This window comes from Protomyctophum parallelum, assembly GCF_964188405.1.
Source record: "Protomyctophum parallelum genome assembly, chromosome: 10".
In the NCBI taxonomy this organism is placed as follows: domain Eukaryota; kingdom Metazoa; phylum Chordata; class Actinopteri; order Myctophiformes; family Myctophidae; genus Protomyctophum; species Protomyctophum parallelum.
In genome coordinates, this window is record NC_139704.1 from 37,351,727 (window position 1) to 37,640,084 (window position 288,358).

The 288,358-nt window shown below is 44.0% G+C and overlaps 12 protein-coding genes across 18 annotated transcripts in view; 4 read left to right on the forward strand and 8 right to left on the reverse strand.

Moving 5' to 3' along the window:
- The window catches only part of antxr1d (ANTXR cell adhesion molecule 1d), a 50,361-nt gene extending 37,596 nt beyond the window's left edge, over positions 1–12,765 (forward strand). Inside the window, exons 16-18 of the mRNA XM_083775563.1 lie at positions 1,117–1,281; positions 1,491–1,571; positions 10,810–12,765. Coding sequence (XP_083631689.1) covers positions 1,117–1,281; positions 1,491–1,571; positions 10,810–11,115 — 552 coding nt within the window. The 3' untranslated portion in view covers positions 11,116–12,765. The remainder of the gene's footprint in view (positions 1–1,116; positions 1,282–1,490; positions 1,572–10,809) is intronic.
- Positions 12,766–15,020: 2,255 nt separating this feature from the next.
- On the reverse strand, positions 15,021–39,153 carry rrp12 (ribosomal RNA processing 12 homolog). The gene is made up of 34 exons (XM_083774793.1): positions 38,953–39,153; positions 36,982–37,211; positions 36,201–36,284; positions 36,012–36,094; positions 35,565–35,670; positions 35,121–35,237; positions 34,281–34,419; positions 34,052–34,179; positions 33,747–33,845; positions 33,512–33,603; positions 33,306–33,417; positions 32,545–32,645; positions 32,327–32,441; positions 31,272–31,414; positions 31,049–31,170; positions 30,003–30,067; positions 29,482–29,644; positions 29,098–29,255; positions 26,926–26,993; positions 26,611–26,704; positions 24,873–25,031; positions 23,747–23,827; positions 23,061–23,166; positions 22,459–22,566; positions 21,626–21,783; positions 21,168–21,259; positions 20,446–20,607; positions 19,411–19,583; positions 18,609–18,716; positions 16,914–16,963; positions 16,712–16,790; positions 16,557–16,621; positions 16,090–16,172; positions 15,021–15,682 (listed from the first exon to the last, which is right to left on the reverse strand). The coding sequence occupies exons 1-34, from the start codon at positions 39,092–39,094 to the stop codon at positions 15,574–15,576; spliced, it is 3,894 nt and encodes a 1,297-aa protein (XP_083630919.1). The 5' UTR covers positions 39,095–39,153; the 3' UTR covers positions 15,021–15,573.
- A 1,407-nt stretch (positions 39,154–40,560) lies between these two features.
- Positions 40,561–54,907, reverse strand: ubtd1a (ubiquitin domain containing 1a). 2 transcript variants are annotated; one of them, XM_083774530.1, is made up of 5 exons: positions 54,520–54,907; positions 53,317–53,403; positions 44,229–44,456; positions 42,980–43,165; positions 40,561–42,123 (listed from the first exon to the last, which is right to left on the reverse strand). In XM_083774530.1, the coding sequence occupies exons 1-5, from the start codon at positions 54,569–54,571 to the stop codon at positions 41,900–41,902; spliced, it is 777 nt and encodes a 258-aa protein (XP_083630656.1). In that variant the 5' UTR covers positions 54,572–54,907; the 3' UTR covers positions 40,561–41,899. The 2 variants fall into 2 exon arrangements, with proteins under 2 accessions (XP_083630656.1, XP_083630657.1); XM_083774531.1 differs by lacking the exons at positions 53,317–53,403; positions 54,520–54,907 and adding an exon at positions 49,639–49,881.
- Positions 54,908–80,190: 25,283 nt separating this feature from the next.
- On the reverse strand, positions 80,191–85,388 carry LOC310866227 (tubulin alpha chain-like). Of its 2 annotated transcripts, none has more exons than XM_083775718.1 (4): positions 85,053–85,388; positions 82,993–83,215; positions 82,117–82,265; positions 80,191–82,029 (listed from the first exon to the last, which is right to left on the reverse strand). In XM_083775718.1, exons 1-4 carry the CDS (start codon positions 85,155–85,157, stop codon positions 81,052–81,054), a joined length of 1,455 nt encoding a protein of 484 aa, XP_083631844.1. In that variant the 5' UTR covers positions 85,158–85,388; the 3' UTR covers positions 80,191–81,051. The 2 variants fall into 2 exon arrangements, with proteins under 2 accessions (XP_083631844.1, XP_083631845.1); XM_083775719.1 differs by having other exon boundaries at positions 82,993–83,209; positions 85,049–85,178.
- A 2,384-nt stretch (positions 85,389–87,772) lies between these two features.
- On the reverse strand, positions 87,773–101,198 carry LOC310865401 (uncharacterized protein). The gene is made up of 10 exons (XM_083774500.1): positions 100,917–101,198; positions 98,671–98,806; positions 97,931–98,041; positions 96,245–96,377; positions 94,834–95,012; positions 94,202–94,281; positions 93,659–93,821; positions 92,579–92,662; positions 91,803–91,992; positions 87,773–89,194 (listed from the first exon to the last, which is right to left on the reverse strand). Exons 1-10 carry the CDS (start codon positions 101,035–101,037, stop codon positions 88,712–88,714), a joined length of 1,680 nt encoding a protein of 559 aa, XP_083630626.1. The 5' UTR covers positions 101,038–101,198; the 3' UTR covers positions 87,773–88,711.
- Positions 101,199–103,240: 2,042 nt separating this feature from the next.
- On the forward strand, positions 103,241–214,627 carry wdfy4 (WDFY family member 4). 5 transcript variants are annotated; one of them, XM_083775713.1, is made up of 65 exons: positions 103,241–103,505; positions 105,791–106,108; positions 114,989–115,100; positions 117,239–117,366; positions 118,011–118,142; positions 118,884–119,073; positions 119,609–119,798; positions 120,502–120,662; positions 127,345–127,580; positions 128,721–128,860; positions 129,675–129,805; positions 131,348–131,449; positions 133,562–133,752; positions 137,589–138,160; positions 138,256–138,384; positions 138,765–138,855; positions 139,051–139,280; positions 139,594–139,676; positions 139,985–140,225; positions 141,302–141,378; positions 141,725–141,943; positions 142,349–142,530; positions 143,695–143,929; positions 144,118–144,275; positions 144,656–144,767; positions 145,507–145,697; positions 146,682–146,834; positions 147,462–147,535; positions 149,108–149,272; positions 149,763–149,854; positions 150,338–150,434; positions 151,693–151,895; positions 152,398–152,558; positions 153,237–153,356; positions 153,857–154,048; positions 156,364–156,546; positions 158,244–158,370; positions 158,781–158,917; positions 160,895–161,133; positions 161,599–161,723; positions 163,585–163,776; positions 164,614–164,723; positions 170,464–170,541; positions 172,514–172,711; positions 173,157–173,235; positions 173,848–174,065; positions 180,404–180,552; positions 181,462–181,576; positions 181,883–181,968; positions 183,367–183,429; positions 190,242–190,284; positions 190,848–190,967; positions 192,229–192,355; positions 192,765–192,877; positions 194,558–194,708; positions 200,244–200,335; positions 203,137–203,355; positions 203,664–203,784; positions 205,814–205,971; positions 206,639–206,797; positions 207,915–208,094; positions 209,292–209,474; positions 211,197–211,293; positions 213,397–213,514; positions 214,097–214,627. In XM_083775713.1, exons 2-65 carry the CDS (start codon positions 105,812–105,814, stop codon positions 214,158–214,160), a joined length of 9,831 nt encoding a protein of 3,276 aa, XP_083631839.1. In that variant the 5' UTR covers positions 103,241–103,505; positions 105,791–105,811; the 3' UTR covers positions 214,161–214,627. The 5 variants fall into 5 exon arrangements, with proteins under 5 accessions (XP_083631839.1, XP_083631840.1, XP_083631841.1 ...); XM_083775714.1 differs by having other exon boundaries at positions 192,768–192,877; XM_083775715.1 differs by having other exon boundaries at positions 192,229–192,346.
- Positions 183,508–186,754, reverse strand: lrrc18a (leucine rich repeat containing 18a). Its single transcript, XM_083775720.1, has 2 exons — positions 186,639–186,754; positions 183,508–184,388 (listed from the first exon to the last, which is right to left on the reverse strand). The coding sequence occupies exon 2, from the start codon at positions 184,382–184,384 to the stop codon at positions 183,587–183,589; it is 798 nt and encodes a 265-aa protein (XP_083631846.1). The 5' UTR covers positions 184,385–184,388; positions 186,639–186,754; the 3' UTR covers positions 183,508–183,586.
- A 6,594-nt stretch (positions 214,628–221,221) lies between the features above and the next one.
- vstm4a (V-set and transmembrane domain containing 4a) lies at positions 221,222–240,975 on the reverse strand. Its single transcript, XM_083775634.1, has 8 exons — positions 240,725–240,975; positions 238,437–238,928; positions 229,059–229,112; positions 228,348–228,455; positions 227,271–227,304; positions 226,355–226,500; positions 224,557–224,624; positions 221,222–222,755 (listed from the first exon to the last, which is right to left on the reverse strand). The coding sequence occupies exons 1-8, from the start codon at positions 240,771–240,773 to the stop codon at positions 222,570–222,572; spliced, it is 1,137 nt and encodes a 378-aa protein (XP_083631760.1). The 5' UTR covers positions 240,774–240,975; the 3' UTR covers positions 221,222–222,569.
- A 7,232-nt stretch (positions 240,976–248,207) lies between these two features.
- Positions 248,208–265,108, reverse strand: cUnh10orf71 (chromosome Un C10orf71 homolog). The gene is given in 3 exon segments (XM_083775656.1): positions 248,208–260,119; positions 260,122–260,793; positions 264,623–265,108. Coding segments are annotated over 2 exon segments (11,076 nt in total). The 5' UTR covers positions 260,608–260,793; positions 264,623–265,108; the 3' UTR covers positions 248,208–249,529.
- Positions 265,109–272,172: 7,064 nt separating this feature from the next.
- Positions 272,173–277,895, forward strand: LOC310865490 (tRNA-dihydrouridine(16/17) synthase [NAD(P)(+)]-like). Its single transcript, XM_083774635.1, has 2 exons — positions 272,173–273,660; positions 277,773–277,895. The coding sequence occupies exon 1, from the start codon at positions 272,349–272,351 to the stop codon at positions 273,426–273,428; it is 1,080 nt and encodes a 359-aa protein (XP_083630761.1). The 5' UTR covers positions 272,173–272,348; the 3' UTR covers positions 273,429–273,660; positions 277,773–277,895.
- Positions 277,777–288,358, reverse strand: part of drgx (dorsal root ganglia homeobox) — a gene marked incomplete at both ends in the record, with an annotated part of 12,004 nt that continues 1,422 nt past the window's right edge. Inside the window, 4 exons of the mRNA XM_083774636.1 lie at positions 277,777–278,195; positions 278,878–278,990; positions 285,642–285,820; positions 288,030–288,131. Coding sequence (XP_083630762.1) covers positions 277,777–278,195; positions 278,878–278,990; positions 285,642–285,820; positions 288,030–288,131 — 813 coding nt within the window. The remainder of the gene's footprint in view (positions 278,196–278,877; positions 278,991–285,641; positions 285,821–288,029; positions 288,132–288,358) is intronic.
- LOC310865473 (pre-mRNA-splicing factor ATP-dependent RNA helicase PRP16-like) lies at positions 279,662–285,087 on the forward strand. Its single transcript, XM_083774606.1, has 3 exons — positions 279,662–279,789; positions 280,627–282,697; positions 283,050–285,087. The coding sequence occupies exons 2-3, from the start codon at positions 280,708–280,710 to the stop codon at positions 284,909–284,911; spliced, it is 3,852 nt and encodes a 1,283-aa protein (XP_083630732.1). The 5' UTR covers positions 279,662–279,789; positions 280,627–280,707; the 3' UTR covers positions 284,912–285,087.

A 288,358-nucleotide genomic window follows, 5' to 3' on the forward strand; every position in this document is an offset into this window, starting at 1 on the left:
TTGACAGTAGCAGCACTGCTGTAGCCTACCTGTTAATGTTTGTTTGGGCAGCTGTTGTTGATGATGGTTTTACCAGCATAAGCCAGCATTAGCCCTCCAAGCAGAACCCAAATGCTACTGAAGTTTCTGACATTTGTTCGACCCAGTGCATTGGGTCCTGTTCCACGTCGTCCATGCCACCTGATTAAAACATTTACTGGCTCATGTTTACATGTTTACCGCCTCCCCGCGCTCTTTGACGATATTCTTCAGTATGAGGCTTTCTGAATATGTAAAGTTAAGTACCCATACATGCCGCTGCGAATATCTCCTGTGGCGCGGAAGCCGTTAAGTATTTTTAATATATGTTTGCCCGATTTGGAAGCTTGGATTCTTCTTTTCCTTCCTTGTTTATTGACACCTCATTGTACCGCCTATCTGGCTAGCTAGTGGCGCTATAGCTATGACACAGCAGATCAGAGGCAGGGACGTAGCCTCACAAGCCAACCGCACACCGGGAGGCGGTACAATAAACGGTAAACAAACAAGAAGAAATAAAGCGACCAAATCGGTCAAACAAAGATTAAAAATACTTAACGGCTTCCGCGCCACAGGAGATATTCGCAGCTGGATGTATAGCTACTTAAAGTTACCGAATTCAGAATAACTCAAGGAAAATAATGGCGTCACATGCCGCGGGTCCTATTTTAGAGAGAATCTCCACATCCGCATATAGGAATTTCCATACAAAAATACAGTAGTGAGCAGGGACCCAACGTAAAGCTCAACAAAATATCAGAAAAGTTTTACGTAGGGTCCCGAAAGGGGCTAAGCCAGCATGAGACTGAGAGACTTATACAATGAACTACTCATCTAATGCCGTGGAGGTTCCATGTTTAACGTACTTGTTTTTTATATCGTAAATTTGGGCTAAAAGCTTGTGTTTAATCCATGTGGATTCTTGTTGGTTGGACTTGCTGGCATCATAACAAGTTGTCATGGCAGCTTGGCTGCAACCAAAACTGACTTCCTCTTTCTCTTCAAAATAAGAGCCACTTGTAATGATTAGTCAACACTAAGAACTCATGGAATGTTGCTGTACATATAGAATATATTTCATACTTTGTTGTTGTTTAGGTGCGGTGGGGTGAGAAGGGCTCCACTGAAGAGGGTGCTAAGCTGGACAAGCCCAAAAATGCCATCGTCAAGATGCCAGAGCAGGAATTTGAGCCGTACGAACCCAAACCTCGGAAACGCCCCCGCCGTGTGCCACAGCAGAGGAAGTGGTACACTCCTATCCAGGTAAGGGAAAAGGAAAGGGAGGAAGGGACATTTATTTTACAAGCTCACAAGCAGCACACCACGACACCATGTAGATCGGCCATGTTTTGGGCAAATGACACCGTGATTATGAAATGAAATGATGGCATCTTTATGTTTATATTTTGCTTCTCAAAGATGTTTGAGGCCTGCCGGTGAGTTTTTCTTTCTCTCCGTCCTGTCTCTCCCAGGGGAAGCTGGACGCACTGTTGGCTCTGTTCCAGAGAGGATATGACCAGGTGTCGCTGATGAGACCTCAGCCTGGAGACCAGGTGAGACCGCAGCCGCACGGACTCTCTGTTTATTATTCTAACGCACTGGTTCCCAAACACTGGGTCGGGACCAAGGTTGGGTCGCGGACCAATTTTTATGGGTCCCTTTTTTTTTACATTTTGTTTTTCATTTCAAAACATTTTCAAAAAACATTCCTAAAAAAGCAAAACATTTCATGAATTAAAAACAACCAGTAATTCATGAAGAAATCAATGCAAAATATAATAAATTCCATAAATAAGAAAAGAAAAAGAAAAAAAAGAAAAAGTAGCCCATCTACAGGCTCACAATGCGGCGGGAAGCGACGCTTTGTGAGCTTGTAGATCTGCTATTTTCACTAGTTTGGGTCCCAGGGAGACAATTTCTCTTTTGGACCACAGGCTAAAGAGTTTGGGAACCACTGTTCTAACTTCTAACGCATTCCTGCTTCATCACACAGCGTCATGAAGAACAACAACAACCATTTTACTCACTGTGCTACAATCTGAGAACCCATCGTCAAAAAATAAAGAAAAACAGCGTCGACATTTCCTTCGAATGTCAACAGTCTGTCTCGAGAGACTATACTGTTTCTAAGATACGACAGACGTGTGCCTTATAGCCATAGGCTCTGCTGTCCCCCCCCACACACACCCTCCCTCTATTCAAACCACAACAAACAAGCATGGAGTCATGTAACCGATACTTTACTGGCTTAGAACAGAAGTTCAATGTCTAAAGGAAAAACAAAAGAGACAGAAGAACATAATAGAACTGAGTGGAGGGGGAAACAAGGGTGGCTAGAATGTGTGACAGTCGATTATGGGCACAGACTGCCGCCAAACTTTTTCAGTTAGCTATGGTAGAATTTGAACATGGAGGGCAGTATTTTGCGTGTCTTAAGTACCAGGTCTTATTACTTAACTTAAGACCTGGCGGCGTGGTCAATGCTGTTTGGCCACTCAGAATAGCCAAATGGCATTGACCACGCCTCCAGGTCTTAAGTTAAGTAATAAGACCTAATAATTAGACCACTGACTTTTTTTGCTTTTGTTGTATGTTGGCCTTCAGTTGGTAAATCTTAAAAGCAATGGTCCATAGAAGGACTGGGATTTGAACATAGAACCTGTGTGCTGAGAGTCTGTTTATCAGACCACTACACCATCACTCAGTCTTAGCAGTACTCTTGAAGTGTCTGAGACTCAACAGCTGGGTTCGAGAGAGACGGCAGTTAGTTGACTTGACTGACATTATTCCCCTTTGAGGCTGTTTCTCTGTATCTCTGCAAGGCTTCACTATACCAATACCAAACCCAAAAGATAACAGACTTCTGACATTTGATTAAAATCATCAATGTAAAAGCTTCTTTAAAGGGATAGTTCAGAATTTTTGAACTTAAGTTGTATGAAATACTTGCCATTAATATAGTGGTTGCAACTGTATTAATTGATTGCCCGAGTCCCGTGGTGGGAGTTCTCCTCTGGTTTTGGTGAAATATTAAGTAGTTCCGGTCATTTTGTGGGGGTCACTGGGGGTCATGCATTAAGTAAATTAACTCACAAAACTAATGTCATATTGTTGACCTATTTCTAAAATCGTAGCACAACTTTCGTTCGTCCCTCTATTGTGTCCATATCACTACGCCCAAAATAGTTCCATGTGATAGAGGGGTCAAAGTTGAACGAAAGTTGCTCTAATATTTTAGAAATAGGTCAGCAATACAAATGACGTTAGTTTTGTGAATTATTTTACTTTTAATGCGTGACCCCAGTGACCCAATCAATTAATACAGTTGCAACCACTATATTAATGGCAAGTAAATGGTAAATGGTGCATTTATATAGTGCCTTTATCCAAGGCGCTTTGCATAGATTGTGCATTACATTCACCCATTCACACACACATTCATACACCGATTGCGGCGGAAGCCATGCAAGGTACCAACCAGCACATCGGGAGCAATTTGGGGTTCAGTGTCTTGCCCAAGGACACTTCGACATGTAGACAGGAGGCGCCGGGATTCGAACCGCCGACCCATGGATCATTGGACGACCTGCTCTATACCTCCTGAGTATTTCATATAATTTAAGTTCAAAAATTGTGAACTATCCCTTTAAGTGCAAATCAGTTTACCAAAGCGCTGGACTGTCCCCGCATGAATAAAGACGCATTTTGTTCTTTCTCTCTTTATCTCACATAAAAGCAGCAGGTGTCAGTGAATAACATTGACAGCTCTCAGCAGCGCAGATCAGACACACACACACACACACACACACACACACTGAGTCAATGAGTCAATGAGCCACTGATACTAGTCCTTCTGACAAAGCAGTCATTGTTACAACACAAGGACTACTGTACCCTTCCCTGAGCATGGGACCGTCCAGAATATTGGCCAGAGGGGGTTTTCCGGTTCTCTGTTGAACACATAGTTCGCTACTCACTCACGTCTGTGATTGATGTAACATGAACAAAGTATTACCAATGCTGACATCAGCGTTTTCACAATCAAGCAGCTGTGTGTGTGTGTGTGTGTGTGTGTGTGTGTGTGTGTGTGTGTGTGTGAGAGAGAGAGATGGGAGAGAGAAGCTGGCACCATTATCTAACCTTGACCTCGTGCGCGGCATCTCATAAAAACATAACGCATGTTTACATCATCACATTGGTCGCCATGGCGACACATCTGCTCGGACATAAATGGGTTCATTCTGTCTTTTCTTGGCCGAGACATTATGTCAGATTCATTACGTTACGACATATGACTGTATTATAGTTAATGTGGGTTTGTTCATGGACGTGCACGTATGTTTCCGCTACTGTGTCTGGAGTCCGTTATTCAAAGGATTTTATATAATTGCTGTCAGGCAGAAACCTCTTATCTCCATAATTGAATTTAATTAATCAATGCCCTACCTAGGGCCTACTAGATCATACTACAGCGTCACCCAAAAGTAGGAGATCTGCAAGCTGAAAACGTGGGGTGAATCGACACGCTTTGAGCTTGTTGATCTGCTACTTTTGCTATTTTTGAATTTTAATCCTGAAAAGTAACTGTTTTGCACATATGAGGTTTCCAAGTGACGATATCAATGTCTCATTTGATCTCCCGTTCCATCTTTAGCCGGATTAGTAGTGATCTAGTGTCGAGCATCTAAAAAAATCTACAAGCTGTGCCGAGCATCAAAAATAACACTTCTGCAAGCTTGTATAGATCTGCTATTTTCAGTGCGCGGCACTGGAGCGCAGCCAAGTATAACTCAGGCTTGTCGTTGCTCGGAGCAGGTGGATTTATCTCCGTCAAGGAGGGGACAGAACTTTCTTCCCCCGGTAGTCTTTGTCTGACAGTGTCTCTGGGGGCCGCGTTCACGGAGCCACGCAACAATGACCCAACAACCTCCTTCACGCGCCATTAACTGAGGAAAATAAAACTGCCCTTCTCATGAAGGAAATGAAGGGAACGCAAATCGACTTTTGTCTCGGTGGGGGGGGGGGGGGTGGCTTGCACGGCATCGGTAATGGCCATATCAGACATGAAAAGACCACAATGATTTCTCATTGTGCAACTGATCTGCACAGAGGTAACAATGCCAGGCTGCCGGATTCAGATATTCTAATGAGGACTTCCTCACAATAGCCATGTCAAAAAAGCGAGGAATGCTAAAAAGACATAATAAATTTGGCGCTGATCAGTCCAGCGGTTTGAGAGATTAGCTCCGGACAGACAGACAGACAGACAGACAGACACGCAGAGGCAGGCAGGCAAGCAGGCAGGCAGGCAGGCAGACAGACAGGAAGACACACAGAGACAGGCAGGCAGGCAGGCAGGCAGACAGACAGGAAGACAAGCAGACAGGAAATCACAACACATGTTGCGAGATCTGCTATTTTTTATGAATTAAGTCTAACTTATTAGACTGCGTGTTTTTCGGTTACACCAATTGCCATTTTTGCCATCATTCAGAGAGACACACAAATCTTCCATAGGCCAGTCTCCTACACAGACCTAGCACGCCGTAAAGGACACAGCCAGAGAGCAATAAAATATTATAGCCGGATGAAGAATTGCAACTAGATCACAGAAAGTATCATCAATTTTTATTTTATGCTCTGAATTATGTAATACAGATGACTCCCGCTCAGGGACAGCCGATGTAAACTAGCTTATATACTGTAGTTATACTGGTGCAATATATTTAGTGTGCCTTGTCCCTGTCTCATAAACAGACAAATGCATAAAATGCAAGAAGAAATTAATAACATGAATCAGATCTCTTAGTCTGGATTGTTAACGACTTAAGGCAAAATAGATGTGAAAATAGATGATCTACAAGCATCGTGACACATTGTGAGCTTGTAGATCTGCTAATTTTGCTATCAAAATTAATACAATTATTCAAAGATAATTGTGATTATCTCAAATAATTACTATTGGGTGATTATGTAATAATTGTGACAGGCCTATACCTGGCACTGTGACAATATTTGAAAATCTGAAATAGCGTGCCAGGGTTAACCACTTCATATGGAGTCCCTCAGGGCTCTATACTAGTGTGTTTTCTGTTACTGTGGGGAAAGCTTTTTCGGAAAATAGCCGATCGACAAGCAATTTTCAGAGAAACCGTTCCCCACAATAATGTAGTTTAGTCAGGTATTAAAGTGTGCATATCATATTTTATCTTGGCGTTCGGCTCTGCTAAATCTCCCTCCCTGCTCGGCACAATTAGACAGCCATCATTAAACATTAAGAGCAGGGAGATAGATATATACAATAACAACCCCCCCATGGGGAACAGAAATAGCAGAGCCCACCGGTGGTGCTGGGGTGGCGGTGAGAGCAAACTTAGGAACGCAGGAAGAATGCAGTCTTAAGTGAGCTTAAATACCCCGGCCAATTGGTCAGCTGGACTGCCACATCAGCGTATGACATGTGGGCCTTGCATGACACTGAATACATACACCCACATAGTAATGCAGTAGTTCTGACTGAACTAACTCTGCAAGCTCTCGTATCATCTATAATGTAGTCAAGGAGCAGTTCAGGAACGTTCAGGAACATACCCCTATCTGTCCTCGGCCTGCATTGTCACAATGCCAAAATACTTAGCATTCATTTAACTATGGACGTAATGAACTTTGAATTTGTTGCTTTACAACCCGAATCTGCAAATGGCCGTCAGCAGGAGAGCTGCCACTTTCTGCCACACTCAAAGTGTGTGCGTTTAATGCGTGCGTGCGTGCGCGAGCGTGTGTGTGTGTGTGTGTGTGTGTGTGTGTGGCTGTAGTGCGTGTGTCAGCCCTCCAGAGCGAGCATCACATAAACAGATGGGGAGTTGAAAGGCCACGAGCCGCGTTGTGACAGAAGACATTCCCTCCTATTGTCCCCAGAGCTGATGCCCCCCCCCCCTGTCTGTCACACAGCACTAAACCATCACCATTCTCCTTAGCTGTCTCCCTCTCTCTCTCTGTCTGTCTCTCTCTCTCAAGACTGAAAAATGCTCATTTATCCTGATAGTTAAGTAGCTAATTCTGCTGCAATGTGTCAGAGTGGGTACATGTACACTAAGCCTTCATTATGCCTCGTTAACACTTTACAGTAGTTGCATGTTGGTGTGTGCGTCCAACAACTTTAGTGTGTATTGCTGTGCTTGCCCTGTAAACGCGCAAAGCAGGAACATGCGGCTTAATGGTAATACTATAGACCTATATGATCCCACAGGGGAATTTCAGTTTTCAGCTCCGCCTGGCTCAAGTGGTCAGACGTGAGCGTATACAGTACGTACAGAGGGGAGCTGTTAGGGGCTGCAGGATGTGTCCTGCTCAGGGACACCTCCTCACAAAGGCCTGGGGATTTAAACCTGGGACCCTTTTGTTTCCCAGGCAGCCTCTCTAACCATTCAGCTAGCTATGCATTGGTTTGTATTGATGCATGGCATGTGCATGTAATGGCTCATTTTTGACAACCAGCAATGTCCGTGTACACCTACAGTATGTGTTCACCTATGTATGTGTTCACCTATGTATGTGTTCACCTATGTATGAGCACCAGTATGAGTACCAGTAGGGGCGCTGTTGTGCCATGCAAAACAGAGAGAGAGAGAGACAGTGCTGACAGACTGTTGCCTGCTAATGAGAGAGAGAGAGAGGAGGGGGGGGGGGGGGGAGAGAGAGAGAGAGGGGAGTTGCACCACTCGGTTCACACAGGTGTGATTTTTCTGTTGAGGACGACAAACGCCTCCGTACGTCTCATCGTCTCTCCCTTCCGTATAGTTCTCCCCCGTTTGTGTTGACTGCTGTGGTGAGCCATGCCTGCGTGTGTCTTCTCGTCAAAGAACATAAAGAGAAGCGGTGCAGAGGGAGCGCCCCGAATTATATTATATATAGGGGGGTTAATAATAAACAAAGTGCCAGGAGGGTGAGAGATGCATAGAGCTGCAGCGGCACATTGTGTAGAGAGAGAGAAACTCTGACCATGACAAGTGGCTGCTGACCTGCATCACATCATGACGTCACATCAGCGCTACAACGTGGCTTCAGTACTCGTGTGCAGACAGGCGGATAAAGCTTTAAGGCCTATTCATAGTCTGGATTTTCGGTGGTAAGGTGACCACCGCTCCGGTGGTGCGCTGACCACCGGAGCTGAAATAACGTTGAGCGGTGGTGAGTAAAAACAGAGAGAAGGGCTGGAGCGGTGGCGGTGGTTTGCTCTTCACCGCGGCTCGTGACGTCATGTTGTAGTTCGGTGGTCACCCCACCACCGTAAAACCAGACTATGTATGAGCCTTTACTCTGAGACCTCCACCTATACTGGTACGTCTGGTGACGTGTAGCCTCGGAAACCCAGACGTTTTTATTTCCAGGGAGGAACAAATAAGTCTAGGTCCGAGTCCACTTCAATTCGGCATAGAGTAGCGCAAACGTCGATCACTCTCTGCTGATTTCTGATCGTCTGCACCTTTGTTAAATTGAAGCACACATGTACACACACACACTCCTCTCTCTCTCTCTCTGTCGCTCTAATTAATCAGTATCATGTCGCGCAGCTGCCTATGCCATAGAAAGCATAGGTGGACCCCAGGCTAGGTGACGTAACAATGTGGTGGCCAGAACAGAGGAGAAAACCTTTTGCTAACAAACGTTATTGGCCTGCAACAAATCATATCACCGTCCCACAATACGTTGGTTCTGCACTGCAGTTACTTTTTTTTTAATCTTTTTTTTTTTTTTTTATGGTTTGCAGTTTTAGCCTCTACGTTAAATGTATAGAGGAATGTAGATATCACCAGACACATTGGTATTTGTGGAGGCGTGAAGTATTCACTACTCAGATGGTCTGGCTGTGTGAGACTCATTTAGCTGCAGATGTTGTTGTATCATGTTTATCTCTCCCCTGCTTGTCTGTTGCTGCTCTCTTCCAGCATGTGATTGAATTCAAATGAGCTTTATCGGCGCATGAGTATAAAGTCAAAGTATGTACATTTGGAGAAATACAGCATTTGCAAAGAAAACTAAACAAAAAACGAAGAAAAAAAACCTGGTGAAAGTATGTACATTTGGAGGGATGCAGCATTGTGTAAAGTAAACAGCGCGCTCTCTCTCTCTCTCTGTTATTCATGGGCTTGTTGTGTCTTCATTCAGGCCATATGTGTGATGGTGGAGGCCTGCTTGCAGTCGGCCTCGTATTCATGAGGCTGTGCTGTCATTGTGTCCATATGTTCCCTCCGGTGTTCACTGCCGTGGCTCTGCTGCTCACAAACTGGGCCTTTTCACTGCGGCCCACTGACACAGCTGGAGCGACCCCCACCTCCAGCCAAGCAATCAATTACACACACACACACACACACACACACACACACACTACACAGGATGAATGGGCCCTCCTCAGTCACAAAACCCTAGCGCTGCCTGGCCCCTCTTATTATTATGGCCCCTGTGTGACTTTAGGGCCTCTGGGTTTAATAAGGTGTTAAATCAGACCACCAAGGGTCTAACCCTCCATTCTACACACTGACTGAGCGCAGCTACCACTTTTGTGTACGTTTTGAATGTGTGTGTGTGTGACTGTGTGTGTGTGTGTGGGGGGGGGGTCTAGAGGGAACAGAGAGGGTGCAGAGAGAAGAACACTATCAATGAGGACAATAAGAGAAGAGAACCATTTTCCCCTGACTTGTAAATTATGTTAAAAGCTGCGAGGCCCCCTGTTAACCATTGTGTGTGTGTGTGTGTGTGTGTGTGTGAGTGTGTGTGTGTGTGTGTGTGTGTGTGTGTGTGTGTGCATGTGCGTGACGAGCACACACACACACACACACGCAGTGTGTGTGTGTGTGTGTGTGTGTGTGTGCTCTAAAACCAGCCTTTACATTCCAGCCACAATAAGACACATAAACCACTTTGTGTTGTGCATCAAGAGAGGGACAGAATGGATGAGGCTCCTATAGGAGAATGCTAACATCGTCGCAGTCGGAGAGCACAAACCTCCTACCTCCATTATATTCTAACGTATTGTGTGTTTCTTGGTACATCAACGCGCTGCTAGATCACACCACAGCGACAGACAAAAGTCTCGCCTGAAAAAGTAGATCTGCTGCTTTTGCCGTTTTTGAACTTGAATCCTGAAAAGTACGTTTTGAGGTTGGACAGAGACCATACTGTAAGTGATTGTGTATGCGTGTGTGCACGACGTGTGAGTGTGTGTGTGTGTGTGTGTGTGTGTGTGTGCGTGAGATAACATTGTCCCAGTTGGTCTTTGCTATAGCAGCATGATGACCATTGTGGTGCAGGTGTGGACCTTAACACAGAAACGGCTCTGTGTGACTTGTTGGTACACACAGGCCTCTGTCATCAGAGCTGGGCACGTTGTCACACCATCCACTTTGGCTGGTGCTTCTAAAGAAGCTCTCTCTCGCATGAGCACGCGCACACGTGCGCACACGCACACGCACACGCACACACACACACACACACACACACACACACACACACACACACACACACACACACACACACACACACACACGCACACGCACGCACGCACACACAGATACATAACGTTAGCATAGTCCTGCGTTCTGAAGCCTGATTATGGCTTGCAGGAGGGTTTGGTGCCGATAGCGTGTTGGTGTCGCGTTGCTTCTTACACTCAATTTAGCCGATCTACACATGAACAAAGCGGTGCGTTGTGAGGTGTTGCGAGCTTGTAGATCTGCTATTAATGGCCTATGGCCTCGTAACTCTGTGTGTGTGTGTGTGTGTTTGTTTCAGGGTCGCTGCATACAGTTCCAGCGGGTGAAAGCGGAGGGGTCCACGGCGGCCCGGCCCCCTCCCCCTCCCCTCCATCCCTCCCCTCCTCCTCCTCCTCCTCCAGAACATCAACCACTGGTGCAGACCCCCTCCTCCTCCTCCTCGGTCCCCCGGTCCAAACCCCCTTCCAGAGGCCCCCGGACCACGCCGCCCCCTCGAGCCCCCCCGCCCGTGGCCCGCCCCCTTCCCCCTGGTCCGCCCCCGACCCGCACACCCCCGGGGGGACCCCCGGGACCCCCTCCGTCTCGACCCCCACCCAGACTCTGATGAGAGAGAAGAGAATAAGAGAAGGAAGAGAGAGGGCGTCTGAAAGGGGCCAAAATGTCAATTCTTCACAACTGTCCCCCCACCCCACCCCCCAACGTCACGACTCCCCTTCTTTCCCAAAAAAAATAATGAATCTCCTGAAACAAGCCAGGAGCAGTTATTATGACTTGTTGAAGCTCTGTGCTTTGTTGCTGGACAGCAAAAAAAATGAAAAAGAGAAAAAAATGAAAAAAGAAATATATATTTAAATGTAATATCTAAATCAGCTACTGAGTTTTATCCGGAAAAAGAACATTTGAGTTTTTTGGCACATGTCATTGCCAGAGCTTGTTTTTGGTTCACACGATAACCTCTTCCATCCACCGCACTTTCATTGCACGAGGCTCACATGGGACTGTGATTTTTAAAAGTCATGGATTTGGTTGTAAAACCTTCCACATGCAGTGGTGATGAGTGAACCGAAATGAGCGCTCCCCCATTCCCCAACACGTTCAGCATGGCAATGGCACCGACATAGGCTACATTCCGCTGTTTTACAAAACGTTATGACAGAGCCAAGCATGTACAGCATGCTATAATAGTGTTGTTGGTGAATTCTTCCCGCAAGAAAATGTCAGTGTAAATGTGTGAGGAAAAAGTCACGTGTCAGCGCCGGTGTGTTGTAGATGAAAGTTGCAGCTGTGGTGTGTCGTGTCTGAGTAATGCTGAGTCATGCTTGCCATGTTTTTATTTTAGATTTTCAAGTGCTTGACAATGGTAAATGAGAATGTGATGATTAAGACGGGGGAGGTTTTGGGAGATTGAATGGTCATTTCAATGTTTCGAGGGTACTGCAATGTGAGTTAGTATGTTTAAGAGGCTGTGCTGGATGCAACAGTAGAGATCAAACTAAGGGACATGGACCAAAGCAGCCGCTTCCCTCAAATGCTATCTGGGAACCCCTCAGCCAAAAAAGGGGGAAAAAACAGTGCCCTCTGCTATTTGTTTCCTCCAAATCGGTGCTTGAGAGATTAACACAAATGTAACCAGTCCATTAGGGCTACAGTTGTGTACTCTCTCTCAGTTTAACACGGAGAATTTTACTGTGTATGAAATAGGAAGGAACAGACACAAATCATGCTCAACTGTAGTGTTAAAAATACAGTGTCACAACTGCGGGGCAGTTTTTCATATTTAATTTATTTAATACCGGCCCAATTTGCTTCCAATTTCTGTTCGGTCAAATGCCTTTAATTGACTTCTATTCATAATATTTTGGTAGCTCAGTGATTAGAGAGGGACATACGGTACCTGTATAATGGGTGGAGGCAAGTTAACCACATAAACCCTATTCAGGGGCAAAAATAGTCAAACCTCCAAATCTATGTGCTCAACATTGTCGCTATTGTAAAGGGAAATACTAGCAAACTAGTATAGAGCCCTGGGGGACCCCAGATAGCTAACGTACAAAAGGTTTAAGTGGTTGCTTGCTACTTATTTGTGGGTTTCTTTTTTTGTTTTTACTTTTAAAAGTATGATATTTTAAGGGTTGTATTGTTGGGGGTTCTCCCGTACAGGCCATTTACTGACTGAAATGATCATTTGCATTATTTCTATATTAAGTCTATTGCGTCTCTGTTTTCATTAAAAAAAAAGATTTTATACTGTAAACTGTGAGGATTAATCTATAGAATCTAAGAATGCAGACGTGTTGAAAATAGTTATTTGGTGGTTCTTCGCAGTGGTATAGCAATGGTTCTCAAACCTCCCAAATAAAGGCCTATGCATTTGGACACGGACCCCCATCTGTTTGTGCCAGGGACCCCCACAAGATTTGTGTTGCTAAAATCTTTCTAAAATCTTATATATTGTTTTGATAAAACATTTCTATACTTTTTATCCCTTTTGGTGTTAGCATTATGTTATGCTTTAGCTATTGAATAATCGAAGAACCACTGACATAGAAACATAGAAAACTGTCACGATGTCCAAAATGGGTTAAAAGACACACAATCCCAGGGGGGCACTAGTGTGGTTGCAACTTCTCCAGGTTGCTTCATACCAGGGGTTGTGTTGCTCGTCTACTCCCAACACATACATTCTTCCGCTTGGTGTGGGCACCTCTAATGGTTGTAAATAGGATAATTTGACGGGTGCTACGTATATTTAAATACATGCTATATGGCACCAAGAGGTTCCCCCAAAGAACCACTTGGTGCTTTCTAGCACCTTGGTTCAGGGTCTATATATATTATAATAAGGGAAAATTAGTGAAATGTGTGGAAAATCTGGGCAAAAAATGCTTACCACTAGCTTTCTTCACAGATGAGTATCATGTGTTCATAAAGGTGTCTACTATAACATATAGATTTGTTCCAACCCAACTCCCTTGGGAAACTTTGTGACAGCTGCTGAAAGATGGGGTACCATTATCAACCAATATAAGGCAACAATTTCCAAATTTCATTATACTTTAAGTAGCATGTGCAATGCCCATAGCCGTCATCACAAATGTGATGAGCTCAGCACATTTGGACACATTTGGGACGAATTTTGTATTTCCATGCAAAATTAATGCTTGGAATGGATTCAGCATCATGAAAACCCCAGTTTGACATGGCTACTTAAAGCATAATGACATTTAGGGAATTTTGCCTTGTTAATGGTACCCCAACTTTCAGCAGCCGTCACAAAGTTTCCCAAGGGAGTTGGGTTGGAACAAATTTATATATAGTATAAGTTATAGTAGACACCTTTATGAACAAATGTGTGAAGAAAGTTTTGCTAATTTTCTCTAACTAATAGCATCTTTAAATTACAGAACACAAGCGGTTGTATGATTCATGTATCTATAAATTGAATAGTTTCCCCCATACAATGTCATCTGCGAAGAACTCAATTTACAAAGTCATAGTACTGCAGTTCTGCTGCCAAGCACAGTGTCAATGCAACAGAGAAACCAAATGACACGTTTATTGGCTGTTGTATAATATTATGGGATGCAACATTGGTGATGGAATGTTTTTTTTCTTCACTTTAATAGATCTTCTTTAATCAGACTAATTACTCTTTTCAGCTGCTGTCCGGATGTGAATAATCTAGCCATGACTTTTAAGAGATTGCCTGCATTATAAATCCTGAGTTGCAAAACTTAATTGGCGCATTGAGCTGGTGTTAAAAGTTGTATGCAGCTATAGCAGCACATCATTCATAACGCAACGTTCTACAGTGCAATGGGCGGCAGGCCTGGGAATGTTCCACGACAGGCCAGGAGCACATCTGCTCTCCTCTTCAGAACAACCGTCTCTGACAGAGAACTTAGTCACACAGGACGTCCGGTAAGGTGGTCATGTGCGCATGTGTAGCAACCCATAACGGGACATTTCGATCTGGTGGATCTGCCATTCTTTGATGGCCTACTTTCGTGAGACGCTGTAGTAGCATGATCAAGTAGGCCATTCGTTAAAATATTGAGATAGAAGGTTCTGCCCAACAGCAAGGGCATACAAACAGAAATAGAAAGTGAACATATCCGATCTACAAGCTCACAACTCGCGTTAAAGGTTGTTGTGCTGTGAGCTTGTATTTTCACTATGCATTGTACAATAAAGTATACAGGGCATACAAGGGAATGGAACCTAGGCTGATTTTTGTTGTTTTTTCTGTTTGAATTAAAAGTTAGTAAGCAGTGCAGCTAATCAAAATAAATATATATACGAGTATGTTAGATTTAGATGTGCCACTATTCATTTGATTAATAGTGGCATTCCTTACATTACAGTGTAATATATAAGATCAGTCTTATGTAGCGGTTTATTTTTTGTGTAGTTTTTAAGCTGAACCAGGAAACAAACTACAAAATTAAACAAAGGTTTTCATCATCCCCATTCGTATTACACTTTCAGAAGATCACGTCGAGACAAGAACACCTGAACTATTGTTTATTGCCTGTATTTCCATAACAAATACTGCACCATCATGCAGGAAAATTGTCTTGAATCCACTCAAGAGACCTATGAAGCAGTCTATAGTGTCATCTAGTGGTCAAACAGAGCAATAACATGAGCGCACACGGTATCATAATAGTCTATACACTTTGACCAAGATACATAAATACATATGGACGTTAAACAGACGGTTAAGTACCATCCACAGAGTGTATACATTGACCGACACTGATTCGACAAGCGTGTTCAATTTACGGTCGCGCGGTCATCTGTCAATATCTTTGATTTTGTTTTGGTGACATTCAACAGGGTCACTGGCAAATATTTGCTAACTTCATTCCACGCAGTCAAGATGTTACTTTGTCCATTTTCACCTGTAGACAAGACACGTAATGTCTCTCTCACACACTCACTCTCTCACACACACCCCAGGGCGTACTTGTATGTTTACATTTCAGAATGTTCATGAGCAGTTTGATCACGCCATCACACACAATGAATCCAGAGACATCCACGAGACATCTTGTGCTCCTCAGGATCTCCTCTTGTTCCTCTGCACTTTCTTCCCGGAGCCGGAGCGCGCCCCCTTCTGGGCGCCCCTCACCATGCCCTTGAACTGCCCCTGCAGCTTGGCTCGTTTCCTACACACGCGCACACAGGAAAGAATGAGCTCTCTATAGCAGTGGTTCTCAAACCTTTTCATGTCGAGGACTCCCAAATGGACACTTATATGCCAGGGACCCCCCATAAGAGAAGTTTGTACGGCTCTTGCACAGTCATTCTCAACCATTTTAATTTCAAGGACCCCGAGTTTGACATGCATTAGGTTACGGGCCTGTTTGGTTCCATTTGTACAGTTACAGATCCCCAATTGGAACCATCTCAAGGAAAGGACCCCTGGGGGTGTCCCCGGAAACCACTTTGAGAACCAATGCTCTATAGCCGATCTACAAGCAACACTTGTGCGACACTCTTTATATGAGTATTGCATACATTTTTGAAAAGCCATACAAAGTTGAAATGATGGAGGACAGCAACGTGACCATACCTGCGGTTGAGCGTCTCCTTCTTCAGAGGGATGTATGCGTACGGGTCGACCCGGCCGCTCTTCTTTACATCTCCCTTCCCCTTCTGAAAGACACCCAGGGAAAGAACACACTTAAAACTGCAACGTGTCATTTATCCCATTCTGTTATAATTTAGCTATTTTTGAAAAATCGTGAAAATATTTATTTCAGAAAACTGGAGGATTTAGAAGATTTTATTTTTAGGTCAGACCTAAATGGGTTAATACAACATAACTACACTGCTGTGTCAACTTGCCAAAAGAACAATAGAGCAAATAGACAATCTACAAGCTCAAGTGAGCTTCTAGATCTGCCATTTGAGCTATTTTTGAAATGTTTGAAAGAAATAATGGGTTTATCACCACAGTACCATATTCTGGTCTATAAGAAGTATGATATTTGATTTTGTCCATATTGCCCAGCCCTTTTGTGTGTGTGTGTGTGTCACCTTAGACTTGTAATCTGCTCCAGAGTCTCGGCCTCCCAGGGGTCTGTGGATGCCCGAGCCTCCCGCTGAGTAAAGACAGGACACCATGAGGACAACTAACACACCATCACTTTGCAGAGTAACATTTTGTAGGTTTCTTTAAGTATTCATCATACCCGAATATTTAGGCCGAGGTTCAACATCCATGTCGTCATCAAAGTCGCCATCTTTGTACTTCCTCTTCTGGATTTTTTTCTGAGAGGATTAAAAAAAAGAAAAGGTGTGAATAAAGGCGGAGTAATATTTATATTATATTATTTATAAGCACCATTAAAAAGTCTAATATGAGCTGCAAGTCAATACGATCAAAGTACTCACACTCTTGATCCCAGCCTCGCCCAGGATGTCATTCAATTCTTCTTTGTCATCTGTGGAGGGTACAGTCAATGTCACACAGCTGCACTACATTAAGACTACGTTCACTCATTCATTTGTCACGTCGTGGCGCGCTATGAGCTTGTAGGTCTGATTATTTTTTTTTATCGTGAAAATGCTGCACAAATTCTTTCAGAAGACTTTTTTTTCTTTTTCGATGTCAGGTCTAAATGGGTTAACAGTTTGACTGTTTTACACGCGTAACCCGCATTTTAATCAACCCCCCTTCACTGCAGAGATTGTTGTATTACCTTTAGAGCATACGCTGAATTATTTGGGCTTTTAATCCGTAAAAATCGAGCGAAAAAAGCTTCCTCTGTTTGTTATGAACGACCGCACCACCCGCCATCTTGGTACACCCGGAAGACGCAGCACAGGAGCCTCCTCCATGAGGCGTTGAACCCCATTCGTTTGCATTGGCCTCAATTTCCCAGAAGCCCTAGCAGCCCACAGCATGTGACGATTTCCGGTTTCGTCATCAAAACGAATGCATCTAGTCTCTATCTCTGCGACGAAGACGGAGTTTCTTTTTATTTATTACATTACGGCGGATTAAACACATAAAACAAAAGGCGGGTCTGTCGTGTATGGCAGCGACAATAACCTGGAGTAATCCATTCCCGGCACGGAAACCGTTTTAAAATCAGCCTCCTAAATGGGTTAAAGCAAAAACACAACGACTGAAATATTTGTTAGGCCAAGTCCCGATCTGTGATTTGTGTAATTAAAACGATTGCCTAAATTGATGTGTATAAAATTGGTTGTCCCGATCCGATCACGTGATCGGAAATCGGGGCCGATCACGTCATTTTAAAATGATCAGAATAAAAAAAAAACATGATCGGGACATCCCTAATTATAATTACTAGAATGGTGCCCGGCTATAGAGCTCAGAGTCGGTAACGAAGTTGGAGATCCATGCCCCACCCGGCTATACAATACCCGTTGTACGTGTGTCAGAGTACCCGTTCAAGCCATCTGTCTGTGTCCCTTTTATGCCCATATATGGATCTGTCTCTCTGTGTCCCTTTATTCCTATATATGGAGTTCTGTGTCAGGCACGCCCAAATTTGGATTGTTGTGCCAGCTCCAGAGCCCGGGCAGAGGCCTTTTGTGGCGGTTCTGGACAACCGTGGGTCTGACCGCCTCGACACCGGGCTCTGCACTCCCTGCGGGGGTGTGGAACGCGTGTGTCGAATTTGAAGTCGGTGGGGCGAACGGTTCTTGAGTTACGTGGATTACAGCCATACATACACGCATACCTACAGAGAGACGTGGGGCATTTATAGATTTAAACTGGGCTTTTATGAAATATCCCAGATTCTCAGTAGAAGATACTTCTGAACATGCATTCCAATGCTGGTTTGACAGACTCAAAACATTCTTTAATCTTAAAAAAACGTATGTTGTGAGCTTGTAGACTGGCTATTTTGGGTGTGCGACATCCGGATGCTTTGCATCCCTGGGGCATTTTGTGAACAGCCATGATTCTAGGTCAGGATTCAGGAATCAAGACTGTTTTCTTTACTTTCTTCGTTATTGGCTTTTCTACTTATGGTCCCCAAAACTGTTTCACAGACAGAGCAGAGATGTACGAGACAGACGGCTGCAGCCTACCGTCATCCTCAGATTCCTCACCTTTATTCTTGTCATCGTCGTCGTCTTCTGTGATGATCAGCTTTCCATCTGACGACATCTTGAAGCCATGCTGGACTTTGGCAATCTTCTTCCCTACTGGGTTGGTGGCTGAGAACACCATAATCACGTTAACAATCACATGACCTCTGTTCATTGTAGTGCAATGCTCAACCTCGGCATATCAAACAACACTCAAACAACACTAAAAACCTCAGTGTTCATTTAGAGTCCAGATAAAACATCGTCTAACTTCAGCATCATGACACATCTCAGAGCGAAACGGGCTAGAGAGGCGGGGCATAATGTTGAGCGGAATTTGTTGAAAAGTTGTCGTAATTACTATTAACTCCTTTAGCGCTACCTAGTGTTAGCATGCTCACACTGCCGATATGCCGCCCGTCTGCTCCCACTCTACGGAGCATCTACGTTTATAAACGTACATGGCACAAAAATAATTAAAAGTTGAACATTGATTGATGGCTCATGGGTGGATGTCCTTATTGGTTGAAATTGGATGGCTCAAGCACATGCCATATTTTATTTGACCACAACAACACATACATTTGATTTTGGACTTTGTTTGAATACAAAGAAGTCGCCTTTTTTCTTTCTATCTTCCATATAATGTATGACTGGCATTTGAACTATGATTTGAACCATGTAGAGAGAAGGCAAAACATGACCTATAAATGTACCCACGAGGATTCATTTTTACACTCTCCTGGGTGTATAGGTAGTGAAAGGGAAAATAAAGTACGTTTGAGTTGAAATTACGTCAATAAACCTTGAGAGATGTCCTTACCCAGAACTCTGTGGGACGACTTGGGGTCCAGGAAGTTGAGTGGTTCGTCGGCCTCTCCTTCTTTCAGCCAGGCCTGGCCCTTGGGCTGCTTGGTTACTTTTTTCTTGCCCTTTTTCACCTTCCCTTCATCGTCCGACATGTCACTGTCCGAGTCCGCCAGAATGTCCTCGATGCTGACCATGAGGGGGACAAAGGGAATTGACCATATGCACGACACGTGGCAAACTGATTTGCATTGATGTGCATTTGACTGCCCCCATCAGAAAATATATTGTGCCAGGGACAACTATATGAGAAAATTTGTTAACATTTGCCATCATTTAAAGTGCAAATAATATGCATTTTAAAACTGCTTTTAATATTTAATATCATATTGTCTATGTCCCTCAAACTTATTTCTAATGGTTTGAGCCTCAATCACCACTGATAACCAGTCCTTGTCATTTCTTTCTGGACTTTGAAAGCAGTTTTAGCTGCAGTACCACAATGTCCTGAGGTGGTGTGGGTGCTGATATGCAGATTATTTAATATTTGAGTCATTATAATATTGATGCTAGATAAAACCAGGCTTATTTCCAATCCATGTCAGCTTGGAAAATCAACAATGGTGGACATTGTAAACAATATGGAAATGCAAATTTGGAACTGAAGACTGAAGAGGAGGAGGAATTATACAAACTACAAAGTAGGGTGACATTGATGACATCACGATGAGGACAAAATCAGTTGAGCTGTTCCTGCGAGCAATTTCCATTAAAGCACGTGATATGATATGAAAGCCTGATTGTTCAAAATTGGTTATTTGTGGGGATAGAAAACACTTATGGGAGCCCCAAAAACACAAAAGAAATTGAATAAGTAGAATTAGAAGAGTTATAGGTCCTTTAAATACATAACCAATTTACAAGCATCTACAACGCTTCCCATAGCAAAGCATTGTAACCTTATAGATCGGTAACTATTCCTCATTTAGCTGGGGACCCCCCGGAACCCCCTCAAGGACCACGGCTTCAGGCCAAGGCACAGTGTCCTAACCTCTGGGTCTTGGCGTTAGGCATGTCGTTGTCCTGGTCGCTGTCCTCGTCGTCCTGCTGCTCGTCCACCTGCCTGCGTCTCTTGGTGCGAGCCTCGTCCTTCCGGATGTTCACCAGCACCTTGTGGTGCTCTGCAGGCAGCATGCTCTTCACCAGCTCAAATCTGCATCACACACACACACACACACACACACACAGTGTAAAGGCTCATACATACTCCAGTTTTTGGTGATAGCTTATCACCGCAGTGTAGTTTTTAAAGGGTTGGAAAACTACACCATTACGTCAGTCGCGGTGATGAACAGCTATCACCGCGGACACAGACCCATCTCTCTGTTTTTACTATCAGACAAGTCTTTTCACTCTGGAGCTATCACCCCGTTCACTGATTGGTCTAGAAGTAGGGTAAACCACAGGGAGGCGGGGTCAATCCTTAAGGACATCACCGCGAGTGTATGATGACCTCAACTCTTATCACCGTTTTAGGTGATAAGCTATCACCTAAAACTGTGATAACCTATCACCAAAAACTGGAGTATGTATGAGCCTTAACACGCATTCACACAGGGCTGTCACCAATCACGAAATTATACTCGACTAATTGTCATGAATAATAAACGTTCAGTTCTCTCAACCTCACCAACTCGAAAAGGCTGCTCTCTACATGACTATATGCAGCGAACACACAAAGAAATGTGTTTAGTCGAGGACAGCTCCACTCACCCAAACTTTCTGATCAACTTGGTGAAGACGGTCTTAAGTTTGACCCTGAAGTGTCTCCTGATGTCCTCCTTGATGTTTCCAATGCCCTCCATCTGAGAGAGAGAGAGAGAGAGAGAGAGACCAACAATTAGCCACTGGGAACAGTCACTGACAGCCACAGGAAAATAACCGGCTAAAATAGCCGATCTACAAGCTCACAGCTTTGAGAGCTTGTAGATCGGCCATTTACGCCGAAGAGATTTGGCGTAGATAGACAAAAATAATTGCACCTGTGCGAACTTAGCGGTGCAACTATACTTAAATTCAATTAATGCACAGTTGTTGACTTAAGCACGAGGGTTGTAAACTTGTAATGACCCCTCCTTCCTGGCCTATGTGTGTGTGTGACCCCAATTAGCTGACTGCTCAGTGTGCAACTGTAGGGGTCAATAGGTCGAGCTACAGACAGACGTACGTACCAGGACAGTGACGTGCGAGGCCAGGGTCTTGGTGTCCATGATGAAGAGGATGACCTTGAGGAAGCCCAGGGCGGCCTTGACCACCTCCCTGGTGCGAGAGGTCATCAGCAGACACACGTTCTGCAGCAGCTGTTCCATGGAGCTCGCCTCAATGGTGTCTGGGTGGAACACACACACACACACACACACACACACACACACACACACACAGGACTGACTCCTACTGGACACATGCAACCACCGCAACCGTGTTCACACGGGCAGATAGAAAGCTACAAAGATTCACAGCATTCACACATTCATTTGTCGCTTTGTATCTGAAGTTGAAGCCACTTTCTATCTTTTTGTAGCAGCTACAAACGACGGATTTTATTTGTAGCTTCACGTCGCTGGGCTTCCATTGAAAATGAATGGTAGACTATCTTTGTATCTGCCCGTGTGAACGCAGCATGAGACTACACACCCCTTCATTGATGGACTGAAGCGCCCCACCGATAATACTCCTTTATTGCCCACCGTGGACTACCTCTACTTTTTAACCACTTAAGCCCCATTTGATTTTATCTCATTCATTTTATCCAATTCATTTTTACTTCCTCGTAAGATGATGTGAAGCGGCAAAAACACACATTATTTTGTAACTTTTAGGTCTGCTATTTTTGAGACAATTGACAAAATGTTTGCCTACAATGACATGCCATCAACCAAATTAGCAAATGGTTAATCATCTTATTCTGCTGTAATTAAAATCCCCACCCTTGGGGAAATAATCAAGTGCAATCAATCAAACAGTCCATCCATCCATGGTAAAATGGAAACAGCAGTGGTCTTACCTTTATACTCGTACACCAGTCGGGTCAATGCTAGGATGGTGCAGGAGATCATGGTGACAGAGCCTGTCAGCCCTGCATACAGCAACACCAGATACTGATCTACAGCATCTGAGAACAAGACCCACATGTTAGCATTCTTTTATAAATTATACCCTTATGCACTAACAACTAAAACATGATGCTGAAATGAATAATCGCCTCTGTGACCTTACTCTTTCACCACTTCCCGTTTTTAAACATGATGTACAATTTACAATTTAGGTATTTAGCAGACGCTCTTAATCCAGAGCGACTTACATTAAGCAAGAACAAAAAAGCATGGGAATACATCACATAAAAAGCATTTATCATGAAACATGCGTAAGCTAAGAAAGTAACAGTGGAATATCTATATAATTAAACTATACATATAAACTATACTATACTATGCTATACATATGTACTATGACGTGCTATGACTACATACAATGCAATTATAGTGCTGTCTATATAACATGCTATAAGTCTGTATCAAATGTGTGATGTGATGTGAGACTAGATATCAGACAGCAGCATCAAGTTTCACTCGCATAACATAGATGATGGAACATTGGAATCGTTACCTTTGGTATTGCCACAGATGCGGACAAATGCTTTTCCTATTTCCACCAGCAAGGAGTAGGCGTTCTTACGAGCTCCAACCGACACCTCCTTGGTACAGATAATCACCTGGAGGAGAAAATCAGTTAACCACTCGGGAGACTTCAAGACACGTGTCAGTTAACCAGTCAGAAGACTTCAAGACACGCGTCAGTTAACCAGTCAAAGAAGACATGCGTCAGTTACTATAACCACACAAGCCCTATTGTATACTTGGTTGTAACCATATCGCATGAAAACGGACAATCTACAAGCTAACACCAGGTTAAAAGTGGCCAGTGGTGGAAAAAGTACTCAAATGTTTTATTTAAGTAAAAGTATCAATACTGCAATGTAGAAATACTCTGTTAAAAGTAAAGATTGTGAGCCTGTAGATTGGCCAAAATGTATATACCGTAGGGCTGAAGAGGTTAATGCATGTGTTGAAATAATAATCAAAATCTACAAAGTAACTAGTAACGAAACATTTTCAAATAATTGTAGTGGATTAAAGATTTTGATACGAGGTGTAGTGGAGTACAATCGGAAACTACAAAATAAATACCTCAAAATTGTACTGAAGTACAGTATTTAAGTAAATGTACTTGGCTACTTACTACATGAACACGACTAGCATGTGTGTGTCTGTAAGGATGTGTACAGTTCGTACCTCTGGCAGCAGCTGCGTGATGAAATCCTTGTGTTGTTCATTGAGATGTTTCACTATGTGGATCAGACACTTCAGTCTGGGCTGAAGTCAGAAGACAGCAATAGAAAGACAACAATTATAAAACATTATCTGCATTACTGCCAAAATGAATCAGATTATCTTGCTACAACGATCATGTGCTCGCGAGCGAGCACACTAGAACCAGCTAAACTCGACTTGTCTTTTCAGGTTTTAGGCCTGGTCATTTTGGGGCGATACCAAAGGGTTGAAAACTGCAGATTTACACCATGGTCACGACGGACCACTGCATGGAAGCTCCAGACCAGAATACTTTCCAACTGTTAAATGAGTCACTGTAAAAGTTAAATAAATCAATATTGAGCAACTGTGGCCCATTTCTTGACTAAAACGTTAGCAGTCTCTTACGCAGGGGGAGTAGACGTCACTATGACAACTAGCTACAATAACAGGGTCCTAAACTGAAGCTTCTGGAGTCGAGTTAGGCCAAACTATGGAATGGAAAAGCATCATAATGTTTAGAGCAGTGCTTCCCAAACCTTTTAACCCATGACCCAAAAGAGAAATTATGCATTCCTCCAGAACCCAACATAGTGAAAATAGCAGATCTACAGGGTCAGAAGGCGTCATTGTGAGCTTGTAGATCGGCAATTTTCACGACATCTTAACCCATTTTGGGCAGGAACACCTTAAACATTATGTTATAATTTTGCTATTTTTGAAAATTCGTGAAAATAAAAGTATTTAGAAGATTTTTTTTAATTTCGAGGTCAGGCCTAAATGGGTTAAACATTTGTTTTCTAATTTATGGAATTGCATAGATTTTTATTTAATTTCTTCATGAAATTACTGGGAAAGAAATGTGTCCTCGACCCACAAATGGGTGCCGACCCAGTGTTTGGGAACCACTGCTGAAGTGTAGGGTGCAGTACGTAGCTCAGACTAGTCATTGGTTCCGACAAACGACAACCAACCTCAAACCCTAACCTAACCATAGCACGGGAGCAGCGCATGTTCGACATGCGGACGCATGTCGGACTAATGCTCCAACTAACATTCCAACTAATGCTCCGTCGGAATGTGTATGCACGGTGGTCGGTGGTCTTACCCTCTTTGCTGGCGACGAGGCGCTCTTCAGGTTAGCCATGAGGATCTGTTTGAGTGACTCCAGGTTGGTGACGACAAACGAGCGGCACTCCTCCCTCTCCCCTCCACACATCTCCTCCAGCACGCGGTACGCCTTCTTCTGCATGCGCGGATCCTTCGTCTGGATGCGATTTAAATGCAAAAGGTCAAGGTTAGCAATGGAATTTGGGGGTTTTGCGGTCCATGAGCTATATGCACAGTTTGCACACAGAATAACTCTTCCTCACTTCCGGGCAAGGAAGCTTAGAGAAGGAAAGGAAATGGTCACATGACTGGGCTGCGCCATGACACTTTCATGGGAGCCAAACTCACACCGGAAGTTCAATGAATACATGGCAGTGAATGCAGCCGGCTGGACCAGCTCATAACAAACATTATTTTGAGATGAGATGAGATGAGATATACTTTATTAATCCCTGAGGGGAAATTTAAGTGTTACAACAGCATAAAGTGCATAGAAACTACTGGACAGACAGAAAAACACAGAACAGACACAAATGACATAATCACACAAGACCAGGACCATATGCCATTTGGGGGGGGGGGGGGGCAGTTCTTATGCCTTTGCATTGAAAAGTCTGATGGCAGTTGGCATAAAAGAGAGTCTGTAACGTTCCGTGCGCATCGGGGGGAGTGTGAGCCTATGGCTGAAATTTTGGAACAATTGAGATCTTTGTCATATAATCGGTTCAGGAATATAAACGAAGACATATCACAGGTTGTTTTCTAATCACTTGCTTTTCGATGTGCACAGAGTGCACAGTATATCATTTTATCGGAGGATCTAAACAGCAGCAGGTATCGTTTCTGGCTCGGAGGTATCGCGAGATTTGGCTGCCAGACAGGAAACGGTGGGAAGTCTTGCGATACTTGGTACGTTCAGAAAGGTACTTTGTGCTCTTTAGATACCATACCTCTATAAAAATTACCCAGTGTACTCATCGAAAAGCAACACAGCAGACAATAATGTGTTGTCTTCTGTTGTTTTCCAGAAGCGATTACTTTACAAAAGGTCTCAGTCATTCAGAAATAGTGTTTGTTCATGAGCTGGTCACTGAGCTCTCATCGACTCCAGTGCATTCCGGGTGTTTTGGGCTTCTTGTTTCGTGTATGTATAGTTTTATTAGCAGTATAACAATTTGCAATTTATGTTTTACAACAAAACTCTTAGGCTTAACCACAGACCACATCCTGCATAAATCTAAAACCCTATAGTAAAAACACATGTCTAATGATGGCGTGGCATTTCTGAGGATCTCTGATCTCATGTTATTGTTGATGATATTATGATTGACTGGAGTCTGCAGTTTCTGGTGTCATGCAAGCCCTCTGTATTGGTTTTCCTGTGCTTTGTATTATTCATTGTATAGCAAGACATTGGCGCATGCACTCAAAATAGCAGATCTACAAGCTCATAGCGCGCCACCGAGTGGCGCACTACGAGCTTGTAGGTCTGCTATTTTTTAAATCGAAGAACGACCGACATAGAAACATAGCTTTTTCAGAAAACTGTCAGGATGTAGAAGACATTTTTAGAATCTGATCTCAGGTCAGAATGGGTTAATTTGACAGGGGAAGCCACTGCAGACCCGTTTCCTGGTTTTAGGACACAGTGTAGAGCCCCGATGCCTGCGTAACTAAACATGTTGGGGAACTGTAGCTTGGAATCCATGGTTACAGATATTTGTGCTGGTTCTTACCTCCAGATAGGGCTTCACCAGCTCATAGGTAGTAGACATGCTGGCCTCGTCTACACAGGGAGCCATGGCGATGATCAGGTCCATGACTGACAGGCTGAGAGGAGAAGCCACGCAGGGAAATGAGAATGCAGATTAAAAAATAAAAATAAAAGAGCATGACCAAACCATTGATAAATATACTGGGGGTCGTACGGTGGGGGTGTCAGAAAACAGCAGATCTACACGACCACTATGTGGCACGTTGCGGTGTGTCGTGAGCTTGCAAATCTGCTATGTTCATAAATAAGAAATAAGGCATTTGGGCTGTTGTCCTACCGTGTGAACTCGGTGGTTCCTGCAGAGACCAGTCTCTCTGTAGCTTTCTGCAGGAAGGTACAGGTCATCTGAGGGGGAAAAGGAATCATGTATTAATGTGAGCACTGTTCACAGCCCTATTAAAAGATAGTGTAGTGCAGGGGTCGGCAACCGGCTCTAGAGCCGCTTGCGGCTCTAGAGCACTCCCCTAGTGGCTCCCTGTAGCATTACAAAGAAATCTATGAAAATGTATAATGTTTATTTTTTCACATTTTTATTTTTCATTTATGGTTTCTGTAGGAGGCCAAACGTGACAGAAACATTCTTAAGTTTCCCAATTTTGTAAAAATGTGTAGAATAAATATTAAGTTTCAATAATGTCAACTAAAATTCGCGTCATAGCATGCGACACACTCGCATGCTGCGCGCCAGACACTATTATAAACAAACCGGTGGGTGTGTGAGGCTGGTGCCTGCTACGCTATGGCTTCTACAGGGAGAAAAAGAAAGATAGCCGACGAAAACAGAGGATTTAACAATTCGTGGACAGACGCTTATGCCTTCACAGCCAATGCAGATGAATTGCCTGTATGCTTAATCTGCAGTAGCCCATGACGCAACAGCAGCCTGTTTTACGCAATCGCAGTCCAAATCCAAACGTGTATATAAACATTCCGATTTCAAATATAAGGTCCTCGCCACATGTGCCACGGGGGTTAGAAATTTGCTGGTACAGTGATTAGCATTGCTGCATCCCGCGTTGTTTAATAAAAAGCATCTTTTCTCAAACGGGGTTGGGAAATCCACAGTTGCACACCGGTTGGGGGCGCGTAGTTGAAAGCCAATGGCAAAATAACAGCTCGGATAAAAATGCTTTTTATTAAACAACGCGGGATGCAGCAATGCTAATCGCTGTACCAGCAACATTCTAACACCAGTGGCACACGTGGTGAGTACTTTATATTTGGAATCTGAATGTTTATGTACACGTTTACAATTAAATGTAGCGATTGCGTAAAACAGGCTGCAGTTGCCATGACGCACCATGGCTAAATCTGCAGTGACAAACTTATCAAACAATAAATAAAACGTGGCAAGCCGTTCACAGACGGTGACTACAGTATATGAAGGAGTCATATAGACGTTGAAGGAGTCATATAGACGTATTATCTCCCGTGTTGCAACGAAACTATAGCAGCAGCCAGCAGTGGTGGAGTTTAAAGCTGCGATCCACTTCTTAAAAGTTAGTTTGCTGACTTTGCTCCCTTCTGCTTTCTTCAGCAGTTCTGCGACTGAAACAGCCCTCTTTCTCTCATTCATGCAAACTTAGCATGCTTTCCCTGGAAATGTCTTTCAACGTTACTTTTTTATTGTTTGATAGCTTGTCACTGCAGATTAAGCATACAGGCAAATACCGATATTGTAAACCTCCCAAAACACGACACACTTGTGTGGAAAACATGGAATGCTCTTCCAGACAATTATGTGAACATGAAGAAACTCGCATTTGGAGTATTATCCATCTTTGGATCAACGTTGTGAGCAGATATTCTCAAACATGAACTACATTAAATCCAAATACCGCACACGCCTCACCGATGAGAGCCTGCAGTTGTGTGTGAAGATTAAAGTGACATTTTACGTGCCCAATGTTGAGAAGCTCTCCAGCGATGTCCACACACAGAAATCACATTAAACGGGTAAGAACACAATGCAAAAAACATGGCATAATAATGGAGGGTGCGTTGACTGCGTTCGGAAAATGCGCACCGGGAGCGCACTCACCTATATTAGTTTGCATTGCACAGTGCGCTCAGTGCGCTATTTCCGAACGGGCCCGTAATGAAAGTTAAACCATAGCGCACTTTTTATTTTGATAGATAGGCTAATATCCACTTGCAGCCCTTTTGTCTTCATTATATAAGCATTTTAAGGCTTACATTTTTTTGCGGCTCCAGATAGATTTTGAATTTTTTTTTTGGTTGAAAATGGCTCATTCAACATCTTGGGTTGCCGACCCCTGGTGTAGTGTGTGAGTGTATGTATTCTTGTATTAGAGAAATAGACATTGTGAGGACAATTTTCCACAAGTATAGTAATACAAATGTGTGTGTGTGTGCGTGTGTGTGTGTGTGTGTGTGTGTGTGTGTGTGTGTGTGTGTGTGTGTGTGCGCGTGTGTGTCCATAGCTGACCTGTGTGTCGGTGATGGTCAGGTAGACTCTAACAGTGTCTAGGACAGCCATCCTACAGGGGTCAGCGTTTTCTCCTTCGGCAGGCGGCTGGCTGTACACGTTGAACAGGATGGGCAGGAAGTTCTTGGAGAAGCGCGCCACCTCAGCCTTCTCTTCCTCTACAGACAGGAAGCACATGGTGATGACAATAGAGACATATAAAGGTAGACGCCTCCTTCGGCTCTGGGGCGTATGTGCAAAAGTGAACATGTCATGTGAACAATAGCACCTGAGCAAAGTGAGTTTTTTTGTATGTTCCACACACTGGTAACAAAGTGTTTGTGAGTTGTGAATGAATGTGAATGCATACAGTAGGTGTGTATATGTATGTACATGCATGCCTACGTGTGTTGCAGCTCTTGTTGATGATGGTGCGTAGGGCCTGGCAGATGGTGAGCCTCAGGTCGGGCCGTTCGTTGATGGTCACGCCCAGGGTCCGGGCCACGCCTTTGTAGGACTCCAGCACGTCCACCGCCCCGTTGCAGAACCCAGGCAGCATGGTCCAGAACTGACAGAGGGACAGACGGAGAGCCATGACACCTCCAACCACGTGATATAGCTGCTTAACCCATTCTGACCTGAGATCAGATTCTAAAAATGTCTTCTACATCCTGACAGTTTTCTGAAAAAGCTATGTTTCTGTGTCAGTCGTTCTTCGATTTTTCAAAAATAGCAGACCTACAAGCTCGTAGCGCGCCACTCGGTGGCGCGCTATGAGCTTGTAGATCTGCTATTTTTAAATAGCTAAAGCATAACGTAATGCTAACACCAAAAGAGGTTCCTGCCCAAAATGGGTTAAGACCCGAGGACCTGGTTCTACAAATGTCTTCTAAAATCAGAACAGTTTTCTGAAGACCTGAGCTCACCTGCAGCTGTAAGGTGTGGTAGACTTTGGCCTCCAGCTTCTGCCCCGCTTGTTCCAATGCTTCAGCTACAGCACAGATCAAAAGAAAGAAAACTAGAATCTGACCGATGTCACAGTTTTAGGTGAGTATATTAAACTTCAATTCATGAAGAGGACATTTAAATTAAACTGCAATGAACATGCAAAAATGCACATAATTATGAACTTTTAAACTGCAATTTCTAGCATACTGGCAGCACAGGCATCAAAAAATAAAAGCTTTTTTGTTCATTATACTAAAGGTTCATTCAGACAGGGAGCGGATGACGCAGATGTTGTCGTCTGCATCAAAGACGCGTTATTATGTATCCCACCGCAGTTCTAGGAAAGCCCTGCTGTGATTGGCCAGTAGTCGTTGTGATTGACAGTTCTCGTTTTTGCGACCAGTCATTAGTCCTACAACTACAACCTATATCAAACCTTCACCCTAAACCTAACCTCCCACAGGGCAGTACACCTAAACCTAACCTTAACCCATGTCTAACCAATGACTAGTCTAAACTAAGTATGCACCCCCCTAAACCTAACCCGAACGGCCTAAACTCAGTAAAACTATGCCTTCCCGGGAGCCAATCAGACACACGGTGAGGCGTGTCTACCCTAGAACGTTGGTGGGATTCATAATCACGCATCAAAGACGGGTCTGCTCATGAGCCGCACGGAACGCGTAGCATAAAAAAAGCTCACTAGTCTAGCTAGTCACCCGCGGGAGTGTGCACGAAACAAGCATGTGCGACAATTTAACGGGACCGCGGCCATGAAAATACACTCGCGTAATCGCCCCTCAACTTCTCCACGCGTCCAAAATAAACGCATGCCTCTCATTGAAAATGAATTACTAGGCGTGTCAGTTGCTGCCCGTCTGAATTCGAAAAATCAGGACACGTCGGCTGAATCAATTAAGCCAAAATAAGGGCCCATATCGTACAAACCAATTCGACAAGTCAGGCTCACGTATTATATACAAGAGAACCCGCCCTGGTCAGCGGATAAGACCTGCGCATTTACCTTTCTGCTTCAGTGCGGCGGCCAGAGGGAGGAAATAGGAGATGAAGAAGGCCAGGTGGGTCTTCTTCACATGGTCTCGTAGGACCGGGACCAGCCAGCTGCGTGGAAACTCCAGATCATCCCTGAAGAACAAGGGCACAAAAGTCAGAACACTCATTGATAACATAACTCCAAAACAAATCCTACACAAACTGTGTGCGTGTGTGTGTAGTTCTTTACTTACTCGCATCCGGTGATGTTGAGGGGTACGGCTGCCAGAAGTATTTCAGGCCCCATGGCCTCCACCGCACCTCCTACGGCTAAATCGAGCTCACCGCTGAAGGGGAAGTGAGGAGTGGCCCGCAGGTCTGCCAGGGACTGTAAAGACTGAAAGGAACACAATGACATCAATAGTCTACTCTATAACAGTGACTGTCAACCTTATCTCTGAGGCCCCACACAAACCCCATGTTTTGAGTATCACCGGTCTATATCCTCAACTCACTATTCTGTTAGCCTCGGTCCCAGGCTTACTTATCTGCGGGGAAAAAAGCCAGGTCACAACCTAAGGCAGAGAAGCTATCGGCGGACATATCCTCCGGAATATCCGTCAGATGTATTTCCCCCGGATACGATATTTTCCCGACCAATCACAACACTTGTTTCATTCGAATGTAAACTGATTTGCAAAGCATCAACGTCATGTCCTTGGGCAATACTTCCGCTAAAATAGAACTTCCGCTGATAGTCTTTTCAGCGTAGGTCTTGCCCAGGGTGCTATTCTGCCCATTGCTTGTCTTTGGTGCTATCAGAACCCGGTGCTGTATAAATGTCTGTGTGTTACCTTGGTCATGACAGGGTGCTGTATAAATGTCTGTGTGTTACCTTGGTCATGACAGGGTGCTGTATAAATGTCTGTGTGTTACCTTGGTCATGACAGGGTGCTGTATAAATGTCTGTGTGTTACCTTGGTCATGACAGGGTGCTGTATAAATGTCTGTGTGTTACCTTGGTCATGACAGGGTGCTGTATAAATGTCTGTGTGTTACCTTGGTCATGACAGGGTGCTGTATAAATGTCTGTGTGTTGCCTTGGTCATGACAGGGTGCTGTATAAATGTCTCTGTGTGTTACCTTGGTCATGACAGGGTGCTGTATAAATGTCTCTGTGTGTTACCTTGGTCATGACAGGGTGCTGTATAAATGTCTGTGTGTTACCTTGGTCATGACAGGGTGCTGTATAAATGTCTGTGTGTTACCTTGGTCATGACAGGGTGCTGTATAAATGTCTGTGTGTTACCTTGGTCATGACAGGGTGCGCTTGCTTTCCTGCAGCTCGATAGAAGCAACCCAGCACCTGCAGCACGACGGGCCAGGAAGCATGGAAACGATAAGACAGACCCTCCTCCACGATACTGGAACACACACACACACACACACACACACATGCACCATTACAACAACAGTCATCCATGTGTAACTTATGAAATTATGAATAATATCAGCTCTGGAGCTCACCGGAACATCTTGCAGACGTATGCTGGGTTTCCGGTGGAGGCCGTGGCACTGACGGGGCCTATCTCTGCCATTCGAGGAGCCACGCACTCATTCAACAGAGCCTGAACACAAAACATACATGGATGAATGATAATAATAACGATTGACTGGATTTATATTGTGTTTTTTTTTCTTTCGTAAATTAGTGATACTACTGTATGCAGATATACTGTATGTTCGTTTACTAGATACTACCATTTACTACTATGGTAGTCGGCTCAGGTTGTTCTGTAATAAACTAGCCTGGGAAGCATTCCTTTTCTGGTTTATGATCCGGTCTGGAGCGGATGGTAACTTACATCATGTTGTAGTCACTGATTTGTAGTCATCAGGCAGGAAACTACAAATCGGAATCAGAAGTACCTCAAATTCCCTGCGATCAATGGCATCGTCATTTTAGGGCCTACCCAAGAAAAGCGTTGGTGGTGTATTAATCTGATATGTTTCTTCGAGTACGTCTTAAAACGATTAGTTTGTTTGGTATATCCATATTTTATTCTAACTCGTAGCGACTGGTGAGACAAAAAGCAAAGCGATGCTGAAAAAGCCGTAAACCACAAATGGGAATAAGAGTGTTTTGTTTGTATTTTTACCATCCGGTCTAGACCGAATCACATGGCGACTTAGAAACATAGACCAGGCTTTCCTCCGGAGGTGGGAAAGAACGACACGTGACACGAGGTTTAGTAACAGTAACAGACATCTGAGGACCGTTCCTTTACCTTGAGTGTGTTGGCAGCTGCAGAAGCCACCTGTGTGTGAGTGGACAGGAAGCAGTTCGTGGCAGCGGAGAACAAACGAGGGAGGTGACCCAAACTTAGAGAACTCTGAAGACTGCAGGGAGAGACGGGAAACGGTGATCAACAAAATTGCCAGAGGGAAAAATGCTACTGTTATTTGGTGACATTTGCTGTGTGGAAGTGATTACCTCGCCAAGTGGACATGGGCTTTCTCCATGACAGCCAGCCAGGCCAGTATGGGCTGCAGGTCGTTCTCACTGGGCAGGTAGTCGTACAGGGCCTGTGGACATTCCCATGACATGTACATTTTCATACGATTCATACAAGACAGGTCGGTTTTGTGCCTTCACCTGCTTTGCTTCAGTGTTTTATTTTCTGTACGTTTGTACAAATCAATAAACTGATCATGGTGCATTCTCTCACCGTGATGATCTGTGCGTTGAGTTCAGGTGACAGAGAAATGGCACCTGGTTTCCCACTGAAGAGTCGGTGGAAAGCCTGCATGGCGCTAGCCGTCACCAGCTGCAACCAACACAGGGAGAGTATGAGAGGATTATATCTACATGTCCTGTGTACAAATGAACACAAACAATTCACGCAAGGGGTAGAGAAATAATTTGATGCGCGTCCGGAGGTCCGAAAATATATTTCTTCACGTAAAACACGACAGGTGTCGGTAACCGATGGCAAAACGTTCAGCATTTCTTTGCCCTACTCTGTGTACTCACCACATGGCTGAGTGTCATCACTCGGAGCAGAGTCTCGCAGCAGGACTTGACCGCCCCCAGAGGAAAGGAAACCATGAGCTCCTTCAGAAGGCCCAGCACGTGTAGTATGGTGGTGTCCTCTTTACTGCCTGAACACAAACACACCACACAAATGATCAAACACCTCCAAAAAGGGGGGCAAGGCCAGTTGTAAAAACAAAATGCCTCTAGAGAGCACACGTCCTCTCACCCCCGGCCTGCTCCATTTCTTTGATGCAGAACTTGGCGGTGGCCATAGCAGCTGGGTGATGGGAGGGGGCGTTCTCTCTGAACAGGAAGTCACTACCCCTGAGGACTGCACACACACCCACATGGGCGGATTTACGCACCTACACAGGATGAAATGAAACACACAATAAAAAAGGATGCACCACTGTTTCACCATCGCATTTTGTTATGATCTTGAAAAGACACAGTTACACCGTCTTGCGTATCGGAGATACACTCAAATATCACTGCATTGTACAACCAATGCAAAGACTTCAAGGTGGTCCGTCATAATAGGAATGTCATATGATCTGTTCCAGTCTATACATTGAATTTAGATGTCCTCAGATTTAACGGCAGGCGGCGATCTCTGATCTTCTGGCTGTGCGAGACTACAGACGCAAGGAACAGATTTGAGCGGGCAGTGGATAGAAGCAAAATTCCAATGCCCAAAAATCTCGGCCACTCACTCACACTCGCGCTCTCCAGCATGGCAATGTTACGGCGAAATTGTTGACCTGACGAAATATGTGACCATCTTGTGGACTTCACATAACTTACATGGAGGTCTTTAAATACATGGCCTAAATACCGCTAGGTTAGACTCTGCTAATAAACGAACCGCAGTGATTATTATATTATATGATGTCTAGCTATCATATAATGATAATGCTGAAATAGATTGTCACCTATTTCAGCAGGTCACCAATTTCACGGTAACACCGCCATGCTGGAGTGAGCAAGTGGCCGTGATTTTTGTTATTGGAATTCCGCTTTAGATAGGCACTAGAGTAGACTTTGGAAAGAGAAACAGGAGACGGACCTTGGGCTTGCTGTGCACTGCGAAACTGAGCAGACCATGGAAAGCCTGCAGAGTGGAGGGGTACGTCCACACCGATGCATCCTGCTTCCTCAGCAGAGTGGCCAGGCAGGCCAGAATCTGGATAAGACACATACGTTAATAAAACACACGTTTTGTGTTGCACAGAACATAAACACCTAAACCCTACATGTTTCATTGGCCGGCGTCCCGTAGGGGTCTATATTGTTCCCTTCGTTTTTTTTTTCTTTTTACCTGTATACCAAATCTTTGATATACAATTCAACTTTGCCACATTTTATTGCCCATTTGGCAATATTGGCTATTTTCTCCAAATGTTCATCTATCACGCATATGAAAATGGCATGCACAGAATAGAGTCTTCACCAGATAATAATAATAATATACATATTTGGCTTTGAGGCAACAGAGAGAACATCCACTCACCCATCGGAGGGCAGGAGCAGAGTCAGAACTGGCCTGCTTCGACATGACGTCCATCAGAGCTTTAGCCGTGTCTGAGAACTTAGAGATGAGAACTGGAGTTGGGACCCTGGGAGACATAATTCATACACAAGCAACAATAAATATACAGTGTATATATCGTCTCTGTCAGGTGGAAACCTCTTATATCCAATATCGATTCAAATTCGAAAGTTGCAAAGCAAGTAGTAGAAGATCGACAAGCTCAAAACGCATTGCTTCGCGCCACGAGTCTTTGAGTGGGTCCCCAGCTAAGTAACAGATACTTTAGGAAATAAACGGAATGAACCGTTCTGCAACTCTGAGACTGTAGAAATGGAATATAATGGTCTTCAAATCAAATGAGGGTGTGTGGGTTAACAGGTTCTTGGAATGTTAAAATGTAAAAACCACGAGATACACCACACTAACCGTTTCATGGCGAGGTTAAGCAGGTACGCCACAGCAGCCTGCGACTCCCCGGAGTCTCCATCTACAGCCTCGAGGGTGGTCATCTGGAAACGAGCACCAACACAACGCACAGAATTGGTTTGAACTGGACACGTCACATTTGACAATGTCGAACTGAACACAACAATATAACGTCAGTAAAGTACCCACCAGAGCAGCAAAGTACTCGGTCTCTGTCTCTTTCCCTCCCTGAGCACGGATCACTTCAGTAACGGCTGCCAACACCGCACAGATCTGTGGAACACATCAAGGAGCAGCGCTAAGATCTGAGGCTGATTATACACACATGCCTTCTAAATCAGTACTTCTCACACTTTCAAGACTTTTCAAAAATGTAAAAAAAAAAGAAAATAGCAGATGTACAAGCTTGCAGCTGAGATTGTACATCTGCTATTTTTGAATACCCAACATTAAAATTCTAAAATGACGCAGATGCTTTCCCGGTTTCAAATTCAATGTGTTAATATTCTATCAGATGTGTCTACTGTCTTTGCCAACTCGTGTATTTCAGACTCAATGGCGGTGGCGTGAATTCAGTCTTGGACCAATACCCAATGTACACAAGTAGGGTCATACGTCAATAACATCATAGATGTCATTCATGTCACATCATGAAGATCTACATGTAAGCCATGCTGTTATCAGACCCTGTCATGTGAACTCATCATTCTGCAAAAACGTAAATGAATGCCCTATACTTGATAACACTACAGCGTCACACACAAACATAATTAGCAGATCCACAAGCTTGTTCACACAACAGAATTTCCAAAACGGTTCCAGAATATTTAACCCGATTTCCAGACATAACAATTATCCTAACAAGACCTAACAAAAAACGACTTCTGTTACAGACACAATTAACACAGTATACAAAGTTTAAGAGGTTAATTGAACTCAGCTGGCTCCATAATGAAGATGACGAACCCACCTCTTTGTGAGCGGCCGAGTTGGACTCCCAGTAGCGCTGCACCTTTCTGAAGGTGACGTTGGTACAGTCTGACAGACCACTGAGGAAAGTGCCAGAGGTCCTCTGCGAGAGTGGCTGCTCCTCTGGGTCCTCGTCCATACAGGCTTCTCCGCGGCCACGCCGCTCCAGGGGTCCTGGTGTCTGCAGATCATTGTGTAGTTTAATAGCGTCCACTGTCAGGTCACTCTTTCCTATGGACAGAGACAGAAGATAGGCTAGTGAGAACTGGGAACTAGGCACCCGAAATATACAGCTCCTTATCAAACACTTCGTGCAAACATACATTTTCTTCCGTAATATAAATCAAAAAGTGATTTATTCTCGATTCATTGTGCATAAAGTTTAATATTTAATACCTTTTGCTTTAACTCAAAACGCATGATGGCATACAGCTCATGAAAAAACAAATTAAAAAAAACAATCCCAGAAATGTCGAGCATCTGAAAAGTATATTAATGTACAGTATGCAGTCAATACTTGGTCTGGGCTACTTTTGAACACATTACATAGCCTAGTTAAATGGGAATGTCAGGTTGAAGGAATACACAAAATGCAGTGATGCTATATGAATGATGTCCCTGATGTAATGGATAGTCATTGTCTTGCAAGCAATTATACCAGTTGCAACTGATCCCTAATCCTATTTAGGAATGAACTGTCTGTCCAGAGCTGTGTTGCTGTACAGTAGGTGTCCAGACAATTAGACAGGCTGTAAGGACTGTGCGTACCCAGCTGTCAGAGGGAACTTCTTATGCAACACCTTTGCATAAGAAGCAACGGTGTGCAGCCATCTCTGCAATAATTATATTCACATCTCAAATGATCTATTCTTCCATTCCTATCATAAAGTGTTGACAAATTATTTCCATGTCTAATGTAGGTCCCCAGGTGAAATTCCCCAATTAGACAGTTGGAGTGGCTGGATCATAGGGTGCTTCCCGTTTTACTGAACATAGCTTTACTGAAGTTAAGTTTAGGAATAAGGTTAGGTTTAACCGTTTAAGCATAATTTACTTTTTAGGTTAGGTTCTGCAGAACTTCCGTCGGCTGTATGCCAAGTTGATAAATGGGCGACTTGTTTGGTATTCGTTATGGAAGTCCAGGTTTGCTTTGATGCTATCAAGGAAGTCAATACAAATGAGCCGTAAGCTCATTTGTATTGTTGAGTCTTACAACCTCAAGGTCTCACACCTTCCGCTTGACAATTCAACCTAGATTCTCTGTGGGGTTCAGGTCAGGCCAGTTGGCTGCTGGTCAGTTAAAACCATGGTCAGTACACCAATTACTAGTAGTTTTGACTCTGTGGGCAGATCCAGCTGGAAAGGAAAATCAGCATCTCCGTCATGTCAACACACTGAAGCACAAAGTGCACCTGATAGATGGCTGTGTTGACTCTGGACTTCATACAACACCAGCAGATGACATGGAACCCCAAATCATCACTGACAGACAGTGACAGTGAAATCCTCACACACTGGAGTCAATGATAAATGTCAACTAGCTCTGGTCCATAGCCCTAATGCCATTGCTGCCGTTGCATTAAGGCATTAGGGCTATGGACCAGAGCAAAATGTCAACATTAATCAAATTGTCTGCTGAGGCAGACAATGTGAATGTCTATGACGAATGAATGATGCCAATATTCATGTACCTTTAGTTTACAGTCAGCTAAGATAAAACTAGATGACAACTATAAATACTCACTTATATACTCACTCTGACACACAGAAACATCAGCTCATACATAACGTTATACAGGTCAACTCGTGCGTTAAGTGCAACTTCAAAACCATACACAACCTCACAACTTCATATGAATTTAAACCTTTGAAACTTTGAGCATTTAAAGATACCATAATGGCTAAGCTAAGTGCTAATGGTAGCAGAGAGACCCACGTGTGATCAGGGAGGAGGAAGGCTGAAGGCTCTTACCAGAAATCGGTCGGCTGAAATAGCGACTTTTTGCGGCCTCTCGGAAGTGACTGGTCTTCGGGTTGGAGTCGCTGCTGTGACCTTTCCTCCATCGTTTCAGTTTGGACGACGTCCCGGATTTTAATTTCCCCGATTTGACCATTTTGTTGAAATTGATAATAATAATCCCCGTTCTCTCAAATCTCTGCACTGCTGACTCTGTCGCTCATCGGATGACGTCACTGTCAGACTCGCGTCTCCGCGTGTCTGGTCTTTGCTTGTTATTTACTAACCAGTAGAGGCCGCTGTCTACCCAAAGGATAGAAATGCCTTTCTCATCTATCCCTGTCTTGAATGTCTGATGTGATGATGACCATTGGAATATAGTGTGTGAGAACTGTCGGAATAGAAGAAAAAACATCAAAAACTAACTGATTATACTATCGGATAATATTAATATGAATGAAATAATAAATAAATAAATACAATTATATACATTCCATAATATTATATTTTATTTTTATCTAAGAGTCCCACTCCCTCACGCCTGTCAAAGTCTCAAAGCAATGTTCCACCCTATGTTTCCACCTCAACTGTTCAACCAGATGGCAGGTATTTATTCAACCCATTGAGATGAATATTTTTCAGCGTGGTAATAATTGCCATATTTCACTGTATAGGGCTCCTAAAGCTGAGAGTTAGTGCATGACGTGCCGTCTATATGTTATTTCAATTGTGCACAGTACATTTCTTAGTGTCAATTGCAGTGATGGAAAGTACAGTACATTTACTCAAGTAATTTGTACTTTACTTGAGTATTTCCAATTTCCAATACTTTTACTTCTACTCCACTACATCTCAGAGCCAAATTTGTATAGACTACTTTCACTCCACTACAATTATTTGAAAACTTTAGTTACGTAGTTACTTTAGAGATTTTTAAAATAGCTCAAAGCTCTATTACTTAGGTTAGAACATGCCGCAGTGGTGTCCGGTTAGAACTTAAACCAGGATGCTTCGACTTCTGCTTTCAGCACCCTTGTTATATATTCTCCGACCAGGCTTGTCACGATGACTGCAGTTAGATCTATCCATATATAGTTCTAACTTCTACCACATCTATCTGATATCAGCACTAGGTCGGCTCAGGCCCAAATATAGGGATTGTCATACTGGACATATAAATATCATATATCATATAACCCAGCGTCCTAGTCGAATATCCCCATATATGGAGACAGTATATCCAACGAACACTCTCCCAGATCGGCTAATATGAATGGAAGTGAGTCTTCGTTACAGCCATTTCAAAATAGCAGATCTACAAGATCACAATGCGTCGCATCGGCTAGGTCTATTTTCAAAAGATTTTGTACAAATTTTGAACTTGTGAAATGGGACATTCTGAAATATGAGTACTTTTACTTTTAGTACTTTAAGTACATTTTGATGCCGATACTTTGGTACTTTTACTTGAGTACATTCTTAATAGGCCTATGGGACTTCTACTTGTAACGGAGTACATCTACATTTCAGTATTTATACAATACTTTTAATTATTGCTCTACCAGAAAACAGATGTAGAGAATGTTTATTTAATTTACAACTTATTTATTGATAATTCAGTCAAGCATCATATTGCTAAAACATTTAATAAAATCTACATTGGGTTGATAAGATACATCAGAACCATATCTGCTCCTTTGGACCCTTTTAAAAAGGTATGCCTTCAGCGATACACTTCACACTGAAAATATGAACTTTAAAACTGTGTTTTTAAAATACACCACGTGTGTCTATTATATAGATCAATGTACATATTTACATGTTCGGCATGCCACGGAAATTAATATCTATGATAAAAAATTACCCTCCTATACCTGGAAATTAGGTGATTGAAGTCATATCGCCTCTGTCGGGTGGAAACCTCATATTATGTCCAAAACTGTTACTTTTCAGGATTCAAATTTAAAAGTAGCAGATCTACAAGCTCAAACGCTACATTTGATTATTTTGTGTGACGCTGTGGTATGATCAAGTAGGGCGTTCAATTACCAAAAAAGTTAGAATATAGGTTTCTGGCCGACAGCGACGACAATATAAAGGATCAGGATTCACACAAACCCTGAGTTGACACTTACAGCTGTGTAACTCTGATGATGTGCAAAATGGAACCGAATGGATGCTTACGGCTCCAATTTAGTTCCATATGTATACTGTGTACACTCTCAGAGTCACATGGACACTTGGGACTTTCCTGTGCATCTTGCCACTGAACGATAGTGCAAAGTCAAACACAACAAGGGAAAAAAGGGCACGTAAACATAAAAGCGTAGGAGCTTTATGTGTTTTTCATTGGTCCATTCACTCCATTGGCCAACTTGGAGAGCTACAGGGTTCTATTGGGGAAAACGATGAGGCCATTTTGAGGACGGGAAAGGACAGAACGGGACCGGAGGGTGGGACATACAAAAGGTGAAATAGAAAAGTAAACAAACGTTTTAATAAAAACCAAAGTACACTAAATGTACAATACTGTAATTGCAGTATACAAGCCTAGCATGGCCAGACAATATCACTGCATGCTTGCCGAGGGCACTTTTTTTTTGCACTGGCAGATTCGTCTGGTTCCCAGGCTACATTCCCCCATGGGTATAGCCCAGCGGTTCCCCAAAATCTTTAGCTCGAGACCCAAAAGAGAAATACAATGCCTCCCTGCCGCCGGGACCCTAACTATAGTGAAAATATCCGATCTACAATTTCACAACATGTAGATCTGCTATTTTCACTACTTCTTAGAAGTTCAATTTCTTCGATTTATCTTTTTTGGAAAATGTATGAAATTCTCTTGAAATGTATTTTTTATACAGATTTATTTTTTACTTTCTGAAAATCGCGATCCAGATCGACCCACTATTTGGGAACGCCTATTGCCTATAGCTTTGTGTCCCTCTTTGTTTGGTTGATCTCAACTGGCTATGGCTGGAAGAGGCGGAGGCTGCTGGTTGACGATGACCTGGATGACGAATTCCTTCTGCATCTTGGTGTCCTGGAGGCGGGTCTTATCGGGGAGGAACTTCCCAGAGAAGAACCACCTCTGGTGGGCTATGTCGATGTCCTCCTGGGCCTGTAGCCGCCTCTTCAGCTCGGCGATGGAGTCTGCCATGGTGGCCGTCAGACACAAGTCCTTGCCTGTCAACGACGCAAATGACCTTAGTTTAGAGTAGATTCACTAGAGCACTGGTTCCCAAACTTTTCAGGTCGAGACAAAATGTTTGCCTCCCAGGACCCAAACTAGTGAAAATAGCAGATCTACAAGCATTGCCACATTGTCGCGTTGCTAGCTTGTAGATCGCCTATTTTCACTACTTCTTAACTTCTTAAAATTAGTTTAAATTTCTCAGATTTTTTCCCTTGATTCATGAACATGTTTGCTTTTTGAAATGAATAACAAAATGTAGGAAACCAAAAATAAACGGACCTACAAATATCGGTACGTGACACAATTGGGTCCCAAACCGGTGTTTGGGAAACAGTGATTAGAGCACTGGTTCTCAAACCTTTTCATGCCAAGGACCCCCATAATTGATATATATTTGACCGCGAACGTTGATCTGCAAATGCTTTGTGCCAGGGACCCCAGAACAGAAGATTAGTATCATTAAGAATCCAATGAAAACATTTTCAAATACTCTCAAGATTTTTGTAAAATGTTCAAAAATAGCAGATGTACAAACATGGATATGATTGTGATGCTGTATCAACAAACTCAACTCAAAGTCAATGGTCATGGTCACCAATCCGGTCAAAATTACATTATTATATCCATATCTCATAAATGGAGGGACAGGAGATGTTGGCTCTGTACCTCCAGCGTTTGTGACTGATTTATATAACAGTGAACATGAGTTATGAACAATATTATTGTAAATCGACAGATGACAAGCAATATTACAGGAATATGCTATAATTGTAAAATGGGAATACTGGGCAGAAAAGGGAATTTGTTCTGATGTCCGGGGGATAGAAAATAAGGGTTTTTCCTTACCTGTTGACATGCGGACACGCAGTTTAAAGTCCTGTTTGGGTGGAGACGGTGGTGCCTGCTTCTCTACGTGCACAGCGATCTGACCTCCATTGATGGTGTCTCTGATCAGGTTGACAGGCTTGGCTAGAGCGTAGACTGGGAGCTGATAGCGGTTGCCTAGCTCATCATAACTCTCCGTCAGAGAGCCTGTGGAGTGGGATGAGAACCATTAAATCAGCTTGTCTGTCAAACACTGATCTCAGCAATCCAAGACAATCGGTGACCTCCGCCTATGGTCAGACAACTAATTCCACAATCTTCAAATGTTACGGAGAGTCTGTAACTATGACTGCCGACAGCCACAAATGGTTTGCGGAAATATACTTTTGAATTGCCATTTCTGCTAAACAGAAAACAGTAAGTTATATTTTATGCTTTGTATGCTTTGACTAATTTGAGTTACAATGGGACACTTTTACAGATCTGCAAATGCTGAAACGAAGTGGGGAGGAGGAGGACGACGTCCGCTTTACAAAAGTGTGTGAGCCAACAGTCTGCCTCGAGAGAGAGACTAGTCAGATGCTGACTACGGTAATTAAATAACAGAAGGGTCAATGCCCAGTCCCATCAGGACACTGTGGTGTTTTGGTCTACTAAGCCAAAGATCCAAGGAGATACGTTTGTCCTTGAAACAAGGAAAAAGCTTCGTAATGAAATCCCCCTCCACCCGCACGTACGCACACACGCACGCACGCACGCACGTGCGCGCAGCAGACACCACAGGTGGGATCAATCTCTGCCATGGTATCTGACTACTAGCAATCCATCTGCTCTCGTCACACTCTCTGTTCTAGTCACCCTGGTAACAATTATGTAACGCCGGTCATAGTGTGGTAATCTCTAAGCGACTGGATACACGGGACTCAAACCACAGAACACTGCTGATATTTTGAGAATTACATTGAGTTACGTAGCAAAACTGGCAATGGAAGTTTACAGCTTTGATTTCTGCCTTTATTGATAGGACACAGTGAAGAGAGACAGGAAATAGGGAGAGAGAGACTGTGAATTACACGCAGCAATTTAGCAAAGGTTGTCGGGACCAGGACTCGAACCTGCGCCATGCTGTCAGGCATGCGTCTATATGTGGTATGCATGCACCTGGACCGCTTGGCCAGCGGGCGCCCTCCAGATCTGCTATTTTCAAAACATTTTGAGCGCTTTTACTTTTGGTACTTTAAGTATATTTTGATGCTAAATGGGTTCTCACCATGGGGAAGAGTGATGCAGGCTCCATCGACTATGGCCTGTGCTAGTTCCAGGTCGTTGCACTCTGCAGCCAGGCCAGCAGCCCGCAGGGCGTCCCAAATCTCCTTCCGGCCGTCAAAGGCCGGGGCCGTGTCCCAGAATTCATCCCTCTTACTCCTCACCTGGCCCTCTGTCATGGGGTACTCGCTCTTCCATTTCAGACGCTCCTTCTTCAGAGGCTCATTCCGTCCTGTGGTGAAGAAATTATATAGGAATGATTCACCTCTACTCTCACGTAATGTATCACCGACATATTATGAGATGGCAACTGCCTCATACATTATTATTACCAAGAAAACAATGGTTTAATAATATTTGTCGGGCGTTTATACAAACACAATTGGCCCGTGTTCAGAGGAGGGAAGCCGGGCGGGGAGGGTCATATTTGTATTCCTGCTGGCTGGGAGCGGGACCTGTCAGCAGGAAGTGTTAGGTGGGAGGAGTAGGATGAAAGCTCTACCGTACGTCCTGCCGGTGGGGTTCCGCTCTGGTAGGTGATTCAGTATAGATACGACAGAAATGTGTGTGGGGAGGAATTAATTGTAATGAAAGGGCAAACAATAATAATAATAACAACTAGAAATGCACTCTATCGAGGTGCCAACTTTTGCCTTGCACACAAGTAGGCCATTTATTGACGACGTAACCTTAGTTACGTCATCAAGAATGGTGGTCCCCTATTGGCCGACGGACCACACCGGACATACGCAGCCGATTACAGCACTTGCACTCTCTGCTTGCACAAGTAATAATAATAATTTAATAACTATAAAAGAATAAATAAATAAATAAATATGGAATTAGAATCAAGTCGCCTTAAGAATAGTTACAGATACAGTGGCACAGGGTTAAACACATGCTGCCCACCACCACCACAGACGAGGGGTTTGAATCCAGAACGCGGCTGCGCTGCTTTCTGCGAAACGTTTTGAGAATGATCAGTAGGCTGTCCTGAAGAGACGCACCACTTTCAACCTGCCGTCACTATTATATATCGGGATGTCACCATGGGGAAAAGTGTAAAAAGAAAAAAAAAATGTTAGTAGTTAGAGTAGTGAAAACGGCCGACGTACAAAACTGGGATTTTTTTTTTACTGTATATACTGTAGCAACATATATTGTACGTTTTTCAGAAAACTTCTTAGGATTGATATCAGTGTTTTAGAACAGAAATAGCAAATATACAAGCTCACAGCGACACAACAGATCTGCTATTTTAGATTTTATTTACACAAATCTTCTCTTCTGGGGGTCCCTAGCACAAAACATTTTCAGATGGGTGGTCCGCGGCCAAATATATATAATTTAGGGGTCCTTACTAGTTTAGAATTTGTAGAATCGGACTCGGGTCTTAATGGGTTAACTAAAATTACATAATTTTGTCACACCTCAGGAACAAAATGAACAGATGGTACTGGTTTTGACTTGTGATGTAATAGTTTATGTACACTGAGCTAGGGCTCATCTTACTGTACGTCTGTGAGCGTAAACAAACCCTACAATGACACGTGCACGCCGATTTCCAAAGAGCAGCACTAACGATACTGTATCTATGATATGATCTCACACATCTAATCTTAGGCTAACTAAACTCACTGCGGAGACTTCAAACAGAGAAATTCTACGTGCAGGTCTACTCTGGCAGACCTGGCAGCGTGCAAAGCCATTCCTACGCAGGAGGAAGGTCACTTTGATACAGAGAGGCAGGGAAATCAAAGTGATTATTTATAGTGTTGTGGATTACTGCGGTATAGACACACACACACACACACACACACACACACACACACACACACACACACACACACAGAGAGAGAGAGAGACGATCCAACAGTGGATTACAGTCGGTAATCAGGATCTACACAACAGGATTTATCTTCCACTGTTCCACATTGCGAGGAGAGACAAGCTCTCTGTAGGCAGTGAGAGGCAAAAGAAAACAACAACAACAACACAGGGACTCATGCAGCGTTAGATGTCTTAATCAACCTCACTTGTTTCACTTGCGGGAAAATAACAGGCTGAATAATATACTTTCTGTGAAAGTGAAATTGTCTTCATAATGTACACTACGACCTTTTTTATTTATTATTTTTGACCAGTTAACCAGTAGGCCTACCACTAAACCCTATATAAAGTATACTTTGTTGACTGGGGTCCCCTAGGGGTTTATACCAGGTCTCCTCCTTTGTCCCGTCCCCTCTATACCAGATCTCTTCGCCTACATTACAACATGAACAGAATGTGGTTAAAAACATGGACATGTTGTATAACCATGGACTTCCTCCAAGCTTCAGCTCAACCACATGCTGTGTGCTTTATCATGTGTGTGTGCGCCCAGGCAGATACAGTACAGTATGTGCCTGGGTACAAACAGTATCTTAGTTGTATGATTAATATTTTATTACAATTTACAATTTAGGCATTTAGCAGAAGCTCTTAAAAACATGGTAATACATCAAATACATAAAAATAGTCATCAAGAATCATAAGCTAAGAAACAGTGGAATATCTATATAATGAAACAATGTGTATACAATACACTAGTATAGAGTACTATGTCTACATAAAATGCTACATAAGTTTAGCCTTTGCATACGCCTGTAAGATCTTCAAGGCTAGGGCAAGTGCTACGGCAAGTGCTACAGTATGATGGAGTCTGAAGAGGTGGGTTTTCAGACTACGGCGGACGATTGCGAGTGAGTCTGCAGTTCTGATTGCAATGGGAAGTGCATTCCATAGTTTTGGAGCCAGAAAGGAGAAGAGTTTGGAACGTGTGGAGCGTTGTCCCAGTGTTTTTAGTGAATGTACTTCCAGCATGCGTTCCAGCATGATCTGAGCGCGCAGGAGGGTTTGTAGGGTCTGATCAGACATATTAAGATATGGGGGTGCCATACCTTTGGTTGCTTTGAAGGCCAGCATCAGAGTTTTGTACTCTGTGCGGGCAGCGACCCGGAGCCAATGCGAGAGTGGAGAAGGGGCAAGACATGTGAGAACTTTGGCTGGTTGAAGACCAAGCGTGCTGCGGCATTCTGGATCAATTGGAGAGGCTTAAGTGTGCATGCCAGTAGGCCAGTAAGAAGAGAGTTACAATAGTCAAGTCAAGTAATACAAAGCAAGGCTTTACATTTTCTGAAATCTGTGCTCCTTTCCTTAACACTAAATATTTGTGCATTCAATTTGCATTAAGCGTTGTATACTCATTATACTTTTCCATTCGGTTAGCATTAATAGGCTAAACTTGTGTGCAGAAGTGTCAAAAGACTCAAATGGAACCATGGAACTTATAGACCGAAACGGGTCTCATGGTCGCAGGCAGCATATTTCCTGTAGGCGGAGATGACATATCTGCGGTTTCCCCGCACCTCCTTCTACTACAGTGAATGGAAAAGTGACTGATGTTAGTCTGCCTCAAACGTTACTCTTTTACCTGCTTTTTACTAACACTAACATTACAAAGATGCCCAGAACATCTGGATGAACCTGTGTAGTTTATGGCTGCTCCAACAGTAGTGGCAACATTAAAAAAAACGGAATGTCAAAATATCTACCACGGTGGCTGAGACCAGAGCCATATTATACTAATGGTTGAGACAAAGCAGTGAAAGGGTCCTGAAAGATACATAACGTCAGTCTTACCCAATACCCAATCTTTCTGTTTTAGGAACACAAGGCTGCTGTATTTCATACCTCATACTAAGCATTAAAGTAGACTAATTAAGGCAGACTAACATCCGTCACTTTTCCATTCACTGTAGTAGAAGGAGGTGCGAGGAAACCGCAGATATGTCGTCTCCGACTACAGGAAATACGTTGCCTGCGACCAAGAGACCACCCAACTAAAGACTGAACAATGAAAATCTACCTTTTGTTTTAGTGCCCCAACCACTTGGAATGACATACAGCACAGCTTAAATTAAAGACCTACCGACAAATGTGTGTTTTTAACTTGTACTGTATCACACGTAAGTGGGAAGTTTTATCTAGTTTTATTATTCATGTGAATATTGTTTTTGGACTGTGATATCTCGACAACACTGCAAACGAGGGCAACCTTATTTAGAGAATAAATAAAGGTTTGAATGAATGAATAATTAGATTATTCCCTCTCTTTCTTCAAACCCTGTGTTAATTCAAAGGCCCTGTTGCTAGCCTCTGGCAAATGAGAGCTGCATGCATTTTATTGTGTTAGCCAACATAGTATTACATTACTACATTGTTAGTATTGTATCAACATATTGTTAGACAAACTCTGCCCAGACAGAGTCGAGCAGCTACATTCTGATAAATACAGGTAGCATAGAACAATGTAATGATGATACATTAGTTCTTATACAATTAGCTACATTAAGTATCTGGAAAAATGTCTGAGAAAAAACATAATGAGGTCAACTGTCATTGAAGGGACAGTTGAATGTCTTTGACGCTAGGGGCTCCATTTTGTCACCGCTAAACCCCTTATCCCTAAACTTCTTTGCCTTTTTTTTTACTATTTTGAAAAAAAAAATTGAATAGCTCAGCTAGCCTCTACATTGACACGTTGTGAGCTTGTAGACCGGTCATTTTAACTATTCAAAAATGTTTTACAAAATAGTAAAAAAAAGGCAAAGAAGTTTAGGGATAAGGGGTTTAGCGGTGACGAAAATGGAGCCCTAGGTACCATGCATACAATTCCTTCACAGTTCCACTTTCACTCAAGAATCGACCCAAAATGACTATTAAGATAACTACTAATAAAGTAGCCTAGTTAATAACACATCTTGTTTGTAGACAGCTAAAAGTCTACATGGCCCTGATCAAAATGTCATTGTGTAATTCAGTCTCACAATAAATAGTGATACAGTCAGCAGAGGGGAGGGGATTACCCAACACATCGCTTTCATATGGTTATTATAAGTCTTCTTTTCTTTTTTTTTCTCCTTCCATTTGTTTAAGCCATGGTGTTAAGAAGATACATTTGAACTAAATAACTCAATGCTGAATATGAATGATTTAACTTGTGTTCCATATGCAGGAAAAATATAATACCATAGCTAATACCATAAAATATTTTTTTGTGACAAGAAAACACTACTCATTTTGAGTCAACATACTGTGTAGCCTATACCTATACAATGAGTTTAGGAGACAATATTTTAGAAGTAAGAATGCCTATTCTATAGTGTAATCTGTAATGTCTCTGTCGGGTGGAAATCTCCAAATCTCATATCTGTGACTTTTCAGGATTCAAATTAAAAAGTATCAAAAGATCTACAAGCTCAAATCGAGCTTGTGGATGTGCTACTTTTGTGTGACACTAGTATGATCAAGTAGGGCATTCATTTATGGAGATAAGAGGCTTCTGCCCGACAGCAACGATAAGCAGTACTTACTTTTCGGCCCCACTTTGATAGAAAAGTCCCTGGCATGATAGCTGCGGCCCCTGGAGTTAGTTACTCCCATGCTGACAATTCTCTTTCCGCTTGGTTGATGCAAGTTGAACTAAAGCAGTTCTAAAACCAGCATTTGAGAGAAAGAAGGATCCATAAAGTATAATCCGAACAATGCCGCAGCTGCAAACTGCCACAGTCCTTCCTGTATGCAGTCGCTGCAACTGTCACAACTGCAACAAGCTTGACCTGTTTCCTTAAAAATGAACCATACTCACACACACACACACACACACAAACCCACAACAAACACCAAAAAATACAGTACCACAGGATCAATTTGTGTAGAGCAGCAGTGCAACGCTTATAGGTGAGGCAAACCTGTCCCTTGTGTTACGAAGCTACGAAGAGACAGCTTCATTACACAAGAGGTGTAATCCTATCAGCCCTATTTAAAAGCATGAGTTAGGAACACCAAGGGCAAGATGGCGAACCCATGAATAGACTGTAAAGCCTTAGCTTGCCAATTACATTTTATCAGCGGTGGTCTGGTGGACCCTATTTCGAGGTATACTGTCTCTCATGGCCTATTGTTGTGTTTCTCTGTTCTTTGGCATATTGATTGCAAAGGTTCAGTTCAAGGCAGAATGGTAATAATTAATATTCTTTCAGATGCAAAGCAGTTGTAGTAGAGGGCTCAAGGTGTGTGTGTGTGTGTGTGTGTGTGTGTGTGTGTGTGTGTGTGTGTGTGTGTGTGTGTGTGTGTGTGTGTGTGTGTGCTAGTACATGAGCAGGCATGAGTGCGTGTTAATTTAAAGGAGGTGTAAGTGAGTATAAAAAGGTTTGATCAGTTCTCTTTGTTCATAGAGTTTACAGAGATGTTTTCACAGCTGACAACAGAATGAGTAATTCCAACTATCCATGCAAACCCAGACAGAAAGGAAATATATATTATGCCAATATATGGCGAGTATATGCAGAATATATGCTGCATACTTCATATATGTGGATTTATAGAAAGTATGTCTCGTATATAGCTTATATATTTCCACATATAGGCCACAGTCAGTTTATTAACCAGCTAACTCCCAAATATTAGTATTTCAAGAAATGAAAAAACAAAATATAACACAGCAATACTGCCATCAAAGTTAGTATTGTGACTTTATATATTGTCAGATAATTGCATTAGGGATGGGAGATGAAATCTCTGGCCGATATCGGTATCCGATATAAGTCATTGCTGTTATGGCCAATAACGGATATGAACCGATAAATATATAAATCGATAATCTCATGCTGTATTAAAAAATCACACCCGTGTGAAGTGAGTGGTGCAACTCTGTGTGGGGATCCCCGGGGGTGGGGGGGGGTCCCCGGAAGTTCCAGACCCACAGGAACGCACCCAGGGTGCCGGCCCGGTTCTGGCGAGCCGCCTCGCATCCGAAACGGTAGAGAAATGACAGAGTTATCATGTGGGGGTCCCCGGAACATCCTGACCCCCAAGAGGCCCGGGGGGCCGGGCCGGTTCCGGCGTGCAGCCCTGCATCCGAAACGGTTGAGAAATGACAGAGTTACCGTGTGGGGGTCCCTCTACTGTACTGTACTGTCACTGTACTTGTACTGGCACACCCGAAATCATCATATGGTTAATATGTGCTGTATATATACTGTATATGTGTGTTTGTGTGCATTAGGTTGCGCACAGGTGGTGAAAAACAACCATGCTGTTTTCGTGCTCAGACCCACCCAGCCACCCACACACATAGGTAAGGGAATGGTTGCACCACTCAAAAATCACACCTGTGTGAAATGAGGGGCTCTCTTGTCATCGACATCGTACATCACTTTGTTATTTATAGAAGACTATTTTTGTCCATGCCAAACCCCTTATCCGTAAACTTGTCATCGTACTCTTCCTCGTTTACATATGACGTAAGTTTTCTCTTCAATGTCAATGGCGGATAATGTTTTGATGTTTAATTTACGTCATATTTAACGGAATTATCAGCTCTTATCATTATACACCATCATGCATCATCTCATACTGGCCATTGGCCAATCAGAATGCCTGTTATTGGTTAGCTGATTTGCTCGTTTACATATGACGTACATTTTCCCTTCAATGTTTTGATGTTTAATTTACGTCATATTTAGCTGAATTCTGACGTTATTTCTCCGTTCATCGTCAATGGCAAAACCCGAGACGGGCGGGGACAAAATGTAGCGGACATTTGACCATAATTCTCTTACCGTGGTCAATGGCAAATCTTGAGACGTGTGGGGACAAAAGCTGTTTATAGAAGGGGCTAGTTATGTTGAAGTTCCCAACATAAACTTTTGAATGCGTCCCCAGAAAACAGTGATAGAATCAGCAGCCTTCATCATCACAAAATGCTTTTTCAGGCTTATTTTCTTACATTTTCAAAATAATTATTATAAAATATCGACAAAGCCTAAAACCGATATTATTTTTTACATTGGTTTGATATTGCCCATCACTACATTATATTATCACCACGTCAGCTCACAATGCATCACAATGTGTGATTTAATGACACACCTTTAAAGGACAACTTTAGTTTTTTTCAACCAAGGTTCATGTTTTAGGTTGTTATTAGAGAAACTAAAAGGTGAGTGTTAATTTTCTTTCATTTGCTGCTTTCTTTTGTTTTAGGGATTTTAGCTCTTTTTGACAGGGGGTGGGGGCATTCGAGCATGGGGCTAAATATGTATTTTTTTTTTACCAAATTTGATGGTGATTTATTTATTTATTATTTACTATAGTCCTAATAAACCCCAGGAGATTACATCTGGCCACAGAAGATCCCATGATCTACTGAATGTGAAGGTAGCCTACTGGGGGAAGGCTTATACTGTGTGTATAGGCTCAATATGTCAGTTTGTCACATTCAATATATCCTGTGATCTTTTGTGGCCAGATTTCTTGGGGATTATTATGACTATAGTAAATAATTTAAAAAAAAATCGCCATCATATTTTGTAAATAAATACATATTTAGCCCCATGCTCGAATGCCCCCACCCCCCTGTCAAAAACTGCTAAAATCCCCAAAACGAAAGAAAGCAGCAAATGAAAGAAAATTAACACTCACCTTTTAGTTTCTCCTAAAACATGAACCTTGGTTGAAAAAAACTAAAGTTGTCCTTTAAGTCTACAATAATAAGCAGGACTTTAAATTTAATTAAATAACTTCTGCAAAGAAGTTCAAGGTTCATGGAATTTGATTGTCATTCCATACAAGTACAGAACGAAATTTGGTCCAGGTCATGTCAAAATAAATAATTTATTTCCCTGCGAGGAGCCTCAAAGAGTAAGAAGCTGACAATCTTCTTACTCTTTGAGCAAGAATAGTCTCCTACAAAGAGTCTCCTACTGACTCTCCTTAGAGAGTCATCAACTTATTGGCACAGCAATGTGACAAAAACAAAGAAATCTCCATGAGTTTCAAGGCTTCGTGGGGTGTGTGATTAATAGTAAATAATAATAATATTTTTTGTGAACTACCGTACTCCTTTAATAGCTGATTTACATGCTCAGTAAGCCAAATAATAAAATATATATTGATTCGGGGGTCTTTGACATGAAAAGGTTTGAGAGCCGCGACTGTTGTGTAAGGAATATATAAATAGATCCAGGCATGGTTCCAGCTTGTCTTACCTCCACGTTTTTTGCTTCTTGAAATGTCTCTGGTTGTCCCCTGTCCTTCTACACGATTCCTGCCCACACAGCCACCCACCACGGATCCTGACAAAAACAAAGTTCTATCATATCATCATGTCAACCATATAACATCACCCATTTTACACCGGTCTCTGGATTTATCCTCTTAGCAGATTTTGTATTGACCTGTACTTTCGTTGAACTGTAACCCACATTACACAGTTTTTCAATCAATCAATCAATTAATCAATCAATCAACCAATCAGGTATGGTCATTTCAAACACGATTTCAACCTTTTAGTTTTTGTTATATTAATGCAAGAGCATAGAAACAGAGGACATTGCTCTTGCATGAAACAAAAATCACACTCGTGTGAAGTGAGGGGCGCCTGGTAATGTTTGTGTAAAGTGCTTTAAACAAACAGCCAAATATGGAATTTAATGTTTGTTTAGGGTCAAATTATGATGTAATTTGTGCCAGCCAAGTCTATGGACTTTAAAGTTTGTTTAGGGTAGTTATGAATTAGATGCCAGGCAAATCTATGATTTTAATGTTTGTTTAGGTCAGTAAATGACAACGTAAGACGTCATCTTGTTGATATAAATACATCTTGTATGTATTTAAATCCTATTTAATTTTTTCACGGACATGAAAACATCAACATGCCCCCAGGTGTGCCCCTCATTTCATACGACTCGAGTGTGATTTTTTACTTATTACAGTAGTAGGTTAGTTAAATTAAAGATACTTTACTTATAGTAGCCTACTGTCCACCACTGCTCAATGGCAAGATGAGAATGAACGTTATCATCAGCAATAGGCGAAATGTTGCAAAAGTGTCCCTGATCATGATGACATCAAATATGACTATTAAAAAACAAAGGCATGATCTCTGACTCTGAAGTTGTAGTGACACTGTCACATCATCAGGTCAGGCAATGTGCAATGTTTAGGCTACTGTCACGTGTAGAGCCAGCTGACAGTAGGGCCAGCTGACAGTGACAGACCTGCATGCAGTGGTCCTATGTCATTTAATATTATACTGCATGCTATTGTGTCTTCATTAGTCTAAAACTACATTAAATCAATCGCAAATCCGTTTTGTTCGGTTACGAGACGTACATGCTACTATTTTTGTTGGATAAACGCAAGTGTTACAAATCAAGACAATTAGTGATAAAGTCTATATTTTTGCCTACCAGAAATCCAGTCAGCGAAATTATGCATTCGTCTGCAGTTTGCTCTCCACATCCGAACTTGTTACAAACTTTCCAGTGGATCCTCTGATGATGCGATCGACGATCAAGAAAAATATCTATGGTCAGCAGTTTGACACGGGTTCTGATTCTAAATCAGACAAGACCCAACAACACCCCCCGCCGTGCAGCGAGAGCTATTAGTTACTGCTGCAAGTAAATATATACCACGGTTGCTCGCGCATGCACAAAAATACCAAGTTTCTGCAGAAAAAACAAAAATTAACAAAAGAAAATGTATGCTCCCAGTGTAATAATAGTGTAAATAGTGGGAGGGGACCACCATCATCCATACATACACATCCCGTTGTACACTAACGCTATGCTCAAATTAAATCCCCTTGCGTCTGGCACGCATGCGCAACCTGGAGTCCTGAACCACAGGATATATCTGTCTGAGAGTGGAGCCTGCCTGGCAAATGACATGGGGGGTCCTTTTTGTGGGCTTGGCCGAAAGTGGGCGTTACCAAAAGGTGGGCGTGGCCATGGCCGCCAGAAGTCTGTCAGATTTTGACAGCTTCAAATTAGTGTTAAACATAATATAACCCAATTGACTCCAGTCCTCTCTGTTTAATATATCTATAATGAAACTATATAAACTATGCATATACCATGAAGTGCTATGACTACTAGCTCTGGTCCATAGCTCTAATGCGTTTCATTTAGAGCTATGTTACTCTAAACTTCCCCGCTCGCATGAATGCAGACCAGCCTCTACTCTTTGGCGTAAATAAAAATAACGTTTTTGCTACACATAAAAACAAAGGCGAGTTGTGTCATTAGAAAGCCTACTTTGGTAATTGGTTCTAGTTCTAGTGAACAGAAATAATAAATAAATAGACTTGGTAACCTAACTGTAGGGAGTGCAAACACATTAAAGAACCTGGGGGTTATCATCTATGAAAAGGCAACACAATGAGCAGAAAATAAAAATGAACCATGTAAATACAACAAATTGAGCAGAGCACTGCAGGGAGTTGAACCCCATTCCGGTAAACCAGAAGTACCACAACCAGTGCCTTGGTTTTTGTTTTGTTTTACGAGGTCCATTCGTTGAAATGTAAATTTTGCATTGCAACGGTAAAGTAATTTAATTCACAATTGACATTGTAGGCAATAATTAATAACGGTATGGCACCAGGCCAAAGCCATGGGGATAGAGTATGTTTTGCACTATGAGTGAGTGTGTGTGTGTGTGTGTGTGTGTCCGTCAGTTTGTTAACAGCTAATCTCCAGCACCATTAACCCGGTCGATGCCAAATTTTGCACACACACTCCCTGGATGCCAACGATGAAGCTCTGTCCCAAATTTTCCAGAACGGCCTGTATAGCACCACACATTTTTGTATGCCCTCCGAGACTATGGACTATAGCCTTTCGCTTTTCCGCGATTTAACCTTTTTTCAAATCGTGAACAATGATGAAGAATCGCGCACTATAGCATGCCACTTAATGACCTTGGGGTCATCAAGGTCATTGATATTGATCAATAACCTTGAGCAGTATAAATGACCTTCAATAAGACTAGTAAATGACCTTGACCAGTATAAATGACCTTGACAAGTACAAATGACCTTGACCAGTATAAATGACCGTGACCAGTATATGACTGACCAGTATAAATTACCTTCATGAGACTAGTAAATGACCTTGACCAGTATAAATGACCTTCATAAGACTAGTAAATGATCTTCACCAGTATGAATTACCTTGACCAGTATGCGGTCCGTGACCATGGACTATAGCCTTTCGCTTTTCCTTGATTTTCACCTTTTTTTTAAATCCTCAACAATGATGAAGAATCGCACACAATAGCGCGCCGCTCAATGACCTGAGACCATGGACCAATGAACCATGTAAATATAACACATTGAGCAGGGCACTGCAGGGAGTTGAACCCCGTTCCGGTAAACCAGAAGTCCGACACCAGTGCCTTAGTTTTTGTGTTGTTGTTCATTTACAGGTCCAGGTGTGCATACGCATGTGCGCCTGTGCGTGTGTAGGTGCATTTGTGCATGTGTGTGCACGCTTCAATGACCACTGTTGGACCCCATGGGGATCAAGGACCTCAGGGAGCCACCCATAATTCACAACGGTCACAGCGAACTCTGTTGCATCACAACTGGTGGCCAACAGTCGTAACCAACACCGCCACCGACCCACAGGAGAATACCATCGCACAGTGGTATCAGACCAACCACAATCAGCCAGCCCTCAAACCAAACCCTTCGACCTAGAAGAACTCGAAACTGCAATGGGAAAGTTGAAACCCGGAAAAGCAGCAGGGATTGATGACATACTGGCAGAAATTATACAGCACCTGGAACCTAACGCAAAGACCTGGCTCGTAGGGATGCTGAATACATGCATGGCACAGAAAACCATCCCTTCTGTCTGGAGAACGGCCAAAGTGGTTGCAATCCCTAAACCTGGCAAAGACCCATCATCCCCAAAGAGCTACCGACCCATTTCCCTCCTCTGCATCACCTACAAGAGAGGCTGCTACTCCAACGCCTCATGCCACTCATAGACACCAAGCTGACTAAAGACCAAGCTGGTTTCCGTCCCGGCCGCTCCTGTGCTGGACAGAGCTCAACCTCACCCAACACATTGAGGATGGGTTTGAGGGAAAACAAATAACTGGAGCAGCAACTGGAGGGCGAAGCAAGCACGCAGGCAGCTTGTGCCTGCCTGCGTGCGTGCCTGCCTGCCTGCCTGCCTGCCTCATGTGGAAGCTGCGTAGTTGAGTTTGGGTGTGTCTTTCTTTTTCTGTCTTTCTTTCTTAGGACGAAGATCAAGGTAGACGCCGTTGGAAGGCTCAACACAAGCCGATGCTCCTAGAGATCCATCCCAAAGCTTCCCTCAGGGAGCCCAGCAAGCCAGCTAGCCAGCAAGCCCGCCCAGTCAGCCAACGCAGCCAGCCAGCTCCGCCAGTCAGCCAGTGTAGAAAGTCAGGCTGCCAAGCCAGCGCACATCAGCCCTTGCAGTCAACCATTGTAGCCATACCAGCCTTGCTCAGTCAGCTCAGCCAGGCCTCTCTCGAGGCCTGGCTCTCTGTCTGCCTGGCCCGGTCTGCCCCGCCCTGCCTTGCAGCAACAGAACCAGCCTTGCTGGCAAGCCAGCCAGCTCAGAATACGAGCTCAGCAAGCCAGCGCAGCTGGCAAGCACGCAGTTAGTCTAAACCAGTTTCAGACCGGCAGGCCAGGGATTCTATGTGAGTCGGTGGCGGTGTTGGTTACAACTGTTGGCCACCAGTTGTGACCAAGACCGCCACCGACCCACAGGAGAATACCATCGCACAGTGGTATCAGACCAACCACAATCAGCCAGCCCTCAAACCAAACCCTTCGACCTAGAAGAACTTGAAACTGCAATTTGAAAGTTGAAACCCGGAAAAGCAGCAGGGATTGATGACCTACTGGCAGAAATGTTACAGCACCTGGGACCCAACGCAAAGACCTGGCTTGTGGGGATGCTGAACACATGCATAGCACAGAAAACCATCCCTTCTGTCTGGGAAAAGGCCAATGTGGTTGCAATCCTTAAACCAGGCAAAGACCCATTATCCACAAAGAGCTACCGACCCATTTCCCTCTGCATCACCTACAAGGCTATATGAGAAGCTGCTACTCCAACGCCTTGTTGCCACTCATAGATACCAAGCTGACTAAAGACCAAGCTGGTTTCCGTCCCAGCCGCTCCTGTGCTGGACAGAGCTCAACCTCACCCAACACATTGAGGATGGGTTTGAGGGAAAACAAATAACTGGAGCAACAGATCTCTCTGCTGCCTACGACACTGTCCAACACCGCACAATGGTCAGGAAAAGCCTCCTCAACAACAGGCGCTTCTATGTCCAGTTAAATGACCAGAGGAGTAAATGGAAAGCCCAAAAGAACGGCCTACCACAAGGTAGCCTGCTCGCCCCCTCCTTTTCAATATCTACACAAACGTCCAGCCACTACCCAAAGTAGTAGTACTGGAATGAAATGATAGAGAACACCTCACACACACATAGTTTCCTTTCGTGGCTGTTTACATTCGAGGGTCGCCGGTCCTCTCGAACGGAACAGTTTAACGTCATGCCCAGGACGAAAAGATATAGAGAACACCAACATGACAAATAACAGCAGGAAGGCATTATAAATTACCTTCATGAGACTAGTAAATGACCTTGACCAGTATAAATGACCTTCATAAGACTAGTAAATGATCTTCACCAGTATGCGGTCCGTGACCATGGACTATAGCCTTTTGCTTTTCCTTGATTTTCACCTTTTTTTTAAATCCTCAACAATGATGAAGAATCGCGCACTATAGCGCGCCGCTCAATGACCTCTGAGACCATGGACCAATGAATGAAATACAACACATTGAGCAGGGCACTGCAGGGAGTTGAACCCCGTTCCGGTAAACCAGAAGTCCGACACCAGTGCCTTAGTTTTTGTGTTGTTGTTCATTTAAAGGTCCAGGTGTGCATACGCATGTGCGCCTGTGCGTGTGTAGGTGCATGTGTGCGCACGCTTCAATGACCACTGTTGGACCCAATGGCGATCAAGGACCTCAGGGAGCCACCCATAATTCACAACGGTCACAGCGAACGCTGTTGCATCACAACTGGTGGCCAACAGTCGTAACCAACACCGCCGCCGACCCACAGGAGAATACCATCGCACAGTGGTATCAGACCAACCACAATCAGCCAGCCCTCAAACCAAACCCTTCGACCTAGAAGAACTCGAAACTGCAATGGGAAAGTTGAAACCCGGAAAAGCAGCAGGGATTGATGACATACTGGCAGAAATTATACAGCACCTGGAACCTAACGCAAAGACCTGGCTCGTGGGGATGCTGAATACATGCATGGCACAGAAAACCATCCCTTCTGTCTGGAGAAAGGCCAAAGTGGTTGCAATCCCCAAACCTGGCAAAGACCCATCATCCTCAAATAGCTACCGACCCATTTCCCTCCTCTGCATCACCTACAAGAGAGGCTGCTACTCCTGTTTACATTCGAGGGTCGCTGGTACTCTCGAACGGAACAGTTTAACGTCATGCCCAGGACGAAAAGATATAGAGAACACCAACATGACAAATAACAGCAGGAAGGCATGAGCCACAATCCACCGTCTTGGCAAAGACCACACCACCCATAATTCACAACGGTCACAGCAAACTCTGTTGCATCACAACTGGTGTAGGTATTGGATGGAGCCCGCACATCACAGGTATAAAAAAAACGTTCTATATTGAAATACTGACAACGTTTCGATCTATTTGATCTTCATCAGGTCATGTGTACACAAAACATACACTTTTATACTAAGGGAGTGCCCCCATCAACCAATCAAAACACCACATTTTGGTGCCCCTCCCATCACTGCAGGTGTGACACGTCAACCCTGAGTGAGTAGGTGGGGACCCAGACATATTGATGTAAATATAGTCTGTTCAGAAATGTTAGTGCCTCTCATAGAGCTTGTAGGTGATGCAGGAGGGAAATGGGTCGGTAGCTCTTCGGGGATAATGGGTCTTTGCCAGGTTTAGGGATTGCAACCACTTCGGCCTTTTTCCAAACAGAAGGGATGGTTTTCTGTGCTATGCATGTGTTCAGCATCCCCACAAGCCAGGTCCTTGCGTTAGGTCCCAGGTGCTGTATCATTTCTGCCAGTATGCCATCAATCCCTGCTGCTTTTCCGGGTTTCAACTTTCCCATTGCAGTTTCACGTTCTTCTAAGTCGAAGGGTTTGGTTTGAGGGCTGGCTGATTGTGGTTGGTCTGATACCACTGTGCGATGGTATTCTATGTGAGTCGGTGGCGGTGTTGGTTACAACTGTTGGCCACCAGTTGTGACCAAGACCGCCACCGACCCACAGGAGAATACCATCGCACAGTGGTATCAGACCAACCACAATCAGCCAGCCCTCAAACCAAACCCTTCGACCTAGAAGAACTTGAAACTGCAATGGGAAAGTTGAAACCCGGAAAAGCAGCAGGGATTGATGACCTACTGGCAGAAATGTTACAGCACCTGGGACCCAACGCAAAGACCTGGCTTGTGGGGATGCTGAACACATGCATAGCACAGAAAACCATCCCTTCTGTCTGGGAAAAGGCCAAAGTGGTTGCAATCCTTAAACCTGGCAAAGACCCATTATCCACAAAGAGCTACAGACCCATTTCCCTCTGCATCACCTACAAGGCTATATGAGAAGCTGCTACTCCAACGCCTCGTTGCCACTCATAGATACCAAGCTGACTAAAGACCAAGCTGGTTTCCGTCCCAGCCGCTCCTGTGCTGGACAGAGCTCAACCTCACCCAACACATTGAGGATGGGTTTGAGGGGAAACAAATAACTGGAGCAGCATTCAGAGATCTCTCTGCTGACTACGACACTGTCCAACACCGCACAATGGTCAGGAAAAGCCTCCTCAACAACAGGCGCTTCTATGTCCAGTTAAATGATGGAAAGCCCAAAATAACGGCCTCCCACAAGGTAGCGTGCTTGCCCCCCTCCTTTTCAATATCTACACAAACGACCAGCCACTACCCAATGCCTAATGCCAGCATTTCATCTACGCTGACAACCTCTGCATTACGACCCAACAAGCAGACTTCCAGAAGATTGAGTCTGTCCTTGAAAGTGCCCTCCAAGAAATGTCAAGCTACTACAATACAACCACCTGAAACCCAACCCATAGAGAACACCTCACACACACATAATTTCCTTTCGTGGCTGTTTACATTCGAGGGTCGCTGGTACTCTCGAACGGAACAGTTTAACGTCATGCCCAGGACGAAAAGATATAGAGAACACCAACATGACAAATAACAGCAGGAAGGCATGAGCCACAATCCACCGTCTTGGCAAAGACCACACCACCCATAATTCACAACAGTCACAGCAAACTCTGTTGCATCACAACTGGTGTAGGTATTGGATGGAGCCCGCACATCACAGGTATAAAAAAAAACGTTCTATATTGAAATACTGACAACGTTTCGATCTATTTGATCTTCATCAGGTCATGTGTACACAAAACATACACTTTTATACTAAGGGAGTGCCCCCATCAACCAATCAAAACACCACATTTTGGTGCCCCTCCCATCACTGCAGGTGTGACACGTCAACCCTGAGTGAGTAGGTGGGGACCCAGACATATTGATGTAAATATAGTCTGTTCAGAAATTGTAGTGCCTCTCATAGAGCTTGTAGGTGATGCAGAGGAGGGAAATGGGTCGGTAGCTCTTCGGGGATAATGGGTCTTTGCCAGGTTTAGGGATTGCAACTACTCCAGCCTTTTTCCAAACAGAAGGGATGGTTTTCTGTGCTATGCATGTGTTCAGCATCCCCACAAGCCAGGTCCTTGCGATAGGTCCCAGGTGCTGTATCATTTCTGCCAGTATGCCATCAATCCCTGCTGCTTTTCCGGGTTTCAACTTTCCCATTGCAGTTTCACGTTCTTCTAAGTCGAAGGGTTTGGTTTGAGGGCTGGCTGATTGTGGTTGGTCTGATACCACTGTGCGATGGTATTCTATGTGGGTCGGTGGCGGTGTTGGTTACAACTGTTGGCCACCAGTTGTGACCAAGACCGCCACCAACCCACAGGAGAATACCATCGCACAGTGGTATCAGACCAACCACAATCAGCCAGCCTTCAAACCAAACCCTTCGACCTAGAAGAACGTGAAACTGCAATGGGAAAGTTGAAACCCGGAAAAGCAGCAGGGATTGATGACCTACTAGCAGAAATGATACAGCACCTGGGACCTAACGGAAAGACCTGGCTTGTGGGGATGCTGAACACATGCATAGCACAGAAAACCATCCCTTCTGTCTGGAAAAAGGCCAAAGTGGTTGCAATCCCTAAACCTGGCAAAGACCCATTATCCCCAAAGAGCTACCGACCCATTTCCCTCCTCTGCATCACCTACAAGCCTATCCCGTCACACCAAATTGGTCGACACAGCCCTAAATGACACCTGTGGCATCATCATAGGATGCATCAAGACAACACCTGACCCTGTCCCAACACCTGTTTACATTCGAGGGTCGCCGGTCCTCTCGAACGGAACAGTTTAACGTCATGCCCAGGACGAAAAGATATAGAGAACACCAACATGACAAATAACAGCAGGAAGGCATGGGCCACAATCCACCGTCTTGGCAAAGACCACACCACCCATAATTCACAACGGTCACAGCAAACTCTATTGCATCACAACTGGTGTAGTTATTGGATGGAGCCTGCACACCACCAAAAAAAAGAAAAACAACATACTATAGTATGCCCTCCGTGACCATGGACTTTAGCCTTTCGCTTTTCTGCAATTTAACCTTTTTTCAAATCCTCAACAATGATGAAGAATCGCGCACTATAGCGTGCCACTTAATGACCTTGACCAATATCAATGACCTTGAGCAGTATAAATTACCTTCAATAAGACTAGTAAATGACCTTGACCAGTATAAATGACCTTGACAAGTACAAATGACCTTGACCAGTATAAATGACCTTCACCAGTAGAAATGACCGTGACCAGTATATGACTGTGACCAGTATAAATTACCTTCATGAGACTAGTAATTGACCTTGACCAGTATAAATGACCTTTAGAAGACTAGTAAATGATCTTCACCAGTATAAATGACCTTTAGAAGACTAGTAAATGATCAATCATTTAAAGGTCCAGGTGTGCATACGCATGTGCCCCTGTGTGTGTAGGTGCATGTGTGCATGTGTGTGCACGCTTCAATGACCACTGTTGGACCCAATGGCGATCAAGGACCTCAGGGAGCCACCCATAATTCACAACGGTCACAGCGAACTCTGTTGCATCACAACTGGTGGCCAACAGTCGTAACCAACACCGCCACGACCCACAGGAGAATACCATCGCACAGTGGTATCAGACCAACCACAATCAGCCAGCCCTCAAACCAAACCCTTCGACCTAGAAGAACTCAAAACTGCAATGGGAAAGTTGAAACCCGGAAAAGCAGCAGGGATTGATGACATACTGGCAGAAATTATACAGCACCTGGAACCTAACGAAAGACCTGGCTCGTGGGGATGCTGAACACATGCATGGCACAGAAAACCATCCCTTCTGTCTGGAGAAAAGCCAAAGTGGTTGCAATCCCCAAACCTGGCAAAGACCCATCATCCTCAAAGAGCTACCGACCCATTTCCCTCCTCTGCATCACCTACAAGAGAGGCTGCTACTCCCAACGCCTCATACCACTCATAGACACCAAGCTGACTAAAGACCAAGCTGGTTTCCGTCCCGTCCTGTGCTGGACAGAGCTCAACCTCACCCAACACATTGAGGATGGGTTTGAGGGAAAACAAATAACTGGAGCAGCAACTGGAGGGCGAAGCAAGCACGCAGGCAGCTTGTGCCTGCCTGCGTGCCTGCCTGCCTTCCTCATGTGGAAGCTGCATAGTTGAGTTTGTGTGTGTTTCTTTTTCTGTCTTTCTTTCTTAGGACGAAGATCAAGGTAGACGCCGTTGGAAGGCTCAACACAAGCCGATGCCCCTAGAGATCCATCCCAAAGCTTCCCTCAGGGAGTCCAGCAAGCCAGCTAGCCAGCAAGCCCGCCCAGTCAGCCAACGCAGCCAGCCAGCTCCGCCAGTCAGCCAGTATAGAAAGTCAGGCTGCCAAGCCAGCGCACATCAGCCCTTGCAGTCAACCATTGTAGCCATACCAGCCTTGCTCAGTCAGCTCAGCCAGGCCTCTCTCGAGGCCTGGCTCTCTGTCTGCCTGGCCCGGTCTGCCCCGCCCTGCCTTGCAGCAACAGAACCAGCCTTGCTGGCAAGCCAGCCAGCTCAGAATACGAGCTCAGCAAGCCAGCGCAGCTGGCAAGCACGCAGTTAGTCTAAACCAGTTTCAGACTGGCAGGCCAAGGCAGACAGACAGGAAGACCGAGGCGCCTAGGCAGGCAGACAGGCCAGGAAGGCAACAAAGTGCAGGCAGGGGGACTGTCCGGCCTAAGGCTGCGCTGCAAGGGTTGGAGCCTGGCCAGCTCCTGCTGGTCTAGACTGAGTGGCTGTGGCTGCACAGTAAGGCTGCGGTAACCTAGTCTGGGCTTGCTGCTGCACTGGCTTGCTCAGCTCGCATTCTGAGCTGGCTGGCTTTCCAGAAAGGCTGGTTCTGTTGCTGCAAGGCAGGGCAGGGCAGACCGGGCCAGGCAGACAGAGAGCCAGGCCTCAAGAGAGGCCTGGCTGAGCTGACTGAGCAAGGCTGGTATGGCTGCAATGGCTGACTGCAAGGGCTGATATGCTCTGGCTTGGCAGCCTGACTTTCTACACTGGCTGACTGGCGGAGCTGACTGGCTGCGTTGGCTGACTGGGCAGGCTTGCTGGCTAGCTGGCTTGCTGTGCTCCCTGAGGGAAGCTTTGGGATGGATCTCTAGGGGCATCGGCTAGTGTTGAGCCTTCCTATGGCGTCTACCTTGATCTCCGTCCTAAGAAAGAAAGACAGAAAAAGAAAGACACACAAACCCAACTATGCAGCTTCCACCTGAGGAACCGAGACGCGAGAAAAGAACTGAGCGTCACTTGGGATGGTCACAAACTCTCCAACCATACCCACCCCATGTATCTTGGAGTTACACTGGACAGGACACTCTTCTTCAAAAAAACACCTGGAGAACACAAAAGCCACGGTCAACACCCACAATAACATCCTGTGAAAACTAGTGAACTCCCAAGTGGGGCGCAGACCCACAAACAATCCGTGCAACTGCCATGGCCCTGTCTTTCTCTACAGCAGAGTATGCCTGCTCAAGCTGGAGCCGATCACGTCACACCAAATTGGTCGACACAGCCCTAAATGACACCTGTCGCATCATCACGGGATGGGTCAAGACAACACCTGTCCCGTCCGTGCCTTTATGCGCTAGCCGGCACCTCCCCCCGCACATCAGACGACTGTGTAACGCTCAAGATGAATGGAAAACACAGGAGATAGACAGTGAAGTCTGGAATGAAATGATAGAGAACACCTCACACACACAGTTTCCTTTCGTGGCCGTTTACATTCGAGGGTCGCCGGTCCTCTCGAACGGAACAGTTTAACGTCATGCCCAGGACGAAAAGATATAGAGAACACCATAATGACAAATAACAGCAGGAAGGCATGGGCCACAATCCACCGTCTTGGCAAAGACCACACCACCCATAATTCACAACGGTCACAGCAAACTCTGTTGCATCACAACTGGTGTAGGTATTGGATGGAGCCCGCACACCACAGGTATAAGAAAGACGTGATGCAGAGGAGGGAAATGGGTCGGTAGCTCTTCGGGGATAATGGGTCTTTGCCAGGTTTAGGGATTGCAACTACTCCAGCCTTTTTCCAAACAGAAGGGATGGTTTTCTGTGCTATGCATGTGTTCAGCATCCCCACAAGCCAGGTCCTTGCGATAGGTCCCAGGTGCTGTATCATTTCTGCCAGTATGCCATCAATCCCTGCTGCTTTTCCGGGTTTCAACTTTCCCATTGCAGTTTCACGTTCTTCTAAGTCGAAGGGTTTGGTTTGAGGGCTGGCTGATTGTGGTTGGTCTGATACCACTGTGCGATGGTATTATATGTGGGTCGGTGGCGGTGTTGGTTACAACTGTTGGCCACCAGTTGTGACCAAGACCGCCACCGACCCACAGGAGAATACCATCGCACAGTGGTATCAGACCAACCACAATCAGCCAGCCCTCAAACCAAACCCTTCGACCTAGAAGAACTTGAAACTGCAATGGGAAAGTTGAAACCCGGAAAAGCAGCAGGGATTGATGACCTACTGGCAGAAATGTTACAGCACCTGGGACCCAACGCAAAGACCTGGCTTGTGGGGATGCTGAACACATGCATAGCACAGAAAACCATCCCTTCTGTCTGGGAAAAGGCCAAAGTGGTTGCAATCCCTAAACCTGGCAAAGACCCATTATCCACAAAGAGCTACCGACCCATTTCCCTCTGCATCACCTACAAGGCTATATGAGAAGCTGCTACTCCAACGCCTTGTTGCCACTCATAGATACCAAGCTGACTAAAGACCAAGCTGGTTTCCGTCCCAGCCGCTCCTGTGCTGGACAGAGCTCAACCTCACCCAACACATTGAGGATGGGTTTGAGGGGAAACAAATAACTGGAGCAGCATTCAGAGATCTCTCTGCTGCCTACGACACTGTCCAACACCGCACAATGGTCAGGAAAAGCCTCCTCAACAACAGGCGCTTCTATGTCCAGTTAAATGACCAGAGGAGTAAATAGAAAGCCCAAAAGAACGGCCTCCAACAAGGTAGCGTGCTCGCCCCCCTCCTTTTCAATATCTACACAAACGACCAGCCACTACCCAATGCCTAATGCCAGCGTTTCATCTACGCCGACAACCTCTGCATTACGACCCAACAAGCAGACTTCCAGAAGATTGAGTCTGTCCTTGAAAGTGCCCTCCAAGAAATGTCAAGCTACTACAATACAACCACCTGAAACCCAACCTATAGAGAACACCTCACACACACATAATTTCCTTTCGTGGCCGTTTACATTCGAGGGTCGCTGGTCCTCTCGAACGGAACAGTTTAACGTCATGCCCAGGACGAAAAGATATAGAGAACACCAACATGTCAAATAACAGCAGGAAGGCATGGGCCACAATCCACCGTCTTGGCAAAAACCACACCACCCATAATTCACAACGGTCACAGCAAACTCTGTTGCATCACAACTGGTGTAGGTATTGGATGGAGCCCGCACACCACAGGTATAAGAAAGACGTTCTTTGTTGAAATACTGACAGCGTTTCGATCCATTTGATCTTCATCAGGTCATGTGTACACAAAACATACACTTTTATACTAAGGGAGTGCCCCCATTAAACAATCAAAATACCACATTTTGGTGCCCCTCCCATCACTGCAGGTGTGACACGTCAACCCTGAGTGAGTAGGTGGGGACCCAGACATATTGATGTAAATATAGTCTGTTCAGAAATTGTAGTGCCTCTCATAGAGCTTGTAGGTGATGCAGAGGAGGGAAATGGGTCGGTAGCTCTTCGGGGATAATGGGTCTTTGCCAGGTTTAGGGATTGCAACTACTCCAGCCTTTTTCCAAACAGAAGGGATGGTTTTCTGTGCTATGCATGTGTTCAGCATCCCCACAAGCCAGGTCCTTGCGATAGGTCCCAGGTGCTGTATCATTTCTGCCAGTATGCCATCAATCCCTGCTGCTTTTCCGGGTTTCAACTTTCCCATTGCAGTTTCACGTTCTTCTAAGTCGAAGGGTTTGGTTTGAGGGCTGGCTGATTGTGGTTGGTCTGATACCACTGTGCGATGGTATTCTATGTGGGTCGGTGGCGGTGTTGGTTACAACTGTTGGCCACCAGTTGTGACCAAGACCGCCACCAACCCACAGGAGAATACCATCGCACAGTGGTATCAGACCAACCACAATCAGCCAGCCTTCAAACCAAACCCTTCGACCTAGAAGAACGTGAAACTGCAATGGGAAAGTTGAAACCCGGAAAAGCAGCAGGGATTGATGACCTACTAGCAGAAATGATACAGCACCTGGGACCTAACGGAAAGACCTGGCTTGTGGGGATGCTGAACACATGCATAGCACAGAAAACCATCCCTTCTGTCTGGAAAAAGGCCAAAGTGGTTGCAATCCCTAAACCTGGCAAAGACCCATTATCCCCAAAGAGCTACCGACCCATTTCCCTCCTCTGCATCACCTACAAGCCTATCCCGTCACACCAAATTGGTCGACACAGCCCTAAATGACACCTGTGGCATCATCATAGGATGCATCAAGACAACACCTGACCCTGTCCCAACACCTGTTTACATTCGAGGGTCGCCGGTCCTCTCGAACGGAACAGTTTAACGTCATGCCCAGGACGAAAAGATATAGAGAACACCAACATGACAAATAACAGCAGGAAGGCATGGGCCACAATCCACCGTCTTGGCAAAGACCACACCACCCATAATTCACAACGGTCACAGCAAACTCTATTGCATCACAACTGGTGTAGTTATTGGATGGAGCCTGCACACCACCAAAAAAAAGAAAAACAACATACTATAGTATGCCCTCCGTGACCATGGACTTTAGCCTTTCGCTTTTCTGCAATTTAACCTTTTTTCAAATCCTCAACAATGATGAAGAATCGCGCACTATAGCGTGCCACTTAATGACCTTGACCAATATCAATGACCTTGAGCAGTATAAATTACCTTCAATAAGACTAGTAAATGACCTTGACCAGTATAAATGACCTTGACAAGTACAAATGACCTTGACCAGTATAAATGACCTTCACCAGTAGAAATGACCGTGACCAGTATATGACTGACCAGTATAAATTACCTTCATGAGACTAGTAATTGACCTTGACCAGTATAAATGACCTTTAGAAGACTAGTAAATGATCTTCACCAGTATAAATGACCTTTAGAAGACTAGTAAATGATCTTCACCAGTATAAATGACCTTGACCAGTATGCGGTCCGTGACCATGGACTATAGCCTTTTGCTTTTCCTTGATTTTCACCTTTAAAAAATCCTCAACAATGATGAAGAATCGCACACTATAGCGCGCCGCTCAATGACCTGAGACCATGGACCAATGAATGAAATACAACACATTGAGCAGGGCACTGCAGGGAGTTGAACCCCGTTCCGGTAAACCAGAAGTCCGACACCAGTGCCTTAGTTTTTGTGTTGTTGTTCATTTAAAGGTCCAGGTGTGCATACGCATGTGCCCCTGTGTGTGTAGGTGCATGTGTGCATGTGTGTGCACGCTTCAATGACCACTGTTGGACCCAATGGCGATCAAGGACCTCAGGGAGCCACCCATAATTCACAACGGTCACAGCGAACTCTGTTGCATCACAACTGGTGGCCAACAGTCGTAACCAACACCGCCACGACCCACAGGAGAATACCATCGCACAGTGGTATCAGACCAACCACAATCAGCCAGCCCTCAAACCAAACCCTTCGACCTAGAAGAACTCAAAACTGCAATGGGAAAGTTGAAACCCGGAAAAGCAGCAGGGATTGATGACATACTGGCAGAAATTATACAGCACCTGGAACCTAACGCAAAGACCTGGCTCGTGGGGATGCTGAACACATGCATGGCACAGAAAACCATCCCTTCTGTCTGGAGAAAAGCCAAAGTGGTTGCAATCCCCAAACCTGGCAAAGACCCATCATCCTCAAAGAGCTACCGACCCATTTCCCTCCTCCGCATCACCTACAAGAGAGGCTGCTACTCCCAACGCCTCATACCACTCATAGACACCAAGCTGACTAAAGACCAAGCTGGTTTCCGTCCCGTCCTGTGCTGGACAGAGCTCAACCTCACCCAACACATTGAGGATGGGTTTGAGGGAAAACAAATAACTGGAGCAGCAACTGGATGGCGAAGCAAGCACGCAGGCAGCTTGTGCCTGCCTGCGTGCCTGCCTGCCTTCCTCATGTGGAAGCTGCATAGTTGAGTTTGTGTGTGTGTTTCTTTTTCTGTCTTTCTTTCTTAGGACGAAGATCAAGGTAGACGCCGTTGGAAGGCTCAACACAAGCCGATGCCCCTAGAGATCCATCCCAAAGCTTCCCTCAGGGAGTCCAGCAAGCCAGCTAGCCAGCAAGCCCGCCCAGTCAGCCAACGCAGCCAGCCAGCTCCGCCAGTCAGCCAGTGTAGAAAGTCAGGCTGCCAAGCCAGCGCACATCAGCCCTTGCAGTCAACCATTGTAGCCATACCAGCCTTGCTCAGTCAGCTCAGCCAGGCCTCTCTCGAGGCCTGGCTCTCTGTCTGCCTGGCCCGGTCTGCCCCGCCCTGCCTTGCAGCAACAGAACCAGCCTTGCTGGCAAGCCAGCCAGCTCAGAATACGAGCTCAGCAAGCCAGCGCAGCTGGCAAGCACGCAGTTAGTCTAAACCAGTTTCAGACTGGCAGGCCAAGGCAGACAGACAGGAAGACCGAGGCGCCTAGGCAGGCAGACAGGCCAGGAAGGCAACAAAGTGCAGGCAGGGGGACTGTCCGGCCTAAGGCTGCGCTGCAAGGGTTGGAGCCTGGCCAGCTCCTGCTGGTCTAGACTGAGTGGCTGTGGCTGCACAGTAAGGCTGCGGTAACCTAGTCTGGGCTTGCTGCTGCACTGGCTTGCTCAGCTCGCATTCTGAGCTGGCTGGCTTTCCAGAAAGGCTGGTTCTGTTGCTGCAAGGCAGGGCAGGGCAGACCGGGCCAGGCAGACAGAGAGCCAGGCCTCAAGAGAGGCCTGGCTGAGCTGACTGAGCAAGGCTGGTATGGCTGCAATGGCTGACTGCAAGGGCTGATATGCTCTGGCTTGGCAGCCTGACTTTCTACACTGGCTGACTGGCGGAGCTGACTGGCTGCGTTGGCTGACTGGGCAGGCTTGCTGGCTAGCTGGCTTGCTGTGCTCCCTGAGGGAAGCTTTGGGATGGATCTCTAGGGGCATCGGCTAGTGTTGAGCCTTCCTATGGCGTCTACCTTGATCTCCGTCCTAAGAAAGAAAGACAGAAAAAGAAAGACACACAAACCCAACTATGCAGCTTCCACCTGAGGAACCGAGACGCGAGAAAAGAACTGAGCGTCACTTGGGATGGTCACAAACTCTCCAACCATACCCACCCCATGTATCTTGGAGTTACACTGGACAGGACACTCTTCTTCAAAAAAACACCTGGAGAACACAAAAGCCACGGTCAACACCCACAATAACATCCTGTGAAAACTAGTGAACTCCCAAGTGGGGCGCAGACCCACAAACAATCCGTGCAACTGCCATGGCCCTGTCTTTCTCTACAGCAGAGTATGCCTGCTCAAGCTGGAGCCGATCACGTCACACCAAATTGGTCGACACAGCCCTAAATGACACCTGTCGCATCATCACGGGATGGGTCAAGACAACACCTGTCCCGTCCGTGCCTTTATGCGCTAGCCGGCACCTCCCCCCGCACATCAGACGACTGTGTAACGCTCAAGATGAATGGAAAACACAGGAGATAGACAGTGAAGTCTGGAATGAAATGATAGAGAACACCTCACACACACAGTTTCCTTTCGTGGCTGTTTACATTCGAGGGTCGCCGGTCCTCTCGAACGGAACAGTTTAACGTCATGCCCAGGACGAAAAGATATAGAGAACACCATAATGACAAATAACAGCAGGAAGGCATGGGCCACAATCCACCGTCTTGGCAAAGACCACACCACCCATAATTCACAACGGTCACAGCAAACTCTGTTGCATCACAACTGGTGTAGGTATTGGATGGAGCCCGCACACCACAGGTATAAGAAAGACGTGATGCAGAGGAGGGAAATGGGTCGGTAGCTCTTCGGGGATAATGGGTCTTTGCCAGGTTTAGGGATTGCAACTACTCCAGCCTTTTTCCAAACAGAAGGGATGGTTTTCTGTGCTATGCATGTGTTCAGCATCCCCACAAGCCAGGTCCTTGCGATAGGTCCCAGGTGCTGTATCATTTCTGCCAGTATGCCATCAATCCCTGCTGCTTTTCCGGGTTTCAACTTTCCCATTGCAGTTTCACGTTCTTCTAAGTCGAAGGGTTTGGTTTGAGGGCTGGCTGATTGTGGTTGGTCTGATACCACTGTGCGATGGTATTCTATGTGGGTCGGTGGCGGTGTTGGTTACAACTGTTGGCCACCAGTTGTGACCAAGACCGCCACCGACCCACAGGAGAATACCATCGCACAGTGGTATCAGACCAACCACAATCAGCCAGCCCTCAAACCAAACCCTTCGACCTAGAAGAACTTGAAACTGCAATGGGAAAGTTGAAACCCGGAAAAGCAGCAGGGATTGATGACCTACTGGCAGAAATGTTACAGCACCTGGGACCCAACGCAAAGACCTGGCTTGTGGGGATGCTGAACACATGCATAGCACAGAAAACCATCCCTTCTGTCTGGGAAAAGGCCAAAGTGGTTGCAATCCCTAAACCTGGCAAAGACCCATTATCCACAAAGAGCTACCGACCCATTTCCCTCTGCATCACCTACAAGGCTATATGAGAAGCTGCTACTCCAACGCCTTGTTGCCACTCATAGATACCAAGCTGACTAAAGACCAAGCTGGTTTCCGTCCCAGCCGCTCCTGTGCTGGACAGAGCTCAACCTCACCCAACACATTGAGGATGGGTTTGAGGGGAAACAAATAACTGGAGCAGCATTCAGAGATCTCTCTGCTGCCTACGACACTGTCCAACACCGCACAATGGTCAGGAAAAGCCTCCTCAACAACAGGCGCTTCTATGTCCAGTTAAATGACCAGAGGAGTAAATGGAAAGCCCAAAAGAACGGCCTCCAACAAGGTAGCGTGCTCGCCCCCCTCCTTTTCAATATCTACACAAACGACCAGCCACTACCCAATGCCTAATGCCAGCGTTTCATCTACGCCGACAACCTCTGCATTACGACCCAACAAGCAGACTTCCAGAAGATTGAGTCTGTCCTTGAAAGTGCCCTCCAAGAAATGTCAAGCTACTACAATACAACCACCTGAAACCCAACCTATAGAGAACACCTCACACACACATAATTTCCTTTCGTGGCCGTTTACATTCGAGGGTCGCTGGTCCTCTCGAACGGAACAGTTTAACGTCATGCCCAGGACGAAAAGATATAGAGAACACCAACATGTCAAATAACAGCAGGAAGGCATGGGCCACAATCCACCGTCTTGGCAAAAACCACACCACCCATAATTCACAACGGTCACAGCAAACTCTGTTGCATCACAACTGGTGTAGGTATTGGATGGAGCCCGCACACCACAGGTATAAGAAAGACGTTCTTTGTTGAAATACTGACAGCGTTTCGATCCATTTGATCTTCATCAGGTCATGTGTACACAAAACATACACTTTTATACTAAGGGAGTGCCCCCATTAAACAATCAAAATACCACATTTTGGTGCCCCTCCCATCACTGCAGGTGTGACACGTCAACCCTGAGTGAGTAGGTGGGGACCCAGACATATTGATGTAAATATAGTCTGTTCAGAAATTGTAGTGCCTCTCATAGAGCTTGTAGGTGATGCAGAGGAGGGAAATGGGTCGGTAGCTCTTCGGGGATAATGGGTCTTTGCCAGGTTTAGGGATTGCAACTACTCCAGCCTTTTTCCAAACAGAAGGGATGGTTTTCTGTGCTATGCATGTGTTCAGCATCCCCACAAGCCAGGTCCTTGCGATAGGTCCCAGGTGCTGTATCATTTCTGCCAGTATGCCATCAATCCCTGCTGCTTTTCCGGGTTTCAACTTTCCCATTGCAGTTTCACGTTCTTCTAAGTCGAAGGGTTTGGTTTGAGGGCTGGCTGATTGTGGTTGGTCTGATACCACTGTGCGATGGTATTCTATGTGGGTCGGTGGCGGTGTTGGTTACAACTGTTGGCCACCAGTTGTGACCAAGACCGCCACCGACCCACAGGAGAATACCATCGCACAGTGATATCAGACCAACCACAATCAGCCAGCCCTCAAACCAAACCCTTCGACCTAGAAGAACTTGAAACTGCAATGGGAAAGTTGAAACCCGGAAAAGCAGCAGGGATTGATGACCTACTGGCAGAAATGTTACAGCACCTGGGACCCAACGCAAAGACCTGGCTTGTGGGGATGCTGAACACATGCATAGCACAGAAAACCATCCCTTCTGTCTGGGAAAAGGCCAACGTGGTTGCAATCCCTAAACCTGGCATAGACCCATTATCCACAAAGAGCTACCGACCCATTTCCCTCTGCATCACCTACAAGGCTATATGAGAAGCTGCTACTCCAACGCCTTGTTGCCACTCATAGATACCAAGCTGACTGAAGACCAAGCTGGTTTCCGTCCCAGCCGCTCCTGTGCTGGACAGAGCTCAACCTCACCCAACACATTGAGGATGGGTTTGAGGGGAAACAAATAACTGGAGCAGCATTCAGAGATCTCTCTGCTGCCTACGACACTGTCCAACACCGCACAATGGTCAGGAAAAGCCTCCTCAACAACAGGCGCTTCTATGTTCAGTTAAATGACCAGAGGAGTAAATGGAAAGCCGAAAAGAACGGCCTCCCACAAGGTAGCGCGCTCGCCCCCCTCCTTTTCAATATCTAAACAAACGACCAGCCACTTGAAACCCAACCCATCAAAAACCCAAATATGCAGCTTCCACCTGAGGAACCGAGACGCAAAAAAAGAACTGAGCATCACAAACTCTCAAACCATACCCACCCCATGTAACTTGGAGTTACACTGGACAGTTTAACGTCATGCCCAGGACGAAAAGTTATAGAGAACACCAACATGACAAACCCTACACTTAAACCCTCTATATTTAATAAAAAACAATTCTGGACAGGAATCCTGTATTGCAGGGGTGCCCAAAAGGTACATCGTGATCTACCAGTAATCACAAAGGCTGTGCAGGTAGACCATATGGCATGCCCCTGTATATAATCTATCACTTGAATTAAGGTGACTTGACACCAGCTCAAATGTTGCACACAAACATCAGTAGCAAAAGTACAAAGTTATTGTGACAGTAATAATTGCTATAGTGTGTGTTCAGTAACAGGAATATTCCTGTCTCTCCAGCTCTTTAATAAATAGAAAAGGGTTTAATCAGGAGTTGTAGTAGCCACAGGATAATCAAAGCGGTGGATATTGCTCTTGTCTTCATGTCTTTATGTATGTAAATTGTCTTGTTGTTTGTGTTATGTCAAATGCGTGTATACGTGTTCTGCATATACTTGGCTGCTGTGTTGCAAGATAATGGGAGTTACTGATACTATGGGACTGAATGGGAGTGAAAGGGAGGTACTGTTACTATGAGACTGATACTATGGGAGTGCATGGGAGTGAATGGGAGGTATTGTTACTATGGGACTGATACTATGGGAGTGAATGGGACTGAATGGGATGTACTGTTACTATGTGACTGAATGGGAGTGAATAAAAGTGAATGGGAGTGAATGGGACTGAGTGGGAGTGAATGGGAGGTACTGTGACTATGGGACTGTGTTTAACAAAAAACTGGAGAGACCGGGAGACCTCTGTTACTGAACAAACACTATAGCAATGATTTTGTCACAATATAGAGCTATTTAACACTGTTACTGAACACACTATAGCAATGATTACTGTCACACTATAGAGCTATTTAACACTGTTACTGAACACACACTATAGCAATGATTACTGTCACACTATAGAGCTATTTAACACTGTTACTGAACACACACTATAGCAATGATTACTGTCACACTATAGAGCTATTTAACACTGTTACTGAACACACACTATAGCAATGATTACTGTCACACTATAGAGCTATTTAACACTGTTACTGAACACACACTATAGCAATGATTACTGTCACACTATAGAGCTATTTAACACTGTTACTGAACACACACTCTATAGCAATGATTACTGTCACAATACAGAGCAATTTAATTTAGGTAACCAAATTGACCCCAATAGTAGATCTTTACACTCAATAGTTCAATTGTTGTTAAGCATCTGCTTAATTTCCAAAAAACTACACAATTAGAGAATGTAGAAGATTGCTACTTTTGATCCTTGGATTATATAATGCTGATTGTAGCATAGCGATAGTGGTTAGTGACTGAGCTTTGTTAACATGAGTGCCCGGGATCGTTTCCCACCAATTTCAAAGAATGTTTGTTGCTTCGTGCCAATTTTCACAGAATGTTTGTCCTTTTACCTACCAGACAATACTCTTCTCACCTCTAGTCGATTATTTATTCAGCGTTTGAGCCACGGACCAACATTTGAGGCCATCTAGTCTCTCAGACCCATTTGAGCCACTGACCACCATTGTGAGAGTCTATTAATGTGAAATGGTGGTCCGTGGCTCAAACATGTTATCACTTTTGAAGTTACTTGTTGTGTTTAGATATGTAAATACTACTCTTTAAAGCCGTGTTTCGGTAGTCGAGTGGGTACTGTCGACGGTTAGTAAACATTGAGGCCGGGCATAGTTGTTTATAAACCTTCGACACTAACCATTCGGCTACTGAAACACTGTTTTACAGTTTCGTACAAACATCATTTATAAACATCATAACAAGTAACTTCAAGTGATAGACGTTTGAACACACAAACAACAACAGCGTTAAGTATTAAATAACATTTAATCACTTACTTGCTCCGAAGACGGACCCGCGATGGTGACGTGGCACGTTCCAAACAAACACTGACCAAACCTACCTCCACGCGTCTCTTCCGTATTTGAGGGCGGCGGCACTTCCTTCCGGTGTGAGGCCACGCCCGCGAGATTTAACCGCGAATCTATTGTAGTCCTCTTACGTTACATCCGGGTCCCTTGGTCCCATCCGCTTCTAATGCAAAATAGCTACATATGAACGCGTGTACAATAACGTTATTTGTCAGAAAGGAAGCCATTGAGGGTTAAAATGGGTCTTAATGCTTCCAACTCATATAACTGTCACCAACAACACTTTTAATGATATTACATGAAGCAGACAGCCCTGTGATGAAACCTTTAGCATTACACTGTGGTTAATACGTTTTTATTCACAATGGAATGTTATTGTACTCTTAATATATCATGGTGTAGCACAGCACAGCACAGTAGATTCATATTTCAATCGATCTGGGATGTTAGAATTGTGCAAAACTCTGTTCAATGAATGGCCTCTTCTGCTTCATTAAACATTATTAGGCAGATGGCTTCTTGGTTAGAGTGGGTGACAATATTATCACACGAAAAGATCAAATTACCTACCTAGGTTCCATCCTGGAGGCTAATCTTTCCGGTGATAAAATGGCCACCAACGTAATCAAAAAAGTCAATCAAAGAACAAGATTCCTTTACAGGATCTCCTCACTGGTCAGCAAAAACACCTTGAAGACCTTAACAGGAGCCCTCGTACAAGGTTTCTTTGACTATGCATCCACCTCTTGGTACCACAGCACCTCAAAGGCCCTTAAAACAAGGCTCCAGACCTCCCAAAACAAACTGGTCAGGCTCCTACTTGGCCTCACCCCCCGAACCCACCTCACCCCTGCCCACTTTGACAGGCTGGGATGGCTTAGGGTCGTCGACAGAGTACAGCATCTTGCAATGGGTCTGGTCCACAAGATTCGATACACCACCAAGATACCCATGTACCTGTCTAAATACTTCCTTAATGTAAACGAAGTCCACACCCACAACACCAGAGGGAGTGCAACAAACCATGTACAACCCAGATTCGGCACAAACAAGGGACTAAATTCTTTTCGCTCCTATGCCACCAAAATGTGGAACGCCCTACCAACAGTCATTAAGACATGTGAATCCCTTGACTCCTTCAAAACCGCTCTCAAAGGGCACCTACGGATGGCTGCAATTCGAAACTGGCCTCTGTAAAATCTGAATCCCCCCCACCCCATTTCCCTCACTGTATATTGTATATTGTATATTTTCCCAGTGCTTGTATATTTTCCCTTTTTTGCTTCCCATATGATGAATTCCTGTTCTGTTCTTTAGCTACATAGAAATGTCTATTTGTATGTCTCTAAATGGTTGTATGTCTTTAAATGTTTTGATGAATTGAACAATGTGGACCCTGTTGTAAACAAGTGTAATGCTTAATTGGGTCGTCCACTCACAGTTGACAGTCTTTGTATTGAGTTTGTGCTTAAAATGTACTGTAAATTCTACAAACTGTTAATAAATATTTCAATCAATCAATCAAAAATTACTAAACATTAAACGTTACTTATACCTGTTATTGAGACTCCTATAGAGCATGTTGACATGGATAGCTTGGTAGTAGTATCTCTGTTAGTTAATGCAGTTTGATTGATTAAATTAATAGCCTATTTTATTAGACAAAAATGTAGAACAGTAGTGTCATAGAGTGGAAAATGCCATTTGGTTTAATGTCACAGAATGCAGTGCCACGTAGAGCAGCATGATAAATGGTTAACTTTATAGTGTGTTCAAAAATGGCAGATCTGCAAGTTCAGTGTCTTGAATGAGATGTGCTGTGAGTTTGCATATCTGCTATTGTCCAGCATAGGACCGTTGCACAGTGAAGTATAAACAAGGCTTTAGGATTTATAAGTCGTTTTTAGAATATAATAGAATATTCACTCCAGTGAATAGCATTTATCCATTTAGATAACTTTTTGATGTTATTTAATTACTTATTTTTACACAGAAACATAATGTGTGTCTTTACAATAACTGTAATGTAATAATAATACTAATAATGTAATGTAATAATTATTAATTAAATAACCTTATTTTATTCTGAAGGCAACCGGATGTCTTAAATTAGCTAGCTCTCAGACAGGAAGTTCTAAATTAGCTCAAAAGACGGAGCCCTCTCATCTTCTGTATCATGATCACACTCACCCTCCAGTCTGCAATCTGTCAGTCTGAGCGATGCCTCCAGTGGCGGGACAGTATAACCCAGACCACTACATCAGTATTCAGTACATCACCTGGTAAAGTGATTTTCAAAATAGTATAGTCTAATTATTACTATAGTGGTTCCCCTTTCCCTTCCCAAATTGTGGTGCGTGCACCCCTTAATTGTGGTGCGCGAGCGCCTTCTAGGGGGTGCACGACATGAAAAGTCTAATGGTTTTATTTTAAATATATTAACATATGCCAATATTATGGCAAGTAATGCATGCCATATTCAGGTTCATATATGTGGATAAAATATGTCTATATAGCTTATGCAATTTATATTTCCATGTGAGGGGTGCATCCGCTAGGTCTGGAGGTAACAGGGGGTGCATGGCCAAAAAGGTTTGGGAACCGCCGTAATGTCTGTCTATGATGTTTCACACATTTCAAAATCAAATGGTAAAATATGATGATTGTGGGTTAAAAATTTGGGAAAATGTTTGTTCTGAAATAAACCTCAGAAAACACTTGTCCACTCAATTCCTATTGTCTGTCAGATTATACTAGAATCCCGGCAAGGTGTCGATACAATCAGAAATTGGAGCATTGTCCTGATCTTTTCGAAACAAACATCAGAAAACAGGGAAAATGTGTTTTTAAAGTCAGTTCCGACTGTGAGATTATGCCAAATACCAAGGACGCTGTCCTAAAACTGGAGCGTGGTCCCGATTTCTTTTGTGGGCTAGAAGATTAGAGATTTAGTCAGAAACAAAAACGTGTTTCTGTAAAGTCAATTCAGATTATACTAAGATCTCCTGACCCAAAATAGTGGAACAACAAAAGGGTTTTTACTTGAGTCATGACAAATAGAATTGGTCCGTGACCCACCGTTTGGGAACCAGTGCCATGTACAGTACTTTGGGTGATTAAAGGCACAAGAGTATCTGACAAAGGGCTTGCCTGCATCAGCAAACCTTCCCCGGATGAATACAATTGAAAACAGGATAAAGAATGTGGACATTTCAGTTGCTGAGGCATCAGTCATCACACAGCCCACACCCCACAGGTCAACTAAAAATCAAGTATTTTAGTGCCAGTCTATAAAACCACTTTTTCTATTAGTCATACACCATTTGGGTACTGTAAACAAAACAAAAATGCAACTGTTGGAATAAAGTTTGAGCTTTTTAATTCAGAGGCAAGGTAAAGGGACATTTCTAAAGTGTGTACATTAATATGTTAGTTTCATGTAAAACTGTTGCTCCTACCACTTGAAAAATGACAGCTTCAAATCTATACAAATGGTCATGTCACAATTATATTTACTCATCATTGACTGCACAGGAAGCCAAACAGTTTCATTGAAAGTTCAAACTTGAAGCAACTAGTTAATTTCTGATGAGATCACTTGTGTAAGTCACTTAACCCATTCTGGACGGGAACCCGTTTGTGTTTTAACTAAGCATTATTTAGCTATTGAAAAATAGCAGATCTACAAGCTCATAGCACGACACCGAGTGGCATGCTACGAGCTTGCAAGTCTGCTATTTTTTTTAAATCGTGAAAATGTCACAGAAATCTTTGAATATATATTCTTTCAGAAGACCATTTATTTCGACGTCAGGCCTAAATGGTTACTTTGACCAGTGTCCCTGGATCTACTCCACATGCCTCTACACCAAATATTTCCCCCAAAATAGCTGCTCTACAAGCTCACATGGGACACGCCATGAGCTTGTAGATCTGCTATTTTTGATGAAAGTTTGCCCCAGACAATAGTGACGGTGGTAGTAGTAGGGGTGTAAATTATACATTTTAACCCATGGCCTGAAAAAACGTTCGCTCTGAAAGTATATATATATATTAAAAGAATTGTGCCGCATTTTCACGAAATAGATTTTCTAAAATAGCAGACCTACAAGCTCGTAGCTATGAGCTTGTAGATCTGCTATTTTTCAATAGCTAAAGTATAACACAATGCTTAAAACACCAAAAGGGGTTCCCGTCTAGAATGGGTTAATTAGAAAGGTTTGGTTGCCAAAGAGTGGTCTTCTAGTACTCTTCTCCTTCTTCATCCTCTTCTCCGACACTGTCGGCTCCCACCTCTTCGTAATCCTTCTCCAGGGCGGCCATGTCCTCTCTGGCCTCAGAGAACTCGCCCTCCTCCATGCCCTCACCAACGTACCAGTGGACGAAGGCCCTCTTGGCATACATCAGGTCAAACTTGTGGTCAAGACGAGCCCAGGCCTCAGCTATGGCTGTGGTGTTGCTCAGCATGCATACAGCCCTCTGGACCTTGGCCAGGTCTCCACCAGGAACCACTGTGGGAGGCTGGTAGTTTATGCCCACCTTGAAGCCTGTAGGGCACCAGTCCACAAACTGGATGCTGCGCCTGGTCTTGATTGTTGCGATGGCAGAGTTGACGTCTTTGGGCACCACATCGCCACGGTACAGCAGACAGCATGCCATGTATTTACCATGACGAGGATCACACTTCACCAACTGACTGGCCGGCTCAAAACAGGCGTTGGTGATGTCTGCAACAGACAGCTGCTCGTGATAGGCCTTCTCAGCAGAGATTACTGGTGCGTAAGTGGCCAGGGGGAAGTGGATACGTGGGTATGGCACCAAGTTGGTCTGGAACTCTGTCAGGTCAACATTCAGGGCTCCATCAAAGCGAAGCGAGGCAGTGATTGAGGACAAAACCTGGGCAATTAGCCTGTTGAGGTTGATGTAACTTGGCCTCTCAATGTCCAGGTTCTTACGGCAGATGTCATAGATGGCCTCATTGTCCACCATGAAGGCACAGTCGGAGTGCTCCAGAGTGGTGTGGGTGGTGAGGATAGAGTTGTAGGGCTCCACTACCGCAGTGGAGATCTGGGGAGCTGGGTAGATTGCAAACTCGAGTTTAGATTTCTTCCCATAATCAACAGAGAGCCGCTCCATCAACAGGGACGTGAAGCCAGAGCCAGTGCCACCACCAAAGCTGTGAAAAATAAGAAATCCCTGGAGGCCAGAGCACTGGTCAGCCTGAAAGAGAAGAAAAATAAGTTGGTCAAAAACGGAAGCTACAAGCTAAGCAGTTTTAGCCAACAACAACAAAGTCAGAGCCCTCACCAGCTTGCGAGTTCTGTCCAGGACCAGGTCAATGATCTCCTTGCCAATGGTGTAGTGCCCACGGGCGTAGTTGTTGGCAGCATCCTCCTTTCCTGTGATCATCTGCTCAGGGTGAAACAGCTGCCGGTATGTTCCATGACGCACCTCATCTGTCAATAGAAGGTTTTCAGTAGACTTTTATTATTACTTTTTTTTTTAAAGTAGAAAATCATTGCATCAAACGAAATCTATAACAAATTATACAATTTTACATTGTCATTTTGGAGTCAAGTAGATAATCTTCCATCAACTTGAGGCAGGCAACGGAAACAGTGCTGAACGAGACGACCTCAATCTTGAGTAAATTCAAATCGTTCAGCAATTTACTGAATGATGCGATGTAGTTTTGGTCAATACTGTCCTGGTTCAGTGTGAGGGAATGAACTGTCACTTAATGTGACAAAAGAACAGATCTACAAGCTTACAATGCATCCTCCTGAAGCACATTGTGAGCTTCCATGTCTGTTCTTTGTTACATGTGCAGCATTCATTAAGCTGCAATCACACAGTACCTTTGGCACAAAACTACTTTCATATGTTACACATTTCATGTAATGTTAGATATGTTTTTTATTAACCCAGTCTGGGTGAGAACCCCTTGGTGTTTTAAGCATCAAGTTATATTTTAGCTATTGAACAAATAGCAGATCTACAAGCTCATAGCACAGCACGAGTGCTGCAAAATCAAATATATATTCTTTGCTTCTGGGGGGTCCCTGGAACAACATATTTTCAGATGGGGGTCGGCTTTTCCAGGGCTAGAAAACAGTTTTCCATTTCAAAATATTTTCAGGAATTTCATCTGAACCAGTCATCTTCATTGGGGCTAGTACTGACCAATGACAGTGGGTTCCAGGTCGACAAAGATGGCCCTGGGGACGTGCTTTCCTCCACCAGTTTCACTGAAGAAGGTGTTGAAGGCGTCGTCTGAAACGCCAACATTCTTGTCACTGGGCATCCGTCCGTCAGGCTGTATGCCATGCTCCAGACAGTAAAGCTCCCAACAAGCATTGCCCATCTGGACTCCGGCTTGGCCCACATGCATAGAGATGCACTCACGCTGCAAAAGAAGAAGTGAAAAGCAGCAGCAAAAACAAATGAGAACTCTGAATTGATTGCTATAGACAGTAGTAAAATGTAGTGAATAATCGGCCGCAGAAAGTATTCGGCAGAAAATGGCTAAAAATGCATTTTCGGCCTATTCGGTTTCGCCCCCGATAGGCAGAAATTGTATCACTGAATAGTGCATGCAATTAATGCATTGAAAAGAGCTGAATAAAAGCTTTATGGACCCATAATCATGATTAGGGATGTGCCGATGAGACATTTTGGCCGATATAATTAATTGCCGTTAACCAATATTACCGATGTCAATATGATCTCATTCTGTATTGAAAAATAATAATTGTCCATTCTGAATGGAAATACATGTAACAGGGTATCTGCACTGCAGGCTTAGGCAAGTCAGATTTAACTTTAATACGTTTTATATTTAATATTGTGAGCTTGTAGATCTGTTCAAAGCTGTTACCTTGGGCTTGTTTATCTGTAAACACAGACCATTAATCGAACCGATGCCGATTAATCTAAAAACAACTCAAAATCTGCCGATACCGATGCGTTTGGCGATTAATCTACCATCACTAATAGTGATTATTATTCAAGTAAAGTTTTGCCATAACCATTTATTTTGCCATAAATCAGGTAGCTTTATGCCATGACAGCAATGGTAGGAAAAAAGATCATATTCGGATATTCTGTATTTGGCCAACCGTTTCCTATATTCGGTATTGGCCAAGAATTTCCCTTTTTGTGCATCCCTAGTAAAATGGCTACCCAATACTGTAAATAATGGCCATTATAGAAGACAAATAAGTCACATGTCCTCACATCCTCCATGTCAAGACTGCAAACACCTCACATCCTGAACCAGTCTGTACCCCAGTTATCATTTCATTATAGTAGCAGATGAAGTGCCGGTAGCCATAAAGCTACATATAGCATTATGGTGGAGATAGTGTAATCTGGAATCATTAGTCTCAAAACAAAACCTCTTGCATTGTCAAGCGTTTCTGGTTCAAAACTACAGGAGGGTAAAAACATGGCAAATACATAAGGCCTGCCAGTACTCCTTGATGTAAGCAAAGCTGTAGCTATACATCATGAGTGTGTCACTGTCACGGTGTGCAAATGACATGATGCAGGCAACCATATTGACATAAATAGGGCATCTCTTCCTTTATGCAACAGCCTACACATACCAGTAGCCTTTACAGTCAGCCTAATTAGCAATTGGTAACACCTGGGAGTGGGACAGGAATGCAACATAGCTCTGGTCCATAGCATAATTTAGCATTAGGCAGGGCTACACATTACCCTACATTGAAGTTATCAATATGGCTACTGTGGAAAAAGTTTACCATCTAAATTATGCTGCTTGCACATTGGCACACCTAAACCGAACACCCACTAGTCATGATGTTTTTATCCTTGTGTGTGTTGCTGATTCGCTGAATATGCCACAGGATAAACATATTAAGCTATGCCATTTGTTTACAGTTTTCCAGTTCACATTAAACACTGCAGAAGGGTAGAAACATGGCAGGGCAGGCGAGTACAAACTACAAAGACAACACACCGTACGGCGTACGTGATGCAGAGGCTGTAACATGACAAAATATGAACCCTGCAGGGCCATCACTTACTCAGCAACATGGGAGGGGTGAATTGGAAAACGCAAAATCATCCTAGGGCTAGGCTGACCGGCGATAAACAAAACTTTATGTCAGCCGCAGTCAATTTGCGACCAAAATAGTTTTGGTTTAAAATAATGAATCCCAAAAAGACACTTGTTTTTCAGAAATAAATAGTTTGATTTATATCGGTAGGCTACTCACCATTTTGATTTTTTTTTGTCCGCTCGACGCTGAAACCCACGGCACCTCGTGCTGTTCACTCACTATACCGACCGGCGAATGAATTCCTCTAGAGTCTAGAAGCATCTAGACGTGATTTATACTTGGTTGTGTCGGTGTCGCGCACCGAAAAGAGCCGATCTACATAATGACAACGCGTCATATCCGTGAAGCGTTGTGAGCTTGTAGATCGGGGGTATATTATCCTGCGTTCGAGTTTGATTACAAACGGCTCTGATTTAGATTGTCTCCGAGGCTGCAGCAGTTAAGTGCCCCGGGCGAGGCTTCCCTCCCCATCAGCTCCCATTGAAATATAATATTTCTCAGACTCCGAGTCAGATATTGTTGCCGTCTGTCTGTGTGAGCCAGCCGATACGGAAACTGTGCGTGTGTGTGTGTGTGTGTGTGTGTGTGTGTGTGTGTGTGTGTGCGTGTGTGCATGTGTGTGTGTGTGTGTGTGTGTGCGTGTGCGCGTGTACTACAGTAAGTGGTATAATGTATGTTTAGTAGCCTAGTAACTAGTAACCTAACCAGTGAATAAGTCTTCCCTCAGAGATGAAAAAAAGTATTGAATAGGCTACTCAAGTACTTAAAGGGGAATTCCACTCATTTTCCAACATTTTACTATGTCATTAATATACCTTAGAGCTGTTGTGTGGAAATAATTAAAAAAAAAAAAACATTCTGTGTTTCGTAGAATTGTAGGTCTGAAAAAAATCATTAACATTGTGAAGTACATATTGATGACATCATCAAGATGTCGTTCACAATGTTAATGATTGATGATGATGGGGGAATGTTTTATTATGTCCACACAACAGCTCTAACGTATATTAATGACATAGTAAAACTTTGAATCTCCCTCTGAAAATGAGTGGAAATTGTGGAATTCCCCTTTAATCTGTACTTTACTTGAGTATTTGTATTTGTGGAGGATACTGGTTATTATGACTCTTATCTCTACATTAATACCGTAGGCCTACTCACAAACTCCACTTGAGCTGTATTTGGGTAAAGTGATGATAATATAATGAGTCTTGACACATTCAAGTATCTGACAATGTATAAAGTCACCATACCAACTTTGGTGAGGCAGTATTGTGTTGTTCTAAAAATCTTTATTAAACAAAATATTGGTAGCAGAGTGGAGGAAGTGAAAAGACTGCAGCAACTGAAACAACAAGACAAGTGAGTACTATAAAATGTAACAAGAACCAATAAAAACATTACAAGGTAAAACATTATTTTTCAATGTTGACCTGCCCAAAATCTGGATGCCAGTGTAGGTATTTGCATGACTTGAAACTGGATTATCCTCAAACTTTTATTTGAAATGGCAACAACACAAGTTGAAAAGGTTACGGATAAGAAATATAAAAACAGATGTGAGATGCGACATTGAAGTCATCCAAAGCCTTTCCTGCTAAAACACAGTTCAGTACTATAACATGAAACTCCATCATGTCAATGTCAACCACATTTTTGAATGGCTTTAAATTAGCAGCCTCAGTGAGAACTAAAAACTATTATTCCTAGTTGGTGGCCTGTTGGCCATTTGTTTTTCTGCATTAATAAGTCACCTCCACATATTAAAATAAAATATTTTACATTCAAGTACATGAACAATGGATGTTATCAGTGGCGTGTCCAGACTTCTTTGACTGGGGTGGTCCTATTTGGGCATGCACACACTGACACACATACACTATTGGAATAGCATTATACAAAAAATGTTGTCCACTACTACCAATAATATCTACTTTTATAACTACCTGTTTTTGTTATATCTGAAGATTGTCAAACAAATCATTCTAATTTAAAAGAGGAATACACCTACTAGCTGCAACACAAGTGTGTGGTACCGACCATACAAATGATTTGTATGGTGCCACGTGCCACTGGTATGTAGGTGTATCCATCATTTAAATAACATACGTAATTTTGGGGGGCATTTGTAAATATGCAAGAACTTTTCATATGCATTGAAATTAACGTTAATTTCTGGTTCCTTTGGATCACCTATGTGTTTGTTTGAGACCAACAATACTGTAATCTGACTAAGGAAGGACAATTAATTCTTCAAGACAGCTGCACACCAGAGAAATGGACAGTCTAATACCAAATTGTAATCTTTTACTTTTTAATGCAATAAACAATGGCTTCTATTTCAGCATGCTAACTTTACAGAAAGAGAAAGGCTGTAGTTCCAATTAGCTTGGAATCCCCATTAAACGTGCCATTGGTAGGCAGGTTTATGAACTGCCCAAAGCCCACGAATGAGACCCTGTGTGAGTAGAAATGGTGCCATCTTATAATGAGCATTACTGAGGACCAATTATACGAAGATAATATTAAAAAAGTGATCCTTTAAGCTCTATTTCATACTTTCATAACTAAAATAAAATTATTAAACGCATAGCCTGTTTTGTTTGTACGATAATGAATGGTCAACTAAGATTTCATGATGGTGACAGAGACTTCATGTGAATACAGACAGAAAATCGCTCCACGAGTAGGCTAGATGCCATCATGCCAGGCGATCTGCGACTGGTACCCATGGAAATATTTGGTGCACAAGATCATACATGGCTTGTTTAGAGTTAGAGGCTGACGTGCATCCGTGCAACTGTTGAATTTACATTGTAACTCTAGTCTAGACTAAAACTGCCACCCCCCCAGAAATGCCACGCTAAAAACACCACTGTTGTTGGTACATCCTTATTCTTTATTAACTAAAGCAACATAAAACATATCTGATATAACTTAAATTAGTTCAGTTAGTAAGCTAGCAGAGTTGATTAGCCGCGCTGTTTTAGCCATGGACCGATGTCGAGTGTCACTTCAGCTGTGTCAAATCATTGCCGTCCTGTGCGTCACATAGAAAAAACGACCACAATTCAGCTCTTGTCACGGGCGGGCTTGTGATGAGTAAGAATGTGCCATGCAATTTCACAGGATCAAGCCCGGGTGTCACTCCCATGCCTATACTTACCTACCTTCTCACTCACCTTGCATTAAAATGTTTTACTACAGTAGATGCCACAGTAGCTTCCCTGTGTGAAATGCCCTTTAGGCTTGGGGTCTTCAACGTTATTCAGCCCAAGGACCCCTTAGCCGAGAGAGAAGAAGCATGCAGGGACCCCCCCCCCCCCCCCGACTACATATTGTATAAAATTGTGTTGCATATTAAACTTTTTCATAGACAGCACTATCATCAGTGTATGTTGGATTCATGTCAATGTTTCAGACATTTAACCCATTAAGGACGGGAACCGGGAACCCATTTTGGGTTCCCTAAGAAAACTTAGGTCAGGATTTAGAAGGCGTTTTCAGAATCGGCCTCAGGTCTAAATCGGTTAACCAGTAAACTTGACCTTTCACTCTGTGCTTGGTCTGCCCTTTCCCCCCCTTAGCCTCTTTGTCGCAAAAATAGCAGATCTACAGTAGCTACGAGCTTGTTTGTAGATCTGCTACTTTTGGCTAAAGTTCTCCTCTGAATAGTGATGCTAGGGCTCAAGTGGTTAAAAAAAACAAAAACAAAAAACAGATCCTATCACACAATTAAGATTTTGCTCGCCCCCCAGTAGTAACACTGAGGACCCCCTAGGGGACCCCCCTGTTGAAGACCACCTGCTTCAGGCTTAAATGTCGATGGCGGTCCTGTCCAGCCTGATTTGCCTCCGTCCCTCCAGCAAAAAGGTCAACACCGTCACCCAGCGCTGTCGCATGGACCTCTGTCGGACTATCTCGGTGCTGTCGCAGTGTCTGAAGTACGTGGTTGTGCCCTGGGCGATGCCGTCGAACTGTTCGCTCAGCAGCCACGTCTCCCAGAGGAGCGTCAGCCCGTTCATCACCGCCAGCGCCACCACCCACGACTCGGCGCCCAGCAGAGAGAGCCACGAGGTGGCGCCGCGGCCCCCCAACTCGGTGACCACGTACAGCAGGTAGTCGGCGGATGTGGCGATGAAGAGGAGGTGGGCGCCGGCCATGGCGAGGATGAAGACCACGAAGAGGCGGTGGTTTTGGCGGCCGATGCACAGGTTGAGGAAGAGGCAGTGGTGGTCGTAGTCCTGCACGCACGCGTCACACAGCTTACAGTGCTTGACATGGTCCGGCTGGAACAGCTGCGGGGAAAGACCATTAGCACACGGTGCGCTCTTATTAATTCAATTCAAAGCAGCTTTAATGGCATGAGAAAACATACGTTTACAGATTCAGGTTATTAATATTCTTTTCAGATTTTAAGTGATAGCTCCTTGCGATGCAGCATCTCATTTTCAAGGGGACACATGAAACATGAACAAGATACATAAAAACATACAGTACACAGATACAGATACATACATATGTGCACCCACCCCACCAACCACCACATTACATTGCCAAAGCAGGTGTCAAAATATAAGAAAAACTGTTGAAAATGGGTAAAGTATATACACAGGTATAGCATTGTGTAAGCAGAGCGATGTCACACTGTGTTGTTATATGTTGTACAAGGTATATAAAGCTTTTTGAAACAAACAGCAGCAATATTTTGCAGTCACTTTGTGATACTTTATTTTTTTTCTCAAGCCTCAGATTTAAAATGTTTTTGAAGGTACCAGCTCTGTTTATAATGTGGAGTAGGTCTAGAGGTCTACTCTGTACAGTTAGTGTTGCCATGTCTGCTTATTATACTATTGGGCTTGTTTTTCTGTAAATTACTTGTAAATATTGTTAGTGCAGAGCTTGTTTTTCTGTAAATTACTTGTAGTTAGTGCAGGGACATGCCAAAGGTCGCTATCGTGCATAAATTGTGTTCATACTGTAAGCTGTCCAGCCAGCTCCATTATTTCACCAAACCTCCGATGTGTGTGCCCAGCCCAGTGCGACGGAACTGATGTCTGTAATTGCATTATAGTGAAAATGACATTGGTTGCCATTAATACCTTATTTTTAATAATATACCTTGGGTTTCCAATACTGAACACTTCATTCAGCTCATGACTGTCACTGCATCAATCTTAAACCCTTTCCTGTATCACGATCTTCACAATGTTACAATTTGCCTTTCAAAAGTGCAGGCAATACTCAGTGGTCTATGAGCTAATATCGCCATCTACTGGACTTCAGTGTTTCACAATTTCTCAAACAGGGTAGCACTAGCACCCTATCCTTTCCTACAATCATTTATTCATTGTCTCCACCAGGCCGAAGGCATGAAGAGAGTATTCTTCCTCTCTGTCGAGTGGAAACCTCATCAAAAATATCAAAAGTAGAATATTTGCAAGCTCTGATTTGCTAATTTTGATATTTTTGCAATGATGCAAATTATAGCCTGTATCTTGCATCCTTAGACGCACTAAATTGAGAAATTATGCAATCATATCACCCTCCGGGGGTCCTGGGACGCAATACTGTACTGTACTGTAACAGAATCCACATTAAAAACAAAATCACAGTAAAACATTTAAATTATTATTACAAATTTTGCATGGCCACATCAGACGTTAAATAAACAATACATTTATGTAGAAATCGTCGATCGAAAAGATAACAAACAAGCGCCTCCATTTTGTGCAAACTCAAACCAAATTGGTTGAAATGGGAGTTAAACGCTGCAATTTGTAAAAATGACAAATATGACATAAAATGTCCCTGGGACCCATCTAAAAGTCCCGGAACCCATTACACTGAAAACCTATTTACATCACTGCTTTTGTGTGGCGCTGTAGTATGATCAAGTAGGGCGTTATTTACGGAAAAAACACAAAAAAGTAAAAAAGATATGGAGATAAGAGGTTTCTACCCTGACAGCAACAATTTGTAAGTTGGGGCCCCGGGGAGACCCACATCTTGGGGTCTCGAGCTGAAAAAAGGTTTGAGAAACCCTGTTGTAATTAGTCCATAGTCTCGTGGCCAGACTGGTGCCTCCCACAATTTACTGATTGGTAAATTTGGCGAACTGTAGCTTTCTCTGGACGAAGACCTTCTTAGCTGGTGGTGGTTTCATTGTGAATGAAAACAAGTAAGCAGAGCAGAGCACAGTACTGTAGGCATATATTATACCTACCTGGCTAGGTGAAAACAAAAGAAACCCGATTAGCATTTGAGTACTTGGGTGGGGCCAAGAGGTGTTAAAATGTTAGGAATTCCCAGAAAATCCTCATGGGGGCCCTGGCCCCCACAGACTCTACGTCACTGGTGCATGGAAGCTCTGATCGTGATTTGATTGATAGATTTAATAGTTTATTAGACGGAATGTATAAACAGCAACAGAGTACAGTCAAACACTCAGTCCAAAAAGGAGGATAGCACCAAAAAAAGTCCTTGCGGTCTTGTTTCCATTTAGGCCCTATGCAATCAATTCATAGACACGCGATAAAGAGGACGTGAAGGCTTCTTCTGTTTCGTCCTTACAGTCGCGCAAATTTGTATTGTAATTGTCATATAAATAAAATATAATCTAAGCATATATAGCTTGCTGCTTAGCAGAAATGGATTTAAAACATTATATGTAACCATTTTAAAATATATTTTAAAATATGTTTTTGCGAACGGAAATGACGAACATAATGCCAACTTCCATGTTCGGATTTCTGGAGGTGTAGATCCAGACTCTGTATATAGTATCCGGAGATTGTGGAATATTTGTCTGGCTACGCGAGACAGCCGAGACTAGTTAGTCCATACATAAACCATAAATCCCCTCCACTGTAGTTCCACCCGTAATATGACATTGTCGGTTCCTACCTCACAGTATGGACAGAACCTGTGTGGGCTCTGGTTGTTCTCCACCAGGTCAGCGACGCAGGTGTAGCGGGGGTCGGAGTCCTGCGTGGCCACATTCCCCGGGTCCTGGGTCAGAATCTTACAGAACAAGCCCATGACCAGGGAGAAGTGCACCATGGACACCTGGACCAGAGTGCCGGTCGGCCACGCGCTTGAACACACGCGGTTAAGGGCCAAAAGCTGACTGTCACTTTCACATATACAAGAGGAGATAACTACAGTCTCGGAAACAGTACTCAAATGTATTACTTGAGGTAAAAGGTGTCAGTCAATTTCTGTAATGTAAAATACTCAAACGTATTGGCATCAAAATGTACTTTAACCCATTTTGACCAAAAAATGTCTTCTAAATCCCGACATTTTTAGATTTTTCAAAAATAGCAGACCTACGAGCTCGTAGCGCGCCACTCGGTGGCGCACTATGAGCTTGTAGATCTGCTATTTTTCAATAGCTAAAGCATAACATAATGCTAACACCAAAAGGGGTTCCCGCCCAAAATGGGTTAAGTACCAAAAGTAGAAAGTACTCATTATGCAAGTGTAGACAAATCTTTTGAAAATAGCAGATCTACAAGCTCACAATGTGTCACGAATGCGACACACTGTATTTTGAATCTTTTACTATTTTGAAAAATATTAAAAAATAGTTCAAATATAGCCAAACGACAAGCTCACGACGTCGACTAAAATATAGACATAGGTCAAAAAAGGTCCTTAAAAATAGTTTTTTAAGGATATTGGGCATTATTCTTGCATAGAAGCAGAGGAGAGAGTGGAACAGTCCAGCTATGAGCGTTCCCAGGTAGATGGGGTTGGGTAACCTGGAACAAACACAAAGAAAACAGAGATCACTCAATGAAAACAACAGATGAGCACGTAGCATTGGTTCTGAAGGTGGGGTCTATAACTCTACATAAATATCTTTTAAAGCGAACTTGCTAATTTGTTTTTCAACTCAAATCTTTGCTTCGGGGGTCCCTGGAACAAAATAATGTTCAGATGGTGGTCTGCTGCCAAATACATATCAATGTCTATGCGTGTGCAAATAAAAGAGATTAAAAAATCCATTCATTAGAAAATCGACCAGAAGAGTAAGAGGGGAAATAACTGTGTGAAAGGCAGCGGCAAACGGAAGGCTCTTTAAAATAGCTACAAGCTACAAGCTTGTAGATGGGCTATTTTCTACACAGTGTAAACTCAGGCATTCACAACGCCTGCCGAAATACATTTTAGTCTACTAAAAAACTGTAGATTTAGTCGACTAAAATCTTATGCTATTTAGACGACCAAGACTAATGCCTAATGCTAAATCAAAATGTGCTGTCAGAGTATGAACAGTGAACAAGGGCTATACCTGTGGTTAAAGGAGAATTCCATACTAGAAACCTTTCTTACCTGTATTTGTAGTTGTTACGTCCCCACCAAAGAGGTCCAGGTGTTATTTTGTGCAAAAGTGCATTATTGGCTATTTCCGCTACCAATGGGGGTTGGGTTTTTGTGCTAATTCACTTATTTCCATCGAAATAAGTAGTAAAGTGTGCCGCTTGGGATACTATACATTATGAAGAGAGGATATATACCAATTTGTTTTATTCTTGAGCGATGGAAATAAGCGAATTAGCACAACACCCCATAGCCCCATTCAATTCAATGCAATTCATTGAGGGCTTATGGTAGGGGAAATAGCCAATAATGTGCTTTTGCACAAAATAACACATGGACCTCTTTGGTGGGGACGTAACAACTACAAATAAAGAAAGGTAAGAAAGCCTTCTAGCATGGAATTCTCCTTTAAGTGGTCATACGGTGGTACATACCTGTGGTATGTGGTCATGCGGTGGTACTGGGTGAAGATGCTTCTGGCCAACCAGGGGAACAGCAGGCTGCATGTCAGCCCACCGTAGCCGCCCATCACCGACGCTATCAGCAGGATGGCAGCTCCACCCACGGATGGAAACAGCAGCGTCCAGTAATAGAGGGCTAATCAGAGGATAAAATAATAATGATGAACCTATCGTTGCTGTGCTGTCAGGACAGAAACCTCTCGTCTCCACGTTTTTACTTTTTGCGTTTTTCCGTAAATTAAGACCCATTAAGACCTGAGAACAGATTCTACTAAATGTCTTCCAAATCATGACAGTTTTCTGAAAAGCCTATGTTTCTATGTTAGTGGTGCTCAGACTTCTTTATGTCAGGGACCCCCCCCAAATATTTTTGCTATTTTTTGTTATTTGAATCCTGAAAAGTAGCGGTTTGCTCGGTTTGATCAGCACAATCAATATCATTTTTTTTTTATTGCATGCCAGCATCTCATTTTCGAGGGTGTCCCATAAAACAAAAAACATTATGTTTTTTTTTACCATTGCCATGATCCTCTTTGGGTCTGTGGTGAATTGGCTCGTTGATGTAGCGACTCAGGAGTTTGGTCAGCTGCTGATGTCTGGAAGAACAAGCATATTGTTGCTGTCAGGCAGGAAACACTTATCTCCCTCCATATTCTAACCTTTTGCTTTCCGAAAATTAATGCCCAACTTGACACAAAGGCATCGATAGTAGCAGATCCACAAGCTCAAAACGTGGCACGAAGCGACGTGTTTTGAGCTTGTAGATCTACTTGACTTCAAATCAAAGAAATAAGTTGGTGTTCAATAAGTTCAATTAGTAGGTGTTCAAGACCTGAGGCCGATTCTACAGATTACTGAAAAATGTATGTTGCAACATATATCAGTGGTTCTCAGAATATGTTGTTTCAGGGACCCCCAGAAGCAAAGATTTTAGTTAAAAATGTAAAAAATATATATTCAAAGACTTTTGACGATTTTTCATACTATGAGCTTGCATATCTGCTATTTTTGAATTGCCAACCAATGTGCTATAGCTAAAATCTAAAACGACACAGATACTTTCCCGGTTTTAACAGATGAGAACAAAACAATTAAACCAAAAATAAGGGGATAACAGTGCTCTAGCCTCTAGTAGGGTATGTACTGACCGGAAGGTCTTGCCCTGCCTGCTGAGGTCCAGAGGGGTCAGTCCACTGTGGTTCCTCTCATGCAGCAGTCTGTAGCCGGCCTTCTGCAGCAGCGTCCAGCACACCTCCACACAGCCCCGCTCCGCTGCCACATGCAGCGCTGTCGCACCCTGCTGGTCAACCGCATCCACTGCACACCTCTGGCAAACAGGAGGCCGAGTACAAGGTTGTTATAGTTAACGAAAACTAATGAAATAACAAAGAAATCACACCCGTGTGAACTGAGTGGTGCAAGTCGACAAGCTCGGATTTGTGACTATTGATGCTTTTGTGACGCTGCAGTAAGATCAAGATCACACCCATGTGAAGTGAGGGACACTCACAAAACGTTAGAATATTATATGAGATAACAGATGAGAGGATTTTGCCCGACAGAGACGTTATGCTTTAGGCCACGGAATCACATTTTATCCCATGTTTTCTCCGTGTTTATTTAACTCTGAATGGAGGCAATTTCCATTTGTCCTCCATGGGTCAATTTGTACACTCTAAGGGGCCGTTCACACTGTCTCCTCGGTGTCTCCTGTGTCTTCTGTGTGTCGCAAGCTCGCAATTCATTTTCAATGGGAGAGTCACATTTGACGAGAGTTCCATGGGGGGGAGGAGGGCAGAAGACAGCCAGGGAGCATGCTTGTCTCGTCAAACCATGCGACTCCCACTGAAAATACAGGTACGTTTGGACCCTGCCCTGGTGATCCCCGGACCCGACATGGAGAAAGAGTGATGAAGAGGGTCACAGCTAAATGACTGTAGGAACCAAATGGTCTTCTTATTATGGGACATGTATATAAGGCACCAAATGTGGTCCTATGTGTACATCAATCTCACGGTTAAATTAACACTGAGGATTGTACAATGTAGATTGGGGTCCAAGAGATAAAAATGGTACTGAGGACCCGTTAGCCGAGTGGTTAGGGCGCGTACCACATAGGCTCTAATGCCGTACGACAAGTCCTCGGCCGCACCATTTGCATGATGTATGAAACAGGAGTCCCGTGGCATAATGCATGTTGGTTAAATGCTATACTAGATCTTCAGGCCTTCTAGTTTAAAGTGGTCTCTGTGATTGTGACGTCTAGAAGGCAATTTTTGCAATGGATAATATAAAAAGGGTGAGAATCACTGATCTACTGTAAATGTTTCAGACATCATGAATGCATGCTTTCAACACAGGTGTGGTGCATAGTGGGTGTTTGAATGACTTGTGAAAACAAGCTACAGTATATATTCAACTGCCAATAACGTATTCATTGATTATTCTATAACTTCTATCTTTTACAATAGCTCGATTACCTGTTGCATCCCCACTTGGCATGCTTAGTGTGTGTGTGTGTGTGACTGTGTGCGTGTGTGTGCATGTACGGTGTTTCACCTGGACTCGGAGCAGATAGCGGACCACCTCGGTGTTGCCAGTGGACGCAGCCAGGTGGAGAGGTGTGACTCGGTACAGGTCTGTGTCAGAGAACCGGAACATGCCCGTCTCCCACAGGTAGTGCATGGCGACGCTGAGGAGGACAACCAGCCCAGGCATTACATCGTTGTTGTCGGGAAGAAGCCTCTTATCTCTAGGGTTGTACAGGTCCGATCAGAAATCGAGGCCGATCACGTCATTTTCAAATGATCGGAATCGGATCGGGTGAAAAATAAACGTGATCGGGATATCCCTAGTATCAATATTATATTGTGATATTGGACTGGATACTGTATGTGATTTTGGATATTGTACTACAGTTATATGGCAAGTGTTCCAAAAATATATAAATATCAGATCGGGAAACATCGGTATCAGCAGACACTCAAAATAAAAATCGGATCGGGAGCAAAAAACGCAAATTTTTACTTTTTGTGTTCGATCATAGTACAGCGTCACACAAAAGCGTCACAGTTGTCAGATCCACAAGCTCAAAACTAGATATGCTACTCTTGATGCCTTTGTGCTGTTTTAGAATTTGAATTGTTGGAAAGACATCTTGTGATTCCTGGAACAGTTTTGGACATGTTAGGTTTCCACCCGACAGAGACGACATAGTGTTTGTTAGGCCCATAGACTGTCTAAGGTTGCCTGATGCTTTGTTGTGTCAGTGTGCCAGCGTTGCTTGTGAAAAATAGCCTTGTGTACAAACTCGCATCACAAGTTGGGATATTGGATCCATTAATGCAACATTAATCCAATAATTTAATGCTATTGATATCCAAATTGTTTTTAGCGTGACAGCTAAGATATCGCCTCAAGCTATATACATTTACAGTAGTTGATGCCTCATCCAAACAAAATGTCACAAGGTGCTGTACAATAAATAAAATGAAATAAAACAAGAGCAACACATAGATCAACAATAAAACGGCAACACAATGACAGAGTAGTGATAAAATATATAAACATGCAGTACAGACAGTATTACAAACAAAAGTGCTTACGAAACAAATGGGTTTTTAGCAGCTTTTTGAATGTGTCTGCCCAGATTCTGGGGTAATTCATTCCATAGTGTAGGGCAGGGGTGCCCAAAATATATGATATGAGACCTTCTAAAAGTGTTTGTCTGGCAGCTGCATTCTGCACCAACTGGAGGCGGTGTATTGAAGAGCGACTGAGGGTAGTGAATAATGAATTACAATAGTCCAGCCGGGAAGAAATAAAAGCATGAATGAGTTGTTCCAGATACATACAGGATGATGCCTTTATTCACTGTGGAAAAGATTCCTTGTTTCGTAAATAAATTATTACGTTGCATTATCGGTGCATAATATTCACGTTGTGTTGACATACAAACAACACTTTGTATGTCTAAAATTGTTACTTTTCAGGAATTCAATTTCAAATTGAATTTCAAAGTAGCTGATCTACAAGTTCAAAATGCATCGCGCCACATTTCGAGCTTGCAGTTCTGTTACTTTTGATGCTTTCGTGTGACACTGTAGTGTATGATCAATTAGGGTGTCAGTGGCGATGTATCTGCAGTCAAATTGATCGAAGAAACGCACCTGTGGAATAAAGAGATACAGTGCATAGAGAGAGACGATATGTGGCAGTGGTGTGTGCGGTTTATATTTGACTCACATGTTGCCTCCGGTCACTGCGTGATGCAGTGAGGTCTTCCCCTGAAGATCGATGATGCGCAGGTCAGCGCCATGCTGCATCATCTGGTGCATGACATAGATGTTCCCATGCCTGGGGAGGACAACCAGTTGTTGTTATTATGACCACACAGGTCTCACTGTCTCTCTCTCTCTACCAGCGACTAACTAACGTTTCAGGCAAAAGCCTTCCTTGGCGTAAATATCACACCGAGGTATAGGCTTTGTCTCGGAACGTTCCCGACACGAAACGTCACGATTTCCGTATTTTAACTGGTCGACAGGCACATGGTAGTGGTATACACATCTATCAAGTTAAACATCACTGTCCCTCAAAATAAAAGGAGACCTGGCTAATAAGCCTCATATGCCTTTAATACACCTTTGAGGAAAACATGAATAAAATCCCTGGCTTATTAGCCAGGGATCCTCTGGAGGGTGGAAACCTTATGTGCAAAACTGTTACTTTTCAGGATTCAAATTCTAAAGCAGCAAAAGTAGCAGATCGTCAAGCTCCAAACGCGTTGCTTCGTGCCGCGATTCAAGCTTGCGGATCTGCTACTTTTGAAGCTTTTGTGTGACCCGTTAATTTACGAAAATACACAAAAAGCTTAAAATATGGAGGTTTCTGCCCGACAGTGACGATGCACACGTCATGTCGACCAAGTCAAACGCCACTGTCGTGGGGGGGGGGGGGGGGGGGGGCTCATCATGTTCACTGACCTGCAGGCGAAGTGGAAGGCGGTCTGTCCCGCGTCACACGTCAGGTTGGGGTCAGCTCCGTTACTCAGGAAGAGGTCAACCAGCACACGGTTACCATGGAGGGCTGCGTAGTGGAGCGGGGTGAAACCACCCCAACCTGGAGCGCGCAAGCACGCGCACACACACACACACACACACACACACACACACACACACACACACACACACACACGGAACCAAATGGAACCAAATGGACCTGTCAGAGTTACAAATGGCTAAATTAACCCTACATATTTTTACTGTCTAGTGTCTACTACTGTCTTGTTTTGGGGAAATGCTTCCTTTAGCATTGTACACTTCGGCACGTGGTGGGCCGAGAGGTGAACCGGTGACCTTCCTTCCTACGATCGGCGTCAACCACCCCAAATTACTATAGCAGTGGTTCTCAACCTGTGGACCGGGGCCTACCAGTCAGGATACTTTGGACCACCAAATAATTGAGAAAACACTAATATTTTAATGATAATCTACTAAATCTAACATTATTTTAACATAATTTAAAAAAAGTCTTGAAAGAAAATAAAAATTGTGATATCAATAAAAAGGAACTTAAAATATGTTTCTAATGAACTAATATGAAGGCCTGTCCACACCAATGCAACTACTGGCAACTGCCTGCCCAATGGCAGTTGCAAGGAGTTGCATTGGTGTGGACTGGCCTTAAAACTGTTTCGTAGCAAGGAGTTGTGACTAGTTGCATTAGTGCGGTCTGGCCTTTAGCCGGAAAACAATCGACTGATTGATGAATGCACATGGCCCACCCATCTGACCAATTTACATGGCAACCTATCGGCTAAGATTTTCAAGTGGGCCCTGGTCCAGTGGTCCAATGGTACTAATAGTACCATTGATGTGGGAAAACGGTTTGAGTGACTCCCTTCAGTGGTGGGGAAAGTACTAAGTAGAAAATAGAAATTCCTGGATTCAAAATGATAGTAATACATCAGTTAATGTATGTTTTGTTTTTGTATTAGTAATCTATACAATGTAACTAAATAGTAACTAAAGCTGTCAAAATATGTAGTCGTGGATTAAAAAGTAAACATATCCTTCTGAAATATAGTGTAGGCCTGCTGGAAGTATACTATGTAGCATGGATATACTCTTGTAAAGTAACTTCTACAGTAAAACTGTACTCAATGTACTCAAGTAAATTATTTTCCAGCCTGACTCTACCTCAAGTAAAGTAAAAGTACCTCAAAACTGCACAGTAACTGAATACATGTAGGATAATCCATATTTTATACCGTGGCTATTCAGAAATAGCAAATCTACCAGCTCACAGTGCATCACTTTGTGCTGTGCTATGAGCTTAAAGATCTGCTATTTTTGGGGGGGGAAATCTTGAAAATTAGTGCAAATCTTTGATGTGATATTTTTTTTTTTTTTTTTTATATATATATTTTTTGTATGACTTTTTGCCTTTATTTAATAGGGTACAGCACAGTAATGTGACAGGAAAGGGGAGAGAGATTTGGGGAAGATATAGGGCAAAGGCTGACGGGCTCAGGACTCGAACCCGCGGCACGCCGTCAGGCTGGATTACCGGCCTAGGTGTGCATTTTTAACACTAAATCTTTACTTCTGGGGTTCCCTGGCACAACATATTTATTTGAGATGGGGGTCAGGTCCGTATAGCCAACACTTTGAGGGTCATACAGTAAGCACTGTTAGTGGTAGGGTAGCGTACAGTAGGCTAGATATCTAATGCAGGGGATCTTCAACAGGGGGTCCGGGACGCAGGGGTGGGGTCCTTAGAGTTACTACAGGGGGGCACGGCATCTTGTGATATGAACTTTTTCTTTACATTAACCACTTGAACCCCAATATTCCTATTCTATGGGGAACATTAGCAGATCTACTAGCAAATCTACAAGCTGTAGATCTGCTATTTTCGGCAAGGACGTTTTTTGTTGGGGGGATGGGAAAGAGCAGAAGTTAATTAAGTATTGAGGTTTTAAGTGGTTAACTGAAAATTCACATTAAAATGAATCCAACACACACTGATGAGTGCTGTCAAACAAGTATATGAAGATAAGTTTAATAGGCTATGCAACACATATTGTATATACAATTATGTAAAGGCGGTGGGGTCCCTCCCTGCATCATCTCTCTCTCAGCGAAGGGGTCCTTGGACTGAAAAACGTTGAAGACCCCTCACCCCTGCTGCTCCAATGCATTATTATGCTAAATCGTATGATCTTTACCTTTATGCTTGAGGATGGAGCGGTCGCACTGGATCAAGTCGACGCACTGCTCGGTGTTTCCTCTCTGGATACAGTCAAATATGTCTGCAGCACCGCCACCATCATCAGAGCTAGGATGCATGCTGACAGAGAGATAGATAGATGTTATTAATCTAAACAACACACAGCGGGCCCCGGGCCCCTCTATCAGTAGCACGGACCGCTAAAGATGCCTATGCGGTATACTATTATAAACATCGTAATAATGTAAAGCGATACACGGTCGCTACAAAGTAACGGGATCTTTCATTGTTGCTGCAAGCAAAAGAAAAGATTGAAGGAGGAGGCACTGAGGCAGAGAGCAGATCACGCCCTGCGCACCTGATTGGCCGACGGGCCGACACGTGACACATAGGCCCAGGGCTGCGTCAACGGACCACGTGGTCCCTGTTTATTTATAAAATCGTCGTACCACGGTGCTGCTGCATGACTGCTGGCGGCAGTCAATTTAATGTGAGTTCTGAATATATGAGATACATATACGGACCAGTACAGTGATATTACGAGTGTTATTTATTCACCACTACATTTTGTGGAAGAACTATCTAACCAGAGGTCCGTAACACCATGTTGACCACCAGAGCTATGATGAATGTAGGCCTAGTTGAACCTAGCTCTGGTCAATGGACCATTATGAGCGTAGGGAGAGGTTACATATGGGGCTAATGGACCATAAGCCTTAAAGAAAGAGGTCCTTAAATTGTTGAACCTGGAAAATAAAAAAACACTTGTGTTACTTATAAAACACTATTTTCATTTGTCAGTCAGAACAGCTTGAAAACAGACGCCAAACGTGATCAAGCACAGCAAAGGTTAGTGGACTTGTCACTTGACTAATTAAAGTAGGCTACATACCGTCCCGTAACTCAATCCCAAACCGCACCAAGGAACTCCTTGCAACATTTCAAACTTACTTGAACAGTGGTTGAAACTGTTTTGTTGCAAGGACTCGTGCGCTTTGGGTTACACGCTCTGGTCCATAGCCTCCTGCACTTTACTGCCGTTGCATAGGTTACACCTAGCCCTCCAAGCAGAACCCAATGGTACTGAAGTTTCTGACTTTTTGACGACACAGACCATGGGGTCCTGTTCCAGCAGTACCATGCCACCTGGTACGCGGACATACATAAAACATAAACAACGTGTTTACTTTTTTTTTCGTGTGAGGGCTTCTGAATCTGTGAAGTATAAGTACCTATACATGCCGCTGCTAATATCTCCTGTGGCGCGGAAGCCGTTAAGTATTTTTAATCTTTGTTTGACCGATTTGGTCGCTTTGATTCTTCTCTTCCTTCCTTGTTTATTGACACCTCATTGTACCGCCTATCTGGCTAGCTAGTGGCGCTATAGCTATGACAGAGCAGATCAGAGGCAGGGACGTAGCCGCACAAGCCAACCGCACACCGGGAGGCGGTACAATAAACGGTAAACAAACAAGAAGAATCAAAGCGACCAAATCGGTCAAACATAGATTAAAAATACTTAACGGCTTCCGCGCCACAGGAGATATTCGCAGCGGGATGTATAGGTACTTATAGTTCACGAATTCAGAATAACTCAAACAAAAAAAGGCCGACAAACGCCACAGATACGATCTTAGCGAGCATATTTATGTCCGCGTTCCAAAATTCCCATACGAAAATATAGTTATGAACAGGGACCCTACATAAAACTCATCAAAATTTCAGAAAAGCTTTATGGAGGGTTCCGAGAGGGGCTAGGTTACACCTTGAGCTGAAGTAGATTTTAGACATTCATTTGGAATGATTTATTTTGTCTTATAATTTCCCACAGAGGCGTCTGCTTTTGTAATGCACCAGGAGGTGGCGGTGTTTACCCGTACGTCAGTTGTCTGGGGACAGCACAGGTATGTGTCAAACATCTCAGCCTCTCAGACAAATGAAGGTCTTTACAGCCTTTTACAGTACACATACAGTGATTAAGTCACCCAACTTGAAAAATAAGTACACTTGGCACTTTTTAGCTGTGTCAACTCGTGGTCTGAGAATTCCTTAATTGGCAACAACCAACAAGCATGCAGTGGAGTCGTTGTCACATGCAGTGGTGTCGTTGTCATTCATTGATTCATTGATGATTCAACAGGATAATTTCTATAAAAAGCCTTGATGTTCATAGGGCTGTAATGGGACTGGCTCACATAACCAGCAGAACAACAGTAGCAGCTGCTTTTGCTTCTGCTTTCTGCACAGCAGAGTGAGAGGCACATGACCTAGGACAGCTCAGCTGATGTAAGTTATGCCCCTTGTGCAAGGTTCAGTCTTATACAGATTACTTTAGTGAGTGAAGAAGGCGGTTTAGGCAGTGGAGAGAGAACACACGTTCTAGCTACTACAGTGAGTTCTTCTTGCTACAGTCCCAGCCTGCCTATGTCTTCCTGACATGGGAAGAGAGACAGTGGAGGAGAGAGAGCGAGACCAGACCACTTGTGTTTGGACACAAACAACCGTGGCACCTAACTGTTTGAGTTGCTAGGAAAGCCCCCCCACCACCACCACCACTCCCACTCTGAGATGTCTGCCTCTGCAACAGGTAAGCCTATAGTGTTTCTCAACGTCGGTTCCCCATGGACGAATAGGGGTCCAAATGGACCTTTTTTGTGTCTGTAACACTGAGAGTGGCACAAATGGAACCAAATGGTTCCATTTTGTACCACACTCAGAGTTAAAAGTGACATTTGTACAATTTCTTATCCCAGGGATAAGAACTCATATCAAACTATGGCCACCTTGAAATTGAAAAGTTCACTGTCTGAGTGCTGTGGGAACTAAATGCCCCAAGAAGTGTTGAAAGTGTTGTTGTGCTGAGCAAGAGAATTGGCATTCCACACATACAGTACACAGGGATGTGTTGTAATTATGTGTATGCCCTAGTGTGCACATGTGGACTGGCTGAATGGGCCATTGTGAAAACTTGCAGTAACGTGGTGTTTAACATGTTGTATTCCATGCCCTTAGGGTGGCATAGATGATAGATACACTTTTTGTTACCACCGACTGTGTCACACTGATGAAGGCCGGATAGCTGGAACGTTTGTTCTTGCTTGTAAAGACATGTCAGGAAATAAAAGAAACAAACTCACTTATTCAAATAGCCTAAAACACAGATACTGTACAGTGTACACACAGAAGTGAAGGTTCAATTCCTAACACCATGAAAGAGAAACTATTGATAAGAGAACGTGGGTGTGACCCACTTCCCAGCTCATTTGTAATGTCATTTGTTCTTTATCTTCACTTTAGGGCTGGCAGTCTGTTCTGTCACCCATTAATTCTTTTTGTGTGTTGTTGACAGAGACTATACAATGCTACAAGAGGGTCTGTGTGATTGTGTCAAAAGCAAAACATTCCTCAAGTAATAACGCTCGTGAGCCATGTGGTAATGCACTGACATGACAAATAGAGTGGGATAGATAGATAGATAGATAGATAGATAGATAGATAGATAGATATACAGACAGGAAAGTCGAGTAGGTACTGAAAGCAGTGCTTATTGAAATAAAATAAATTAGAATTCAGATTCAAATCAAAACACAAATGTACTTGGGCTGGTTGCCTGGCAGGAGGCAGAGTTACTGACGTCCTCGTGGGAACTCGGAGTGTGTGTCTAGTTCTGTCTACGTCAGGTCTGTTTGTCACCTGATTCTGACTTAAGGACACAGTGTGTAACACTAAAATAGCAGAGCTGCATGAACGTGTCACTTAATTTGCTCTGAACAAAATAACTATGTTGAACAAACAAAACAAAAATATAAATTATACAGTATTTTTGTCGGGCAGAAACCATATTCGCCATATTCTCTATATAACTTTTTGTGTTTTGTTTTGTAAATTTAACAGTGATCGGAGAGACTGTGTGTCACATTCAAATTGATAGCTTTATATTGATCCCCCATCTGTTGGGAAATCCAGGTATCTCACTTTGCGACAGCATTAAGCTGCTGTCATTTGAGGAAGTGAGAAACGCAGCAGTGATATGATCTAGTGAACAATTTCTTTAAATTGTTTTAAATTTGGTTTATTTCTGTATTGTTTTTTTAATGTTCTTCCTTAGCAACATGCTGTTGGGATCCACAACGGACCTATAAATATCTGTCATCGGTCGGACTCTAATGATGTGTAGCCTGCGAACTAGTTCAGTTTATACTCTCGTATGCAGCTCTGTGTGAGAGATGTACTATATGTGATGTGTCAAGCCGCTGGTCAATTGGCGGTTTATTTAAGATCACCTGATTCATTGTACTTCCTGTTGTATTGTCACTGTGGCCAATGGCCACTGATGTTGTACTCTATGTGCTGTGCTTTGTTTGCTCCAACCTCCACCCCAGGCACCACCAGTAGGGTCTGCTTTCCCTCAGGGACCCCCCCATGAGAGAGAACATTTCTTTTATATTTTTCAAAGATGAGCAGATGTGTGAGCTTATAGATCTGGTATTTGTGAATAGCCAACGTGTAAAATATGGATAAAGTGATAACAATTATATTGTGACGCTATATTAACACATTTGGCTGGGGATCCCCTGGAACCTTCCTAAGGACCCCTGTGGGTCTGTGCTGTACATACAGGTACATACTGTGCTGTACATAATTTATGAACGCCTGATGTAAAGCACCTTGAACTGTCTGCCTTTGTATATGAAATGTGCTACATATACAGTAAATAGCACATAAACCTGTCTTGCCTCACCATAAAACACATTGTTAAATATCTCTCTCTGTCACTCTCTCCCTCTCTCACTCACACACACACACACACACACACACACACACACACACACACACACACACACACACACACGCACACGCACACGCACACAGCCATGTACAGTCTCTCGCTCTATGAGACAGGGGTGGGTTGGTGACGTCATGGAGAGGATCAACAAGGAGACGGGTGAGCTGAGCGCTTCAGGAGAGTTGGCCTCGGTCTCTGAGGACCTGAAGGGGGACAGGGTGGAAGGGAAGGAGGGGGTCCAGTGGGGGTCCGAGCTCCTCCAGGCCCTCCGAGAACAGCTCCAGGACCTGGGGAGGGGACACGCCACTACGTGTCCCACCTCCGACGGCTGCATACACGATGAGAAAGATCCTGCGACGCACAGAGAGGAGTACCTCCTTAAAGTCCTGCCTCTCTACATACAGGTACATACATACGGTACATAATACTGTACTGCTTTGGTTCTCAAACGGTTTCATGTCAAGGACCGCTAAATTGATGTGTATTTGGCCGCGGACCTCATCTGAAGGGACCTCCTAGAAGAGAAGCGAATATTTATGTTTATTTGTATATATTTATGTAAATCTCCAAACATTTTCTATATTTTTCAAACATGATAGATAGATAGCACAAACATCGAACACGAACATCTGGCATGGTTGAAAAGAAATGAGCAGTGAGTCTACTGCGGAAGATTGTTTCCACTGGTAAGCCGTATAGCTTGGCTCGCCAGTTAAAAATGACTTCTGAACATGGTTACAACACCAGAGGAGCAGCTTCTGGCAACATAAGAATAAAAACGACACCAAAATCAAACTGTCCTAAACACACTGGTATATATAGGTCAATAACTCATCGGCTATTTTCACTGAATATTTTGTGCCTATTACGACATGCCCCAAATGGGAACCGGTTCAGTTCTTTTTGGTTCTTAGTCCATGAGCCAGAGCTCCAAAATTGGTGGGAAAAACTAGACCTATATTAAATTGTTTATAGGATCAATACAAGTAAATTAATACATGATAACCCGTCCCTTCCACAGTAGTAGCTTTTTCATATATTCGATTATTTTGCATTATCTTCCTACATAATGCCACATTTGCATATTTAAAAATGTAAAGTTTGTAATACAATAAATCATTGTCTTCATGTAAGTACTCAATTGATGAAGTTTCATGGTGATAACAATCTAATATACGGTAGGTATGGTTTTGCCCACTCAATTCATAATTAACGTTCCAATGTTGGAGCGCTGGCTCATGGACTAAGAACCAAAAAGAACTGAACCGGTTCCCATTGGGAACCAACCGATGGAAAAGGGGCCTGTGGTTTAGTACATTCAATTTGGAAAACGAATAAAATCCAATTCTAAAAAGGATTCCTAGATCAACTTAATGTACTTAGGAAGGACATTGCAATGATCAGATTAGATTCTAAAAAGGATTCCTAGATAAACTTAATGTACTTAGGAAGGACATTGCAATGATCAGATTAGTAGTTTCTAAGATGTTTTCATTTCCGCTGTGTGACTCCATCGTACAACCGAGTATAAATTGAGCACTAGGCTTCTTCACTCGAACAACTGGATGAAGCTGATTTTGTAATTCAAATGGCTGAATTATGTCACAGTCCCCCACCGGTCCACCACACACACACACCTATACATACCTTGAATTCCATCAGCGATTTATAGTAGGCTACTGTGTGAGTGTATGTATTTGTATGTACAATGCCCATTGATCAGGATTACACCTGCTTGGGTCAAATGTCATTTTCCTGGGTCCTCACAACTTGAGACATGATAGTTTAAATACGTACAGTATAGCGTTAGGGTTATAGGATTAGCCTACAATTAGGAAATGACTCGGGTTGTGGTTAGGATTTTGTATTTAGGAGTTATACGTTACACAACAAGTTACACATTGTCCTAAAAATGTGTTGATGTCCTCGGAAGTAAAGTAATAATAATATACTTCTTGTACATATCTTACTCTTACCGTGGATTCACTGACTCCTCACACTCGCCTCCTCCCCCGGTTATGAGTAGGCGCCAGTGAATCCACGGTATGAGTCTGGCCAAGCCAGGCTAGGTCCCTGGCACAAGCAAAATCAGATGGGGGTCCGCGGCCAAAGTCCTATTAGTTTGGGGGTCCGTGGCATGATGTGCCGGCACACACACACACATACATACATACATACATACATACATACAGAGAAACCTCATGACCTGCTTACGGAGATTTGACTTGAACACAGTGTAGGTCAGGGCCTCACTGTGGAACAGCAGGGTCAGGGAAATGTGATCTCCTTTTATGGAAGTGAAAGGACTCGCTAGTGCGGCTGCTTAGCTCCTGAATACACAAGAATTGTTCAGTTTGTGATAAAAGCATGACATTTGGTACACTTATAGCCAAAGGCAGTACCAAAAGATTTGGATGTGGAGGCATCTTGAATTTTCATCACGGCGCCCATGGCAGCCATTTTTCAAAATGGCCACCAGCAACAACTGTTTTTTAATGAGTGATGGATATAAAATGATATTGCTGACACAATTTGTTGAATTTATTTGCCATACGTACTTGGTAATGTGTTTTTGGGATAATTGAACATTCTCATTGAAAATTCAAAATGGCCGCCATCTTTTCTAGCTGGTTAGTTATGGATGATCTCTGTGTCGAATTATACATTTTTGTTGATTCTATCTCATAAGACTCATTAAAGATAGAGTGCTGTGATCCCCCCTATAAAACATATTCAGGTACTATATGATTAGGAGGAAGATTTATTTCAATTTTATTTATTTCAATTTTAGAGTTCAAAAACTCCATCTTTAAGTGAAGCCAAACCTAGGGTGTTGCACAGGGAAGACTATTCACACTCACCTTCACAGAAATGGAGGGCTATCAGTGTGCACTGTAACTGAGCTTTTTTGCACTTGCACTGCCCAACACAAACCTTACTGTACATTTTCAAGAGATGTTCATACCTGGTCTGACCTGCATATAATAGAATAGTCCCCACTTCTTTGGGATGTTTGTTGTCACATATGTAATATGTATAGGCCTATTATACCCTATTATAGTATGCACATAGGTGAGATTCGTCCTCTACATAACAACTAGGAGCAGTGAACAGCCATTACCTTATGTGGTATGTCATTTGAGCCTGACGACAGTTTCAACAGGACATGTATAATCTCAGGAAACAGTCTTTTTCCCATGGCCATCAAAGCTTGATACAGTGTGACAACCCATATATCAGCCCCATAGGGGCAGCAGTGGCTCAGATTGATTGATTGATTGAAATCTTTATTAACAGTTTGTAGAATTTACAGTACATTTTAAGCACAAACTCAATACAAAGACTGTCAACTGTGAGTGGACGACCCAATTAAGCATTACACTTGTTTACAACAGGGTCCACATTGTTCAATTCATCAAAACATTTAAAGACATACAAACATTTAGAGACATACAAATAGACATTTCTCTGTAGGTAAAGAACAGAACAGGAATTCATCATATGGGAAGCAAAAAAGGGAAAAGATACTATATACAGTGAGGGAAAATGGGGTGGGGGGGTGGGGGGGATTCAGATTTTACAGAGGCCAGTTTCGAATTGCAGCCATCCGTAGGTGCCCTTTGAGAGCGGTTTTGAAGGAGTCAAGGGATTCACATGTCTTAATGACTGTTGGTAGGGCGTTCCACATTTTGGTGGCATAGGAGCGAAAAGAATTTAGTCCCTTGTTTGTGCCGAATCTGGGTTGTACATGGTTTGTTGCACTCCCTCTGGTGTTGTGGGTGTGGACTTCGTTTACATTAAGGAAGTATTTAGACAGGTACATGGGTATCTTGGTGGTGTATCGAATCTTGTGGACCAGACCCATTGCAAGATGCTGTACTCTGTCGTCGACCCTAAGCCATCCCAGCCTGTCAAAGTGGGCAGGGGTGAGGTGGGTTCGGGGGGTGAGGCCAAGTAGGAGCCTGACCAGTTTGTTTTGAGAGGTCTGGAGCCTTGTTTTAAGGGCCTTTGAGGTGCTGTGGTACCAAGAGGTGGATGCATAGTCAAAGAAACCTTGTACGAGGGCTCCTGTTAAGGTCTTCAAGGTGTTTTTGCTGACCAGTGAGGAGATCCTGTAAAGGAATCTTGTTCTTTGATTGACTTTTTTGATTACGTTGGTGGCCATTTTATCACCGGAAAGATTGGCCTCCAGGATGGAACCTAGGTAGGTAATTTCATCTTTTCGTGTGATAATATTGTCACCCACTCTAACCAAGAAGCCATCTGCCTTGCTGAGTTTACTATTTGATCCGAAGAGGATGGATTCAGTTTTTCCCAGGTGTAAGGATAGTTTGTTATCAGCGAGCCAGGTGCAGATTCTACCGAGTTCAGAGCTGAGGGTCTTTTCAACCTGCAGTTTGTTCCTGTCCGAGACCAGCAGTGCTGAGTCATCTGCGAACAGGAACAAGTTGCAGTCACAAGCTGAAGTCATGTCGTTAACATAAATTAGGAACAGTAAAGGCCCTAGTATGCTTCCTTGTGGGACGCCACAGCTCACTGGGAGGGGAGGGGACAGTGTTCCGTTCACCTCCACCATCTGTTCTCTCCCCTCCAGGTAGGATTGCATCCAGCTCACTGACGTGCTATCAAAACCAATAGCTTTAAGCTTGTTAACCAGTATGGAGTGGTTCACGGTGTCAAAAGCCTTTTGGAGGTCCAGCATGACCATGCCGCAGTATTTTCCAGCATCCACCTCGTGTTTGATGTGGTCGCTCAAATAGAGGAGGCATGTGTCAGTGGAGTGGGATGTTCTGAAACCAGATTGGAACTCGTACAGCAATTTATTAGTGGCAAGATACTTTTCAACCTGTTCATAGACTATTTTTTCCATCACTTTCGAGATGGAGCTTAGAATAGAAATAGGGCGGTAGTTGCCGGGTTCTAATTTACTCCCTTTTTTGTACAAGGGGGTTACTTTGGCCAGTTTAAAATCTTGGGGGACCTGTCCCTGTTTGATGGAGAGGTTAACTATATGGGTGATGACTGGAGCTATGGAAAAGGCTGAGTCTCTGAGAAATTTGGAGGGAATATTGTCATGGCCAGTGGCCTTGTGGGGTTGGAGGGCACTCAGTTTTTTAAGTACCTCCTCGGTTGTTACCATTGCCATTTTAAAATCATCTTTACAAACACCAAGGTTTTTGTAGAAGGCTGTGATGTGCTCTACACCAAAACGCCCAGAGTGGGAGGGCAGTTTGCTAACCAGCTTTGTTGCAATGTTTGTAAAGAAGATGTTCAAGTGGTTGGCTACATCGAGTTTGTCAGTGATGAGGGTGTTATTCGATTTGATGTTTATGTTAGTAAACCTGGTTTTTAGTTTCCGACCACAGCCTAGTTGGTTGTTTAGTAACTTCCATAGCTCCCGAGGATTGTTTTTGATTTCCTCGGCTTTATCATTGATAAAGTTACATTTGGCTGATTTGGTCATGGCAATTACACCGTTTCTTAGCTTGTTACACTGGGCTTTTAGGTTGCACAGTTTGGTTTGGAGATCACTGTCGAAGCGCTTGCACTTGGCTAGTTTGGACTTGCATTTAAGAAGTTCAGAGCATTTGTTGTCTCTGGCTTTCATTGCAGTCAGTATGTCCGAATTCATCCATGGCTCAGAGCGGGTTTGGACCCTGACGGTTCTCAAAGGAGCCATGATGTTTAGTACTGATGTAAATTTGGTTTTAAAGCCAAGCCATGCTTCTTCGACTAGTGAGCTCCTGAGCACATCGGACCAATCCAGACTCTCCAGTTCAAGGTTAAAGGCCTCACTAGAGTAGGTTTTGAGGTCCCTAGATATGACTGTTTTGTGACAGTCAAACTTTAGTTTTTGTATTTTGCGGGTACAGAAAATCATAAAATGATCACTGAGCCCACATACAATAACCCCTTTCTTTGAGATTCTGGATTTGTCCGAGGTCAGAATGAGATCAATGACAGTTTGAGAAGAATCACACACTCTTGTGGGTTGGGTAATTAGCTGACTGATACTATGCAGATCACAAAACCGACTAAATGACTTGAACACAGGAGCTTCCTTATGACGCATATCCGTATTGTAGTCGCCAATCAGGATCTTCTCTACACATTCCTCCCCAGCTAAGCACCCCTCAAGTATATCATAGAACTCATTCTGATCAGGGGGTCTATAGACGGTGCCCACTAATACCGATTTAGCATTTTTGAAAATTAATTCAACCCACACAGTTTCAATTTCATCATGCTGCAAGTCAGGAGGTAGAGCGTCCGTTTCGAAAGTGGAAGGTCCGGAGTTCGATCCCCGGCTCCCCCAAAAGTAAATGTTGAAGTGTCCTTGAGCAAGACAATGAACCCCAAATTGCTCTCGATGAGCAGGTTCTTGCATGGATTCCTCCGGCATTGGTGTATGAATGTGTGTGTGAATAGGTGAATGTAGCACAATCTCTGTAAAACGTCTTGGATAAAGGTGCAATATACATGCACCACTTATACCATAGAGTCAGAACCATAGTCAGTATACCATAGAGTCAGCACCAGATTCAGGACCATAGAAGTCAGTATACCAGAGTCAGGACCATAGTCAGTATACCACAGAGTCAGGACCATAGTCAGTATACCATAGAGTCAGCAGAGTCAGCACCATAGACAGTATACCATAGTCATTACCGTAGAGTCGGCACACAGCACCATAGTCATTACCGTAGACATAGCACCATAGTCATTGCCATAGATAGAGTCAGCACCATAAGCAATTGCCGATACTTAGCAGCCCATTAAATTGCAGCAGGGCTATGGCAGGAGAAAGCATGCAAACTACCAGTGTTCCATGCATTGACGGGTTGTGACACTGTGTCAAGCATGTTGGCCACGGGAAAAAGACTGCGTGGGCTGTATGGGCTCCTGAGCTTATACCACGGGGGCAGTCAGACAGATATTTTGTGAAGCCATAAGGAAATCGGGATTTCCTGAAAGTTCATATAATGGCCTGTTGTGGCGCTGTCATTGGAGTCCATAGAAGTCCATGTATTAGGGCCCAACTTCACCTAGACTGTATTACCTTAATAAACATGGTCATGAATACTTTCTGCTTCCAGTCACTAGTTTAAAGTCTCATTTCTAATGTCATAATATTCTTTTTGGAAAATTATGGTCCCATTTATAAAAGAAATTACCATAAAGTTGCGCATGTTCTGAGGGGGGTGGCTACCGTTACCGTCTATGATCGGGATTCCCCACCCACTCGAGTCAAAATAAAAACCAACTAAGAAGAAGGGGGGAAGTCCCGCCTCGTTGTCTGGGCCAGCCAATGGGCCAGCTGGGCCCAAACGGATCTAGAAAGATGGCGATTCACAATTCAAGGACTGACAGGCTTCATTTTACGTTCATGTTAGACCCAGTGAACGCTTTGTCCATATTTTTTACGGTCTATGGCTTATACACATGCCCTGTTGATATTCAGTTGTAAGGAAGCTTCTGGCCAATTTCAAAGTTCAGAAATTGAATTCTGGATCATAAAAAAATGACTGATTTGACACCGAGATCACCCATATCAGACAATCATACAAGTGACGGCTGCCATCTTGAAAAATGGCAGCCATCTTGAATATTCAATGACAATTTTCAATTATGCAAAAGATACTTACCAAGTACTATATATGGTAAATGAGTCTAAAATATCATATATCCATCATTCATAAGAAAACAGTTGTTGCTGGTGGCCATCTTGAAAAATGGCGGCCATCTTGAATATGCAATGACAATTTTCAATTATGCAAGACACTTTGGCCATTTTGAAAAATGGCTGCCATGGGTGCCATGTTGAAAATTCAGGATGCCTCCACATCCAATTATGTTTGGGATGCCTTTGGCTATATGTGTACCAAATGTCATGCTTTTATCACAAACTGAACGATTCGATTGTTATGGCTATATGCTGCACTACGCTGTGTGTGCATTGCCTGTATATTATTTATGCTGTTGTAGTGCAGTTCAGTGTGTGCATTGCCAGTATATTATTTATGCTGTTGTAGTGCAGTTCAGTGTGTGCAACTGTGCATTGCCTGTATATTATTTATGCTGTTGTAGTGCAGTTCAGTGTGTGCATTGGCCGTCATTAGACCGACAACGTACCTCAAACGCTAACCTAAGCATAACCGCAAGCACGGGAGCAGCACGTGTTCGACCGCGTGTCCGACCGTTGTTTCTGCATGTCGGACCTTTGGTGTGTCGGATCTGCGTGTGCGTCCCATTATTTTGTTGCTGTCGGGCAGAGACCTCTTATCTCCTTATTCTAACCTTTTTGTGTTTTCTTTCCTGTAAATCAACGTCGTACTTGATCATACTACAGCGTCACACAAAAGCATCAAAAGTAGCAGATCCACAATGCACTGTGTTTTGAGGTTCTGGATCTGCTACTTTTGGTGCTCTTGAATTTGAATCCTGAAAAGTAACAGTTTTCTTTTTTTTTAAGATATTTGTTTTTGGAAAAGTAACAGTTTTGGACATATGATGTTTCCATCATACAGAGACGATGCTGTAGTAGTAGCCTACATTAGCCACAGCAGTGCAGTTGTTATGGGATTCTAATCATGCAACAAATCTTCACGTTGAGCAGATTGGTACAGATTGAACACATTTTCATTTTCATCACTCAAAAAGGTTATATATATATAGTGCCGCTTTAACTTCAGCAAACAACTGAATAAATATATACTGTACACAAATGACATTTTGACAGTTTTCTTTTAATTGATCATGATGCATTGAGATTTGAGAGCTTAAGCTAAATTATGCGATTTATTTTGCTTTCGCCTATAATGACAGCTAAACAGTAAACGTCGACCCAGATGTTATTGTTAATATATATCGACCACTCGACCAGACTCAGCTCAGTGGCCTTGTGGTTAGAGTGTCCCCCCTCGAGACTGGGAGGTTGGGGTTCAATCCCCGGCCGGGTCATACCAAAGACTGTAAAAATGGGACCCAATGCCTCCCTGCTTGACACTCAGCATCAAGGGTTGGATTGGGGGTAAGTCCCTGCGACATACTAGCATCATGTCCAGGGGGTGTACTTGTACATCAAGCTGCCTCACGCTACAGAAACAGGAGATGGGCTCCTGCCCTATGGGCCTCATGGCTCGGCAAGGCTGCACTCGACCAGACTGATATATAGGCCTATACATGATTTGGGCTCTAGTCTACTCTGTATGTGAGATTAATTATTGTCCTTTCTGAACTGAACTATTTCCCTGTCTACCTGCCTCTCTGTGACCCATGCTCAGGTGTGTGAGAGTGACCTCAGGGCTGAAGGTCTGGAGATGAAGGGTCTGGCTGCTCTCACTGCAGACATGGTGATCTTCAACGTCCACAGCAGAATGGCAGCTAGACCTGCAGGTAGAATTAGACATTTCACTTGATACTGAACCGTCAAATAATGGCCATTTCATTGTGTTTTTTTGGCAGTGGACATTTGGAACATGCTGTATAATGAAAAAAAAAATACATTCCTGTTTGGCTTTTAGGCGTTGTAAACAATTATGACAGATTAAGTATGCATAGATATGACTGACCACTACCAATAATCAAAGCAAATGATGCACTATGGTCAAAGTATATGTGATAATTTTATAATTTCAAACGTCAAAATAGCCGGTTAACAAGCTCATAGATCAAATCAGCGTGAGGCCCGTCTTCAAGCGTCATCAGGCTGTGCGACAGCAGGTTCTCATGAGGGGAAACAACGTACAACAATAGATATAGAGAGTTTAGACACTGCTATTGACGCGATTCTACTCAGTTCTACACTCTGCTTTGAAGGCCTTCATTCAAAAGAGAGATGTTTTTTTGCTTTCTCCCCACTGGATTTTATTTGGGAAGAGGTCTCATCTACCAACTGCTGATCTCTAGTGATTGGTTGAGGGGAAATCCAATCCCCTCCCCCCGTAAATCACTCAGACAGGAGCATAGAGTATAAAGAAGGATAGAGCGCGAAGCTCCGCCCCCTCCGCTATTCATGTCAGTGGAAGTTGCTCAGTGGCGTTTTCAAGCACCTGGAAGGACCGTCTCAAAACGTCTACTTCCGCATTGGACCACCAAATTTTGGTGGTCCAATGCGGAAGTGCAACCGAGCACTCAATGGTAAAGCCCAGCTGCACGGGGTTTCCTCGTCATGAATCCACGGGTCCGCCTGCAGTCCTTCCTCTTACCACTAGGGCCCAGTGCTTCAACGTTGGAGCGCCTCACTGGCCCCTTGGACAGGAGCCAATTTCAGACTCAAGCTTCAGGAAGCTTCAGTCTGATAATCAGGCTAAGTCGTGACAGCACTGGAGAGGAAGTTCTGCCTCACTCTTATCTGGTTCTGCTTTCGTTGGGTTTAGTTCCTGCCTTTACTCTCAAAACATGTCCTTCAGAATGGCTGGTATTCCTGTTCACGCACCAAAGTTTGTAACCGACAAAACTTACGTATACATTACGTCATGTATGTCTAATGTTTAGAACCACTCTACGATGCTCTTTATCCATTGTGGACAACATTGGCATCTGAAGAGAAATGCATTGCGTAATGAAGGTTATCACTGACATTTTGTCAACTACACTTTATTAACTTCTTTCACAACAGCAGAGAAATGCTGTTGTGAAATACGTTTACAGTTACATGCTGTAACAAGTCCCGACTACCACAGCCTTCCATTGTAAAACGCAGGCTGCCACGATTAATAATGACATTTTACCATTTAGTTTTTTTTTTGCAGATGCTTAATCTAGCGACTTACAGTAAGCAAGAACAACACATGGTAATACATCAAATACATAAAAAATAGTTATCAATAAGCTAAGAACCTAACATCCAAACTCACAAAACCTAGCAAGTGGCGGTGTGCGGGTGTCCCTCCTTTCTACATTGTATGCCTCATCATCATCGCACCTGCTCCAAATTACCTACCAGGTGTGCGGAAGTCATCTCTCTATAAATTCTTCTTCTTTCTAAAATTCTTTCATTAATTAAACTATGATTATTCATTGTGATCATATTCATAAGCTTCCATATCACACACAATTTGCATTCCTGCAATTTCCACCTGCAAAGAAAATAATGTATAAATTAAAATAAAGAAATTGCTAATTTGTATTTATTTTATAATTGGTTAAATCCATTAGTTTGATGAACTGTTGCAGCCAATGTTGTCCTCTCGTTTTTCAATATCTCTCTCACTGCGTATCTCTCTTGATCCAGAAGGTTGCCATAGCTTTATTCTTCTATAAAGCACTCATGCTGTAGTAGACTACAGTATGTGACATTGCATGTTAAATTCTTATTTGATAATTTCTCACACCAAGACACAATGTAGATGAAATACTGTAGACCAGGGGTCTTGAACGTTTTTCAGGCAAAGGACCTATACCTAATACAGGATCAGTATTTTGGGACAGTTAATGTAAAAAAAAGAATGTTCACAAAGATTCCTTGACTTGAAAAGGTTTGGATGGAAGGATGTGATGTAACCTTGTGTTTTTGTCCTGTGTGTTATCAGAGGAGGCTCGCTATAAGGTGGTGGAGTTCTTCCAGAGCTTGGATGGACAGAGTGACAGCGAGGGGACTGAGAAGAACCCAGGATGGCTCTTATTGAAGGCCCTGTCTCTCCTGACAGCTGACAACACAGTGAGACATGTTTAACAAATGTTGATGCACTGAGAAAACTGTTGCGCCTTTCTTCGTCCTTTTTTTCCAAACTTGACTACGGTAGCGGTGGTCTCAAAAACATAAGGGAAACTTTGACAGAAAAAGACTCTCTCACCGTATAGAAACTAGAAGTAAAACTCCTTAGACTGAGATTTAAGAAAATATTTTTAATTTTATTTGATCATGCTCAAAAAGTGCTCTGTGCTCAAGGTGCAATTAGAAAGCAAACATTTCGGTCCTAGACCTTCGTCAGTGCCACATATAGCACTGACGAAGGTCTTAGGACCGAATTAACAAATGTTGATTTTAGAATGTTTAATATTTCTATTATTTTTCCCGAAGAAACCACCTAACTCCATTTTTGAGGTTTTTTATTTTTTATTTTGCATAAATCGATATTGAACCCTTTACATGTGTAGGTTAAAGAAAATATTTAACCAATGAAAAGTGGTAAATTGTGTTTTGACAAAAACCTCCTAACTCCACTTGAGCTGGATGTTTTTTCTATTTATTTTCTCCTGGAAAAATGAACATTTTGTAGTTCGGTGGTTTCTTGCAGACAGCAGAGATGTTCTATAAATGTGAGGATGTTTGAACATTTGGTTGGTTGTGTGAATGCGTAGAAGGATGTGGTGTCCTGGATGCAGCCGGGTCTCCCTGCCGCTCTGGTGAAGTGTCTGTACTTGCTGGTGTGCCTCCCAGCCCAGCAGGACTCTGCAGCCAGGGAGGACAGCTTTCAACAACTACTCACACAGGTAATAAACACTAAACCCAGCTCTCTCTGTCAAACACCATGCGCCGCTACATGGAAAAGCGTTGATGTTTAAACCATTGAGACCTATGAGACCAGATTCTACAAGGTCTTCTAAATCATGACGGTTTTCCGAAGAAAATGTATTAATGAAACTATATTTCAATCGGTGGTTCTCAAACTATTTCATGTCAAGGATCCCAAAAATGATATATATTTGGCCGCCATCTAAAAATATGTTGTTCCAGGGACCCCCCAGAAGCAAAGATATGACTTAAAAACTTTTGCTGTGAATGAATATATACAAAGATTTGCACACGTTTTCACGATTTTTCAAAAATAGCAGATCTACAAGCTCGTAGTGTGGCACTCGGTGCCGCGCTATGAGCTTGTAGATCTGCTATTTTTCAATAGCTAAAAGCTAAAATAATGGTTTGAAGTGGTTAAAAGCTAAAGGGACACAGATGCGTTCAGGTCTTAATGTCTCCTGGTCAGATATGGATATACAGTATATGGAGCGAAACGGTTTCATCTCAGTTACTTGGGAATGCCATTGCTGATGGGAGATTCCATTCAGAGGAAACACTGCACTGTGGGTAGCTAGCTTGTAAGCAGAGTGTACCATTTATTTCCCACCCTCAAACTAGAGCCCAATGTCTGTCCTTTCCCTGCTGTATAGCGCTTGTTTTTCCTCCCCGCAACCATCATATTTACTCTGGGTTCGGTGTGACTCTCCACTTGGCAGGTCCTGCTACAGCTCTGCACGCAGAGGGTGAGCGTAGAGCAGATGGTGGAGACTCAGGAGCTACAGTGTCTGATCATCTCCCTCACGACGCTGTGGGACCAGACCAGCGCCTCCTGGAGGCACCAGGCCACGCGTGTCCTCGGAGCCATCTCTGCTGCGCAGACACGCAACACCGTTCCCAACCTATTGGGTAATGTAGCTTAGAGGCATTTGGAAGGTTGAGCCCTTCAATTAGGTTGGGCAACAGAGAAGAGGTGTTGTTTTCAAGACATCTTGTTTGGGACCAAAGTTTTGGAGGGACAGATAGACATCCTCCTAAATAACAGAAGGGATGGAGTAATTGAATGAATACATTTTAATAACAATTATAATAATAATGTAATTTATATAGCCGTTTTCTATACCCAACGTCACTTTACAAAATAAAACAAACAAAAACTACTTAATTAAGAAGTCACTAGAAAGGCTAAAAAACGAAGAAAACGAAAACATTAAAATGAAAACGGGGCGATTAGAATTAATAGATGAGGAATACAAGTCTGGAGAGGTGAGTTTTGAGGGTGGTTTTAAACATGGCAAGCTTTGATGTGAGCTAGCGTTCGAAAGAGTTCTGCAACTGAGAAAGTGAATAACGCTTCTAGAAAACGTGAGGCAATGAATTGTACTGCTTTTACACTTCATTTGTATGAAGTGCACTTCATCCATTCAGCCGCCTCTCTTCTCAGATAAGAACTGCGTGCGCATCTGCATTCAGAACCTGTTGCGGGTCGGCGCTGACGTGCCGGGCCCCGTGCTAGCGGAGGTGGCTCTGGCTGTGTTTGGTTTCATCCGGGACACCTATCCCATCAACCCGGCCCTCTTCGCTGCCTTTGACACCACCGATGGCTACGCCGCTCTGGAGGGCGTCCTGAAACGGTGAGATTTTTTAATGGGAAAAGGGTTTCAGTGTTCGGGGGTGTAGAAGCATAATGCATATCACTGTTGTTGGGAAGAAACCTTTATCTCCTCTTGATGCCTCAATGGAATAGGAGTAGGGAGACCACCTCCAACAACTGCATACATCCATCCATCCATCTTCAACTGCTTATCCGTAGTCGGGTCGCGGGGGCAACCACTCCACCAGAGTGCTCCAGACTTCCCTCTCAAAAGCAACATTAGTGACTTCCTCCTGGGGGATTCCGAGACGTTCCAAGGCCAGTGAGTCGATGTATTTCCTCCAACTGCGCCTTGGTCTGCCCCGGGGTCTCCTCCCAGTGGGACTGGATAGTGGATACAGTACATCGTTATATTGAATGAACATACTTTACCACACAGGTTAGAAGGGTTAGGGTCTGAATTAAGAGAGATTGTGTTGGACATGTGCAGAGGAGGGATACATTGGGAGAAGGATGCTGAAGATGGTTGAGCTGCCAGGCAAGTGGAGAAGCAGAGGAAGGCCAAGGTTTATGCCTATGGATGATGCGGTGAGAGGTTGACTGAGGAAGATGCAGAAAACGGATGGAAACACTTGTTTTGCTGTGGTCACTTGTCATGACGGGACTGACCTGAAAACAGAAGAAGATGGGATGGGATGTCAAATTAAGCGCGTTTTGCTTTACAATCTTCCTTCTCCCTATAGCTGTGAAGCAGGCGTTCCCGCAGAGCAGTTCCAGCCCGTGGAGGATCTGCTGCAGTTCATAGCGTCCCTCACACTGTTGGGGAAGGGCGAGTTGAAGGTGGCCCTGTGCGTCAGCAACCCCCAGCCTCCGGGCTTCAAGTTCGACCCCCCGCTCATCAAAGGTGAGACAAAATAAGTCATATTCTTTTTTCTTTTCAACCACTTAAGCTCTGTAATATTATTGTCTCTGTCGGGTGGACACAAACTGTTACTTTTCAGGTTTCAAATTCCGAATTGGCAAAAGTATCAGATCAATGAGCTCGATTTTTGCTGATTTATTTTGTGACGATATGTAGTATGATGAAGTAGTAGGGCGTTAAATTACAAAAAAAGAAAAAAAAGTTAGAACTGGCTATGGAGATGAGAGGTTTCTGCCCGACACAATGATTACTTCATCATACAACTCATAGCATAAAATAGCTGGTCTACAAGCTCACATTGTGCCGGATCGCAGTGCTTTGTGAACTTGCAAATCGGCTACTTTTGAAAATGTCTACAGAATGCCAGAATGAAAGTGGTTTTGAACATATACAGTACATTACATAATGCCAGTAAGACGCCCTGAGGGCGAGAAACGATCTCGCCCTAAAGGGTGAGGTTGCATGCATGCATCCGCCTGGGTGACAGCAGACTACTGGGCGAGCGCTGGCGCTTTGGCATGGGGGGTCAGAGAAACATATCGAATGAATTCTGTACTGGCCATATATGGAGCGTGTATTGAGTGTACAGGGTTTGATGAGGTCAGATCAACATATGGGTTGTCAGAACAGGTCAATTCCATATATGGAGATCTAAGGGTGGCAGCGGGGGCAGTGTCTTGAGTGTACAGGATTTGATGAGGTCTGGCAATATATAATAATAACTAGAACTGCACTCTGTCGAGTGCATACTTGCTTGTTGCACACTAGTAGGCCATAAATGGCCAACTAGTGCGCAAGCAGAGCGCGCAAGTACTTTCGACCGCTGTAAACTGTCAAATCTCAGTATATCTGTGAAGGAACGTTTGAAATGTATAATTATTAGGTGTAACTATTTGCTACCTACCTACTTTATGCGTATAAACACCTAGTATTATTAAGTATGGTTCAAGTTTCTATCTATATAAGAAATACAGTTTTATCGATGTAGATATATTCTAGATCCCTTTTTAGTTTTTCAAAGAAAAATAAATCATTGATATGTGATGAAAAAAAAGGTATATAAACTGATTTAAAATATATTATACAGTATAATTATTTTATTATTTATTGTAAATTGTCAATTGTTTTAAATGTATTTAATCTTGGATTATAGTGATATTAATACTAAATCAATCAGAGTAATATGTGACATATTTCTTACATATTTCTTACATCATCATTGAGAGCTAGTCATACATATACACACCACGTGCTCTGGTCCCAGCAAACCAGGCACAATTTGCTATTTTATTTTACTGATTATGTATATAGTATACGTATGACTAGCTCTAAATGATGACGTAAGACATACGTATACATATACTATATAGAGTATGTAGTTGTAAGTTGATTAGCGGTATACTGTGGTTACTTTGCGGCAAAAACCGTGACAGCCACCCGCCATTTTATGCGTATGCCAATAAAACAGCAAATCTGTGCCTGGTTTGCTGGGACCAGATCACATAAATGACCATATGTCTTACGTCATCATTTAGAGCTAGTCATACATATACACACCACGTACTCTGGTCCCAGCAGATCAGGCACAATTTGCTAGTTTATTTGACTGATTATGTATATAGTATACGTATGACTAGCTCTAAATGATGACGTAAGACATATGGTCATTTATGTGATCTGGTCCCAGCAAACCAGGCACAGATTTGCTGTTTTATTGACATACGCATAAAATGGCGGGTGGCTGTCGCAATGAACGAAGACCGGGCGAAATTATTACTTGCGCGCTCTGCTTGCGCAAGTAATAATAGCTTGAATTTCTACAGTATAGTGCCTTTCATGAACCCAAGGACGCTTTACAAAATGAACAATCAAACAAACCGAAATCAACAAACAACTATATGCCATAAGCCCAAGAGAATATGGTCATATTCACACCAGAATGCTTTACTGCGATTAAAACGAATCCTGCTGCACATTGTCGGAATGTGTGCTTCGTTTGGCAGGTGTGAAGCCTCATTTGAATCCTAATGCACATCAAAGAACCGCATTCTACCAAAAACGGGGTTTCGCTTCCAATCGCACTTGATTTCGATTCAGTGCAGGTGTGAATGCAATCCACAGCAAATAAAGGAAATTAAGCAAATTATGTGGCAGATGAATGATGAGGAAACACAGTTGGAGACGGAGAAGGTATATTTTACGCAGCGCAAAGATGTCCCGTTACCGTGGATAGACGTGGTCGAATGAGGAGACTGAAGCCCCTCATCGAAATATGAGGACGAGTCACGAGTATACATTAATCAATTGCTTATAAGGAAACGCATAAAAACACTGCATATTCTGTCTGTGCGTAAACATGGAGTGCTGTCACTGTGTGGGGAGTACGGACTTTCTTCATCTCGATAAACTTGTAAACGTTGGAGGTCGGATTCATTTTGCGCTGCTGTCTGCGCTCAGCGCTGGGTTTTCATGCCCGAAAGAACAGTGTGTGCATAGAGAGAGAGAGAGAGGTCCAGTACCCGACGTCCCGACGACACACTGCAAGCACCTTACCCTCATTTTACGTGCTAACTATTACTCAGAGTAATAATACATAGGTACATTTTCGGCCTGAACTCTACTAATAACTTTGGGGTGTCAGGTATCAGTCAAAAGGGACACATCGAAGAGGAAGGATCAACATATGCAATGTCAGAACAGGCCTGCTCCTTATGCTTTGCTTTTATTTTATTCTCCATTGTTCTGTAAAGCACTTTGAGCTGCATTTGATGTCATGAAAGGTGCTATACAAATAAAGTTTTATTATTATTATTATTATTATATGGAGATCTAAGGGTTTGAGGTCAGATGTAGAGTTGCGGTCATATATGGAGGCGTGACATGTCACGACTCACGAGGCATAACCATATATGGAGGCGTGACACTGACGGGAGATTCAGGTTTTCATAGTAAACAATAATGTGTACCTGTACCCCCTGTAAGTACCTCTGCATACCCCCATTTGAGAAGCACTTTTGTATGACATACACACAGTAACATTTATTTAACGCCAGAGAGTCTATAAAGGTAACCAAATGGACCCGTAGGAGTCCATCCATTTGATTCTATTATACACTCTTGGGCATTAGACTGACACTGGATATTACTGTGAAAGGTAATATAATAAAAGATATCATCAAAAGAACAACTTACAAGTAATATAGGGGTAAGGCGATATTTATCATATGTTTCGCTCTGGCAAGGTCAGACGGGCAATTTCATAACTGAACACAAAACCATTAAATCACAAGCAGCCTTTATCATAACACACACTGGATTCCAAAAGTCAATTGAGTTACGTGGGCGTAAGATAGATTGAAAACAAACAACCCAAGACGAGAGGGTGAAGCAGAATCAGTTACGCTGATAGAGTTTGGGTCGCTGCGTTGTCATAACATGCACAGACGCTCCTGGATTTGGAGAGCCGGTGTGTGCTGGTGTTTGTTTTAAATACATATCGTCTCTGTCGGGTGTAAACCTCATATGTCCAAACGGTTACATTTCTAGATAAAAATCACAAAAAGTAGCAGATCTGCGAGCTCGAAACGCGTCGTGAAGACAGTTTCTACATCTACTACTTTTTATACTTTTGTGTGATGCTGTAGTATCAAGAACAGATGCGCCATTTGTGAACTTCACATGTCCTGCCATTGGCAATTCAGTAGATTGTTAGTGCATTTGCCAAGGTCTTAATTCTATTCAGATTCCCTGAATAGAGTTCCTCTGCTGGACACTTCTTTTCAGTAGCAAAGCGGCAGAATTAGCGAGGCTAATCATCAGTGTGGGAAAACATGCATTTTCAGAAAACCTTCAGGAAAGGATCAGCAAAGTGTGGAGAGTTTGAATGGCACATCTGTAGGGTGATAATTTACCAAAAACAAACAAACAAGAACACAAAGATTAGAATAAGGAGATAAGAGGTTTCTGCCCCGACAACAACGATATACAAGCGGCAGGTATAACGGGATTCATTTTCACACTTAATCAAAAATCACATCAGAAACCAAATAAGATCAACCCCCCCCTCCCCACCAAAACAGACCCTTGTCCCAGCATCCTGGCAAGATGGCTACTCTTCTATGATAGATGGATTGTGTGTGTGTGTGTGTGTGTGTGTGTGTGTGTGTGTGTGTGTGTGTGTGTGTGTGTGTGTGTGTGTGTGTGTGTGTGTGTGTGTGTGTGTGTGTGTGTGTGTGTGTGTGTGTGTGTGTGTGTGTGTGTGTGTGTGTGTGTGTGTGTGTGTGTGATGGAGGTGTGTGTGTTTTGGATGGAGGTGTGTGTGTGGGATGGGGTTGTGTGTTGTTGTGCGTGTGCCTCCATGATAGATGGGTGGTTGTTGGAGGCCAGTGGTGAATGGATGCGGGGCGTCCTAACACGGTTAAGAGCTGCGCCACCACTTCATCATTCCAGACGTAATCACCTCAGCTCCCTGTTAACGTAACGGGCATGTGTGTGTGCTGTGGTGGGGGGGGGGGGGGGGGTGGAGTTTAGGAGATTGTACTGTAGGTGCTGATAGCAGGAGGCGATGGAGTTTGCAGTGGGCAGGGGTCTGGTTATAACGTCTCTGTCGGGCGGAAACCTCATATGTCCAAAACTGTTAACTTTTCAGGATTCTACTTCAAAAGCAACAGATCGACAAGCGTGTGGGTCTGCTAACCTTTGATGCTTTTGTGTGATGCTGTTTGCAGAGCTTTAATTTATGAAAAAAGGGGAAGAAAAGTTAGAATCTGGAGATAAGAGGTTTCTGCCCAACACCAACAGTTGTAGTGAAGAGGTTACAGTAGGAGGGGGTAGAGGGCATGAGTACACAGGTGGAATGAACCATGGTGGGGCTGTTCACAGGGGGAGGAAATCCCGGAAATCTTCGCTAATAACCGCAAGAGATAATAGGTTTGGTATGTAGAAGCATGCAAGCAATGGCTCAGAGGGTGACCTCTTGCTGTGAGGGAATGATAACACATAGTGTCTGATCTGTTAAGTGTTAAACCCAATTTAATCACGGGTTGTCTGGCACATCTCCATATATAATTTTGTGTTGTAGTGCAAGGGATCCCATACTTTTCAGGCCCCTCCACACAAAATAATCATATTTGAACTAGGTGGGGACCCCCCCCCCCCCCCCCCCACACCCTGGCAAGCTCTTGGAATTGTATGCCATTACATTTTGACTCGGTTCCTGCAGATAAGAATTGTTAAAATAACCGAACTACAAGCTCACAACGCTGTGAGCTTGTAGATCCCTAAATTATCACTTTAGAAATGTGCAGATACCCCGCATACACTTATACTGTCCCCAGTTTGGGAAGCACTGTTGTAGGTGCTGCCACACTATCAAAAGAGCCGCGCCGCGTTTTCGGCTGCGCACAGCTTCAAAACCGGGTTTTTAGACAGCTGGTGAATGGAAAAGAAGCTCAGCTTCCGCGGACGACTTGCGCGACGGCCAGATTCCCGGAAGCACTCTCCTCCGTGTCAATCGTCCGCGGAGGTGGAGCTTAATTCCCATCCACCAGCTGTCTAAAAACCAGCTGCGCACACGCCACACAGCTTCTTCTGTCCGCGGCGCAAAACCGTTTTGCGCTTGGAAAGAGCTTGTAGAGAGCTGGAGACGAGAAAGCCTCATGGCAGCTCTCACTTCTTCCACATCCGATTGGCCCGTAGTTTGAGGCCAGCCAGTAACCACCCAGCTCGTTGTTTTCCCAGAGTTCCATGCAGGGAGTAACAAAATGACAGCTGGAATGTATATTGAGGGCCTAAACCCACCGCTGTGGATGTGGTGTTCCTGGTTAAGTGTGTGGGTGTCAGAAATATTATAATATAAATTATGATGACAGCTACAGTACATCCAACTGGAAAACAAACATTACCTCTTCCTCTTTTATTCGAAGAACAATGTTTAACCCATGACAACCGGGAAAGCATGGCTTGTGTTATTTTAGATTTTTGCGTTGGCTTTTCAAAAGTAGCCGTGCTGCCGAAAGCTTGTAGATCTGCTATTTTTGAACATGTTTGAAAACTACTGATTTAGAAGGCATTTGTAGAATCGGCCTCAGGTCTTAATTTAACTTTTTTTTTAAACGTTTCGTCTACTCAGGCTTTTGTGAACACCCCAAACAGCTTTTCAGTTGCCCGATTCAGTAATTAATATACATTGTAGCCGCCTCGCTCCCTTCCTATACAAACCTTTTTTCATTTGTTTTAAAATTTTTGATGGGAAAGTTTAAAGAATAAGGATCCATAAGGTTTATTTTATTTTATATAGCCTATATTAATAAAAAGCAAGGCTTTTGCACACCTACAGGTGCGTAGGAGAGGGTACGGTGCCCACCAATGAAAAAGGAACAAACACCCGCACACTGTCTTCAAATGCAGTGACCATAAAGACCATAAAGGTTATCTTTATAAGATAGCCTGATGAAGGCCGCATAGGCCGAAACGTTGCTGTTTCCCTATTAAAAGTTGGTCACTGCATTTGAAGACAGTGTGCGGGTGTTTGTTCCTTTTATATATATTACAAATAAATGATAACCGTATTAGAAAAAAAGTTTAAATATGGAGATACAGAACAAGGTTTCTGCCCCAGACAGACGGTGACTCTATGGGACGTTGTGTGTGTCTTTCCATCCAGGTGGCAAGGTGGTGAAGAACCTGCCGGCCTTCCTGCTCCTGCACCACTCCCTGATGCGCTCGCCGGACCCCCTGCTGTGCGCTGGGATCCTGCGAGCTGTGCAGAGCGTGTGGGAGTGGAACCAGGCCAACTTCTTCCTGCTGGAGTGGAGCACCCAGGCCCTGGCTCAGCTGGCCAGCTGCGTGTGGAAGAAGGCCCCGTCCATTCACAAGCTCTTCTTCTCGCTGTTGGAGACGGTACGAGTCAATATCCAACTAATGCATTCAATTGATTATTTAAAAAAATCTATAATTTAATCCAAAAAATTGTCATCAATCTCTGTTTTGGGCATGTCATCATAGGTGAAACGTTTCGGAAAACGTCAAATAAAATTCTGACTTCTTGTCAGAAATAGTGAAAATGGCCGATATACAAGCTCACAACAGCACAAGTAGCTGCCTATTTTCAGTATTTTTGATTAAGTATAAAATGCGGTTTAGTGGCTAATCAATTCTTTGATATATTTATTTTTTATTTTGAATATAAAAAAACACTTCTTGTTTATCTTCCATCTATAAATGCGCCAAGTCTCTGTGTGTGTGTGTGTATGTGTGTACGTCTGAAATCCATGTAACTCGAGAACCGTTCGCCCCACCGACTTCAAATTCGACACGCATTCCACAGCCCCGCAGGGAGTGCAGTGCCCGGTGCCCGGTGCAGTGCCGAGTCGGTCGGACCCACGGTTGACCAGAACTGCCACAAAAGGCCTCTGCCCGGGCCAGACTATATTTGGGCATTAACTTCATAAAAGGGTACACAGCTGACATCACTGCATAGACTCCATATTTGGGCATCCCTGACAAAGAACTCTGTATACGGGTTTGTCCCACCGACTTCTGACATCATTCTGACATCTGCATAGACTGGGCAAGGAACTCCATACCTGAAGCTGGCCTGTTCTGACATCACATTGATGTTCTGACATCTGCATAAACTCCATATTTGGGCATGCCTGACAAAGAACTCCATATATGGGCATAAAAGGGACACAGACACAATAACTGGGTGAGGCATGCATTTCCAACTTGCATCTGCCCAACAGCACCGCTCTAGTTCAATGAATTAGAAATGTAATCAATGGAAGAAGAATCACTAATAAAGTAAATAGTCAATAGTATGGCTTCTCATACCATATCTCACTTTGTTTTCCAGGGAAGTGCATGTAATTATTATACATTTCAACTGCAATCACAAGTATATACGTGTAAAAGAGCTAGAAAAAGGTATTAAATGACAAAACAATATCAAATATATATATATTTGTTTAAAGAAATAGACTTGACTTAGCAGCACATATCAAATGTGTATTACGTTTGGGACTTTGGGTTTACCCACAGGTGGTGTTCCAGCTGAACTACATCCCCCACGAGACCTTGCGTGCGGTGCAGAGTGTGCTGAAGCAAGGATTGGCTGGGACGCTAGCTGGAGGTGGGTCGGGGGCGGAGTTTGGAGTGACGGCTCTCAGCTGTTACCACAGGTGAGCAGATGGCTGCCATTTTATTGTGTGGCTTTTAGGCCTTGCACAATGGCAGATATGACAAAAACTTCAATACACAAAGAAATGACTGTCAATAACGAAGCCAATTATCAAAATATATAATGTATCATGGCCAAGATACGCCAATAAACGCCACATTTCATATTTTATACTCAAAATATCGTACAAAATTGTGGAAATAGCTCTCAGCGCTTCACAATGTGTGAGATTGTGGACCGGCTAGTTCCTCCGTTTTTGAAAATTGTTAAAAAAGGTATGAACCTTTCTCAACATGAAAACGATTATGGCCCAGGCCGTAGCGTAACGGTCTGGGCACCGGACTGGTGATCCAGTCGCGGTGTGCCGCGGGTTCGACTCCCGGACCCGACACGGCCTTTACCGCATGTCATCCCCCCATCTCTCTCCCGTTTCCTGTCAGCCTACTTTCTATCCCTTAAAAAAAAATCAATAAAGGCGTAAGCCGCAAAGAAATATCATAAAAAAAAAAAAAAAACATGAAAACGATTATGACATTTATGTAAAATTATTGCGATTATGTAATAAGTGTGACAGGCAAGGCTTAAGCGTTATTCATTGTCTGGATTTTCGGTGGTGAGGTGAGCATCGAACTACAACATGACCTCACCACCCCAGCCCTTCTCTCTGTTTTTACTCACCACCGCTCAACGTTATTTCGGTGGTCACCTCACCACCGAAAATCCAGACTATGAATGAGCCTTTAAGCAGACCACAAGATGTTCCTCTCTGCTCTCTATAGGATGACTGTGCATAACCATTCCTCTCTGCTCTCTAGGATGACTGTGCGTAGTGGACTGGTAGCAGAAGTGCTGAGCGACGGAGGCTTTCTGGAACTTCTCTTGGGGGAACTTCGAAGGAGAGCCAAGATCCTCCGGAAGGCTGGAGTGGTCCCTGCCACTAGAACAGGTACTGTATGTGGGTAGATACGACCCCCCCCCCACCCCCCTGTATAATTGTCTCTGTACAGACAATTAGCCCTTCACTAAATCTCACCCCAAAAAGTGATTGTCCAATGCCAATCCAAATAGTTTAGCGGTTTAACGGTTGCTATGCAGGTCAAGCTTTCTTCGCTTCTAACGTGCCTATTGGACAAGGATGGGTTGGGGAGGGACTTAGTGAAGGGCTAATTGCAGTCACGCAATGTGGTCAGTCAGGTATTTACAGGTATCAACACTTGGCTGCCCTATATCCTTATGGCCGAGCTATTATGGGGACGGAACGGAACCTGGAGCTTACGCAGCCAGGTTCCATTAGGTCAGCGTACTATTGGGGAGCCAATTCCGTCCCCAGTGTAGCCCTATATCAGTGCTTCTCAAGCCTTTTCCAAGTCAGACAAGGACCCCCAAATTGATGTATTAAAGAATTATAATAAAAAACATTTTTAAAATAAAAAATTGGCAGACATACCTGTGACGCAACTTTGTGAAAATGTCAAACATTTCAAAACCGTTGCTTTGCTTATAATGACATGGCCACGATACGGACGCCTGGTTGAAAGTGGTGAACAATAAAATGTGTAACTGCGGATAGACTTTCAATCATAATTCAATCATTTTATTTTCAAAACAAGTCACTTTGAAACGGTTAACGGTGGCACACCGCTGACACGTAAACGCAATAAAACGATGAGGTGCTGTGCACCATCACACAGTATGAGGCCTGTTTGTTAAGGTGACATGTTAATTCAGTGGTTCTCAAAGTGCGGTCCGGGGACACCCCAGGGGTCCTTGAGAAGCTACATGTCTGTAACTCGCAGAGTGTACAAAATGGACGTCATTAAAGGACCACTTCACCACTTTTCAACATCTCTTCATATAATTGGTCCTCACTAATGTTCATGATAAAACACAACCATTTTTTTCCTACTCAGTCTGTGTCTCATAGGAGGGCTTTGGGCAGTTCGGACACCCGTTCGCCAGTGACATCATCATTAGGCAGATTTTTTTAAACAAGATTTGTTTTAAAATATATTCAGATTTTTATTATCGTCAACTTTTGCATTGCAACTTTTCAGGAAAAAGACATCGATGATGTCACTGGTGGACAGGTTTCTGAACTGCCCAAAGCCTTACTATGAGACACAGACTGAGTAGGAAAAAATTGTGGTATTTTATCATGAACATTAGTTAGGACCAATTATAGAAAGAGAAGTTGAAAAGTGGTGAAGTGGTCCTTTAACGTCTACTCTGGCTTCTGTGAGCTGTCTGAGCACCCCAGACAGTTTTAAGTTAAAGTTACCCATTGTAACTTCAAACACCATATTTTGTCTGATAAAAATGTAAAACAATTAATGTAATGTAAAAAAAAGAATAATGTCCGGGGTGCAAAAGCCTGAGTAGATGTTCATTTAAAATAATTACCCCGAATATGTTTGAAAGTGAAATAACGGTAAAAAACCCTTTATTTTGCCCTGAGGTGATTGGCTCTCTTTGTGCCTGTATACTGCAGGTCCACAGGAGCAGTCTGGCGTGGAGGCCAGTGAGAGAGCCTTTACCACCTGCATGCTCAAAGTGGTGGCAGCCCTGACCCTGAGATCCATCCGAAACACAGGTAAACGCGCGCACACACACACACACACACACACACACACACAGGCATCAAACCATAGGCTGATTGTGTATTTTTTACTGTACAGACTACAGATTAAAAACTAAACAGAAGGGTAAATAAATCCATGGCAGGCTGACCTTTTAGTGAAGCGTCATGTAAGCGACAGAGCTGCAGCTAATCAAATTAATAAAGGGTTTGTTAGATATTGGTGTGGCATCACTATTGAGTGTAGTTAACATTTTTAACGTAGTATGCTGGGGTCAGACTCTAATTCCAGTATGTTTCATTAGACTTTCTTTTCTTTTATCTTATTCTTGCCTCTCGTACTTTGCTGTCTTTGTTGCTGCAATGACACCTGAATTTCTCCATGCCCATGATCCATCATATTGTACATCTCACTTCCCTATATGTTATTTTTAAGTGACAAGTAGTTCCTCTTTTGAGAGCAAAATTACATTTATCTTTGAAGCATATTAGATAGATAATACTAAGATAATGGCTAGCACATCTAAAAATAGGTTCGGTCAGGTACACCCACGAATAGATTGAGACCATTAACACTAGCACGTCGGAGCAGTCTTTCTGACCGATTTTGAGATTTTGAAGTTGATTTTCTTTGCCCATGAAGTCCTGAGAAAGTTCCCCTTTTTTTTTGGCGTACGCCAAAATATGGGTGCACGCCGGAATTACCGCAATTTCCGGCATTTACCATTTCCACAAAACCTTGAACTTGAACGTGTGCCAGGACAAAAATCACGTCAGGTCGGGAGCTGTCGTAGGCTTTGTCCTCACCTGTTTTTCTGTCGTACACAAGCGGAGCAGCATTGTCTGAACTGCTGACATGCTGTCATAAAGGCATGTCATATGAAATTGGTAGGATATTTCCAAGTGTGCAAGCAATTAAACTGAATTAGACTAATTCAGAAACGGGTCTCATGGTCGCAGCTTACGTATTTCCTGTAGGCAGACTTTTACATAGCTGCGGGGTTTAAACCCTCACCAGGCGCACCTCTTCTACTACAGTGAACGGTAGAGTGACTGATGTTAGTCTGCCTCAAACGTTACTCTTTTACCTGCTTTTTACTAACACTAACATTACAAAGATGCCCAGAACATCGAGATGAACCTGTTTAGTTTATGGCTGCTCCAACAGTAGTGGCAACATTCCACAAAAACAAACAGAATGTCAAAATATCCACCGCAGGGTCTGAGACCAGAGCCATTAAGTAATGGAAATACGTAAGCTGCAACCATGAGACCCGTTTCTGAATTTGTCTATAGGTAGGCTAACCCAGCCAGCCCACCACCACCATGTAGCCTACCACCAGTACCACATAAGGTTTAGGCAGGGAGACAGTCTAATATTCAGTAATGTCATAAACGTGCATGGTCACGACAGTGACAGAGACAGACAGAACAGGAGGAGGAGATGCAGCTATTTGCAAAACAGCATTTGTCACGGGCTGTGCGTGTCCTGTGCTTCACAGAATCACAAGGCATCGCAAGGCAAGTGAGGGAAACCTTTTTATTGGCTTTTTGCATCATGTAACCATGGTTTCCATACGTTGTGTGGTCGTGTTGCAGTTGTTCATGTCGCAAAAACGAGGGCGAGGCTTGATTTCATAGGGCGTGCCAGATTGATTTCAGCCGTCACATTTATCACTGCTAGGAATGAAATTAAGGAAGGATCTGCTGTTTGCGATCACTTTATAAATGCCGTGGCGAAGTGAGTGTACTACAAAACCTACACTTGAATTTGGGGCAGATTTTTTACACTCAATTGATAAATGAGGGCCATATTGGGACAATATCAGTGTCAATATGCCACAAACCCCTCAAAACTGGGAAAGCATTTCAGATTTTACGCTCATGTGTCTTTGTGTGTGTGCCCTTTTGTCTGCGTGCTTGTGTATTATTTGAATGCCTTATTCTAGACTACCAAATTTGGAATATTCCTTTACACCTAAAATATGGGTGTAAACATCTTAGTGAATCGGTGTGGATGTGTGCGCGCACCTGGTCTTATAGCGTGTGTGCGGGACCTGGGCATGGTGTCCTACATAAAGATGTTCCTGTGTGCGTGTGTGTGTGTGTGTGTGCGTGTGTGTGTAGTGTGTGTGCGGGACCTGGGCATGGTGCCCTACATAAAGATCTTCCTGGACGAGGAGCAGTACCGAGGCCCCGCCCTCCACGTCCTGGAGCAGCTGGCGGAGATCAACCCTGACGAGTTCATGAGCACGGCCGTCGGAGCGCTGTGCTCCTCCACGCCGCAGGAGGTGGCCCTGAAACGCGACCTGCTGCAGGTATTCACCTTTTTCTTATAACCCATAGTGCATTGCGTTTGTGTGTGCACAGTGTGCATAAGTTCCTCTTTCTCTTGCTGTGTTGCCAGTTTTGCAAGAGAAACAAATAGACAAATTCAGAAACGGGTCTCATGGTCGCAGTTTACGTATTTCCTGTAGGCGGAATCGACATAGCTGCAGGGTTTAAACCCTCACCAGGCGCACCTCTTCTACTACAGTGAACGATAGAGTGACTGATGTTAGTCTGCCTCAAACGTTACTCTTTTACCTGCTTTTTACTAACACTAACATACATACTAAGCATTTAAAGTATGAGGTATAAAGTACAGCAGCCTTGTGTTCATAAAACAGAAAGATTGGGTATTGGGTAAGACTGACGTTATGTATCTTTCAGGACCTTTCACTTCTTCGTCTCAACCATTACTCAATGGCTCTGGTCTCAGACCCCGCGGTGGATATTTTGCCTTTTTTTTCTTTTTGGAATGTTGCCACTACTGTTGGAGCAGCCATAAAATAAACAGGTTCATCTCGATGTTCTGGGCATCTTTGTAATGTTAGTGTTAGTAAAAATCAGGTAAAAGAGTAACGTTTGAGGCAGACTAACATCAGTCACTCTACCGTTCGTTCACTGTAGTAGAAGAGGTGCGCCTGGTGAGGGTTTAAACCCTGCAGCTACGTATGTCGAGTCCGCCTACAGGAAATACGTAAGCTGCGACCATGAGACCTATTTCTGAATTTACATTCTTTGTTAATCCCCGGGATTAAGTGGGCAGAAACCCAGATTAACTGTTTCTGGTACCGTATCTTTTGAATTAAAGAAGAACACAGAATCCATTGCCTTTCCTAATGACTAAACAACGTGGGGGGGATGAGAGTCATTCTACCATGGAGTGGGACGGGGATCAGATTTATTTTCTGTGGGAGTGGGATGGGACGGGAGTGAAAATCTCCTGTGTCAGTCTCTAACGCAAGCACACGCACACACACACACACACACACACACACACACACACACACACACACACACACACACACACACACTTACTGAGGTCATGTTTAGGAAGGAATAGGGTTAGGCACCGTTTTACTGATTTGCACCCCAGGGGCGACTGTGTTTTGGGTTAGGGTTATCATTTGGTATTATTATTATTATTATTACACCCCTTTTTAAAGGCAGATTTACAAGCTGCTACGAGCTTGTAGATCTGCTATTTTTGAAAAATCATGAAAATGTGGACAAATCTATTTATCCATCCATTTCCCAGCAAACATTTTTTTTTTTTTTTTATAACTTTATTTATAAGATTTTCAATTTTTTGTAGACAAACAACCCCACATATACCCCACCCTCCCCGGTTCCATCACAAAACAAGACAACAACAACAACAATAAAACAACAAAGAAATAAAAAATAAACAGGTAGCAAAGGATATAAATAATAAATGAAATAAATAAATACAATAACATAAAATTAGCCTTTTACTAGATTAAGGGGCTACACAGTGAACCAAATTACATGTAGGAAAAACACTTAGGGCACATCATCAAAAGACAGTAAGTCGGAAGACAGTGAAAGGGTGAATTCAAGGAAAGGGGACCAAGCCCTTACAAATTTCTGGCGGGATTTGAACCTGTTGTATCTGAGCTTCTCCAATGGTATAAAGGATAGAACATCCTTGACCCAACTTGTAAATGTTGGAGGTTTATCAGATTTCCAATTGCGGAGAATAAGTCTCCTCGCTATGAGTGAAGCAAAAGCTATGAAATTGGCTTGGGGAGAGGTAATTGGTGCATCGTCGTTGGGAACTCCAAATATAGCAGTTATCGGGTTGGGCGCAATTGGCATATGACAGATGGTTGAGAAAGCATCAAAAATACTATTCCAAAATGGGTTCAAGGAAGTGCATCCCCAGAACATATGTCCAGTAGAGGCTGGCTCCACATGACATCTTATACAAGTAGAGTCAATGTCAGGATAAATTTTAGATAGTTTTTCTATAAATTTTAGATAGTTTTTCTCCCAGCAAACATTTTTAACTCAAAACGTTGCTTCTGGGGGTTCCCCGGAACAACATATTTTCAGATGGGGGTCGGCGGCCAATTTAGTCTACATATAATTTTTGGCGTCCGTGACATGAAATAGTTTTAGAACCACTGACATAGAAAAGTACGTTTTTCAGAAAACTGTCATGATTTAGAAGACCTTTAATAGAATATGGTCTCAGGTCTCAATTGGTTTAGGCCATTTAGGCCTGACGTCAAAAGAAACGTCTCATGAAAGAATAATATATTCAAAGATTTGTGCCGCATTTTCACGATTTTTCAAAAATAGCTCGTAGCGCGCCACTTGGTGGCACGCTATGAGCTTGTAGATCTGCTATTTTTCAATAGCTAAAGTATAACATAATGCTTAGTTAAAACACCAAAAGGGGTTCCCGTCCAGAAGTAAGCACAAGTACCTAAGTAAATGTACTTAGTTTACTTTCCACCACTGATCATGTGTACCCCAGTGTTACATGAACACTCAGGCCTTTAACAACACACACTGTATGTTGATCAGCTTCATTGTGTGCGTCCAATCAACAGCATTGTAATGCACTCGGAGCATAATAAGCTAGTGAATTTATTACCGCTGCCTGTGGGACCATTATGATCGCGTTAAGGACAGAATGCAGATTGATTTGCTAATACAGATTTTAGCTGTTAACTCCGCTAGCATTCGATTAGAGCGGTGGCACTCTGAGCCGTGATCAGATCAGTCCCAACGCCGCACACATCTGATTAACCTTAAGTGAGTTACACACCCACTGCGTGTGTCCATTTTTATAGATGGCATGCGAGCAGCGTGTGCGGCTGCGCGTGCGTGTGTGTGTGTGTGTGTGTGTGTGTGTGTGTGTGTGTGTGTGTGCATGTGTGTGTCCATTCACCCTGTTTGAGCATTTAGTGTGTGTGTGTGTGTGTGTGTTTTGTTTGTGTGTGCTTAGTTAACTTGGTTAAAGCAGGTGCCAATCGGATAGGGTGTGACCCGGGTTGGGTTGGTGCGTGCAGAGAGCCATTGTGATTACTCCACTTTGAGTTAATCACATTGCCTCTCGTCGCCGTGTCTCCCACATTACCTGTCTGATGGATTAGCTCTCCAAATCTAATAAAAAACTAATAGCATTTGGTTCACCTCTCAAAACTAGTTACCAAAAATGATTCATGATATGTATGTTACATTTATTTATATTTTAAAAAATTTTACATTGTTGTTTTAATTGACTATAGAAAAGGACTGTGTAGAATGTTGGGAGGGAGATCTTTGCTATGCGTCAAAATGAACTCTCAGGGGAGTTAGCTCTATAACGGTGGTTATCAAGGTGGGGTCCGGGGACCCCAGGGGTCCTTGGGGCGGCGGTACAAGGGGGTCACCAGCAAACACTTGGTCCGCTCCGTTTTTCTATATATTTGACTCGTTCATACACATACTGTACATACACTTATTACAGTATCTATTGAATTGTACAATTGAAGATAGTTTTGTTCAATCGACGTTCGTAATTGTCAAACGTCATCCAACAATAAAGTGTATTGAATTAAATGGATGTCGTCTCTGTCGGATGGAAACCTGCTACTTTTCAGGATTAAAATTCAAAAGTAGCAGATCCACAAGCACGAATTGCGTCATGTTTCGAGCTCGTAGATCTTCTACATTTGATGTAATTTTGTGTGACACTGTGGTATGATCACGCAGGGGGCGTTTATTTACGGAAAAAAACACAAAAGGTTAGAATATGGACATACTGTAGGAGTTTTCTGCCCGATATTCAGTCCGACTCCCTCTTGTGTGGTCTCAGTCGGTGCTGAAGGTCCTGGAGAGCCCCAGCAGCTGGGACGCCTTCAGGCGAGCGGGGGGCTTCACCGGCCTGCTCTCCCTGGTGGTGGACATGGAGGGGGCGCTGTCACCCCGCACCCCCCCTCTCCCCAGCTCCCAGGAGGAGCTCCTCCTCCTGGCTCTGCACGTCCTGGCGCTGGCCGTGCACCTCCACCCGGTCAACGCCCACCACTTCCATACGGGGGGCTTCTACGAGAGGCTGGCCGAGGCCCTCCTCCAGCTGGGCTGCTTCCAGACCCCGCCCCACGAAGATGCCCTCCGCCCTCCCAAGAGGAAGCCCCCCGCGGCCACGGGGGACAGAGACAGACCCTCCTCCCAAGGGGGGAGGAGCTTCCATCAGTTTGTGGAGTTGGCGGAGGCTGCCGTCGCGGCACCCACCCCCTCCTCCTCCTCCTCGTCGCCCCCTCCTCCCCTCCCTCTCTCTCTTAGGATCTGCGTGAGGTTGCTGTCCTACCTGGACCGGTTCGCCACGGGAACCTACCCAGCATCCCTGGAGCTGAGCATGGGGGCGGGGCTCGAGGAGCAGAGGGACAGGTACACCTTAGGTTTCATTTAGCCGCTAAATAAAACGCAAGAGCAAATTTCACCCACTGTTTCACCCATTATCATGTCGATTGTACTTCTGACAGGGAGAGGGAGAAACCAAACAGGGCGGCGGAGCCAGGACGGGAAGAGGGAGCGGACGCCGACGCGGACACGGCGTCGTATCCACTGTCGGTGCAGCGTCTCAGCGTCTCCTCGGTCTGCTCAGAGTCCAGGTACAGCTGGCTGTCCCAGTCTACGGCACATGGTCGCTGTCGGACGGGCAGAAACCTCTTATCTCTTATTTTGTGCTTTTTCGTAAATTAACGCCCCACTCGATCATATACTGCACACTCACACAAAAGCATCGAAAGTAGGACATCCACAAAAACGAAACGCGTTGTTTTGTGATGCTTTTGAATTTGAATCCTGGTAAAATTTTGGACCAGAGTTTTTCTGACTGACTTAAGTCATTACAGTACCGGTATATACCGGCTTGCAGGCCATGCTCTTGCATAAGTAATCCGATGGATGGAGAAATGAACACTGAAAATGTTACTGTATTGTTGAGGATTCTGTGGCATCATAAAAACAGACTTGCTGTCAATGTTTCCAGATTCACCTGTGAGCACACCATTCTTCATCCTGGAGCTGTGCGAGTCATCATGACTCTCCTGCCAGCTGTGTTCACTCCAGAGGACCCACAGGTACACACCTGTCCTGTTTGGTGGCCTTTATTATGCAAACATATATTCTCTAATACACTTTCCCTTTTTTGTTTCTTGCATTATTAAAAAAATAGATCATTTCAAAGATTAAAAAAAAATCTAATTTTATGCACCACTGACATACTGTTTTTGCTTAATGGGCCGTAATGTTTAATCTCTCCCTCTCTCTCCCAGCTGTCCACAGAAGTCCAGTTGTCGGTGGCCCATCACATCCAGACGCTGGTCAAGCCGGAGCGGAACCGTCAGGTCATGTGTGGTGAGGAGGAGGAGGAGGGGGGTCTGGTGCCAACCCTTCTGACCCACTGTAAGGCCATGCTGCTGGCCCCGGACCACCCGCTGCACCCGCCCGTCACGCGCATCCTGGAGAAGCTCTCCTCTCAGGCCATCACCACGTCTCAACTCAGGTTACCACTGTCAGGGCAGAAACCTCTTATCTCCACACGTTTTGAGCTCGTCGATCTGCTACCTCTGCTATGCCTTTGAATTTGAATGCTGAAAAGTAACGGTTTTGGAGATTTCCACCCCCTATTTCAACACTATTCAAAAGAGTTTCAAAAGAGAGTTTTGAAAACGTTCGCTTTGAAGAGGGACGGGGCGGCAGGTGGAAGTGGTTACGGTTCAGTACATGTCTGAAATTGAACTAGGCTAATCTTAATATCCAAAAAAATGTAATATTGCGATGCTTACTTCCTCCTTATGCTTATTGTTTTTCTCCAGGACGTTCCTGTGTCTAGCAGACCCTCTCATGTGCTTAGCAAGCAAGAAAGTGGATTCTGGACAGGAGGAAGATCAGTCATTACGTACGTAAACTCAACTATTTAAAGCATTTCTCCTTTTATCACTTCTTAACGTTGCATCTGGGGACCCCCAGGGGTCCTTGGGGGACGGGGGTTCCCAGATGGGGACCAATCTAAAGGGGTCCGCCACTGAATAGATGCTATATTTTCATGATACCAAACCTTGGTAGAGGATGAACGTCTTACATTGTAACCCTTCCCAAAGTACCATCCTTTGACCTTTAGTTTATTAACGGACACACACACACACCCACACACCGTTGGCTTTTCCAGTCTTCATTCATTACATCGTCTAACGATGTCCTCCCCAGGCATGGGGGCAGACGGCTCGACAGAGGAGGGGGAGACGGGGGGAGGGTCTTCATCATCAGCGGTGAAGTTCAATCGGTCCTTCAGCCTGCTGAGATCCCCCGCCGCCACCGCCTCCTCCTCTCTGCCGCTCCACCAGATCATCAGCCTGGTGTCCATGACGGCGCCGCGCAACTTCAGACCCCACCGCCTCTCCTCGTCTCCCGCCTTCGTGGAGTTTGACATGAGCGAGAGCGGCTACGGGTGAGTCCTGTGTGTCGTGTTGTGCCTTTGGAGAAGCCTCTGAGGTCATTACAGGTACAGTTAAATGCCGCAACAGCCTGTGTCAAGAAAAAACCAGAGGCACAAATCATATCGTTGCTGTCGCCCTACTTGATCATGCTACAGTGTCACACAAAAGTAGACGATATGTTTTGATCTTCAAGCCGATCTACAAGCTCCGTCTCCCCCTGAACAAGGAGATAATGTTTGATTTTTCAAATCCAGGACTCTCTTAAACTGTCTTGTCTCTATAGAGTAATTTAAAGCACTAGTCGAGGACGCAACACATAGCGACTGTACCCGCTTTTTTTTGTAGCCCCCAATGTATTCGCATTATGATGTTCCTTTAATATTGCTCATCTATATTTTACCTTATGTAAAAAGAAAGGTTTATTTTTTTGTATGTGGGATTGTACTCAGGGCGTCCTTGCAAAAGAGAGCTTGCTCTCAATGGTCTTCCTTCATTAAATATAGGTCAATATATATATTTCTTTTAATTTTAGTTCCTGCAACAATCTTTTAAACGTTAAACGTTATTGCCACATCACAGGTTTACAGGTGTAAAGAATAGTGGTAAGAAAGGGGGGGGGGGGCAAAAAAGTACATCGCTGTGAACTTGAACACATTTTTGAAAAATCTTTATTTAATTTTTTCAAAACAAAACAAAACATAAGATGGGGATCCGAGGCCAAATGTATATCAATTTGGGGGTCAAGATTGAGAACCAATGTATTACACAATCATTCACACAAATCACAAAATCTGTGAGTGTCCTGTTCCAGCATCGCACCAATAGAGGGTATGTATGTAATCATCATCAAACCCGGAAGTTATGCGGGAACACCTACTGAGTGGCAAAAAACCCTACTTTCTGGCCTTTACTGCCCATACAAGCAAACAGAAAAGTCCTATCTGATTGCATTAAACTCACTATGCCATTTGATTTGCCACTCACTTTATGCATGCACATACCCTCTCTATACAGAACATTGTCCATTAGTATAGTGGCTTTCAGTGCAAGAGTCTTTTGTCATGTGTTGCTCCTCTGTGTTGGACAGATGTCTGGTCCTGCCTTCTCTGGCTACAGTGAAAGGAGTGAACGCTGATTCCATCCCGACGGGTGGAATAGGGGGAGGTAGGAGAAGAACTTCAATACCCAATACTATGCAAATATTTATTAATGAGTAGATTATAGAATGCAGCCATTCTCAACCTTTACATTTCGTCACCGTCGGGGCGGGAGACCTCTTATCTCTATAATTTTACTTTTTGTGTTTGCATCAACAGTAGCTGATCTGCAAGCTTGAAACGTGGCACGACACGTTCTGAGCTTGCTGATCTGCTACTTTTGCAAAAAAAAATATTTGGAATCCTGAAAAGGTACAGTTTCGGACATATGAGGTTTCCACCCGACGGAGCTGATTTCAAGGAACTCAACGAACTAATAGAACCGCCTCGCGTCCTCTTTTTTTATTTCCCAGAGTGCCGTGGTTTCCCTCCCGTGGCGGGCCTGTCGTATTCCTGCTGGTTCCACATCAACCGGTTCAGCGCTGCCTGCGACTCGCACCCCGTCCGCCTGCTGTCCGTGGTGCGCCACATGTCCCGCGCCGAGCACCACTACGTCTGTCTGTCCGTCCGCTTCTCGGCCTGCGACGGGTGCCTGGTCATCTCCACCGAGGAGGAGCCTTTCACGTTCCTCGGTGAGGAGGGAAAGAGAGAGAGAGAGGGATTAGGACAGTACCGGTACCTGCTTTGCTTTTTTTGAGTGGTGCAACCACTCCAAGGAACAGCAATGTCCGTGTTCACCTATGTACCTATGTACCTATGTGGCCATGAGCACCAGTATATGACTATTAGTACCAGTAGGGGCGCTGTTTGCCAGAAACAGAGAGTGAGAGATAGTATTAGTGCTGCACTGTTGCCTGCTAATGAGAGAGAGAGAGAGAGAGAGAGGAGAGGAGGCGGGGAGGAGAGGGGAGGGGAGGGGAGAGGGGAGTTGCACCACTCAGTTCACACGGGTGTGATTTTTAGACTACTGTATGACTAAAATTAAATCAAAATCTGCTGTCTAAATGAACACCAATGTGAGCTCCTGTTGGGATCAGATATGATGGAACCAGAGGTGTCCAGCAGCCCCAGCTCCCCGCCTGCCTCCGTGCGGTTCCGCTGCTCCAGTGCGCTGGTGCCGGGCCAGTGGCACCACCTGGCCGTGGTGCTCGCCAAGGACCTGAAGAAGAGCTGCCGGGTCTCGGCGTACCTCAACGGCAGGACGGTCGGAACAGCAAAGGTATGCGGACAAGATCCACAGACAGGATCCACCAGCGCTTCGTTTTTGTCCATCTGCTAGTTTTGCTATTTTTTAATTTGAATTCTAAAAAGTTTTTTTGGACATACTGTACAGCATGATGTTTCCACCTGACAGGGACTGTGAATCGATAGGTTGCCAGTTTGACCCTTGACTCACCCAGTCTACAAGTCGAAGTGTCCCACTCCCTGAGCAAGACACTTAAAGGGATAGTTCAGATTTTTTTCAACTTAAGCTGTATGAAATACTTTCCATTAATATAGTGGTTGCAACACTATTAATTGATTGCCCGAGTCCCGTGGTGGGAGTTCTGCTCTGATTTTGGTGAAATATTAAGTAGTTCCAGTCATTTTGTGGGGGGTACAGGGGGGCCACGCAGTAAAAGTAAATTAATTTGTATTGTTGACCTATTTAAAAAATATTAGTGCAACTTTCGTTCATTTTTGACCCCTCTATCACACGGAACTATGCTTTTTGTGTCCATATCACTACGCCAAAAAAATAGTTCCATGTGATAGAGGGGTCAAAGTTGAACGAAAGTTGTGCTAATATTTTAGAAATGGGTCAACAACACAAATGACGTTCGTTTTTTGAATTAATTTACTTTTACTGCGTGGCCCCAGTACACCCCACAAAATGACCGTAACTACTTAATATTGACCAAAACCAGAGCAGAACTCCCACCACGGGACTCAGGCAATCAATTAATACAATTGCAACCACTATATTAACGGCAAGTATTTCATACAGCTTAAGTTAAAAAGATCTGAACTATCCCTTTAACCCATTTAGGCCTGAGGTCTAAAGTTTGCTCTGAAAAAATATATATTCAAAGATGTGTGCCGCATTTTCAGGATTTTTCAAAAATAGCAGATCTACAAGCTTGTAGCGTGCCACTCGCACTTAATTTTGCTAATTTATTTAGAAAATGTTTTTTTATGTTGTCCATAAAAATGGGTCACGACGACCCACTGATTGTGAAACAGTGGACTAGTAGATAGCTCTGAATGAAGGATTGTCAGGTATACTGTTGCTGCATCACAAACCGTGCTCCCTCTGTATCCAGCCGTTCCCAGGGCGCTACGTGTCCATGGTTGTTACTGCATGACAAACCGTGCTCCCTCTGTGTCCCCCGATGCCGTATAGATGCGCTACATCCAGCCGTTCCCAGGCCACTACGCGTCCATGGACCCCACGGCCGTCGTGGACGTGTACGCGCTGATCGGAACGCCGTCCGTGTGGAAGGAGCACGCGGCGCTGCTCTGGAGGGCGGGGCCCGCCTACCTGTTGGAGGACAGCCTGAGCCCCGAGGCCGTCGCCGCCATCTACGCACAGGGCACCGCCTACCTGGGCAACTTCCTGTCTCTGCGCCACATCACGGGTACGACAGTTTAATCTAGACAAGAGGGCGCCTCTTGTCGCTCTTTCAAACTCCTGCATAGGACAACGGTGTGTAGTCTAAAAAAGGCTTGTGGGAAATTGGTTTGCTTCTAAATTAATTAACTGAATTACTTGCCTTAGCGGAACATAAAAGGAACATAAAAGGTTGTCTGTGTGTCCTCCGGCTAGGCCACGAAGCGGCCGCGGTGGACCCTCCCCTCCCTGCCAGGCTGCTTCCCGAGGAGAGGATCTCGTTTGGGATCAACCCCTCTGTGGCGACGGTCACCACCGCCACGCAGATCAGAGAGGACTACAACGAGGTGGACTGCAGACTCATTGCCAAAGAGGTAGGTCTAGGTGGGGAGAAGCCTTGAGGTCGATCCTATTATGTCTATTATGTTTGGTTAACCCATTAAGACCTGAGGCATCTACGAAATGCCTTGGAAAGTCGTATAGTCCTCAAATGTTGTCGCGCCAAGGACCCCCACATTGATGCCAGGGACCCCCAGAAGAGAAGATTTGCGTAAATTGTTTTTATACTTTAACACTTTCAAGATTTTTCTAAATTGTAAAAAAAGAAGAAGCTTGCAGCACGTCACAAAGTTCTAGCACTGGATCTCTTCTCCACTAGACCATACATTTGTTGACAAAATTGGCAAAAAAAAGGAAATTTTATCGTCATAGTTTTAGGCGCCAACATGAACAAGTGTGTGTTGTGTTGTTGCAGATGGGCATAACGTCCCGGGATAACTCCACCCCTGTGTTCCTGGCCCGGAACCTCAGTCAACACCTCAACGGTACAGCTCGCACCATAGGAGCAGCCCTGGTCGGCCATTATGGTAAATACATATGAGTTCTCGAACCTTTTTGTGTCAAGGACCCCCAAAATGTGTTGGCTGTGGACCACCCGTCTGAAAAGGTCTTGTGAATGGGAGAGACCCCCAGACCAAAAGATTTGCGTTTGTGCTTTAAAAGCAAAGGTTAAAGCCTCAATCTGCGATTTATTAACCTGGTTGGCTGTATGTATGTAATCAGCAGGAACAATGTTACTAATAACATGAACATTACATTACATCATACTTTTACATATTGTGTTGAGGAAACGGTGCTGTTGTGGGTGCGCGGCTCCTTTCACACTGTTTCACACATTTTTCTATAATCCATGCCTAAGAGTTTATTCCAAAGGTAATAATCACTGCTCTAGAGTGTTCGTTCAGTAACTGAGGTCTGCCCGACTCTCCAGCTCTTTTGGAAAATAAAAATACATTTCAAGTCAGGATGCTCATTGACTCAGAACACAATAGTTCCGCCTTAGAGAATTTTGGTTCCTACCTAAACTACTGCGCTGGAACTGACACAGAGGCAGTTATAGCGGACCCCCGCAGATAATAATAATGCAGCCTGTAATTAATTGGTTTAATCAATTATAGTTTTAGTTTTTTTGCATTTCAATTTAGAGATTATGTCATCTCCTTCGGGTGGAAACCTCATATGTCCAAAACTGTTCTGTTCTAAAATTGGAGGTAGCTGCCGAAAGCGCCATAGTGTGAAGCTCACAGACGCTGCCTGTTTTCACAGGAGTGCGTGCCTTCACCCCCAAGAGCGCGGCCACTGGTTTCCTGTACCTGGGCGGGCCCGCGGTGATCCTCAGCCTGGTGGCCATGGCGCCCGACGACGGCTCCCTGTACGCTGCCATGAAGGTCCTGGTGTCTGTGATGGAGACCTGCCCCACCATGCAGCAGGAGATGGACCGCATGCACGGCTACAAGGTGGCTCCAACATGTAGCGCTGGAAAAAAGTGGTTATAGCCTACTTAAGGCCTGATGTCGAAAAATTAAAATAAAAGTCTTCTGAAAGAATATATATTCAAAGATTTGTACCACATTTTCAAGATTTTTCAAAAATAGCAGATCTACAAGCTCATAGAGCTTGTACATCTGCTATTTTTCAATAGCTAAAGTATAACATAATGCTTCAAACACCAAAAGGGGTTCCCGCCCAAAATGGGTCAAGTAAAAGCATCAATGCTCTAAAATAGAAAATAAATACTCTGTTAAAAGTTAAAGTCCGGAATTCAATTCGATTCAAGTACAGAAATACTCTGTTACAAGTTAAAGTCCGGAATTCAATTAAATTTAAGTACAAAATGATTGGCATCAAAATATACTTAAAGTATCAAAAGTAAAAGTACTCATTGCGCAGAATGTCCCATTTCAAGTTTTCAAATGTATAAAATAGAAGTGGTTATACTGTATGTTTTGTAATAATAATCCAAATCTACAAAGTATTGGGAATCGGAAATGCTCAAGCAAAGAACAAAATTGTACCTAAGTAAATGTACTTAGTTTCCACCACTGTCCAAAATTTATTTACACCAATAGATGGAGTAGTTAACACGGGGATATATTAATTCTTCTACTCTGCCCACCATAATGTGGAATGACATCATCCATTAAAGCAGTGGTTCTCAATCTCAACCTTTTTAGGCAGCGATACCCCAAAATCATAACATGTGTGCAGGATGTGTTACCCCATTTTTGGCAGAAACCCCTTTTGGTGTTAGCATATTATGTTATGCTTTAGCTATTGAAAAATAGCAGATCTACAAGCTCATAGCGCGGCACTGAGTGCCGGGCTACGAGCTTGTAGGTCTGCTATAGAAACGACTGACATAGAAACTTAGCTTTTTCAGAAAACTGTCATTTTCAAACATTTTAAAAATGTATTAACTGTACAACCTCTCTCTACGACAGCTGCTCTCCTTCCTGCTGAAGATGAAGAGTGTTCTGGTGAGCAGCAGAACGTTCCAGCTGGTTCTCTACATGTGTAGCTCGCTGGAGCTGCTCTCTGGCCCCGTCTGCCTTCCCAACACGCCAGCCTTCCAGGCCCTGCTGTGTAACCTGGAGGTATTAGGCATAGTATAAATGTACACATAAACTACGTAGAATGTGTTAAGACCAGTGGTTATCAAACTTTTTCAAGTAAAAATGTATAATGTGTATTTGGCCACAGAATACGAAGTGACGCGCTGCGAGCTGCTATTTTTTAATAGCCAGCGTACAGTATGTAAAAAGAACCGCTCATCCGCTGAAAAAAACTTTAGTGAGGTGCTGGAGCCACAAAGGGAACATGAGAAAAAATAAAGGGAAGCTTCGCACACTCTGACTTTCTTCAGGCAGAAGGTCAGTAGACCGAAAGCTTGCGAAATAAATACATTGATTGTGATCTGAGTGTGCGGAGCTTCCCTTTATTTTTTCTCATGTTCCCTTTGTGGCTATGGATAATGTAGTTGAAATGATTGTGATGCTGTATTAACACATTTTGCTGGGGACCCCCTGGAACCACCTCAACGACCCCATGAGGGTCCCCAGACCCCACTTTGAGAACCACTGAATTAAACTGATAAACTAAGTAGAGTTGTGAGCTCTGAAATCAATGTGACCAGCCTTCAGAATAGGATTAAATTTTTTCCCCACATAACATGCTTGAATGTCAATTTAAAAACAAAATCTCTCTCTCCTCCTTTTTTTCAGGTGTGGCAAAACACACCAGATAATCTGGACCTGTCAGTTCTAAATCACTTTTCTGAAATGTTGAAATCATCAAGGTAACGTCCACCCTTCTCAACCTTTGTTATGTTATATTTATTGCAGTTTGATATGCATTAGGTCACGGGTAGGTTGTGGTCTCAAAGGTAAAACGATTTTCCTCTATGGGGAACCAAAGAATTACAGACCCATAAGGGTCCATTTGGTTCCTAACAACCAATCATTTACCTGGGGTCGCCTTGAACTCCCCCTCAAGGACACCCAACCACATCATTAGAACATGCACAATTGCATATCTTGTTGGGTGGAAACATTATTATGTCCAAAACTTAGACTTTTCACGATTCATATTCAAAGCATCAAGAGTAGCAGATCCACAAGATCAAAACGCGGTGCTTTGCTTCGCATTTCGAGCTTGTGGATCTGCTACTTTTGATGCTTTTGTGTGAGGCTTTAATATGATCATGCGTCGTAGGGCGTTAATTTACGGGGGGGGGAAATAATAAGGTTTTTTGCCCCGACAGCGACAATATGAGGCAGAGCGATAGCACACTAAACAGATTCACATGACATGATGTCTAAAAGGCTGACACAATGCAGCCGAGTAGAGACAACAAGAAGCCTGTTGTTCGGGAGGAGTTGCCGACTAGACAGATCTTATCGGCAGCTCTGTCGACGTCTGCTGTGAGTGCCCCTGTCAACGCTGTCACGGAAACGTACCACAACAAACGGTCAAAGGAATGTAGTAGCGCAGAGTCTTCCACCGCTGTAGGGGGCGCCGTGACTGACGGCTTGGATTGCTGGATTACGTTTCCTGTCTGTGTGAAGAGACTGTCCCCCTTTCTGAAACCAGCTCCTTGCCACTCGCCCTACACACTTGCCCTCGATATGCGCGTTCACGCGAGGCTGCGCCATATTAAGTGTCGTCCGAAACCAAGCAGCCTTGAGTGGAAGTGGTTTATAAAGCCCTCAAGAGCGAGTCTGTGCCGATCTAGACTCGATTGCCTTGTGCAGCCCTGCTCTCTGTCCGCATGGAAACCGCGACCTACAAATGTAAGTACCACCACAAATAATTGATAAATAAACTCCTCCTAAACAATCTTCATCTGATGCAGAATAGGCAACGCTCCAACTGATGTTCACAAGGGCTCTTTATTTACCCCACCGTGAAAAACTATAAATTAAACCACACAAACAAAACAACTTTTAACAATGATTTATAAACCCCATGGATGTATAGGCCTATGACATGTCATTTTTGACAGTCACGCTGTATTTCCTTTTTCCATATTAATGAAATCCACATGTCACACATTAGCCTACACGATGCAATACACATTTGCAAGATGGTAACCATGGCAACGAATGGTGTCTGTTTCCTGTTTCTGCACAAGGAGGGCGAGTGTATTTCCAAACAGTTTTTTATACCCAGCACCCTAATCAAGGGAACTTGATTCAGCTGGAGGGGCACTTCCTGACGAGGGAACCTCCCGAGAGCACTTCAAGTCAAGGGACTGGTTTCAGAAAGGGCCTGTGATTGATATTCATGCTCTCTCTCTCCCTCTCTTTCTTATCTTTCTCCCTCCCTCTCTCTCTCTCTCTCTCTCTCTCTCTCTCCCATGTCCTCCTAGTGGTGACAGTGGGAGTGCAGCGGCGTCCATGCACAGTGTGGGCCTGCTGTCTAAGCTGCTGTACCAGCTCTGTGATCCCGGCGTGACCGTTAGGAAGGTTCAACTAACTTCCTGCATCATCACACGCCTGCTGAAGGCTCACTTTACCACCCTGGACATATCACGGTACACACACACACACACACACACACACACACTCACACACTGCTCACCCTGCCTTAGAGGTTTATATAAGGCCTTTTACACTGACAACACACAACAGAGCGGTTGAACATTTTAGCTACAGTCTTGGATCAACAACAAAAAAAGATCTGTAATGGTCTTCCATTTCCATTTAAAAGAATGTACCCTTGGGCCCTCTGTGATACACACGCCACGTTTGAAGTCGATACGTGAGACGGTTCTCGAGATATTTTGTTTGTCGAGATAAATTATTATAATTTCAATGTTAATAATAATGCACGACAAAGGGCGGGGAGGCTTTTCCGGAAAAGGTGAAAAGAAGTGTGTGAAAAGTGTCTGTACATGTTTCAGGGATTGTATTGTGTACAGGTATCACATTAACATTGTGGAAATGCAGTATTGCGATGTTGGTCGCTATCGGCCAGAGCTATCATTGGAATTATAGCTGTGGTGCGTTTCGTGTTTGTTTCAGGATCGGGCTGTTCCTGGTCTACACGCTGCCTCCTGCTGGTGAAAGTGAAAGCTGCGGAGTGTCTGACAGGGTTCATACTGAGGATAGCACAGGTACAGTGCACTTATTACAGTAATACCCCCACACTGAGGATAGCACATACAGTACACTTATTACAATAAAACCCCCAGACACCCTGACCGCTCAAACATTACACACCTTCACAATACCCTCAAACATTCATTCAAAGTCACAGAAAGCCCTAATGTACTCGTGACACTTTTTTGGTAAGCGACAACCTTGCGTGATGGATTATAAAATAAAGGGATATTTCACATTTTAACGTCTACTCTGAAAGGGTTTTAAGCCTTTAAGCTGAAGGCGTCTTGTGTCAGTCAGTGTTAATTTTGACAGCAAATTCAGATTTAGTCTTCTTTTGAATATCACACCATATAGTTTAGTTTAGTCATCTGGAATTGTTTATTCTTAGTCTAGTCTTTGTCGATTAAATATAAAAATGGTAGTCTTTTAGTCTTTTGGACTAAATGATCAATGGTGTGAGTGATGATCATACAGTGTGTGTGTGTCCTGTGTAGTGCAGAGCTCGGATCTAGCCTCTCCCGTTTGGATCAGGAACCAGCTGTTACTCTCTCTCTGTGACCTCCTGACCTCACACGACCCTTTGACCCCAGAGTGAGTTACTTCTTAAATTGACCAGTCCCCCAGGGTCTTTTCTGATCTGTTATTCTTTTGCCAAAGCTTTCCCCACGGTATGGATGCTGTGGTTTAAACTAGAGCTGTGTTTCTCTTTAAAAGGTGAAAGTAATATTCTTTTTTTTTAATGAGTGTTAAATGGTTTTATATTCCCATATTAATCATTGTTATAGAGTGTTTATGTTAATTTCTGTGTTTGTTATCCCCAATAGAGACATAATACGAATGAGCCTCTAGTCTTCCTGGGACCTTGAATAAAGAAAATTCAATGCAGACATGCAATTAAAAAAGGATTGAAGATAAAGATAAGAAAGGGAAAATTAACACTATAACAGTCCGGAAATGTTGGAAAATTAATCCCTCCATCTCATCCCTGGTCTGCCCGGGGGTCTCCTTGATGTATTTGTATGGGTTCTCTTTCCTAATTCGATGAAATTGGTGAATCACCCGAAAATGCATTTTCTTTTATTAAAGATTCAGAGAGACAAGGAGACACCTATTACTGAACAAACACAATAATTGAGCAATGAATGTCGAGTTTTAACCTTTTAACAAAATTATTATTATTATTGTTGTTATTGTTGTCTATCTCCATATTCTAACTTTTTGTTTTTCTCATAAATGAATGCCCTACTTGATCTGCTATTTTGAATCCTGAAAAGTACCACATTTGGACATTATGAGGTTTCCACCCGACAGAGGCGATATTAATGTTATTATTATCATAGACAGGGGTCGCTGTTTTTCGGTTATTTGCCGACGGGATTCTCAGATTGTTATTATCGCTACAGTCTGTTTTGCCAATTATTCGGGGGCCCACTTTTCAATACGGCCCACAGATTGAGAGAACCACTGCCTATGGGAAATTGAAGTGATTCCCGCTTGTTCCCAAGCCTCCGGAGCGGCTGGCCAACGCTGAAGCCGCCACCACTCTACTGGCCAAAGCTGGAACTGCAGGTGGGCGGTTTAGTTTGCCCGTGCTTATAGCATGAGCAAATTAGCGCGCAGCTGGGGTTTAACACGGAGCGCTCGTTCAAGGCGAGTTAGCACTTACACCAAATCTTTGGTGTCCAAATCAAGAAAATGCAGAAGTACAGCGTCTTCTGGGTCCTTCAAACGCCACTGAGTAACTTCCGTTGAAATAAATGGCTGGGTTTGGGGTTGTCCAGTCTCATATATATATATATATATATATATATATATATATATAACTCTATGCTTGTTCCTCCTCGTGTAGGCATCAGAAAGACCTGTTCCAGACCCTGGGCAGGGACTGGTTCCTGCTGTTCCTACAGGGTCACCTGCACCAGTCCACCGTGCGGCCGGCCCTGGCGCTGCTCACACACCTGCTGTCCAGTCCGAGCCAGCAGGACGGCTTCAGAGAGGGCCTTCTGCCAGGGACCCTGGTGGACGGCATGGACGAACCCTTTGTCATCATGGGTGCGTAACGGTGCAGTATTATACACCGCAGTGGCAAGTACATTTTTTACAAGGCGTGGACCAGAATATGCCTTCGCCCATGTCCGTTTGTGCACCTTGCCAGTCTGTATAAACTGGTAAATGGTGCATTAGGAGCAATTAAGGGTTCACTTCGACACTAGCTTGGCCCAGCCTGTATGATTTCTGGTCTAGAAAACAGGTGATCCTTTTTTTTTTTACATTACTGATTTTGTACAAACAACATGCAAATTGGCACACAACCATGAATCACGTTTCACGCATCGTCTAATTGCCGTGAAACGTTGCATGCACATGGCACTAGGCCAAGGAAATCGACTTTATGTTGCAATAAATCCATACAATGCTGGCCCACACTATAACCTACCTGGCCTGGCGGAGAGAGACCTGTGTGCACCCAGGAGCAAATTTATCTAGTAAGGTTACGTTTATACAAGTATTCACTAAGTGTTTTATTTTATTCTTGTATACGCTGTACCACTAGACAACCTGCGAGACGACTCCTGGTCCTACGAGTGCCTCGGCTCCACATGTCCAGGCTTCCATGTTCTGCTGGAGCTGCTGGTCAGCCAGTGTCACCTGCCCCAGGTGTATGGAGCGCTGGCAGCTCTGCTCCTGGGGACCACGGCCAGCCCATCTGCAGAGGTGTGTGTGTAAATAGCAGACCTACCAGCTCTATGAGCTTGTAGATCTGCTATTTTTCAATAGCTAAAGCATAACATAATGCTAACACCAAAAGGGGTTCCCGCCCAAAATGGGATAAACATGATATACAGATGTGCCTTTTCAACTCGTCGCGCTTTCCTGATGTTTTCCCAGAAGGTTTTCTGAAAATGCATGTTTTCCCCTGCAGATTTTATTCACTGATTTGGCCTTGGCTAATTCTACTGCTTTGCTACTGAAAAGAAGTTGTCCAGCAGAGGAACTCTATCTATTCAGGGAAACTGAATAGAATTAACATAGTACATGTTGGCAAAGGACCCGGCCTCCTTTCTCACTGACGACGTTCTGTTTCTGATAATGCACTGACAATCTACTGATTGGCCAATGGCACGACCAGAGAAATTCTCAAACGGCACATCTGTACAAAATAAACAAGTTGCGTATCGTCTCGGACGGAAACCCCAAATGTCCAAAACTGTTAGTGTTCAGGATTCAAAATGAGAAATGGCTAAATGAAGCGACACATTGCTTCTGCTTGTGGACCTGGTACTTTTTATGCTTTCATGTGACGCTGTAGAACAAGTAGGGGTTTTATGAGAGGTTTTATGCCCGACGACAACGTTAATCGTCATCATCATTAGGTTGTGTCTGCACCCGCAGGGGAATTTGGACAGCGTCCTACAGTCTGTGATTGACGGCCAGGTAGACGCCAGCGCTCACAAGCTCTGTCCCGAGGTGGCGGCTATTCTGTTGGAACTAGTCCGAACCATCATCTCTCAGGTAAGAACTGGTCAGAAGGAAGGGCCATCCGGGTGGCAAGGAGCCAATGTTTCTGTTGGCCTTATGTATGGTCTTACTTAGGTATGACCTTACAGTATGTATGTTTCAGCCGTTTCAATTGAAACAGGCCCCCCTGACTGACCAGCAGTCGGTTAAGCAATATTACAAGAGAGAGTGTGCTTTACCTCTGCGTTATATAACTAAGATATTCACTAAAAAAAACACATTTAATGAAAGATGTGGCCACTAGACCAAATGACCCAATAAAATCGCTAGCATAGCAACCCAGTCGGCTCTGCTCTGAGAGATCAGCACAGCTGATTTTGATGTCTTGATTAGGTGTTCCATTATGCTCGTTTAAGCACAGCTAGATGGCTACTTCAACCAATCAGGTATACGACCTGTTGTATAATGCGACACTCTGAAGCGGTGAAGTTAAAAAGTCACAAACATAAACCTCTCTTGTGTTTTCATCTCTCCTGCATGGTCGGTGGTGACAGCCTATCCCTTCTGGGAAGAGGTTGTCCGTGAACGATGATGATGATGATGCATCATGGGAGTTGCAGTTCCCAGGGAGCGTGATGCAGTTCCTGTGTCTGCTCCACAGCCTGTGTCCCAGAGAGCCGCTGTGGGCATCGCTGGAGTTCCTCCACACGCTGGCCGCCGTCGTCTACCCCCTGGACGCATCCCAGGTTCGGACTAACCGCTGTCTTGCTACTCGTGCTTTTTCTTTCGCGTTTTAACCCATTCAAACCTGAGACCAAGGGGCACGGTGGCACAGTCGGTATAGTGCCGTCACCTCACAGCTAGAAGGTCCCGAGTTTGATTCCTGCTGGGGACACTGTTGGTGCTGGGGGCGTGTTCTCTCTTCCGCGATGTTCTCCCCGTGTCCCCTAGGCCCTATTACTGCATGTTTTTTTAGGGTACCTACCCTACCTAGCGCCTAGGGTCGGTACCCTCACAAAAAACATGCAGTAATCCTGGTTTCTAAACTACCTCCCCTTCCCCGCCTGATGGAGGGGAAAGGAACTGGTTGGAATAACGTGTTCCTTCCACACGCTATGTCCGGCCAGGGTGTTACCAAGGAATACAAGAAGACTCACCCCGTTTCTGTTTTCCTCCCAGAATTTTCCCCAGTGAGGGGTGGGAGAGGCTGGACAGCAGACGGCTGGATTTTGAATTTCTCTAACTATAAACTTTCATGACAGCAGAACAGCCTAAGTACAAATATAATTTATGAAAAGCTACTACAGTGAAGTCTGTTCACAGAAGTTGTTGTAGGATATGTGGGGATTATCTGACCATTTGAGGGGGCAAAACCTTACACTAAATAATACTAAATTGTTCACTGGGGAAAATTCCGGGAGGAAAGACGGGCACGCACCGGAGTGAGTCTTCTTGTTACCTTACCAAGTGGGATTGTGGATCGGCTGTTTGTCAGTAATAAAACCTTAAAAATGACAGATTGGACATGAGGCAACATAAGTGAAATAAGTAAAGAAAAGAAACTCAAAACAACATAACACAACTTAAGTTGAACAGAGAGGTATTGGTGTCAACCTCTCCCCATGACAGCAGAATCTCTACTGAGCCATTTCCCCTCTATATAGACTCCTGACTCCACCCCTGGCTAAGCAGTCAGCGAATCACAAGGCATTTAACAACACAAGCAATCAGAGCTCTCTTCAGGCCATCAAGGCAGCTTCCCAACTACAGCATCTGCATAGATAAACACAAGTATATTAATTCACATGTCACAGCAGAATGTGCACCTTCTGTGGGACTGAGAATCAACCTGTTACACATACCATACAGAAACTATACAATGAATGTGGATTTGTTATATTACTCTGACAGCGGCTGCTCTGTCACACGGGGAAACTCTCCCCTGTCAGGTGAAAAGAAGCAGCTTTGACTCCTCATGCATAGAAGGATGCATGAGGTCAGTCCGCTGCCCTCCCCAGGGTGGCAGAGGAAGTGTAGTGCCCAGGATTACATTAGATAATTGACACTGGGTGAAAAAATGGGTTGCATATCGTGGGATAAAAATGGAGTAAAAGAAAAATGAGACCAGGTTCTACAAGTTACAGTTTTCAGGGAGTCGGACCCCCCAGAAGCAAAAGATTTGAGTTAAAAACGTTCGATGTGAAATAATATCTATTCAAAGATTTGAGCCACATTTTCACGGTTTTTCAAAAATAGCAGATCTACAAGCTCGTAGCTCGTATGAGCTTGTATATCTGCTATTATCAACAGCTAAAGTTTAAGTGGTTAAAATTGGTGGTTAAGATTCTTTTGCTGATCAATGCGATTTTACTTCACTTTTACGATACTTATAGACACTAGTTTTCTTTCTGCAACCATTACACTTTCAAACTGGCCCCCCAAATCTGCTATTGTTGAGGTTTTAAGTGGTCACTTTTTGCCACCTATATTATACCCTCCAGAAAAATGTGGGCAAAAATCATTGATTATGCAGCTTAAAATCCTTGATTATGCAGGCTAAAATCCTTGATTCTGCAGGCTAAAATCCTTGATTCTGCAGGCTAAAATCCTTGATTATGCAGGCTAAAATCCTTGATTCTGCAGGCTAAAATCCTTGATTCTGCAGGCTAAAATCCTTATTTTTATTATGCGATGAAATATGCAGGGTTATATGTGATTTGATGCTGTGAAATTGCGGGAAGTTGTGAAATATGCGGAAATTTGCAAAATATGCGGCTATATGAGAAATGCGTGTTGTGAAATATGCAGGATTTCGTTAGATTTTTATACGGTGAAATATGCAGGAAGTTGTGAAACATGCGGGAAGTTTGGCGATTTATACGCACTTTTTGAAAAATAAAAATAGACCACTGCATAATCTGCGCTATTAGCCGGATTATGCCGTAAATTATGCGATCGCAGGAGCGCATCATCAACGTCCTGTCATTAAAAACAAAAGGAAAAAAACCTGTTCTTAATTATTTGAATGACATGACGCCTCTGTCCCCCCTCCTTCCCTCAGTACGGGGGGGCGGAGCCTGGTCTGGGGGGGAGCGAGGAGGAAGACGACGAGGCGGCGTCCGCGTCGTCAAGTCACCCGGCCAGGAAGCAGGTGTGTGACTTCATGCGTATCCTGCTGATGGACAGCCTCCTCAACGTTCCCGCCAACAACAACGGCACACACCCTCTGTTGCAGCTACTGGCGGTGAGTATCCATACCGCAATGTAGACATACATTTACTTGAGGAAAAGTACAAAAGTATTGGCTTCAAAATGTACTTAACCCATTTAGGCCTGACGTTGAAATTAAACAAAATAAGTCTTCTGAAAGAATATATATTCAAAGATTTGTGCCGCATTTTCACGATAAAAAAAAAAATAGCAGACCTACAAGCTCGTAGCGCGCCACCGAGTGGCGCGCTACGAGCTTGTAGATCTGCTATTTTTCAATAGCTAAAGTATAACATAATGCTTAGTTAAAACACCAAAAGGGGTTGTAGATCTGCTATTTTTCAATAGCTAAAGTATAACATAATGATTAGTTAAAACACCAAAAGGGGTTGTAGATCTGCTATTTTTCAATAGCTAAAGTATAACATAATGCTTAGTTAAAACACCAAAAGGGGTTCCCTCCCAAAAGTACTTATTGTGCAGTATGTCCCATTTAAAGTTTGCAAATGTATGATAATCTTTTGAAAATAGCAGATCTACTAGCTCACAATGCGTTGCATAAAGTGCAGTCTTCTCTAATTGGGGTTACAATTTACAATTTACAATTTAGGCATTTAGCAGACGCTCTTAATCCAGAGCGACTTACATTAAGCAAGAACAAAAAGCATGGGAATACATCACATAAAAGCATTTATCATGAAACATGCGTAAGCTAAGAAAGTAACAGTGGAATATCTATATAATGAAACTATACATATAAACTATACATATATACTACTATGCTATACATATGTACTATGTCGTGCTATGACTATATTCAATGCAATTATAGTGCTGTCTAGATAACATGCTATAAGTCTGTATCAAATGCTATCTAAGTCTACAGAAGTGCTATCTAAGGGGGTAGGGTAAGTGCTATGGGCCATGATGGTTCCTGGGTTCCTGGCTCAACATCTTTTCAAATGGCAGTCCATGAACAAATATATAATTTGGGTGTCCTTGACAAGTGTGTGATGTGTGTATTTGTTACTGTTATTAGCACTTGCTATGGTTCTGTGCATTGATAGCTTATTTCTTTTCTGTTTCTGCACTTTCTGCACACTGCAATGTGCATGTTCAGATGTGACAAAAAAACAATTAAAAGATTGTGAAACAATCATAATTTTTTAACTTTTCACTACATTAGTTTGTGTTCGTTTACAATGTACATTACCATTGCCAAATGTCTGCCAATCTACATTGCCTTGTTTTAAAATTCACATTATGAATTCTTAGCCTACTCCCCCCATTGAAAAGGGCTGTTCGCTGGCTGTAATACTGGCTCTGTCCAGTTGGTGTCACTCTTTGCTCAGTTAATGTATGTGTTACAGTAACTGCTATTTCATGATTAAATCATGCACTGCTAGAAAGAAGAGGTCTTCTGTACTGTTGGTCTAAACACACACACACACACACATACACACACACACAAGATATATCTCTAATAGCTTCCTCCGAGTATAAAACACAAGGAAGAACAGGACGTTTGACAATGTATACCAACTAAAATACTTCTTTTAAATAAACTAACCACTTGAAACCCAGCACTCAGCAATGTCAGCATCCATATTCCAGGGTGAACATGAACCCAAATTAGCCGTTCTACCAGCTCATAATGCGTCATGTACGTAGAATAGACCGCCTATGTTTGGCAGAGAGATTTGGCTCATAAACGGGTGCTGTACTGTATAGTTCTCCCCAGGCGAGGCTTCGCTGGAGCAGCAGCAGAGCTATCAGACGGAGCTGCTGGAGTTCCTCATGGACATCATCCACATGATCAGCCTGGAGAACGAGAACAACACCCACCTCAACCCACAAGGTATACCTCGCCTGCCTGGGAACCACTCTGAGTCTCTGGTGGCCGCCGTGAGGCCATAGCCAAACTGTACCATTTTAATGATAATTATGTGGCAAACATTTTCACCTTTTCTGTCCAGATTTACAAGCTTGTAGATCTGTTTTTTTTTTTTTTTAATCTTGAAAACGTGTGCAAATCTTTGAATATATATTCTTTCACAGCCAACGTTTTTAACTCATATCTTTGCTTCTGGAGTGGGGGGGGGGGGGGGGGTGAAAAACATATTTTCAGATGCCGGTCGGTGGCCAATTATATATAATCTTTGGGTTCCTTGACATGAGATAGATTGAGAATCATATTTCCTGATACCTGTCATGATTTTCGAAGACATTTAGTAGAATCTGGTCTGAGGTCTGTTTTTCTCTTCTCAGACTGTGAAGGCCAGACGGTCACCCTCATGGAGAACGTGGCTCACTTCAGTAAGACACTGGTCCAGAGACTGTACGGAGGCATGCTGCTGGCGGACCCCGACAGCCTGCTCACATTCCTGACCGATCAGATAGTGGTGGTGAGTTCACCTCGAGAGACTACGGTTCTTCTTAAAAAAGAAAGAAAGAGAGACCATTTTGATAAGGTTTGGCTGCCCTGCAGCCCCTCGTCCGTTACTTGAATATACAGTAAGCACCTAAACGGACAGGATACCACTGATGTGGTTGACTGTCTATCATCAACAGCATTTCAAATGTTTTCCATGACAGCATTCCATCTTACTACTTTATTTTACGCAGTGTCACTGAGCAGTATGGGTGGGAGGGATTCAGGCTTTTCTTTTTGTCCGTTTTCTCTTTTATTTTATTTAATTTTTTCTTTAACCTGTTCTAAAACGTATTTGACGAAAAAAGATAGTGGTGGTGAGAGCCGCCCCGATACCGGTCAAGTGGGCACCTTGGACATCTAGGCTACCTCGATGTAAAGTTGGCTATTTTGTCCAAAATGAAAAAAATGAAATAAACTAGATAAAGTGCCAATCGGCACAGGTCTCCACCAGGATTCTTCCTCAGCCTAGTGGGAATATGCGTGCACAGTTTCATCGCAATCGGACGCTGCGTTGAGGAGTTGTGGCCATTTGCTACTCCTGAAAACTGTAGGAGCCAATCGTGGCCAATCAGGATGGAATATGAGAAATCAAACAAACCTGTCTTGATCACATGACTATGGAGATCATGTGTACCGATTTGCGTGAAATTTGGATAAAATGTGAAGGAGTAATAATAGAAAATGTGTTTTACATATGTCGGCCTCCTGGTGGCGCTATAAAGAGCAGATGTGAAAAATTCCAGGCAAAGGTTTTTCCTTGGCCTCTAGGGAGTTGGCATACAAAGTTATCCACAGATCCGTGCAGTTAGAGGTAAAAACACTTTTCGGCCAGTTATAGCGCCACCTTGAGGCTGAGTTGAAATTGTTCATGTGGCATTTCGTCCTCGGCCTAGTGGGAATGTGGGTGCACAATTTCACGGAAATCACGCGATGTGTTCATGATTTGCAGCATTTTGTTTGAAACTGAGCACTCCTGTGAATTTTGGAAGCCAATCTTAACCAATCAGGATGGAGTCTGAGAAATCTGAAAGACCGGTTTGGTTGAATGGCTCTAGAGAGACTGTGTACCAATTTGCGTGATGTTTGGACACAATCTGTAGGTGTACTGTGCAAAAACTTGTTTTGCACAAAGCGGCCTCCTGGTGGCGCTATAACAGGCCGTTCTGGAAAGTTTGGGGCAGAGGTTCATGGTTGGCATCCAGGGAGTGTGTGTGCAAAATTTGGCATCGACCGGGTTAACGGTGGCCGAGATTAGCTGCTCACGGACGGACACACGGACACACGGACACACGGACGGACGGACACACGGACGGACGGAGTGCAAAACATACTCTCCCCCATGCCTTCGGCTGGTGGAGACAATTAACATGCACGGTACATCATTATCAGACTTAATTTTATCCTTCAATTGATTGTTTATGCCTCAAAATAACTGGATATACAGGTTTTGCAGCAATTTGTAGCAATATTAGACCTTAATTGTCAAATGTTTAAGCATATAATGATCATCTGTACTTTCTTTTAACATTTCTTTTGACCAAATATTGTATTTTTGTTTTACATTTTGGACAAAATAGCCAATTTTTTTTACATTGAGATGCCCAGATGTCCAAGGTGACCACTTGACCTGTTACCGCACGCATGCTATGAACTACGGCTGCAACTATCGCATACAGTTAGTATAAAGGGTCATCTCCAATCCATTCAATTGTTGTGCTGAATATTTAGGGAACTTTAACAACCAGTCCTATTAAGAATCCTTTACAATATATTACATTGATTTGTTCATACCTCTACTATGAAGGGGTACAGAAAATGACACGATGGGAACTATGCACGAAAACAAATGTCACACACGTTTTACTTTATTTACTTGTAAAACTGTGGTGTGACAATAAAGTTGATTCTGAACATAGTTAATTTATAATAAAACCCATATTTTTCCTAGGCTCTGGAGAAAGGCCAGTCGCTGAAGGAGAGGACGATATCCACCCTGTACTCGTGCACCAACAAGGTGTTGCTCTACTTCCTGTCCCACCCTCGACGTTCCCCGGCGGAACGGGAAGTGGTCACCAGGACGCTGCGGGTCATTGTGGCGCGCTGGGATGTTGTCATGGCAACGTACAATGCCAACATGGTCTTTGTCACCTGCCTGCTGCATTGCCTGCTGATGATACGATCTGACAGGTACAGTTAGATGGAACATGTACACACACACACACACACAAAGCTGGATGCCCGACAAAGCTGGATGCACCACGGCGAATTCGAAAACACTAGCCTCCGTTCACAACGCCTGCGTTGTGAGCTTGTAGATGGGGTATTTTTGCCAAAGAGGTTTGGTGTAGAGGGAAAAAAGTACAGTAAAAGGTCAAGTTTACTTATTATTATTATTGACAGTTTAAGTGGGTAAATGAAAGGTCAGGTTTACTAATTATTGTCTTGAAAATGGACATTAACATGAATCCAACATACACTGAGGTCTATGAATCTGTGAAAACACAATTGAATACAATATTATGTATTAAATCCCTCTATCTCGGCTAAGGGAAAAAACAACAACCTTGAAGATCGCTGGTCTAGACTGTGTTGAAGTGGTTTAATATTGGGTCTATTCATGCTGACATCTCTTCCTTGTGGGTTTTTTCACAGCTACTCTGAAGGCTTTGGGTGTGAGGTGCAGAAGGTCCACACCCGCAAGATCCTCTCTCACCTCTTCCCTCTCAAAACCCCTCGCTCTGTCTCCGTCAAACACACCGCCACCCACTCCACCTCGGGTACGCCAGTGTACACGACATCATCCACAATGCCATCACTTGTTGAGTTATGTTGTCTATATTCTTTTTTTTTTTCACTTAATTTTTATTGAAGGAAGAACAGACAAGAAAAAAACAACTGACAAGACTATACGGAAAGAAAAAGAAAAGAAAAAGACAAAAAGTAAAAGAAAAAAGGCTGCATTTTTCATATTACAAAAAACATTCAATGAAATCCTATTGCAATATCGCTAGGCTGAGAGAAGAGATTCCACTTTTCCCACTTTTTATAGAATTTATCCTCTTGTAGTCTAAGTATGAATGTTAGTTTTTCCATAGCATACAGTTCCTCAATAATGTCCATCCATTGATCTTTCGTTGGTGGGTCCTGCTGGCACCAGCGTGATTGCTTTTTTACTTGCTGCTAAGAGGATCTTGATTAGATATTTCCCAACAGTAGAAAAGGAACAGACAGAGGTATCTCAAAACACAGAATGGTCTCCAAGGTGGAGTGGATGTCCTGCCAGTATTTCTGAATTTTAGGACAAGACCAGAAAATATGAGCGTGGCCCGCCCCCTTGTAGCCACACTGTCTCCAGCATGGCTGATCTGTTTTCAGTTGTCTTGATTTAATTTTGGGGGTAATAAAAAATCTCGTTAGGGTCTTCCAACAGAATTCTCTCCACATTCTTGAATTGGTGGATGTAATTTGTGTATTGCACATGTTTGCCCATTCTTCTGATGTGATGGTAATCTCCAACTCTTTTTCCCAATTAGTTTTAATGTACTCTGTGGAATTGACCCTAGCTGAAACCAGGGCATTATATATACTGGACACTACTCTTTTGGACTTATATGCTTATATGCTTATATGCCTGAATAAAAACCTGTATGAGATCGTTTGAGGCCACCGGCTCGGATGCTTTCACCTCCCCCATAAAGTACTCTCGTATTTGGAGGTATCTAAAAAAGTCCTTGTTATCTATGCACATACACATATCTTTCAATTGTTCAAAGTTCAATAACACATTGCCTTTCATGGCAGTACTGTAAGAGGAAAAACCATACCGAGCCCATCGCCTGAAAGTTTGATCGTACACACCAGGCTTAAAATCTGGATCGTAAGCGGGCCACCTCAACACCCTGATTGTCCTCTCCATTTTGAACAGTTTCACGACTTTGAACCAAGTATTTAAAGTAAATATTGTGAATGGGTCTAAAATGTCATAGTATGACTTAGCCTGGTCTTTGTTCCCAATTAAAGACTGAATAGGGATGTTGATTGATTTAATTTCCAAAGCTTTCCATTTAGCCTCGCATTTATCATCACACCAACATATTAAAGGTCTTAATTGTGACGCATAATAGTAATCCCTCAAATTTGGAAGGGATAGTCCCCCTCTTTCTTTAGGGAGTTGTAAAGTTTGGAATCTGATTCTCGGTTTTTTTCCGTTCCAGATAAATCTAGATATAATTTTGTCCCATTCACAAAACTGTTTGGCAGGCACCTCCACTGGTAGAGACTGAAAGAAATATAATATCCTAGGTATAACATTCATCTTGACTGCCTCTATTCTAGAACTTAAGTCCAAGGGTGACAGAGACCATCTCTCAATTGTTGTCTATATTCTTAAACGTCGATATGAAGCTCCATCTCCTTGAGTGTTCAGACCAGACCAATGGTTCTCAAACCTGTCAAAATCATGTGAAGGACCTCCAATAACTCTGAATGTGTTGCACTTGGGAGGGACAATATGTCCCCCACACACGGTACAAAGTGAGAAATGGTTGTGATGACATTATGATGACTATTTTCCTGGTCCTCCTCACAAGAGAAATGGTTGTGTGTGTGTGTGTGTGTGTATGTGTGTGTGTGTCACAGTTGAGAGTGAGCTGACATCCTTGGCAGAGGCATGCTGGTCCAAGGTCATGACGGAGAGACGCCACACCCTTGAAAGCCACTACAAGATCGAAATCTCAGCCAATCAGAGCGGGACGCCGGGCTCCGTCGGCATGACGGACGTCAGTCCACTGTGGGAGGAGATGTCCCGTAAGGCCTGGCACATATACATAGGTCAGTGTCCCCGTAGGAGATGTCCCGTAAGGCCTGGCACATATACATAGGTCAGTGTCCCCGTAGGAGATGTCCCGTAAGGCCCGGCACATATACATAGGTCAGTGTCCCCGTAGGAGATGTCCCGTAAGGCCTGGCACATATACATAGGTCAGTGTCCCCGTAGGAGATGTCCCGTAAGGCCTGGCACATATACATAGGTCAGTGTCCCCGTAGGAGATGTCCCGTAAGGCCTGGCACATATACATAGGTCAGTGTCCCCGTAGGAGATGTCCCGTAAGGCCCGGCACATATACATAGGTCAGTGTCCCCGTAGGAGATGTCCCGTAAGGCCTGGCACATATACATAGGTCAGTGTCCCCGTAGGAGATGTCCCGTAAGGCCTGGCACATATACATAGGTCAGTGTCCCCGTAGGAGATGTCCCGTAAGGCCTGGCACATATACTGTACATACGTCAGTGTCACATTATCAGTAGCAGTGATAGAAGTAGAAAGAGGATTAGAGTAATAGTATTCTTGCCTGGCCAGACTGTTGCCTCTCGCAATTTTCAAATGCTTCCATCATACAGTCTGGACTCTGGAGCAACGGAAGCTCGGCTCATGAGTAAGCGATAAAGCATAAGTGGAGCCTCCTCCCCACTTCCGTTTCGTCTTTAGAGTCACGATGTGACGCATTGTGAGCTTGTAGATCTGCTATTTTCAAAAAAAAGAATTATACATTTTGAAAACTTGAAATGGGACATTCCGCATAATTTACTTCTACTTCTACTTGTAACAGAGTACAGTACTTCTACACTGCAGTATTGAGTACTTTTCCCCACCACTGCTCCCCTCAGAGTCTCAGAGGAGCAAGGCCAGCGGCGGTGCATTTAAGATGGCTGGTGTGATCAGCAGTGCCCTCCGCTCTGTTCAGAGAAGACTGGGCAGAGAGTCCGTCACCGTGGAGGTAACTCACACACCCAGCACTGGAAAGGAACTATTTACTCATATGCTGTACTTTACTGGAGTATTTCCAATTTGCAGTACTTTTACTTCTACTCCACTGCATCTCAGAGGCAAATATTGTACTTTGTAGTTGCTAGTGACTTTGTAGATTTGTAATATTATTACGAAACAAACATATATTAAACACTTCAGCCCTAGTCTATACAGTACAGTAGGCCTACAGTATACTGTATGACTCCCCAGTCAAAAAATACTTTGTGTTTAAAGTAGACACTCGTGCTTAACATCTTAATACTGTCCAATATTTAGATATGGAGGGGTTAATATTATGATGATAGGCAGTTGCTGCTGTCAAAATACGACTCCGGAGTCAAAAAATACTTTGTGTTTGAAATTAGACTCTCATGCTTTCTAAGGTGTGATTTGGGGCCCTAAAGATGAATACAAAATCAATATCAACTTCTTAAAACGGTCCAATCCTTCTATACGGAGGGGGGTGAAATTATGACAGGCAGTTGCTGCTGTCAAAATATGATTTCCCCAATCAAAAACACATTGTGTTTGAAATAGACACTCGTGCTTTTTAAGGTGTGATTTGGGGCCTTAAAGATGAATACAAAATTAATTCTGTCAAATACTTCGATAAGGAGGTGGGTGAAATTATGACGGGCATTTCCTGCAGTCAAAATATGACTCCCAGGTAAAAAAAAAAAACCACTGTTTGAAATGCATACTAGTGCTTTCTATGGTATGATTTGGGGACCTAAAGATGAACACAAAATTAATATCAACATCTTTATGCTGTCCAATAATAAATTATGACAAAAATATGATTCCCCAGTCAAAAACACTTTGTGTTTGAAATAGACGCTTGTATTCATCCTAAAGATATGACAAAAAACACTTGATGCTGTCCAATAATTAGATAGGGAAGGGGTGAAATTATGACAGGCAGTTGCTCCCGTCAAAATATGGTAAAAAACACTTTGTGTTTGAAATAGACACTAGTGCTTTCTAGGGTATGATTTGGGGTCCTAAAGATTAATACAAAATTAATATCAACATCTTAATACTGTATAGGGAGGGGGGGGGAAATGATGACAGGCAGTTGCTGTCAAAATACAGTACTTTACAGTACAGGCTATTTTCAAAAGATTGGTTTTTTTTAAAGCATGTGAAAATTGACATTCTGCATAAAGAGTACTTTGTACTTTTGGTACCTTAAGTACATTTTGATACCAATACTTTTGTACTTTTACTGCAGTAAATTTAAATTTACTTTTCGCCTGACATACTGCTACAACTATACAGAAAGTTACAAATGGTCTTTTAACTTACTGTATCAGTACTGCCCTCATGCCATTTCTATGTATATACCATAAAATATATGGTTTAACCAAATTTCATTCATATTATTATTTAATATTTCTTTTACACAAAGAAAAGCTTAAATCGCTGATCTACAAGCTCACAACACATTGTGATGCAGCACGCTAATTTCACTATGAATACAGGTGTGCCGGTGTACAGGTGTGCCTTGGACACAAACTGTTTGAAAGCGTTAAATCCAATCCACAATACAGTATACTGTATCACTCTCTGTTGGGTGGAAACCTCATTATGTCCAAAACGCTCACTTTTCAGGATTCAAATGAAAAATTTGCAAAAGTATCAGATCTACAAGCTCAAAACGCGCCGCGTCGAGTTTACGGATCTGCTACTTAAGATGCTTTCATGTGACGCCGTAGTATGACCAAGTAGAGGCATTATGAAAAAACACAAAGTTAAAGGGCCACTTCACCGCTTTTGCAACCAGATTTTATTTGAATGATGTTATTTCCTGGACTACATGTTGTCTCAGTAAGACAGCCCTCCCCCTATCCACAAGGAGGAGCAGTGGACCAAAGCATTATGGGAATTGTAGTCCAGGAAGGAAGTGAGCCCAGTGTCCATGACATCATGGAGCCCATGGACACTTATACTAAAATAAATACTAAAATATCTAAAAACACATTACACATTACCCACATAAAAAAAAAACCCAGGAAAGTGTTTCTTGTCCCAAACATCATTAAAATAAGACCTGGTTGCAAAAGGGGTGAAGTGGCCCTTTAAGCAATGGCATAGCTCACACGTGTGTGTTTGTTTGGGCAGGGCAACACAACGGCCTCTCCCAGGCTCCTGCAGATTGCACACACACACGCACACACGTGTGCGCACACAAATCGTCTTCCCAAAGTCACCGTTTTGTGTTTGTGCTGTGGGCCCTCCAGCCCTGTGGGGGTGTTTGATTATTCCTTTAAATGGATTTGGATTATCACAGCTGAGCGCCCCTGAGTGGGCAGAGTAATTGATATATCTGTTTGGGCCCATCCAGGGGAACAACGCTCGGCTACAAGCGCTACTGTTTGCCGCTGAAGGTTAAAGACGGCGTTTATTGTTGTTTCCCCCCTCCCCCCCCCTTCCGAAAAACACGTGGCGCCACATCATTAGTTCCCCCACGCCGCTTAAGACGTCGCGCCATCTGGAGACGGGAACGGGGACGTATTACTCAGGCACGCAGGCATGAAATTACCGCGTCTGTGTCTCTCTGTCGCAAAACAAATCCCACAAAGTGCGTGCGGGCCACTTCCCCCCATTGGTGTGTGTTGTCCCTTTTTCTCCGCAAAGAAATCGGGGATGGCAATTATAGCGGTACCAATCTGATGAAAACATTATTCATTTGATGTTATTCTTTATCATATCAGCCTCTGACAGGCTATCAGGGAGGGTGATGAATGGTTTTTTCCCGTCTGAAAGGCAGGGAGAGAGAGAGAGAGAGAGAGAGAGAGAGAGGGAGTACGTTAAGTTTGCTTCCCGCAGAGTCGGGAGCAGAACTCTAGCCAGAGCTTTCCACTTGTATTGAGAGAGTGTTAGGGATATTTAAATCAGTGCTTTGCCAACTTTCTCATGTCAAGAACCACCCAAATTGATATGCATTTGGCCGTGCGGACACCCATCTGAAGATGTTTCGTGCCTTTTTTAGATTTTTGTTTTAAGATTTCAAAAATTGTAGATGTGCAAGCTCGCTGTGAGCTCGTAGATCTGCTGTTTTTGAATAGCCAACGTATAAACGGATTAAGTGGTTAAAATGATTGTGTTATTTGCTAGGGAACCCACCTAAGGACCCTTGGGGGTCCCCGGACCCCACTTTGAGAACCACCGATCTAAACGTCAGTCCTTTTATCAGCAAATGGACTCATTAATTGCTGATTAATCAATGAATTCCTCATTAATTGCTGATTTAATTAACGAGCCACTATTTTAACCAATACATCCATACTTACCGTAGTTGACTGCATGGGGCCGTGTGAGCCCGTTGTGAGCTTGTAGATCGGCCAATTTTCGTCAAACGTCCCCCCCGTGATGCTAGGGGTTCATGCGATCAACTTCGTTATGCGGTGATTGATGAGAGAGGACTTAATTGGGGGAAATGTCTTTTAGTTATTGAACGGTCGTAATAATACGTTTCCGTGTAAGTTCCAGTCCTTTTAGATGTTGATTTTCATTCAGCGGGAGAGGAATTGTTTAACCCATTTTTGGCGGGAACCCCTTTTGGTGTTGGCATTATGTTATGCTTTAGCTATTGAAAAATAGCAGATCTACAAGCTCATAGCGCGCCACTCGGTGGCGCGCTATGAGCTTGTAGGTCTGATATTTTCGAAAACGACATTTTTAGAATCTGATCTCAGGTCAAAATGGGATAAAGCAACACTGTAAGGTAATGAATGAATGGAGGAGAGAGAGAGAGAGAGAGTGAGTGAGTGTTCTGATCGACGGAATGTCCTCAGTCAAGCTCCAGCGACAAAAAGCTCCCAGTGATTTATTTCATCAGTGAATGCCGTTTCCATAATCATATCTGTGTCCTCATATTAGAAAGATAATTAACAGCACTAATGATCACGTTAAGTGCATTACACATTCCACTGCCAGCCCAAGAATGAAGTTGACATTATGTTGCCTTATCATCAAAGGTGGCTTATTGTTGGGAAGTCATTAAAATGGAAATGAGTGTGATGTACTGATGTTAATTGCGGAGGGGAAGCGACGAGTTATGTATTTAATGCAGCGCTTAAAAAGACAATGAGGTTGCTATCTGCTAAATGGGGTAATTAATGCTATATATTACTTATGTTTGTCCAAATGAAGGAATGAAATTAGGAGGTGACGACGCCGACTCGCTGTTTATCTGTCAAAACACGGCTAGTTGGTAAACTTCATTATTAGTCTCTAATATTTCTGTAATCGCTCTCTTTGTTTTTCCTCCGCTCTCCGTAACTTCTCATTTGGCCAGGCAGGCGGTCATTTAGAGGCGCTGTTTTTGTCTCTCCAGATAGCGTGACAAAGTTTGTTCCTTGGAGTTTATTTCGGAGAATGGGCCACAAGTTTGTCACACTGTGGCCTTTCTGCAGGTCGTAGCAATTATTGTCTGGAAAGGTTTTCACTGGTGGATATCGTTACCGTCGGAGATGGAAAAGAATAACCTGTATTTCAAGTTCAAGTTGTATAAATTGATACGTATATTTGTGGTACCTGTGTGGCCAGAAGAGGCTTTGGAGAGGAGAACTATGTCTGGAAAGTGGAAACCTCACAAAACCGTTACATTTCAGGATTCAAATTCAAAAGCATCAAAAGTAGCAGATCGACAAGCTCCAAATGCGCCGCTTTGCGCCGTGTTTCGAGCTTGTAGATCTGCTACATTTGATACTTCCAGTGTGACGCTGTGATACGATGAGTTTTCTGCCCGCAACAACATTATCTTTAAAATCTTAGCGTTTTGCCAATTATTATCCTCACTTCTCCTTCAGGCCAGTTTCAGAACCAGAATCTTTCTGTCATTGTAGACATGCTAAAAAGCATTATTGTATACTTTTGCTGGTCAAAAATAGCAGATCTACAAGCTCACAGCACGAAGTTGCGAGCTGTGAGCTTGCTATTTTTGAAAAATCATTTTTTTTTGCAAATCTTTTAATTTTATATTTCTTAAAGCGAACATTAACTCAAATCTTTGCTTCTGGGGGGGTCCCTGGTTGAGATGGGGGGTCCTGCAGCCAAATACATATAATTTTGTTCATGTTTGATAATATCACAATTTAGGAATTAATAAAGCCACCGTAACCCTAGTGTCCCTATTTCGGGCAAATGTGTCAAAATGTGTAATTTACTAAATAAAATAATTGATCTTTGTAGAATAATTGCTGTTTGTCGCGCGACAAAACATATAGGGAAGTGGGTAAGAAAATGCCTGCCACTCTGTTTTATTTTATAAAATGAACAAACCCTGCGCGCACGCACACACACACAAACACACACAGCTACAATACCCTTAACTACAGCGTTTCTCAGTGATATTAATGTTTATGTTAATTTGATCAACACCCACAAATGATTACATTTCCAGACAGTGTTATTGTATGACCGTGTAGCCACTAGCTTATTTTGCCCCGGCGAATGCAATTTAGACCAGCTGTAATTGTTTGAATGTGTTGTAATTGCATGAGGGAAGCAAACAATACCGTGATGAATATTCCATCTATATCTTTGTGTTGCGATTGTGGGCGCGCATGTCTATGTGAGTGTGTCTGTGTGTGTGTGCAGGTGCAAGGTCCCTGGAAGTGATTGCTTGGCCCATTCTTTTCATTCGGACAACTCACGATGTTCTTTCTTTCTCTTTCACTCCCTCCCTCGCTCCCTCTCTCTAGGAGTTTCTGTCTTGCATGGAGTCTCAGCGACAGAGAGGTCATGACATGTTTGAGAACATGAGGAGAAACAACATGCAGGTCTGTCTGTCTGTCTATCTGTCTGCCTGTCCAGGGCATACTGTACCTCGAGCACTGACTAACCAAATCAACTTCAGACTAAGTGTGTGCGTGTCTGCAATAACACGATGTGTGGTGCATCGTGGGAAATCGTCCCATTATTATTATTTTGAAGACCTCAGCTGTAATCAGTTTTTCTAATCTATATATATACACACCGAAGTCTCTGTCGGGTGGAAACCTCATGTCCAAAACTGTAAAATGTTAGGATAAAAAATATATAGCAAAAGTAGCAGATACAAGTGACGATCAAGTAGGGGCATTAATTCAGAGAGAAATACACAAAAAGTTAAAATACTAAGATAGGTTTCTGCCCTACAGTGACGATATATTAGTTGTTTTGAACAAAAAAAGATCACACTTGTGTGACGTGAGGGGCGCTCTTATCATCATACATCATCACACATCACATTCTGTGCTCAGCCAATCAAATCATCACATTCCGTGCTACAAACACGTTCCGTGCTCACACACAAAAAGCTGTGCATAGAACCTTATGCCAAACATAACGTTGGGGGAGCCAGTTATGATAACCTCTTGGCCCGGTCATTGATCTCAGAGATCTGGTCCGTAAGTAGGCGCCACTGCTCGGGATTCAAGGAGATGCCTTTCCTGCTCGGCTTCGCCTCTCCATCCGAGTCCATCCAGTACTGTCGAATGTCGATCAGGACCTGGCCTTTGAAGAGCGACACGCTGACGAACTTCATTTTGCCCAGGTCCAACTTGTCGTCTTCGCCGCTCTGCTTTGAGCTGTCCCTCTTGCGTTTCTTCCCGGAATCTTTTGTCTTCGGCGTGCTGCTGCCGGTCTTCTTTATCTTAGCTTTGGTCTCCACCTCGCTGTCCTCACTTCCAGACGAGGCAGGGATGAACTCCTTTGATTTAGTCGTCATGGTGTGTTTACGCATGGATTTGTAGACTTCTGATAGAAGGAAGGAAGGAAGGAGTAATAATATGCAGTTCAAAAATAGGCAATCTTATATACAGTACTTCATGTGGCCGACCTGTGACGTCAAGTCGTCTGTGACATATCTATATATGACGTATGACTTCAGCCCAATCTGAGCTCCCGCATATTTCTAAAAGTATAAGACATGGCCTGTCCTTTTTATGATTGGGTGTTACGGTCAAGAACTGAAGCTCAGTCATTCGTCAAAGGACCTTTGACCTTTAGATCTCCCAATTATATGATTGTATGAATTATATGATCCACTCTATCTACTCCTGGTTAACTACTCCCCCTTAACATCGCATTTCCATTAATTTGTGCGGAAGAATCTGGACCCTGCTAATGCATGCTTGGCTGCAGGAGTACAGGCTGTCATTGACAGACAACCCCTTGCTTCAGCCAATCAGCGTAACAAAAAAGTGATGTCATCTCCAGTCTCCAACCAGAGAACGACCCAAGCTTTTAAGGCTTGGCCCCGTCTTATCGCTGCTTGCAGCTATATACATTATTTCGGTTTCTGTTCTTCCGTTTCTGTTCTTTGTTTTTTGAGGCTCCTCCTATGCCCAGCTTTGTCTGTTTGTGTAAACACAAAAACAATGATTAGCCGGAATTACATTTGTGACGTATGATGATGTGTGAAGTGAAGGGCGCTCTTATCATCATACAAGTGATTTATTTTTATATATTTTATTTCTATATACAGCTCTTTGTCCTAACTCGTGTCACATTTGCCAATGAAAGGAGAATTTACATGTGTCTGAGCAAATAGGGTAATCGGCTATGTATATAATTCTCAACATGTTATTTGCGTCGGTTTAACATGACCGATAAGTGGTATTACACGCATTGTGTAATTGTGTAGCAAATGAATTTATGAGGAAGTATATAAAATAAAATATTGGATGATGTCGGGTTCACACGGGTGTAAAAAAAAACGTGAAAGGTGCTCCTATAAATAAACCGTACTTCCTCCACCTTCCCCTGCAGCTGTGTTCCAGTGAGTGGGAGCGGGTGAGCGGCCAGTGGCTGCGGGTGGAGGTGGACCTGCTCCGGGAGAGGGCGGTGTTCGGCCCCGGGCCAGGGGTGGAGGCCCCCACCACCAGGGACTGGGTGCAGGACGCGGCCGAGGGGCCCAACCGCACCCGACCGCGCATCCGCAGGAGGGCCCTGAGATGGTCCAAACGGGTAACCATAATGCATTGCAGTAGGATTTACACACTTTTTCACGAGATATGAGTTAAAAACGTTTGTGCTGTGAAAGAATATATATTGACGGATTTTCACACGTTTTCATGATTTTACAAAATTAGCTAAAGTTTAAAATAATGTGGTTAAACGCTAACGTGACACAGATGCGTTCCAGGTCTTAATGGGTTCTCAGAGAGTATGCGAATGGAACCAAATGGACGCGTACGGCAGTAGTCCTCTTTAACCTTTTCATGCCGCGAACCCCCACTTGAAAAGGTTTTGTGCTAAAACGTTCAAAATTCAAAAATATTTTTTTCAAAACGTGTACAAGCTCACAGCACAGCCCAAAGTGATGTTGCTGTGCGGTTGTGTTTTTCAAACGGGCGTCCTTGAAAATGTTTGAGAAGCGCTGGTTGAACAGATCTCCCTGTGGCTCTGACAGGTGCCTGGGTCCCTGTGTCTGTGTTTGAGGACCGGAGCCTCTGACCACCACAACAGAAGTGGAACGGAGCCTGAAGCAGGTACAGAGAGACAATACTGGGGAATTGCGAGTGTGGTTGCATATCTCTATATTAAATTTCGCGGTGTATATATAGTCGTCAGAAGAGGGCAGGATTTCTTAACCTGATGCTGCCAGATCCAAGAAGCTTGCTACACAAATTTGTTTCACAGCTTATTGGGATCTGGGATCGCGGAAGCAAATTCGATGACGGGGCTGTTCCTTTTTTTCAAGATACTTGGTAGATGATTGGATGGGACCGTCTGTCTATCACCGTGTGGGCGTGCAAACACAACCAATCATATTGACGTGTCTATATAGCTTCACATCCGGTTTCGCACATATCCCGCCCTTAGCTCACGCTGATTGGTTCGGTACGGAACGGATTTTTGTCAGCTCAACTCCCTGAGAGATCCCAGATGAGTGCTGTGTTGGGGAACATGGTTACCCAATACCGCCCTCATCTGGCAGCGTCAGGTTAAGGATTTCTTGCTTTAGTACAAATTTTAGTACATTCTGGTGAAAGAATTATGTGCCCCTCAAGGGCTTATGCTCTAGTGAAATGTTAAAATCAGTGCACTATAGGATGTTTGTTATGAGTGTGGACAAACAGCTCTCGAGTGTCCTCCTCCAGAGCCCAGGATCCTGTGTGAGCCCGGAGGAGCCGGTGGATCCGACGAAATGTCCGACTGCGAGTGTCTGACCTTCTTCCCCGCTCTGAGTGAGACGCCCGCCGCCTCCAGCGAGGAGAGCCCCACCTCTGGACCCCCCGCCGCCCCCGAGTCCTGCTCCAGAAGACAGGCCTGTCCTGACCTCCATGCCATCCTGCAGGAGCTCCAGCCTGGAGAACAGGTTAGTGTGTAGAGTAGACTCTCTACTGGTCCCGACCCAAATACTGGGTCGGGACCCATTTGTGGGTCGCGGACACAATGTTTGCTAGCATATTTGTCTATATCTGCTAGACTGTTGTGTTGAGTAAGCACACCCTCAGTAAAAGGTTTAGCGCTAGACTTAGGCTTGAATTAGAGGTCTGTACGTTTATTCACTTTATTGTTTTCTTTTTTCATGAATTGCTATTTTTGGAAGAATAAACATTATTTTTGAACACTGAAGAAAGAAGACTAAATCGGCATAAGTCTTTGGTGTGTACTTTCTGTTCACCTAGCACTCATCCAAACAAACTCATTCACAATCGGCCTCTAAAGCAGTTCTCAAAGTTTTTGGCTGGGGACCCCAGGAAATGCTTTGGCCTATGTCTCGCGGCCCACCCCCAATAATAGGGAAGATTCATCATAAATAAATTCTGAAACCAGATATAATCATTAAGGAAAGTTTATGCACTGTGTGTACTGTGTAGTATAATCCAAAATAACTTGGCGAACCCCTGCTCTAAAGGTGGTGGTTTCAAGTTTCAACCCCGACCAACGTTTAACATTAGCATCCTTCAGAGCTGCTCTCTATAGGGGGCACAAAGTACGGATACATCATCATGCCGATGGACGGCCTTAACTCCTATTCACGCCGCTAATATTCACAATCCTAATTATCTGACACAAGGCCCTGGGATTGCAATGGCCCAGCGCTGCTGCTGCTATCTGCGTCTCATCTCTCCTCATTAGTGTAATGTGATGTTAACACACAGCAGTGGTGGAAACATGTAGGTCTTATCTGAAAATGTTTGCGCCAGAGACCCGTCGCCCATCAGTTATTTTTGAACTCTTAATATCTAAACTGACACGGATGCTTTTCCCGGTTTTAACGGGTTAAATGCAATTCTTAGGTACTTTGCTTGAGTGTTTTTTTTATACTTTATACTTCCACTCCACTACATTTGAAAGGCAAATATTCTACTTCTTATTTGACAGCTTTAGTTACTTTAAAGATGTTATTATTTAAAAGAAAAACATCTTAAAATACTGAAAATAGCAGATCTACAAGTATAATGTGACATGTTGTGTGAAGTAGACAGGCTATTTTCGTGGGCTATAACGTGGGATACAAGGTTTCTCCCCCAAAAGCAACGTTATGAGTCCAAAATGCGTCAACAACAGTGTTTATTTTTGTACAATTTTGAGTTCTTCTACTTATCGTCTCTGTCGGGTGGAAACCTCATATGTCGCAGATCTACAAGCTTCACGCTGCGTTTCAAGTTTGTTAATGTTGGATCTGCTACTTTTGATGTATGATCAAGCACATTAATATATAACATATGGGGCGACTGTGGCTCAGGAGGTAGAGCAGAACACAAAAAGTAAAAATATGGAGATAGGACTTTTCTGCCCCGACAGCAACGTTATATTTTGATGCCAATAGAGCGTCATAGTCCCTTCCCCTTTCAGAACAACGAGTGGCCCAGGAAATGAATCCCAATGCATTTCTTATTTAATTTATTTAAAGACCTTTTAAGCGTCGTACGAAGCCAACTCTTGTCGTGACAAATCATGACAACACACACAATATTTTGGACCAAACAAATAATTACAAAGAAGAAAAACAACAAAAAAACGTTTTTTTTCTACTTTCTAATTCTTTGTTTGGCCCAATGTTGAATGCAGGCCTTCACGTGCTATTGCTACATTGACTCGAGCAACAAAAACTCTGAGAGTGCATCTTTCCTCATTAATGTAATGGGTTAACACAGAGCTCTCTCCTTCGCCGTCTTCCAGCAGTGTACATGTTGAATGGAGGCCCTCGCCGCTCCGGCTACCAGCGGCGCCATTTAATGTTTCTGACACAAGTATTAATAAAAACAGTGGGAGGTTGACGCGAGCTGTCTCATACCCCTGCTTAGTAAGCTACGCTCGCCGCGTGCCCCCCCCCCACCCCCCGTTGTCTTTCAAACGGTTCACTGAGCCTCCATTTTTATAGGCCTATATTTTATTCTCACTGTGATGGTCAGATGTTTGTGTGTGTGCAGATGATGTGTACTGTCCGGGGAATGAGTTTTATTTGCATTATTTCTTCGCAAAACCACTTATCTACTTTTTGTAATCAAGTTAGAAATGTGGAAATAATGACGCAAACTGAAATTGCAATTAATATAAGGTTGACGTATAAGGTCGTAAATGTCCTCTTCTACCCTGGATTTGAACCCGGCCTCCTGCGCAAGTCCTGAAATGTTTTACCACTGAGCTATGAAATGTTTTATCCCTTGCTTGCGCCGGGGATGAATTGAATCTTGACCCTCGGGTCAGAATTCGTGTCAGAATCCTGTGTCCATGAGACATGACCTTTGACACGATCGAAATGTCTCAATAGAAGAGCGGGGGGATGACAAAAAACAACCACCCCAATTACAATTGTGTGTGTTTTATTGTAATTACATACTCTACCATACAGGTTGGAAAGTACATTTCATTAATTTAAAAAAAGTTACATAGTGCCGCTTTAACATAAAGTAACAAGACAACATTTTAAACAAAAATGTAGACCCAAGGGGGCACGGTGGCACAGTTGGTAGTGCTGTCGCCTCACAGCTAGAAGGTCCTGGGTTCGATTCCCGCTGGGGACGCTGTGGGCACTGGCGGCGTGTTCCCTCCTCCGCGTCATCAGTGCCCATACCCGAGGCGGGGGTTGGCGATAGGGCCTTTCTGTGTGGAGTTTGCATGTTCTCCCCATTTCCTCTAGGGTAGATACCCTCACAAAAACATGCCGTAATCCTGGTCTCTAAAACCTCCCCCTGGCCAGCCTGATGGAGGGGAAAGGAACTGGTCGGAATAACGTGTCCCTTCCACGCGCTACGTCCGGCCGGGGAAATTCCCCTCTGTCAGGTGAAAAGAAGCAGCTTGGACTCCTCATGCATAGAAGGAGGCATGAGGTCAGTCCGCTGCCCCCCCAGGTTGGCAGAGGAAGTGTAGCGCCCAGGATTACATTAGATAATTGGCACTGGGTGAAAAGAAAACTGGGTTACAAAATCGTGGGATAAAAATAAAAAAAAGAAAAATGTAGACCCAAAGATAACATTAGGCCAGGTTCGACTCCAGATCCCAACGGCCTATACTGCATGTCACTCCCCCATCTCTCTCTCCCCATTTCCAGGCTGTCACCCTTCTGTCTATCCCTCCATAAGAAAATATAAAATAATGGCGAAAGCCAAAAAAAAAAACATCTTAAAAAAAATGAAGGCTAAAAGTATAACTCAAAAAAGTCCTTCTGGGACTTGTTTCCATTGTGGTACGTCCTATGCATTCAATCATCAATCTAGCATAAACATGTTTATGGATGGTGTCGGGGCATTCCACATTTTGTGGTGGCAGAAGACTTTTCCCATGTTTGGATCTGGTACCACCCAGAAGGTGGTACCAGATCTGTTGACAACAGCGGCATGCTGTCGACCAGATTGAAGATTGGCCTAAGGCGGCGTCAGGGCGGCGGCGGTGCGTTCCATCGCCCATAAACACTTTCATGTTGCTGACCATCACGACGCTCACAGCTTAGCCCTCAGAACATTAGCATGGCGGGTCATGCTGTCGTGTAGCGGACCCTCCACGGTTTACGTGAGAGAAACACTGCACACTCGTGTGTACTGTGTGTGTGTGTGTGTGTGTGTGTGTGTGTGTGTGTGTCCTGCTGAGTTTCCTGTCAAATGAACACAGTCATTAGCTCTGAGGAATGCACAAATGACTCACTCTCTCTCTCTCCCTCTCTCTCTCTCTCTCTCTCTCTCTCTCTCTCTCTCTCTCTCTCTCTCTCTCTCACACACACTTGCACGCGCACATTAAACACACATGCATTGCGCACACACACACATCGCGGGGCACACAAAGGAGACACACTTGTAATTAGCTTGCCAGCGCCAATAGTGTGATTATGACTGTATAATGTGTGTGGGGAGGAATCAATGGGCAGACATTAGCCTCAGTCAATAAGAGCTCTGCCTCTCCCTCCCCCCCCACCAGACTGATAACCCACATTCTGTCTGTCTGCAACACGGACCAGTTGATGGGTGCATATCGTCGCTGTCGTGGCAGAAAAACCTCTTATCTTCATACCGGTAGTTAATTTGTCTGTCCCCCCCCCCCCCCCCCCCCCCTAAATTAACATTTCACTTGATCGTACTATTACGTCACACACAAGCATCAAAAGTAGCAGATCTGTTTGATCTGCTTATTTGAATTTGAGTTCTGAAAGAAATGTAACAGTTTTGGACGGTATGAGGTTTCCAGCAACGTTTAACCGATTGCAGATTAAAGTGTCAAATTAGAAGATTTATTTTCACTTGAGAAGAAATTTAATTTCATTGACAGATTTCTGACAATGTCATCATCATCATGACATCAGCATCATGTCATTGTCTCTGACTAATTTAAACTGGGAGTTAAATAGAATCCAAACAAACCCTCTCACAGGTCTCTGATAGGGTACAAACGGAACCAAATGGAGCCCTTTTTTGTTCCGTTTAGTAACAACGGAACAAAATTGGCGATTTCACAGCACGCGAGACTCAACCTTGACTCCTTGAAGATATGTGATGTTGCATGATGGGAGCCATTACTCTGTGTCTGCATGCGTGCACTCAGACACAAGGCCCTGATCACTTAGCAGGTTTCCTATTGTGTGCGTGGCAGTGATTAATTCCCCTAATAATGGCCCGGGTCTCGAGTGCGAGAGACAGAAGAGAGAGAGAGAGAGAGGCAGTGTTGCCAGATTTTTGTGAGAGAAATAAGCAACCGTGTCTATGAAAACGAGCCCAAAAGAAAGTGACTAGGCTTAGTAGGCTATATATGGAAAACAGCCGATTTACAGTACAAGCTTACAACGTTGTGAGCTTGTAAATCGACTATAAAAAATGTAATGAAACTATAAAAAAATATTTTTTTATTTTTTAAATATTTTTAAATTTAACATTTTAACAACACATATCTTATATGGGGATGGGGGGGGGGGGTGCAGACAAATTGGCCTACATGAAAATGTGGGGGTCCTTGACATGAAATTGTTTAATCTCAACATTAGCTTAACATTCAGAAACAAGCCCACAAAATAGCAACTACACACTTTAAAAGCAAGCCCCCAAAAAACCCACAACCACCAATATTTACAAGCGACTTTCCAGAAAAAACAAGCCCAAAGTCCCTATTATAATAAGCAGACGTGGCAACACTGGCAGGCGAGCGGAGAGGAAGGTGGGGGGGGGGGGGTCTGATTTGATTAATATAAATTGTGAGAGGGCCTATGGGTGGGCTCGGGCCCCATATGGTTTCGGGGGCGCGGCTGTGTCCCAGGGGGCCTTTAGCGGGGGGCCAACGCCAAGAGAGAGAGAGGGGCCAGGTGCAGCACACTCACTGTGAAATGAGGGGAGACAATAGAATTAGCCACGCATTATCATCACAACGCAGTTAGCATTAGCTACAGTGCCACTCGCTCAAAACGGTGTGTGTGTGTGTGTGTGTGTGTGTGTGTGTGTGTGTGTGTGTGTGTGTTTCCTATTTGGGTGTCTTTGACTGTGAGCGACTGGGAGCCCCGCCGTTGAATAAAAAAAAAGAGGGTCCGGGGCCTTCTCCTTTCCATCAATCAAGTGTGGTAATGAAGTGTTGGACTGTGTCATTTTAATAATGATTAAAATAAGTGATTAAAATGATCAATCAAGTGACGCCTGCAGTGTACTGGGCTGTGCCGCCGCCACGCCACGCCCTGTGTGACACACGTGTGCTGATGTTTTTACTGTCCTTTTAGTCCATTAAGACCTGAGTATGATTCTACAAATGCCTTCTAAATTTAGTGGGTCTCAAACGTTTTCGTATCAAGGACCCGCAAAATGATCCCCGTCTGAAAATGTTTTGTGCCAGTGACCCCCATAAGAGAAGCTTTGTGTTTAAAACAAATAAAAATAAGAATCTAAAACACTTTCAAGATTTTTTATGTTTAATGTTTTGTGCGAGGGACCCCCATAAGAGAAGCTTTGTGTTTAAAAATAAATAAAAATAAGAATCTAAATAATTCTAAAACACTTTCAAGATTTTTTTTTTTAATGTTAAAAAATAGCAGATGTACAAGGCACAAAGTGACGCGCTGTGAGCGCTGCTATTTTGAGAAGTTGAACCACTGTTCTAAATCCAAAGAGTTTTGTTTTAAACGTATATTGCTATATACATTTTAAATGACAGATGCTCTTCCGATTTTAATGGGTTAAATGGAAGCTAATCTCTCTCTCTCTCCCTCCCTGCGGGTGTCTCTCTGTCTTCCTCCAGGTGAAGTGTAAGATGTGTGTGGTGGTGGTCAGTGGTCTGATGGTGATGGAGGGCCTGGTGCTCTTCGGGAAGGAGAGCCTCTACGTGTGTGAAGGCTTCACCGTCAACTCTGCTGGAGATGTTTGCTGCAGAAAGCACCATCCCAGCAGGTACTGCTGTGTGTGTGTGTGTGTGCGTTCGTGCGTGCATGGGTGGTGTGTGTGTGTGTGTGTGTGTGTGTGTGTGTGTGTGTGTGTGTGTGTGTGTGTGTGTGTGTGTGTGTGTGTGTGTGTGTGTGTGTGTGTGTGTGTGGTTACGCGAGCCAGTCTGTTTCAAATGTCATGCTTCCGTCATACCGTCTAGAGCAACGGAAGTTCTGAAAATGATTAGGGGATGAAGATGATGTGACGCCTCCTCCCTTCTTCCATTTCGTCCTTACAGTCGCGCAAATTCTTCCTGATATAAATCAAGCTACACTAATCCAAGACGATGGCCATGGAGTTCTCATGTCTCACGCAATCTGAAATGACTCCACATTTTACAGTATTGTTCATTCCTCACCGTCCATGCACTTGCGCGATCTACAGTTAATATAAAACTCCATGACACTATTGTTATCATTATGTCATTACTCATTTCAACCGGAAGTACTGTGATGCACTTCATATATATTGGTTTTCCGACAATTATTAAAATGAATAATCTAAGTCTAAATAATCGAAGCACATTATCGCTTGCTGCTTATCAGAAATGGAAATTCAAAAATAAAATGTAAAGGTATTTTAAAATATATATTTTTTTGTGAACCGGGAATCGGGAACAGTCCGTTCTCAGATTTCAGGAGGTGTGCAGTTCATTAGTTCCGGACTCTATATAGTAAATTGTGGAATATAGACTATAGTTGTCTGGCTACACAAGACTAGTGTGGGTGTGGTTATGTGCATGCATGCTCATGACCATGTCTACTATGTTCATGTATGTCTGTGTGTGTACTGTAGCTTCACCTAAACCCAAAACCAGACAATTAACAATTTATCTAACTCAATATTACGTCCTCTCTCTCTCTCTCTCTCTCCCAGTGTGAGGGAATCGTCCATTTCCACCATGTTGAGTAAAGAAGCAGCTTCAGCCAGCTGTAAACGCTGGCCTTATGAGGACATAAAGGAAGCACGCTTCATTCGCTTCCTCTTGGAGGTCAGTTTGGGTTTTTGTATTACTTACAATATATTTCATAATATATTGCTGTATGGCAAAAACCTCTTATCTCAGTATTCTAACGTAATGAACACCCTACTTGATCATACTGCAGCGTCACATGGAAGCATCCAGAGTAGCAGATCCACAAGCTCGAAACCTGTCGATCTGCTGCTCTTGCTCATTTTGAATTTGAATCCTGAAAAGTAACAGTTTTTGGACATGTGAGGTTTCCACCCCGACAGAGACAATACACAGGTCCTCCGAACTGAAGGTCCTATTCTCTCTCTGTCTGATCTGTTCCAGGACAACGCTCTGGAGATCTTTGCGAGAAACGGACATTCAGCGTTCCTGGTGTTCCTGAATAAAGACCACGTCTCTGCATATAAGAGGTATACGACCACAGGGGAGAGTTTTTATTTCCAGCCCTGACCAGAGTAGGCTAGTAAAGTTTACACCTAGTTTACACCCTAGTCTGTGTGCAGTGTTTATTTATGACGATGGTTTTTGTCCAACATGATCAAAACTACACCCGTTTTATGAGCGGCGGTGGCTCAGGGGTAGAGTGCCTGAATGGCAACGGTAAGGTTGCCAGTTCGAACCCGGGCTCCCCCAGAGTTACTGTCGAAGTGTCCTTGAGCAAGACACTGAACCCCTAATTGCTCTCGATGTGCTAGTTGGTGCCTTGCATGGTTTCCGCTGCCATCGGTGTATGAATGGGTGAATGTAATGCACAATCTCTGTAAAGCGCCTTGGATAAAGGCGCTATATAAATGCACCATTTACCATTTACCATTTATGAGTGCATCGTTGCATAGCATCACAGCTATATGCAACGATGCACTCATAGAACTGGTGTGTAGTTTAGATTAGTCAAATTATTTTATGGATCAAGGCCCACTTGAAAATCATAAAAGCATTAGCAGCCCACCCATCTTTTTTTATGTATCATTTTTTTAGCTATGCCAATTATTTCTACCCCACACACATTTCTGTGTTGTTACTTCTGTTTCATCCCACTGACTCACCTGCCAGTGAGGAGCCCCCACCGGGAGGATGTGGGGCCTTCATCCCACTCCTTCCGCCCAACATTCCCCGCTGACAGGTGTGGCGCCTCAGCTCGTAGGAGTACATGCAATGACCAATGTCACCCTCCCTGCCCGGCTTCCGCCCACGGGCCAGTTGTGTTCATGTAGATGCAAAGTCGGATGCAACACGGTGGATTCGAACCCACAGCGTCCGTGGTGGTGGGCAGGGACTGTACCTCTGCGCCACCCGAGCGCCACAGCTGTCCACCCATCTGACCACTGAACACGGCAGCCCACTGTGAGAGCTTGTGGTCAGATGCGTGTGTGCCGCGTGAATTTTCAGATCATGTGTTTAGGGCTTGGATCACTGGAACCACTATGAAAACAACATGTTTCAAGGGTTTCAAGTAAAAATACGAATCTTAGTTGGATTTTTTGCCAATTATTTACTGTAGGGGGTCCACATGCAACACCCCCACAACCTCCCAGTGGGCCCTGGCCCACACTACCGTAGGTTAGAAGTAGACCATGTGAGGATGGTTACAAGTTAATAATCAGGCGCAAGTTCTCCTGTTTCACCAAACTCACTTTTCTCAGGTCACATCACATGCACCTGCACGACACGATTTGCTGTCAGGCTCACCACTGAAGAAATTATATTTTGACTTGTGTCTCCTCTCTTTCTCTCTCCGTCTCTTTCTCTCTCCCTCTCTCCCCCGCCCTATCTTAATTCCTCTAACTTCTCTCCATCTCCTCGTGCAGGTTGTGTTCGGTGGTGCCGTCATTGAAAGGTCGCGGTGTGGCTGAGGTCATTGCTAACGCCAGGTTGGTGTCATTTTATTTTTCTGATCATTCTGAAAAAGCACCTTTTTGTCTAGCTATATATTGCCCATTTCTTTTTATTTCACGAACCTTAATAGAAAATCATTGTCAAATGCCGCTAATACACAAAATGGGATGGGGGCACGTAAATATTTCGTTTTCACTTTTTCTCCATTCTGCATCTCCACATATCCTGGTTTAACACAGCCACTGAATTTGGCATCATCAGTCCCGAATAAGTCCTCTTTCGTTTCTCCCCGAAACCCCCTGCGCTCCCTTCTCGAACCTTCATCCTTTTCAGTCTTTCCTCCTTGCACCTCTCGAGACAGGGCTTACACAGGCCGCTCTCTGTCACCAAGTACATCGCCTCGTCGCGCTCCGACTTCACCTCCTCCGACGCCCCGTCCCTCTGGGCGCCGCGCGACACGGGGTTCCGCTCCACGTTCAGCTTAGTGAGGCCGGCCAGTTCCACTATCTCAGGTAGTGTGGTGAAGAGGTTATCGAACAGACCCAGCTCCCGGAGAGCCGCGAGGTTCGCCGTGGCAGGAGGCAAGCCGTCCAGCCGGTTCAGCCCCAGGTTGAGGCTCTGGAGGCGGGACAGGACGCCCAGCGCCGGGGGTAACCCCGCGGAGGTCAGGCGGTTGTTGGCCAGGTTGAGGTGGGTCAGTCCCGCCAGGCGGCCGATGGCGTCGGGCAGCGCCTCCAGCCTGTTGCTGTGGAGGTCGAGGCGCGAGAGCGCCGACAGGCTGCCGATGTCGTCGGGGAGCGTGCGTATCCGGTTGCGGCTGAGGTCCAGCTCGTCCAGGTCGGTCAGCTTCAGGAGACACCGGGGGAAGGCGCCGAGGCCTGCGTTGCTGAGGTCGAGTCTACGCCGGCCGTCCGGCGTCGTCGAAACCGCCTTCCTCGCCGCCTTCAGGCTCACCCTGTGTGTCTGGGCCCGTTTCCCCTTCTTGACCATGGTGCTGCAACGCACAGCGCAACCACAACTCACAACGCATGTAGTCGCTTGTCCAGCAGAAACCTCTTATCTCCATATTTTAACCTTTTTTTTTGTGTTTTTTCGTAAATTAACGCACTACTTGATCATACAAAAAGCATCGAAAGTACAAGCTTGACAACGTGGCTCGAGCTTGTAGATCTGCTACTTTAGAATAATTTGAATCCTGAAAAGTAAGAGTTGTGGACATATGAGGTTTCCACCTGACAAAGACGAAACTCACACAATGCATAACACACACAACTTTTATTTATTTTTTTGCTGCGAAACACAATGTGCGTGTTTTGCTCAAGAAGAGTTCAGTCCACCATCACTTTAAGCGATGATTGCCCTCAAGAGACAGATTTACAATATTTTATCTAATCTATACCGCAATATATAGCACATACATTTTTCATGTCGTGTGTGTGTGTGTGTGTGTGTGTGTGTGTGTGTGTGTGTGTGTGTGTGTGTGTCTGTCCGTGAGAGCGCGTGCGTGCGTGTGTAAACGTGTTTTTGCATATGCAGGATGTACTTGTGTGTGAAGGGGTGTGCGTGTGTGTGGTTTTGTAGGGGCTTCTGTTATTTATACGGATACAAGGGCTCATGTATGGCCCGGGGCAATAGGGGAACGTGTGCTCTCTGGAGAATGAGCGCTTGAGAGGTGTGTGTGTGTGTGTGTGTGTGTGTGTGTGTGTGTGTGTGTGTGTAGTGGTGGTGTTATGTCTGCTCTCCTGCCTGCTCACCCAGTGTTGCCCGTGGGGGTATTTAAGAGCACGGCTCTCTAATTAAGGCTAATGCCGGGGAACAATAGGGGAGAGGAGGCATCGCTGGGTAAAACACACAATGTGATGCTGCTCACCATTCAACTGATTGAGCTGTTTGCCTCTCGCAAGGCGACCAAGTTGTGTGTGTGTGTGTGTGTGTGTGTGTGTGTGTGTGTGTGTGTGTGTGTTTCTGTGTGTCTTGTATTTCGCTGTCGGGAGCAGAAACCGCTTATATCCGTATTCGTAACTTTGTGTGGTTTTATTTTAACGCAAATTAAACCGGCTTTGGACATATGAGGTTTCTACCCTACAAAGACGATAATGTCTGTGTTTGGGTGGGGGGGAACGTGCACGCCTACAGTATGCGCCAGTGTGTTTACAGTTTAGGCCTGATGCTCGAACGAGTGTGTGTGTGTGTGTGTGCGTGTCCACACACACACACCAAAAGAGTCAAATCAGGACTTTGATAAATGATAGTTAGGAGTGTGATGAGACCTGTGCTCTTCTCCCTCCCTGTCTAAAAGAGGTGTGTGTGTGTGTGTGTGTGTGTGTGTGTGTGTGTGTGTGTGCGTGCGTGTTTACGTGTGTGTGGGTGGGTGGGTGGATGTGTGCGCATTTGTGCGTGAACGTGTGTGTGTGTGTGTGTGTGTGTGTGTGTGTGTGTGTGTGTGTGTGTGTGTGTGTGTGTGTGTGTGTTACACCCCAAGGCCCTCTCTCGCCTCATTTATCATCCTCAGGATGAGAGAGGTTATCCACTGGCGCTTGTATCCCATTATAACCTCCTATAGCAAACTATTGCATGCAATTATTACCTGCAATTAGATAACATATACTGGGCCAAATGCAATGATTGATTTAGTGTTAGTTTTACAAAAATAATTTGGTCAGGAGTTATTGGGGTTAGAAATTGGATACACTTCACACGGCCGCACGCTTCTCTTCTCCCCTCAATGGAGGTGTCATAGGTTTTCCGGAGCAGAGGAATTAAGTTGTCTGTTCTCTTAAATTACTTGTGCGCTGTTTTTTCTGTAAAAAAAAAAGGAAAAAAAAGCCCTGCTATATATCCTGCATTCGTCCATGCATGTAAAAGATTATCCTGTACCTGTAAGTCTTAACTGTTTTGGGGGCATGACATTTTAAGTGGAAATTGTAACAAATTGCAACTTGTATTTTCAGGCTTGTGAGCTTGTAGATTTGCTACATGTTAGTGGTTCTCAAAGTTGGTCCGCGACCCCCAGGGGTCCTTGGAGGCGTTCCAAGGGGTGTTACCGTGGCTATTTTCAAATAGAAGATATACGAGCTTGTACATCTTCTATTTTTTTTTAACCCAAATCTTCTCTTCTGGGGATCCCTGTCACAAAACATTTTCAGATGGGGGGGGTCCACGGTCAAATTTACAGTATACCAATTTGGTGGTCCTTGACACGAAGAAGTCTGAGAACTACTGGTGTGTAGTTAAATGTACTCACCATTATCTTGTCTTTCTTGAGTTCATCTGAATGTTGATGTTATCTGGATGCTGGACCTTATGTCTTATGTCAGAAACATACCAGCAGCTCTGGTACCTATAAACAGACGAAAACAGACTGCGAAAAACACCAACACTGCACTTGTTCCGTAACGCATCTTGTCTTACATCTCACTCTTATAGTACCCACACTTGAAAGTGCCTCAGATTCACAGTGACTTGCGACTAGTGTAAAAGAAGTTTTCAATTCGAGTTGACCTGTTCAGTCTCCCCCCCCCCCCCTTTTCTTCTTCAAATGTATGCCATTTTATAGGTGGTAAAAATGCCAGCGGAAAAGGGCAGGAATGCTCTGTTTGTATCTCAACACCTCCCCCAGCCTCTGCCTCCACCACCAGGCAAAGTCAAGGTTCTCTCTTGTTTAATGGCGTTACTTAGCAACTGAGCCCGCTCGGCGCCAGCACTTTATTGCCATGTTACTGGCCCACAGAGGGAAAAGAGATTTCAGGAGCAAGTTGAATGTTTTTCTAATTTAGATTAAACACGCTTAGGATAAGGTGTTCCGTCAGTAAAACGCTTTAATGAAATGTGCACCAACACAACATCCCAACGTTTAGCACAGATATATTTGTCCTTCTTGTTTATCGCAAAACAAATGCTCTTGTATCTTAATTGGAAACAATGGGTTCTGACGGGGCAGTGTTGCACACTCAGCAGTTTTGCTAATGCTTGGCTTCTTGAGAATACCGTCTTTTTTTAAGTGAACGCTTATTAAAAGATCTGCTTACAGCGGGCCGGTGAAACGATCGGCTATATTTGGTGGAAAATGTCTTGTGACTGGAAAAGTTTTGTCCTGTGTGGCAAGATGCATGTCTTTAATATCTCTTCTTTTCATTATTTTTCATTTCATTTCGCGAGAGAAATATGCAACCAGGTCTATAAAAACATGCCCAAAAGAAGTACTTTAAATGTATAACATATGTACAATAAATAATAATATCATTAGATACATTTGAAAAGAGTCCATCTACAAGTTCACATTGTGCGAGCTTGTAGATATGCAAAAGAAAACATTTTTATATTTTTGAAACATTTTAACAACACAAATCTGGCTGGGGGTCCCTGGCTCAAAATATTTTCCGATGGCTGGGTGTCTGCGGACTATATTAATTTAGATTGTCCTCTGCATGAACATTTTTGAGAACTACTGATTCATACATTTTGGAAGCAAGCTCAAATATAGCAACCCGCAACGACCAATATTTACAAGCAACTTTACAGAAATACAAGCCCAGAGTCGCTTATAAAAAGCAGTCCTGGCAACACTTTGCTGTGACCAGGAATGTGACCTTGTTATTCGGGTCTGACAACTCGTCCACACCTTGTGCCTGGTGTGTGGACGGATGATCATCACAGTGACGGCCAAATTACCTGGTGCAAAAAACATAGACCATAGTCTACCCTCTTTTAACCACTTATATACCACCTAACCACCAGTTTGTCCTACATAGAATAGCATAAAAAGTTGATCTACAAGCTAAAAACGTGTCGGTGCGTGAAGCGTTTTATAAATGTCAAATACTTTTTTTCCTATGACAATGCCCGAATCTCTTGCAAGCACACAGATCAACAGATATAAAGCAAATATATTTTCCACCTATAGATGGAGCCATACTGTATGCTATATCCAGCATGATTCTAAACTACCAGTTCCCAGTAGAAAGCTCACCTCAGTCATATAACTGATCGTACAGCTGTGTACACACACACACACACCATTCATTCATCCACCCATCCATCCACCCATTCCATTCATTTCCTCAACTCAACTCACCTCTGCTGTGCTCTGCTGTGGAATGGAGTGTAGTGGTGGCTGCTTGACAACTCTCATAGGGCCTGGCATTGCTGTACTGGTTGGCCGGTTGGTTGCCTGGTAACGGAGTAATCAAAACGTGGACTTCATATTTTGATATGAACCCAAACAGAATGTTGCCCAGCAAACAGGCTGTGCCTTCCAGGATATAATGTCACAGTTTGAGAGAACTGGACTGTACAGCCTGATTGATACTTACAGTATATTCTGTTTTTTGTTTTGTTTGTTTGTCTGTTTTTATATTATTTGTATTTACAATTTTTTGCAATAATTCAATTACATAGACAATTGCGAAATCCTACACTAGATTACAATGTTCCCCATCTTCATTTCAAAACCCCAACCCCACCTAGTACAAAAGTATAACAATTAGGGCTGCAACTAACGATTCTTTTCATAATCGATTAATCGGATTATGATACTTATTTAGCTATCACCTTAAAATATATTTTAAATTATTTTAGACATGTTCTAACTAACAAAAAATATAATTCATTCAAAAATTAATTTGATTAGCTGCTGATAGGCTGCTATTCAAATAAAAGACAAACAAAATAAAAAAATAATTAAAGCAACTCATGGTGTCTTTAGGCTTATTCTGACTGCATACGTTTGATTAAAGAATAGCTACACATGTGTCAGTCTAGAAGGAACAGTACTCTTCTGAACTCAAATAGGTCATTTAAAAATAAATATTCAAGCCATATGTTTTGTTCTTGATACTATAATCGTTATGTGTCATATTTTGCTTTGCAGTCGCTACTGTGCAACTATCACCAGATTGTAAGGGAAGAGAGATGGATCACTCCTCTTTAGTTTAGTTACACTTAACACTGGAAAAATCATCTATGATAAATTGCAAAAATAACTAGTGATTAGTTGCCGATTCGATTAATCGATTGCTAAATCAGTTGACAACTAATTGAATAATCAATTTGATTACAATGAATCGACGCATCGTTGCAGCCCTAATAACAATGCATGGATCTCTTGCATTTGGATGATAAGCATGAAACAATTATTATAAAATGAATCTCTGGTGGTGAATAGGGGGTGTAAGGAAAGAAGGGCTGATTGATACTATATGTATTAGGGCTGTCAAAATAACTGAGTTAACTGAGTTACTTAATTTGTGAAATTAATTAGATTAAATGTTTTAACGCAATTTATGGATGGTTAGAATAATGACCCGCCCTATAGTACATCCCTTAATCCCATCCATTCTGCACTAGTCATCGCTCTGGTATGTGTTAGAAACATACTGTACTGTACATTAAATGTCCGCCATACAGTATCTTTCCATTCCCACAACACTATACAGAAAAAACATGGCATTTTTTGGACATAGTTCGAATGGTGATTGATCATGATTAATATATTTTTAAGATGTGATTAATCTGATTACAATTTATCGTTTGACAGTCCTAATATTGCTAATATTTATACTTTACACTAAAATAATCTACAAGCTCACGTGTCACATTGTTAGCTTGTACAGTAGATAAGTCTATTTGTTTTTGTGGGAGACAACCGCTGAGCAACTGTAAATCAGGAGTATAACTGACATGAGTCGCATGACATTGTGAATAAAATGTACGCGCACAATAAAATATACACATTATGTTCAGTCGTTAACACCAAACAAACTAAAGATGTTTGGTGCTATCCAATGCACGCTATTTAGTGTTCTGTGATGCTAATTTAATCATTTATGTTTGTGTTTATGTGCATCAGGAAGACTCCTGTGGTGGGAAAGACTGCTCTTGCTAAGTGGCAGGTTAGTACTTTACCCAGCAAAAATGGCTCTTCTGTCCTTTGTGTTCTACCGGTTCTGACGTCATTCAATAAACCACAAAACAACTGATTGATAGTGGCAGAAATGCTAGTGCACCATTTAGACCTGAGACCGATTCTAAAAGCACCTTCTAAATCCTTAAACCTCATGTGTCAAAAACTGTTATTTCTTTCAAGATTCAAATAAAAAAGCATAGCAAAAGTAGCAGATCGACAAGCTCAAAACGCATTTTGCGCCGTGTCGCGTTGCATTATGCGCCACGTTTCGAACTTGTAGATCTGCTTTTGTGTGACGCTGTAGTATGATGAGCAAGTAGAGCGTTAATTTACACACAAAAACAACACAAAACACAAAAAAGTTCAAATATGGAGATAAGAGGTTTCTGGCCAACGGTAACGATATGTCGTTTACACACATAGCCAAATCTAAAATGACACGGATGCTTTTCCCGGACTGAACGGGTTAAAATGAAATGAACCGTGTGAACTCTGTGTGCAGTCTTTAATCTGCTGTTGTCTGATCCCGTCTGTCTGTCCGTCCTCCAGAGAGGTGAGATGAGTAACTTTGAATATTTGATGCATCTCAACACCCTGGCCGGGAGGACCTACAACGACCTCATGCAGTACCCCGTGTTCCCCTGGGTGCTGGCCGACTACCACTCTGAGGTACTGCACTGTATACACACCGCAGGCCACTCTGATACTCACATATTTATTTTATTGTTGCTCCTGGTCACCAGTGCAAAGTATCTACCGTAAGTCAGTGGCGTGCACAGACATTAGGGGCAGGTGCTCAAGTAAAAAAAGGGCACCTTGTGCAGCGTGTGGAACCGGCCTTAATAGAGCGTTGCAGTCCCGCTGCGTTTTACTCCACTACAATTATTTGCCAGCTTTAGTTGCTAGTTCATTTGCAGATTTAGGTTAGTAGAGGTTCGGGTTACGGGGCCCTCACACCTACAGTACATTGCACTGCTGATCCGACCCATTATGTCTGAATCATAGTGTCAGGCTTTGTCAGAGTACACGTCTGTCGGTGTCCCTTTTCTGTCCATATATGGACAGAATATACATATATAATTATATATCAGCCCTTGTCCCTTCTATGCCCATATATTATGTCATCAGTATATGCCCCTATATTGGAATGTCCCCTTTTGTGAACATATATGGGAGCTGTCTGATTTGTTTGCGCCTGACGCCATGCTACGATGCCTGTTGCATCGGCGGTTCTATCTGGATGTCCAAGCTACTCCATGACGGGTACCGCACTACCTCGAGGCCTTGCTACTGCATGTGACTGAGTTTGAAAGCGTTCTGTCCCATACAGTATATCTATGCCCATATTTGGGCATAGCAGTCAGTCCTTGTCCCTTTTATGCCTATATATGGAGATTGCTGTCATCATGTCATCAGTATGCTATATGCCCATACACAGGCATGCCCCCTTTTGTGCTGATTTGTGATTTGTTTGTTAGACAAGACACTCCGTATTTGGAGTATAGCTGCATTGGGAACTACAGTAGATATGTTCTCAACCAGTGTTGATTTTGACAGCAAATTTTTATTTGATGTTATAGTCTCTTGAATAGTTTTCATTTAGTGTCAGTCACATTTTAGTCACCTGGAATGTTTTAGTGTTAGTCTAGTTTTAGTCTACTAAATATTGTATTGTATAAGATTTTATTCGACGCGCTGTGAGCTTGTAGATCAGCTATTCTCAGCTTGCAACCAAGTGTAAAATGACTTACTGGATCTCTTGTCCACTAATCCCTTCCTAACATTTTAGTCTAGTTTTTATTTGTTTGACGAAATTGTCAATATATTTAGTATTAGTTTTAGTCATCATAGCTTAGTTTTCATTTAGTTTTCGTCAGTGAAAATAGGTAGTCAACCATCTCTCTCTCTCTCTCTGTCTCTCTCTCTCTAGAACCTGGATCTGTCCAATGCAGCCACGTTCCGGGACTTGTCCAAGCCAATGGGCACTCAGACAGAGAAAAGGAGAGCAATGTTCCTCCAGAGATATGAAGAGGTGGAGAACAGTTCAGGTGAAGAAGGTACTGTATACTGTTTCTTTAGTCTTATACAGTGCAACAGTACACGAGTATATGCACTATGCAGTCATACACAGTACAATGTCTAGTGAATTTAACTCATAGAGTGTACACTCTGAAAGGGTATATAATTCTAGCCTAGTTTCCAGCCCATAGACCCCGCCCACCCCCGCCCACTCCACTGAGGCTCAGAGTCTTCACTTTCAAACATGTTTGGGGTCATATTAACGTCTACCCAGGCTTTTGTGTTTTCACGCCAGACAGTTTTGAACAGTATTTAAATATTTGTTATTCATTTTATCAGACACGCTCATCCAGCCATCTGAGCATGCCGGGTGTAAGTCATTTCAATCCCCTCCCAATCCCCAGTAAACATTGCTCCTTTGATCCTAAAATGACTCCTGTTCCTCAGCAGGTGAACTGTCTGCACGCTGCCACTACTGCACCCACTACTCCTCAGCCATCATCGTGGCCTCCTTCCTCGTCAGGATGGAGCCCTTCTCAAACACCTTCCTGGCACTGCAGGTGAGCCCTTCTCAACTCATTTTGGGCGGGAACCCCTTTTGGTGTTTTAAACATTATGTTATAATTTAGCTATTGAAAAATAGCAGATCTACAAGCTCATAGCGCGCCACCGAGTGGCGCGCTACAAGCTTGTAGGTCTGCTATTTTTGAAAAGTCGTGAAAATGCGGCACAAATCTTTGAATATATATTCTTTCAGAAGACTTTTTTTTTGCGTCAGGTCAAAATGGGTTAAACACCTTCCTGGCACTGCAGGTGAGGCCTTCTCAAACACCTGCAGGTGAGGCCTTCTCAAACACCTGCCGGTGAGGCCTTCTCAAACACCTGCAGGTGAGGCCTTCTCAAACACCTGCGGTTGAGGCCTTTAATTTGAATCCATACGAGTGCAGTTTTATTCTCTACAGCATTATGTGAGCACTCCGGATTTCAAGGTTAATTCAGAGAGGATTGTGTGCACATCTTATGACTGTATTTAAGCCAGGTGCTGAACATCAAGGCCAGAATCAAGGAGAAGAAAAAACATCCGCACACTTGTTTTTAACCCATTTAGACCTGAGAACGATTCTACAAATTGCCTTCTAAATTCTGACAGTTTTCTGGAAAAACTCATGTTTCTATGTATGTCAGTGGTTCTCAAGCATTTTCATGTCAAGTACCGTCAATATATGTAATTGGCCGTTTTCTGTGAAACAGGGATGAGTTTGGGCACAGCGATACTGGATGTGACTGAGCTCAGCTAGACTCTAGAGGAAAACATTGTCCTACTCCCTCACAGAGAGCAGACGAGAGGTTTCTGCTAGACAGAGACCATTGTATGACTATCGCCACTCCTTGAAAATGGTTCCCCAGTACAAGTGGAGAAAGAATATCAGTCGCCTGTATCCGTCCTAAAGCAGAACCACAAGCACTCCTCCACAGTAAAATGCTGAGTGGTAGTTGAACTCTGAGAGGGTACAAATGTGACCAAATGGATCCTCTCTGAGTTACAAATGGATAAATTAACACCCACCACCATTTCAGAATTTTATTGTGGAATTCAATCGTTCTAATAATGACTTGACAGAGTTATTTTTGGGCAATCTTGATTCCTGTTCAATTTGTATGTATGAAAACAGATTATGGCGAGATTTCAATATATATGCAAATAATTAGAGTTGCGCACAAAGCATCTAAAAGGAAGCCCGTTCTCGTCGACCACGGAAGTTCCCAATTTACAATGCACCATCCAATTGATTACAATGAAAAGGCATGCATATTTAATAGTCAGAATAAAGCAATAAAGATGTTAGCCCGGTGAATCACACTGCCTTTCCCCTCTCAGAAGCACATAACGGGTGTGCAGTAATATCCATAACTGGATTTGCATCTCTAACAGAGTTTAAACCCGGTATATATGCTATTTTCATTCATTGAGGTAATTGTTTTACTCTAAATTACATTCTCTCTCATGAGATTTCGATCGCGGGATTATAGAATTTCGCGGAAAGATGAAAAGCTTCCTTCAATCCTTTCAAAAGGCAAATATTTCCTGCTTATGTAACGGAACGAGGAATATAAAAATGTGTGTTAGTGTAATGCAGCGGAGCAGAGACCTGCTTTTATTCATCTTTAAAACTTTGATTTGCCGTTGTTTTCCGGGGTCTGACTACATGTGTTTTGGTTTGTTTCTCCTGTCCCGGTAGGGAGGGCTGGATGTCCCGGAGCGGATGTTCCACAGTGTGAAGAAGGAGTGGGAGTCTGCCTCCAGAGACAACATGGGCGATGTCAGGGAGCTGATTCCAGAGTTCTACTACCTGCCAGACTTTCTGCTCAACTCCAACCACATCCCACTGGGTCAGTCCCATCTCCTCCCAACAATCAATTTAATGAATCACTTAGCCACTGGTATCGAGTCCCTCAGGGCTCTATGCTAGTGTATGTTATGTTTTCTGTTATTGTGGGGAATGGGGATTAAGCCTTTGCTGAAAATAGCCGATCGTCAAGATTACAACGCGTCGCAGCGTTTATTCAACATTTTCCCAAACATTTTCGATGTTTCAAAAATATAAGATGGACAAGCTCGCAGCTTGTGAGCCTGTACATCTGCTATCTTTTAATAGCCAATGCATAAAACATGGATAAAGTGGTCAAAATGAGTGTAGTAGAGGCCCCAGGAGGGGTCCACACGCACCCCATTATTATTTAATATTTTTCTAGTTTGGACTTTGGGCATCCATAGGACCTCTAATATCCATATTTTGATGCTCCCAAGAAAATAAAATGACCAGAAGTGTTTTTTATGTTTTATTACCCCAATGACCTGTGGAATTGCTGGTCGGAATACCAATTGCATTTTGATAAAAGATCCCGGGAGGAGATATATTTGAACTGTTTTTCATATCATTCAAAATGGTGGCTGATCTAAAGGTCAGAGGTCAAAAGTCAGAATACAAAGGTTGTTCGGCATGAGGAGACCCATATGTGTATCAAAGTTGTATTGCTGACGGTCAAACAGTTCATGAGCTATGCCTGTTCAAAGTTTGCATTTTCAATTGAGTGCTATAGTGCCACCCTTTGCATGGCCATCTGACATATTGCCTAGTTTCGTGAAAACCAACTGCACGGTTAAGCCAGAACTGTTTATTTTTGGCGGAAGGAAGAGAATACTGACAAATACAATAAGGGACCAAGAAGAAGTCCCTTCGGGCTTGGTCCCTTAAAAACAAAACCTTAGCATCTGCAAAGGAAGATCATAGACTGCCAGGCTCAGCTGTCGCTAAAGACCAGAGAGAAGGAATTAGTCTTTAATACAGGTTGACAAATATCCATTGACTGGGCAGCTCTGGTGTGTAGGGGGCTAGACAAGATATTTCACAGCCTGGGGGCCGAAGCTCTGGAACAGCTTGCCCCCCAGTGGGAGGCAGTTACTGCGAAGGCTCAGTAGAGGTAGTACAGTGGTTTACAAATGCACTAGAGTGGTCTACTGATGCACTAGAGTAGTCTAAACATACACTAGAGTGGTCTAAACATACACTAGACTGACTAGAGTGGTCTACTGATGCACTAGAGTAGTCTAAACATACACTAGAGTGGTCTAAACATACACTAGACTGACTAGAGTGGTCTACTGATGCACTAGAGTAGTCTACAGATACACTAGACTAGAGTGATCTAAACATACAGACAGTAGAGTAGTCTACAGATACACTAGACTAGAGTGATCTAAACATACAGTAGACTGACTAGAGTGGTCTACAGATAGACTAGACTAGAGTGATCTAAACATACAGTAGAGTAGTCTACATACCGTATGCCCCAGAGTGGTCTACAGATCACAGCATTGGTCTGTATATGCACTACAGTAGTCTATGATGCAGTACAGTGGTCTACACATGTAGTACAGTGGTCTACAGATGCACTACAGTAGTCTATAGATGTAGTACAGTGGTCTACATATGCACTACAGTGATGTGCAGTCCACTGAACTACATCTGTAGACCACTGACATGATCTGTAGACCACACTCCCCATGACTGCATTGTCAATACCCGTGTGCAAATTCAGATCAATTGCTCCAACCACTGAGATGAAGGGAAATCTCATTATTAGAGTGTTGCGCAACGTCTGACGACATCCTCTGCCCCTCTGCCACTTATATTGGCAGTTATGGTTATGCGATGCTCAGCCAATCACGGCACAGAATGACACAGCTTCCATACAATCACAGCGCAGAATGGCACACTTTTCAGCCAATCACAGCGTAGGAGAATCTGTGACCTACAGTATATGCAGGCAAAATTGTCAACATTTTATTCTGCTTTAACTAGCATGTGACGGGTCAAACTAGGGTGTTTTCATGCGTCTGACTCCATTGTAACACTCCTTGGGCTAAAAATGGCCATAGCCAAATTTGCATCATCTTCAGCGATGATGCAAATTTGGCTATGGCCTATTTGGCATGCCTATTACATCATACATACACATCATACCGTACATACACCGACATACACCATATATGGTGTATGTCGTCTAACTATCCCATTGGTTCCCTAACTGTTAGGGAACCAATGGGATAGTTAGACGACATACACCATATATGGTGACAGTATGTCGGTGTATGTATGATGTAATAGGCATGCCAAATAGTATATAAGGGACCTGTGTAGTCACAGTACAACCACTTTTGCACCAGAGAGCTAAGAGCAGCGCAGCGACCGACTCTTTCGATGAAGAAACACAGAACTGAACTCTCAATTCACTGCAGTTATCGAGACCGTCTCTAGTTCTCATTGACTAGACATTTTTCTGGTTGCGTTCTAATTGAACAGTACGCCACTGCAGCGAGTCTTGGCTCAACCAACAAATCCCAGATCAAGCTATTTCAGTTCAGTGCTATGAGTGGAATCGCAGATATGCAATGCTTATGCTTTGCAGAGAGGTCTTCAACTTCAACGGATACATTTGGATCCAACAGAGACAAGTCATCGGAGCCAATGTCCTCCAGTCCTCCAGACCGGACGTCCACTACAAAATCCTCCAGAATCGTCATGACATCTTCCCTTCTCTTAATCTTGTCCCCTGCACAGATTGCAATAGGGCAAATGTACTTGGGTGAATGCCCCAGGCAGCCCATTATACCCATCTACTTGATCGTAGCAGGAGCTTTTGGCCTTCTGTCGACTGTGCTTTCCTTCTTGGAATTTCCCCTGGAGACAGTGGATGGGTCGGATGGCTCCGTCAACCGCCCCCTCAGCCGATTCTGCAAGATTTTGAATTCCTTGGTCACTCTTTTCCTCTTCTGTTGGTTCATCGCTGGTAACGTGTGGATCTACCCGATCTATGAACCCAACTACAATAAGACTACAAGTTCAACTTTGGATCAATATTGTAACAAGACCCTCTACCTGTTTGCCTTCTGGTCCTTGACTCTGTCCTACATCCTAATTGCTCTTCAGCTGTTCTGTTTATGCGCTACTCTGTGCCTTGTTGGCTCCTATCTTCTTGCCGTATGGTGTGTCAAGTCTCAGACCTCTGACTTCACATTCGATCCACTTGATCCAAACATTACGGTTACAAAGACTAAATGGACTTGGACACCTTGGACCTCCAAAGGAGCTGGATGATGACACCCAGCTTTATCTTGCAGTAGCTCCAGACGACCCCTGTGCTCTTGACCCCATTGTTGACCTGTCTATCCAGCATCAATTGCTGGATGACTGTGAACTATAAGAAAGAATCCATAGGAAATAGACTCGATATCCACTGCCTCCTTTCATATTATAAACATTGCACGAATTGGAGCTATCTATTGTTAGACGATGCAAAAACATTGATCCACACTTTATTTTTTACTTTTGACTTGATATTACTGCAATGCACCTTTTTCTGGCCTGCCAAAGAAAACAAATGACAGGCTACAGCTTGTTCAGAATGCGGCAGCTAGAGTTCTAAAGGCCTTTTCAGACAGGGAGTGACTGATGCGCTTAGTAATGAATTTTATTAATTTTTTTTAATATTTTTTATCCCACGATTTTCCAATCAGAAAAGTACAGAGCCTCTGAGTAGCCATTGAGAGGAGAGAAATCAGTGAGGGGCGCTCTTGTCGTCGTACATCATCCAGAAACATTTGTCAACTTATGTTATCTTTTAACCATGTTTAAAAAAACTCATCTTTTCACCATGATCATGCAAGATTACAACTGAATTTACCGATACACTTTTTTCGTTTCCGATCCCGATACCACAATTTCAGTGTTCGCCGATACCGATACTGAATACAAGATCTTATTTTGTGAAGTCCACCGACCGGGAATAGTGTTTATAGCTATCTAGCTATATATCTCGTGTTGTGTTTATAGCATTCAAATGTCCACCTGCAGTTTGGGCAACTCATAAGCAAACTCCACATGCCCTAACATTTTATTTACCTGCTATAGTGTCAACCCCTTACCCCTGTGTCAGGGGTAAGGGGATACCGATATGAACAAATAAAGGCCGATCTGATACCGATAAAGTATCGGGACATCTCTAATATATACTGTTTTAAATCAGCTTGGGGCTTATATATAAGCCACAAGCTGAATTAAAACAGTTGCACTGTGTTTAGAAAAGCCGATTTGTCTCTCCGATTTGCTCGTCCACAAAACATATGACATAAATTCTCCATTCATTGTCAAATGCATTTAAAGGACCACTTTTCAACTTCTCTTCCTATAATTGGTCCTAACTAATGTTCATGATAAAATACCACCATTTGTTCCTACTCAGTCTGTGTCTCATAGGAAGGCTGTGGGCAGTTCAGAAACCCGACCACCCGTCCAACTGCCCAAAGCCCTCATATGAGACACAGACTGAGTAGGATTTTTTTTTGGTGTTTTAACATGAACATTAGTGAGGACCAATTATATGAAGAGATGTTGAAAAGTGGTGAAGTGGTCCTTTAATGTTTGTGTTAGGACAAAATAGTCGATTTGCTCGCCTACATATGATGTAAATTCTCCTTTCATTGTCAATGGCAAATGTGACACGAGTTAAGGACAAAAAGCTATATATAGGAGGGCTCAAAAAAGAAGACCAAAAGAGAAAGAAACATCATAATTTAAAAAAGTTTTTTCTGTAATTATAATTCAAAAAGTGAAACTTTCATATATTCTAAATTCATTGTGCATAAAGTGAAAATTTTGTTGTTGTAATCTTGATGATTCTGGCATACGGCTCATGTAAATAAAAAATATCACACCCATGTGAAGTGACCCCTCACTTCACATGGGTGTGATATTTTTGTCATACATCATCTCAATCCGGCCAATCAGAATTTACTATCCTCACCTTCGTCTTCAATGTTTGCGTTTTGAGACGTGTGGCGACAAGATTTAGCAGACATTTGACCTGAATTCCCCTTTCATTGTCAATGGCAATATTGAGACGTGTGTGGACAAAAGCTGTACATCCTCAAAAATCACACTTGTGTGAAGGCTCTTATCATACATCACATTCCATGCTCAGCCAGTAAAATTATGTCCGTGGTACAAACACACAGATGCATAAAGCTGGGCATAGGAGGGGCTAACGCCCCTCAATAATAAGGGACGGATCCGTGTGGACCCCTCCTGGGGCCTCTACTAGTGGGGACAACCTGTAACGATTTCATTAAAGAGTCAAAACTGTATTGCCTCTGTCTGGTGGAAATTATTCAAAAACTGTTACTTTTCCGTATTCAAATTCAAAAATTGGCTACTGGTATAACACATTATTCTAGTATTATTCTAGTATTATAATAATGCATGTTTTGGCTTTAATTTAGGACAAAACACTAAAGGTTCAATTATGGAGATAAGGTTTCTCCGGGCCGTCAGAGTTGATGTTCAGATGTTGTACATGCATTGACAGGTTCCATGCAGGATGGTACGACATTGGGAGATGTGGTTCTACCTCCATGGGCCAAAGGTGACCCCCAGGAATTCATCAGAGTCCACCGAGAGGTCAGTAGTCGCCAGTGAAATACTTGATTGTTCATTTAATTTAATTATCTCCTAAATTAAGTGCTCTACTATCGGGCATAGGTCTTTCCCATTGAGGACCATTGAAATAAAAAAAGACAAAGAAATTAAAAACATTCTTCATCTTGATAATCTAATTGGTTTAAGAGTGTGTCTCTTTGCCAAAGAACAAATACCCTCGAACTGCCCTGTCGAATCACGCCGGTCACCATGTCCAATTTCCTGTAAACAGACGGGACTGTCTGGAATTGGCAGTGGTAGAGATGGTAACTAAAGTACATTTACTTGAGTACTCTTTTGAATACTTACGTTTTTGTTTTTGAGCATGCACTTCTATAACAATCTAGTCACTCCAGTTCTATGGTCGCTCAGGTGGAGGTTACGTAACTCGATGGAGAACACCAGATTGATCCATTTTAAAAAGAGATTCTTCATCTTGATAATCTAATTGGTTTAAGAAGCATAAAGGAAGGGAATTTGCCATTAGTGTCTCTTTGCCAATGAACAAATAGAACCCTCTAACTGGCCCAGTCCAATCACGCCGGTCACCGTGTCCAATTTCCTGTAAACAGACAGGACTGTCAGGAATTCGCAGTGGTAGACGTAAATGAAAGTACATTTACTTGAGTACTCTTTTGAATACTTAGGTTTTTTTTTTTTTTTTTTGCATGCACTTAGCTACCCTCGATCAGTCCCATTAGGGAAAGACCAGGGCCATACAATCCGTTGGAACTACTCCAGAACTACTCTGCCAGGGCTGGGACTCAAGGTACGCTTCTGGCGCATGGAAGGACTAGGCTCTGTGGGTTGACTCCTGTCCAGGCCCCTCCTACGTCTCACCAGGTCCACTCCTGCTCTCACCAAGCCCAGGACCTGTGCGGACCAGAGTCCCAGCACTAGGCACTTCATTCAGGAGTGGTGGATTGCTAAGCCGCGATGTAACATGTAAGCGATTGCGGCAACCACACTTTGCAATTTTTCCAAAATTTCGACTTTTCTAGTTATTTACTATTTCAGTACTTTAAGAGTCGGGAACAGTGTAACAGTATGGGTTACTGTAACCAGCTTGTTACTGTAGAAGATGAATCCTATACTGCATGTACGGAAGATTCATCTCGAACCACAAGACCCAAAGGGCCCTGCCTTGCATGCTGCCTTACCCCTTATGCCTAGACCTTTTTAGGCATTTTTTAACTACGTTGTGAGCTTTCGGCTATTTGAACTGTTTAAAAAATGTAAGCGTTTATATTCTCAGAAGGCCTCATCCCACCCATGCGTCTCTGAGCACTCCACTGTCTCCTCACATCGTCTCTGTCGGGTGGAAACCTCACATGTCTAAAACGGTTACTTCCCACGGTTACTTGTTAATGTACAACAATAACAAAGTTAGAGATGGGAGGTTTCTGCCCGACAACGATACACAGCTTGTTGTGCTAATCAAGGTGGGGTTTTAGGGAGCTACCTTTACAGAACAATGCAGACTATATTTATTCATATTGAAGACAAAGGGTCAAGACTCTCTCTCTCTCTCTCTCTCTTCATCTTCTTCCTACAATGCCGTTATTATTTCTGCTTGTCGTTTATTGGGCTGAATGTAAGGCTTGTCTTTCCTTGGCCCCTTACCCCCTCGTTCCCCCCGTGTGTGTGTGTGTGTGTGTGTGTGTGTGTGTGTGTGTGTGTGTGTGTGTGTGTGTGTGTGTGTGTGTGTGTGTGTGTGTGTGTGTGTGTGTGTGTGTGTGTGTGTGTGTGTGTGTGTGTGTGTGTGTGTGTGTGTGTGTGTGTGTGTGTGTGTGTGTGTGATTAGTGTTTTATGTCGCTGCTATCTTCTCTTTCTACATCACACCCTATCGTTTGCAGGCCTGGAGGCATGTGGCTTATCAGTCTGTAATCTACTGAACTACTCATATCACCAACCATTCTTGCAAAATTAGCTATTTTAGCAGATTGTTGTTGTTTTTTCCCCCATCCATGCACAAATTAACTCAGGACAATATATCCCCTGTTATGAGACCAGAATATGTTTTTTTATTTATATTTTTTATTTCTTTTTACTGTTATTCCAGGTAGGAGTTATTAAAGATTGGGTTTAAGGGGGACACCGCTGGTCATAATGTCCACTTTGGCTCCACTTACTGTTCCAAAACCAATCTCCCGCTAATTGTACCCAAATTATTCTTTAATTCAAACATGGAGAATAAGCTCATAAATGGAGTAGTGTAACAACAACCCTGCACTTTTAAAATGATCTTTTTTGAAGGAAAGCATCGAAAGCAAGTAACTCGATTGGTTGTGCCGGTTGGAACAAGTTTCTCCGCGTGGCTTTGCTCTCATATTAGCAGCTTGAGCGATGGTTTGTGTATCTCTAATAATATACAGTATGCACAGTGCATTTTAACACCATGAACAATGCAGGTACAGTAGATTTATAATATTACTTGACCAGGCAGGTCTTATAAGGCTTTGATTTATACGTACTGTAATTGTGCACGGGTGCCGTGCACTGAAAATAGCTGATTGACAAGCTCACAATGTGCCGCAACTTGGCGGATCGTCTGCAAAAATAGCAGATCGACGAGCTCGAAACACGTCACAAACACGCTTTGAGCTTGTGATGTTTTTGTGTGACACTGTAGTACGATCAAGTAAGACATAAATTTACGGGAAAAAGTTAGAATATGGAGATGGGAGGTTTCGGCGCCCGACAGCGACGACATAAATTAGAGTTTACTTCCTACAATGATCCGGGAGCCTCTCCTCTCTGCTGCTGTGTGTGTGGTCCTCAGGCCCTGGAGAGTGACCATGTGAGCTCCCACCTCCACCAGTGGATCGACCTGATCTTCGGCCACCGCCAGCAAGGCGCCGCGGCGGTGGAAAGCACCAACACCTTCCACCCGTTCTTCTACGCCCAGAAGCACAGAGGGGCGCACGGCGGCCCCACCGACCCCCTCATCAGGAGCACCATCCTGGGATATGTCAGCAACTTTGGCCAGGTTCCAAAGCAGGTAGGCCATACGAGTTTTAACGGACGAGACCTGCATGTGTTAGTAATTAGCTCTATATGCTGATTGTAGTCCGTATTTGTTCAGTAACAGGAGTCTTCCAGGTCTCTACAGCTCTCTATAAGAGCTCTGTCTCTATAAGACAGAAAATGCATTTTACGGTTGGGATACCAATTTTATCCAATCAGGATACAGGTCCCTGGAACAATTTTGTTTGGCGGTCATTGACATGAAAAGGTTTGAGCACTGCTGATATAACATTTAGAAGACATTTCTTTGAATGGGTCTTAATGGGTTACGTTCTCCCTCAGCTCTTCACCAAGCCCCACCCACCTCGCAATGGCTCCAAGAAAGAGGGCTCTTCACCTCCTCATCATGTTCCCTTCTTCTTCAGACTGGATAAAGTCAAGCCCAATGGTCAGCTATTCAAAGGTAAAACTACATCCGTACCTTTTATGTCCATTGTATGTCTTTGTCTTTCTCGACAGAGAGAGAGAAAGAGAGAGGTAATTGCAACGATGTCCGGAACAGTCCGAACTACAATAAAGATTTGGGGCCCTATCTTGTGCCACCCCTTACCCCTTACCCCTTATCCCTAAACGTCTTTGCCATTTTAAAACATTTTAAAATGGTTCAACTACCAGATCTACATTGACACGTTGTGAGCTTGTAGTTTGGCCATTTTAACTATATTAAAAGGTTTTTCAACTTAGTAAAAAATGGCAAACATGTTTATGGATCATAGACTGTAGGGATAAGGGCTGGTGCAAGATATACAGTAGTCCATAGTGTTCAGACCGGTGTACCATCCGCTTCAAATAACTTTATTGACACTCAGCCAGGGCCGTGACACCAGGGTGTAAATGTGTCCCGTGTACACCTCCAACCACTGCAGATGTACTGTAGTTACAGTATATTGTGTTGACATATTCTAACCATAGAGATTCTTTAAAATAAAAACATATTAATTCATTAAAATAAGCCCCATATCGTAGCTTTAAATTAGTCAAGAAAAGCTCATCCAGACACTTAATAATTATAATGATAATGATAACGACAATAATAATAATTCATGCAATGGATTGTCCAAAATGATGATTCAGTGTTGCACTTTATTTTATATGTTTTTTCAGAGAACCCTAAATTCAATCCATTACAGTCATCGTTTCATTCCATAGCATTTTCACATTGCTCCGCCATTATTTTATTTCCCACCGTTTGATGTCAGTTATTATATACAGAGTCCACTGGGAGCCATTGGAGGAGGCTGCCGCCGTCCATAGATTAATTTACACCATGCTGGGGGGGGGGGGGGCATGTGATGCGTTGGAAGCTACAATATGGAGATGACTGTTACACCGAGTCCTACTTAATAATCTGAATATCCCTAAAGGCTACTGAGCGAGACGAGATGAAAACTCCTGAATGCTCAGAGAGGGGATTCCTGCATATTACATTTCATATTAAATCTCAGAGTGTCTGATCAGATCAATAAGGAGATAGAGATGAATAGAGGGGAGGGTGTTCTTTGCACTAATATGCAGCAACGCTACACTGTACCTCTCCCTTTCTGGGGACGCTTTGTGGCAAAGCTGGCAATGGAATATAATGACTTCTGCCTGTTCCTGCATGAATAGATCAATTACAGCCACAATTACAGCAAGACAAACTCGTCTGTGTGCGCGCACGCACGCACACACACACACACACACACACACACACACACACACACACACACACACGCACACACACATGCACACACACACTGTCGAGGATGCACATTATATTCACCCCTGAGGCCTAAGCCTGGCTGTGATGTAACCTGGGATTTTGCTGTTTAATTGCCCAGTTTTCTATGGTCAATCTAATGATAGCCAGTACAAGTTTACACTGAGCCACCAAACTCTTTAATGTGATGGATTTTAAGAGCAATTACCTTTATTTGAGCAAGTTTATTCAGGTATAGACCACAGGCAGAATGAGGTCACTCTCAAATATATATATATTTTTTTGCTCTGCTCGTGTTTTTAACACAACTTTTTTTTTCTTCTTTTTCTGTGTGATTTGTTTATAAGTGGCGAGTACAAACAAACAAACTTCTTGCCTGTAGGAGCCAAGAGCTTTGTAGCAGCTCTGGTCTGTGCTCTGTGTCTAACGTACTTCTACCATGATATCACGTTACATTAAAGCATAACCATCACCACTTAGAATATTGTCGCTGACTCCTATTGCCTCATCAATTAGTGATTAATCCAGAATTCCACGACACCACACTCACACCTCAGTGCAGAGCTCAACCTAACACTCACACACCCTGTCTTCCCTCAGTGCAGAGCTCAACTTCAAACTCACACACCCTGTCTTCCCTCAGTGCAGAGCTCAACTTCAAACTCACACACCCTGTCTTCCCTCAGTGCAGAGCTCCCATAACAATCACACACCCTGTCTTCCCTCGGTGCAGAGCGCCCCAAAGGCCCGGTGGGTCAGATCCTGTGTCTGGAGAAAGAGATGCTGGTGCTGGATAGGAACACGCTTCTCCTGTCTCCACTCTGCAGCTGCTACTTCGGCTGGGGCTATCCGGACAACTCCTGTGCTTTTGGAAACTACGCCACAGAGAAGGTACATTATATTCTCCTCAAAATAGCGATGCTATGTGGGTTCAAGTGGTTAATGTAAAAAGAATAAAAAGTTGCCCACCGCCAATTATATTCCATTTGTACAAAAACAACTGCCTTCTATATTAACTTTGACACATCATAGTTTTAGAAGTAAAAACGTGGGTGAAATTCGTTTTGTCCACAGTTCTTTTTTTCCAAGAATTACAAGAGAGTGAAGAAGAGAGAGAGGGGTGGGCAGGATAAGGACATCAGGGCAGGAAAGAAGAAAGTTTTGAGAGCTTTTATCACAAAAAGTACAAGTGAAGGGTTTCAGATCATTTAGAAGCTTGTTTCACAAACAGCACAGCCATTGGGTTTATCTTAGTTTATTTACAGGCTGTACAGTAATTAACCTATTCTGGACGGGAACTCCTTTCGGTGTTTTAACTAAGCATTATGTTATACTTTAGCTATTGAAAATTAGCAGATCTACAAGCTCATAGCTCACGAGCTTGTAGGTCTGCTATTTTTGAAAGATCGTAAAAATATTTTTTATTTTATTTCGATGTCAGGACTAAATGGGATAATGAAGTGCAACTCGACATGATGCATGCAATGCGTCACGCAATGTTGCACGCAGCGCTGATCCATGTTGTAACACACGCATGCATGTGTCCCACCTCCTGCAGACCTTCGCCGTGTGCGAGCGTCTGTGCGACTGGGGCCCGACGCTGTGCGCCGCGTGTCCCGACCCCGCCACCGTGGTCACTGGCGGAACCAGCGGTGTGGTCTGCGTGTGGGACGTGGCGGTCAGCAAGGACAAGCTCTCTCACATGAAACTTAGACGGGTAAGTGTGTGTGTATGTGTGCGTGCGTGTTCTGTATCCTGAAGCACTTTTTCAAGTTTGCGCATCCACTATTATTTGTGTAAATATTCGAATATTTGATTATTCTGTGAAACCCCTAACACACACACACACACACAAATAAAGATGTTAAGTGTGTGTGTGTGTGTGTGTGTGTGTGTGTGTGTGTGTGTGTGTGTGTGTGTGTGTGTGTGTGTGTGTGTGTGTGTGTGTGTGTGTGTGTGTGTGTGTGTGTGTGTGTGTGTGTGTGTGTGTGTGTGTGTGTTTCACAGAATAATCAAATATTCTAATATCAAAACTAGTATTCGACACTGTACATCAAAGTAGAATATTCACTGATATAATTTTTATTTCTTTGGCTCTGGTGTTTGTAGTTCTCATAATCCATTCATGGTTAACTGTCTTGGACTTTAGTGTGGTTTAGCTTGTTTTTTGTGTGAGTTATTTCGTCTCTTGTCGAGTGGAAATCTCATACAGTATGTCCAAAACTGTTACTTTTCAGGATAAAAAATTCAAAATATCAAAAGTAGCAGATCGACAAGCTCAAAAATCAACCTTGCCAAATTTTGAGCTTGTACATCTGCTTTGGTGCCACGCTGTAGTGTGATCAAATAGGGTGTTCATTTACTGGAGAAAAACTGAAAAGTTAATGTAGAGCAATATGGAGCAACTATAATACTAAAGGCCTATTCATACTCCAGTTTTAGGTGATATGGAAGCGGCGGTCCGCGGTTAGTCAAAACAGAGAGATGCGTTTGGGTGAGCGGTGAATCGCTTACCGCCGCGGCGTGACGTCATGTTGTAGTTTTCGGGGGTTCACCTTAACTGGAGTAGGAATTGTCCTTAAGACTACACTCTCTGCCCAGGCGGTGGCGTAACCGTCTGGGCACCCGACTGGTAATCCAGTCGCAGTGTGCCGCGGGTTCGACTCCCGAGCCCGACACGGCCTTTACTGCATGTCATCCCCCCATCTCTCTCCCGTTTCCTGTCAGCCTACTGTCTGTCCCTTCAAAAAAAAAACTAATAAAAGTGTAAGCCGCAAAAAAATATCTTAAAAAAAAAAAAAAAAGACTACACTCTCTCATCATGTTGCGTCCAGCCGCTGTACGGTCACACGTCGGCGGTGACGTGCCTGGCGGTGTCGGAGGTCCACAGTGTCATCGTCAGCGGCTCCGCGGACCTCACCTGCATCCTGTGGGACCTTGACGAGCTGGCCTATGTCACCCAGCTGGCAGGTCACCTGACCCCTGTCACCGCGCTGGCCATCAACGAGCTCTCAGTGAGTCTGTGTATACCATGAGGAGTTAGCAGGCCGCCTGCATGTCACCATTGGTACATCATTATTAACACGCCTAATCGCATTTTTTTAGATGATTGTTTTTTTTTCATAATCGTCATAATCATTTCTATGTTAAAAATGGTCGTATATTTTCATTTTAGAAAATAGTGCTATATATAGCCTATCTACAAGCAATCTTTTTAACTATAAAGTCATTAAATACAGTATATACAGTATGTTAAGTAAAAGTTAAATTTTATGAGGTGTCCTCTCTAATGTCTCCGTCCGTCCGTCCGTCTCTCTATCTCTGTATCTGTCTTTCTCTTTCTTTGTATTTCTCTTTGTCTCTCTCTCTCAATTAAATTAAAGCCAAATGGGTTTTACTGGCAGGGGGGAATAACTGGCAGGGGTTTACATTACCAAAGAAATGGAGAATTTGTGTAATTAAAGATACCGTATAGCCCTACTAGATTAAAGAAATATGTAAACAAAAACTAACTAAAATGCTGGAGGATTTCTTTCAGTCTTTTGGGAAATGTGTGTAACCTATCCTCCTCTGGGCAGTTACGTGTCAATATTTTTACTGGTTAAATAAAGGTTAAAACAATAATAGTAATAACTTAACCCATTAAACTGGGAAAGCATCTGTTTCATTTTAGATTAGCAATATACAGTACACAGTTTTCTCAGAAAACTTAAGATTTAGAACAGTGGTTGTTTGGTTCTCTAAAATGGCAGATTTAATCTGCTATTGTTGAACATTAAAAATAAATCTTGAGTTGAATAATTATTGCATTTTACAGCCAACTACATATGGTTTTGGGGTTCCTAGTTTGAGAACTACTGATTTAGAAGGCATTTGTAGAATCAGCCTCATGTCTTGCTGGGTTAAAATATGAAAGTATAAAAATAAATAGCATGTTTTAAATCTCTCTCTGTGTCTCTCTCTGTCTCTCTCTCTTACGTTTGTTATTCCCCTTCATGTTATTCCCCCGTTCACCTCCCAGCAGGAGGAAGGGAGGATAGTCATTCCTCTGTGTGTGTGTGTGTGTGTGTGTGTGTGTGTGTGTGTGTGTGTGTGTGTGTGTGTGTGTGTGTGTGTGTGTGTGTGTGTGTGTGTGTGTGTGCACCTGTTTGTCTACGTGTCTGCACATGCATTAACCTGCCGTTACCCCCGTGACTCCCCTCCCCCCCCAGGGTGAGATTGCGTCGTGTGCGGGACCCCTCCTCTACCTGTGGACCATGAAGGGTCAACTGTTGGCCTGGACGGACACTTCGTGCGGCCCGCAGGGGGACATCCTGTGTGTGGCGTTCACCCAGAAACACGAGTGGGACGCCAGGAACGCCATCGTCACCGGCTGCCAGGACGGTGTCATACGGGTGCGTTGGTTCTGTGTGCCACATACTAGGATTATAGGGATGTCCCGATCACGTTGTTTAGCTCCCGGTCCGATTCCCATCATTTGAAAATGGCGTGATCGGCTTCCGGGACAACCTTAACCCATTCTGACCTGAGATCAGATTCATACGAGGTTTACGCCGGACACACACTGGTCTGATTGACCCATTCTGACCTGAGATCAGATTTAAAAAAATGTCAGTCGTTCTTCGATTTTTTAAAAAATAGCAGACCTACAAGCTCGTATCGCGCCACTCGGTGGCGCGATATGAGCTTGTAGATCTGCTATTTTTAAATAGCTAAAGCATAACATGATGCCGACACCAAAATGGGTGCCCGGTCAAAATGGGTTAATTAGGATTATACTGTATACGTGTAGGCTACTGTACACAGCACTGGTTCTGGGGAGAGGTCCTTGAGGGGGTGAAACCGCAAAGACAAGTCAATGAGTAGATGTTAAAATGACCCCAAACATGTTTGAAAGTGAAATATCCCTTAAAGGGATTGTGACATTTAAAAAAAGGTTTTGGAATTGTTCTTGTTTTTTTTTAGGTTTTCTAATCTCAATTGCACCCAAAAAACATGAACTTTTAACATTCAGTAGATTTTCTGTGATCTGGGGTTTTCTGGCTCAAACAGGTGCTCTGGTTTGCCGGCAGTAAGTGACATCACTTACTGCAAATCCCACATATGTCAATGGGGTTTGCCAGCAGATGTCACTGTTTCACTGTGTTGCCTGTTTTCATTGTAGCTCAAAAGGCCCAAAAAACCCCAAAGAAAACTTCAGACCACAGAAAATCCACTGAATGTTCAAAGTTCAGGTTTTTTGGGTGTAATTGAGGTCATAAAACCTAAAAGAAAAAAGAAATGAAAATGAATGTCATAAAACCTTTAATTCCCTTTAAATGAACACTGAGGAGTTTACAGTGAACGTTGGGGTCCAAGGGGCACAACTCAAATGAGGAGGGGGGGAGAGGGGGGGGGGGGGTCCGTGGCCACGTGTCTATAAACCAAATTGGGGCTCCTTGAATGTAAAATGGTAGAGAAATCTCCCGTACGTGATGAGAGGGGAATGTCTGTCTTTTTAAATTGAATCCATATGAATAATGGCTCAGAATGAGACGCTACAGCGTACTGTATTGTTTCAAATATGGCAGTCATTATACTGGCGTGTAAGCACTGCAGATATTTTGGCTGTCAACCAACGCATTAATAACGGCATATGGTATTGTGTGTGTGTGTGTGTGTGTGTGTGTGTGTGTGTGTGTGTGTGTGTGTGTGTGTGTGTGTGTGTGTGTGTGTGTGTGTGTGTGTGTGTGTGTGTGTGTGTGTGTGTGTGTGTGTGTGTGTGTGTGTGTGTGTGTGTGTGTGTGTGTGTGTGTGTGTGTGTGTGTGTGTGTGTGTGTGTGTGTGTGCATGTGCGCGCGTCTGTGCTTGTGCGTGCACTTTTTGGGGTTATTATTAACATAAGCAGATGTTGCATCTCTTGCAATCAGAGCTGCAAACTCTAAATTGGGCCTCAGGTGGCAACGGGTGTCCACGCCAAATCCACACACTATATTCACAAATGGGATCATTATTATCTTATTATTACCTTTTGTGTGCGTGTGTGTGCGCGCGCGCATGTGTGCGCGCCTGCGTTTATTATGTTGAATTATGTCTGATTTATTTTTTGCCACTCGTTCTGTGTCGCTCTCACACAGATATGGAGGACGGAGTACACCAGAGAACAATTACCTGGCCCTCCGGAGGAGCCCGCGTCTCCAGGGCGAGAGCATCCCGCGCAGACAGAGAGACGTGGTAATGCAACCGTCCCTTTAAATGTGTCAAGAGGCGCCGCAACAGGACATGCAAATAATAAAATAAATAAATAGCTTTAATAGCTAAATAATAGCTTTATTTTATATAGCACCCTTCAAAACAAAGTTACAAAGTGCTTAACAGCAAATGCAGAGGGACACAGTAGGTTAAAACATTTGGGGAATAAAGGCCGTTTTCTAAAAGTGAGTTTTGGGGAGGGATTTGAACCGGAGCACGGACTCTGTGAGCCTGATCGCCACAGGGAGGGCATTCCAGGGAGTCGGAGCTCTTCATGCAAATGCACCATCTCCTTTTGTTTAGTGTCTAAAATGTGGAGTGATTAGGAGAGCTTTGTCTGAGGAGCTCAAACTACATTTTGGTACATATGGTCTTAAATGTAGCTAATGCCATTTTAAAATCAGCCAATACAAGGATGCAAGAACTGGTGAAATATGGATATTGCTGCAGAGTCTCGGTTGTGCATCGGGTCGTGCGTCAAAGATCCGATGGATCTACAAGGTCATGGTGCGACATTCTGTGAACACATGTTTTATGTGTGTGTGTGTGTGTGTGTGTGTGTGTGTGTGTGTGTGTGTGTGTGTGTGTGTGTGTGTGTGTGTGTGTGTGTGTGTTTTAAATATTTTTTTATCCCACGATTTTGTAACCCATTTTTCACCCCTGTGTCAATCATCTAATGTGATCCTGGGCTCTACACTCCCTCCACCAACCTAGTCCCCTATGGGGGACAAGGGGAGAACGGACTTGAAATATATATATTTTTTTAAATTTAATTATATTAATAATCTTTTTAATGAATGCCCTACTACAGCGTCACACAAAAGTAGCAGAAAAGTAGCAGATCCGTAAGCTCGAAAGCTTCGAACTTATAGAGCTACTACTTTTGCATTTTCTTTTTTTTTATTTGAATCCTGAAATGTCAGTTTTGGACATAATGAGGTTTCCACCCGAACAGAGACAATATTTGATAGATAAAGACCTGTAATTTCAGAAGTGTGGTAGGGTGATTATTCGTAAGGCGCTCATCTCATACCGTGCAAGGTACTCTGTGCGGAAGATTTCCAGATGAAAGTTTATAATGCTTGGCCCACATCCCTCGCTAGCATTAAGACCTAGCAGGAATTATGTTGTTATAAAGTTATTAAACATGGAGGCAGTAAACACTGATGAGTAATTCTGCTGACGTGTGTGTGTGTGTGTGTGTGTGTGTGTGTGTGTGTGTGTGTGTGTGTGTGTGTGTGTGTGTGTGTGTGTGTGTGTGTGTGTGTGTGTGTGTGTGTGTGTGTGTGTGTGTGTGTGTGTGTGTGTGTGTGTGTGTGTGTGTGTGTGTGTGTGTGTGTGTGTGTGTGTGTGTGTGATTTAGAAAGCAATAATACACAAATCCAATTTGGCATACATTGGTTACAGCCTCGCGACACCTCACAGGAGTATTACACTTGGCAAATTACATTGGGAACAAGTCTTTGCGTAACACTGAGGCATCGGGAGAGGATATATTGGAGGGATTCTTTCCTCCTTTTAACAGGCGGCTGACCACAGAATAAACACTAGTGCTTAACCACTTTTGCCCTGTATGGTTGACCGGAGTCCCCCAGGGCTCTGTACTTAACTAGTGTCTTTTCTGATATTGTGGGGGAAAGCTTTAGCTTGCTGAGAAATAGCAGATCTACAAGCATGCGACACATGGGCTATTTTGAGCAAAAGCTCTCCCCGCGAAACGAAGGCTGGGGTGGTTAATTCACACAGTAAATTCACAGATTTCTTTTTCCTTTTTTCCGTGGACACTCATTCACCAGAAGGAGTAGGGTTGGGATTTGAAAGGATTGAGTGACCGTCACTATCGTCACGTCACACATAAATCATTAGGCTCTTTATGTGAAGTAATAAGTTCTAATAACAGTCTTGAAAGTTCGTGCATACATTTAATGCTGTTTTTCACTTTTCTTTCTCCACTTTACTTAGAGAACCCAATGACAGCTTCATGTTGTCTTATAATCACCATAATGCATTTTAAGTAAGTTCATAATGCATTATACAGTAGACATGGGCTTAAACATCATGTTGGTATGGTTGGTTCCTCTGCAGTGGGGAGTGGTTGCTGGGAGAGACATCTGGTGTTGTGTCGAGAGCTCAACCGAAGTCAGTCCACATCTGGACGCCGCTATAAGATGAACCCAGCCATCACTGCACTGGCCATGTCCAGGTAGAACACACACACTCACTCACTCACTCACCTCTACAGTGTATATGGTTGCTGTCAGGCAGAAACGTCCCATCTCTTTTATTTTTATTTTAACGCCCTACTTGAACACATGACAGCGTCACACAAACACAAAACTATCAAAAGCAGCAGATCTACATGCTCGAAAGGTGGCTCAAGTTTGTAGATCTGCTACTTTTGCTATTTGAATCCTGAAAAGTACGAAATAGAGACGAGAGACGAAATAGACCTATGTTTTTCTTTTGTTTTTTTACGACGTAGTTCACAGAAAAAATGCCTTATTTGCTATCAATTACACACCCCATGAAGCCTTGAATTCATGGAGATGTTAGATAGGCCAATGATTTTTATTCTATCCTGTAGTTATTAATTTGTGTAAAAACCACAAAAAAAATCTGGAGATGAGAAATCTGGAAGATGAGAGGTCTCTGCAGTCTGCCCGACAGCAATGCTATACGTTATCACCCGTAAAGAACAGGCAAGCACCCCGGTCCGTAGCGCTACGGAGAATGAATTGTTCTGCTCGTCCTCAAATCTTCATGTGCTTGTGTTGTCTCTCTGCAGGAGCCATGCTACTCTGTTGGCAGGTGACGCATGGGGCAGGGTCTACATCTGGACCTGCGAGTGATGGCATTCATTGCTGCGACAGTGGTTCTCGGAGTGGTACAAACTATTTCATTTGTACCACTCTGAGTTAACTGATCTGTGAGGGTCCATTTTGTTCCATGTGTACACACTCAGTTACAGCCCCATAAGGGTCCATTTTGGTTCCTACTGTAACTACGAGTCATTTAGCGAATGGATGAATTGACGTGTAGGATTTGGCTGTGTGGATTTGTTATTTGCTTTCAGGGAAGGCAATCTTATACTGTACTGAACGCATTTTATTTGTTCATTTTTTGGTCATTTTGTTAAGAGCCTATAGAATAATACAATTAATCCTTCCAGATTGCACATGATATGAATTATGTTTACGTATTTTAAAGATACAGAACAGTATACTATATTCTAATGGAAGGCAGCTGTGTGATTCTGTAATGCATATGTGTAAATAATTTGATGGAATTATAATTAAATTATAATTGTTTTATTGTTCTGTTGTGTGTACTCGTGTGTGAAATATCAACTGCCTGGGATTCCTTTCATGGAAGTCAGGACATCATGAAATCACATCCCAGGTTCCATTATACAGCTAGACACCAGAACTATGTGACTGCGTCTCCACAGTGATTCTGTTCACACTGAACCTGTAGGCTCTGCAGGCAACAGGCCCAGGTGTCCTCCATGAGCCATCAAGCCTAGCTAGCCTGCTAGGAAGCATGCAGGGACGGAGGAGGCGGGCTATATTAAGTCCTCGAATTGTCGGGCCCTGCCCCTTTATACACACACACCCAAACAAGAAGTACTGTACGTTTTAGTTTAGTCTAACACAAAAAAAAAGGTCAAATAAACGACTCGGAATGTAATATTACTGGACATGGACCTCGAGTAGTGTTTTACCAGGATGGTGAAAAAAGCTTCTAACAAGACTGTGTGGAAGCAGAAGTCTCCATCCTACCAAACTCCAGGTGGGTCTCACTCTCTGCAGGTATGTGTTAGCTTAGCTAATTAATTAGCTGCTTAGCATTAAAGGGATTGATGGAATTACACAAGTGTACTTGGGTACACTTTTGAGGAGCTTTTACCTAACTGGGGTATTTATGACTATGTGGATGCGTTTTGAGCTTGTAAACCTGCTATTTTCAAAAGATTAGTATAAAGTGTGTGTGTGTCAATTAAGGTCAAGGTAAACTTTATTGTCCACAAGGGAAATTTGTCTTGGGCTTTCACCCCAGCTACAGCCACACATAAAATTACACATAAAATGACAACAAAAAATACATTACAGAGGAAGACACAACATTACACAAATTGCACACATGATGTGGATCATCTAGTGTTCTAGCATCACACAGTTACTGCTGTTTCAGAGCCCCGTTCAACATCTTAGTTGATGCTGGTAGCCTACAAACGATTTTTTAAATCTGATGTGCTTCCACTTTGGTTCTTTGTATCTTCTCCCAGAGGGCAGAAGTACAAACTCGCCATTTAAAACATGGGCAACATCACTGACGACTTTTTGAGCCAGTTTTAATGTAGCCTGCTCATAGACTGCAGAGAGGGGAGTTGTCTTACCCCTATGATCTTCCCTGCAGTCTGCACCAATCTGAACAATTTGGACCTCAGTTGCACTGAGAGATTACCAAACCAAACTGTGATGCCAAAGCTGACCAGGCTTTCCAAGACTGCTCGGTAGAACACTATAAATCTTTGGTCAACACCATGAACCCTGAGACGTCGGAGGAATTAAGTGCAGTCTTTGCTGTAGTTTACTACAGAGACTGTCAACATGTGTATTCCAAGTTAGTGAGTTGTCAATACAGATCCCCAAGTATTTATATGAGGGGACGTGTGTGTGTGTGTGTGTGTGTGTTCAATATTTTTCCTGGACCTGGTCATTTGAAAGGTCCATAAGACCATGGTCCCTTTTTGGGTACCAAAAGGTTCAGATTAATCACATGACGCTGCTGCTTTACTTTCTTCAAAACAATCTACAACTATCATTTCTTCAAGACAATCTACACATTTCATTTCTTCAAGACAATCTACGATTTCATTTCTTGCCTGAATAACAAGACCATATTTTGAAGAATCCATTTCTAACCAATGGAGCAACTATTTTAGATGTCTCACCCGCTTTTGGAGTTACATCATGGCCAGGTAACTATACAACCCTTGCCGTGTGTGTGTGTGTGTGTGTGTGTGTGTGTGTGTGTGCATATATGCACACACACGCTTTCTGTCTTTGTGTAGGCCCACATGTCGTCACCGCTACATCTGGGACCCAGGAAACTGCATCAAAGGAGGAAGATCTGCCACTTGACAAATTTGCTATAATTGGGAGATCAACAGGCATCAGCTTCCCTGACTCACCGTGTCGGTTTCACGATGTGCATGACATTTGTGCCGTGGTGTATATATAAAGCGGTAGCGTGCAATCGGGAGCAAATCATTTTGCCCAACGGTCACTGGGTAATTTGTCTTTCACAAATGGTTCCACTGGTATAGAAATGTTGTACTTGACAGTGCACCTGAAAGGAGGACTGAACAGAGATGACCATGCTGCTGTGGCGATGGGGGGCAAGGTGTATTCTTTCGGAGGGTACTGGGAGAACAAGGTTCACATTGAGGTGCACATCTTCAACATAGTATCTTTGCGCTGGACAAAGTTGCCCCCGATGACAACTGGGGAGGTTCCCTCCAATCGCTGGGGCCACAGCGTTGTGCTGATAGACAACATTGTCTACATCTGCGGGGGATGGACTAACAACAAATGGGAGCACTACGACATACTTTATGCATTCAACGTCTACACCCACGGATGGTCCAAGCCCAAGGTTTCTGGGACTGTTCCAGGAGTGAGGTACAGCCACTCAGCCTGTGTCTTGGGAAATGTTATGTATATCTATGGAGGGTACACCAAGCTGTCCAGGTACACCAATGTTATCTATAAGCTGGACACCAACACAATGGTCTGGTCTTTAATTGACGCCACAGGTACTCCGCCACCTGCTTTACAATGTCACTCTTCTACTATCATCGGGACAAAGATGTTTGTATTTAAGGGCCAATGGTACAACAACTTCACCGTGTTTGACACGGAGACCAACCACTGGCTAAGCACGGAACCTTCTGCACAGCTTCTTGAAGAGCGATGCTGGGGTCATTCAGCCTTTGCCTACAAGGGAGAGCTGTACATATTTGGTGGCAGCAACTGTGTTGATCTGTGGAAATTCAACCCAGACACCTTGAAGTGGAAGAGGGTTGTGCCCAAGGGTAAACGTCTGACAGGTCGGATGTATTGGATGTGCTGTTGCATGGTGGGAGAGCGTGTCATCCTCTATGGAGGAGGCATGCCTGATAACCTGTACATCTTAGACTTAAGTCCTACTCTGAAGATGTTATGCAAGCTAGCAGTTATTCGGTACTGTCTGGAGGAGTCCGGACTCCCACACGACATCAGATGGGAACTGGCAACCATGACTGGAAACGGCAACAGAAAAAGTGACTGACGACGCCAGAGAACAAGTTCCAGAGAAAAGAAACGGACAGTTATATATTATAGATGAGGACTTCAGGATACAGTCTGTAAAGGAGAACTGAGGATGGAAGAGGAAAACGTTGAATAGTTGGAGACCATGTGTTTTTTGTTTGTTTTTTGACCGGCGCTATAGCCCATCAAGTCTGGCTTTTGAAATGATATCATATGGCAGCCAAGACTATGGACTTTTACTGTTTGTTCAGAGTGTGATTCTTTTTAAATGTGGTGTTTATTTTGCCATTGATTTTGTCATGTTTGAGGCCATATTAAAGTGAGCATTGAACCGGCAAACTCCACACCTTCAGTGTTTCCTGCTCTGTGAGTGTCCATGGCTAACCTCACAAACCACTGGACTGATCAGAACTAAAACGTATTGAGCTGCCTGTAGACCCAAGCAAGTACCTCCCAGAATATTTTCATATATTGTGAATGTTTTGTCTATTCATAATCTCAGACCGCCACCCCTCCATATTTGATCAAGACTGGTGTCAAAACATGACGTGCAAGATCCACAGGGAAGTGTGGAAGTGACCTTACAATATGTTCTGAAATTCTGAATCGAGTAAACAGACCTGGTTTTATTGTTATGTTTTATTATCCTTTAAATTGAATTGAGTACAGCCTGGTCCTATGACAGAAGCTCTCTCCCCACGTCTCTTTGTATGTAGCTATGCTCTCTCCCTGCTCCATTTGACAACCGACCTGACTGTTTAATGTACTTCTCCCATGAGCTCAAGTAATAAACGTCTAACTTGTAAGCAGTGACTCTGTTTGCTTCCACAAATACTGATTGATTCAGAATTCCCTGACAGAAGTCATGGCGCTATGAGTCCATTCTTGTTACATTTGTAATATCTTCTATTTTATATGTTCCTTTCTTGTAGGTTTTTACTATGATCCATGTGTATTTTTACGACGTGACCCCTAGGGGTTGAGCCAACTCTAGTCTGCGCCCTAGGAGACAGACACCTAAACCTCTTCCTTTGAAGCTCCCCATGGCAAATGGGCTCTTAACTGCTTAAACCCTATATCGTTGCTGTCATGTGGAAACCTTCTATGTCCAAAACCATTTTAAAAATAGCTACAAGCTCACACAACGCTCAGGGCCTGACATCCCTGTCACAAAGTGCTGTGAGAGGGGCCTGACAGCTCTGTTACATACTCACATATTGACATAGGCCTACTGACAATGATACTGACCATATTATTATCATGATATGATACTGACATATTGACCATGATATCATGGTCATTTGAATGGTTAAGCATTCAAAGGAAGTGTAGAGTATCTTGCACCACAGTCCTCACACGCCTTCAGAGTAGAGCTGTCGAGATATAAAAGAGATATTCTCCCTCCATTCTCTCACCACTCCTCTCTTGAAGGGGGAGGTCTCTCTCTTTAACCTTTGTGTGTGTGGATAATTGTGCTAAGTGGAGTAGCTTAATAGAGTGGAAAATAGCCCTCATAATTTTCCCAGAGAGCGAGCAATGACCTTCTCTAAAGACAACGGCCATCTCCATTCTCTCTAGACCACTGGTTTTATGATATGAAATGTCAAGCAGTTGGGCTGCTCAGAATAATTAAATCAAATAAATTATTGCACCTAGGCAGAACCATCTTGTAGCCTAACCCAATTATAATGCACTGTAAAGCTAATTATTAACCATGATTACAATTAGTCTAATTTGAATAAATGTAGTCATTAGTGTGTTCATCCTAGTCGCTGAGTCTAAGCTGTGAGGGGGGGTTTGGTGTGTGTGTGTGTGTGTGTGTGTGTGTGTGTCTCTCTCAATTCTCGTCTCACGTCGCAAGAAGTAATGTGTAGAGAGCATCATTTTCTTCCTCCGCAACCTCCGTCTTCGTCCCATTTTTCACAAACTGACCTTCACAAAATGGCCGACACCCTTAACCTTCCCTGGGCAGCCGAGCGTGATACAGTACCTGCTGTCTCCAGAATTCACATGCAGTGTTTACGTCTGTGTGGTGTGTTGTCCAGACTTCCAAATGAGAAGCACTACTGCACCTCTTGGTGCCAACTATAGGGAACAGCTCGGTAAAACTAGAAAGATTAACCACCCCGACGTGGTGTCCCTATTTTGAGCCAAAGAAATTATTGTGTTGTTTCAAAGATCTATGTTATCTATGTTTCAAAGATTTCATTTTTATGTTGGAAAAATAGCTCAAATCCACCAGCTTCCAATACTTATACATACAACGATGAATATATGGCTTAGCTAACCACTTAATCCAGGGCTTGTGTGAAAAGAAAAATGTAAATCTAGAAACTCACAACACCTTGCAGCACGAGGCATTGTGAGCTTGATCGTCAGAGAATTGGTGTAGAGGGGGAAAGAGCAGACCTAACATTTCATGTTGACTAAATAGTGAGGGTTTAAAAGGTTTGGAAACATACATTAGCATGAATCTAACATCAATAGAAAAGATTGTGTGTCAAACAAGTATAGCTAGGTAACAATGAAATCTAGGGAAAAAGTGTAATTTTCAATACTATTTTAATACAATAATGTAGTTGGGGGAGTCCCTAGCTGCTCCATCTCTCTCTCTCAGCTAGGGGGTCCTTGACCTGAAAAAGGTCGAACCCCCTGACTTAAACCCTTTTAGGTTGACCAGGGTCTTTTACACCTAACCCACTTTCCCCGCCATGGCAGACGTCACTCTCCCCCTCACTCACTGGCCCAGCAGTCCAGGCGGATGCGTGCACACTCCGATCTGCCCCAGCAGTATGACGTATAGTACTGGGGCTATCAGTGCTGTTCTTCCGCTTTGCTGGCATGGCAAAAAATGGAAGAGGCTCTAAGTCACACAACTTGAAGAATTAATTTGTTTGTGATTCTATTTTGTTTTAGAACATTCTGGTGAGCTGGTGATGTCATGACCGCTCAGCTATATCTACTGTATATGTGGAACTGTGAGGTCAGATGTAGAGATTTTGGCCAGTGAGTCATTATTATGATGTCACACTATGTCAGATATATCCATATGGAATCAGTGAGTTCGGATTGTAAAGGTATTGAACAGCCCTGTCAGCCCATATATGGAGATCTAGGTGATGATCCAGGCGTGTGGCGTTGCAGATATGATTGGTTGTTTCAGTTAAACAATATGGCATCAGACGTAGCAATTACCATCAAGCGTGATGGTTCTCACATTCCAGTATCGTGCATTCGCTGCAAGGCCTTGTCCACAGCCCTGCGCTCCTGGAATATCTTAATCTGACCGGGGTGCATACTTAGACTAGTCATTGATTAGACATGGGTTAAGGTTAGGTTTAGGTGTGCTGCCCCATGGGAGGTTAGGTTTAGGGTGAGGGTTTGAGATAGGTTCTAGTTGTAGGACTAATGACTGGTCTAACCAATGACTAGTCTAAACCAAGTACTGTCTAAACTAAGTACTAAGGCCAGGGAACGCCAGAGGCACTGCCGTCAATATTAAGCCCGTATAAGCCCCATATATGGGGCCCAGGTCTCGTGCCTGGACCCCATAGACCTCGCCCTAAGGGGAGAGGTCGCTTCTCGCCCCCAGGCGTCTTACTGGTTATGCCAAGACCAGAATACTAGGGCATAGTGTTCATGTAGTCAAGTGGTCTAATTTACATATATTAGCTGACACTGGATGTTAGAGCTGTTCATATATTTTTCTATTTGATTTGTTTATTAGTATGGTATTTCTAGGAACATTTCAAAAGCAGAGTGTTGCAGAACAGTCTTATGGTGCAACGTCTTGCGACACAGTTTGGGATGTTTTCTGGCTTTGTAAGGCAACAGTTAACAGTAGCTACATGTACTAAACATTCCTGAACACAACATCTGGCATGCAGACCAAGCATGCCAAAGAGAAGCAACAAACATTCTAACTTTGAGTTTTTTCATAACTTTCATCATCATACTACAGTGTCTCACACATATAGTAGCAGATTTGCTTATGCTAGCTCAAAACGTGACGCGAAGTGACGCGTTTTGAACTTGTCGATCTGCTACTTTTGCTACTTTAAAATTTGAATCCTGAAAAGTAGACAGTTTTAGACATTTGAGGTTTCCAACCGACAGACGCTTTGTCAAAACAAAACAAAACAAAACAAACAAACAAAAAACTGGCAGACGCATGGCCAAGCAGTAACATTTTGAGTATCTGTAGTTTCATATTTATTTTTGTGGAAGGTTGACTTTCACTCTCATCTATATTTCAAAGACAAACTTTTGACTCCACTACATTCTTGGATAACTTGTGAAAATACATCATGAATTAACCGCCACATAGTTGGAAAATAGTTCAAACATGTGCTACAAGCTAGCTCACAACACGTCGTGATTTGCGACATGCTTTGAATTATATTCTATAGTTCTTGGGGTGGGGTTAATTAAAAAGCATTTAAAAAAAGCATGTACTTTCAAATACGTATTTTTAATAAGCTAGTACTCCAGTACAAATCTAAAACTATGAGCAACTTCAACTTGTGGTCAAACAATATTTGACCAGGAGATGTATATATCGTCTGCTCTGTCGGGTGGAAACATCATATGTCCAAAACTGTTAGATTTCAGGATAAAAAAATAAAAATAACACCTTTTGTGTGACGCTGTAGTATGATCAAGTAGGGTGTCAATTTACAAAAAAAACACATAGTTATATAATATGGAGATAATAGGGTTCTGCCCTGACAGCAACTACTGTACATGAATACTTTGAGTACTTGTGACGGGATTTGAGTACCGTACTTTGTCCAACACTGGTACTGTATATTACGTAACAAAAGAAAACACTTAATAATCCCATACGTTTCATAAATAGAGTCTTTGTTGTTGTAATGTGACGGTATGACTCGGATGTCTCGCGGCCCCTCCCCAGGAGGGACGGTTGGACATCCATCCATGCGTCTACAGCTGCCTCTCCTGGAAGAGGATCTGAGCGTACACCGTGTCCGAGCAGGAGGCGGTGGTGGAGGCCCCAGCGGCGGCGTCTGGGCCGGGGGAGGAGGAGGGGTCGGCGGGAGGCTCGCTGAGCCGCGGTCTGACCAGCTCCAGCTCCGCGTATGTCAGACTGTCCTCTGTCGAGACTTTAGGCTGGAGAAGAGGATGGGGAGACATTGGGGACACATGAGAGAGAGAGAGAGAGAGAGAGAGAGAGGGAGACGAATAGAACAGAAAGAGAATAAGAGAGAGATACGAGACAAGAGAGAGACGACGGGGGGAGAGAGAGAGAGAGAGGGAGGGAATACAGCCAGGAGATACGAGAGAGAAACATTTCAGCGTTCAAAAGTATACTGCAGTAGTGAGTTTTTAGCAGTCATAAATGAGTGGTTCTCAGTGTGGGGTCTGAGAACCCCCAGGGGTCCTTGGGGTGGCTCCTGGGTGTCCCACTGTCCCCAGCAAAATGGGGAACTTTTTTATACTTTTATTATTTGAAAATTGCTCATCTACAAGCTCAGATTGCACATCGTGAGCTTGTAGATCTGTTATTTGAAACAACGTGTGAACATTTTTCGCTAATTAACACAAATCATTTCAATCTTCAGTTTTTTGTTTTTGTTTTTTATTTTTATCTTTTTTATTGAGAGCCCATGGCCAAATAATGTAAATGAAAATGTTTGAAAACCACCATAATCATAAATCATAACATTCTAGAATTCTAATGCATCAAGTATTCCTCTCTCTCTCTATACTACAAGTAGATGGGTCCCTATGTCGCCAAGTGGTTTTCATTTGCAGAAAGTATGTGTTTACAGGCCTCGCACGAACTTTTGGAACATTCAGTTTAGAAGAAAAACAGTGTACAATAGAAGCCCTATCCAATATCCTTCAGATCCTCAGAGCTATGTGCTAATCCAATCAATATGGTCCCGTGCAAAGACTTCCACTCTAGCCAATCAGAATCAGCCATGTCAAGTTACGGGCCAATTAAATAGATTGTCACTTGCAAATGTACTAGAAAATAATGAGTAGAAATATTAAGATGTATTTACTCATGCCTATATTTGACGACTGTTACTGTAAATATAGATAAAATAAAGCATGGTGAATAAGTAATTGTGTTTGAGAAACAGAATGATCAGTGTCGGACTCGTAACTGTATGAGGATACAGCAATACACGTCTGTAGACCAGTGGTTTTCAACCAGTTTCATGTCGAGGCCCATTATTTATTCGGCATATGAGCCACGGACCACCATTTGATGACATTTAGCCTCTCACACCCAAAACTTAGAATATTTTGTAATCGTTGGATATGATTGTATCCACATTTCCATGCTGTATTGATGTGGTACGATTAGGAGAGAGAACAGGAAAACATCCCATTTCAAATAAAAAATTCTAACTCTTGAGAGGGTAAAATGAAACCAAATGGACCAACTCTCCATCATTTAGCTGGGGACCACCTGGAACCCCCTCAAGGACCACTGGTGGACCCACTGCTAGACAATCAAGAATGCTTGGGAGTGCTACTGTGAGTCGGAAGTTCCCATTGCATGCAACTCTGTAACCCAATTCAAAACATGACAAAAACGCAAACAAAAAAGATTCAGCAGCTCACCCAGCATCTCACCCAGCAAAAATACAGTGTTAATGTACGTATGAATTTGTGACTCGGAGAGTGTACATATCGTCTTTGTTGGGTGGAAACCTCATATGAAAAAAAGGGGTTTACTTTTCAGGATTCACATAAAATAAATAGCAAGTAGTAGATCTGATACTTTTGATGATTTTGTGTGACGCTATGATCAAGTAGGGCGTTACTTAATTCATGAAAAAAATTAATAGAATATGGAGTTAAGAAGTTTCTGCCCAACAGCAACAATGTGTTCCATTTGCACATACTCCCAGAGTGTTGAAGTATACAGTACTTAATATTATAATAGAAATCTTACAGGAACAGATCTCTTGGACTGGTTCTTTAAGCGCCTGGGCTTCCGCGGTCTTTGTGCGGCACTGGGAACTAGAACACAAGAACAACAAACCAAACGAATAGCAGCCAGGAAGAGAACTATCAGAAAGACCTGGCACTGGGGCTGAAGCCAAGGCATTGGACTTGCCCCTCAGTGGGTTTGAATTAGCATAATCTATTCAATGACCTTTTTTCCACAGTAGGCATTCTGTAACACCTAATAGTCGGGTAAATACAGGTGCTAGCAATGAGACTATAAGATATTGTGTGTGTGTGTGTGTGTGTGTGTGTGTGTGTGTGTGTGCGTGCGTGCCATCAAGATCAAACAAAGTCAGTCAGGGTTCTGCTATTGTGCCCGTTGACTCACTGGAAAGACTCTGCTACACTCAATGGAACGGAAACGTACTGCTTTTAGCTACAGTGACCTTATATGCCAATACATGTGAATAGGGGAAGGGGAATTGACATCGTTGTACATGTGTGCGTGCCAGAAAGTACAAACAAACAAGACTTGGAGGTGTTTCCTGCATGGATTTGGCTCCTTTTCGGGGCTCTGGAACTTGGAAAAACAAATGTTTTACTCTATGACTTCATTTGCAATGAGATTGGTGGTTGTTTTGAAGGGCCTCTGTATTATAATATGTAACCATACAGTAGTTTTGCACTAGCACAGAACAAGATACCTTATCTCTGACTGTATCTCACAAACGCAATGGTGATATTGATGTTGGCGCATATTTGTTTCATGTCAATATGGCTGTGTTGACAAAGGTCTGTAATGCCAAAGCAATAAAATGAACTCTACCTCTGTCATTTTGGCATCAGTATAGGAGCAGTACTTGCATGTTTTACATAAGTAAAGTATCAATACTGCAATGTACGTAGATATACAAGTAGAAGTCCTGAATCCAAAATGTACTCGAGGAAAATTACAACAAAAGTATCAACATTAAAATTTACAAAAGTAATTAACAAAAGTAAAAGTACTCATTGGGCAATATAAAGTTCAATAAAAAAATAAAATAGCCGATTTTAGCTAACATGAGCTAAGCTTGTAGATCTGCTATTTTCAAATGGCCAAAATATATCTACATGGCTGAAGTATGTTTTGTAATAAAGTAACTAGTGTACAGTTTTAACCCACAGATGGATTTCACTCCCTGCCAATCTCCACTCTATCCACATCACAAACCTCACTAGACACTAGACACGGTTTCCAACAATAGTTAAGTATAATGGTTATTTTCCTCTTTTACCTCTGCTGGGAGCACTAGAATCTAAACAATGTAAATGGACTTGGACATACAGAGCAGAATGTAAGGGCATTGCAATTCCCTATTTGACAGGCTAATGGCCGATTTAAGCATCAAAGTCATATTCCCTCTTGGATAATAACAACAAATCCCATGCTGACTGCCAAGGGTTGCTCAATGAAACACTAAAGTCGTATTTTATACTTTTATGTGAAATTTGATGCATTTTTATTTACTTAATTTAATATATCATCTCTGTCAGGTGGAAACCTTGTATGTCCAAAACTGTTTTCTTCAGGATTCAAATTCAAAAACGGCAAAAGTAGCAGATCGACAAGCTCAAACCGTGGTTTCAACCTTGTACATCTGTTACTTTTGAGTGACATTTGTAGTATGATCAAGTAGGGCGCTCATTTACGCCAAAAAAAAGAAGCAAAGTTAGAATATGGAAACAAGAGGTTTCTGCCTGATATAAGTTTCTTTGAAACTTTTCAAATGCCTTGGCATAGTAAGCCAGGTTAAACTAACCTTTAGCCGGTATGTGTGGTGGCAGCGGCTCCTCTGGCAGGTGAAGTAACGTTGGCGCCGATGCCTTTATGTGAGACGTCTGTCTGGTCTCTTTCCTGTGTGCCCGGGGAGACGAGCTGACGGAGCTCGTCACCGTCTCTCCTGAGCTGAAGAGGGCAGAGGAAAGAAACAGCCTTTTATTGACCCTCCTGCAGGCTTTTATTGACTCATTAAGACCTGAGACCAGATTCTACAAATGACCGTTTTCTGACCGTGTTTCTATATCAGTGGTGGTCAAACCTTTTCATCATGTCAAATTATATGTATTTGGCCGCCGACCCCCCCATCTGAAAATGTTTTGCACCAGGGGATCCCCTCTGAGGGACTCAGACTCCGCTCGACAACGTCAATGCCTTGCTGTGTTTGCTGCCGCTGTCCCTGCTGTTGTTTCTTTTTTAAAGATATTCTTTGGGGCTTTTTGATTGGGGGGGGGGGGGGGGACGACGACGACACAGACATGCAGCAAAGGCCGTCTGGATTACCAGCCTATGGGCTGCTGCTGTTTCTTAAATCGCTGCTCACCCTCCACGACTGCAGCTTACACCTGTTGTTTTGGATTTATATACTTTTATAGGTGGGTTTTCGAAAGACCCCTATTGGTTGAGGGTGGCAGGGGGGGGTTGGTGAGCTCCCTCAGTCAGAGTACCCAAAAGCTGATCTATTCGTATAAATGTAGGCCTATTGCTCATTATATATTTAAAAAACCTTTTGATTAAATTCATGGGTTGTCCTAACTGAAGTAAGGGTTTATACTGTGAAATAGCCAATCTAAAAGCTCACAATGTGTCGTACTGCGACACGTTGTGAGCTTGTATGTCGGTTATTAAGTGTGTGACACTGTCATACATGGACATAGCTTTATAAGATGAGGACTTACCTGCTTTCAGGACATTTGACCAGCAGATAACTAGCTGTGGAGAAGACAGACAAGATAAAGATTAGAACTGGACTCATGTTGATCTGAATAGATCCCGTGCACAGTGCACACATCTGGGTGACGGCAGACTGCTGGGCGAACGCTGCCGCTTTGGCATGGGGGGTCAGATCAACATGGAATGCATTCTGTACTGGCCATAAATGGAGCGTGTCTTGAGTGTACAGGGTTTGATGAGGTCAGATCAACATTATGGAATGTCAGAACAGGTCAGCTCCATATATGGAGATCTAAGGGTGGCAGCAGGGGCAATGTCTTGAGTGTACTGTACATGGTTTGATGAGGGCCCAGATAGGTCCGGGCCTTCATTTTAGGGCCTAGAACTCTAGTTTTCGCCGACTGCCAGGCGTGGCTGCACAATTAACTTTGGCGTCGGCCCATCTAGAGTTTGAATGGACAGGTATCAGTCAAAAGGGACACATCGAAGAGGAAGGACGGGTGGGGAAGGATCATCATATGGAATGTCAGAATAAGTCAGCTCCATATATGCAGATTTAGGTGATGATCCAGTCTTCTCCATGTATGGCTATCCAGGGTTTGATTAGGTCAGTGTCATGATCTTCATATATGGAGCGTGTCACAATGTGTACAATTTTGAGGTATTTTTACTTTAATGGAGTATTTACAGTTTCCACTACAACTCGGATTCAAATATTGTACTTTTTACTCCACTACAATCATTTGAAAACTTAGTTACAAGTTACTTTGTAGATTTTGATTATTACAAAACATTAGTCACTTCAACCCTATAAACATTCCGTCCATTTGAAAATAGCTGAAAAAATAAGCTCACAATGTGTCGTATTGTGAGCTTGTAGAACTGCTATTAAAAAAAAAATGGAATTTAAGATTTCTACTTTTGGTACCAATAACTTTTGAATTCCATACTTTTACCTATAACAATTTCATTGCGTTTTCCACCACTAATGACGTGACCTCGATTTTCCAGGTTGGAAATCTGCTGACTTTTCTGTTGAGCGGCGCTGTCAGATCTTTCCATGTGACGGGACAGTCTCTCACCTTTGAGCCTGTGTCTGTTATGAAGGTACTGGCCCGTCAGAACCAGGGTGAACAGGAAGATGGACAGGAGGCCGAGGGAGCAGATGAGCACAGCACACAGATACACGTCTACAAGAGAGACACGCACACAACGGGTTAGGTGAGGGTTATCATGTCGTTCAGTGGTTCTCAACCTGTGGGTCCAGACCCCCAGGGGGGTCCCCACATGATTATTATTTAAAAAATAATAATAATAATAACGGTAAAGTGACATTGTTTTTAATACCTAAAAAAAATGAAATGAAAAAAGAGCATTACTGCATCAAAAGCCATCAACAAAGAATTGTCAAACATTTGTCAAATTATATAGAGGCAAACATTTAAAAAAAAATAGCTGATCTACAAGCATGCTTAATATGTACAGTATCTGCATATTGTCATACTGTATGTCATACTGTCATACATTCTGTCATACTAAATGTAATGCCTCAACTGCATTCCAAGTGGTTGTTACTGGGTGATATGATTATTTTGTGGCGTCACGTGACGTCCTGAAAAGATGGCGAACCACTGACGTAGAAAGAATATGGAGATAAGAGGTTTTGGCTCCAACAGCAACGATACAGTATATATAGTCAGTACTAGTCACCTTATTGTAATAAAGCGTATCACCTTATCCACCAATGAAAATGTAGCTGAAGGAGAGCTACCGCAGAAGGAATATGACAGTACCTGCAAATAAGCGCCACACTCCTTCACTGCTGCTGTCCTCCAGGGTAAAGTGCACTGGAAGGACAAGTATTCAAAAGGTCAGCACAGTAATACATACAGTAATACATACAGTACAGCACTAGAGCTGTCAGTCACCATCATGAAGCTTTGGTTGACAATTCATTGTCACACACAAAACTGTTGCTTTACAGTATTTCAAGTTCAAAAGTAGCAGATCGACAAGCTCCGCGTTTCGAGCTTATCGATCTGCTGCTCTTGATGCTTTTGTGTGACGCTGTAGTGTGATCAAGTATGGCGTTTTATTAAGAAAAAATAACACCTGTGTGAACTGAGTGGTGCAACTCCCCTCTCTCTCTCCCCCCCCCCCCCCCTCCTCTCTCTCTCTCTCTCTCTCATTAGCAGGCAACAGTGCAGCACGTGCAGCACTATCTCTCTCTCTGTTTCTGGTCCAACAGCACCCCTACTGGTACTAATAGTCATATACTGGTGCTCATTAACGACGCATGAACCTACAGGACATTGCTGTTCCTTGGAGTGGTTGCACCACTCAAAAACACAAAAGGTTAGAATAATGGAGATGGGAGTTTTCTTTTAGCAATTTAGCAAAAATATCTGCGATTAGCTTCAATATTTAATACATCATAATTGTGAACCCTGTAATGCACCATGGCTCATGGTTCGAGGACACAGATTGGAACCGCAGGCTGTGCGTATCTTTGTACATGACGGTTGTCTGAGGGCAGTGACCTAAACACAGCAGTCTGAGGCCAGTGAGCTAACACAGCAGAAACCCTCAGCGGTTTCCCCAAATATCCATTCCAAACCACTGACATGCAGAGTTAGAGGAAAGACTACTGCAACACACACAAACACACACATACACACACACACACACACACGACATATCTCGAGTCCTGGACAGCGTGAGGGTGATTCCCCCGTTGCTCTACGACGTTTGCAAGTTGTATTTTGTTGGTCAGTTCATACTTGTTCTATACGACATTTGAATGTGAATGGAATGAATCAGAACGCCACGGCGTATAATGAAGAGGGACCATTATGGAGCACTGTGTGTACGCGTCAATAGCAGTGAGATGAACAGAGCCTCTCATGCATATTTATAACATGACCCAAAATGTGTGGGTCATGTCTCAACCTGGCATCCATATTTTGGAAATGTACATTTCCCCAAATAAATGTCATCCTGAACTGTTATTTTTCAGGATTCAAATTTAAAAGTAGCAGATTGATGAGCTTCGAGCTTGTGGATCTTTGACTTTTCATACTTTTGTGTGATGCTGTAGTTTGATACAGCAGGAAGAAAAGTCTTCTCTTGTGTGTGGGTCCCATCCCTGGCACGAAATGGGATCAAATGGGCATCCACGGCACAAATACGAAGGTATGAAATTGACTGATGTGAGGAACACGCCTCACTTACTGATACCGTGAGAAGACAACAGTGATGGAAGCTATCGGACCATATGTGTGACCTTGAACCATCAGATCAAACGGTCTGTTTGATGTTCACGTTGGCTCTGAACCCTGTGCTAGGTTGTAATACTTGCTGTCGGATGGAAACCTTGTATGGAAAACTTTACTTTTGGGGCAAAGAAATAAAAAAGAGACCTGTGTTCCAATGGATCCAATGTAGTTATTTAGTCACGATCGCTTTTCATTGGTTAAATATTTATAAAACCCCAACCGCAAGTCAAACTTAACCACTTTTCAAAACTAAAAAATCCCAGACCTACAGTACCTTACAAGCCTGTGTGTCAATCAGCTTGTACTTGTAGACCTGCTATTTTCAGTACTATTGCGCGACACTCTCTCTCGACAGTAGTACACCACTAAAAAAAACCATTATGGAGATACAAGGATTCTGTCCAACAGCGATGATATACTGTATTCTACAGATGTCCTGTCAGACAGGCAGACAGCAGGTACAGATGTGCCTGTGCTGCCAAGTTCTTAGCAAACAGAGCAGGATATCAACTAGCAACTTTCACAGTTTTTGAATTTAAATCCTGAGAAGTACGTAACAGTTTTGGACATATGAGGTTTCCACCCGGCAGACACTAAGACCACTTATACTCGGAGACCCATGAAACTGAAAAGAACAAGCGAATGAAATCTCTTGTGTATATGTACAGCAATGATGTGCTCTTGTCCTTTTTCAAGAATGAATTATTAGGCACATTGGTCTTTTAACCCCGGCTGCAGCTGTCTTTATTTTAGACAACATAACCCCTCTGTGGAAAAAGAAAAAAACACATAAACCTGGCAGGAAGACATAAAAGTGACTCTGAAGCAGTGGTCTCTAAGGGGGCCAGCTCCATCCTTTTTGCTCTTATGAGATCTGATGTAAGAGACAGGCTTACGTCAGATCTTTAAAGAGGGCTGTGTGTGTTGCGCTCCACAGCCCGCTTTTAGAAACACGCCGCTAAGCAGCCTGCACTTTGCTCCGGAGTGAAGGTGGTCAGATGTTGGTCATCTGAGAAGGGCGGACTGCCTCCTCCCCCCCCCCCCCCTCCTCTCTCCCTACGATGTCTAGTGGGGGAAGGCAACTACACAAGTACTTTTACTTGTGTACTTCATCATAAGACCCTTGAGAGATGCATCCTCTCATATCGACTAGGTCCTCAAAGTGTAGTACATTGTCTTCAAAGTGTAGTACATAGTCCTCAAAGTGTAGTACAGTGTCTCCAAAGTGTAGTACAGTGTCTTCAAAGTGTAGTACATAGTCCTCAAAGTGCAGTACATTGTCTTCAAAGTGTAGTACATAGTCCTCAAAGTGCAGTACATTGTCTTCAAAGTGTAGTACATAGTCCTCAAAGTGCAGTACATTGTCTTCAAAGTGCAGTACATTGTCTTCAAAGTGTAGTACGTACAGTGTCTCCAAAGTGTAGTACATTGTCTCCAAAGTGTAGTACAGTGTCTCCAAAGTGTAATAGAGTGTCTTCAAAGTGTAGTACATTGTTTTCAAAGTGTAGTACATTGTCTCCAAAGTGTAGTACAGTGTCTCCAAAGTGTAGTACAGTGTCTTCAAAGTGTAGTACAGTGTCTCCAAAGTGTAGTACAGTGTCTTCAAAGTGTAGTACATTGTTTTCAAAGTGTAGTGCATTGTCTTCAAAGTGTAGTAATCTTTCGATACTTAAACCCCACTGCATCTCTGAGGCAAATATCGTACTTTTTAATTCACTACAATTATTTGTCATCTTTAGTCACTAGCTACTTTGCTCATTTAGATTATGAGAAGAAATGCATTAACCAATTATTTTATACCATGTCTACTCGAATCTACAAGCTCAGAATCGTTGCAAGCTTGTAGATCAGGACTTTTACTTTGAACAGAGGACGTTTTACGTTGTGGTATTGCTACTTTTACTTGTTTTATTAGAAAATAAAACAATGTCTTTGAGACGAGGGAGTGGGTGAGGGGAGGGCGGAGTGTCTCCACTCTCTCTGCGATGATGTCCGCTGAGAGAGAGAGAGAGAGAGTGGGCCTTCTCATCTCTGATGGCCCTCGCTGAGAGAGTGGGCCTTCTCATCTCTGATGGCCCTCGCTGAGAGAGTGGGCCTTCTCAGCGGGCCTTCAGCCTTTGTTGTGGGGTTCCCACAGACAGAGGGGATCCAGGCGGATTTACATTTCTAACTTTGTTCCCCCCTCATTGTTTGCCCTCGTCTGCTCGGCTCTGGTGTTTGTGTTCCTGTGGTCCACGCATGTCGGAGATGCCTGAGGTTGTGTGGCTTTTTGTAAAGCGGGACGTTGCCCTGTATGCAGGGCAGGGCGTTGTCATATAGCTTTTGACTTGAGCCCGTTTGGCTCTGTGGAAATACATCCAGTCAAATAAAGATGCACTGCAATGGACATTTTACCATTTAAACCAGAAACCTTAGGCACGCGTGCCAACATTGGCATAGGGGAGAGGGTGATTTGGCATAGGGGAGAGGGTGATTTGGCATAGGGGAGAGGGTGATTTGGCATAGGGGAGAGGGTGATTTGGCATAGGGAAGAGGGTGATTTGGCATAGGGGAGAGGGTGATTTGGCATAGGGGAGAGGGTGATTTGGCATAGGGGAGAGGGTGATTTGGCATAGGGGAGAGGGTGATTTGGCATAGGGGAGAGGGTGATTTGGCATAGGGGAGAGGGTGATTTGGCATAGGGGAGAGGGTGATTTGGCATAGGGGAGAGGGGAGAAAGGATTTTCTTTTAAAATTACATGTAGAAACATGTAGTCAATTCAATTAAGTCCCCTCACATCTGTATGCAAATTGCATCCTGCACATAATTCTGCATACACTCAAACTATGAACTCTGACTGGGGAGAGTCTGGGAGATATGTGGGTTATTGATCATTACAATGTCCTGCGAAAGAACATATTTCAATGTGGTGTCATCATTTTATTTAACGTTGATATGGCAGACTGACTATCAAGAAATAAAAAACGATGTCATTCTGTTTTTTTTGTAATTATATATCCTACTTGATCATAACCCTAACCCAATAACCCAAACTACAGCCAGTGATTTATGTAAATAGGTTTTCAATGTAATGGGTCCCAGGACCCAGGGGTGGTAGATGAGTCCCAGGGACATTTTATGAGTCCGACGACGTTAGAGTACAGTACTGAGTACAGTACAGTATTGCATCCCAGGACCCCCGGATGGTGACTTGATTGCGGCCTTTCTCAATTTAGTGAGTCTAAGGATGCAGGATGCGGGCTATTTGCATCACTGTACAACATCACACAAAATAATCAAAGGTAGCAGATCCACAAGCCCAAAACGCATGGATTCGTTTTGAGCTTGTAGATCTGCTACTTTTGTGGGTTTTAATCCTACAGTTTTCACACCCGAAAGAGACGATATGCTCTGATTATGATATAGGAGACAGTTTGACATTCATACTGTGACGGCAGTGGCCTTTTTGGAGCCGCAACAGTTGACACCCAGAGAAAAGGAGGAACTTCTAGTACTTATTCACAGGAAAAAAGAAAACATTTGTCCTGGCATTCGCCGTGCATTTCCTAGGAATCCCCTCACTGAACAGCAACACAGGCGTGGCGTGCACACGGCGCACACAATCTCGCACGCTTACAGTACGTTTTTGCAACGTCTTACAATGGAAACACTGGTTGAAACAACAGAAGTGGTTTAGCAGACGGGACCAAAATGCTGACAGAAACATGCAGCACGGGGCACAGTGTCCCCCCCCCCCCCTCCCCTACCGCCCCGTTTTCCCAACCTGGTCCGTTTTCTGCTGCGAGCAGAGGGTCTGTCTGCGTCTGAGACTGACCCCAATCCTCTGGCATTTCCATCTCAAAACAATGAGCTCACACAGCCAAACCGCACTCCACAATATCAGCCTGTGTGCGAGAGCAGCGAAGAAGAAGGTGCACTGGTGCTGAGCTGGCTCTGTTCAGAAACTCTGAACTGCATGACATCAGCATGGTAGCTTTGCTTTTATGCGACCCTCAGGATAAAAGATTTACTTGACAATTAAATTGCACTGGAACTTGTTTAGTTTATTCCCCCACCTGATTTCAGCAGGAACCACCAACAGCAGCACAACAACGCAACCGTACTCTGGTGGATAGGACATTTATGGCAAATACTTAGTAATATAATTTTCCCCTCAAACATTTCTTTTTACGTTTCTGCTATAGGCCTAGTCTTCTGTAAAATGTGGTTGGTGAGGTTGGTTGACATGTTTTTGGAGTAGACCGTAAATGTCTCAAAGGCTGCCACCACATTCTGCTTTAACCGTGTTCAGTTAGTTTTTTAGCTGTAATTGTGTGTGTGTGTGTGTGTGGGGTGTGTGTGGGCCTGCTTCTGCTTTTGATATCCTCGCTGATCAATCCTTTTTTTATGGCTGTTGGGGAATAGATTAGTTTTATCCCTACTTTTGGTCAGACTTAATTAAACAGTAAGGCCAAGTGTGGACAAGGATGGACACATGCACACCGCGCAGACAAACAGTCCGGTGAGACGTAGGAGGACCGTAGGCAGGAGGCAAACCATAGGCCTAGAGAGACCTCAGTGCCCCAAGAACACACAAGGCAGAGGGAGCCTCCTGTTGGTTCTGGCATGAGAGAAAGGACAATGGGCAGATCTGCTGGGGGGTGCCCTGGGCGCGGCAGTCGCTGGGGTGTGGTCAGCAGTGGTTTGCTGCACCTGGCCGGCAGGTCACTACGTTATAGCTGGTGCTGGTTGTGCCTCAGTGATGGCTGCGCCCGGGGCGCTCCTCCGCTGATTTTGTCTACAGCTGGAGGCCTGGAGGAGAGGGGCAGTGACTTGGCCAATCACTGGGGAGTGTAGTGGTTTGAGGGTTGAAACCAAGGGGCCAGCTAGGCACTCCAATGTTGAAGCGCTGGGCCCTAGTGGTAAGAGGAAGGACTGCAGGCGGACCCGTGGATTCATGACGAGGAAACCCCGTGCAGCTGACCTTTAACATTGAGCGCTCGGTTGCACTTCCGCATTTGACCTCCACATTTTGGAGGTCAAATGCGGAAGTGCGCCCAAAAAGGCGGAAATAGCGGCTTCAAAACGCCACTGAGCAACTTCCAATGACATGAATAGCGGAGGGGCGGAGCTTCACGCCAGTTCAGTCTCTATCCTTTTAATACTCTATGGTTGAAACACTCTAAGAAGGTTGGAGGCCACCTGATGATTTCTCTTCCAGGCCAAGGCTTCGTCCATTAGAAATGGATTATAATCGCATCTTTGATGTACAAACTGAATACATTAATTAAACACATGCCTTTCTTTTTGGGAAATGTTGGATGTGTTTAATATTTACGTTTAAATGTACAGTATGTTAATCACATTCCCTCCCGTTACTATAGATGGCGATCTTGAACTGAATGCACGAAAAAGGCAGAGAAGAAGTGATCCGGAAGTGATCCGGCCGCATGAACCGGAAGTGATAATCGGCCATTTTCGAGCAAGGGTTCTCGCGGCCGTAATATAGCAATAGAAACATATATGCTAACCGGGAGGTCGAATTAATGTTTTATTAAGCTCCTAACATTGTCTTTTACCTCATTCTGAGCCCTAAAGCCACTGCACTGGCTTCCGGTTGTTTTTTGGATTGAATTTAAAATTATTTTACTTTACTTAGATGTACAGTCTACTACACTGTACTACTACTACATACAATATTTTATATAGGGCTTAAGTGGTTATTAACCATTTCAACCTGGCATTCAGATTTTGGGAATGTCATTTTAGGTGAAAGATTTCAAATTATTTTAAAAAGAAGCAATCAAAATGGTTCCAATCTTTTTCAAAAATAGCAGATCTACAAGCTCACAAAGAACAGCAATACGATGCGTTGTGAGCTAGTCGGTACATGTATTTGTGCTATTCATATTACAACAAAGTATATAGGGCTTAAGTGGTTAAATAAATCAAAACAAATGATGCCATCCATCACCAGACAAAAGCCTACAAACAGAAAGAGGTATGTGACTCCTGGATGTTGGGAGTGTTTACAGGAAACAGCTGGGTGGGTGACCCCGTGACCCCAGTCTCCAACACTCAACTATCAGCTGTGTAACCAATGACAAGCCATTCTCAAGGACATTTTCCCACCCCAATCGCTGTGATTGACACCAAAGATATTTAATTACAAAAGATACGCCATCCCCATTGGAGCCACTGCAGGCGAAATGGTACACGCATCCTATACAAAAGGAGACCTCGTTCGCCAACATGTATGTGGGGGCGTGGCACGTACCTGCTCCCCCAGAGACTCAGTTGGGCACTGTCAGCGCGCCTGCCTTGTTCTCGCATCTCACGTGATTTAAAAAAGCCCTGCATTTGTTGTGAAACCTTGCAAATTATGCAGGATGTAGCATGACTGTGAACCAAAACAAGTGCTCCCCAAAAACAATTCCTTGGGAATTGCGTACACACAACCCACGCTAAACACACATGACCTTGACATTACATGGTGAAAGTCAGCGTGAAAGAAGAAGCCCAGCTGCACCTTTACACTCAAAGGAACACAATGGAAATACGCTCAATGTTTAATATATGTTCATGTATATGCATTTTTGTCAAAAACATGACATTTCGTTGTGAAACATGTGTTTAAATCTGTATTGTTGACAGCCTGTGTGCAGAATTCAACAAGGAAGCTTGTTCCTGATTTGCTGCTGAGCGGGACCAAGCGTCCATGTTAAAGGGTAAGACCACTTTTTTTTAGAGGTTTGGGTTTTTTTCTTAACTTATTATGGGCAAACTATTACATTCCATGAGTTATTTCGCTCCGTTGTGTTGTTTATTAGCAATTTAAGAAATACAAAAATAGGGTCCATTGACTTCCATTGTAGCGGGGAAACAGCTCTCAAAGTCACTCTTTTAGCACATAAACGAACGCAACAAAAGCTGATTCTGACAGTTTATGGAAAACTCTTTATCAGGAAAACTCATGCGGTTTTATTTTTAATAAAAATGTCAACTTTGTCTTGTTTTGACTAATTTGTGTAGAAAGAAGATCCGGTAGGTATGCCTACGCCGACCGAATCTCTGCTGTTCGTGTCTGATCTGATTGGACCAAAACTGTACACCACTTCCTTATTGGAAAACGACGGGGATGTAAACAAATGGATTTGATCTCGTCCCCTTGTCACTAAAAACATACACAATGGACGTGTTTGAGGGAGACACTTTATAAGACACTTTAGAAGAAGTGTGTAAAGTGTCTGTGTCTGGGATTGCTCATACGCAAAGGTGCATCTCAAACAGCGTGGAGACACAAGATGGCCCGCGAGAGTTGGGGATGCCGTAGTACTGCTGCAGTCTATCTCCGACTAAAATAGTAACTTTATAAATCTATCTTAAAAGACGAAAGTAGGCCCAGGCCGTAGCGTAACGGTCTGGGCACCGGACTGGTGATCCAGTCGCGGTGTGCCGCGGGTTCGACTCCCGGACCCGACACGGCCTTTACCGCATGTCATCCCCCCATCTCTCTCCCGTTTCCTGTCAGCCTACTTTCTATCCCTTAAAAAATCAATAAAGGCGTAAGCCGCAAAAAAATATCTTTAAAAAAAAAAAAAGACGAAAGTAATAATTTATCATAAACTGTCAGAATCAGCTTTTGTTGCGTTGGTTTATGTGCTAAAAGAGAGCTGTTTCCCCGAAAAAACTCATGGAATGGAATAGTTTACCCAAAATAAGGTAAGAAAACAACCCAAACCTCTAAAAAAAAGTGGTCTTACCCTTTAAATGTGAATTACGGATGATAAAACCTAATTCATATTTCGCCACATGTCCCGCGCCAAAAATAGCCGGCCTACAATCTCCCTACGCGACAGCAGTGACGTGAGGTCACCGACGGGGCCTACATAGCAGAAACCCAGGCCCTGGTTTACCTGTGAGCTGCATGGCGCCGGTACCGTTGGACGCCGCCTTCCAGGCGTTGCGATGTCGGCGGATCTCCTGGACCCTGCAGGTGTACCAGCCCTCGTCCCGCAGGGTGACGTTGGCGATCACCAGCCGATACACCTCGCCCTCGCTGTCCTCGTACAGGCGGAACTTGGGCTGCGGGAAGTGGCGCGTGTAGTTCCCGTAAAACTTCATCTTCTTCATCCCCATCTTGACGATGAGCCCCATCTTGACGATGAGGATCTCCGAGGGGCGGAGGGACGGAGGCGCCGCCGAGGGGCGAGGAGGAGGAGAGGGAGGGGAAGGAGGAGGCGGCGAGAGCGTGGGAGCAGACGGAGGAGTGAAGAACCAGCGGAGGACCAGAAAGCTGCTGCTCCTCTTCCTCTGCGACACCAGGCATGTCAGCGTGAAGTTGTCGCTCGCCGGTACCGACGCGAGGGGGCCGGGGGTGACCGTCACGTTCAGGGCATCGCAGATCTCTGTTTCACGAAAGTATACACACATGCATCATGTACTGTACAAACTGCGTTAACAAATGGACCCTTTTAAGTTAAATTTAAGTTAAATTCATAGGACTTCACGGTGTACACAAGATTGACGAGAAGAACACATACAACTAAATCATCGGGGGGACAGAGACCCTGCCTGTGCATGCGAGGGGTTGACCTTTGACCCTTTAGGATAGTTTAGGTTAATCATATCTTCAGGGCAGCCCACCGTCCAAGTTTCATGAAAATCTGCTTCTCAAAAGTTATCTGGCTAACAAACAAAAAACAAACAACCACATGAATACCATACTCAAACACACAAACAGACAGACAGGACCAATTACAATACCATGCCACCCACTGCTGTGGGCAGGGGAATAAAGAAAAAAACATTTGCTGTGTTCAGCATGATAAAATTGTATAGGCTATAGTACTGTATACTATATTCAGTGCTTTGGGCCTTTAAAAAGAAAATGCCTAATGTGCAAGACATTCTTTCAAATCATAGCCTTTAGAGTTTAGACAGTCATTCTTATTCACTTTTTGGAGCTCACATTCTAATGAAATGCACATCTAGCTCTATCTACACTGTAGTAGGGCTGTTTTTCCTGAAATCACCAGCTTGGAATGTATCCTGTAATCACCAGAAAGTATAAGATTGCGTTTGGTCCAATGTTTCCAATCAGTAATAATAATACAGTAACCCTAGTGTATTCACTTTTACTTGCAAGGGGGGGGAAGACAGCTGTTTGGAGGTACTAGTGTGTTTAATCTGTTTTCGTGCCAGCTGGGTCAGGGCTCCTCTCCTGCGGAGACAGCAAGTCTGGGAGCAATATGGCTGAAAGAGGCTCTACAGGTGGGACACATTTATCTCCAGCACCGTAGCCCCTGAAACAGTGAAACAGACTATAGGAGAAAAAACATGACAAGATAACAGGGACCATCTGGGATCCCCCCCCCCCAGATCCCCCCCCCCCCCAGCCATGCAGCACAGCACCGCCTTCTTGGCTCTTGTTTGTGTTGATTGGTTGAGTTCCCCTCTGGGTTATTGTCCCACGCAATTTTGTGTGACATGTAATATACCCGGCAGAACGACCTGTGTGGCGGTGTCCCCTGTATGAATCGGTAAACGGTATACCACGGGTGTCTTATTTCTACGCTTCTCAACGCCTGGTCCGGGGTCCACCGAGGGGTCAAAATGGACCCTCCTTGCGAGTCTCTAAATCTGAGCATGAATAGAACTTTTTTTTGGGGGATCCCAATCTACCCTGTAAAATTCTCAGTGTTTATTTAACTCTGAGAACGTAGCAAATGGAACCAAATGGACCCTTGCGGGTCCATTTGGTTCCATTGGTACACTCTTAGAGTTACAGACCCCGTAAGGGTCCATGTGGACCTCCTGGTGGACCCCGGACCCGACATTGAGAACCAGTGGTCTATCATCTGCAGGAGCAGGTCTTGTGCAGGTACGTCTGAGGAGAGCATACAGTACAATGATGTAAACCTAAATGTACTTACAGTACACAAACCATCTGCGTTCTTCCGTAGGCTACTACAAGAAGATTTAACAGCCTGGAGTGTACACTGTGTCCGACAAACTGATGACTGAGCTTTAGTTGCACTACACAGAATGATCCTTGGAAAGTTGGAAAAAGTCCAAAGTGATGGATGAAGTTATCATTTTGCATTCTTTTACTTCTTTTAGCTTCATTTATTTTTTTGCACGCTCCTTCCTTTTGAGCTCATCCCTGCTTCTTGCATTGTTATAATAAACAAGGTGGACTTACCGGTGTACAGAGCTTTAGTCAGGACTAGGATCACTATAGAGAAATACATTGTCTTCAGTCAGCGAATCCATAAACCCAGACAACTACACAACAACAGCACTTACACGAGCAGCTACATCCAAACAGCACACAGCAACACACACACACAGACAGCCACCACCATTAACTCGGCTGCTCTCTTTCTTCTCTTTCTGTGTAATACGAAACAGTAAATGCTCTGTTCCCACTTAGAAAACTCCCACTGCACTCTCCCACTACTCACTCTCTCCCTCTCTCTCTCTCTCTCTCTCCCCTCTCTCTCTCTCTCTCTCTCTCTCTCTCTCCTGCAAAACGTAGGAAATGTCATTTCCTGTGTTTCATGTGAAGAGTGTTGGACGTCAGCCCGGGACTCTGTGTCTAAACCGGTCAAGTTGCAGAAGGGTTTTTGTGGGTGGGTGTGCGTGTCCCTGTGTCACATTGTGTATCTTTGTCTGCACGGCTGCCACACAGACAGGAATGAGCACAACACAGCACGTCATTGTGAAGACAAGAGCATGCATGCACACACACACACACACACACACACACACACACACGCACGTGTGACATACACACAGAGAGAGAGAGAGAGAAAGGGGTCCCTCAGCAAACTGATTATGCAGGTCTGTCTGATAATGCATCTCTCATTGATGTCTTAATTATTGCGTTTCAGAAAGAAGCAGATGTAGCCTACAAGCTCAAGAAAATGGTAAGCCCTCCAAACTCACATGGGCTACAAATTGGGCCTCATTTGGCCATTAGTTTTAAATGAATGAGGCTTCAAATGAATGTGGATATTAATCAGAGGCTGAGGTGAGCACAACCCTGTGTGTGTGTGTGTGTGTGTGTGTGTGTGTGTGTGTGTGTGTGTGTGTGTGTGTGTGTGTGTGTGTGTGTGTGTGTGTGTGTGTGTGTGTGTGTGTGAGAAAGTGGGGATCACCAGGGGTCCTGGGGGAGGGGGTCCCAAGCAAAATGTGTCTGTTAAAAAATGGCAGATATGGTACTAGAAGCTTCATTGCTTGTCACAAAGTGTCTTGAGCTTATATGTACAGTAGGCCTACAAGTGTTATTTTTTTATATCTTCCAAAATTCGTGAAAGTAGTCCTTATATCCTATTGGAAAAAATGGGGAAAAAAATCAAATCATCTCTTCTAGGGGGTCCGTGGTAAAAAAAAACATTTTCAGAGGGGCGTCCACGGCCAATACATGTCAATGTGGGGGCCCTTATTGTTGACATGAAAGCGTTTCAGAACCAGGACAGTGCAGGACTGGACTGCTCCACAGTCCACATGATACAGTATAGCCTATGCATGCGTTTCGACCTCACCCTGCTGCTGCTGTCTGGCGCTCGGACAGAGCGGCATGGGCTTGTCTCTCTCTCTGGCTGTGGTTGTCAGAGCGTCCCGGCGGAATGAAGCCTGCTGCTTTATTGGGCAGCAGAAACTGCTGAGGCAGGGCTTCTTTCTGCAGGCGCTCAGCGCTCTGCCAAAAGCCAAATGAAATTACACAACACATTTAACCCTTCACGCCTTATGTATACACGTAGGATTCTCTCTTGGGGGAAAAGTGAGCTTACGACATACCCGTTACGTACCTAACCGCACCGCAGTGATTTCATCTTTTTTTTGTTCAGCCCAGTAAATTAATTCAGGGTTATTGTTTGTTAATGTTTACACTTACACGCAGTCTGCACGATAGATGCCTTTTAAGCTTCAGATGCAAGCATCCTCGTGGTTTGGTGTATTCTTGGTGTCAAGAAAGGGCAATATTAAGTACACGTGTTGTTGCTCTTTCGTGTGAAGTTTCGTGAGAATTGCCTTTGTTTTTCTTGACATAATGTTTTGTCAACTAGTCTTCAGCCAAGCAAGCGAGTGCTTCGCTCGCCTCTGCCCCGCAGTGGTCAAAGCATGTCACTGCCACTCGGGATAAACTGTCAATCTACTGTACAATAAATTCCTGCAATGACACTGGTGATACCGGACTACCGCTACCTGTGTACCAATGAACGACAGGCAATTAAGCAGCGTTTATACAAATACCAGCACTTAAACTGATTGAGTTTTAGTTTTGTAATAAAGTATATTTAAATAATTTGTTCAGTGTCACAACAGCTCTTTAGTAAACAGAAAATACATTTTCAACTTGGGATGCCATTTCATCCTATATCCTCATACAGGATACTGGATAAACTACTGGATGTGATGAAACAGAAAAATGAGCAGACAGAATTGGAAATGGAACACTAGAAAACTAGAAAATGTGCCCGCACAGCACAGGTCTCCAGCAGGAGGATAGGAGAGTGTGTGATATTTGGCAAAATGTTTAGGAGTAAACATGTTTGTTTGGGGTTTTATGTGTGTGTGTGTGTGTGTGTGTGTGTGTGTGTGTGTGTGTGTGTGTGTGTGTGTGTGTGTGTGTGTGTGTGTGTGTGTGTGTGTGTGTGTGTGTGTGTGTGTGTGTGTGTGTGTGTGTGTGTGTGTGTGTGTGTGTGTGTGTGTGTGTGTGTGTGGTCAATTCACTACGAAATATTCCAAATACCCCAGATATTGTGTTCATCAATGAAATTAGAAAAACTGTCACTATATTTGAAATAGGCTGCCCATTTGATTTGTATATGGACACTTGTTTTACATCCAAACTTATGAAATATCAGCTTCTGGTGGAACGTATTATGGCCTTGGGATATAACTGTCAACTTATTGTCCTTGTATTTGGAAGTCTGGGCCATGTCCATAAACTTGTGCTCAGGGGTCTGCAATTGGGTGGATTGCTAAAAACAAATGCAAAAAAGCTGGCTAAATACTGTTCTGTCTCAGCTACTATGGGCAGTCTGTCTGTCTGGAGAAGGCGTTGTTTCATTTATCCCTAGGTGGCTTAAAAAACCCAAAACAAACATCCTGTCTAGTAGTGTCAAGTAATAGTATGTCAACAATGTGCTATATGTTTTTATTTTCTCTTCTTTTCCCTCTGTGTGTTAAGCAGCATGTGCAGCAGCTATATCTGGTTGGACCATATAATGTATAACCTAATTCTGATCAGTGTTTGGGTCTATTGTATTACGCCTCTTGTGCAGATCCAAATAAAATAAATCAAATGTGTGTGTGTGTGTGTGTGTGTGTGTGTGTGTGTGTGTGTGTGTGTGTGTGTGTGTGTGTGTGTGTGTGTGTGTGTGTGTGTGTGTGTGTGTGTGTGTGTGTGTGTGTGTGTGTGTGTGTGTGTGTGTGTGTGTGTGTGTGTGTGTGTGTGTGTGTGTGTGCGTGCGTGCGCGCGCGTGCGTGCGTGCGTGCGTGTTTGTGTGTGTTCACAGACGGACGGACTGAGTGCGAAACATACTCTCTCCCCATGCCTTCGGCCTGGTGGAGACAATCAAATTGAAGAGTAGAAAATCTCAGCAGAAAGGATATTACAGCCTATAGTGAAAAGAGGCGATCTACAAGCTCACTCAGTTGTAACACATGGTGTCTGATCAATGGGCCAATCGAAGCAATGACTCCCACTCTTACCTGAACCTGTATATTGGAGCATGGCTACCCCAGAACACCAAGGGTCGGTCCATCCATCCATCCATCCATCCATCCATCCATATCTATGTATCATCATCATCCTTCGAGTGCCCTCGAGATCTGTGACACAAGCTGCTTCCACTGGTCTCTGTTGCTCATTGCCACACCAAGTTCATTCACAGTCAGTCTTGTGTCCCTACTCAGAACATCTGGAAATGTGAGAGGTCTTGTTCCTCTTCATGGGCAGGGTAGTCTCCACAGAAGAATATCCGAAATGACCTGGTCTTTTCTTTTGCTCTGTGGCAGTGTCCAGCAAAGCGGAGTCTTCTTTCTGCCAACAACGAGATGGGGGGGTGCCTCCATAAATCTGAGCTTTAGTGGGATGGATGTATATTCGGTCAAGATGATCCCGAAATTCCTTATTCATTGTCTCCACCAGGCCGAAGGCATGGGGGGAGAGTATGTTTTGCACTCCGTGTGTGTGTCCGTGAGCAGCTAATCTCCGGCACCGTTAACCCGGTCGATGCCAAATTTTGCACACACACTCCCTGGATGCCAACGATGAACCTCTGCCCCAAAATTTCCAGAACGGCCTGTTATAGCGCCACCAGGAGGCCGCTTTGTGCAAAACAAGTTTTTGCACAGTACACCTACAGATTTTGTCCAAACATCGCGCAAATTGGTACACAGTCTCTCTAGAGCCATTCAACGAAACAGGTCTTTCACATTTCTCAGACTCCATCCTGATTGGTTAAGATTGGCTTCCAAAGTTCACAGGAGTGCTCAGTTTCAAACAAAATGCTGCAAATCATGAACACATCGCGTGATTTCCATGAAATTGTGCACGCACATTCCCACTAGGCCGAGGAAGAAATGCCACATGAACAATTTCAACTCAGCCTCAAGGTGGTGCTATAACTGGCCGAAAAGTGTTTTTACCTCTAACTGCACGGATCTGTGGATAATTTACTTTTGTTGCCCTTTTATCCAACCACCAGATGAAGGCAAGCTGCAATGTCCTACATTCCTATCCTGGTGGAGACCTGTGCCCAGAAGGGTACTTTTTCTAGTTGTCCATGTTTCGGCACCATAAAGAAGGATACTTTCCACACAGGCTTTGAACAGGTTGATGTCTATCAATCATAGTTACACCTGCAGGGTCATGGGTTGTGTCATGGGTTACTAAACAAATTATCGGTACATAGGTATTGCCCGAGGTTATCCAACTATGGACAAAGTTTGCATAAAGACCATATACATTTCCATGGAATCCAATGCAATAAACAAACATCAGTGGAAGGAGGAGCAGGGAAAGGAATAGTTAGAGAAGGCATAGCACAGAGTTCATCATTTGGAGGATCTGCTCTCATCAGGAAGAATGTGACCGTCGGACGGAGAGACTTCATCAAATCACCCAACGAGATCTGAGACACGCATAAAAAGGTGAGGTCCCTTTAACCTTGTGTTTCAGTGTTAATTTTGTCGACTAAGACTAAAAATTAAGTCGACTATAAGGTTTTTGATATTTTGTCGACTAAGACTAGACTGGGGGGGCGGGTACCGTCCTAAAGTCGGCTCTTCGGTGCTACTGAAAATTTCTGACGAGCCGAAATCATTTTGGCACTACAGTGGTCTATGCAGTCTGCACTGCATAGACCTTTTCAGGAGAGCAGGCCATAAGATCAAGGTCATGTACATGAAACATGTCTCGTTTTAGTATCAAATGACTGAAAAATAAATACGTTTCTTCATTGTGTCATTTGATACTAAAAAATAAAAAAGAGACAATGTTTCATATTAAAACTATAAATCTGTGTCTGAATTACATATTCAAAGTAACCTATGTATTTTACTAATACTAAACAACTAAGACTATAGACAACAAATCATTTCAGAAGACTAAATGGGACTAAAGACTAAATGTGTGTTTTCAAAAGACTAAGACTAAATCTAAATATGCTGAAAGAATTTACACTGGTGTTCACTGTTCATTTGAATAGTTGTTGTTTTCAGAAGAACATTGAGAATAGTTCTTAAAAATGTTAACTTGTGTCATTGTTATATCAGGTCAACTGTGTTCAAATCCATTACTTTACAGGACACACACAGAGCCTTAGAATGAACGACACACTGGCGAATGGCACCAAATCCAGTCTGGCCCTACCGATTACTATCAACTCCATCAAGCTCATCCTGGGTCTCCCCATCAACAGCTACGTTCTGTGGCTGATACTGAGTGGAGCTGGTGGGACGATCGCCTCCGAGTTCTTCTATCTCAACCTGATCGTATCTGTGATCCTCTCTTCCTTGAGCGAAGTCCTGTACTTTGCATTGCTCTTCACAAACAACTTCATTTTGAATGTGGCTAATGAATTTGCTTTTGTTTTGTTTTTCTTCTTCTCTGTCCCATCGTTCCAGTGTTGTATCTGTGTGGAGCGTTACATAGCGGTGGTTCACCCCGTGGTGTTTCTCAGGTACAAAGCTCTTCGCTACAGGGTGGCCTGTTGCTGCCCTGTCTGGCTGACGGGGCTTGCAGTCAGCTTGTTAATTGTTATTATATCACATATATCTGATATGGTGTTTCCTCACTACCTCTTGATGGGCTTTTGGATGGTGTGCATTTCTGTGGGGTGTTTCTGCTGCCTCTCGGTCCTCAGAGCTCTGAAACAGCCTGGACCAGGAGAAGGACAGAGGGACAGTGGGGAGGGAAACGACCTGAAGAGAAGAGCTTTTAGAATCATTCTGATCAGCTTGGTGGTAATGTCACTGACTGTAATGAGCTGTATTCCCATGATTCTGATTCCACTACTGATTAATTACAACCCAGTTCCTATGACCATCGCATCTATAATACACATGATTTCTGTGTTGGTTCTTCCTTTGCTCTACCTCCACAAAGCTGGGAAACTGCCATGCTTCAAGGGGCTCTGATGAATGGTTTGATAAATGGTTAAAGCTCTATATTCTGATATTATATATGCATTGTAGCCTAATAGAGTGTGTGTTCAGTCACAGGGCTCTCCGTGTCTGTTTATTAAACAATGTGAGAAGATTCAAATATGGCCAGTCTGGATCTGTTGCTGGAGATTGACCTGAGGGTCTACATCAGATCACAATGTTTGTTTTATTTTAAAAATAAGACGTCTTTATGCCACAGCTTGGTGTGTGCATGCCTGCATGGCTTCTACCCCTTTAATGTTAAGAGGTTGTGGTGACAGCAGCTCCAATGAGTCTCGCTTCATGTTGATGTCTGGGTCAAAATTTTGCATTGAACATCCATCTGTTGTAGTTTCTGCATCATCGAGCGCCACGCATTATTTGAATGTCACACGCAGGCCTATTTTAGACAAAACTAGACAGTGGCAAAAAATAAATAAAAATAAACATGAGGCATTAAGAGTTCAAGACACAGAGCATAATAAACACATTATAAAAATAATTTAGAAACAGTAAAAACTAGAAAAAGTGCCCTTCTGGGCACAGGTCTCCACCAGTAGGATAGGAGAGTGTGTGATGTTTGGCAAAATGTTTAGGAGTAATATAAACATGTTTGTTTGGGGTTTTGTGTGTGTGAGGGTGTGTGTGTGTGTGTGTGTGTGTGTGTGTGTGTGTGTGTGTGTGTGTGTGTTTGTGTGTGTTTGTGTGTGAGCGCGACTTGGCCTGTTGTAGCGCCACCATGAGGCTGATTTGAAAACTGGCAAGTGGCATTTCTTCCTCAGCCTAGTGGGAATACAGTAGGCATGCAGTTTCACCGCAATCGGACACTGCGTTGAGGAGTTGTGGCGATTTGTACAAAACGGGTACAAAACGGGCTACTCCTGAAAACTTTAGAAGCCAATCCAGGAACGATTAGGCCTACTATCAGAATATAGCGATATTTGACACTTATTTTTAACAAAATAACCAAGGTTTAAAAGGTAAGACTAAAAAGATCTATAAATAAAAACACTACCACAGAACAATACACACCTTGTGCACTCATTTTCTGTTTATGAACCCATCTCAATACAAATATCACCACACTCTTATGCTCTTGTTTTTGTACAAAGGTTTATGCACAAATTGAAGAAACTCTACATTTTCTATTGTCACAACCAGAAAAATGTGAAGGCCAAAGCAGGATGTGTTTTCTAGCCAAAATGATTTCATGGTGACACGGTTGTTCCAGTCTTCTGAACGTATGGAAAATCAAGCAATAGCAAGTTGTTGTATTTATAGCCTATATTCATTTCGCCTGTTTATCTGATTTTTTTATTGTATCTTTCTTTACTTTATATTTCACCTTTTATAAGGATACATTTCACTGAATGGGGTGTGCTTTTTTTTTACCTGCAGTAGCCTACTCCATGTCACACTATTCTGGTTCACAGCAAGACAAAAACATTAATCTCCCACTTCAGAGACTACTTTTATGAAATGAAACCCAAGAAACGGCAATAACGTCATATTATTTCCACTTATTTTTGTTTACTGTGCTTAAACAGACAATCAATGGATCAATCAATCAATTTATTCTGCAAATAAATAATTGCAGACGTTAGATTGACACTATGGATTTAACATTATTTCGTGCATCACAAAATGCAAAATGCATTGTTTCTCCCATAACAAATGTGACGGAAACGTGAGCGGCTCTGTGGAAACTTCAGTCATTTCAGTTATTCCTTCAAGCTATTGCACAATACTGTAGGCTAATGTTTTCTTATTTGTAATATTCTTTTCTAGTTTGCAATGATATTTGTTGATCACTTGCACCAGAAATAATATCTTAGCATCTGGTTCAGAATTATCAAATGGAATGGTAAACATGTCTGTAACATAAGTAGTGTTAGCTTTGATAACTACAACTTTAAAGCAAAAATATAACAGCAGCAATTGAACAGCATGTCTCAGGGAACTTTCATCAAAAGCACCTGATAACCAAAATACAATCGTTTTGCACTTCAATAAATCACATATACATCCATTTCACTTATATAATGAACAATACTGTGTCTAATGTGCCTCTGGGTGTTTATCCGATGCTGAGGTTGGCTACAGTAAGTACATTCAGTCATTTTTAGGCTCTCAAATGATTCCTCTCAAAATGTTCAGTGCGGGCCAGCGGTCCAGGCACCTAGACCACAATGTAGCCTGACAGAGCGCTGCAGGTTCAACTACTGATCCTGACAGCTTTTGCCTCTTGTGTCACTCCCCATCTCTCTCTCCTTCCCTGTCAGCTATACTGTCGTAGCGATAATAAAAACATAAAAAAAAAAAAAGCTTCAGTGCGTCACGTCACCAATCACCAATCATCCATAAAGTCCTCTAGTTCACCCATAGTGATGATATCACTGTTGTAAGCTGCAGCAGTACGTGTCTTGCCCGGTTCACAGGCAGTGTCCATGTAGCGAGTTTGCTCTGGGCTGCCGTTGTTCTCGCGTGAGTCCGGTCCCTGTTCATTCTCCTGGTATCCATGATTCTGTCTCTGCCTGGCAGGGCCTGAGTCCTCGGGAAGGGTGGAGGTCGCAGACATTCCTGAGGAAGACATACGGGACGGCAATGAGGGCTGGCGGTGTTGGGGATGACCTTGAGGGAGCGTGTGGGGCTTCCCGTTGGGAGCAGCCTGGGGCCTGGCCGGTTGCTGCGGCTGGGCCTGCTGCTTGAGTCGGGGCGGGGGCTGGGGCGGAGAGCCACCCTGGGCCGTCTGCCGCACGTTTAGCTGGACGTACTTCCCTGTCTCCGGGTCAAAGAAAGTCTTGGCCTTCACTTCCACAGGCAAGTCCACTACATAGTACTGACCGGATCCGGGATCCTGCAGCACCTTACGCTGGGTCACAGGGAAGTTCTGGGGATAGCCAGGCTCTACGTGGTACTGCGTCACTGGGGTGGGACGGCCGGCATGTTTTTGTGGAGCGGCAGGTAGAGAGACAGGAGGTGAGTGATTTGGAGAGGCGATGGCAAGGGAGACAGGGGGCGAGTGGTGGGGAGAGGCGATGGCAAGGGAGACAGGGGGCGAGTGGTGGGGAGAGGCGATGGCAAGGGAGACAGGGGGCGAGTGGTGGGGAGAGGCGATGGCAAGGGAGACAGGGGACGAGTGGTGAGGGGAGGCATGGAAAGAACGTGCGGAGGGCCGTGACCCTGAGTGGGAGGAATATGCAGAAGAGTCTTGTGTTGGGGCATGAGCGAGGGAGACGGGAGCAGAGAAATGGCGAGAAGACAGGACAGGTGCGTCGGAGGAGAGTAGCTCAGCTGAAGGAACGCCAGAGTCAGTACGGAGGGGGGGTTTCTCCTCTGGAGCAGGGGACTCCACGGAGGTTTTAGTCAACTCCTTCTTTATCCTCCGCTGTGTCAGCCTCTTTGCTCTCCGTAAGGCTTTGTCAGACTTTACAGGCACGCTCGGGGGCTTCCCCAGAGAGCGGGACGCGTCGCTGCTGAAACTACAGGCCGACTCTGGTCTGTCGTAGTCATAAACCCCCCTTAGCTCTGCCAGGTCGGCTGCACTGGTGGCGAAACTCTCCATGTCTTCCGACATGTTGCTCATGATAGAGCGAGAGTCGTCTTCATCAAGAGCAATGCTCCTCCTGTTGTAGGGACGGTGTAAATTGTCGTGCTGGGTGGGAGTTCCAGCGCTGTGTCTCACTTTGTCCTGCTCATCCTCAGCCACCTGTGACCCCCGCCAGCCATCCAGAGGCGAGCCCACCCTGAAGTCTTCGCCGAGGTTCTTGTGGAAGCGCGGTTTGACTGACCTGGTGAAGGAGACGCCTCTGATGGAGGTGTTATCCTTAACCTTGAACATGGTGGGCTTGGCTCCCAGGGCAGGGGAGGAGGCGTTGGAACGCGAGGCAGATGGAGCTGGAGATGGAGGGGCATGAGGCCTGTTGTAGGACCCCGCATCTTCAGCGGACTCCATCCCAGATGGCTCCACTCGTCTCCTGGAGGGTACAGGTGAGCGCGAAGGTCTGCCGTTTCCGTCTGCTGTGTTGATGTCGTAGTACTGGAGAGCGTCCATCCTCTGTTGCTTATCTCTCCTGTCCTCCTCTCGTTGAGCCGCTCTCCTCTCCTTCTCCTGCAATGCTTGGCACTCCTCCTCGGTCTCCGTGGCTCGCTGTTCCTCTCTCTCTTCTGCGTGACTCTCCTCCTCTTCCATTTGAGCTGCTCTCCTCCTTTCCTCCTGTATCTGCGCCACCATTCTCTCCTCCTTCCTATGCCTCTCCCTTCTCTCCTCTTCTTGGTGAGCAGCTCTCCTCCTCTCCTCCTCTCTGTGAGCAGCCTTCCTCTGTCTTTCCTTTCTCTCCTTTTCTATAGTATCTCTACTCCTCTCCTCCTCCTCTTGTAGAGCAGCCATCCTCTGTCTCTCCTTTCTCTCCTCTTCTTGTTGAGCAGCTCTGTTCCTCTTATCCTCCTCCTCTTGTAGAGCAGCAATCCTCTGTCTCTCCTTTCTCTCCTCCTCTATCTGAGCAGCTCTCCTCTCCTCCTTCCTCTGTCTCTCCTTCTCTATCTGAGCAGCTCTCCTCTCCTCCTCCACCTGTTTGATTCTTCTTTCCTCTGCGAGCTGGACAGCTCTCCTCTCCTCCTGCTTCTGAGCTGCCTCCTTCCTCTCTCTCTCTTTTCTCTCCTCCTCTTCTATTTGAGCAGCTCTCCTCCTCCTCTCCTCCTCTGCTCTCTGAGCTGTGACCATCTCCTCCTTCCTCTCTCTCTCTTTTCTCTCCTCCTCTTCTATTTGAGCAGCTCTCCTCCTCCTCTCCTCCTCTGCTCTCTGAGCTGTGACCATCTCCTCCTTCCTCTCTCTCTCTTTTCTCTCCTCCTCTTCTATTTGAGCAGCTCTCCTCCTCCTCTCCTCCTCTGCTCTCTGAGCTGTGACCATCTCCTCCTTCCTCTCTCTCTCTTTTCTCTCCTCCTCTTCTATTTGAGCAGCTCTCCTCCTCCTCTCCTCCTCTGCTCTCTGAGCTGTGACCATCTCCTCCTTCCTCTCTCTCTCTTTTCTCTCCTCCTCTTCTATTTGAGCAGCTCTCCTCCTCTCCTCCTCTGCTCTCTGAGCTGTGACCATCTCCTCCTTCCTCTCTCTCTCTTTTCTCTCCTCCTCCGCCTGTTTCCTCTCCTCTGCCAGCTGAGCAGCTCTCCTCTCCTCCTTCCTCTGTCTCTCTTGTCTCTCCTCTTCTATTTCAGTGGCTCTTCTCTCCTCCTCCTTCCGTTTGATCCTCTTCTCCTCTTCAATTTGAGCGGCTCTCCTCTCCTCCTGCTCTCTTTGCTTGGCTATTTTTTGCTCCTCGATCTCCTTTGCCCTCTTTTCCTCGTCCGCTCTCCTCTCCGCCTGTCTCTGTCTTTCTCTCCTCTCCTCTTCGATCCTGGCAGCCACAGCCTCCCTCTCCTTTGCTCTTCTCTCCTCTTCTCTCTGAGCCACTCTCCTCTCCTCCTCAATCTGTTGTCTTCTCATCTCCTCCACTGCCTGTTTTGCTCTTCTCTCCTCCTCTTCTCTCCTCTCCAACTCCCACTGTTTTTTAGCAGCGATGGCCTCTCTCTCCTTTGCCCTCCTCTCCTCCTCAATCTCAGCGACTCTCCGCTGTTCCTCAATCTCAGCAGCTCTCCTCTCCATCTCTCTCTGTTTTGCTTTTCGCTCCTCTTCTGCCTTCCTCTCCATTTCTCGCTGTTTTTCTCTCCTCTCCTCCTCTGCTTTCCTCTCCTTTTCCCTTTTCTCTTCTTCTGCTTTCCTCTCCATTTCTCTCTGTTTTGCTCTCCTCTCCTCTTCTGCTTTCCTCTCCATTTCTCTCTGTTTTGCTCTCCTCTCCTCTTCTGCTTTCCTCTCCATTTCTCTCTGTTTTGCTCTCCTCTCCTCTTCTGCTTTCCTCTCCATCTGTCTCTGTTTTTCTCTTCTCTCCTCCTCTGCTTTCCTCTCCATCCGTCTCTGTTTTTCTTTTCTCTCCTCCTCTGCCTTTCTCTCCATCTGTTTCTGTTTTTCTTTTCTCTCCTCCTCTGCCTTTCTCTCCATCTCTCTCTGTTTTGCTTTTCTCTCCTCCTCTGCTTTCCTCTCCATCTCTCTCTGTTTTGCTTTTCTCTCCTCCTCTGCTTTCCTCTCCATCTCTCTCTGTTTGGCTCTCCTCTCTTCTTCAAGCCTAACAGCGATGGCCTGTCTCTCCTTTGCTCTTCTCTCCTCTTCCCTCTGAGCAGCTTTCTTCGCCTCCTCAATCTCAGCGGCTTTCCTCCCCTCCATCATCCGCTTGATCCTCAGTTCCTCCTCTCTCTGCTTTGCTTTTCTCTCCTCCTCTGCTTTCCTCTCTGCCTGTCGTCGCTTGTCTTTGATCTCCTCCTCGCGCTGAGCTGCCAGTCTTTCTTGTCTCAGTTTTTCTCCACCTGCACTCAACCCAAAGTTGTGTGTTTGCCCTTGAATGGCATGTGGATGAGAAGCTGAGGTCGTTGCTGCTGGCATGGGATGACTGTGTGACGGATGAATGCTTTGACCTCCTTGGTTGGCTGCTTGTGTATCGGTTACTTTAAGCTCTCTACTGCCTGCATGCTTAAGCTGTTCAGACGCTGGCTTGCTGTTGTGGTTGAGATCTTGTTTGTGTGTTCTCTCAGCTTCTGCAGTTACTTCACTTGGCTTAACATCGGGAAGCTTGTTCTCTTTGTCTCCCAACCTGAACATACCTGTCCTTTTGTGTTCTTGCTCCATGGTAGAAAATACTACAGATTTGGGCTCTTTGCTCACTTTGGCACTGACCTCTGGTTCTTTGGGAAAAGTCCTTTCTTTCGCCGAGAGGCCCTGTGTCTCACTAGTGAACACTGGGCGTCTACTAGGACGAGTCTGAATTAGTGGGAAGAATCCTTCTTTTTTGCCGGGATGGAAGTCTTGCATTGTGTCTGGACTACCCTCTGCAGCGATCACTTTTAATCTGGCATAGTCTGCGATGGCTGATATCTCAGGCGTAGTGGAGGCTTTCTCTTTAGATTTCTGTTTGTAATTGGCATTGTGCTGCATTGTATTATCCCTTGTGGAATGGATGCTATTTGCAGGCTGTGTTTCTGTTGCCGATGAATTGGGCCGACTCTCTGTGTCATGTTTCCTGACATGAACATCTTCATCTGTCTTCATCCTTGCGCTGAACTTGCTTTGTCTCTGTGTAGGACCGTCACTCTGCTTTAAAGCCTGCTCATCTTTCACTTCACTGTGCATCCTTTTGCTATGTACACTTATGTCATTCTCCGACTCTGCTATCCTATTTCCACTCACTTGAAAACTGTCATCTCGTTTTGGTTCATTTCTCTGTGAAACTGCATTTGAGATATTTCCAACATTTGAACTGAGATTAACTTCTGTTTGGTTTGTTGCCCCTTGCAACTGAAAATAATCCTCCTCCATCCTGGCATGTGTTGTGGCTTCAACTGTGCCAGGTTTTTCAGGTGTTCCTCTTTTGACTTCATTATTCTCTCTGGTTGAAATTGCAGCGTTGCAGCTGTCTTTAATTGCTTTTAACTCATTGCTTCCTGGTGTGACGATTTTAGCTCGGTCATCTTTTGATGTGTTTGTTTTTGTACCAGGGCTTGGCAAAGCAGCTGGTTTGTTTTCATTTACTGCACCCACGCTGCTGGTAGGAATTTTAACTGCAGGATGGTTTTCTGTCATTTCCTGTCTCTCTTTCTCAATGACCCTTGGCACAACTCGGATGGCAATGCCGTCTATGTGCAGTTGTTCTTCAACTTGGCTGTGCTCTCCACTATGTGTCCTTGCATCCTGCTTCCCCATCGATATATGTATGTTTTCATCATAAAGGTTCTCCTCAGATGGTGCAGAGTCTTGTCTTTTTTCTACCGGCAGGGATGTGCCATCTAGATCCATTTGTTCACATTTGGAGGGCATGTCATAGTTTGCCTTATCTGCGTTCACTGATGTTTGCCCAGTCCCTTCAATGTTGTGTTGTTGTGCTTCTATTGCATCTTGAATGTTGCGTTTTGCTGAGCTCTCATTTGGGTTTTTATTTGTGTAGTCTTTAGCCTTTCTTGTTATTATCCCCTGTTTAAAGAGGAGGGGTTGAGTTTCAGGAGAGATTGTACTTTTAGCCCCTTCACAGGCATCTTTATACACCTGGTCATCGCTCAAAGAAGGTTTTCTCTCTCTTACTGTTACCCTTATGCCCATGATCTGCAAGTCATCATCAGATGTTGTGGTCTCACTCTGACCTAAGACCAATTTTAGCGAAGGGCCTGAATCTTCAGGAATTGCTTCACTTTCGCCCTCCGCTCTGTTTATAGTTTGAGTTCCAAGTATGCAGCCTTCTTTCCTCACTACTGCTTCAGCCTGTGACGAGTCCCCTTTGTTCACCTTAGACTGGTCTTTGTTTGATACTTTGCTTCCAAGTCCTTCTTTCTGTGGTTCATGGTTTTCTCCATGTTTAGATTCTTTTTGAGCAGGTGTTCTAGATTGTGTTGACTCAATTCCACGTTGATCTACTTTAGTCAGTTTGTGACTCGACTCTTCATCTGCAGCTTTGGCTTTACTTTCCGTCTGTTTGTGTTCAGTCGGTGGTTGTACTGCCACGGTGCAGTCTTCGCTCTTCAGGGGCACTGTTCTCATCTCTGAAGACCCCATCTGTTGCTTGGGTGCAATGATATTTGAGTCTGTGGAGTCATGCCCTTTAGAGGTGTCCAGTGGCTGTGGCTTCTGGCGTACATGACTAGCCTGGCCGCTCAGTAGTAGTGTAGGATTTTTGGAAAGACCCTTTTCTTTAATTGCTGAAATTTCCTTTTCAGCATGAGCTTTAATTTTGGATGTCAGTATCTCCTGCCTGGCGTGTGCTCTCTCTTTATAAGACAGTGCTCTGTAAGGTGTAGAATGGGTGTCTTTACTGGGTTTTCTTTCGGGAGGGAGAGATTTAGCAACATTTGAATTTCTTGACAGTGACATGTTGTGATCGGGAGGCTCATGTTTTTCTGAATTGTCATTCATTGCCCGGTTATCCTTTGCTGTGTCATTACATGCATCGTTGTTTCTTCTATTCCCATCAGTGAGTAGATCATTGGCACTGGATAATTTAAATTCTTTTGATGACTCACTATAGACATATTGATTTTCTCTCAGGCTTTGCTCCTGCCCTATTTTATCTATGGGGATTCTTTCAGGGTTGGTTTCATCCTTTAATTCCTCGTTGTTCATTTCCTCTACAACCTCATCGACTGGTGTTTTTTTACTTTCATCTGTATTGCTCCAACCATATTTCTCCCGGACATCATAATAATCTCTGCCTCCATCTGATTTAACTGGATGAGAACTATTGACAATTGAGTCTTCATTTTGTTGATGCGTTTGATTTTCTGCCATTTCAAACTTTTCAGGAGTGCTTTTATTTGCTACGTTGCCCTCTCCCATGGAAACACGTCCAGATTGATCTTTCTGCTCTCCTCTCATCTTATCCTTTATTTTGGCCAACTCTGCTCTTGCTTTGGCCAACTCTGTTTTGGCATGCTCAACTTTAGTAGGTTCAAGCTTGACCTGCTCTGTGTCTGCTTGCTGTGCTTTGGATTTAGCGGACTCTGATTTCATCTTCTCTATTTTAGAAAGCTCAGCTTTGGCCTGCTCTGCTCTAGCTGGCTGCGCTGTGACTTGTTCCGTTCGAGTTTGTTCGGTATTAGTAGTGAGCTGTCTTGCATCAATTAACTCACCGCTGGTTTTGTCTTCTTTAGCTTGCTCCATATGTTCTTTTTTGATCTTTCCATACAATTCTTCCTTTTTCTGTTCCACTTTGGCCTGTTCTACTTGACTAATTCCGACCTGTTCTGCCTCACTCTGCTCTATTTTTTTGACCATCGACTCCCTGTCGGCCTGTCTGTCTTCAGCTTGTTTTACACCAGAGTGCTGTGTCTGCTGAGCCTCTGCCAGTTCACTGTTGAGCTGTTGTATCTCTCTGTTGTCTGATTTAGACTGTTCTCGCTTGTTCTCCATCTCATCCAGTGCTGCTTTTGCCAGTTTGTCTTGAACGTGCCCAGTCTGTCCCTCACTGGCCCGCTCCTCTTCTGCTTGCTTTTCTGCAGTATGTTCTAAATATGCTGCTTTGAGCTGCTGTGCAAGTCCCATGGCCTGCTCTGCTTTCACATCTCCGGCCTTGTGTCGTTCTCCGCCAGGCTGTCCTTCTATATTTAGCTCTGCTCCAGACGACCCTGAGCTGGGCTGTCCCACCTGAACCCCTCCTGCCTGCAGGGCTTTAGGTGGTTCCGTTTCAGTACGATCCACTTTAATCTGCTCTGCTTTGGGGTTCTCAGCTCTGATCTGGTTTGTCGTTGTAAGGACATTTTCATTGCACGGTCTACCTTCAGCACTAGAAGGCAACTGTTTCTGCTCGTCGTGCTCGTCGCGCTGTTGTTTAAAGTCATTTTGTTGTATGCTCAGAGCTTCATTCTCCTCAAGCTTTGGCACATATCGTTTTTTCGGGGCAGTCTCCTGCATCACCGTGTTTTTCATGTCTTCGGAGTAGAGCGTCTGTTGTTTTCTGTACTCCTGCTCCATCTTTCCATATGGATAATAATTCTTCGTCGGATAATTGTCTTTGATTTCATGTCCCTCGTTTTGTTGTGCACGTTGACGTTCATATTTGGCCTTTGCTGTTCCAGGATCCTGATTTGAATACGGCTCGGACTGGTCGTTGAGTACAGACTCGTTACCAAGAGGAGCATATTGCTGGAAGTCGTTCGAAATGTTATAACTGGCCGACGGTTGATGAGGAGCATTGAACGTAGCCTCGTGCAGATTATATGAGGTTCCATCGTTCCAGCTCTGCTCCTGTGCACTCTGGGAGGACTGAGCGTGTTTGTCCTTCTCGGACAAATATGCAGATATCTCTCCCTTCCATGCAGGCCGTGGTTTGTCCTCAATACCCTGCAGGCTCTCTACCGCTTGGCTGCTTGTTGTACTGACATATGCCTGTTGTCTGCCGCTGTCATGGTGGGACACAGTATTGTAGCCATATCTGTTTTCTTTGACTTGCTCATATCCATCTACATTAGTGAATATTGATTTCTTAGCGTTTTTCTCAGTACTCGTTTTGGCCATCACATATCCTCTGTTTTGACTGTTAGAATCAATATTGGATCTGACTTTGTCTGTAGTAGAATAGAATGGCTTTGGGCTTATATTATGTCTAGTGAGGGGTGAGGTAGCTATTGGAAGTGTGTTATAAACGCCTAGTTTCTCAGAACTGGCCTGCCCATATACGTCGCCTGCAGCCTGGGGTTCTCTCGTATCAAGCTGGCCCATTTTAAAGGGAGTAAACGGCGACAAGTCTTCTTGGCGATTCAGTCCGTTAATAAGCTGGTTGCTATTGTGGTTTCCCTGTGCAGGGAATCCACTGAATCCACCATGGGGAACCATCTCACCTTGCATCTGAGCCACCAGGTATTCCCGTGCATTGTACTCTTTGTTCAGGCCTGAATATTCCACCATGGGTTGGGAGGTGTACGCTGCGGGTGGCGGTATGCGGCTGCATTGCTCTTGGAAAGCTTGCTGCAGTGCAGCGTCCGCCGCACCGGGTTCCTCCTGTACAAACACCTGGGGGATTTGGACGTCGGGGAAATCGGGCATGTCTATTATTGTGTCTCTGGGCTCGTTGGCGTTTTGGTTGACATGCTGCTGTTTGCCTCTGTCGACCAAATCCAGGCCTTTGAATTTGGGCGGGCTGTACGTGCTCTTCACTCTTTTGCGGTTGTCTTTGAGGTTGAAGAGGAGGCTTGTGGCTCTGGACTTGTAACTGGACCTCATGTCAGGCGTGGCTCCCCTGCTCTCGGCCCGCACAGGGGGATGTTCCACGCCAAGAGGTGACATGGCATCCAATATCTCCGTGTCCTGATATGCGGGGGGTATCACCGGTGTCAGCAGCTGGCTAATATTGAAGGGAGTCGTGCTGCTGGCCACGCCACTGGCCACGTTTCGCTCGACCGTGCTAATGGGGATTAAACCGTCGTAACTGTTAAGCATTCCCTGCTGCTTGGCGGTCATCTCCAGCGTGACGCTTTGCTCCGACGACGTCATCATTGTGATTTTTTGCTGGAGCTTGCTCACGGAGCTGAGAGTGTCTCTGACGTGGCGGGACAAGTCTCCGGTCGGCGAGACCGTCGACGGGCGTTGGGATGTGAGTCTGTGAGTCTGGCCAACCTGTGTCTGCTTCCAGGGAGGATACTGGCCCGTCAGCTCCGACTCACAGCGTTTCTCCAGGGCAGAGGCTTTTTGCAGCACCGAGGAGGTTGAGGTGGAGCGAGGAGGAGGTCGAGGGGCCACGGGCTCCAGTGTCTTTCTCTGAGGTCTGGCCCCTCTCTCTGTATACATGCCAGGCCCCGGTGGCTGAGGCCCCAGGGAGAGCTCCTTGTACATAGGTGTCTCATACCATCTGGGAAACTCAGAGCGGGGCATAAATCCTGTGACTTCTCCTTGCTGAAAGGGAAACCTGTTGTGATCCCTCCACAGCTTGAACGGGCTGAACTCACTGTGCATGAAGAAGTTGGAGTTGATGCTGAACGCGCTGTGTGTGCTGTGGGATGTCCTCGTGAAGGAGTCCATATGGGCCACTGCGGTAGCCATCTCGGAAGAGTAGAAGTTGTTATCTCTGGAAGAAAAAGGGCCGGGTGGCGAGAAAGGGCCACTATTGAAGTTCTGGTGGCAGGCGTCCGAGAACTCAGACAGCTCCCTCTGGATGCTCATGAGAGCCGATTTGTCCCAGCTCGCGTCATTAGCGTTCCACTCCCTGAGATTACCGTCTCTGCACCCCTCCGAGCTAAACGCCTTGATAAGGGACGAGACCCTGGAGCGGCTTCTGCGCTGCTGCGCCCCCAGCTCCATGGGTCCATTGAGGAGGGACAGCTGTTCGTCCCCCTGAGATTCCTCCTGCTGCGACATGTCCACAAAGGAGCGCTGGAATCCTGAGATTCCTCCTGCTGCGACATGTCCACAAAGGAGCGCTGGAATGTGGCAGAAATCCCCCTCTCTGTCCTCTCGCCGTAGCCCTCCCGCTGCGGATCCCCCTGGGTCTGTGGCGCCCCGTGCGGTCCTCCCTGCATCCGCTCTGCTCCGTACTGCTGCACCCGGAGGCTGAAGCGCTCATGGGTGGCTCTCTTAAGGGCCTCCGGGTCGCAGCCGTGACTGCTCTCATGGCTGAAGGCCAGCTGTTTCTCCCTCTGGACAGAAGGGGAAGAGGTGCCGAGGCCGCCGCCGAGGTCTGAGTCATTGTAAACGGCCTCGTCTCCGATGCAGAGGCTCCTGAAGGCGCGGTCGGTCAGACTGCTGACCTCACGGTCGGTCTCGTCCTGGAAGGACCCGCCGCCGCTGGAGGCGTCGCTGTGCGCTCCGTCGCTGTGCTTCCGGTGCTTCCGGTGCCCGGAGTGGCGCTTCTTCTCCACTGACGTCATGATGTATCGGCTCACGCAAACAGAGCTCCGCCTTCTGCTCTCTCATTCACGAAACTGTTCAGTTCAGAGCCGGACTCAGCTTGCCACCAGTGTTCACAGGGGCCAGCGTTTGGGCCCCTCAGGGTGTGTGGCAGTGGGTGACTCCTGGTTCAATGTCCAAATAATGTCCTGGGATTCCTTGCTTTCCTGTAGAAGAGACCAGAAGTTAGTCCAGCATCATGACACTTTTAATTATATGTATATTAAGACATGCACAAATATACTGTACAATATGCACACATAAATGTATGTACACATATTGTGAATTGATATGTACACACAAACACCTCATATTACACACATAGTACACGCACGCACGCACACACATACTGTACATACACACATAGGAACAATGCACGCAGCACCATCAACCATTTAAAGTGAAGGCATGTACGGTAGGCCCATACTATTTTACTTTACCTTCCACTTACTATTGTTGCTATTCTTAATTATTTCTGTGTTATTGTTAATGTTAATGCTGCTACATTGTTGAGTGTTAACTTTATGCGAAGATATTTGGTGTAGAGGGAAAATTGAGTCGAGTTGAATCGAATTGAATCGAGTTATATAAAGTCTTTACAACCAAATCTAATTATGCATGGGTCTTGTCCAAATCGACACCTGATAATGGTGACGGCTTCTGTTTTTAACTTTAGTGATGATGATGAGCCTGCCTGGCCTTTATGGGACTCTACTTTCTGTGAATTAAGCAGCCATGCTACGTATGTGTGGCTGAAAACAGCCTTGTAAATCCTCCCAGTGAATTACACTGACCTTCGGAGACATGCGGTGAACTGAGCTGTCCTGTTGCTAGGCACAGTAGACAGGCCTCAATCTCACGTGAGTTATTTTTAGGAAAGGAAGACGGTTCCCATGCAAACTCTGATGATCACACCGACACACATAACATCCCCCCTCCAGGGATTCGTTATTGTCTCAAATCGGTGGATCATCATTAGTTAAAGGTGGTGTTGTAAGTTATATTGTTTTTGTTTAAATGAGTGTTAAAGGACAACTTTAGTTTTTTTCAACCAAGGTTCATGTTTTAGGTTGTTATTAGAGAAAGTAAAAGGTGAGTGTAATGTTTTTTTTTTTTTTCATTTGCTCAGGGGGGCGGGGGCATTCGAGCATGGGGCTAAATATGTATTTCTTTACAACATTTTATAGTGATTTATTTTTTTATTATTTACTATATTCCTACTATAGACCAAGAAATTAAATTTGGCCACAAAAGATCACGGGATATACTACTGAATGTGTCAAACTGACATATTGAGCCTACGACACACAGTGTGGCTTCCCCCAGTAGGCTACCTCCACATTCAATAGATCCTGTGATCTTTTGTGACCACATATCACATGGGGTCTAGTAGGACTATAGTAAATAAAATAAAAATAAATCGCTATACAATGTTGTAAAGAAATATATTTAGCCCCATGCTTGAATGCCCCCGCCCCCCTGTCAAAAACAGCTAAAATCCCTAAAACGAAATGAAAAATGAAATGAAATGAAAAAAGAATTAACACTCATCTTTTACTTTCTCTAATAACAACCTAAAACATGAACCTTGGTTGAAAAAGTTGTCCTTTAAATAGATCTATAGTAATATATTCCCATAGTAATCATTGCTACTGAGTGTTTGTTCAATCACTTGTCTACCAGTGTCTCCAGCTCTTGGAAGAGCATTTCCATACAATCAGGAGAGAGAACGATACAGGATGAAATTGGAAGTGATTCAACAAATAAAGGAACAGACAAAGTTGTAACTTTCTCTCCTAATTGGATCAAATTGGCATCACAACCTGAAAATGTATTTTTTGATTACTAAAGAGCTGGAGGGATTACTATCAGTATCAGTTACTGATTAACGAAGAATATCTCTTACAGCACCGTTAATCATTTTCAACCTGGTGTCCCTATGTTGGGCATGTCATTATAATGTCAAAAACTCTGTTTTTGACATTATTTGTGAACATTGCAGATGTTCATTGTGAACATTGCAGATCTACAGTGTGAGCTTGTAGATTGGCTATTTTCACTGTTTGTCATACAATGCAGTATAGTGCTTAAGTGTTAATAACTACAGCATAACAAAAGCGTGTGCAATCTTATGAAAGAAGTCCAGATTCAATATGAGTCATATCAACAGTGACAGTATATGATTGCAAGATAAGGTTACTGTGACAGCTACTGTGATGTTAATGGAAATGGAAACCAACTAAAAATTAAAAAAAATTAAACTCAAGTTTAATTAATGAATAGAAAATCTGTGTCTTGTATCTACTGACACTATGTGCAACCTGCCGTTGCACATAGTGTATTTGCCGCTAACATAGGTGTTGTTTCAAATCAAGGTTTGCACTCTGATAGCTAACATACAGTAAGTGAACGCAACAGTGTTACAGTGATAGTTAAATTTACTGCAGCTGCCAGGCAGCCTTTTCCATGCCCAGAATATCTAGTGGTCCATTAATACCTACTGACCTGAGAGCCATCCACATCCTAGACGTCTACACAACACCACACTGGCTAGCTCACCAACTACTAATAATGACATTTTATCATTATATACTGTAGCCTACATACAAAAAATATACATGTTTAATGTTTGTTTTTAGTATGTTTGTTTTTAAAAACGCCATTGACAATGAAGGGAAAATGTATGTCATATTGTCCCTCATTACGTCATATTGTCTCTTTATTGTTAATGGCATTTAATGATTGTGTTGGCACCGTTTGTTTTACATCACCTAATCAACATGAGTTAGACTTTAATATAGTCTAACTCAGTTAATATATTAGCGTCCCTCACTTTTTTATTTTTGAAGTCTCTATCGAGTCTTTGCTTATCAACCACTTGAACTGTCCCTATTCCGGTCACAATAGGAACTATTCTGGCAAAGAGATTTGGTGTAGAGGGGAAAAAGGAGGGGGCCAAGGATACAGCACTACTGAACCCTGATCAATGAATTACTGAAGAGGCATGAAAATTAAGCCATCATATCCATTTTTATTGACATGCCTCTGCCTGATGCAGAGTGCATACCCAACATGTCAATCTACCTCCATATCATTGAAGTCTGCATGCTGCTGGCACATGCATTGCAAGGACAAATACAATCATTGTCCATATAGTCTGTGTCCATTTTCTGTTCCAATATATAATATGTCGCACTATTCATCCGTGCATGTGGCAGGTTTATTTTTATCCAATGAAGGACTTCCAACTTAAAACCTGACACCAAGGAGACTTCGTTTCAAGGGGCCTAAGGTCAGAGTAGGGTTTGTGGTGGGCTGGTGGAACAACGTCACCTACAGTACCAAGGTGCATGGAGAAGGGGGGGGGGAGTCTAAAGTGGTCGAAATACCAGCTACACTTGTAGTGAGGTCCAAAGGCAATATCTGTAAGTTATTTATTTAACTTAAAGGAGAATTCCATACTAGAAGGCTTTCTTACCTTTATTTGTAGTTGTTACGTCCCCACCTGTGCAAACCTGTGTTATTTTGTGCAAACGTGCATTATTGGCTATTTCCCCTAATATAAGCCCTCAATGGGTTGGGTTTTTTGTGCTAATTCGCTTATTTCCATCTAAATAAGTACCGGTACTAAAGTGTGCCGCTTGGGATACTATTTACATTATGAAGAAAGGATATACATATACAAAAACAAATGAAATAAGCGAAATAGCACAACACCCCATAGCCCCATTCAATTCAATGCAAATCAATGCAATTCGTTGAGGGCTTATGGTAGGAGAAATAGCCAATAATGCGCTTTTGCACAAAATAACACGTGGACCTCTTTGGTGGGGACGTAACAACTACAAATAAAGGTAAGAAAGCCTTCTAGTATGGAATTGCACCATATGAACTATAAAGCACAGAAAGGTAGACCTAAAAATGCATGCCCAATGTTTAGCCTAAGTTCTATTAGAGGATGTGTAGATTGATCTTGTTTAGAGCTGTTGGCCTTACCTTTCAGTATTATAGTCCATATTATGTAGTGGGTCTTTTGTAAATCCTCACAAGGCGTCATCCCCCCTCCCCCACCGTCCCCCCTACAGTGCCAAGGAAGCTTGAACACAAACACTGTAGAGATAAGAAGTCTCTTAGGAAGTTCCTGCCCGGCTCGGTACCGGTTCTGCCTCCTCCCGTCGATGAGAATCAAAAGTAGAAACCCAGTAGTATGTCCAAGCACAGGCCTCTGAGGTCATACTAGCCAAAGGGGACGCAGGGCTGGAGACCGGACAGGAATAGAGGAGTTGTCCCAGAGAAAGTATCCAACACTGGGGCCAGCATGAAGGCTTGGAGCCTGCATGCATGCGGGTCTGACCGACCCTTCCTTCGGTGTCGGATATCAGGCAGATGAAACAAACAGCCTCTCCACTATTTATAAATCTGGATGGCTAACTGGTTGACTATTAGCAGCTAAAGCTACAGTAGCTGTCAGCAACTGTGAAGGTGTTGTTGGATCTATCTGAAGAAGTTAGATGGTTTCCTCTGAGAGAAAAGCTGTATTTTTCTCAGGGCCGGTTAGTGGGTGTGGGGTTTTTCTTTTTTAGCATGAGGCAGGCTGTCAAGGAGACATAAATAGCCCATTGCCTCACTGAACAGTCCCCTCCTCTCATTTAACAGATCTAACAAGTAGGCCTAATGCAGAGTGTTAACAAGTGGCTCTTAAGTCATAACTGAGGTCCATCTGGACTCATCTTAAGATGACGCAAGATTCGATTCGAGCACTTAGCACCAGTACAGTGTGTCATTTATTTTCATAATGCACAGCAGGCAGATACCAAACGTAATTCAGTCTGTACTCAATTTGTACACTGTACATTTGACACATTGCAGTGGGCAATTCCCACATTGCAATGCCCACATTGCAGTGGGCTCACAATGCATCACGTTGCGAGGCATTGTGATCTTAATATAAATCGTCTATTTTCACAATATTTATCTGTGGAACAGAGTCACTATGATTCTTCTGGGGGTTGTCTGGGCCTGAAACTGGGTTGAAGAACCATTGACATATATACTGTACGTCAAATGTGTGTCCATTCTACCATCCTAACTATTAGGACCAGTGCCCAGTGGGCGCTATTAATACAGCACCCAGGGAGCAATCAGGGGGTTAAGTGTCAAGGACACCTCCATGCTGGGCGGACTGGGGGGTGGACCAGGGGGACCTTCTGATTCCCAGACGTATGCTCTGTGTCCTGCGACATGCATGGAAACAAGTCTGGCCCAACCCAAAGTAAACACAGTTAACATTGAACATAACGTTTGCAGTCTAATCTAATAAAAGGTACACATAAGCACAACGACGTACAATATGTTTCAGACCTCCCAGATAACCCATTTTGAACACATTGAATATTATAGCCGGGAACAACTCTATGTATAGTTGTCTTTCAGGAAGGCGTTTTTAAAATCGGCCGAATGGTCTAACTGGGTTAATGGTTTAACACTGTTCGTGAAACTTTGGCCTATACACACAGTATTTAATATTGCACATTTTAGTATTGTGCGCTACCTTTTCATGACTCCAATCCTCCCCCCCCCCCCCAACACACATACACAAACCTTGGGCCAACACTGCATGCCTGTGGAACTCTTTCCCAATGCTTTTCACTGTGGCTACTGTAAATACAGTGGCTACTGTAAAGCACTAGAAGTCTGGCTACTTACTGTATAACAGCAGAAAAGGCCAAGGGGAAGGGGAGGAGTTCCTCTACCTCCCACTGCTATAAAAGGAGATTGCTGCAGCAGATAGTTGCTCCCTGGGTGGGTGTCTTGGGGTGCAGGGCTGGCCCTGGCAGCATGGCCGCTTGACGGACACACACACATGGGGCGCTAGCGGAGACGCACACATGTGCCCCCTGTTATGGCTTGCCAACAATACTGTACCAAGGCCTGGCCAGGAGACATACCCGAGTTGGCCAGGTCTCATGTATTGCAGTGATGCCAGTGAATAAAATCTGAACACAACCTATTTTTCAATGTATTAACCACTTTTAAGCACTTTTTTTTATCCCATGATTTGTAAACCCATTTTTTTCACCCAGTGTCAGTTGTCTTATAGTGCAATCCTGGGCGCTACCCTACTGCCAACCTGGGGAGAGCAACGGACTGACCTCATGCTTCCTTGGCTTCCATGCATGGAGTCCAAGGCGTTTCTTTTCACCTGACAGGGGAAGTTTCCCTGGTTGGACATAGCGCGGAAGGAAGGAATTTCTTTCCCCTCATGGCTGGCATGGGGAGGCAGTTCGGACACCAGGACTACTGCATGTTTTTGTGAGGTATACCTACCCGACCTAGGACACCGGGAGAACATGCAAGCTCCACACAGAAAGGCCATTTATGATAGTCTTATTTGTCATATCTGCACTGTGCAATGTTTGTTTACGTCTTATTGTCTCCACCAGCCGAAGGCATGGGGAGAGTATGTTTTGCACTCCGTCCGTCCGTCCGTGTGTCCGTGTGTCCGTCCGTCCGTGACCAGCTAATCTCAGCCACCGTTAACCCGGTCGATGCCAAATTTTGCACACACACTCCCTGGATGCCAACCATGAACCTCTGCCCCAAACTTTCCAGAACGGCCTGTTATAGCGCCACCAGGAGGCCGCTTTGTGCAAAACAGGTTTTTGCACAGCACACCTACAGATTTTGTCCAAACATCACGCAAATTGGTACACAGTCTCTCTAGAGCCATTCAACCAAACGGGTCTTTCATATTTCTCACACTCCATCCTGATTGGTTAAGATTGGCTTCCAAAGTTCACAGGAGTGCTCAGTTTCAAACAAAATGCTGCAAATCATGAACACATCGCGTGATTTCCGTGAAATTGTGCACCCACATTCCCACTAGGCCGAGGACAAAATGCCACATGAACAATTTCAACTCAGCCTCAAGGTGGCGCTATAACTGGCCAAAAAGTGTTTTTACCTCTAACTGCACGGATCTGTGGATAACCTGGTGGAGACCTGTGCCCAGAAGGGCACTTTTTCTAGTTTATATCTAAAAGGCACTCTGATGCTACAGTATAGATAACTAACATCTAACTATCTTAATTATTTGCCCAAAGCAGCTGTTTCCCCCTTTTCCAGTGTAAAAAGGCCTCAGTGTTGAATGATCCATTTGTAACTCTGAGTCCATTTGGTTACAGTTGTATTTCACTGTGTAGGAGAAGACACAAATCATGTTGTGTTAAAAATACACAACTGTCGGGCAAATAAAATTAATTAATTTGAGAGTCAAATCCCTTTTATTGACTTCTAGGTTCTATTCGGAATCCTTCGGTAGCTCAGTGATTAGAGAGGGACATTTAATATAAGGGTGGATGCAAGTAAACCAATAAACCAGAAAACATTTTATCTACCCCGGATAATTAAACTATAAAGGGTTTAAGTGCAGTTTGAAAGGCTAATTCACTGCTTGCTATTTATTTGTGGGTTTAATTATTTTATTCTTTAAAGTGCAATATTTTAGAGCTGTATATACAAATATGTCCACTCCAGGCAGTGACATACAGCTTGTGTTCCAAGTGTGGTTTGTTTTACCAGTTTCTCAGTGGTTTCTAGTCTTCTGTTCGTGTCCTGACTTCCTGGGATTCATTACTGGGATTCTTCAGTAAGGAATTTCACTTCCAGTGTCTGCAAGTCTTCTTTTGTGTCGATATAATAAGCCTAACTTACCCGTGGGACCCAAAAGGAGCTCAAACAACAACTAAACACTGTATCGCCTCATCCTGCCTATGGAGACTATGAGGTATCAAGGGACGCATCCTCAGAGTTTGAGGTTGACCGTTTGGTCTCTGTAAATGAGTTTGCTTGGATGAGGGCAGAAATGACAAACCAAAGACTTCAATTGTGCAGATTTATTCTTCTTTAGTGGTTAAAAAAAGGGAAAACAATAAACTTACATGCCGGTTGCCTGTAAGTGTATATTTGTACGTCTTTAAATGTTCTGATGAATTGAAAATGGTGGACCCTGTTGTAAATAAGTGTAATGCTTAATCATGGTTCCCTCCACAAAGTAACAGTTTTTGTATTGACTTGTGCTTTCGTTTGAAATGTACCCATTCAGCATACTGTGAAATAACAATTTCAATCAATCAATCAATCAATCAATCAATCAATCAATCAATCAATCAATCAATCAATCAATCAATCAATAGAGCTACTCATTTGATGAGGGATGCCTATTTCAAACATAACAGCCTAGAGAATGTCAGACTCTACTGACTCTCTAAGGGCAGAGCTATCCATCACTGTTTCCCATCTTTCCTACCTGGGTCATTCCTACTATTCGGTGGCATTTCAGCCTATAGTAACCTTTTCAAAACAATTAATTTTTTGACAGGATTCTTCTTTCTTTTTTTCTGAAAGAGGGCAAGCTCTTAATGCATAATTCCAATTATTTTCATATCCATATCCATTATTTACACTGTAACAGGTGGGACACATTTTGGACATAACAGAGTAAGAATTGTAATATAACCATATAAGATAGCTCAAACTAGTGCTGGTTGTCTAGGCTAGGACCTGCTGCAGTGGTGTCCGATCCCAACTTAAACCGGGATGTTTAATGGAGCTAATTGGAATAGTGGTATTGGTAAAGCTATGCAAGGTATCTGGGTTGTAAAGCCAGACACCTTGTTCGTATGTGTTGATGTGTTCTTGATCTTGGATCTTTTTATCAACCATATTTTCAGAATTATGAAAATGTATCAATTTCGTAACAGGGTGGACATGTTATGCTTTACCACATCAGTAACGCAACCTAAAACATTTATAACTAGAAAAAGTGCCCTTCTGGGCACAGGTCTCCACCAGGAGGATAGGAGAGTGTGTGATGTTTGGCAAAAGGTTTAGGAGTAATTTAAACATGTTTGTTTGGGTGTGTGTGTGTGACGTTTACATTGCCACAGCAAAAGTGGAACAAAACAATGAAAATTAGAGGTAAAAACACTTTTCGGCCAGTTATAGCGCCACCTTGAGGCTGAGTTGAAATTGTTCATGTGGCATTTCTTCCTCGGCCTAGTGGGAATGTGCGTGCACAATTTCACAGAAATCACGCGATGTGTTCATGATTTGCAGCATTTTGTTTGAAACTGAGCACTCCTGTGAACTTTGGAAGCCAATCTTAACCAATCAGGATGGAGTCTGAGAAATCTGAAAGACCCGTTTCGTTGAATGGCTCTAGAGAGACTGTGTACCAATTTGCGCGATGTTTGGACAAAATCTGTAGGTGTACTGTGCAAAAACTTGTTTTGCACAAAGCGGCCTCCTGGTGGCGCTATAACAGGCCGTTCTGGAAATTTTGGGGCAGAGGTTCATCGTTGGCATCCAGGGAGTGTGTGTGCAAAATTTGGCATCGACTGGGTTAACGGTGCCGGAGATTAGCTGCTCACGGACACACACACGGACGGACACACGGACGGACGGACGGAGTGCAAAACATACTCTCCCCCCATGCCTTCGGCCTGGTGGAGACAAAAATGCAAATTCAAATGTGATACAGATACAGATACCTCTTCTGTATGGGCTTCCTATCAAAAATATATGCTACTTTCTGAAGTCATGTGGCTAGAGAAATAGTCAGGGGGACATTTTGCTTATTGTACACAAGATATGCTGTATTATACATAAAATACACTGGCCAGACAAGATCAGCAATATAGACGTATGGACGAAGACCAAACAACTCCCAGCAGCAGATGAAATCGGACGAAGAAGATGTCAAACCTGCAGTGTGACAGTGTCAAACACGACCATGCAGGCTCTGACATGGAACCCCCAGGGGAAGAGAAACAGAGGTCGGCCCAAAAACACCTGGCGGAGGGATCTCCAGGCAGACACCAAGAGGCTGGGAGGCACCTGGTCGCAGATAGAAAAGAACGCCAGTGACCGAGAACTCTGGTCCCTTGTCGACGGCCTATACCCTGGAAAGGGTGTCGGGCATAAGTAAGTAAGTAATGCTGTATTATGTCATGGGGAGGGGACACAAATGGCACCGAATACTAGGAATGACCTCTAGTCTGGGCCTTTACTTTTTGGGACAAACCAACTACAAACCAACTAATATCCTTAGTAAAGGACATGACGTCACCTTTAAATCCAAGTGACACAAAGAAAACAATTCAAAACCATCCCACTGAGCATTCTTTGACCTATTAGACGTTTAAAATACATCTAAATGGCCATCTAAAAATGGGTTATAAATGGTGTAAAAATGAAGGGTTTTTTTAGCGGTCAAGGCTTAGATTAGACGTTGAAACAACGTTGTTTCAACATCTATATATATAGATGGTCTATATGTAGACGTTTACAAAACAGCTAATCAACGTCTAGACCGCTCAAATGTTTTCATTTTTAGACCAATTATAACCCATTTTTTGACGAACGTCTAGCCGAATATTGCTCAGTGGGATCTAGACTAGTAAATTATCGCCATACACAACTAGGTAAGTATTTTACATGCTTTTAGCAACACCACTCTTTTCAGCCATAATAGGCCTATGGAAAACTACACACACCCCTGGCAAGTGGTACATCCCAATTACATTCCTCCACCTATAAAAGGAGCCCTGCAGTCATGTGTGACTCTTTTAGAAGGATCAGACCAGTAACAGGAAGTAGGTGTGTGTGTGTGTGTGTGTGTGTGTGTGTGTGTGTGTGTGTGTGTGTGTGTGTGTGTGTGTGTGTGTGTGTGTGTGTGTGTGTGTGTGTGTGTGTGTGTGTGTGTGTGTGTGTGTGTGTGTGTGTGTGTGTGTGTGTGTGTGTGTGTGTGTGTGTGTGTGTGTGTGTGTGTGTGTGTGTGTGTGTGTGTGTGTGTGTGTGTGTGTGTGTGTGTGTGTGTGTGTGTTGAGCAATGAGCTTTTGTTAAACCAATAAATGTGTATGTGTCAACCGAGCTGTTGTCTGTGAGTCATTTGTAACCGTCCTGAAGTGAACTGACTAACTGAGGAAAAATGCAAACTGGGTCAGGATGTAGAAACAAACTCTGAATGCATACAACGTAGCATTGAAAATGTTTGGTGCCGACCATGTGGCTATAGGTAATGCTGATTTTACTGCAACATAAAATACTGGTAACGAGTAGAATGCATATGACAACCAGAAAATAAATATGTAATCAGGAAAACCAATCATTGAACATGTGGGGCTAAAATATTTAAGTGGGAAAGGCAGACTCTGTCTTTACCACAGTCTCAAGATTTAAAATTACAATAGTGATTGACAATTCCACATCCGGTATTTTCCGGTCACAAATGAGGTTATGTAGTATAATGGCAAGTTGACCTTCTCAATGTAAGACGAGAGATATGATGACACACTATTAGGCCTCCAACCACCTGTCACCCAGAATGTCATGTGCTTGCTCATTTATGAAGAAGTAGCCATATAAGGCCATGCACATGTGTCACTCACCACGCATGCAGTGGGTGTGTGTGGCCTCACTCTGTATAAGAGGGGTTGAAAAGCTGCTCTCAGGAGATTGTGCTATGCTACCGGTCTAACCGGTGTTGTGCAATCTCTGGGAGCCCTCCTGATAACACTCTTGACTCTTGACAAACAGGCTTTTTTTTATGGCAGTTTTCTCATGTAAGTTCTAAGAATTATCACAGATTATCACTATCACAACGCCAGCGTGGAGAATTGCTGCAGTATACCATACATTTGACAAAGCAGGCAGCTGTAAATGGCAAAGCTCCAGGGCTTTGACTTCTGGAGGAGCACGCTGAAGGGGGCCTGTTTCGTCGTGGCGCCCATGGTAGACCAGAGTGAACTGGCCTGGCGTTTGCTGAGCCGCCGTCATGGCGCCCAGCTGTGCTACACGCCCATGCTGCACGCGCAGATGTTTGTGCGCGACTCAAATTACCGGAAGAAACACCTCTATGACGACGTGTGCGCCGAGGACAGGCCCCTCATCGCACAGTTCTGTGCCAACGACCCGGAGGTGTTTCTGCAGGCTTCTCTTCTGGCCCAGGACTACTGCGACGCCATCGACCTGAACCTGGGCTGTCCTCAGAAGATCGCAAAGAGCGGCCGCTATGGGGTTTTCCTTCAAGACGAATGGGAGCTGCTGGAGAAAATGATCATGTTGGCCAATGAGAAACTGTCTGTTCCAATCACATGTAAGATCCGCGTGTTCCAGGAGGTAGACAAGACCGTGCGCTACGCGCAGATGCTGGAGAAGGCCGGATGTCAGCTGCTGGCGGTTCACGGCCGCACCAAAGACCAGAAAAGGGAAACGACCGGCGTCGCCAGCTGGGAGCACATCCAGGCCGTGCGGAAGGCCGTGGACATTCCGGTCTTCGCCAACGGCAACATCCGGCATCTGAGCGACGTGGAGCGCTGCGTCCGGGAGACGGGCGTGCAGGGCGTCATGAGCGCCGAGGGGAACCTACACAACCCGGCGTTGTTCGAGGGCCGCAGTCCCCCGGTGTGGGAGATGGCCGAGGAGTACCTGGAGCTGGTGGAGCAGCACCCGACCCCGACCCTGTCCTACGTACGAGCTCATCTCTTCAAGCTCTGGTGTCACACACTCCAGATCCACCACGACCTGAGGGAGGACCTCGGCCAGGTGAAGACACTGCAGGCTTTGGCCGAGGTCAGTCGGCAGCTACGGCTACGCTGCGAGGAGGAGATCGCCGCGCAGGGAAAGGAGACGGCGGGACAGAAACCGCCGAACGGCCTGCCCTTCTCTCATTGGATATGCCAGCCGTACGTCAGGCTGCCAAAGCAGACTGCTCCCAGCTGCGATAACAAGGAGTCATAAGAGAATTGACCTGTTGTAAATGGAACACACACAAAACGAAAATGAAACCAAAAGATAAACTATGAATTACTCAGTCTTTATCTGTAGGAGGGCATACACTGAATGTATAGAGGGGAAATGGAAAACACTTAAACTCCTGATGTGTGTCCTTGACAGTAGTGTCTGCACTTGAGCCTAATGTGAACGAAAATAAAAGCCTGGCTACCGAGGCCATGTCTGCATCAACTATACTGTAAGTTTATTTATTTACATTACGCATTGGGTGTGTGCGTGCATGTGCTTGTGCGTGTGCGTATGTGTGTGTGTGTGTGTGTTCTGTGTTGTTTCAGTGTGTTATCTCTTCTGGCTCTCCTTCACAAACAGACAGTACTTCCTACTTAACACAGCAACTTTGTTTTTAAACGACTGCCGGTCTTGCTTAATACACCCTTTTGCTGCCTTGTTACAGATTATATCACGTTGATATCTTTCCTTATAGAGACATCTTCTCTAAATGATCATACATGGAAAGCCCCTGCCTGGCTGCCTGCCTGTGATGCAGACTGTATAGGGTTTAAGTGGGTAGTGGTGTGGCATGTTCCATGCTCACTACCACCCTCTCGTGGACACTCCATGAACAGACATTAAATTCCACATGGCATTTACAGTTACAGACTTTTGCATGTTTTAAGTTTAGGCCAGGTAACTGGATGTCTCCGACTCCCGAGACACGCCCCACACGTTTTAGAACATTGGTTCTTCTCAACGTGGGGTATAGAGTAATGGGGAGTTGAGGGTTAGTAGCTCCGAGCGGGTACAGATGTACGCCTGTCGCCTGTACACTCTCAGAGTTAAATGAACTCTGAGGATGTTACAGTGAGGTCCCAGAGGGAAAGAAATAATGGTATCCACCTGGGGGTCCTGGAAATGGAAAAGGTTGAGAACTCTTACATTCTGTTTATGTCTGTATAAGGAATGGGATGTGCCAGGCTGAGCAGGATTGGCCTTCTCTATATGCTGAGTAAGAGCGATGGCGGTTGTATGGCACAGACAGCAGTCAGGTGCATTACACGCTGCATTAAGATATGCAACGCTTGTATTATCTCCATTCAGAGAAAAGTGCTTAATTGATTCTAATTGATTGGGGTTATCGACCAATTATTGACGCGGGAATTAAAAGCATGCAGCGATGATGACGACGGCGGATGCCTGCATGGCCCTCTGCTGACCCAGGACCTTGAGAGAGAGAGAGAGTGTGTGTGTGTGTGTGTGTGTGTGTGTGTGTGTGTGTGTGTGTGTGTGTGTGTGTGTGTGTGTGTGTGTGTGTGTGTGTGTGTGTGTGTGTGTGTGTGTGTGTGTGTGTGTGTGCGTGTGTGCGTGTGTGTGTGACTGTGTGTGTGTGTGTGTGACTGTGTGTGTGTGTGTGTGTGTGTGTGAGACTGTGTGTGCGTGCGTGTGCGAGAGAGAGAGAGCATGAGAGCATGTGAGTGTGCACCACTAGACCTCAGTGTTTCAGAACATGTTTCTCTTCAGCCCCGCAAAAATATTTCATTACTGCAACAAAAGAAGCCCATTAGCCACACTATAAGAACACAGTTCAACTGCTGTCCTCCACATTCTCCGTATTTGTCTGCTTTTCTGGCTGCCCTCCAGCTAATTTGATATAACAATGCTCCACAAAACCGCCTCAGGACTTTTCTCTTTTTTTTTTTTTGGTGACAGAAAATTATCAATGATGCCACATGCACAGCTGAATGTCAACACCAACTTGACTTGTTTATGAAATATTAAAGCGGCGAATTAGGAGGGCCCCATGCAGAAACTTAATGATGATCGGAGTCATTAAAACTTCCGCATCCTTTGTTTTGGCTAATGATTCAATTCCTAAAACTGCTGTATTCAATTTTTGGAGAGACTGAATGTGTTTTTATGCGCCTTTTGTGTGAGCTGGCTGGATTCATTGCATTCACTGGTAAATGTTTTGGGGAAAAGGAGCAGATTCGTTATCGTTAACTGGCATGTCACAAAGCTGCAGAGACCCTCTCATGTACTTAAAACCGGAATGGTTTTATTCACAATGCTATTAACAATGTTTTGGGACATGATTGTGTATGGCATGCCTTCTGTGTGGCTGGCTGTAGCTAACTGTAAATTAAATGAAGGAAAATAAGGATTTCCACCAACACCAACATAGGTGCTGAGCCTCTATTTAAAGTTTATTATGACTTATTTAATAGAACTTGCTCCTATGTTTGTATGGCACTGGAATAGGAGTGAAATACTAACAAAATACAAATTTAAAAAAATAGTATAACTCACTTTATTAGTTTATTACTTAATTGAAATGATTATTTACAGCATGCATGTTGTTTTAAAAATGATGGATGGTGGATGGATGGATGCATGAGACAGACAGACAGACAGACAGACAGACAGACAGACAGACAGACAGAAGGTTGTGTTCAGTTCAGGCACGACTTCTGACATTATCTCCCTCGTCCGTGTCACCAGGGTGTCTCTTCATCAATTATTGAACCGGTACTTCGTGGTAATACATAATTTCCGATCAATTATTTATGATAATGTGTATGTAGTTTACTTAATTGTGTTATTGACTATCAAAAGTAATTTCCTGAAAATCCTCAAGGACGCAAATTGAATCAGCCCCGACCAGCCTATACTGGTCCTGTGCTCTGCTGCGGTTAAGTGTATTCTCCATGACGAAGCCGTTATATTCAAGAGTCCATTCTCACGACGGGGAGGAAAAGGATATTTATTAGGAATTAATCCATTGATAAATAAATGTATACCACCGACTGGCTGATAAGCTATGTATATGAGGAGGCCTTCACACGGTGAAGAAGATGTATTTCATACAAGTTCCAATATCAATAAATAGCATGCTTCACGTTTTAATGGCATTTATTAAAGAGGTGAGTGAGTGAGAGACAGAGGGCGGGAGGGAGGGAGGGAGAGCGCTCCTAAAAGTAAATAAATAATAAGAGCCACGATTGCCCTCCTCTGCCGGCTTTAAGGGAAGTTGATAAATAATGTAGCAGAACAGATGGCTGGAGCGAGAGGCAACAGGAGAGGAACATGAGCGACTACATCTTTAATTGTTTTAAAGAACGTGTCACAGGGTGTCGCCTGTCTGCCAGCACCACAGAACGTGCTAATGCCTCATTTGTACGCGGCTGGCGGCGTGTCGGTTATCGTTCACCAGAAAAACTTCGGATCTATAAGCTCACAAGGTGTCGAATTGGGTAGATTGGGTATGTTCAGTGATCAGTCATAACGTTATAGTGAACCAGAAACTGCACTCTGCTCTGAGTTCACAGGTCAGAGGTCACAGGTGAAACATATATACAGGACTCTGGCACATATACACATTTACATTTAAAAAAATGCCTTGATTAATATTAAAGTGCACTTCCACTGTCTAATAAAAAAGGGGTGAAAAATGAGATGTTTGAGAGCCCCATTAGTGACCCAATGGCACAAACGCGATTGCCAGCAGATTCCCATCGAATCCGGAATATTGTACCATCAGCACTATACACTTAAAGAGTTTACATGCATTAACAAACATAATCATTTGTTGTATTATTATTATTATTATTCTTTTTTTTTTGGGAGGGGGGGGGGGGGGGGGTTGGCAACAGGATCACGTTCCTTATTTGAAGAAACCCATGTGCTCTTCATCATGGGAGACAGATAGAAACCATATGAGGATTAATTATTCACATTATCAGATCAGGTTTGACGTCTTTTGTTCCACACACACACATAAGTATTTATATATCATCCTACAAACAAGTGTCCAAGAGTCCATGAAGAACGACGGTCGGCGTCAAAACCACAGCTTGTGCTTATGTTCATGGGGGACAAACACGGTCACCCCGTATTCAGCAAGTCTCACACATAGAAAAGAGAATACTTGTGTCCGTATATACGTCACAACACCAGCGGCAAGACAACGTCTGTTCCCGCACTGTTTCAGGAGGAGTCCGTTATTGTGCTTTTATTTCTTCTAAGGAGCAGACAGGGATGAAAAGCAGGCACCGTCCGTCACGCCATCGATTTAAACCAGCGTTTCTCAACGTCGCATCCGGGGGGGACCACCGGGGGCTCTGTAACTCTGGGATGGCACACATGGAACCAAAGTGGACAGTTTGGAACGAGGTCCCATTTGGTTCCATGTGTGTACCCTCTCAGAGTTAGATAAACACAGAAATGTTTTAGAGTATAGATTGGGGTCCCAGAGGTCCGTGGCCTGCATATCAAACAGGGGGGTTCTTGAAATAAATAAATAAAAAAAGATTGAGAATCACTGATGTTTAAGCTATTATATCCACACAGACACAGTCCATTACTTCTTCTCCTGTGGATCCTTGTGGCAGTGAGCATGTTTGTCGGGACTGCTCCCCAGGACGGGAGCCTTATTGGCGGCCTGGCTGGGACTGGCGCGGTCCCCCGCCACTCTCCCCATGGCTCCGGACAGCTCCATGGCGGGACCCACCGCGGGCCTGCTGGCCACTCCGGGTCCGGTGACGACGCCACCACCGCCGATGAGCCCAGACAGGCAACCTCCGACGACTCCTCCGGGCACTCCGGGCACGGCGCCCACGCCTCCCAGGAGGTTGGCGGACTGCAGCACGGCCTCCGAGTGCTCGCGCGCCTTCATGCGCAGCGCGGCCACGCTGGCCGTCCGGTTGCCCTGGCAGCCGTAGGGAGGCAGGAAGGACAGGCCCATGGGGTCGGGGACACAGCAGGAGCACAAGCCACCGCCTGGGAAAACCAGACAAAATGAGCTGCAGGAATCTAACCCGGCCGACCGGCCTATAATCGTCATCAGCACTGTCCTCCCCACTGTGTTTGTTTTTACTTTTACTTATACTGTCCTTTTATATCGTCTCTGTCGGGTGTAAACCTCATATGTCCAAAACCGTTACTTTTCAAGATTCAAATAAAAAAATAGCTCAAGCTCAACGCTCCGCGCCACGTTTTGAGCTTGAGGATATGCTACTTTTGTATGCTTTTGTATCACGCTAGTACAGTATTCATTTACGAAAATTCACAGAGCATTACTACACAAAAAGTTTAAACTTCATGGAGATGAGAGGTTTCTGCCAAACAGCAACAATGTTTTTTTTTTTGTTATTTTGCTCTGTGTCTGAAGTAAGTGTTTCCTATCGAGGAGATGTGTTTAAGTTATTTATTTTCTTCGTTTTTCAATTCTACTTAAACCCCCTATACTTAGTAAACTTGACGTGTGTTGCCGTATACAGTATACTTGGTCTGCCCTTTCTCTTCCCTCAAAATAGCCATTCTACAAACTCACAATGCATTGCAACTCGCGACGTGATGCATTGTGAGCTTGCACATCTGCTATTTCTTTGGAGAATCTTCCCCGCAGAACAGAGATGCTAGGGTTCAAGTAATGAGGGTCATCGTGATTGTTTTCTTTTACCTTTGAGCGTGGCAACTTGGGACAAGGCCTGGGCGTACGTGGCAGAGTTGAGCAGAGTTCCTGGGATGCAGGATGGGAAGAACGGTCCTCCAGGACCCACGCTCCTGTTCATACTGCCATGAGAGAGAATCACACACTTTTTCATTATTTATTATACTGTACATATACCTTTTTATTCCTTTTGTTAATTCAACTGCTTTATACTTCGTTCAATGAATAGCGAAAATAGCCGATCTACAAGCTGAACATTTCAGAAAATCAATTAAATTGTCTTTATTGCAGTCAGGTGCACTCATTTAATCAGACAAGGAGTTGACTGTATTTATTGTAATTCTATGCTCTGGGAATGGAGTGTGTGTGTGGTAACAAACACGCATGCACGCACGCACGCGCGTGCACACACACACACACACACACACACACGCACACACGCACACATTTGATATATTTTGTATTTATATTCTTGTGAAATGTTTTCACATAAATATTGTAAATATTATATTCACATAACGTATAATAATCTCAGATTCACCGTCCATCCATATTTTCATTTGGCCAAGACTGACATCATCAATATGACATCATATTAGAATGATGTCATATAGAGGGAAGCGATACCAATATTAGCTCCTGTCTGGTTTATCTCTCTTCCTTCCTTTTTGACGGCACTATCCCCTCCAACGCCTGGCTTTTTCTCGTGACGTCATGTAGCAGCCAAGTCTATGGACTTTTTGTGTTTGCTTTAAGCATGCCTCCTGTGGTGACGTATGGCATTGTGGGACGGCAATGGCAGCCTTCTTGTCTGTAAACAAATACGCGTTTTGTACGACAACTAAACCGTCTGTAGTTTCTAATCCGTAGTGAATGACTACCAAAAATCACCGAAACAATCATTTTACTGTAAATAACTAAGTAGATGACATCTATCTATAAATGCACCAAGTCTATGTGTGTGTGTACTGTACGTACGTGTGTACATCTGTAATCAAATTCGATACAAACGTTCCACAATCCACACCCCCAAAAGGAGTGCAGTGCCCGGTGTCGAGTCCGTCGGATAGCCGGTCCAGAACCAGCACAAAAGCCTGTGCCCTATCCCCCCACCTCTTTCTTTTTCTTCTGAAGATGCAAGTAGGCCGGGCACAGCGCACGCTTCCGACCAGCAGCAATAAGTTTGGTTTGATTGATGTATGTTATACAGTATGTGTTTCAAGCCTTATGACCTGCTGTAAAAACCAATTGCCCTTCGGGGACACTAATAAATAACCTTGAACCTTGAACCTTGCCCAGGCTCTGGACCTGATCACCCCTATATCTCCATATATGGAGCTGGTCTGTTCTGTCATCTGCATAGACTCCATATTTGGGCATGCCTGACAAAGAACTCCATATATGGGCATAAAAGGGACACAGACTATCATATCAGAATGATGTCATATAGAGGGAAGCGATACCAATATTAGCTCCTGTCTGGTTTATCTCTCTTCCTTCCTTTTTGACGGCACTATCCCCTCCAACGCCTGGCTTTTTCTCGTGACGTCATGTAGCAGCCAAGTCTATGGACTTTTTGTGTTAGCTTTAAGCATGCCTCCTGTGGTGACGTATGGCATTGTGGGACGGCAATGGCAGCCTTCTTGTCTGTAAACAAATACGCGTTTTGTACGACAACTAAACCGTCTGTAGTTTCTAATCCGTAGTGAATGACTACCAAAAATCACAGAAACAATCATTTTACTGTAAATAACTAAGTAGACACTTGGATTAAAAGTATATGAGACCAAAGCCAGGACAGCAGACCGCCGCCACGGCCCACGCCTCAGCCGCCCTATCATGGACGATGATGATGTCTCAATGCACAGGCTGGAAGGCAGTGATGCGACTGCTCAGGTCGGGGGGTTGACTGTAAAGAAGAAGAGCAGCGCTGCTGAGGAACCACATGTTTTTCGGGCACCCACTCCTCGCACGTCTTTACTGGGCTTGGATCTTCTGGCGGCCCAGAAGAGAAAGGAACGCGAGAGCAAGGAACAGTTAGAGGCAGACATCAACGACAGAGCCAGTAAGAAATCAAAGGTATCATCCTTCAAGGACTGGGAGGAACCGAAGAGTGATTCTGACTCTGATGATGAAGAAGATGGTGGTGGTGGTGGTGGTGATGAGGAGGACAAAAGTACTAAGAAGGAGAGGAAGTACCGTGTGACTGGTTCTGAAACGCCGTCCAACCCTGGAGGAGTCAGTGAAGAGTTCCGTCGCAGACACCAACAGAGAGAGAAAGACAGACGTGAACATGGAGTCTATGCCTCCTCCAAAGAGGACAAAAACACAGAACGGGAGAAAGAGAGAGAGAGGAGCAGAGATAAGGGCAAAGAGAGAAGGAGTGAAAGAGATGAGCGAGAGCGCAGCCATAGCCACGGAAGCAGCAGCAGCAGCCGGTCGGACCGCAGCGAACGCTCACCAAGAGATGGATCACCACGAGATGGATCACCACGAGATGGATCACCACGAGATGGATCCACGTCTGAACGCCTCAGCCGAGGGAGTAAGAGAGATGAACCATCTTCACCACAACAGCGCCCAAGAGATTCCTTCACCCCGTCACGTTCCAACTGGGAGGAGGACGACAGCGGTTATTCCAGTTCACGGCACAGTGGGTCACAGTGGGAGTCTCCGTCACCGGCGCCTTCAAACAAAGAGGCTGATCAAAGAGGCTCAGAGCGCAGAAGTCCTGGTTCTGGTTCTGTCCGGGACAGCGAGAGGAGGGACCGGTCAGTCAGAGGCCGTTACCCCGATGACACACCTCTGCCCACCTCCTCCTATAAGTATAACGAGTGGGCCAACGACAGGAAGCATTTAGGATCTACGCCTCGTCTATCGCAAGGGAAAGGCAGGAAGGAGGGTGGCGAGGAGGGAATTATGTTTGATAATGAGGAAGAGAAGGAGCAATGGGAGGAAGATCAGAAGCAAGCTGACAGAGACTGGTACATGATGGATGAAGGCTCCGATGAGTTCCACAACGCTCTGGCTTCCACCTCTGAAGAATATGTGAAGAAGAGAGAGCAGATCCTTCAGAAGCAGACACAGAAACGTATATCTGCGCACAGACGACAAATCAATGAGGATAATGAGCGTTGGGAAACAAATCGTATGCTTACCAGCGGGGTGGTGCAGAGGCTGGAGGTGGATGATGACTTTGAGGAAGACAACGCTGCCAAGGTTCACCTCTTGGTCCACAACCTGGTGCCTCCTTTCCTGGATGGAAGAATAGTTTTCACCAAGCAGCCGGAACCTGTCATTCCGGTGAAAGATCCCACATCTGACATGGCCATCATCTCTCGGAAGGGCAGCCAGCTGGTTCGCAAACATCGTGAGCAGAAAGAACGCAAGAAGGCACAGCACAAACACTGGGAACTGGCAGGTACAAAGTTGGGGGACATTATGGGCATCAAGAAGAAAGAGGACGATCCTGGATCCAAAGTGGGCGAGGATGGCAAAGTAGACTACAGAACAGAGCAGAAGTTTGCAGACCACATGAAAGGCCAGAGTGAGGCCACCAGCCACTTTGCTAAAACGAAAACCCTCTTGCAGCAAAGACAATACTTGCCTATATTTGCTGTCAGACAACAACTTCTGAACATCATAAGGGACAATAGCATAGTGATTGTGGTGGGGGAGACGGGCAGTGGGAAGACCACCCAGCTGACCCAGTACCTCCACGAGGACGGGTATACCTCCTACGGCATGGTGGGCTGTACCCAGCCCCGCAGGGTGGCAGCCATGAGCGTGGCAAAGAGAGTCAGTGAGGAGCTGGGCAGTAACCTGGGAAACCCTTAGATAGCATTTCTGTTGGATTATATAGCATTTGATACAGACTTATAGCATGTTATGTAGACAGCACTGTAATTGTATTGTATGTAGTCATAGCACGCCATAGTACACATGTATAGCATAGTAGTAAAGATGTATAGTTTATATGTATAAGTGTATGTATAGTTTGTATGTATAGTATGTATAGTTTCACTATATAGATATTCCACTGTTACTTTCTTAGCTTACGCATGTTTCATGATAAATACTTTTATGTGATGTATTCCCATGCTTTTGTTTTTGCTCAAATGTAAGTCGCTCTGGATTAAGAGCGTCTGCTAAATGCCTAAATTGTAAATTGTAAATTGTAGAGGAGGTGGGCTATGCGATCCGTTTCGAGGACTGCACGTCAGAGAAGACCGTCATCAAGTACATGACGGATGGCATCCTGCTCAGAGAGTCTCTGAGAGAGTCTGACCTGGACCACTACAGCGCTGTCATCATGGACGAGGCTCACGAGCGCTCCTTGAACACGGACGTGCTGTTCGGCCTCCTACGTGAGGTTGTGTCCAGACGTTCTGACCTGAAGCTCATAGTCACCTCCGCTACGATGGACTCGGATAAGTTTGCATCGTTCTTTGGCAACGTCCCCATATTCCACATTCCAGGAAGAACGTTCCCAGTGGACATCTTGTTCAGCAAGACACCTCAGGAAGACTATGTGGAGGCGTCCGTGAAGCAGGCTCTTCAGATCCACCTCAGTGGGATGTGTGGAGACATCCTCATCTTCATGCCCGGTCAGGAGGACATTGAGGTGACCTCGGATCAGATCATTGAGCGGTTAGAGGACCTGGAAAGTGCTCCTGCTCTGGCCGTGCTTCCCATCTACTCCCAGCTGCCCTCTGACCTACAGGCAAAAATCTTCCAAAAGGCACCAGATGGAGTGAGGAAATGCATCGTAGCTACCAACATCGCTGAGACGTCGTTGACTGTGGATGGAATCATGTTTGTCGTGGACGCCGGATACTGTAAACTCAGGGTGTTCAACCCTCGCATTGGAATGGACGCCCTGCAGGTGTACCCCATCAGCCAGGCCAACGCCAACCAGCGCTCTGGCAGAGCTGGGCGCACAGGCCCAGGGCAGTGTTACAGACTGTACACCCAGAGCGCCTATAAGAACGAGATGTTGACCACCACCATCCCGGAGATCCAGCGGACCAACCTGTCCAACGTGGTGCTGCTGCTGAAGTCTCTGGGCGTCCAGGACCTCCTGCAGTTCCACTTCATGGACCCGCCGCCCGAAGACAACATGCTCAACTCCATGTACCAGCTGTGGATCCTGGGAGCGCTCGACAACACAGGTGCTCTGACGCCGACGGGTCGCCTGATGGTGGAGTTCCCCCTGGACCCGGCTCTGTCCAAGATGCTGATCGTGTCGTGTGACATGGGCTGCAGCGCCGACATCCTCATCATCGTCTCCATGCTGTCGGTGCCGGCCATCTTCTACAGGCCCAAGGGTCGTGAGGAGGAGAGCGACCAGGTTAGGGAGAAGTTTGCGGTCCCTGAGAGCGACCACCTCACCTACCTCAATGTCTACATGCAGTGGAAGAACAACAACTACTCCAGCGTCTGGTGCAACGAGCACTTCATCCACACCAAGGCCATGCACAAGGTGCGTGAGGTCCGCTCCCAGCTGAAGGACATCATGGTGCAACAGAGGATGAACCTGATCTCCTGTGGCTCCGACTGGGACATCATCAGGAAGTGCATCTGTGCCGCGTACTTCCACCAGGCTGCCAAGCTCAAGGGCATTGGCGAGTATGTGAACGTCAGAACAGGCATGCCGTGCCACCTCCACCCCACCAGCTCCCTGTTTGGCATGGGCTACACGCCAGACTACATCACCTACCATGAGCTGGTCATGACCACCAAGGAGTACATGCAGTGTGTGACAGCGGTGGACGGAGAGTGGCTGGCGGAGCTGGGGCCGATGTTCTACAGCATTAAACACGCGGGGAAGAGCAGAAATGAGAACCGCCGCCGGGCCAAGGAGGAGATCACCAACATGGAGGAGGAGATGTCCATGGCCGAGGAGCAGCTGAGGTCGCGTCGTGAGGAGCAGGAGAAGAAGAGCAACGCCAACAGCGTCAGGGCAGTGAAAATCTGCACCCCAGGAAGAAAAGAGGAGGCCCCCCAGACCCCCAGGCACACCCCGGCCCGCTTTGGACTCTAGAACCTTCTGTTATACAACGGCGGGCCACCAACCACCAACCACAGGCACTCACGTCCCCCTGCCAACACGATCATGCCTTCTGTGATTCATCTAGAGACCACTAGAGGGAGAACTTGTATAAGGCACACAGGACTTCCAAGATAATCCTTCCTTCAGCGTTATCACAATGCATCCTCATACAGTAGCTGTATCTCTGATAGATTGCTGCATGTTTTTGTTTGTTTTTTTGATAGTTTAATAAGAAATAAAAGAACAATGCTGTAATATAAAATAAAATAAAGCATGCCTCCTGTGACGTACAAGCCCCCAAGGTGCCCCTCACTTCACACGAGTGTGATCTTTTTTTAAATGTTATTCTTTGAAACAACTTAAACTCTATATGTAACTGACTGGAGTCCCCCATGGGGTCTATACTTCTAGACCTTTTTTCACCAAATCTCTGCTGAAAATAGCCGATCTACAAGCCCACACGCAAAATGTTTGCTCATTACAACATGCCTAGAATGGGGATGATAGGGTTTCCGTGCTGGTAGTTGACTTTTGTTATTATTTTTGTTTTGTTATTGTGCTATAGTATAGGCTATATAAAAAATAATTTCAGTCTTGTGTACTATGTCGTTTGAGACGGTAACGAATAAAACCAATTGAATCTTGAATGTCACAGGTCCACAACACAGAGGATTTCAGTGTTCCCAATATGTGAGTGCGTGCGTTGCTTGCGTGGCCTCACCTCTGCTGCATGGCGTCCAGAGGGTCTTTGTGCTTCCTGCTGGGGTCCACGGGGGACTGGACGTTGAGGCCGCGGCTGGGAGGAGGGACCCCCTCACTCATCTGGTCCTTAGATCCATCAGCATCCCCGCTGCCGCGTTCCGTCTTCCTCCACTTAGCTCTGCGGTTCTGGAACCATACCTGGCATATAAAAGAAAAACATGGATAAATAAATACAAATACGTGTAAGTAAAAAGAAAAGTATACCTGATTAAATTATGTCGGAGGGTTCAAGAAGTAGGCTAAGTTACATCCTGTTGTGTTCTCTTGACCGCAAAAATAGCAAATGGGCTTATCTAATTAAGCCACCAATTCATGTCTCTATTCTGAAATGTCCTGTCCTGTCTCGGTCGTCTTCTTATAGTTCCCTATAAACGATAAGCACGTTTTTGTTCTAATACGTAATTCATAAGAAATAAACAGGACATCTTTACTCACGACTATAGCTATCACTGTCTGTATCTTATATGTAATCAGAAAATGTTTTGTCACGTTTTGTGTTTTGTTCGAGAACACATACGATATGGTATCCAATTGTAACTCTGAGACTGTATACAAATGTAAAGCAAATTGACTCGCAAATGTATGCCTCTGTAATTTTTCACTGCCCGGGCTGTGACTTCTCCAGACCAGAACTTGTCGTCCGTCTACCAGCAGTAGAACATATACATATACAGCCCAAGTTCTTGTATCTTAATTGAATGAAGGTCATTGCCTATAACAACATTTAATTGAGCAATTTTTCATTATCATATTTTAATGACTTCCCACTGACAGTCGCGCTGCCCGAGAGAGAGCGAGCTATGATGAAGTCGTTTATTTCCCTATTTAGTGATTGTTTGACAACATCAGATTCGATTAAGAGCACGCTCGTGCACGCATTAATCACGATGGCGTGTGTGCGCGCGCGCGTGTGTGTGTGTGTGTGTGTGTGTGTGTGTGTGTGTGTGTGTGTGTGTGTGTGTGTGTGTGTGTGTGTGTGTGTGTGTGCGTGCGTGCGTGCGTGCGTGCGCGCGCGCGCGTGCATGCATGCATGCGTGTGTGTGTGTGTGTGAGAGAGTGAATGGAGCAGGGTTGGAGTCAGACCGGGCTCTCTGCATATGGGATGGGGAGGATGGAAGAAGGGGACACCCTCCTCCTATTGTATAGACACCCTGCCTATTGTATGCGCGAGGTGTATAAAATGATGTCAACAGGCAAACAAAACACTGTGCATTCACATGGGCATAAAGGAAAAGGGACGACAGGACAACAATACAACGAATGGACTTATCTCACCCCTGCACCTTCCAGCTAGAAGTCGCGCCCTCCGTCTCTGAATGGCTTATAATTGCTCCATTAATCTCAATTTGCCTGGGTTGCTCTTAATGCGGGGAGGCCCCATTGACACTTTACAAAAGGGGGGGGGGGGGGGGGGGGGGGGGGGGGAGCCAACAACACTACAACAGAAAGGGAAATTTATTTTCTAATAATAATGTAAGTTTAATATCCCCCTGCACACGGGGCGGTTGTGGATTCATGTTCAGATTTAATAATAGGAATGTGGTAATCGGATTAAGGAGGGGAATAATTTGTTTACAATCCCTAATTTACAGCGCCCGGATTCCATTATCAGCCCTCGCCATTGGGTTTAAGCGATAGTAAGATGACCCAGGGGAACAAAAGGCAAAACTATTATATTTCCCACAATTAGATCTGCAGCCCGCTGCAACAGAAAAAAAAAACCCAAAAGCAAATCTGGGAATGCTAGAGAAATTACATCCAGGACACATAACTTAATTACATCTCTGTGGCCCAAGTTTATAACCGCGCATATGTGCAGCTGCAGCGCGCACGCGCAGGGTGCGCACGGAGCAGGAATATAAATTGGCGAATTTGGAGGTGTGCGCGCGCGGTGCGGGGCCGCGCGCACGCGTCCAGTTTTTTTTATTTTAAAGGAACCAATGGAAATGGAACCACATTTTGGTTCCAATGGATAAAATGAACACCCAGTATTTTCCACAGAGCTATAGGCCTACGACGGATGATGTATTCGTACCTTTGAGACGCGCGGACAAATTAGCGAAGAACATTATCGCTGTTTAATTATGAATGACCGATTAATCAAGCTAATCTAATATTCACCATTATGTTGATGTTATTAGAGTGCATCGCAGGGATGACAGAGTGCCTTAATTTACCCTCTCTCTGGCCAAAAAAAAATAAAGAAACGTGCGTCGGGAACACTTTGTGGCACGCGTATACGCCAACCCCCCACCCTCCCCCCACCACACACACACACACACACACACACACACACACACACACACACACACACACGCGCGCGCACATAACGCACGCGCGCACGCACCTGCACGCGGGCCTCAGTCAGGTTGATCTTCATGGCCAGCTCCTCGCGCGTGAACACGTCTGGATAGTGTGTCTGGGCGAACACGGCCTCAAGCGCTTCCAACTGGGGGGGGGGGGGGGGGGGGGGGGGCAACGTCAATATAAGCCTATATACTTTAGGCTATAGCCCTAGGCCTATAATATCTATCTATCTATCTATCTATCTATCTATCTATCTATCTATCTCTTATTTTATTTCGATATTTATTAAATCAAATGTGTATAGCCTATATAAATTGCCAATTGGCCCATTTGTTTCCAAATGAAACGGACATTTATGAGAGAGAAACC

Excerpts from the sequence above, each read along its gene's own strand:
- rrp12 (XM_083774793.1), bottom strand. The coding sequence starts at position 39,094 with ATGGTCAAATCGGGGAAATTAAAATCCGGGACGTCGTCCAAACTGAAA. Across the intron at positions 31,415-32,326 it reads CGCACCCTGTCATGACCAAG|TCTTTACAGTCCCTGGCAGA; the intron begins GTAACACACAGA and ends TGTTCCTTTCAG. Across the intron at positions 29,256-29,481 it reads CAACAAGAGCTGCAACACAC|AGGAAGAGAAGGCTGAGGTG; the intron begins GTAGGCATGCAT and ends TCCTGTCTGTAG.
- ubtd1a (XM_083774530.1), bottom strand. The coding sequence starts at position 54,571 with ATGTGGAGAGCAAACTGCAGACGAATGCATAATTTCGCTGACTGGATT. Across the intron at positions 44,457-53,316 it reads AAGAAGCAAAAAACGTGGAG|GACGGAATGAGCCTCTGAAG; the intron begins GTAAGACAAGCT and ends TCTTCACCACAG. Across the intron at positions 42,124-42,979 it reads GCGTGTCCGCATGTCAACAG|GCAAGGACTTGTGTCTGACG; the intron begins GTAAGGAAAAAC and ends CGTCGTTGACAG.
- LOC310866227 (XM_083775718.1), bottom strand. The coding sequence starts at position 85,157 with ATGCTTCTAGACTCTAGAGGAATTCATTCGCCGGTCGGTATAGTGAGT. Across the intron at positions 83,216-85,052 it reads GACAAAAAAAAATCAAAATG|CGTGAGTGCATCTCTATGCA; the intron begins GTGAGTAGCCTA and ends CTTCTTTTGCAG. Across the intron at positions 82,266-82,992 it reads CCTGGAACCCACTGTCATTG|ATGAGGTGCGTCATGGAACA; the intron begins GTCAGTACTAGC and ends TTCTATTGACAG.
- LOC310865401 (XM_083774500.1), bottom strand. The coding sequence starts at position 101,037 with ATGCATCCTAGCTCTGATGATGGTGGCGGTGCTGCAGACATATTTGAC. Across the intron at positions 94,282-94,833 it reads AGGCAGGGCAAGACCTTCCG|ACATCAGCAGCTGACCAAAC; the intron begins GTCAGTACATAC and ends TTGTTCTTCCAG. Across the intron at positions 89,195-91,802 it reads GGTTCTGTCCATACTGTGAG|CTGTTCCAGCCGGACCATGT; the intron begins GTAGGAACCGAC and ends CTTTCCCCGCAG.
- wdfy4 (XM_083775713.1), top strand. The coding sequence starts at position 105,812 with ATGAGACAGGGGTGGGTTGGTGACGTCATGGAGAGGATCAACAAGGAG. Across the intron at positions 140,226-141,301 it reads ATGAGCGAGAGCGGCTACGG|ATGTCTGGTCCTGCCTTCTC; the intron begins GTGAGTCCTGTG and ends TGTGTTGGACAG. Across the intron at positions 209,475-211,196 it reads GCCAGGACGGTGTCATACGG|ATATGGAGGACGGAGTACAC; the intron begins GTGCGTTGGTTC and ends GCTCTCACACAG.
- lrrc18a (XM_083775720.1), bottom strand. The coding sequence starts at position 184,384 with ATGGTCAAGAAGGGGAAACGGGCCCAGACACACAGGGTGAGCCTGAAG.
- vstm4a (XM_083775634.1), bottom strand. The coding sequence starts at position 240,773 with ATGTATTTCTCTATAGTGATCCTAGTCCTGACTAAAGCTCTGTACACC. Across the intron at positions 238,929-240,724 it reads GACTAAAGCTCTGTACACCG|AGATCTGCGATGCCCTGAAC; the intron begins GTAAGTCCACCT and ends TTCGTGAAACAG. Across the intron at positions 226,501-227,270 it reads GTCAAATGTCCTGAAAGCAG|CTCAGGAGAGACGGTGACGA; the intron begins GTAAGTCCTCAT and ends TGCCCTCTTCAG.
- LOC310865490 (XM_083774635.1), top strand. The coding sequence starts at position 272,349 with ATGGCAAAGCTCCAGGGCTTTGACTTCTGGAGGAGCACGCTGAAGGGG.
- LOC310865473 (XM_083774606.1), top strand. The coding sequence starts at position 280,708 with ATGGACGATGATGATGTCTCAATGCACAGGCTGGAAGGCAGTGATGCG. Across the intron at positions 282,698-283,049 it reads GCTGGGCAGTAACCTGGGAA|AGGAGGTGGGCTATGCGATC; the intron begins ACCCTTAGATAG and ends TGTAAATTGTAG.